Source organism: Mesoplodon mirus (genome assembly GCF_964341445.2).
Source record: "Mesoplodon mirus genome assembly, chromosome: 9".
NCBI classification, from domain to species: domain Eukaryota; kingdom Metazoa; phylum Chordata; class Mammalia; order Artiodactyla; family Ziphiidae; genus Mesoplodon; species Mesoplodon mirus.
Window position 1 is genome coordinate 92,787,190 of NC_138985.1, and position 232,357 is coordinate 93,019,546.

At 44.3% G+C, this 232,357-nt stretch overlaps 2 protein-coding genes across 13 annotated transcripts; both read left to right on the forward strand.

The window, feature by feature from the left end:
* Nucleotides 1-5,247: 5,247 nt before the first annotated feature.
* SMKR1 (small lysine rich protein 1) lies at nt 5,248-12,132 on the forward strand. The gene is made up of 2 exons (XM_082632716.1): nt 5,248-5,426; nt 11,463-12,132. The coding sequence occupies exons 1-2, from the start codon at nt 5,424-5,426 to the stop codon at nt 11,655-11,657; spliced, it is 198 nt and encodes a 65-aa protein (XP_082488842.1). The 5' UTR covers nt 5,248-5,423; the 3' UTR covers nt 11,658-12,132.
* Nucleotides 12,133-52,188: 40,056 nt separating this feature from the next.
* On the forward strand, nt 52,189-179,167 carry NRF1 (nuclear respiratory factor 1). Of its 12 annotated transcripts, XM_082632576.1 has the most exons (14): nt 52,189-52,333; nt 97,040-97,271; nt 104,895-105,009; nt 107,915-108,041; nt 123,118-123,258; nt 134,303-134,461; nt 135,485-135,682; nt 136,675-136,776; nt 143,016-143,173; nt 143,362-143,467; nt 144,985-145,043; nt 150,692-150,816; nt 174,784-174,825; nt 177,058-179,167. In XM_082632576.1, the coding sequence occupies exons 2-14, from the start codon at nt 97,049-97,051 to the stop codon at nt 177,219-177,221; spliced, it is 1,719 nt and encodes a 572-aa protein (XP_082488702.1). In that variant the 5' UTR covers nt 52,189-52,333; nt 97,040-97,048; the 3' UTR covers nt 177,222-179,167. The 12 variants fall into 12 exon arrangements, with proteins under 12 accessions (XP_082488702.1, XP_082488708.1, XP_082488709.1 ...); XM_082632582.1 differs by lacking the exons at nt 143,362-143,467; nt 144,985-145,043 and adding an exon at nt 88,027-88,103 and having other exon boundaries at nt 52,191-52,333; nt 97,043-97,271; nt 177,058-179,166; XM_082632577.1 differs by lacking the exons at nt 143,362-143,467; nt 144,985-145,043 and adding an exon at nt 88,027-88,103 and having other exon boundaries at nt 52,192-52,333; nt 177,058-179,166.
* Nucleotides 179,168-232,357: the final 53,190 nt, after the last annotated feature.

Sequence of the window (232,357 nt, forward strand, 5' to 3'; positions counted from 1 at the left end):
TTGATGAGCTCTGTAACCACCTAAGTATCCTTAACTTTTTTTTCTAATTAATTTTTTTTTTTTTTTTGGCTGCATAGGGTCTTCGTTGCTGCGTGCGGGCTTTCTCTAGTTGCAGTGAGCGGGGGCTACTCTTCGCTGCGGTGCAAGGGCTTCTCACTGCTGTGGCCTCTCCCGTTGTGGAGCACGGGCTCTAGGACCGTGGGCTTCAGTAGTTGTGGTGCGTGGGCTCAGTAGTTGTGGCTTGTGGGCTCCAGAGTGCAGGCTCAGCGGCTGTGGCACGTGAGCTCAGTTGCTCCACGGCATGTGGGATCTTCCCAGACCAGGGCTCGATCCCGTCAAGAGGCTTCCCAACCACTGCGCCACCAGGGAAGCAATCTAAATATCTTTATCTTTTGCCATATTCACAGGTTTCAGGGTTGAGGACATGGACATACCTTTTGGAGGGCCACCATTCAACCCACTAAAACTCATCAGACACTAACAAATAGCAATATTGATTCATTTACTCTTATCAGTATTAGAGGTTTAAGGCAAGACCCAGGGAAGTTATTTTTATCTAGAAAATACTTGCAGCTATTGATGTAGTCAAAGGAGATTCAAGTAAAGAAAGAGTTTTAGGCTTGGGTAGAGGATATGACATGAGGGAACATGTGTAAAACTGAAGAATACATTTATGTATTGGCATTTTTGTTAAGAAGATACATGCAAAAAATTCAGATGATTTTCTTTTTTTTTTTTTTTTTTTTTTTTTTCCGTACGCGGGCCTCTCACTGTTGTGGCCTCTCCCGTTGCGGAGCACAGGCTCCGGATGCGCAGGCTCAGCGGCCATGGCTCACGGGCCCAGCCGCTCCGCGGCATATGGGATCCTCCCAGACCGGGGCACGAACCCGTATCCCCTGCATCGGCAGGCGGACTCTCAACCACTGCGCCACCAGGGAGGCCCCAGATGATTTTCAAAGTACACAAAGAAAAATGTAATCTCCCAACCCAGATCTCTTGTCTCATTCCCCAGAAGTAATCACTGCCAATATTTTTTTCTATTTTTTATTCTTTCAGAAAATCCCCATGATAATACCCATCTCCTCCTCATCGACATTTTTATTTTACAATGAGGAGCACAATGTACTGTTCTATTCTTGCTCTTATCGTTTATCCTGGAGATCTATTTTTCTATATTAATATTCTCTTATATGACTATAAATTTAATATATCAAATAATTAAATCAGATAATTCTTCCCTAACACTGCTTTCAGACATTTTCTAGCTAGGAAGAAATGTTATATGAAAGGGTATAGATGGGAAGAATAGGGTGTGTGTGTGTGCATCTGCATGTGTGTATGTTGTGGTGGCGGATGAGGTGAAGGGAGATTCACTCAGTTCTCATAGCAATAGGCCAAAGCAATCTGAAATGTAATTTCCTACAAGAAGTTTTTCTGGTCATTCAGACACCCCCAGATCCCGTAAATGGAATAAGATTGGGCCTGAGTGGGCTATGGGGAGATGTTCAGCCTATTTGCTCCTTCAGTAATTAGCCAGATTTAAATTTCAAAAAGGAAGAATTTAAAATTTTTACTTTTATAGAAAAGAAAATAAAGTCTTTCAAAGGAACTGCAAGAGTACAAAAGTCATCCCACCTCTGCTCAAACACCTTTGGTGACTGTGACTTTCTTACTAAATAAGATAGCGCCATCTGTCCCCTTGCCTCCAAATGGAAACATTACTTTGAACATTCTGTAACTTTTTGTTCAAATGCTTAATGGAGCTGTCAGGACAAAGATTCTCCATGTGGATGCCTGTGAAAATATGTCTTTGCTGGAAGATGTGAGATGTTTTACCCAGAAAGGCCTTGCAGCATAAGGGCTCAGATTGACAGTGCTGGACCCAACTTGGTGAGTTATTATACCCAGGCTCTGCCTCCATTAGCTGTGTGATAACTGACTAGTTATTTCATCTCTCTGTGTCTCAGATTCCCCATCCATAAATGGGGATAATAACACTACCTACTTTCTAGAGTTGTAAGGATTAAATGTGTCAATATAATAGTGCTTAGAATAATGCTTGTTAAACATGAGTGTTCAAAAATTGCTGGTTATTTCCACCTCATTCCCCTCCCTATTAAAGAATCCCCCAGCAAGAATAATAAATAGCATTTAAATTCTCTAGCTCAGGGATCAGCAAACTATAGCCCATGGGCCAAAACTGGCCCACCAACATTTTTATACAGCCTGTGAGCTAAGAATGTTTTTTTATTACATTCTTAAATGGTTGAGGGGAAAAATCCGTAGACAAAAAATACTTTATGACACATGAAAATTCTATGAAATTCAAATTTTAGTTTCCATAATAGTTTTATTGCAACACAGCCACACTCATTTGTTTATATGTTGTCTATAAATGCTTTCATTCTACATCAGCAGAGTTGAGTAGTTGGAAAAAAGAGGACATGAGAACTGAAAAGTCTAAAATATTTACTGAGTTTGCCAACCCCTGCTCTAGATAGTTTCCTGAGTCTGCCCTGCCTGGTCTTACTGTACCCCAAGGTTCTCACTGCTGGGACCCTAGTAACTGACCAGAGATTATCTACAAAGAACATTTTATTTTTTCTGTAACCTCCTGTTCAAAATTAGGACTATACTGGGTGAAGTGAACAGTGCTATACTGTTGAACTTAATGAGATAAAAAGAAAAAGAGAAGGAAGGGAAGGAGGAAGGAAGGGAGGAAGAGAGACCACCAGAGTAGAGAGGAAGAAATAGGATTTTTTTTAAATTTATTTATTTATTTATTTATTTATTTTTGGCTGTGCTGCGAGCAGGGGCCACTCCTCACTGGGTGCGCCGGCCTCTCACTATCGCAGCCCCTCCCGCTGCGGAGCACAGGCTCCAGACGTGCAGGCTCAGCAGTTGTGGCCCACGGGCCCAGCCGCTCTGCAGCACATGGGATCCTCCCAGACCAGGGCTCGAACCCATGTCCCCCGCATTGGCAGGCAGACTCCCAACCACTGCACCACCAGGAAAGCCCCAGAAATAGGAATTTTTAAATGTAACTTCTAAGAAAGATAGTGATAGAATATTCTAAGTTTGAATATTCTAAGAATGTGCACTTTAATTCTGGTAATTTTTTTTTTAAAGAACAGCACAGTTAATGTTACTATTTATAAAGAAGACATAGGATGTGTACTCATAAACAAAATTAACTAGTACTTTTCCAATGTGAGTTTGAATAGTTATCTAAATTTAACATCATCTTCCAATTTATACAGGAAGATTTGTTCGGTTCTTGTAAAATAAACGGATCTTAAGTGCTAAACATTAAGAGATTCTTAAGTGGACTGGTGTTTAAGAAAAATGCTTATGTTGTCAATGACATTTTCCTTTGATTCTAACAGTAACCTGCGTTCTTTGTTATAAGGAAGTCTGCCTTTCAGCCCCACCCCCCAGCAGCCCTCCTCACCTCCCTTCAGGTCAATGCTAGGGCTTTCTCCAGTGCAAAGGCTGACGACCCATTTGGTCAATGGAAGATGGTGCTGCCATTGAAGCTGTACCAATTGTCACTAGACCGTTCATTTTATGTTTCACCTGTCCACTGACAAATCGTGCTTTCTTGTGCTTTCTATCTTTTTTTTCAGACCTCCAATCTGGAACTCAGGAAAAGCAGGACTAGAACAGCTTTGGGAGTGAGCCCGATAGGGGTTAACCTGAGAGAGTTGTGATGACCCAAAGAAGTGTACACAGGCAGTGTGAGCCACCCCTACCCAGGGAGTAAGGCGCCAGCAGAGGAGAAAGCACAGGCAGAAGGCAGGAGAATTTGCCATGTCAAGGGCCTACGTACTCAAAAAAACTACCAGACAAATTAAAAGCCATTGGAACTTGGGTTTGCTTTGTTGATGATTAGAGAAAGCAAATGCATGAGAACCTGGTACACAAATACTCCCCCTTGGAAGTGAGGTCATCAATCAAAAGAAGGAAAACAAAAAAACACCTTACCCTTGGTTGCAGAGCCTTTCAGGACCCCACCCCTGCTTCTGGGTCCAGTCTCATCCTCCTGCCTTGGGCCTGCAATGTCCTGTCCCCTGACCTTGGCATAGCTGACTCCTCCTTATCACCCAAATTTCAGTTAAACCTCAGAGAGACCTTCCCCATTCACCAGTCTAAAAGAGTAGTCAGCTATCATCGTATCAGTTTAATACACCCAATGTAATACATCCTGTTGCACCCATCATTTTTAATGTCTGCCACGTGCCCCATTTGACACCCCCCCCCCCAAAAGAAAGAACTTTTCTGCGTTCAGGGCTGAATTCCCAGGGCCCAAAACTGAGTGTCAGGCACACGACAGATGCCTAATAACTTGAATAAAAAGAAATGAGTCATTAAAATGAATGAGGGTCCAGCTTCTAAACTGTATATTCAACTGCGGGGAGGAGGATGTCAGGATGACTTCAAGGTTGGAAGCATAACTGAATCCACTGTATCCTTGCGTAATCCCACGACGGGTATGAGAACTTTTTTCAGGCTCTTTTAAAAAACATTTTGTAATGTTTGTATTATTACAGGCTCTTTTACAAACATTTCCCCATGTTATTTTCATTTCAATCCTCAAAGGCTTTATCTCATTTTGCAAAAAAGGTCATGGAGTCTTCGATAACTTCTCCAACGTCAGCCAGTGAGTGACCTAGCTCTCACGCACAGCCGAGTCCGCCCACTCCAAGGTCAGTACGGTACACGCGGAGCATCGCCTGCCCGGCCGGCTTTGGTCAGTAGCTCGCCTGCGCCCTCCTCGGTCGCCCAAAGCCAGCCTCCCCCGCGCGGAGCCCGGGTTCCGGGCGTCTGCAACCTTAGCCGCAGTCGCGCGAGGTGAAATGGCCCAGCCAGGGCAGCGAGGCCAGCAGAGGACGGCGGCTGCTCTCACGAAGGCGGTTGCGGGCGGGCTGGGCGGACTGGGCGGGCCGGGCTCCGTCCAAAGGCTGGGCGCCAGGCCCCGGTGTCCTGGCAACAGGTAAACACTGAGCGGCCCCGCCCCCCGCGGCGCGCGCTGCCCCGGTGTGTTGCTCACCACCCGCCGGCAACTGCGAGCCCGGCGCCTCAGCCCTCGAGGCGCGGTCGTCCAAGACGCGCAGCCCGCAACCTGGTTGCGGTGGGTGCCCCAGCGTGTAGTGGCGGCGGCCCAGTGGCTGACTGCCCCCTCACCCCGCCGGGCTCCCCTGAGCGCCTCGGCCTCCTCGCGCCGCGCCGCGGGAGCGGGCTCCTGAGAAGCGTGGCGAAGTCCCAGGCTTGCGGCGGTTCGTGGGCGAGAGCGGAGGTGGCAGTCCCGTGAGCCGCAGGAATGGGCGTGGGGGCGCCGCCCCCAAGCGACGCGGAGAACTGGGGTCTCTTTCAGGATTAGGAACCCATGCCACACTCACCTGCTCAACTGAGAAAGCATTACCATGGTAATACACGTCTTATTTAAGTGTAAGAGGTTCCCAGGCTCTTGTTAAATTAGTTTAATACTGTTTGCCTCGTAGAGGCACGCTTTACTAAGATTTGCCCGCGCCACGAGATTGGTACCTTTATCTCCTCGCGTTGGTGGTGGTGTCCAGTCCAGTGATCTGAACGCTTTGGGTCAAGATGAGGTGGGAGAGGGGTTTGCTAGGTGGTCTGCGCCCGCCCAAGGGGACGGCAACCGCAGAGTCAGGCTGAGCCCTTTGTGTGTTTGTGTGAGTTGGTTGGTTGCAGTCCCTTGGTTCTGTTGAGCAATTTTCACACCCAGAAAATGCCCAGGGCGCCAGTATGTGCCAACGGCGACTGGCCAGGCATCTAGCTTCTGCTGCCCCCGCTAGGGTCCCAGGTGGGATTCCTCTCGGTGGATTACGGAATTAGAAAATGAGCCTTGGTGGGACTCGGAGTGCCCGCTGTAGAGAGTGATTCTTCCTTCCAACCTCAGTTTGAGGAAAGGCTTTGGAAGGAGACCTTTTGTGCAGGGAGTTCTTGGGTTTATGCCCAGGAAATCTTGCAACATCCTTACTTCCATCTGAACCCCAAGTCGTTGGCTGACAGAGCTACATCTTAAAGCAAACCTCACTGATGCCAAACCTTCATTTCCAACTTCCTGCTGGATCTCTCCATCAGAGAGCCTTTTCAAACTGTGTGCAAAATCCAGCTCTTTTAACCACTACCATCTCTGCACTTCCCAATGGCACGTTCGTTCTCCTGGCCGCAAACTCGAAAGCATTCCTGTTCCTGAGTCCTCATCCAGCCTCTTGTGACCTGCCTGCCACTGTTGGTCAGGCCCTCCTTACTACCACCTGCCTGGTTCTGGCAGTAGCCCCCTATCACTGTTCAGGGGCTGTCCATCTCCTCTGTCCTTCCCTGCCAGTTTGATCAACCCATAATGGCTGTGACCAGGTCCTCAGGGACTTTCCACTGTCTGATGAACTAGGCACTGCTCTGCTTGAGCTTGGCACTGGGAGCCCTTGGTAAGGGGGCCTCAACCTCTTGAGCTTTATCTACCATATTATCTTCTCTGCTTTAAAAAACAAAAACAAAACCACATCCCACATAGACCTGCATTCTTCTGGAAGTCTTCTGCACCTTCCCCACCTCGAATGATCAATCTACTTAAAGACGGACCCACCTCTGAAGTACCTCCTGCTCCCCTGTTGCTTCCTAAGCACCCGTAGCCTTCTGCACCTCACTTACTGTGCTTTGCCTGTTTCTTGGAAAGCCTTACTCCTCACCCCCATTAGACTGTAGTATAGAAATGTGTTTGGTAAACCTGTGTTTCTTCCAGTGTGTTGCGTGTAAAAGCACTAAATAAATATCTCTTGATTTAAATTGAGAGCTATTCCCTGGTTACTTCACGTGGTTGACACTGCCATTTTCTTTCAGAGGCCAGGAAACTGAAGCAGAATGGTTTAATAAGTAAAGCCATTTAAGCTGATGGCTTCTCACTGCTCCTTGGATAAAGGTCAAACCTTAGCCTGCAAGGCCTACAGGCCAGAGCTGTACGCTGCCTACTTTTCCAGCCTCAACTCCTCTCACTGCCCCCATGGTTGTTGCTTACAGGCCAGTCACACTGACCTTTTTTTTTTTTTTTTGGTCCCTTTGACTTGAAAGGTTGTTTGCTCTGCCTGGGAATTCCCTACCCCTCAGCCCACAGGCCATTCTTCAGGAATCCTTCTTCCTTCATGTCCCAGATGAGGTCACTCCCTGCCCATCCCATGTCATCATAATGCCATGTACCCTGGGCTTCCTTCACAGCATAGTTGGTGACTAAATGTGTTTGTGATTTTCCCCCTCACTGGACTGTAAGTTTCTTGAGGGCGGGAGCCCAGATCTGCTTTGCTCTCCATCTAACATGAGGCCTCATGCACAGGAAGTATTTGTTAAAAATTTGTTAAATGAATGAAGGAGGCATCTTAAAATCCAGAGAAGGAGAAATCTACATTTGCTTTCCCTGAGTTGCATTTTATTCACTCAGGATATTTTATTCATCCCTACAATATGCCAGACATTTTTCTAGGTCCTGAAAGTTCAGTGAACTCATAGACAAAACCTCTGGTTAGGGAAACATACAATAAATACACAAACAAAAAAATATTATTAAATAGTGAATACTTAGGGTAAGGAGATGGAAAATGACACTGCTGGGAGGGTTTTGTTTTGTTTTACATTTATTTATTTTATTTATTTATTTTTGGCTGCATTGGGTCTTCATTGCTGCACGTGGGCTTTCTCTAGTTGCGGCGAGCGGGGGCTACTCTTCGTTGCGGTACGCGGGCTTCTCATTGCAGTGGCTTCTCTTGTTGTGGAGCACGGGCTGTAGGCGCACAGGCTTCAGTAGTTGTGGCGCATGGGCTTGGTTGCTCTGTGGCATGTGGGATCTTCCCAGACCAGGGCTTGAACCCGTGTCCCTGCATTGGCAGGCAGATTCTTAACCACTGCGCCACCAGGGAGGCCCTGGGAGGATTTTAAAGAGGCCATCTGTACCTCCTCCCCCTTTGCCTGGGACAGTGCCAGTTAATGTTTGTTGAAGTGTCTTGTTTTGGGCAATAAATTATATGGTCACCCTAATTATAGGTAGAATAGAGGCATGATGTCTGGGAGGTTTTTCTGAAGAGGTGGTTTTTGAGCAGAGGCTAACACAAAGGTAAGAAACAAATGATGCTCTCTGTGAAGATCTGCAGGAAGAGGAGGGATCAGGAAAGAGCTTGGCAAGTTTGGGAACTAGAAAGAAGGAATAGTCTTCATTAAGGAGTTCAGAGAGTTTTAAGTCAGGAGCTCTGTGTTCTGCACCCAGGAAGAGTCAAGAGCCATGGAGTTGTATTCAACCAACCAACCAGCTCAGAAACTGAAAACTTTCACTCCCTTACAATAATTTCCTAACAGACTTATTGAGGTATAATTGATGTACAATAGATGGTGCATATTTAAAATGTACAGTTTCAGCTTGGCATAGGCATACACTCATTAAGCCATCACCACATTCAAGACTTATGATTTGCAGATATTTTCTCCCAGTCTGTGGCTTTGTCTATCATTCTTCTAACTATATCTTTTGAAGAGCACAAGTTTTAATTTTGATGTTGAATTTATCAATTTGTTCTTTCACAGACATCAATTTGGATATCATACCCAGGAAATCTTTGCCTAACCCAAGGTCACAAAGGTTTTTTTCTATATTTTCTTCTCTAAGTTTTATAGTTTTGGGTTTTATATTTAGGTCTATGAGCCATTTGAGTTAATTTTTGCATATGGTGCAAATATGGATCGAAGTTCATTTTTTTGCAAACAGATATTCATTGTTCCAGCACCATTTATTGAAAAGATTATCCTTGTTCTGCTGAATTGCTTTGGTGCTTCTGTTGAAAATCAGTTGAATCAATTGTTTGTGTATGTGTTGATCTATTTCTGGACTCTTCTATTAATCTTAATACCAATACCATACTGTCTGCATCCTGAAGCTTTATAATAATTCTAGAAATAAGGTATTATTAGTCCTTCAAATTTGTTCTTCTTTTTCAGAGTTCTTTGCATTTCCATATGAATTTTAGAATCATCTACAAAAAGAAGAGAACTGAATAAAAATGTCAGACTTTGGTGTGAATCTTAGTTCTCAAACCGTTTTAGAGATTAAAACACACACATTATTGGGGGCAGTTATTCCACGTAAGTCAAGCATGTTTGACATGCAAAAAAGTATAAAATCAGAAAGGAAGCCAAGACTCAAAATCTTTAAGAGCTTATGGCAGTGCACATCCCACACCCCAAGATGATGCTTTATCAGGAGATGCAGTTATCATATGGGACTCCATATTGTTTCTCTTCATTTCGATTTCCTCACAGAAGCTGGGCCACTGTGTTGCAAGATATATCTCTCTTCATTTCTAGGTTTTGAATCTAGGAATGTCCTCCATTTCATTTCACAAAGTGTATTTTAGTGTTTTTAACACATTGACTATGTTTCTCTTTTTTTAACTTGGGACATTTTTAAAGTGAGATGCTATGAACAGGACATCTATTTTACACAAACATTTAGCCCTTGCAGTCATTCTTTTTTTTTTTTTTTTTTTTTTTTTTTTTTTAAATACGCAGCCCTCTCACTGTTGTGGCCTCTCCCGTTGCGGAGCACAGGCTCCGGACGCTCAGGCTCAGCGGCCATGGCTCACAGGCCCAGCCTTTCCGCGGCATGTGGGATCTTCCTGGACCGGGGCACGAACCCGTGTCCCCTGCATCAGCAGGCGGACTCTTAACCACTGCGCCACCAGGGAAGCCCCCTTGCAGTCATTCTTGATAACTTATACACTCCTCCTTTCCCTTGCCTAGAAGAGACACTTTTTCAATAATGCATTCCCATCATTTATTTTCTGTATGGTTGGGTCATAGGACATAGAGAATTCCATTCAGCTTTGTGCAGCTCTAGCAAAACTTTGGAGATAGTTTATTCTCAGGTTAGGATGGTAGCCATTTCTTTGCCGGGAGGGCATTAACCTGGCAGTGTGCTTGTAGCCAGAGCACAGCCCCTGAGCCTGGTGGATGCTGGTTTGCACTGGGACCTTGCAGAGCCTCTGCATTTCCATTTTTAAGGCGGAAATGATACCTCCCTCCCTTGAAACACAGCTCTGAGGATTAGCAGTGATAAAGGTGATGGCAACATCCTTCACTGAGTGCTTTCTTCGTGTCAGACACTGGCTAAGTGCCTTATGTTCGTGCCTCACTTAATCCTCGTGACTGTTTAATGAGGTAGAGACTATCGCATAACAAATGCCAAAATATGTATTTGATCCTAATTATCTAATTTAATTTTTATTAGGAAAATTTCCAAACATGCACAAAAATAGAATACTAAAATGAATCCCTATATAGCCGTATCTCAGATTCAGAAATTATAAGCATTTTGCCACATTTGCTTCATCGATACTTTATTTGGGGGGGAGGGGGGAGGAGGAAGGTGCAGTATTTTAAAGCAAATCTCAGGCCTTCTTTCATTTCATTCCTACAGATTTTAGTGTGCATCTCTGAAATGTGGGAGCATTTTCTTCCATGACCCAATGCCATTGTCAGACCTAATAGAATTAACAATTACTCGATATTGTCAAATGTCCTCAGTTGCCAAAAAAAATGTCTTTTCATGGCTTGTTTGTTCTAATCAAAATGCAGAGTCCGGGCTTCCCTGGTGGCGCAGTGGTTGAGAGTCCGCCTGCCGATGCAGGGGACACGGGTTCGTGCCCCGGTCCGGGAAGATCCCACATGCCGCGGAAAGGCTGGGCCCGTGAGCCATGGCCGCCGAGCCTGCGCGTCCGGAAGCCTGTGCTCCGCAGCAGGAGAGGCCACAACAGTGAGAGGCCCGCGTACCGCCAAAAAAAAAAAAAAAAAAAATGCAGAGTCCACACATTAGTTGCATTAGGTTGGGTCTTTTTTTTTTTTTTTTTAGTTTTCTTGGCGGGGGGTGGTTAGTTTTTGTTTTGTTTTGTTTTTGAAAGAAAGGAAACAGGAGAACACTGCTTCTTTGCTAAAAGAGTGTCTCCTCTGGGGAGGTGTGTGAGAGATGGGGAGCCGTGAACCATGAGAATTACCCTTGGCACCAGCCTTCCCTTCCCCGTACACTCATTCCCCTCGGAGCCCTCTGTCCTTTCGCCTTCTATCCTCGCCCTGGGTCACCTCATTATAGTTCACCCTCTCGTTGAATGACACAGCCCACAATGTCTAGGTGTTGAGTCATACCTCAGTTTCTCCGCCTTGCTCTCCCAGTCTCTGGGCGCTTGAATCAGGTTGGGTCTCTTTTAAACTGGGGATCTTAATAGGCATTTGTTGAATCAGACTGCATATGACTTCTTTTCCCACAACCTGCAAGGTTTTTTTTGTTGTCACAGTTTTTTCCTTTTAGGAATTTTTTTTCTTAAGTTCGGTAGGAAACGTAGAAATTTATATAATGTCAATGTTATAAAAACTAATCTTTGCCCCGTATATATACCTGTCTTTGAAAGCCAGGTAAAGGGAAAAGAAAAGGCCGAGGCAAGTCCCGTGGGAAAAAGCAGAAGAAACCGGAAGTGGACATCTTCAGCCGCGCTGCGATGCTGAACCTCTACTACATCGTCCACAACGTCGCCGGCTGCCTGCACCTGCGCGGCTTCCGCTGGCCAGGCTCTACCAAGTCAAAGAAGGGGAAAAACAAGACTTAAGCCAGACCGTTTCCCAGCTTCTCTCTACTACAGAGGACAGAACTTGGGGAAGAGAAATCAGGATAATACCACTGTTGCAAGCAAAATAGACTTTACTGAAGACAATTTGAGATGCAAGCTAAGTGTGCTTTTCCGTGGTAGTTAATGCTAAGTGCATTTTACTTCCTCAGCTAAACCTGGGTATGGTGAGCCACTTTGGTTTTTCAGAAGTTAAGAGGGGGAAAAAAAGTCCGAGTAATTCCCACACGGTGGTGGAATTGATAGGACTTTAAAAAATTGTTATAAGTCTGGGTCAGAATTAAACCTCGCTCTCCAAAGGCAGTTCTAGCTTGCATGAGTTGTTTTCTTTTACCAAAGGGGGTCTGTTATTTAGAAAAGACATGGCAAAAAGCACAGAATTTGCTTATGTGTCCCTCTTTTGGGCATAGTTTCCCTTCCTCATCTTTTTCTGGAAAAATAATAAATATTTTGTATCTATAATTTTCTTCTCAGAGGTCTGACTCTTGTCTGATTCGAATTAGCCACAGACAGCGGTAGAGACCAGGGTTGTCAGTCCTGCTCTGAACCTGCTAGTGTGCAGGAACAGCGGCTCAAATGAGCTGACAACGTCAGTGGTTGGAGCACAGGGAGAAGAGGGCCAGTCAGCCCTCGTCCCTCTCCTTTCTCTTTCACCCGACTCTTCTTCGTCTTTTTCTACACACTTACATCTTCCCACCTTCTGCAGCCTTTCTTTTAAACTTGGCTGACTCTGAGTTTTGGAGTTGGTGCTAGAAATGTGCCTTGGGCATTCTTTTTTTATATATATCTAAATTTATTTATTTTATTTTATTTATTTTTGGCTGCATTGGGTCTTCGTTGCTACGCGCGGGCTTTCTCTAGTTGCGGCAAGTGGGGGCTACTCTTCGTTGCGGTGCACGGGCTTCTCATTGCGGTGGCTTCTCTTGTTGTGGAGCACGGGCTCCAGGCACACAGGCTTCAGTAGTTGTGGCACGCGGCCTCAGTAGTTGTGGCACGCGGGCTTAGTTGCTCCGTGGCCTATGGGATCTTCCTGGACCAGGGCTCGAACCTGTGTCCCCTGCATTGGCAGGCAGGTTCTTAACCACTGCGCCACCAGGGAAGCCTGCCTTGGGCATTCTGCTGATGATATTCTGGGATCTCCCCAGCCTGTGTGGAGACACTTAAAAGAGAAAACTGCAGTTGGTTCTGCTCGGCCCCAAATGTGAAACTTGGAAGGAAAGGCATTTTTAAGTGTAAGCACCATCTCTAAATCACATAGCCTCCCATCCCTGCCTCCTGCTCTGTCTTCCTGGCACGTCTTGCCACCTCCCCTGGCGCTGACACCTGCACTGTTGTCTCCATTCACAGTTCTGAGCTTGAAGCTGATTCCTCTAGGCAGCACCAGTCCAGAGACGATCTAGTTTGTTTGAATTACTTATAACGATGTCACAGGCTGCCTTGTGAGGATCTCAAACGTTCATGAAGCTTACTAAGGAAGTCTGTAACCCAGGACTCAGGATTTTATAAATATCAGAGAAAAAAAGGCAATCCCGTGAATCTTTGTACCAGAGAAGTGAGGTGCTCGGAACCCACATGAGTTTGCTGGGGATGACACTTGTCTAGCTGTACCGTCTGTGCGGAGTCAATGTGAGCCCTTGGCTGGTTGCCAGAGGAGCCCTGGCTCAGCTCAGGTGAAACTCGGTCCTCCTCTTAACCTGAAGGGACCTTTTCCGTTCTGTCTACAGGCCTGGGAAACAGGGCCACCTTCCCACTCTGCTGAGATTGCTGGGCTGGATCCGAGCGGTTTCTGTTTGTGGACACACCACCTTTAGTCCAGTCCTTCTCAAACCTGGGTGTGCACCGTGGTCACACGAGGACTCCTGAAAGCGCAGATTGCTGGGCCCTACCCAGTAGGAAGAGCGGTGTTCAAGAATTTGTGTTTCTGGTAAACTCCCAGGTTGCGCTGCTGCTGGACCAGACTCTTGGAGATACTGCTCTAGTTCATGCTGCCACACCAGATGCTGAAAGACTTGACGAATCTCTGAACGTGTAGGATGTCTAAGGCCCTCCTCTGCCTCACCTGGCTGGGTTCAGGAGCTCGTGTCTGAGCAGTTATATTTATGGGAACGTTGGGGAAGTGGCATCTGCATTGCTGCCTTCTGATCTTGTCCACATTAGGATAACATCGCTGAAGGGAGGACAGACATGCCAATCAGTAGACTTTTACAGGCTTAGGAGATCACCTGGAGGTGTCAATGCCTTCTTCTTTTGAGATGGTTACATGATGAGCAGAAAGGACTGTAAGCATTGGAATAGAAGAAGTACTGACCTGATTGGATGGGGCGCTGTGCACTCAGGGTCTCCACCCAGGTTTTAGAGTGGCTAAAGACTATTTAGTACTGTCCTCATTGCAACGCTGGGGTTCTGAGAAGCTGTTAGGAATTTTGAATTAAATAACTATGGTGGTGGTATAGTGAGTGTATACGACATGAACTATCACACGCAAGCCATATAAAAGTTGTGGCACATTTTACTTCGAGAGAAATTCAATTTTTTGGTGAAATATTCCATTTAAAACTTTCTTCAACAAAATTATCTCGTTTTAACAATTTATTGAGTATCTCCTATGCTTGGCATTAGGAGGATAAGACAGGGTTCCTACCCTTCAGGTGCTCCCAGCCTGGTGAAGGGGGCTGACGCCCAGGTTCCGTTGTGGCAGCAGCTACATTTCTATTTCAGCTTCGATAAAGCGTCATACAGTTGATGAAGGTGATTACGAGGAGGGTGGGACCGCCCTTCGAGGACACCTGGAGCGCCTCTGATGATAAAATAGCTCCTTGAACACTGCTATTTTTATTTTGCCAAACTCAAATCGGTCAGGATCCTGATCCTTCCTGTGGATGAGGACTCAAAGGGGAGTGTGGGAAAGGAGCCATGATGGGAAAGTCCACACGCAGGCCACATGTGGTCTGTGGAGGAAGCATCCTTGCTGTGAGGAAGGCTCTGCTCAAGTGTGGGGGGAGGAGGCAGCACCCCATGAGCAGTGACTACAGGGACAAGCACAATGTCCCCAGAGCAGGAAGGAGGATTTGGCAGTGCCTGTGGAGAGAGGACCAAGAGCCACGCAGCTTGTGGGAATCTTAGCTCCCCGGCCAGGGATTGAACCTGGGCCCTCTGTGCAGTCAAAGCCCAGAATCCTAACCTCTGAACCGCCAGGGAATTCCCAAGAGAGGGCATTTTTTAGAATGGCAGTGCCCCTTGCAAAATTGATGACAATTAAAAAGAAGGACAATAACAAGTGTAGGTGAGGATGTGGAGAAAATGTGACCCTTGTCCGTTTCTGATGGAAATGTAGAATGGTGCAGCTGCTGTAGAAAACACTTAGGCAGTTCCTTAAAATGTTATAGGTAGAGTTACTATAAACCATATACCCAGCAATTCCACTCCTAGGTATATGCCCAAGAGAATTGAAAATATACATTCACACAAAAACTTGAATATAAACATTCATAGCAGCATTAGTCATCATAGCCCCAAAGTGAAAACAACCCAAATGTCCATTAACAATGGCTAGACAAAATGTGGTCTGTCCATACAGTGGAATGTTACTTGGCCATTAAAAGGAATGACAGACTTCCCTGGTGGCACAGTGGTTAAGACTCCACGCTCCCAATGCAGGGTGCCCGGGTTTGATCCCTGGTCAGGGAACTAGATCCCACACGCACGCCACAGCTAAGAGTTCGCATGGTACAACTAAGGAGCCCGCGTGCTGCAACTAAGGAGCCAGTGAGCCGCAACCAAGGAGCCAGGGAGCTGCAACTAAGACCCAGGGCAACCAAATAAATAAATAAATATTTTAAAAAATAAAAAATAAAAGGAATGACATTCTGATACCTGCTTCAACATGGATGAACCTTGAAATCCTTGTGTTAAGCGAGATATGCCAGACACAAAAGGCCACGTCTTGTGTAATCCTTTCCATGTGAACTGTCCCAAATAGGAAAATCCATAGAGTCAGAAAGTAGATAAATGATTGTCAGGGGGAGAGGGAAATAGGAAGTGACTGCTAATGGGTAGGGGTTCCCCTTTGGCTTATGAAAGTGTTCTGGAATTGACAGTGGTGACGGTTGCACAACATTGTGAATATGCTAAAAACTACTGAATTGTACATTTTAAAATAGTGAATTCTATGGCATGTGAATTATATCTCATTTTAACAAGTTGATGACAGCTAGCTAGCAAAGGTCCAAAAAGCCTGGGAGATAAGGAGGTGAGGGTGGGTACCAGTTGCCAGGACAGGTGCCCAGGACAGTGGCCTTTTCTCCATCCTCTTTTTATGCTTCGTTTCATCCTTCAACAACGTGTTTTCAGCAGCCCCATCTGGCAGGCACTAGACTCGGGGCTAGAAGGGAGACCACAGCTCTAGTCCCAGCCACTTATCCAGCCTCATCCTTCACCTCCTCTTCCCCTTCATGGGGAATCAGAGGCTCTCAGGGCCGAATAGTTCCCTTCAACCTTCTGTCCTCCCTCACATAGTCCTCGGGGAAGACTGCATGTTTGGACTTACTTCCACTAGGCTTCTGAATCCCTTCCCTTCCATTTTTGGGTGTAGAGTTTACTTAATTATCCCTTTAATAACGTACACAGGGAACACTCTGCAAAAACAAACATCACAAAGAAGGTAATTAGATTCACCCTAATTAACCCATTTGGAGATAAGCTCTACCAACATTTTGGCATATTTGGTATATTCTTGGGCTTTTTCTTATGTGGTGATGTGAATATATCTCCGTATGTGGGAGAGTGTGTATTTTTGTTTTAGGACAGGTCTTTCTCCTGTACTTTCATGCTCTCCCTCTCTGCCAGTTCCTTTCCCTCAGCCTAGAAAAGGAAGGGCTCCCCCACCTTAAGAAGCAGAGATGGGGGCTCACCATAGTCCAGAAACGGGGTTTGAAAGGAGATGCCTGTAACGGTAAGAATGGCACAGTCATCAAATCATTTAATGAATGTTTATGGAGGACCTGCTATGTGCCAGGCACTGGAGTGACAGCAATCAGGCCAACAGACGTGTGATGGGGCTCAGCCTTGAGGTGGACGGGGGTGAATAGTCACTGGTTAGTGCTATGACAATGTGGACCAGCACTGTTTGACAGAATTTTCTGCAATGATGGGAATGTTCTATATTCGTTCTGTCCAACACTATGGCCACCCACACCTGTGGCTCTTGAGCATGGGAAATATGGCCAGTGCAGACTAAAGAGCTGGATATTTTATTTGATTTACTTGTAATTCATTTAAATTTAAATAGCCTCATGTAATCAGTGGCCATTGGGTTGGACAGCACAGAATTACATATGGAGGGATTTGACCTAGTGGAGGAGGGAGAGAGGGCAAGTAGATGTAACCAAGGAAGTGATGCTAGAGTTGAGACTGGAAGAGCTGGTGTCAGGGAGAGCTGGTGAAGCCCTATTGATCTTGTATTCTGGCTGTTGTTTTTTCTTAAAGAGGGTGCCACAAAACCTGGATCTGTCCTAGGAAGGCGTTAACTAGGACTAAATTAGGCAGGGGGCAGAGCCTCTGCAAAGGCAGCGGGGGAGCATGACAGGTCACAGGAACTGAACAAGAGCACAGAGACCAGGGAGACGTGAGATGAGAACCTGCGGGTCCAGTGGGACCCTCGGGGGCCAGGATTCAGGTCGGAGTCAGGGAGCTCAGCAGCTGGCAGTGATCCTCACTCCTGTGCCGCTGTAGTGATTCTACCAGCTGCTGACCTCTGTCCCCCCGTCCCCCACCCCCTCAGTGCTGCACACGTCTTTTCTCAGCTTCTTAGGTCCTGCTTACTCTAGGTTTCTGTTTTTCTACAACCTCAGCTTGTGAGCCCTGTGACTCCAGCTCTACCCCGTGGTCTCTTTCTATGCTTCCTCCAAGCGTTAGCTTCCTAAGTGCCTCGTTTTCGGGGTCTTTACAGGTGAGAGAATCAGAGACCCACCTCGTCTTACCATAGACCAGGCTCTGTGGTAGTAGCCAGTGGATGAGCTGTCGGGTTGGGGTCTCCCACTGGTCTGACCTCTGTGCCTGAGGATGGTGCAGGTCTGCTGGTCAGGTGCTATAAGCAGGACATGTAGGGTGACTCTTCATGGCGGGACTGGCAGTGTGGTGGACAGGAGTGCCTTTCTTTCCCTCCAGCTGTAATCCATCCCTTTATAGACAAGATCCTGGAAAGAATCTGCTTACACTTTTTTCTTCACTTCCTTGCCTTTCTGTCACATATTCTTCCTCTCTCGCTTTTTTTTTTTTTACATCAACTTTGTATTTTTTTAAATTGCAAGCTTACCAAAAGGTTGAAAGAGAGTGTAATGACACCCAGGCCCTTTACCTAGACCAGGGTTCTCAACCATGGCACTATTCACATTTTGGGCTGCTGGATAAATCGTTATTGTGGGAGCCTGTCCTGTGCATTGTGGGATGTTTAGCAGCATCCCTGGTCTCTACCTACCAGATGCTGGTAGCACCCCTGCAACTGAGACAGACACAAACATCTCCAGACATGGTCAAATCTGGGAGGCAAAGTCATCCCCAGTTGAGAACGATTGACCTAGATTTAGGAACTAAAGTTTTGTCGTGTGTGTGTGTGTATACACATATAATAAGTGTATATATTATATATATAATAAAAATACATACATACATGTAAACATATGTATATCTACATATATATTTCTTATATACAGATAATCAGAGTAAGTAAATGTGGCAAACTGTTAAGTTGTGGATCTCTACATAAAGCAGCATATACATATAATCTATATGTAGTATATATGCATCTATGTGTATTTTACATGCCTAGCAAATGTGGCAAAATGTTAAAATATGTAAAAGTGTATATATACATACATATGTACATACACTTTTCTTTCCTGAGCTATTTTAAAGTAAGTTGCCTACATCATTATCCTTCATTACTAAATAGTTTAGCTCCTGAGAACAAGGACATTCTCATTTATAACAATAGGATTTTCATGGTCAAGAAATTGATATCAATACAGTCCGTTTTCGTTTTTTCCTAATTATCCCAGTTAGCTGGATGAGGTTTTGATCGGTGATCTAATCAAGGATCACATATTGTGTTTAGCTATCGTGTCTCTGTAGTCTCTGTTAATCTAAAACAGTTTCCTCCCTTTCGCGGTGGGGGGGGTGTCTTTTATGACATTGACTTTTTTGTTGTTTTTTTTTGGCTGCTCCGCTCCGCTTGCAGGATCTCCGTTCCTCAACCAGGGACTGAACCCAGGCCATGACAGACAGTGAAAGCCCGAAATCCTAACCACTAGGCCACGGAACTCCTCGATGTTCCCTTTTTTTTGGCTGCGTTGGGTCTTCGTTGCTGCGCGTGGGCTTTCTCTAGTTGCGGCGAGCGGGGGCTACTCATGGTTGCGGTGCGCGGGCTTCTCATTGCAGTGGCTTCTCTTGATGTGGAACACGGGCTCTAGGCACGTGGGCTTCAGTAGTTGTGGCTTGCGGGCTCTAGAGCGTAGGCTCAGTAGTCGTGGCACACGGGCTCAGTAGTTGTGGCGCGTGGGCTTAGTTGCTCCGCGGCATGTGGGATCTTCCCGGAACTGGGCTCGAACCGGTGTCCCCTGCCTTGGCAGGTGGACTCTCAACCACTGCACCACCAGGGAATTCCATTGACCCAGTTGTTTTGTGGAATGTCCTCTTTTCAACCCATTACATCCAGACTTCTGCCTCCACAGCTCCAGCTAAATTGCTTGATAAATGTCATTGTTCCATTAATTCTAAAATACCAAGGATTGCAAACCATGCTATCATTTTCTGTACAACTAAGAAGGAGGCAGGGGCGGGGCAGGGCGGGGTGGGGTGGGGTGGGAGACTCACCACCAATTAACAATGAAATGCCGCCAGTTGTATGACACATTGTGTTCAAATGTGGGGGTGGGGGTGGGGAAGTGCCTTTGAATGGATGGAATTTGGTAATTGCCAAAGCCTGTTTGCGTCCATTCCCTTCTTCTCAAGACTCTTCTGTCTGGGCTTTGACACTGTCGCTCCTGGCTCTCCTTCTAGCTCTGCCTGTACTTCTATATCTGTTTTACTTCTCCTCTTCCTGTGGTCTCTGTTTGTATGTTGGTTCTCCCCTTGCCTCCCCACGTTGGCTGTTCTCTCTACCTCTTTCGCCCCCTTCCCACCCACTACGTCCCACCCTCCGTGATTGCACCAGGGTTGGTCACCTGGCTGTAAAACATGAGCTAGGTGAATCAGACCTTCGCCCTGGGGACGTGAGGTGGCGTGGAGAACTCAGGGAGATGCCCAGCAGGCACTCGGGATTTGGGGACCAGGGCTCAGAAGAGAGCGGCTGGCCAGAGGTGTAGGTTTAGACGTTTGCAACTTCAGTGCAAGCGCGTGGTTGGGACCGAGAGCTTGTCAGGATAGTGCGGAGGTAAGAAAGGAGCAGCGAGTTGGGAACCTTGCGGACCGCCTCCTTTGATTTAGCAGCAGAAGGAAGAAGAGTAACTGTTACAGATGGAGTCGGAGAACGAGAAGAGAGAGGAGACCTGGAAGAAAGGGAGTCTGTGGGGCTGCACGCTGCAGAGATGTCAGAAAGTATGGGGAATGGGAACATGGACCATGATCTGTTGGACAAGGGGGTCCTCTTGGTCTCAGGAGATATACCAAATAGGAGATGAGAGTAAATGTAGAAGGGAGGGACGGGGGCTTCCGTGGCGCACAAACCAAAGCCTGCTGGTGTCAGAATCCCGGTCTGCGCCCCGCCCGACAGGCTGTAGCCCTCGTCTCCTCATCGCCCCCTGGTGGTGGGAGGATGCAGCATGTGTCCCTGAGCCGCGACAGCCCGAGACGCAGCCTGCTTGCAGCAGGGTCACTGCAGTGGCCCGAGACTCCTGGCGGCTGGGCCCACTTTCAGGTAGAGCCACCGCTGCTGGGTTTGGGGGCTGCATCCGTGTTTTGTCTTGCGGGTCAGGGCCAAGTAGGGATTGATTTTCTCCCCATCTGACATTTCTTACCACACACAAATCCGGTGTTAGCCACTGCTCTTTAAAAATACAATTAGGGGCTTCCCTGGTGGCGCAGTGGTTGAGAGTCCGCCTGCCGATGCAGGGGACGCGGGTTCGTGCCCCGATCCCGGAGGATCCCACATGCCGCGGAGCAGCTGGGCCCGCGAGCCATGGCCGCGGAGCCTGTGTGTCCGGAGCCTGTGCTCCGCAATGGGAGAGGCCACAGCAGTGAGAGGCCCGCGTACAGCAAAAAAAAAAATAAATAAAATAAATAAAATGAGAAGATTCCTTAGACATTAAAAAAAAAAAAAAAAAGGACTCAGAAAACAATTAAAAATGAAATAAGGCTGAGAAACAAGAGGTACTGCGAATCTGGTTAAAGAAGAAATGCATCCTCAAGGTGCTGCATCTGTGTGCTCAGGTTTTATTTATTGAGCCACCCGTAGAGGTGTCCAAAGCCATAAGGATACCCGAGTAAGCAGTTTTCAGTCTCAAAACTCTTACCTTTGATACCATTTTCTTCTGCACCTCCAGCTCCTAGAGAAACCATTCAAATAAGATGACTCTTCGTCAGTAGTTTATTTTGATTGTTTAAATTTATCAAAGCAAAATCCATAATCCAGCAACTACATTTGTATCGAGACTGTGTGCTTCCTGATTTCCTGCGTAAAAAGGAAAGTGTGAGATTTTTTCAATTGCAAAAAATCCTCCCAGCTCAACCTTCCCATTTGTTCAAAGGCAGAACAACCACAATGAAAGAAGCCCAGGAAGTGTGAGCTACTGCTCTGTGCTGTCTTCTTCCCTGGCCTTCCAAGTTCATGGAGCCTTAGTGATGACCCATCCCAGGAATCCCCTCTCCCACCTGCCACCACTGCCCAGGGTGTGGGCACTGCTGCCACAGTGGGCTCCGGCCCTCAGAGCAGTGTTCAGCCAAAGTTGGTCTCCTGGTGGGTTTCTCCCAGCCCCCTTCTCCCTCCATGGCTATAGAAAGACCTGTCCACTCTGCCATGTCACAGCCTTTCACACGCCTGGAGACAGCTCCTTGTGGAGAGGAACACCTGTTCTTCTCCAGGCCAAACACCCAGTCCCTTCAATCACTTTTACTTTTTTCTTCTTTTTTTTTGGCAGAGCTGTGCGGCTTGGGGGGATCTTAGTTCCCCGACCAGGGACTGAACCCGAGCCCTCAGCAGTGAACGCAAGGAGTCCTAACCACCGGACCGCCAAGGAATTCCCATCAACCACTTTTACTTGACATGACCCCTCTTGGTCACCCTCTCCTGGATGCCACCAGTTCTCCATTGACCCTGTCGTTAAGATGGGGCACCCACATTTCACAGCCCAGTGAGGCTGTGGCCTTCCAGAACCTGGACGTTAGGCCATGCTTCCAGGCCAAGTGGACATGAGGCTTTTGGAATAGATTCGTTTTTCATTTAAATAGCTCAAGGCATGGTGTAGTCACTGTGGAAAAATTTGGCAGTTCCTCAAAAAGTTAAACATAGAATTACCATATGATCCAGCAATTTCACTTCTAGGTATACACCCTAAAGAATTGAAAGCAGGGAGCCAGACAGATACTTGTACACCCGTGTTCATAGCAGCATTATTCACAATAACCAGAAGATGGAAACAACCCAAAGGTCCATCAGCAGATGACTGGATCAACAAAATGTGGTCTATACATACAACGGATTATTAGCCTGGAAAAGGAATGAAATTCTGACACATGCTGCAATGTGGATAAATGTTGAAGACATTCTGCTAAGTGAAAGAAGCCAGGCACAAAAGGACAAATATTGTATAATTCACTTACATGAGTTATCTAGAATGGGTAAATTTATAGAGATAGAATGTAGAATAGGGGTTACCAGGGGCTGAGGGGAGGGCAGAATGGGAAGCTGTTGTTCAAGGGGTGTGGAGTTTCTGTTTGAGTTGATGAATAAGTTCTAATGGATAGTGGTGGTGGTTGTTCAACATTGTGAATTAATTAATTAATTAATTAATCTATTTATTTATCCGCGCCAGCTTGCAGGATCTTATTTCCCTGACCAGGGATCGAACTGGTGTCCCCTGAAGCTTGGAGTCCTAACCACTGGACCACCAGGGAAGTCCCATGAATGTATTTAATGCCACTAAAATGTAGCTTTAGAAATGGTTAAAATGGTAACTGTTACATATTTTTACCACAATAAAAAACCCCACAAAAATCAAGGAGTTTCCCTTTTTGTTGTAGATCTGTGGTAGAGGTGGGAGGGGAGGGCGTATGCAAGGCAGACGCCCCACAAAAGACTTTCTCTTTCCAGCTGGGCATGGTGGGAGCAGGTATGACCCCCCACCCCAGGACCGCCCCTCACCCAGCTCACTCACTCTGTGAGCAACCTTACTTCTCATCTTTTCCTTGTGATATGGAGAGAACGGTGCTCTCTGCGTCCTCCTGCACAGCTCGCTCTCCAGGCCCTGAACCACATTACCTGCCACGGGACCACCCTCCCCTTTACCCTGCATCTACCTCCACCACCTCCCTCAGAAAACTCTCCCCTCTTGCCTTCCCTGGTTTGGAGTCTGCACTTCCTGCCTGCTCATCTGTACCTGGATCTGTTGCTCTGTGAACAGCCTTCCCCAGATATTTCAACCTTGTGTTTTCTCTCCCTGCTTAGGATGTAAAGTGCATTAATGATAAGTGAGGCGGAGACGCTGTGAATGAAAGGTCAGGCTCGAGGCAGTCTCAGCACAAGGAGAGTGCAGACTGAGGGCCGCTGCCCCCATGGGGGTCCCTCAGACCTCGTCTTCTTGGGCCTCCTGGTCCCTGGCTTCTGGGGCAACAGTCACCATTGTACTTGCCACAGATAGGTCAGCAGGAGAGCTATAAACAGCACCGTCTATCCATCTGGGTCCACCCTTTGGCTGTGGGAGTTGAGCTGCCCAGAGCCATTTGGTCTCTTCTCAGTCTCCCTGTGCCCTCCACTTTGAACTCTTAGCAGTCTGTAGGCTTCTGTTCTTCTGAGCTCCATCCACACCGCCAGAGTCAACCTCCAAGAACCCACCAAGGTGACGACGGCAACCTGTTGCTACGTTGCTACAGTACATCCAGGCCGTGTATGTGTGTGTGTATGTGTGTGTGTGTGTGTGTGTACGTTACCACCACATGGGCACAGAAGGAAACCACTGTCCAATCATGGAAGGAAGCTATGGAAGGTGAAGGTGTAGCTACTTGTTGACCTTGAGAGACAATGAAAAGAGGGGAAGGAGTTACTATGGGAGCAGTGGTGGGAAGAAGAAAGTCTTTGGCCAGCTTTGCTTTGTTTGATGGATCAGCTTAAGTTCTCCTTCTGGTTTCAGCCTCTGGTCAAAATGAATAGCTTATTTTTTCTTCTTCTTCTTCTTTTTTTTCTTTTTGGCTGTACCTTACGGCATGCAGGATCTTAGTTCCCCAACCAAGGATCGCACCCGTGTCCCCTGCATTAGGAGCGTGGAGTCTTAACCACTGGACCACCAGGGAAGTCCCTATAGATTTGTTTTGAATAATTTTCTTAGAATAAATTCCCATGAGTGGGAGTATTGGGTCAAAAATTGAAACCCTCTTATGGAGACTTGGTTTTTTAGGGGCCACCTTGTTTCCCAGAAGACCAGGAATTGGTTCACAAGGCAATGATTCTCACACTTGTAGTGGAGCCTAGTTTGCTTCTGCCCAGGCAGGAGTGGCAGAGTGGTAACACAGAAAGACAGAACACAGGGAACGACCAATTACAACAGGGTCTCTGTGCTGCTGAGTTTGCACAGATGTACAGCTGGCCTTGGATTAAGGATGTCTTTGTAGAACGTAGATTTACTTGGCTTGGTGATCGAGTGCATGGGTTGTGCAGCAAGATGCTTGTAATCAAATCCCAGCTTCACTGGGTAGTTAGTGTGTGTGACGTGGGTCAAGTTATCTAATATCTGTGGCTCTGTTTTCTCATTCGTTAAATGAAAGATTAAAAACAGAATTTACATCATAGGGTATTATGAGGATTAAATGAGATAATACATGTCACGTGTTTCACCATGTGCCTAGCATGTGGTAAGCACAGGATACAAGTTAATTATATCGATAGGACTAATTAAAGAATGTGTCATTGACACAGCCTGCTATTCAGACTGTGGGGTTGGTTTCTTCCTCCCTTCAAGTTTGTACCCACACACAAATCCTCCGAAATGACTTAAAATTCTCAGCTGAAACTTAATTCTGTACATCAGAATAGAAAGCTTAAAGTCAAATCAATTAACAGATAGGACTGTGCAGAGAGTTCTGAAGAGTCATGTGTTATGTCCTTGAACTCAAAGGGCTTACATTTTCCAAACATTCAGCTATGAAAGAAAGGATAAATGCACAGACCTTGGGTCTGAAATAGCAGGGAACACTTGATCAGTTGACATGGCTCAGGGAATGATTACAATTGTGGGGTGGGAGTGACAAATTTGCCTTCAAGGCTGAGGGTAGGAATATACATTTAAAACCAATCTACTCACTTAAGAGTGATAATTAATAGAGCAGCTGAATCTTAAAAAAAAAAACATACACACCTTTTCTTCAAAATACAATTCAGAGAACAAATAAAGTGAACCTCTAGTGGTTTCTAGGATCCACTGACTGAGGATGGCGTCCTTCCATCGGTAAACTACCTGAGCTCTGCTGAGCCTGTCCCTGCGGACGAGGGTTTTGTTTTTTATAAGACACAAAGATAAGCACCACAAGATTCGCTGTGTTGGAAACCACTCCTGTTCTCATGGTAACTGATGGTCCATCAGTGCCGAAATATATAAAAGGCACCAGGGCAGCGTGAAGATGTTACTACGACAACTGGAATTTAGAGTATACGTTTTTAAAGGAGTGTGGGAGGGTATAATTTCACTTCACTTTCTTCAAGTGAAGTGGGGTAGGATGAGTCAGGCATTTCAGAAAGCAGGGGTGCCCTGGGGCCCCAAGTCTGAGCTTGCTCCATCACAGCTGGGAGACGGGGGCCGAGAGCACGTCGGCTCCAGAATTCTGTGAAATCACCTCAGTGAAACTCTCTCTCATCAGAAATTATACGAAGATATCTTTGTGTTGGGAGTAGGCAGGATTAAGGAGTATTAGAGGAGATGAACTCTAGATTTTCAGCCTTCGTGGAATTTGTTGAGAAAAGATGACCAGGAAAAATCAGCTTACTTTTTAAAATGTCCTTTCTTAAAGAAATAAATAAGTAAATGGTCCATTCTCCACAGTTTGGAATATACTGTTCCTGCTACCAGGAACTTGAAAAGGATGTGATATTTCCATTTTCCTCTGAGGATGTGGATTTATTTCTCATCCTGGGCCTAACAGAGCTGCAAATGGGTCTTTGTCCTGTGTTCACTGATCACCTGTGACTTCAGTACTGAGGCTCCAGTGGGTCTGTGGACCCAGCCGAGGGGTGCTGGCCCCCTGCGAGTGGCACCAGGGAGAGCTTCTCATGCTCTGTGTCCCGGGGCCTCGGAGCCCAATTCCGGCCTAAGCGATGAGGCTCACCCAGCCTGGCCAAGTCCCCGCCCACCTGGAGTGAGCTGGCATTGCCCGGGCATCTCCCCCCCCCCGGCTCCCTGAAACCTCTCCCTGACACAGTCACTTCTGGTCTGGCTATCTCTTTACCATGTACTGAGTGTCGCCCAGGAACCGGCCGTAAGAAGGTCTGGGAGGAGCCAGGAAATCTGCGTTTTGTTGCCGGAGGGCTCTCTGAGGCAGGAGTGGTGGAACACACAGAGCCAGAAGCCAAAGTAGAGAAACCTCTGTAAGACGATTCTCTTGGGCACAGAGGGGTGAAGTAATTTCCCCACGGTCACACAGCAGTACCTGAGGACCAGGTGAAATTCAAGTCAGGTCTGTCTGATGCCAGAGCTCTAGTCCACCCCCTACTGTATCTGGTAGAAAAGGGGGAAAGCACAAGTTTCCCCCACTGCAGGCTGAATGGGGTGGTTGATGGAACCTGGACACATCCGACTTTCACATCCCCATTTTGGCTCTCGTGCCCTACCCCACTGGGTGGGGAACTCGGAGAGGTTACAGCCCCCGCAAAGACTCACCGATGCTCTGGTATGTTCTTTCATTCTGCTTTTTATGTGCTGTATTTTATGATGTTTTGACACCTTGGGGGTGGGAACTGCCCCTCCCAAGGTTAACTATCTTCTAGAAATAGCGAACAGCTTGCCTGTGAGCACATCTTTGATAACCCCGCCATGCTTCTCCCTTTATCGTACTCCTATAGCCAGAGCCCACCCAAATTATCCCAGCCATCCCTCTGTGCCTTACTACTCAGGCAGGTCTGCACCAGCAGTATTGGCATCACTTGGCAGCTTGTTAGAAATAAAGATTCTCGGGTCCTACCTCACACCTACTGAATTCAAATCTACATTTGAATAAGATCCCCAGGTTATAGGTATGTAAAGTAAAAGCTGAGAAGTACTGGGCACTCCCCAGGGGAAACGGTAAGAGGGAGGGTAAACCATTGGCACATAATACGTCTTGTTCAATATTCCCGTCTTGGGATTCTCTTTATGGGGACAAACCTAGACCAAGAAGGTGTTAGTTCAGGATCTAAGCAGGACCACAGAAACCACTTTAAAATACTTTCAGGAGGGAGAAGTTAACGGCAGGGAATTGACTACATGTGTGATAGAAGCATTGCGAAGCCAAACAAGGGATGTGAGTTCAAATAAGCCAGAGGTAACAACAGAAGTCGCCTCTGCCCCTACGCTGAGGGGGAACAGAGAGGAAGTGGGGTAACTGGAGCCCAAGATTACCCAGCGGGTGTCATGGAAGAAACTCATCTGCTGCCGAGACATCACCTGAGGCAGAGGGAGGAGGAGAAACACGTTGACTCCTCCCGACTTCCTGTCTTCCCATCTCCCCATAGCAACAGCGTCTCCCATCGGCTAAAAGCCAGAATTCAGCTGACACAGGAGGCCTGGAAACACAGGCTTCAGGGAGCAGCCCTTCTGATTTATGGAGCAGAGCGGAAGGGCAAGCAAGACACCCAATGAGAAACAGGCCTAGAATGGGCACATAAGCCAAGAGCTCTTTACCAAAATGAGAATGATTACTTGTAAAAAGAGATGTACTCGTGGGACTTTCCTGGTGGCCCAGGGGTTAAGAATCCGCCTGCCAATGCAGGGGATATGGGTTCGAGCCCTAGTCCGGGAAGACCCCACATGCCATGGAGCAACTAAGCCCATGTGCCACAACGACTGAGCCTGTGCTCTAGAGCCCACGAGCCACAACTACTGAGCCTGCGTGCCACAACTACTGAAGCCCACGCGCCTAGAGCCCGTGCTCTGCAACAAGAGAAGCCACTGCAATGAGAAGCCCGTGCACCACAATGAAGACCCAACACAGCCGAAAATAAATAAATAAAATAATTTAAAAAAAAAAAGAGAGAGAGATGTACTCTTCCCCGGAATGTTAGAGCTTGCCGTGATGACTGCTGCGCTCCAGGAGGTATCCCAGTCTCAGAGCCGTACTTCAGAAATGTTGGACCCACTGGGTCTCATGGGTCATATAACGGAGCTGCTTTCCCCTGCAGCCATCACCACTGTGACCCCCACCTCTGCACAGTGTCACAGCAGCATCCCAGCCAGTCTCTGGGAACAGCACAAGCCCCTTCAGCTGGTGTGGTGCCTGCCTTCCCACTACTCAGCTGTTGAGTGCAGAAACTATTAAAGGCACAGTGATCCCCCCATTCCCGGCAAAAGCCATCACTGACCTCCGGGATCAGAAACCTTCCCTTGGGGACCCAGTGCTCTCATCTTCACAGCCTCATTCTGGCCCCATTTCCAAGACTCTACCTTCTTTTAGTATCTCTTCCTCCTTTCCCCTCTTGCAATTTAATCAGAAAAGCAAGATGGAGAAAAACCATCTTTTCTCCTCATCTGTCCCCTTGCAGTTAGGAAGTTTTCCTTAGGTGGCTGGGAATCTTAGATCGTCATGCCACCCAGCATGGGTAGCAGCTGTTTGTGTTTTACAACCTGCCGTGCACCTTTGGCAGATCTGCTTAATTTTTTTTCTACAAAAATAATAAGGCACATTTAGAAAGTATAGAAAAGTAAAGCAAAAAAAAAAAAAAAAGAAGAAGAAAAAAAAAAACCACCTCTAATCCTGCCACCCAGAGGCAGTCCCTATTAACATTTTGATATATTTCCTTCCTGGATTTTAAATGCATTTTTCTGTAGCCGAGATCATACAGTATAAATAATTTCATGCTCTAATTTTTTTTACTTGTTACAATATTTTCCCATATCATTAAAAATTGGTTGAGAACATGAAAATTTTTTCTGTATTATTTTTTAATTACAAAAGTAATACACACTCACTGTAAATAATTAAAACAATTTAGAAATATAAAAAGGAAAAAGTAAAATGTTCTCTCCACTCCTACTTTTCCTGTCATGCCTCAGAGGTAAACCACTTTTAACAGTTTAGTTTTTATCCTTGCAGACCTTTCTTTATACTCATACAAAACAGGTCTTTAAAAATGGTCCTACAACTAGCTTTTTTATGTCTTGAAGACATATTCCTTATTCCATAGGAATCCACTTCATTTTAAGAAAGCTGCCACATAGTTCATCTATAGATGTGCCAAAACTTATTTTGCCATTCTCCTGTTAATGGATATTTACAATGTTTCCAACCACTTGTGCAACTGTCTTTATGTATGTGCAGTTTCTCTTGGATGAAAGTGGAACTGTATGACAAATGGTACGTGCGCCTTAACATTGGGATAGATGCTGCAAAATTGCCATCTTTTTAGAAGGTTCTAACCATTATAGTCCCACCTGTAATGTGCATGGCTATGAAAACTTACCATGGTTGTGTGATAGTGGGTTGTCTGGTAACCTAGTGGTTGACAGTTGGTGGTAGGACCTAACAGTCTTGGGTTCAGATCCCACTCCTGCTACTAACTAGCTGTGTGGTCTTTGGTGAGCGGCTTAATGTCTCTATGCCCCAGTTTTCTCATCTAGAAAATGAAAATAGTGATGACTATAGTCCTCTTCTGTTAGGTTATTTTGAGCACTTAAACAAAATGAAATAATGCATATAAAACACTTAGGTTAGTACCTAATACAGAGTAAAGTGTACAGTAAGTGGTTACTCATTATTACTGTGATTTACTTAATCACTCCCCTATTGTTGGATATTTAAATGGTCGAAATTCTTTTAACAGGCTTTCTTCAAAGGGCTTTATTAGTTTTCCCCTTTAAATTGGACAGTTTTTTAAAATTTAAATGTTTATTTAATATTTAAATAACTTAGTAAATAACACCCTTGACCCCTGTCATTTCAGTACAACACTTCTTATAGCTAAGTACTTCGCCTCCACACATATGCATAGTTTTTATGGTAATATGTACCACCTACGCTTGTATATCAATTGCTTTAGGGACAAGTACATAGGTATTTTGGGGCAAAGATGGAGAAATTATGACAGTTATATCACAGAACAGCCCCCAAAGCCACACAGAATTTGAGAAAGAAATATTCATCTGAACAGATGCCATATTGCTTCTCTGCATTTACGGGAAGTGATCCTAAAGTCTGGGATCTAACACTGATTTCCATCACCTTCAGAGCTCCCTGATGATTTTTTCTTTTTTTTTTAATTAATTAATTTATTTATTTATTTATTTTTGGCTGTGTTTGGGTCTTTGTTGCTGCGCGCGGGCTTCTCATTGCAGTGGCTTCTCTTGTTGCAGAGCATGGGCTCTAGGCGCACGGGCTTCACTAGTTGCAGCATGCAGGCTCACTAGTTGTGGCACACGGGCTTAGTTGCTCTGCGGCGTGTGGGATCTTCCCAGACCAGAGCTTGAACTCGTGTTCCCTGCATTGGCAGGCGGATTCTTAACCACTGTGCTACCAGGGAAGTCCTCCTGATGATTTTCTAAATGGACTGTCCTGGGCTTCACCTCAGAGGAGCTGAGAAAATGCCAGCATCTCCACTTAACACAAGCGGGGGCACACAGGGGATGTCCTGCACTGCGGAGGCCCTTTATGGAGAGTGCAGGATTCCACCCAAGGGGGCGAGGCTGGAAACAGAAAGTCAGCCCTGGCATTCAGCTGGCCCATAATGAGGACTAAACGGTTTGCCAAAGCCATACATGCAAAAATTAAACAAGTTTACAATCACCCAGGTAGCCTGGCCTCTGACTTCTGGACATGCCTTGCCTCAAGCATTTGGATTATAGGAAACCCGCCCACAGATGCTCGGCAGCTGAGCCAGGGCTTCTGGAGTTTACAGAAGGAAAGAGAGGAAGCCTCGTGTCCTGGAAACATGCAATATGGAACCGGTCCAGAGGCTCTACTTAAACATAAAGCTCAAAAAAGCAAAGGGCCTCACCTCTCCTTGTCACTGTGTTCAGACTGAGGCCTTCTGGCCTGCTGCTCTGTGGCTGGTCCCCATGCCCATGAATAAGATGCCCATGAATTCTGCAGCCAACAGAGCAAGTTGCTGGGGGCTTCTTGCCAGGTGTTCTTTCCTTAGTGGAACAACAAAGATTTCCCGTGAATAATTGTCCCTGTGTATATTATACAATATACCATATGTATAGCTCCATGTAAGAATCCAGCATGGCTCTGGGCATGGTGAGATGCTCAAAAATGCCTTTTCCAAACCTGAAAGATGCTCAAAAATACCTTCTCTTAAATTATTTCATGTCATCACACTCACAAGAAGCATTCACATTTTTATGGCATGCTCAAGTAAACTGGAAGGGATTTGAGGACATCTGTATGGGGCTTGATAGAAAAAGTAATTATGTTTTCTTTATATTAAAGAATTATAAAAATAAAATATAAAGTAATTAGAGAACATATTAAATACTGCATTTGTATAAAATTTTCCAAATGAAATATTTTCAAATTTTAATGAGAAACTTGAGCTTGTTCCATGAACATAACTGTTAAAACATTTATATAACATAGCTTAACTTAATATAGCCACAATATTATGATTTCAACATGTCATCAATATAAAAATTATTAATGAGACATTTTACATTCTTGTTTTCTTACTAGGTCTTGGAAATCTGTTGTATATTTTCACTTACAGCACATCTCCATTTGAACCAGCCACAGTTCAAGTGCTCGATGACCCCATGTAGCTGTCTGATTGGGTGGCACTGCTCTGCAGTGACGATGGTAATATAGCACGAACGTAACTCTTTCAAACGTTTTTTATATGCTCGCAATGGCGATAAATAATTGCTAATGAAGATTTTTGAATAATGATTTATTCGAGTTCTTAGTAATCACCATCAGTGAGAAATTTTGCCCAACCAGGAGACAAAAAATTGAAGTGTTTTTACCACCCTTCAAAGTTTTACAGCAGTTAAAATTATCTTTAAAGACTTTAACAGCTCTTATGGAAATTTCTTGTGATAAGGCAAAGGATTTCAAACCCATCAAACTTTTCCATACTAACTATTTCAAGATAATGCTGCCGGTCTGGTTAACAGCACATTCACGTGTCCTTAGCGCAAGCCTCACGCAGCTGTCTCAGATACACAGCTGGAAGGGCACATCGGTGCAGAAGGACAGATTCCAGCGTGGGTGAAGACATATTTGCGACCCAGCCTGGGGCTGCCCTTCAGCCCGGCCGCCTCCCTGCACCCACACTCTCTATTGCCTTAGTTGGATGCCAGGGTCCCAGGGCACCTGCAACATAAACGCCCCTGCAGCTCCTCCAGCCCCTTCTCCACCTTGTGCATGGCTGATTTGCAGCAGCTACTGATGTAGCCAGCCACTCGGTGGAGCATTTTAGGCAGGGGACTTCCTGTGATAGATGGCACTCATTTTTCTCACTCCCATTCCTACCACTGGCTCCCCACACCCACACTGCTAAGGCCACTCTCTGAGGAGCTCAGAGGCTACTGCTCACAGCTAGAAGGACTGCCCAGAGGGCTTGCCCACTCCAGAGCCCCCGGGGTCCCCACAGACTCAGGCTGTCAGGGACACTGAGCACCCCAGCGACTGCCACATGCTGGCAGGGAGTTCTGGTGTAGCAGACACTGCAAGCATCCACCACCTGCTTCTTTCTTGCTGACAACAACCTGCCTCCGTGATCTTGGGCAAGTCGTCAAACGTATGTGGACTTTAGTTCTCTCTGTTTTGAAAAAGCTTTGATAACCTTCTACACAGCTGGTCATCACTGTATCTTATATATCTAGACTGGGCAAGGTACCTAATAAAAGCTCTGTATTTTTTATTTAAATAAATAAATAAGAAAAAATCTTTGAGAAAATAATCACCTGCCATAAAAGTACAGTTCTATGGCTTTTAGTATATTCACAAAGTTGTGCAGACCTCTGTTTCTTGTCTGTAAAACAGGATAATTGTATGTAACTTCATAAAATTGCTGTGAGAAAGAAATGAGACGGTGAATATAAAGCGCTTAGTACATTGCCTGGCACGCGGTAAACTCTCCCTAAGTGGTCATTGTTCTTTGGACGATGATGATGACTAGGATGACGGATGAAGAGAGAGTGGCCGGAGTTCCTCCACCGAGGGACACTGAGCAATGGCCACAGCCTGGGAGTTTGTTGCATGGCCACAAATCTGTGGAATTTGGGCAACCCCAGCTCTTCCTGTTCCTCCCACACTGGACACCAAGCCAACAGCCTTCTTAATAGGTGCTCACAGCCACCTCTGTGTTGGAACAGGATGTGACAGCTGCTCAACAGCTGCTCAGGCTGCAGCACAATTTAAGGCAGGAAGTGGGGAGAAATGCCATTTCTTAGAGAAAACTGATGGAGAGAGAAATTCAAGTCAGCAGCAAGAAAAGTCACTTCCTTGGCTTAAATTTGATCAACAGCTACCTGGTTTCATTTGGCTAGGACTTGTTTTTTTTTTCCAGAAGAGTTTTACGCTCAAGATTATTATAATAAAAATGTTTACTGTTAATTTTTTAGTATAATTGCCTCTCCAGAGGCAGTCTGTATTAAAAGTTTGGACTAGATTTTTTTATTTTTTTATTTTTTAAAAAATATTTATTTATTTATTTATTTATATTTGGTTGCACCAGGTCTTAGTTGCAGCAGATGGGCTTCTTAGTTGTGGCTCATCAGCTCCTTAGTTGTGGCACAAGAACTCTTAGTTGCAGCATGCATGTGGGATCTAGTTCCCTGACCAAGGATCGAACCCAGGCTCCCTGCATTGTAAGCGCAGAATCCCATCCACTGCGCCACCAGGGAAGTCCCTGGACTAGATATTTTTAGACTACATATATATTTTTAATATACCTTTATTAAATACAAAAATGGAATAATAAGTTAATACAATTTTGCAGCTTGTTTTTTCACCTAAGAATATATCCTGAATATCACTCCACATCAGTAAATAGACTGAGTTTTTAACAACTTCATAGTATTCTTTGGTGTGAATGTACCATTACTGATTTATAAAATCCCCAATAGATAGGCATTTAGATTGTTTCATACTTTCTAAAAATTATTATTACTGCAATGTCTGCCATCCACATGGCCCCTTTAGGAGTCAGGTGCTCCTGCCCTCGGCTGCTGGGAGTTTGCCTGCTCTGTCCCCATCTGGACCAGTCTTTCAAGGGGCCTGTCAGGCACGCAGTGACTGACCGCCAGTATGCATGAGGAGACAGGAGCACAAAGGCCTGGCCCCCTTGCCTCAATGGACTAACTCCAAAGGGCCATCCTAGTTCCAGAACTTTCTGCAGGATTGGGTGAAGACTCTTACTGCAATGGCATTGGTGCTTAACTTCCCCCTCTGTTCAGTCCTGCTTCTCCCACTCCTTATAGGAGCACGTCCCAATCAACTTGCTGCACACAAATCTCTGTCTTACCCAGTCTGTTTTCTGATGATCTCAAGTGTAACAAGGGTTTTTTTTGTTCTTTGCTTTTAACAAATTTTCTTTCTGAACAGTAGTTATTAGAACTCCTCTTCAGAAAGGAGATGTCTTTTTTTTTTTTTTTTTTTTTTTTTTTTTTGTGGTACGCGGGCCTCTCACTGCTGTGGCCTCTCCCGCTGCGGAGCACAGGCTCCGGATGCGCAGGCTCAGCGGCCATGGCTCACGGGCCCAGCCGCTCCGCGGCATGTGGGATCTTCCTGGATTGGGGCACGAACCCGCATCCCCTGCATCGGCAGGCAGACTCTCAACCACTGCACCACCAGGGAAGTCCAGGAGGTGTCTTTTGAGGAAAAGAACCTTGCTGAGTCTCCTGGGGATTTGATGTGACCTGTGGGAATGGAGTTAGCAGGGAGAGGAAGGGAAGAGGTTTGCAAGAGGCCAGGGGGTAATTACTGGCTTTGCTCCTCAACAGGGAGCAGGCTAGTGAAAGGAGAGATGAGTGAGAGGGGCAAGCGGAAGACACGCAGAGGAGCCAGAGAGTGGCCAGAAGCCAGCACAGGTGAGAAAGGCAAAGGACTTTGGAGAAAGGGATGACAGTTGTGTGGTTCCAACGTGAACCTCTCTGGTCTGCCCTCTGAAATCATCAGGAGACTCTGCTACACCAGCAGAAGCTCTGGGGAAGTGGTCTGTTTTGTGGAAGTCAAGGAAGGAGCCAAGTTTCAGCCCTGAGACACCCTGGGCCATCGATCGTACATAGGAGGACACAGGTGCCCACGGCAAAGAGGAGGCGTGTGAGTGGAGTCCTGGGTTCCCAGAAGGCTTGGGACTCAACTGAAATGCGGGGCCCAGAGACACCCGGGCCACAGTCTTCTGCTCCAAGCAGGTGTGACTTCAGTGAAGAGCTGTCAGCGCAGGTCCGCAGGCCTCAGGGGAACCTGGAAAGGAAAAGTATTGGGCTGGCCAAAAAATTTGTTCGGGTTTTCCCGTAAGCTGTTTTTGTCCAACTCGATACTGTTTTCTGCCACCTTTCTTCCTTTGGAACCCAGGACACGAAGGCCCAGATGCTCAAAGTGGCACAGAGTATGATGACAGCTGATGGGGGACAGTTACCTATGAAAGCAGAGAAGAAAATGCCCTGTTCTGGGATTCCCTTAACAATTGTGTTTAGAGAGAACAGTTTCCACTCATTTCACTTGTGACCCCCTTACTGAATTCACATACTGTAGTCATGACTGGCATTTCCCCACGGCCTCAGGTTTTACGTGATTGTAATCCTGGTGAGTAGCAGTTTTGTGCAATCTTTTTTGCCTTCCAGTCTTCAGAGGCAGGATAATGTCATAAGTAAGAGCTTGGGTCCTGAAGTTTGATGGGGTTGGGTTTCAAATCTACTCCAGCTAACCTTCTAAGGCTTCTGAGCCTCAGTCTCCATACCTGTAAAATGGGTTCCTATAAGGACCTCCCTTAAAGCGTTGTTTAAAGATTAAAAGAAGTAATATATGTAAAGCACGTGTGGAGATGGCAAGCACTTAGTAAATAATGGTTATTATTATTATTATCCTTTTTGTCTGCTTAAATTCCATGGCTTTGATATTCCCTATTATCGGACATTTAGGCGGTTTCTAGTTTTTGCTTATTATAAATTGTACTGTCCCACTTTCTCAGGTGGAAATTGGCATATAGGATAATTCAATGCTTTGTAAACTGTGTACTCTTTAGCTAAATTATAATAACCCCATAGTGTGGCTATGAGAATTAAATGAATTAATACAGGTAAAGTGCTTAGAACAGTGCCTGCCACATGGTATGCTTTATAAAAGTGTTTGATGGTATTATTATTGTAAGTATTCTTCACACCTTCACCTGTCCTCCAAAGCCTTCCCTCCTCCAACCCCCACTCTCCCACCTGGATTTTAATGATATGCTGATGCTCTCTTTGCCCTCTGTCAAGTACTTGTCATTTCCTCCAACTCCTGCAGGGAAAGAATTGGATTTGCATCATCTAAAAATTCAGCTAATTCGGAACCTGAAATCAAGTGAAGGGAGCCTCCCGCAGAGTAGCTGAGAAGTCTCAGACCTGCATTATCCCCCGCTGCAGACAGTGCCGGCCCTCGTGGACTTGGCCTTCGTGGGTGAGAAACAGACTGATGGACCCCCCTCCCAGAGCTGCTGAGCATGAGGGAATGTTAATTACTGAGCCTCACGTGGGCACTTGCTCACCTCTCTAGGGAGGAGTGCCAAGCTGGCAGCCGGCAAAATTGTGAGACTCTAGAGAAAGACCACTATCCCCTCCTGGAGCTGATTCCTTCCATTTCATTTGGCATTTACCTTATCACCCGAGACCTCCCAGAGGGCAAAAAGCCACTGGCTTTGAAGCCAGACACAGCTAGCTCAGACAGCTACTGCTTGGGTTGTTTGAACAAGTTGCTTAATTTCTTTCTTTTTTTTTTTAATAATTTTTATTGAAGTATAGTTGCTTTACAAGCGCTTAATTTCTTGAGTCTCTGTTTCCTCGTCTGAAAACTGGGGGCAATACTTTCCACACAAGGTTTTGTTTCAAATTGTGGTAAAATACACATAACAAAATTTACCATCTTAACCATTTTTTTTAGTTCTTATTTTTATTTAAAAATTAAAAAAAAAATTTTATACAATTTTGAAAGGTTACTTGCCATGTACAGTTATTACAAAATATTGGCTATATCCCCCATGTTGTACAACACATCCATCTTAACCTTTATTTGTTTGTTTATTTGTTTTTTGTGGTACACGGGCCTCTCACTGTTGTGGCCTCTCCCGTTGCGGAGCACAGGCTCCGGACGTGCAGACTCAGAGGCCATGGCTCACGGGCCCAGCCGCTCTGCGGCATGCGGGGTCTTCCCGGACCGGGCACAAAGCCGTGTCTCCTGCATCGGCAGGCGGACTCTCAACCACTGCGCCACCAGGGAAGCCCTTAACCGTTTTTAAGTGTGGCATTCAGTGGTATTAAACACACCAGGTTGTTTTTGAGGATTAAAAGAAATAATGTATGTAAAGCCTCTAGCACTTAAAACTAGAGCATGGTGAATACTCAGCGAGGGTAGGTTCTCCTCCCTCCAAGCTTCTCCCACTAAACGTGCCCCGCAGCATGGCGAAGCTGCGTAGGAATGCCTTGGTCGGTTGGGTTTTAAGTTCAGACCCTGTCCCATGCCTTATCTTAGCGCCCAGCCTGCCCATCTGTGCTGCTGCTTATTGCCTAGTTGAGTTGGTTCTGTGGAAACCATGTCCAGTGAGGAAGAGTGGAAGTAGCTGGGCCGTCCCAAGGTGTCTCCTGACATATCTGCTTCACATACCTGAGGCCCTTCATGGGGAGGAGGGAGGGGCCTTCTCTGGGTCTTTCCAAACAGCTGAACTAGGCCACTGGGTGACAATTACAGGGATCCAGTTTTCAGCTTAATAGAAGGAGATTACCCCTGTCATTGCCTGTGACACTAGGACATGAGAGGTCACTCATTGGTTTTTTGGTGGTTTTTGTTTCCTGTTTTGCTTTTTGTTTTTGTCAGAGCAATGTGGCATATCGTTTTAAAAATTACATTATACTAAAAGCCTTAAAATAATAAACAGTGGTCTCCTTCCCCCTTCCCTTGCCATCCAGCCTGGCTTCTCTCTGGAGGCAACTACTGTCAACTCTTTTAGCTGTTTCTTCTGGTATTTATCTCTATATTTCCAAATAATATGCTAATTCTTATATTGCTTGATTTACCAATTTTAGATGTTATCTATTGACTTTCTGTTATGGTAGATGAGGATTCGACATTTTTTCACAACCTCCATCCTCTTATCATGAGTTTTAGTTACATCAATATTCAGTGCATACTTTATCACGCTAATGAATCATTCAAGTCTTTGCCACATCCTGCAAAGCGCTATAGGATCTGGCCCCTGGCTTCCTCTTCTTCCTGCTGTTTCCCTCTCCATCACTTCTCCCCAGCACCAGTGGCCTCCCTGGTTCCTCAAACCTGTGACCACACTGAGTGCATTCCTATCTCAGGGCCTTTGCACTTGCTCTTCCCTCTATCAAAATACACTCCTCCCTGATGTTTGTCTGACCTGCTTCTTTATTTCAGTCATGAATCTACTCAAATATCACCTGACTAGAGAAGTCTCTCCAGCCTGTCTCAGCTAAAATAACACCCTCCCCCTCCATCTGTTTTCCCAGCTTTACTTTTCTTCACAAACTTATCACACATACACCCTGATATTATTTTATGTACTTATTGACTTAAATACTGATTATATATTTGTTGAGGGAAGGGACACTGTTTACCGCTGTGTCCCCCAGGCCTAGGAACATGCCTGGCATGTAGAGGGCTATCATCAGTAAGCACCCGGAGTGAATGAGTGCTGAGCCTGCTGATTTACTGTGCTTTAATTTCATTGTTTGTACAATGTACAATCTTCCCTCTCCACACACACCTTCTAAGTTAATATTTACCTCGGTTTTTCATTTAATTTGTTTTCTATGAAGCGCACCCTCCAACAGACTTTCAATTGAATTTTTCATACAAACATATTAGATAATCTGCTGTGTTTAGAATTTCCCTCTGTCTGAGTCCATTCAGGCGGCTGTAAAAGTATACAATAGACTGAGTGGTTTATAAGCAGCAGAAATTTATTTGTTACAGTTCTGGAGGCGGAGAAGTTTGAGATCAGGGTGCCAGCAGATTTGGTGTCTAGTGAGAGCTTACTTCCTCATTCATAGACAGCCATAATTTTGTGGTGTCCTCACGTGGCGGAAGGGGTAAGGGGGCTCTCTGGAGTCTCTTTGATAAGGGCACTGATCCTATTCATGAGGGCCCCATCTATTATTATTATTATTATTATTATTATTATTATGGCCTTATTACCTCCCAAAGGCCCTGCTTCTTAATTCCATCACTTTGGGGGTTAGTTTTTGACATATGAATTTGAGGGGGACACACATACATTCAGTCTATAGCACCCTCTGTGTGTAGAAGCAGTGCAGAAATAGAGATAAAATATCAACATTATTAGATAAAGGAGATTGGAGAACGGGACTTAGATTTGTAGCCACACACTTCTTGCTGGGTCCCTCCCGCATATTAGAGTCACCACACAGAACTGCCCTCTGGAGGGACAGATCATTTTCTGGAGCTGACCACATGGAGGCCAGGGTCATCTCATCCAGAAGATAACCTCTCTAAAAGGTCCTTCTCCAGCATTGACAATCGATGAGTGTCACCTCCTGCCCTGGGGAAGAGGGAGGGAGTAGTTCATGGGTGGAGATTTCTTAGGGAGTTTGGAATGCTAGAACACCAGAGACTGGGTGGTTTAAACAACAATTTATTTCTCACGTTCTGGAGGGTGGAAATCTGAGATCAGGTGTCAACCAAAAATTGCAAGAAAAAATAAAATGGAAGAACTTATAGATTAAAAGAAATTAAAGACTTAAAAAGAAATGTAACCCATCATAATATATATTCTTTGTTCAAATCAAGATTTAAACAAAAATGAGAAAATATTTTTATTTATTTATTTATTTTATTTTTGGCTGTGTTGGGTCTTCGTTGCTGCGCGTGGGCTTTCTCTAGTTGCGGCAAACAGGGGCTACTCTTCCTTGCAGTGCACGGGCTTCTCATTGCGGTGGCTTCTCTTGCTGAGGAGCACGGGCTCATGGAGCACAGGCTGTACGTGCATGGGGTTCAGTAGTTGTGGCACATGTGCTTAGTTGCTCTGCGGCATGTGGGATCTTCCCAGATCAGGGCTCGAACCTGTGTCGCCTGCACTGGCAGGTGGATTCTTAACCACTGTGCCACCACGGAAGCCCGAGAAAAAATTTTAAAGAGACATCAGGGGAAAATGAACATTGATGGGATATTTAATGATATTAAGAAATTACTGTTACTTTTTTTAGGGTAGGGTAATGCTAGTGTGGTTCTGTCCCTATATTTTATAGATGCATCTGGAAATATTTATAGAGAAATGATATGAAGTGTGGGATTTGCTTTGAAATAGTCCTGCATAGAAAAGATGTGGATGAAATCAGATCCACTATGAATTGAATTGAAGCTGGGTAACGGGAGGATCATTTTTATGTAATAAAAACAATTTTAAGGCTTATGATGCTCTTAAAGTGATAAATTTTTAAATTATTTATTTATTTATTTATTTATTTATTTATTTTGCGGTACGCGGGCCTCTCACTGCTGTGGCCTCTCCCATTGCGGAGCACAGGCTCCGGACACGCAGGCTCAGCGGCCATGGCTCACGGGCCCAGCCGCTCCACGGCATGAACCCGTGTCTCCTGCATCGGCAGGCGGACTCTCAACCACTGCGCCACCAGGGAAGCCCCAATTTTTTTTAATTGATAAAATAGTTGTCAAAATTATTTTGGGGCTACAGGGAAGTAAAGAATCATCAGTATGATAAGAAAGGAAAAATGGAGCACAACAAAGAGCTTAAGATTTGGGGTAGGTAACGTATTCCACTTATGGATAAAGTTTTTATTTTTTTGCAGTAAGTGGCCATAAAAAATGTTTTTTAAAAATGATAACATGTAATGTGATTACATATATTTTATCATTTTACTACTCTGCATTATTCCAGATAAACAAGTAACCATGATATGTTAGCAAAGTTCTTCAGAAAGAAGCACCTTCATCCGTTGCTGGGAGAGTATGAGCTGGAACAATCTCTAAGAGAATTTGTCAGCATCTGGTCAAGGAAACTGTTTGACTTAACAATTCCACTTCTAGAAAAGTATCCTGCAATTTTACTCCCTCCCAGGTAAAATGACATTCAGACAAGATTATTCGTTGTAGCATTATTTATAATAGCAAAAGACTAAAACAAACTAAAATGTCCATCACCAGGGTAATTAAATTATGATGCATGTATATAATAGAACACTATGTAGCTATATAGAAGAATGAAGACTCTCTTTTTGTATTATTATGGAAAAATCTTTATGATATGTTGTTAAGTTTTTTAAAAAAGCAAGGTGCAGAAGAGTGTATAGAGAACACTATCATTGTAAAAAAAAGTGAAAAATATATTTTCATGGTAGTTTATATATGCATTAAAAATATCTGGAAGAAAAATGAGAAACTACTATCAGTAGTTACTTCTTGGGGTGGATGGAAACTAGATAGAAACTTGATCAAGGTGGAAAGAGACTTTTCATTGTATGCCTTTATATACGTTTTAATGTTTGAACCACAAGTAATATATCCAAAAACTTAAATCAAATTAAAAAATTAAATGCATGATACTTCCCTGCAAAGATACAAACCAAAGTTGAATTCCACATTTCATATACAAGTACATTTAAACTATGAAATGTATGCTCCTACTGTTGTTGGAATCTAAAAATTATTTGTATATCAAATGGTTTTTAGGTAAACAAGTCTTTAATAAAGCATGTAATCTTTGTTGAAATAATTTTGAAAGATCATACTCAAAGCTCAGTGCCTTAAACTGTTGGTACAAAGTGCTCCAGTGGGGAATCATTTTGACCTTTGCTCTGTTTGACCTCATCACCCCTTCATCTATAATGGTCTATAGAACCGGAAAAAAAATTAAGTGGTTGACAGTTTATGTTGCAGTTTTGAATGTTTGTTTTTAAAAAATAGATAACTTTGAAATTAAAGCAAATAAAATAATAGTAATGATTTTACTATTTACATATGTTTATAATAAATGCCCCAACCCATCCCTTTTTCCCTCCTAAAGTTTTTTTTTTATGAATTAAAAAAATCTGTGAAGTCTAAAGGCACAGAATAGAGAACCCAAATCTGGAAACAGACTCACACATAAACAATCACTTGTGTGATGAGGCGGCAATGCAGAACACAGCAGAAAAGGGCAGTCAGTAAACAATGCTGGGTCCAGTGGATATCCTTATGTTTAAAAAAAAGCAGCAGCTTGACCTTTATTTCATACCATTACACAAACATATATTCCATGTAGGTGGTAGAGCTAAATGTGAAAATTAAAATAATATAGTTTCGAGAAGATAATATAGGAAACTCTCTTCAATACCTTAGGGTAGGCAAAGGTCTTTTAAACAGGAGACACAAAGCACTAACCATTAAGAAAAAGATTGATTTTGCTGACCAAAATTGACCATGAAGGAGTGAAATGACAATCACAGAGAAGGAGAAGATATGTGCACTCCAAATAACCCACAAAAACTCACATGGTCTCAGAGGTGTTCTCAAATGAACTTCTCTTCCTGTCTCCTTTATTTTTGTTAAGGGAGCTACTGTCACCAGCCCCATACTTCAGCATCATCTTTGGGCTTTAGGGCTGTTTCTGTTTAACAATTTTAAGCAATTGTTTTCATTAGCTAATACAACCAAATGGTTCAAGATTCAAAAGGTTTGATGGTGAACTGAAAAGATGCTCTCCCACTGAACCCAGCCGCCCATTTCCCCTCTCAGTGGCCACTAATGCCATAAGTTTTGTGTGTATTCCTTTAGGGATATATACATATATTTTGCATATGTAAGCAAATATGTTTATTTAGATATTTTTCTCCTTTAAAAATAAAACTGGTAGAATATCATATATATAGTTCTACCCCTTTCATTTTTTTTTTTTTTTTTTTGCAGTATGCGGGCCTCTCACTGTTGTGGCCTCTCCCGTTGCGGAGCACAGGCTCTGGACGCGCAGGCCCAGCGGCCATGGCTCACGGGCCCAGCCGCTCCGCGGCATATGGGATCCTCCCAGACCGGGGCACGAACCCGTATCCCCTGCATCGGCAGGTGGACTCTCAACCACTGCGCCACCAGGGAGGCCCCTACCCCTTTCATTTTTCATATACATGTCTTGGACACCGTTTCACCAAATGCTTTTTCGTCCTTTGTTAGCTGCATAGTGTTCAACAGCATTTCTGATTTCTCTCTTCCCTTGTCTCCAACATCCAATCAACTGCCAAGTTATATTAATTGTACATTATTTTTCCTACAGTCTGTGCATTCCCCGTGCCAATTCATTTAGACTTTCACCTTTCTGCCTGGATTAACACAATAGCCTCCACTGTTTGCCCCAACCTTAGCCCTTCCTTCAGTTCATGCTATTCTGTTCACTTAATATTCTTAAGCACCACTCTATGTCATTTCCCAGCTTCACAGTCATCACTATTTTCTCAGTGCCTGCAGAATCTGACTCTATGATGCTTCCGTTTTTCTTATTATCCTCTCTTCCTTCATGCTCTGAACACTTAAGTCATACTTAAGAGTCTGATTATCCTAGAGCAGACTTCGTGAGTTCTCATGAGAGTATTTTCTATTATGTTACTTTATCTTGAGGTACATGACCTTGACACTAAGTCCAAATCCTCCTTGCTTCTAGATTTAGCTAACTAACTTTTCTATGAAGTTCTCCTGACCCTCACTATAAGCCAGAGTCAGGAGTGGGGTGAGCCTAGCAAGGCACCTCAGGTGCAGAATTTAAGGAGGCACTCACTCTTGAGGTTCTACAAGTGCCACACCCCTCTAAACCCCCAAAGAGCTTGCTTCGTACATCTCTAGTGGGCTTTCTCTTCCTACCTGTATCATAGTTATTGATAACAGAGTTTGTCTTCTCCCCAGTGCTGAAATTTCCTTGAGTATAGAACCAAGCTTGATCCATGTTGGATCCCTGGTGCCTTGCCCAGAGTCTCATAAACAGCAGATGTATATTCATTAGAACTCTAGGTTGGGAGTGTCTGCCCATTAGAAACTTCACTCAAAGTGCTTTAAGCAAAAAAAGGCAATTTGTTAGGAGAATACTCAGGAACCTACGGAACCCCAGCACGGGGATCTGGTGGGTCCCAGGAAGAGAACCAGAGACTAGAGCACTGTGGGGACCTGAGAAATTCTATGTAATGTTGGCATCTCTGTGTGTGTCTGCCTCATTCTTCTCTCACTACTGTCTGTTTCCCAGTTCATTTGGTGGAAAATGGCTTCTGTCTCCAGCTCCCAAAGTTAAGTAAGTTGTTGGTCAAGGAGAGAGAGAAAGAGAGAAAGAGAGAGAGAGAGAGATCACAATTTCAATTTCAGTATCTCCATGAAAGGATCTGGTAGTCCAGCTTTAGTCAGGTACCTGCTTCTGGACTAATCATCTGTGGCCAGAAGGCACAATAGGAATACCGCAGCCTTGAGGACCTCAGTGGTGCTCATGGATTTTTTATCTGTAACTCCATCGTTAATGTGACCCAGCTCCAGCAGGCTTCCATTCTCTGTCTCTTAGCCAAACATTCTAAATTTCTAAACTTGGCACAGCGTGGGTCAGATGATTTTATGTCTGCACCCCTCACCAATAGGGATGGGGGGAGGTGTTCCTGAAGTACAGGTGTGACTTCTGGGGGCCATTCTGCAAATGCGGGCAGTTTCCAGAGAAGGTGGAGTCTGTTGAGCTAGTCCCCCCCAAAGTCACACTCAAGGTTGACGGTTACAAGATATTTGTTGAGGGCTTCCCTGGTGGCACAGTGGTTCAGAGTCCGCCTGCCGATGCAGGGGACGCAGGCTCGTGCCCCGGTCCAGGAGGATCCCACCTGCCACGGAGCGGCTGGGCCCGTGAGCCATGGCCACTGAGCCTGCGCGTCCGAAGCCTGTGCTCCGCAATGGGAGAGGCCACAACAGTGAGAGGCCCGCGTACCAAAAAAAAAAAAAAAAAAGATATGTGTTGAATAAATAAATGAAATGAGTGAATAATCCCGTTAAAAAGAGCAACTGTCCAAAGCTACTAGGTAAGTCTTAGAGAGTTATTGGATAACTCACTCACTCGTCACTCTCAAAATCTAATCAGTCTCCAAGCCCCGATTAAGCGCTCTTCCCCGGGTCTCTCAAATCCTTCCTTCCCCTCTGTTCCACGGCACCTCCAGCACGACACCTCCACGCACGGGCGTTTGCACTCAACGCCTGATTGCTCTGCCTCAGCCTCCCCGCCTCCACTCCATGGAGAGTGATTTCTCACAACACACAGCTTCTCTGTTGCCACCCGTCACTCAATCTGTCTGAAACCAAACACATCCTCTTTCCACCGAAATAGGTTGTCCCTTTAGATGACTGTCAATGACACCACCCTCTTTTCATCATCTAATTCTTCAAACCTTGGAATTACCTCTGACCTCTGCCCTCCTAGTCCTTCAGTATCTCATCAGTTATCAAGCAGTGTTGAAGTTTCCTTGATTTCCCTCATTGGTCTTTTCCTTTTCATTTATTTCAGCCATCTCCAGCTTAATTCTGGCCTGTTCAGCTTATCTTTCAGGGACTGATATTAGGATAGTAAGGAGAAGATATTTGGTTGGGGATCTGGGCCTTGGGCAGCCGTCTTCCCTTCCTGTGAGGCCCCGGGGGGACTTACATGTACAGGGAACAATGACACAACCAGGCAAAAGAGAACTTTATTATTAGCTGGGTATTTGGCCTCAAACCACAATGCAGAAGTCAGGAAAGATAGGCTGGACTCTGGTCATCTCTGTCTGCCTGTTCTCCCCCATCAATACCCAAATATGAGTCTTAGACTCTTACTGCCTAGTGAGACAAAAAACCACTCTCAACAGAGAAAGGGAAGCGAAAGACAAATCCGCAGTCTCCTTGCCCAAAGGCTGGGTCTGTCCCAAGCCTTCGGAGATGGGCAGTAGCCCCAGAGCCTGGTAAGCTTGTGGAAGAGGAAAAGAGAGGATGCTGGCTGGGGTGCCTCCAGCAGGGCAAGGGCAGCCCTTGTTACCACTCAGGATATGTTGAAGATGGGAGAAAGACTGTAGCCACTCGTGCTGATCCTTTTACCCTTTAAAGGCTCTATCCCTAGAAAATGTAACTTGTCCATATTCTCCAATTTTAGCAAGCTTTTCTTCCTTCATGGGGGTGGGGTGGAGTGGGGTGAAATTTCTTGCTTATCACCCTGACTTCACGCTAAAGAGGGTGAAGAAGGGGAGAGTCTTGAGTGCCCTCTAGGGACCAGTGGCTCAACTCATATTCGGATTCTAGTGAATCTACACTATCCTGATCTTGTTAGTGCCTTGCTCAAAATTGTCATAAGGTATCTGTTGCCTACTGAGTTAAGAACCAGTTCCTAAGGAGGCCATTAGGACCCTCTACAGTCTCAACGTACCTTTTTTTTTTTTGTCATTAGAATGATCTTAGGATTATGGCATGCAGAGCAAGAATAGGAAAAGAATGCAAATATAATCATCCAGTAAAGAGGTCAGTTGGATCTAATCGAGAAGGGAGGGAACCTGGGTGGTTACCAGATTTTTTCCAGACCTCATAACCTAATCAATAGGTCCAGAAAGAATTAGGTAAAGCATCATGGGAATCTAATCTGTACAGGAGGGTCTGGGAGAACCCTGTTGACATAGCATCACACAGAAGGGACTTGGCGTGTTCACAGTGGTGGCAGAAGAATCTGACACATCTTGGCCAAAAAGCAACCTCAGGCTGCTGAGACAAGACTCCCCATTCTCCTGCAAAGTAAGCCCAGGAGGCTTGACGCAGTACCCTCAATGTGCTCGGGATGGTAAATGTCATTTAATTCTAAGACAGTTTAGAATTAAATACGAGAAAGATGAAATACACCAAATCCATAGTATTCATTTTTGTGTTAACTTTAGTACTATTCTGTGTAATTTGGCATTTTCAATGTTTGTAAGATTTAGATAACGTATTAATTAGAGAATCTGACAAATTAGCCTGTGATTCCAATGTAAGATATATAACTGAATAATTGATTTTGGACTCGTGTTAGAGATCTTTACTAGTATGCAAATAATATTGAAAGAGAATCTGACGTCCTTTATAAGTTTAATAGATTTATAAGAGTATTCGATTAATAGCTATTTGCTAGATATCTGACTAAGAGCAAGTAACTTGAACTTTTTGCCTTGGTTTTCTCACCTGTAAAATAAGTATGATAACAGTACCTGTTTCATAAGGTTGTTGTGCGGGAATTAATGAATTCATACAAGAGCTTGCAATACTGTTTGACTTTTAATGAATGCTCAATAAGTTATTGTTATTGTTATTAAGTATATGAGGAGGTTTTGTTTGTTAGATCAGGCATTTAATTACCATGTTTAAAAGGCAATGTGAATATATGATGTATATAAATGCTTATTAAAATGTTTAGGGAAATTTATTGACAATGTTGTAAGTGAAGTAGTTATTTAAGGGACCTTAGTGTATTCCAATTGAGTTGAAGGAGCATTAATCAGCCTCTTCGCAAGAAAGACAAGGTCCATGTTTCCCATTGTAACCCCAGCACCAAGGCATTTGGTACCTAATAGGTGCTCAATAAATATGTGTTGAATTGAACTGAGAAGTCATGTAAAAAAAAAGATTCTAAGATCTTATAACCCATAGACACTGTGAATTGAGACAGGGACCACAGGAGGAGGAGCTTTGAGGGAAGATATAGGGGGCAGGCTTTAACCTACTGAAATTACGGCGTCTGTATGACATGAGCTCCTGATCACAGTTTGAAGTCTCATGTGTAGGCCAGACCCACAGGAAACAGTTTGGAACAGGAGATATATATCATGGGGGATCATCAGCAGAGCTTGGGTTCAGTGGGAGGACGGCCCTTTGAAAATGATTGTTAAAACTCCTTAGATATATAAATAGATGAGATTAATGAATTAAGCTTAAAGGTGTAAAGAAAGATTGGTTTTAAAAGTTGTTACCTTAATATAGCAAATATTAATTAAAAAAAACAAGTAACAATAAATAGTCTTTTCTGTCCCCTCTCCCACAAATCACCCTTAGGTATAAAAGAACTCATCTTGACATTTCTAACCTTGTTACACACTGCTCCCTTACACAAATCCCTTGTCTTGGCATCCCTTGAATGCTCTTCCCAACTTTTTTGGGGAGTCCCCAGGGATAGAAACATGTGTTCAGGAACACTCATTCATCATCATCATCGTTACCATCACAGCAGCCACCACCTATCATACCTGTATTTTGTACCAAGCAATTTACATGATTAATGGTAATGGGGAGAGCTAATCATACCCAGCACTTACCCAGTGCTTCCTGGGTGCCAGGTACTGTCCTGAGTCCTTTGTGAGTATTATCTCCTTATTTCCATGTCATAGGTGAAGAAAAGGAAGCTTAAAATGTTAAACCATTTGCCAAAGTCTCACAGGTAGGAAGTGGTACAGCCGGGCTTTAAACCAAGAATTTGACCCCAGCACCCATGTTATGATGCAACATGCCTCCCCAGTAGTGGCCTGTGGCCTCTGAAAGCATGTGCTCTGGCCACTTGGGCTAGCACTCTCTGGAAATGCAGACCCTGCTTGGGCCAGTCCTTGAAGTTCCCAAAGAGGCAAAGCTCCCTTGAAGTTGCTCCACGGTGTCAGGTTCCCATCCATCCTTATTGGGCCGGGGCTGTGCACATTCCTAAGCAGAGATGGGGAAGCTGCTGCTGTTTTTGGAACTCCACGCAGTTTATCAGTGGGTCCTGAAGAGTCCCCAGTTGCCCCAACTCATCTCTCTTTGTTTCTATCTCCCCCTAGGAGATCTCACATAACTTCAATTCTGATTACCTGAGTGCTTACTACCTGTATCACCACTCACTTGGTATTTAGCACACAGTATAATTTTTTATAGGTAACCAGTCAATCAAATGACCATTCCAACTTTGTTGGAATCTAGTTCTTCTTTAATCTCTTACGGTAGATTTGTCTGCATTTTTTCTGAGACTGATTCTAGAATCTCAGGTCATTTTGAGTCTTTTGAATAGAGCAACTGGGGTTCCCAGGCTCATTTGTCTAGGGAAGTACAGTGGTCCTCTGTATCCACAGGTCCCTCATCTTCAGACTCAACCAACGGTAGATCGAAAATATGTGGAGAAAAAATACAAAAAATTCCAAAAAGCAAAACTTGAATTTGCCATGCACTGGCAACTATTTACATTGTATTTACAACTATTTGCATGGCATTTATATTGTATTAGGTATTATAAGTAATCTAGAGATGATTTAAAGTATACAGGAGAAGGGGAAGATGTGGGTGAGTTCTATGCAAATACTACGTGGGCCATCTTATATAAGGGACTTGAGTATCTTGGGATTTTGGCATCTGTGGTGGTCCTAGAACTATACCCCCTCAGATGCTGAGGGCCATAAGCCAAAGTCGTTTGTATTTCTTTTTATTTCTTTATTTATTTTTGTAATTTGTATTTCTGAGGAGGGTAGACACATATGAGTATTGAAAATCTACTGGGACTTCCCTGGCAGTCCAGTGGTTAGGACTCCATGTTCCCAATGCAGGGGGCATGGGTTCGATCCCTGGTTGGGGAACTAAGATCCTGCATGCCGCACGGCATGGCCTAAAAAAATTTAAAAACGATAATAATAAAAAAAAATTTTTTTAAAGATCTACTATGAGACTGGCATTGCACAAGATGCTGGTATATGGTCATGAACAAAACAAAATCCCTGCCCTCCTGCAGCTTCTGGATTGTGGAGGATACATGGTTGGAGAAGTACTGTGTAGAAAGAATAATGCAGTGCTTTCAAACTTTTTTGCAACTGAAATCCAAGAAGAAGTGCATTTTATAGCATGATCTAGCACAAATACACACCTATGCACATACATTTATATATCTGAAATGAGTTTCATAGAACAAGAGTCTTACTAAGTTTGATGTTCTCTGATATTTTCTATTTCTTTCATGAAATGTTGGTCATGGCTCACTAAGTTAATTTTGTGCTTCATCAGTGGGTATCCACCTGCAATCTGAAAAAATATGGTAATGGTTAAGAGCACAACTCTGAAGTCAGGCTGATGGCTTTCAGACCTGGCTCCACCTTTTACTGTCTGGGTTTGAGCAAGCAATCTCTATATACTGTTGTTTCTCCATCAGCAAAATGAGATAATAATAATAGTAGTACCTACCTCCTGGACTCCACTTGAGGATTAAATAAGAAAGGAGATAATGTGTGTAAAGGACTTAAAATAGGGCCTGACACAATGTGAGGGCTCAATAAACATAGGTGGTAAATACTGGGTGTGATGATGGAAGGGAGAAATGAGGGAACGTTTCCTGGAGGAGAACTTGAGGAGTAGTAGGAATTATTCAGGGGCAGGTTTAAGCAGATGAATAGAAGGAGAAGACAGAGAAGTTTTGTGCTGAGAGAGCAGCCCTTACAAAAGTTGTGAGGTGGGAGAACTTCCTGTCTTGTATGACCTGAGAGCTTCCCAGTTTGGTTGCAGCCTGAGGGAGAAGTCTTTGACAGATGAGGTTAGAGATGCAGCAGGGGCTGAGATCACGAAAGGCCCTGCAGGCACCTCAAAGAATTGTAGACTTTAACTTATGTGTAATGGGACCTTATTAAGCCTGTTAAGCAGAAAAGTGACATGATTTACTTTTTTGAAAGACCATTCAAGCCGGAGGGTGGAGAATGGACTGGGGACGGCAATTCCTGTGGCAGGGAGACCCTGAAGGGTCTATTGCAGTATCTTGATGAGAGATGAGAGTCACGTGGACCAAGGTAAAAATGACAGGGAACAACTGTTTTAAAAGCTCTAACTGATAATGGCACTTCAGGGAGAAAGGAGTAATGGATCATTCCTAGGTTTTGGCTTGAACACCTGGGTGGTAGGCGGTGACACTCTCTTAGACACGCTGGACAAAAGAGACATTCCGTGTTTAATTATGTTGAATTTTGAGGTAAATGGAATCTTCTTGAAAATTAAAGTATCCTGGTTTTGTCAAATTGTTTTTTGACACTCTTTGGGATGTTTAGTAATTCCCTAAAGCAACGGTTCTTAAACTACGGTATGTATGACAATCCCCAGGAGAATGTGTGTATTTGGGGGTGGGGTGGGGCGCGGGGGGTGTTAGAAATGCGGGTTCCTGGGCTAAGAAGCCAAGATCCTGGAGAGACCATTTGGACCCCAGGATTTAAATAATCAGTCTGAATGACTCTGATGCAGGTACTCTTAGATCACAATTTAAAAAACAAAGAACAACAAAAACTACCTCTCCTGTGTCTCTAACAGTAGTTTTTCTAGTCTCCACCCCTCCCTACTTCTCAGGCACTTGCTTGGGGGGTCCCTATTGCTTCTGACTCCCTCCACTCATCGCTCATGAGAGTAAGGACTTCCTTTTCCAAACAGGTACATCTCCAGCGCGTCCAGAAAAATACTTGGCACCGAATGGGCCCTCTGGAGATGTCTGCCAAATGAATGAATGAGCGAAAACATTTATATATTGCTTTGTACAAAAACTTTAGCTTTTAAATACTTGGGCAGGGTTTGAAATAGGGAAGCAAAGGTCATTTCAAAGAAAGGGTGAGGGAGCGACTGGCAAGGCAGCGCGGAGGAAAAGGTGGGGAAGCCCCTCTCCCATTATCGAGGCACGCTCAGGAGGTCCTATTTCCCGGGGTTGGGGGGCGAGAAATGTGACTATTTACAGATTAGCAACCATCTTGGGTCGCCTGCGTTACTTCCCCGGGGCGTGCACATTTCCCTAATACAGTTGCTTTCGTGATTCCGGCTCCATCCAAACCTCTACAGGGAAATGTGAACGCGGGCCGACCTCGGGGGACGGCCGGGGTCCGAGCCCAAACACCCTCCGGGATGCCCCGCCGAGGCAGTGCCGACCTCCCCATCATGGCGGCGGCCGGGCGGGGAAGCCGAGCCCGTGCGTAGCGTGCGTGCCTCCTCTCCCTCCCCTCCCCCTCCTCGGCGGCGGCGGCGGCGGCGGCGGCTCAGGCGGCAGCGCTCGCCATTGCCGCTGGTGGCAGGAGGCTGCGAGGAGCCGGCGCGGTCGCAGTCTCCACGGCGCAGGCCCACGGTAGCGCAGCCGCTCTGAGGTGAGTGCCCTACCGCGCAATCTCCAGCTATTTCAGCCCCGGCGCAGCCGCAACACGCCGCCCGCCCGCCGGCCGGCCGGCCCGCCCCGCAGCCGGCACCCTGCCGCCCCCGGCTCCAGGCCTGGGCCCCCGCCGGATTCGGCCCGCCTCGGGCGGGGGGCCCCGGCCCGGCCCAGTCAAACCGCCACCCCGAGGATGCGCAGGCCTCACTAGGCCCCAGGCGTCCTGGCGGGCTCGGGAGGGAGGCTCTGCCCTCCCGAGAGCCCCAGGGTTCCGGCCTCCCCCGCTGCCTGAGGCTCTCGGGGCCGCGGCCTCCTCTCCGCCGTGGAACCCGGGGCCCGGGCCCGGCCTTCCCGCGGCTTCGGGAGCAGGAGGCCCGGGAGAGCGCGCCGGCCTGGGAGCGGGAGGTGGGCGGGCTGCGCGGGACGGGAGCCACGGCTCCCAGCTCGCCTCCTTGGCCCTTCCCGGGTCTGGTCCGCGGGCGGCGCGGCGGGCTGGGCCGGGGCGCGGGAGCTGCTGTCTCCTGCGGGAGAGGAGGCTGGCTCTTCGGGCAACCTCCGAAGCTTCCCTCCCGCCGGGGTGGCGTGGGCTTGTTACCCAGGTAGACTGGGGGACGCTGGAATATGGCGCGTTGCCCACCTTCTTGCAAGTTAGGAGGCGGCAGCGGCGGCAGTTCGAGGAGGAGGGCGCAAAGTCCTTTTGTACGCAGAAATAAGGAGCGACATTGTGTTTTCTTCCCTAGCAGAGATGCTGCCCGTGGAGGGGGCTCGGTTCTTCCTGTGCTTGGGGTACTGGTCCCCTGGGTGAGGGACAGGGGGAGTGGCGCGACCCCGGGAAGGAACCGAACCTTTGCCACTGGAACGACAGGGGCTCTGGATGGCCTTGTGCATGGGTATTAGCCCACATCCCCAGCCTTTCGGGGAACTCAAGGGTTTGCCCTTTGCGTTATCCACTTAACTGGGCGATGATGTCCACCACCTCTTTCACCTGTTGTGTCGTTGCTGCACGTCCTAAAGTTTCGACAGTCTGTTTGACTGTGCCCATCAGAACTTGAAGTTGTTTAAAAATCTTAATATTTTTAGGGCTTCAAATGATATCCAGCCAGTTGGAGGAGCTGTTGCCTGGTATCCATCCCTTCTTAAACATTAGATTAGCGTATATTAATTGCTTACTTTACAGCTGGTGTCACTTGTGCTTAATTCTTTCTGTGGTCAGAGCAAAATTCACATTTTCTTAAGTGTGTAGAGACAATGTATTGGAAACTCTTAAGGTGAAAGGTAGTGTGAGTGAGACTGTCAGCTCTGCGGGAGAATGGGTATGCACATCTCACACCTTTTGTCGAGGGCATCATCTGTCACAGCTCACAGTGATCCTTTCCCCATTTCACCTTCGCCCAGCCTTTAAAAAAATTCCTTTTCCTTTGGTCTTGAACAGTAAGTTATTGAGTTGTTCCTCACTCAAGGGAGGGGCGACTTTGGAGTTGCTGGGGTTTTTTCCTTCCCTTAATTCAGTAGTGGTCTGACTCCCTAAAATTGTGTTTGAAAGTTCTTGATGTGTTATTTCATAGGTAGTGAAAATATGACTAGCTTCATCTGTGCATCTGAGTGTAATTTCCTTATTTTATGAGTGCAAAGCAAACATACAATTATCAAATGTAAATGTAATGTATACTTATTCTTTTTAGTATACTTATTCTTAACTTGGGTCCAGAATTGTGTGCAGAATTTTTTGTGGGACTTTTTTTTTTTTGACAGGAGTTAGATGTGGCTTTCAACAAGGCCCATCAGAATAAGAATTACTGTTTACTATCTTTTGGTTTATCTTTATTTGAAGTCCTTTGATTTCATCTCCCTGCCTTCCCCCCCCCCCCATCTCAAACTCAGTATACATGAGGAAAATTACTTTTTGCTTGGGAGTCTTGGTATATTCTCATTTAGGGGGGGAAAAAAGGTTTCTTATCCCCAAGACAGGAATTTTCTTACCAGGTTTTAAGGAAATTCAGCAGATTTAGGGAAGTAACTATAGGAGTAGGAGATAATGAGGGCCCTTGTCCAGATATAGAGGGAATTAAAGGAGAAAGGATTTCAGGTTTCCCTCCCAATTCATGTATACTCCAATGGAACCCAAAATTGTACGGTTTTTTGGTTTTATTAAGTCACAATTATGTATCCATCTCTAATTTTTTAGGGAGCTAAAGACCAACTTCCCATGATTTAAATATCTGAGTTTGCATTGCCTATACATCATAGGTTCAAGCAGACTTACTTCAAGAAGTATTTTATGTGAAATGATAGAAAATGGGTGACTCCTAAGGGAAATTTAAGCTCCTTGTAGTCTGGGGTTAAATTTTTTTTTTTTTTTTTTTTTTTTTGCGGTACGTGGGCCTCTCACTGTTGTGGCCTCTCCCGTTGCGGAGCACAGGCTCCGGACGCGCAGGCTCAGTGGCCATGGCTCACGGGCCAGGCCGCTCCGCGGCATGTGGGATCTTCCCAGACTGGGGCATGAACCCGTGTCCCCTGCATCGGCAGGCGGACTCTCAACCACTGCACTACCAGGGAAGCCCCTGGGGTTAAATTTTTTATACCTCTTTCTGTATATGTAATAAGGCATTCAGTAAATGTTTGTTGGGGAATAATAATAATGAACAGTATTATTGAAATTAAAAATTTTTTCACAAGTATTTGAAAAGGTGTGCTGATTTTTTGGTTTCTGGAAGTTCTGTAAGCTGTCAGCCTTTAGAAGCACACCCTCCAGTCTCTGGAGAACAGGAAGTTATTGCATAGGTTCAGCTTCTGTCAGATATCTTTAGGCAAGCCCAGTCCTTCACGCTGCAGTGGGCTTGTTCATCTACTCGGTGCCACTCTGAAAAGTTGGAGGGTAAAGGGGAGCTCTGTGGGTTGTTGAGTCTCAGAAGTGTCTGCTCTAACCTCAAAAGTTTTGGCATACTCTCTCTGGGACTGTAATTAATCCAGGAAATTCGATATTTGAATTTAGACATTTATGTATATCTATGTGTGATGCTTAATAATACATATATAAATAGTATTTGGAAAATCAGTCTTACAGGTAAATATCAATCTGTGGTTTTGTAAAAAACATTTCAGAAAATGTTTTATACTGAAGGAAATTTTCTCTCTGTTCTTTCATGTTTTCCTTGAGAGCTAAAGCTAGTGTTTTCAGCCTGAGCTTACCCAAATATAATTTTCCATGAATGCTTAGTAAAACAGCAATGAAAAAGAAACCCACTTGTTAAGTTTATTTTAGAAACATTTTATTTAGACCAAGTCCAATCAGTATTTTTTTAGGCTCTGGATACATGTTAAATTTTGAGCATTATGTATCATATTGAGCATTATGTATCATATAGTTTCTTCCTTATTAACTAGGGAGTGGATTATCCACTTTCTTGGCTTTTCAGCTAGTGCTTTTATCCATCAGTGTTTTACTAAGGAGAACAGGCTGGAAGAGAAAAAGTAAAGGAGGTGAAACAAATCAATTTCAGGTGTTTCCAGAAGACTATAACCACATTGAGCTATTGGAAACTTTTAATCCTGGAGCAACAAGAATGCTTTGTCTGAAGTTATTTTGATGTAATGAGGACAAAACTTAGAAAATGAACAGAATTTTTGATTGCTCAAGGAAAATAAGTGGATTGTATATACCTTGGAATATATATATTTTTTCTGCAGTGCATTTCATAATTACGCTAAAATGTTTTCAACCCCACTCAGTGCAGTTTAGTAACTGAAGCTTCAAAAAGATTTCATCACGTGGTCTTTAGTCCTAAAATGTGAACATTTATATGAACTGAAGAAAAATCAGAAATACAACTTCATAGAGATATTCTAGTATATTTTTAAAAGGACCCCCTCCCCCAAAACAAAAACAACCAAAGCAAAACTAGGGGGTGGTTAAGGCAGGCTTACCACATTTGTGATCCTTGAGGTCAATCTGTATTGTATCATCAGCAGCAGTCACTTAGAAAATAAACCGACCATAAGGAATCTTCTCCAGAATTCCAGACTTGGTAGCCTTCGTTATCAAACTGCTCCCGAGCCATCAGATAATTTCTGAGGAAGCCATGTCTGGTAAGGGAGGTGTGTGTGTGTGTTGGGGGAGAGTTGGTGGGGAGGAGAGGGGGAAAGGGTAGATGATACTGGTAAAAGAATCTAATTTTACAGATTGGGATGATCGCTGGAATTTTGGAGATGTATTTTTATTTTATTTATTTATTTATTTATTTATTTATTTTTGCGGTACGCGGGCCTCTCACTGTTGTGGCCTCTCCCGTTGCGGAGCACAGGCTCCGGACGCGCAGGCTCAGTGGCCATGGCTCACAGGCCTAGCCGCTCCACGGCATGTGGGATCTTCCCGGACCTGGGCACGAACCCGTGTCCCCTGCATCGGCAGGCGGACTCTCAACCACTGCGCCACCAGGGAAGCCCCTGGAGATGTATTTTTAAAAGAAGCTAAAAGAGCTACTTTCGTTTGGGTCATCAGTTTGGTGATATACAGTGTCTACCATTTGTAGTGTATTGTTTAGTATATAAGCACAGTATTTAGATTAGTTCATGTATGCTGATTTCTGTGGTTACAAATGTGAAAAGTTTGGCTGACAGTTTTAAGTGGACATTTTCTTCAGAACTCTTAAATGGTGCCTGTTGGATAAACTATGACAAGCCTTTCTCAGAATCATGAAGAATGAACTTTGTATGCATAAATGTTTAGACCATTTTAAAAAAAGAGCTTATATTTTACTGTTGGTAGTAGTAAAGTCTTTACTTTTTAGAACTTGAGTCTGTTTTGTTGCTGCCACTGAATGCTAATGTGGTTAGGCTGGCAGCTAAACCTACAAAGAACAAGAGGAAGTGAGGAAATGTTCCCGTGAAACATTGCTTAAAACTAAGCAGTGGGGGCTTCCCTGGTGGCGCAGTGGTTGAGAGTCCGCCTGCCGATGCAGGGGACGTGGGTTCGTGCCCCGGTCCGGGAGGATCCCACATGCCGCGGAGTGGAAAAAACTAAGCAGTGGACTAGCAATGGGGAGTTAGAGACTAGGGGACTTAATTAGTTTTATGTTCAAAAGAGGATGAGGCGTACCTTCCACTGAGAAGTAACCTTAAGTGTGTCCTCACTCTGGAGTTTTGCCATTTATTCACCAGACATTGATTAAAGACATACTATATTCCAGTCATGTTCTAGGTGCAAGAGTAACAAATAAACCGTGGGCTTTGTCTATAGCGGAGAAAGATAAGGGTGCAACTAGCTATAATACAGTTTGTTGAGAACTAAAATAAAGAAAGAGTGGTGTGGGATTATAGAAGTAGGGAGGGAATTCTGGGGGAAGGGGTGAGTGATACAGGGAGAGTAAGTGAGGTTAGGGAAGACTTTTCATGTAGTGGATGCTTAAGTAGGACTTTGAAGGATGAGTAGCTGTTTTACTGATGAAAAAGAAGAGGCTAGATGAAGGGAATGATAGTCTGATTTTAGAAAGTAAGCAGATTTTGCTGTACTTGGGGAGTAGTGGAAAATGAAGCTGATGAGGTTGTGGCCTGATTGGGAAGAGCATGGGCGAGTTAAAGATTATAGTTGGTTAATGGATGATGATGATGATGCCTTTAATAAGGTAGGGAATGTATAGGGAGAACAGAATTTGAGGAGGAAGGTAATAGGGTATGATGCTAGGTGTGGGAATCAAGATATGTCAAATAGGTTAGTTACCTGAAGACTTGGACTGGAGCTCAGGGGAAGAGGGGACCTATTAGGAGATTTGTATTCATTGGCATAATGTCATATAGAAACTGCAAAAGAGTATAATATCAAGAGTGAGGAAACAACTAAGGCAGCCTTGGGTAGCATCTATATCTGAAGGTCAAGTGGAAGAAGAGAGGCCTGTGAAGGGAGTTGAAAAACAATGGCTGAAGAGATAAGATAAATGGTATAGGGTTGAAAAAGCTGAGGATAGGGATTAATGGAATTTTAACAGAGGATTTAGCAATGTGAAATACTACGGAGCTCACTGGGATAAAAACTGGATTTGGCAATTAAGAAATAAAGTAAATTTTCTGAATGTGTTTATGTGTGTGTATGTATGTATTGTTTTGCCATGAATCATGATAATTAAACACAATAGATTTCTGGAGTCTTATTGAATATAGGGGTAGGGCCTTAAAACACAGTTTAATAGATGACCTGTGCTTAGAAATAGGTCCTGTTACTCTCCTTCTCTCATGAGAATTACAACATAAAAACTTCGGGAGATGACTTAAATTTTAACAATTAGAGTTTATGTATTTGAGTATATATAGTATCGTATATTTGAGTTTATAATCTTTAAAGTTTATAATCTCTTTTGAAGTTTTATGATATTTATAGGTTAAGTGCAGGGTTTTTTAACCTGGGTTTTATAGTTCTGGGGTTCATGGATATATTTTGGCTGTGTGATCCTGAATCTTGAAATTGTTTGAAAAATACTGTGTGGGCCTATATGATTTTTCTGGGGAGAGGGTCCTTAACTTTTATGAGATTCTCAAGGGGTTCTTGAGAGACAGAAAAGTCAAGGGCCTTTTGGGTAATGTTAATGATTAAGTCAAATGTTGGTTGTGTTAGTTGGCTGAAATCAGTTATCCTGACTGGGCTAGATCAAGCAAGGGAAAGAAACTTTGAGTAGGTGTCTGGGGTGAGGAACTTTGGGAAGATGTAAGGTACCTTTCGGAGATAGGAGTAGGAGCACCAGAAGGAAGGTGGGAGGAATGCCAAACCAAAGCTTAACCAGCTTCAGAATTTTGTCAAGTCATCTGAATTCCTTGCTTTTTTATATTCCAGAATTCACACTGTATATGACTATTCATGCACTCTATACAATAGGCTTTGTGCGGGGATCAGATTACTATTGTTTTAAAGAGAAAGTGAGTTTTGAAAGAAAGCTAAATGGTTCATTAGACTGCACTCAAATTCATTTTTAAAAAATTTAATTTTTATTTTATATTGGAGTATAGTTGAATCATGCTGTGTTAGTTTCAGGTGTACAGCAAAGTCACATTCATTTGTAAGGTGGTAGTTGTTTATATGCACTTTGGAAAACTTCTAAAAGGCACATGTACCAATCCAGAGATTTGGGACAACACAGTTATTCTCTCCTTGCTTAGTTTTTCTGACCATGAAATGAAAATACCATTGGCCTGTCTTATAGGGTGTGTGTGAAATATGACAATTATGAAATGTTTTGAGGTCTAAAATGATATAATGGTAACAGATTGCTAGTGTTCTCATTCCTTAAGCCATTGATAAAACCTGGATTTTTAAAATTATTTATTTATTTATTTTGGGCTGTGTTGTGTCTTCGTTGCTTCTCATGGGCTTTCTCTAGTTGTGGCGAGCGGGGGCTATTCTTCGTTGCGGTGTGCAGGCTTCTCATTGCCGTGGCTTCTCTTGTTGTGGATCATGGGCTCTAGGAGTGCAGGCTTCAGTAGTTGCGGTTCGTGGGCTCTAGAGTGCAGGCTCAGTAGTTGTGGCGCACGGGCTTAGTTGCTCCGTGGCATGTGGGGTCTTCCTGGACCAGGGATTGAACCCATGTCCCCTGCATTAGCAGGCGGATTCTTAACCACTGCACCACCAGGGAAGTCCCAAAATCTGGAAATTTAAGCAAATTATTTAGTAATGTTTCATACTAGAACTTATTTGATTCCTAAAATATTTCATATGAAGTTTTAGATAACTGGTCATGTTTACTTTCTTCTTCTAATCTTTGGATCTTTGAAATTGCATTAGGAGACAGTTTTGTCAGCTAGGCCCCGGATTCTGGGCAGTGATCTCCAAATTTTATTGTCACCCTTACAAGTAAATTTTGAGCACACATTCTGAATCACATTTATTTATAAATGGTATTCCTATTATTGTACTGATACATTTATGTACATTATAAAATATGTAGAAGGTAGAAATTTTAAAAGGATCAAATAAAAATGAATATTTTCAAATGTCTTGCTAATTGAGTTAATGATGGTTCAGTAATTTATGAGTTTGATTTGCTTGTTTTTATAAATATATTTGCTCATAATTCATTTTTTTTCTGTAATTAATGCCAGTTGGCAACTGTATAGGTCACCCTGTAAAAGTATTGGTAAACACAAGAATTACAAAAAAAATTAAATTAAATTAAATTAAATTAAAAAAAAGAATTACATGAATAAACATATTGGGTAATCTTAAGAAAATTTGTGTTATGCAGCTTGCAATTGGGCTTGTGTTTGTGGATTATGTTTACATTCACTAAATCTGTCCCTAAATAGAACTGGAGTATTTTCTTTGTTCACCTTCTTTTAGTCCTTTGTCTTTCATTAAACAATTGTGAAATAAAATTTTCAGTAATAGATCTTTTATATAAAAATAATCACAAATTAAATAATCCACCAGGGTTTGCTACATAAAAACACCATCATAGAACTAGTCTGTTGACCCCAAACTGGCTTTAGGAACTAAGTCTAAAGAAATAATTCCAGTATCACCAATTATGTGATTGAGTGTTAAAATTTTTGTCTTTTTTCCTTACTTTTTATCTTTATATTTTTTAAGTTTTTCTACATTGAAGATGTATTATTTTTGTAGTGAAAATTTTTAGAAAGGAAACAAACAAAAAACTCCCCAAATCAATGGTTATTTTTGGTTGATAAGCATATATGTGATTTTCATTTTCTTTCCTATAGCTTTCATTATTTTTCAGATTATTTTTAATGAAAATGCATTAACTTTCATAATTAGAAAAAATAAACATAAGTATGAATAATATAATTATGGCCATAGGGAGTCAACTATCAGATTTTGGGCAGGCAAGTCACTTATCCTCACTGGGCCTTTTTCCCCATTTGAAAAATGAAGAGGGAGGACAGAAATGGTAAAGTTTCTTCTAAATAAAAATTCCTTCTAAAATTAGTTCTGAGTCTCGTATTATGACATGGTAAACAATAAATATATTTTCTTAATGTAAAAAGGTACGTATATGTGTTTATTATAGAAAAGCAAAGAGAAGAAAATTTAAAATAATTGTAAATCAATCATACATATTTAACAATATTTTAATTATATGGTTTTAGATATTTTCCTAAGTGTACATGTATGTACTTGCATGCACACACACACACTGTGCACGGATATACTGTATATGATAATATGAAATAATACTCTGTATACTGTCTTGAACCAAAAATGTCTAAGGGTGTTTGATTTGTCTATTTTTGCCCTGAAACATTCTTTTTTTTTTTTTTTTCTTTTGCGGTACACGGGCCTCTCACTGCTGCAGCCTCTCCCGTTGCAGAGCACAGGCTCCGGACGCGCAGGCCCAGCAGCCATGGCCCACGGGCCCAGCGGCTCCGTGGCATGTGGGATCCTCCCGGACCGGGGCACGAACCCGCGTCCCCTGCATTGGCAGGCGGACTCTCAACCGCTGCGCCACCAGGGAAGCCCCTGAAACATTCTTAATGGGGCAGTTATAAATCCATTTTAATGAAATGTAAAAGATATTAAAGTTTCTATCCAAATACAAATTAGTCCAGGAAATGCTTACTGTCTGTTTCATGCTCTGTGTGGTTTTGCTAAGGTAAGGGTAACTTGGAGTAAGGGCGGAAGGGCTTGCCTATGAAAGCTTACTTAGTGAAGAATGAGAGCTAAATCCTGGGTTAACCTCAGTTTCATTCACATATAAACTTGCTTTTCCTCCACTCTGCCCTCCCACTTCATGAGCCAACATTCCTATTTGTAGGATAGTTTCTAAAGCGAACAAGTTTGTCTCAGTATTATTAGTCTTTTATTTTACTCTGGGACCTTCTGTGTTGTTATATTCCCACTGAGAGCAAATTGATATTAGTAGCAGCAACCATAATACAGGAGTGTTAAAAATGCTTGTTTTTTTAAATCATTATTTGTGGGGAGTTCAAAAGATTTTGTGTACGTAAAATATAAATATATTTATAAATATAAAATGCTATGTAGTCTAGTTCATCCTCTGCCTCAATGAAGTATGTGATATATATAATTCTAGTTTTATGTAAAAAATACTGGCTCTTGGGCTTCCCTGGTGGCACAGTGGTTGAGAGTCCGCCTGACGATGCAGGGGACACGGGTTCGTGCCCCGGTTCGGGAAGATCCCACATGCCGCGGAGCGGCTGGGCCCATGAGCCATGGCCGCTGAGCCTGCGTGTCCGGAGCCTGTGCTCCGCAAAGGGAGAGGCCACAACAGTGAGAAGCCCGCATACCGCAAAAAAAAAAAAAAAAAAGAAGACTGGCACTTTCTCAGAGATTTTGTGCAGTAGATTCTCTTTAGAAAAATTAGTAATATAATCCAGTTTTCTTGCCTACTCATTTAGTTCTGTCTTTAATCTTTCTGGTAGCTTGTTTGTTTGTTTATACAAAATGGAAACAAATCTAGGGTGAATATTTCCTTAGTTATCACAATATCTAAAGTAGTCTAGTCATTTTTCATCTAAGTATAATACAAAGCCTGCGGAGGTATGTGTTGGAAGAAAAAAAGTCTGATTTGTTTATTCTCTTCCCTTCTACTTTGAAAATTAGAATCTTTTCCAGGAGAAAAACTTTATCATTTATACTTGACAATTAAGATGCTGAAGTCAGTGTCTTCAGACATAGGGGGAGGTGGACAATCTGGGAATAAAAAGTACAAACTTTTTGCCTCAAACTTTTTTTTCAGTTTTGTGTTTGAAAGATGTGAGAGCAGTCACTAATCCTAACTTGAGAATCCACCAAGATGGATTGTTTTCATTCTGAAGAAATCCATTTTGTAGCTAAATGAGTGGTATATATCTAATGTCCTTTAAATAGGTAATCTTTGGTTAGTATTAATTTAGGGTCTTTGGTAAGGTAGTGAGTGATTCTTGTGTTTTAGGCTAGCACAATTTTGAAATTATCTTTATTTAAAGAATAATGATTATTTTATAACAATAATTGTTTTCCCTTAAAGATAAAAGAATATGCAGCTGTTCCATGTAAATATGTATACTCAGATTTGACCTGCCAACAGAGTTTAAGAACTCTCTATCCAATGGCCTAATTGACACCTCTCAGATGCCTCAGATGCACTTCATCCCAAAATGAGATTCCCTTTTCAAACTTGGCCCTGTTCCATTCTTTCTTACCTCAGTGAAGGGTATCACCGTTTCATCTGTTTTCTCAGAACAGAAACCTTGGTCTTTCCATATTGTCAAATCCTGTTTAAGTTTCTAAATAAGCTCAAATTATCCTCTTCATTTCCAGCATTATCACTTTTGTCTGAGTTGCTATTGTTTCTTTTCTGGACTGTTGAAATAACCTATCACTGGTCCACCTGCATCCACTCTGGCTGAGCACTAAGCCATTCTCCTCATTGTAGGCAGAATTAATTGATCTTTCCTAAATACACAAGTTTGATCATGTCCCACATTTAGGATGAAGACAAAGCTCTTTAATGTGGCTGTACTTACCTTTTGGACTCATTTTGTATCAAACATGCTGCCCTAACCATTAGACCTTTCCTATTGTTCCTTCTGCCTGGAAAGCTTTTTCCTCGCTTTTATCTGGTAAAATCTTGTAAATTTTATTCAACTCTCTACTCAAGCATCATTTCCTCAGGGAAGTTTTATCACATTTCCCTTATTTTTATTCTTTTTCTTCACCATTTATGTCTATACATGTCGTTTTACATTTGTTGGTATATTACTTGATATATGTCTGTCCCTCCCACCAGATTGTAAGCTTTATGAAAGTAGACATCATGTTTGTGTCCATCACCAAGCACAGTGCCTGACATATAACTAATAGTATTTATTTGAATACATGATAGTAGACACCTTGCAAAATTCACTTGTAATATTTTATCTTATTACTAGGTTTTTGTGGTAGCATCTAATATTTTATAATTTTTAGGAACTTGGGAATGGGAAGAGGTTCTAAGTCATCTAAGCCAGCTTAACTCCCCAAAGTTACATGGTCATCAGTCTTCTTGAACACATCCAGTGATAGGAAATCACTTTGGTGGGTACTAACTACTGAAACTCGGTTTGGTCTTTAATACTTTTTTAGATGGTTAGAAAGTTTAATTTCAACTGAAGTTTCTCCCTGTAATTTTTACCTACTGGTCTCACTTTCGCTCTTTAGGACTTCCAAAAATAAGTATAGTTTTTGTGTGTTTTTTTAAAATAAAGTCCTTTCAGTCATCTCTATTTTAGTTTAAATATCCCGAGATCCTTAAACCTTCTTGGAAAGGTAATGAGATATGCCGGAAGGATAGAGTTTGGGGGCTATGTTAGTTTCCTAGGGCTACTACAACAAGTTACCATAAACTTGGTACCTTAAAACAACAGAAATTTATTCTCATAATTCTGAAGGCCAAACGTCAGTAATCAGGTGTTTGTAGGACCACAGTCGCTCTGGAGGCACTAAGAAAGAATCTGTTGCTTGCCTCTTACAGCTTTTGGTGGCTGCTGGCATTCTTTGACTTGTAGCTACATCACTGCAGTCTCTGCCTTCATGGGCACACTGTCTCCTACTTTTCTGTCAGTAATCTCTGTTGGCCTCACTCTCATAAGAACACTTGTCATTGGATTTAGTACCAACCTGGATAATCCCAGATGATCTCCTCATCTCAAAATCCTTAATTTAGTTACATCTGAAGGAACCTTTTTTCCGAATAAGATAACACTCATAGTTTCCAGGAGTTAGGATGTGGACGTATCTTTTTGGGAGCCACCATTCAACCCACTAAAGGGGCTCTTGGGTTTAAATCTTGATAATGCTACCTCCTAGCATTTTGCAACCTTGAGCATGTTACTTAATCTCTCTGAGCCTGAATCTCCTTAATTTTAAGACAAGGATAATAATACTTGTATCACTGATATGAGGAGATTTAAGGAAAATTCAGGTGAAGTACTTGACACATGGTAACTAACTCTACATGTTGCCTTCCATATTATCACACTACCCTGACCCTACTGCACTTTGTCAGGGCCCCTAGATATCAAGCGTGGCCTAGAACTCAGCACAAGTGCAGCTGGTCTGATAAGTACAAACTACAGTGGGTCCATTTTTTTCTGTTTTTTGGGGCAGTGTATAGCCACTATGATTAATGTACTCCAAGTTTGAATTATGTTTATTTGTAGCCACATCATAAGATTGTCTCATTAAATTTAGAATTGATTAAAACCCCATTTCTTTTTCATTAATGTAGCTATTAAACTTCTATTGTGTAGTTAGGTGTTTAGAACCAAGTGTACATTTTCACGTTACATTGTATGTTATAAGTGTTACATTATCAAATCATAGTGCCTAGTGCATAATGGGAGCAAAATTTATGCTGAATTTAATGTTGCTGCATGATTTAAAGGAATTTTTTTTTTTTTTGGCTGCACTGCGTGGCTGTGGGATCTTAGTTCCCTGACCAGGGATCGAACCCAGGCCCCTAGCAGTGGAAGCGCAGAGTTCTAACCACTGGACCGCTAGGGAATTCCCTAAAGGAATCTTTAAACTTACCTACTTTGGTGTTGTTCAGAGAACACTTCTTAAAACAAACGCTGGAGTGAATATAAAAAGGAAGAGAGGGCTTCCCTGGTGGTGCAGTGGTTGAGAGTCCGCCTGCTGATGCAGGGGACACGGGTTCGTGCCCCGGTCCGGGAGGATCCCACGTGCCGCGGAGCAGCTGGGCCTGCATGTCTGGAGCCTGTGCTCCGCAATGGGAGAGGCCACAGCAGTGAGAGGCCCGCGTAACAAAAAAAAAAAAAAAAAAAAAGGAAGAGAGTTACCATTGAAGTAGCAACTATATCAATTATATTGGGCAGATGGATGGCATCACTAGACACTCTTTCAGGTAATCAGTGGCTGATCACTTCCAGGTTGATGGATGGGTTGCTCTTGATACTTCCATCAGGTATATGAGATATGTGTCCATTGCTTATTTAACAAATATGCATTTAATGATTTCCATATCTACTAGTATTTGGAATTTGCATTTGAGATAAAAGACTGGGGAAATTGATGATGTAGAAATGGTGTTTTTTTTGTTTTTTTTGCGGTACGCGGGACTCTCACTTTGTGGCCTCTCCCATTGCGGAGCACAGGCTCCGGACGCGCAGGCTCAGCGGCCATGGCTCACGGGCCCAGCCGCTGCGCAGCATGTGGGATCTTCCCGGACCAGGGCATGACCTTGTGTCCCCTGCATCGGTAGGTGGACTCTCAACCACTGCGCCACCAGGGAAACCCAAGGGAAGAGTATTTTAAGAACCTTTTCAGATTACTGTAGATGATATTCTTTGATATTACGTGAAAACTCAGCAGTGTTAATTTCTTAAAGGTGAATTGCAATGTGGAATTTGAAACCATATCTGTGCTTTGTTATGTTAAAATCTATTAGTTTATCATGCATGATTTTGTAACATCATACATTGGTCATTTGGAAAATATTAGTTTACTGAGTTATGCAGATCTTCTAAATGTTGACACAAAAATCACATTCATTAACACTACCACTGATCTCATCAGAAAAGGCTTTTTTTTTTTTTTAGAAAAGACTTTTAAGTAATGGAAGGCTATCAAGCTCACTGTGGCAGATACAAGTTTTCCAAAATTCGAATTATCACTTGAAATACCCAATTTTATCATTGACAACAAATGCTCTCAGTTATTTTCCTTGAAGTGATAGGCTCACTTTGTTAATTTTTGAGAAAATGACTATCAGTTACCCAGGTCTGAATAGCCATATAGTTTGTCAGCTACTCTTTCAAGTAAAAATGGTATTCCTTGGGGGAAAATGTGGGTAATTCAGTTTGCGACTCAAAGCATGGTTTATGGGCTTTTTGATATAGCCATCACACTTCCGAATGCAGAAGTGCTGTATGTATACTTTCCATTTGATTACACAGAATAGTAAAAAGACATGAATTCAAGGGTGAAGATTTAATAAAATTAATAATTTTTACTCTTTCATCAGCACATTCTTAAATTATGAAATTGACTCTTTCCTTTTACTGTGAGTACATTGAAGGTGAAGAATATAATGATGACTAGTACAGTTTGGTGCCATTGCCTTTAATTAATTGTGCTAAGATGCCAGTAGTTTTACCCTACCATTGCTTTTGCATTCTAAGTGCAAATATAAGTACAGTGAAAAAAGGCAAAGAATGTCTTAGTTATTATGAAAATAGTTTTGACCTCACTGATCCCTTGAAGAAATCACAGGGATTCCCAGGGTTATAAGGTTCACTTTGAGAACTGCTGCTGTAAGCTATTTGAGGGTTAAACGAATCACCCCACATATCCCCCTTCAGTTTCTGATCTAGGATTTTTCACAGAAGAGGTGCTCAAAATATATTTGTTTTATGAGTGTGATTTGATGACATTTAAACAGGACAAAACTTGGTGAGTAAAATTATGTAGCAGCCTACATCCATCCAAGCAATCTTGATCAGGCAGCTTTCCCACAGACATTGGTGAGAAAAAGTTGAGCTAATGGAATATGGATGATAATATACTTGGTAAATGCAAATGATGAAATAACTACAAATAAGGTGATGTGGAAATTAGAATGAGCTGATTTCAGGAATGCACAGGAAAAGGATACACATGTACAAGTTCCTACACAGCCAACAATTTCAGCCTTGTTAGGTTTCTGTTAATGAGTCCTCTACTTTTTGGGCCCTTTAATTTGTAGCCGTCTAAGAGAGGAGCCTCAAGTAAGATGGATCTTATCTGAAAAGCAAACATCTCATTTAAATTTCAGTAGGTCCTGGGTTGTGCTTAATCTAGTAAAGTCTTTTCAAAAAGAGTTACTGACAGTGAATGTTAAAAACAAATCACTTTTTTTGAAGAATAGTGACTAAAAGTCCTGGGTCTATATAAACTGCAGACCCAGGTAGTCATTTTCCTCTTTAAGGAAACCTGTCCTATTAATACCCTACTATGTATTTTGGGGGCAAGAAATTGGGTGATAAGATGGTGTGATATACCTACCCTCTTTTAGTGTGTGTAAGCCTCAGTTCATCTAGCTACATTTTGATAATCTCAAATTTTGTTAAATAGTACTCTTCTTGTTTTCAAGTGATTTGTTTGTTACAGTCTATTTCTAGTTTAGGGCTAGGATGTAGGAATGGGCAGTAAATTGGGGGTGGAAATGGGAAGGAACAGTATTAGTTCTAAACCATCCCACGCCTTCCTCTACCCCCACCCCCAATCCCAACTTTTAAAAAACTTTTTACTCCTATTTCAAGTAAAGATTGTAAGAGATAAGTTAAGGCATTTCTAACAATCAAAACCACACACTTTTTTTGTTTCATGTTAAAAGTTACTGAGTCTACTTTAAGAAGTTCCTTCAAACATCTTGTGAATTTACCTTTTGTCCTTGAAGGTCATTGGTTCAATTTACAATGGATACTCCCAAAAAGTTGGGTAGGGTAGGCATTACCTAAACTTTGGTCATCATCATACCTATGTAACAGCATGAGAGGATTCAGCTAGTACAAGGGTGTGTTACTATGTGAGAGCCACTTACTTGTGCTTCTTGTCATAGGTACCATGTCCTGGTAAGAAACCATTTAAAATCAAACTGGAAAATACCAGTCACCTTTTAAGGATGTCATAAAAATAAGGTTATGACATCCTTAAAAGACTAAATACTGTTTTAAAACTGACCAAAGTAAAAAGTCTGCTTTCAAACAGAGTTGTAAGTGGAAGTGTAAAATAAGGTCAAATTAAAAATAATTTATCTGTTACATTTCCTGAACAGATTTAATTTTGAGCTCTGTGTGCAAGGCACAGATTGGAATGGTTGCTGCAGATATTTTATGGAATATAGGTTTCAGATTGTTATTTGCTTGTAAATATACACATGAAAACCCACTTTCAGGACTCCTACTTTAAATTTTTCAAAGAATTTTATCCTTTGTGGAAGATACATTTGTATCTATTGTTCCTCTAGTATCATATCCTAGTTAAGTAGTTTGAGGAGATTAGGGTTAAGTACTACTACTTTGGTATGACTTCTGTAGCTGCCACCTTTAAAAATTTGTTAAATACTTAAGGCATAAATAAGGATATAGAACAATATAATGAACACCCGTGTATCTTCTACCCAACCTAAAAAAAAATCACAGATAATAATGCCTCCTGGGCATTCCTTCCTCATCCTTTCCCTTCCCAGCTGTGACCATTGTTCTGAATTTGATGTTTACCTTTCCCCTGCATCAAAAAACAAAAACAAAAACAGAAAAACTATACCTTTATGTGTTGTATCCATAGGAAAGATATCATATTGTTTTGTATGTTTTTAAACTTATATGAGATTAATCTTTATTGATGCATGTAGTTACAGTTTACTCATTTTACATGCTATATAATATTTGATTTAATGGAGTATGAAAGTAATATATGATCTTTGTAGAGAAGTTTGAAAATAAAAGAAAGTATGAAGATGAAAAAATTTGTAGCTCTGCCATCCAGAGATACCACAGTTAATTTTTTTCCTTAGATTCCCCCCCTCCCACTTAAGTTTATGTATTTTCTGGGTACCTTTTAATATGAATGGGACACAGTTTTATGGATTACATAAAATTGCAAAATAGCCACATAAGGGCTGTAATTGTATTTTAGTTGAAAAAGAAAAGAAAATGAGCTTTCCATATTAGGTATTCCACATATACCAGGTATTCCACATATACCTAGTAAATTTACTATCTATATCAAATATTGATGGCATATTTCTTAGTATGGAAACACTGTGTAAATGACATCTGGGAAGAGTTAGGTAGTATTGTTTAACATGCTTTTAAACTTATCTGAGAGATTTTTCTAGTAAACAGAATTATCAGATGAGTGATGCTTATCTATTTAAGCATTAAGTACTTTTTTGGTTTTAACTTTTTGATTAAAAATGAAAAAGATGAAATATTTAGGTATGCATCTAATATATGTACAAGATCTATATGAGGAAAACTACAAAGCTCAGATGAAAGAAATCAAAGAAGAACTAAAATAGATATTCCATATTCATGGATAGGAAGACTCAATTGTGTTAAGATATCAGTTCTTCCTAACTTAATCTGCAGATTCAGTGCAGTCCCAATTAAGATCCCAGCAAGTTATCTTATGGTTATCAACAAACTGATTCTAAAGTTTATATGGAGAGGCAAAAGACCCAGAATAGCTAATACAGTATTAAAGAAAAACAAAGTTGGAGGACTGACACTACTTGACTTCAAGACTCACTATAAAGCTACAGTGATCAAGGCAGTGTGGTATTGGTAAAAGAATAGACAAACAGATCAATGAAACAGAATAGAGAGCCCAGAAATAGATCCCCATAAATATCTTTGACAAAGGAGCAAAGGCAATACAATGGAGCAAAGATAGTCTCTTCGGGCTTCCCTGGTGGCGCAGTGGTTGAGAGTCTGCCTGCCGATGCAGGGGATGCGGGTTCGTGCCCCGGTCCGGGAAGGTCCCACATGCCGCGGAGCGGCTGGGCCCGTGAGCCATGGCCGCTGTGCCTGCGCGTCCGGAGGCTGTGCTCTGCAACGGGAGAGGCCACGACAGTGAGAGGCCCGCGTATCGCAAAAGAAAAGAAAAGAAAAAAGAAAAAGATAGTCTCTTCAACAAATGGTGCTGGAACACCTGGATATCTACCGGCCAAAAAATGAGTGTAGACACAGGCTTCATACCCTTTATAAAAATTAACTCAAAATGGATCACAGACCTAAGTGTAAGGCGTAAAACTATAAGATAACATAGGAGAAAACTTAGATGACCGTGAGTATGGTGATGACTTTTTAGATACAATACCAAAGGCATGATCCATGAAAGAAAGAATTCATAACTGGTACCTCCATACAATGGGGTATTATTTAGCACTAAAAAGAAGTGAGCTATCAAGCCATGAAAAGACATGGAGGAATCTTAAATGCATATTACTAAATGAAAGAAGCCAACCAGAAAAGGCTACATAGTGTATCATTCCAGCTTTATGAAGTTCTGGGAAAGGCAAAACTGTGGAGATAGTGAAAGGATCAGTGGTTGCCAGGGTTTGGGAGAAGGGAGAGAGGGAGCATGGGGTTTGGGGGGCCGTAAAACCATTCTGTATGATACTCAAATGGAGGGTACGTCATAATACACCTGTCAAAACCCATAGACTGTATAACATAAAGAGTGGACTCTAATGTAAACTATGGCCTTTAGTTAATATTGGTTCATCAACTGTAACAAGTTTACCACTCTAAAGCAGGATGTTAATAGGAGAGGGAGAATTGGTGAAGGGGTTATATGGGAACTCACTGTACTTTCTGCTTCAGCTTTCTATAAACCTAAAACTGCTCTAAAAATAAAATATATTAATGGGAAAAATACATATGTCAAACACCAATGTTCCATGGTAGAGGTGGGGTACAGGGATTTTCAGGTGTAGTCAGGAACTCCTGCAAACTAAATCATCATAGCCTGTAGTTAGATAATGCTGAATAGCTTTATAGTTATATAATGTTATGGTATATATATTTTATAATTTACATATAAATGTAAAAATTGATTTATATATAGTATACATAATGTATAGTTAATAGTTACATACTGTTGAATACATTTGAATGTGTAGGATGCATGGTGGTGGGGAAAGACTGAAGAAATCGGGGGTGGGTCAACTTCATCTAATGAAGAGACGTGTTGCTGGTGGAGCTTTCCTAACACTGTCCCTGGTGAGAGAAATGCCTATGAATTTTCCTTCTTCACTTTAAATAATAATTTGATGGAGCTAATGTTTGCCAGCAGTAGCCTATGATGGCACTTGTCTCAAATTTTGTGTCATGCTGTTCCTGTTGCCTTCCTCCCAGTGGAATGGTATGCTAATAAAGGTCTAACTAAAAGTGCACAGGAGTCCAGAGGCACTTAGGTCAAAAGAAATTCCAGTACTGTTCAGTAATCAGTGCTTTCCACCATGACATTTATTTGCCAAGAAAAGATAAAATATAATCAATACCAAGTATTTTGGTGTAAACGGCATACAAATAGTCATTGTAGGCTTCTTTTTCATTTTTTTAAGACTTCATTTTTCAAGAGCAGTTTTAGATTTACAACAAATTGAGAGGGAGGTACAGAGATTTCCTATATACCCCCTTCCCCTCACACATCATAGTCTCACCCATTATCAACATCACTGACCAGAATGGTGCATTTTTTACAAAGGATAAACCTACATTAACGCATCATAATCACCCAAAGCCTGTAGTTTACTTTAGGGTTGACTCTTGGTGTTGTATATTTCTGTGGATTTGGACAAATGTATTAATACAATAACATATCCACCATTATATCATGAAGAGTATTGGCACTGCCCTAAAAGTCCTCTGTGCTCTGCCTATGCATTTCCCCCATCTCCACCCCCAATCCTGGCAATCACTGCTTTTTCTTGTCTCCATAGTTTTGCCCTTTCCAGAATGTCATATAGTTGGAATCAGAGTATTAGCCTTTTCATTTTCATATTGGCTTCTTTCACTTAGTAATATGCATTTAAGGTTCCTCCCTGTCTTTTCGTGGCTTGATAGCTCATTTCCTTTTAGTGCTGAATAATATTCCATTGTATGGATGTACCACATTTTGTTTATCCATTCATCTATTGAAGGACATCTTGATTGCTTCCAAGTTTTGGCTGTTATGAATAAAGCTGGTATAAACATTTGTGTGCAGGTTTTTGCATGTACCTAAGTTTTCAGCTCATTTGGCTAAATACCGAGGAGTGTGTCGGATCATATAGTAAGAGTATGTTTAGTTTTGTAAGAAACTGCCAAACTGGCTTCCAAAGTGACTGACATATGTATTTTTACATTGCTTACGCTTTTTCAAAAGCACATTTGTCAGGTATGTAAAGGAATGAATGCCTGTCCTATGATAGGATGATGCCCTTACAAGCAAATGAGGTCTTAGGACTGGTTGTCCCTTCATAAATAATACCAGCTGTTTGTACTTTGTTTGTTCTTGCCTGCTTTTTCTTTTATTTATTTGTTTTATTTGTTCTCCCTTATTGTTCTTACTCTCTTTATTCTTCCTTACTGCTTCTCCTTGCTTTGGCCTGGGGAATGAGAGAGCTATGCTTGTTAGAACAGTGTACTGATTTATTTTTATTTATTTATTTATTTTAGCATCTTTATTGGAGTATAATTGCTTTACATTGTTGTGTTAGTTGCTGCTATATAACAAAGTGAATCTGCTATACGTATAGATATATGCCCATATCCCCTCCCTGTTGCGCCTCCCTCCCTCCCTATCCCACCCCTCTAGGTGGTCACAAAGCACAGAGCTAGCTGATCTCCCTGTGCTATGTGGCTGCTTCCCACTAGCTATCTATTTTACATTTGGTAGTTAGTGTACTGATTTAAAAGGCAAATAAGACAAAACTAAAACCCTTTCCCAGGGTCTCTTGGCTATGTTATGGATGGTTATGATTGCAGCATTTAGTAAAGTTGTTGCATGATTAGCTTCACTGTACAGATCTTCCAAGATGGGATTAGAGGAGCAGTACATTAATAAAACCTTCTTTGCTTTATAATTTAAAAATAAGGAAACTGATTTAAAATGGTTTAAGTCTATGTGAGCAGAAAAGTTTTGTTTTTTTCCCTACATTTCTCTAGGAAGACCTTTCAGTTTCTGCTGTTACAGTTCTCAAAGAGGACAAAACCTTTAGTTAAAGCTTGTTTTATAATTATCTATGTAATTCTTTTTGTGTGTACATTTGTACATACCCCAAACTGCAGCAGAATTATGTGTCAATAGATTATATTCTCTCAGTAGATGAAGGTCAAGAACTGTATCAAATCTTCTTTGGGGTATGTATCCAGTTCACCTGACAGTCTTCCTGATACACATTTGTGGATCCTGTGGTTCAAAATCTCCTGGTGCAGAATCTTAGAGTTGTTTTGTTTTTTGCTCCCTTACTTTCTGCATGCTGGCTTGTTAGTATATGTGTAAAGCCCACCTCTCCCATGCTCCCAAGTGGTTGTCTTTGCTTTGCATGAAGATACCTATTGATGGGAGAGCTCACTGCTTCCTGGCAACCTGCTCTGTTTTCACACCCCTGTTAGAAGAATGATCTATATTGGCCACAATTCTGCCCTGTCTACCCTAACTTCTTGGCTGTTTGTTCTTATTGGGGCCACATGATATTTATAATTCCTCATAACAATTCTTTAATATTTAATAAGAGGTCATTTTCCTAAAGCCCTTTCTTCTCTAGGTTTAGACATATATATATTTTCCCAACTATTCCTTATAATATTGGCTTTTTCACAGTCCCAGTGAAATATAATCTATGTCTTTAAAAAGTACAATGACAACAGGAAATGTCTAGTTCTGAAGTTTGGTCTTGAGGTAATATAAATGCTCCCAAAATGACAATTTAAAAACATAATCCCCAAAAGAATATAATTCCTGGGCTTCCCTGGTGGCACAGTGGTTGAGAGTCCGCCTGCCGATGCAGGGGACACGGGTTCGTGCCCCGGTCCGGGAAGTTCCTGTATGCCGCAGAGTGGCTGGGTCCGGGAGCCATGGCTGCTGACCCTGCGTGTCCGGAGCCTGTGCTCCGCAACGGGAGAGGCCACGACAGTGAGAGGCCCGCGTACCACCAAAAAAATATATATATAATTCCTGACTTAGAGACAATGGTGAATATTGAGTAGTAACGGAAGGGAGGATAAAGTGCAGGTAGAGTATCCTTTCACACCCATATTAAAATTACTGTTCATTTTCTTCTAATCAACAGATAAGAATAAAAAATAAAACATTTTACTCAAAAAAAAAATGTGTAGTGCCAAGCACTAAATACAAGTGTGATCAGGTTGATGCTTTCATTATCCATATTTTACATATGATGCTTATCATGGTGCTTATTTCCATACTAAATTTAGTGTGAACCAGCACCCCTTGAGTTTTTGTTTGTTTTGTTTTGTTTTTTCTTGTGATGACACAGTCTTCACCATCCTGTGTTCTTCTGCAATGGTTTTTTTTAAGCCAGAGTTCAGAATATTATGTTTATTAAAATTTATCCTATGATATTTTGCTCATTATTTTAGGCTGCTTGAGTTTTTTGGAATTTGATTTTACCCTCCAAGGGCAGACTGCATTATCCCTGCCTCTCTAGTTATCCACCTGTTTGATTACCATATCTTTTCTGTCTCTTTTCAGTTTCCAAAACAATGTCCCTCCATTGTTGCCTTTTTTTCCACTTGTTTTTCTCAGTGGCAGATGCCAGCTTGTGTTACTTTGATGGATATGTATAGCTAAACAGGAACCTCAGATAATAGAAAAATATGTACAGTTACAGAGCCACTAGGGAGCTGTAGTGTGCTTGAATCATGTTGAACAGCAAGAAGCTTTATATCTATTTTTCTTCTTTTTTTTTGGACATTTATTAATTTTGATTATTCATTCTTTTGGTATTTTGGAGCCAGTTCTTTTGTGTTTTCAGCTTTCTCTAAACTTTTCTGTATGTATTTGAAAAGTTTGCAGGCCCCAAGGACTGTGTCTATAATGCCTAGTATATAAAATAACCCTGGAGCCTGCCTGCAAGGCAGAGATCTTAATAGGAGGCTAATTCTTGGGTCTCAGTTTCCCAGCTGCACGATGGAAGACTTGGATTAATCAGGGAGTTTCCACTTGTGCTCTGTGGAGTCCTGAGTCTCAGAGGGTATTGCAGGAGGTGAGGGGGATGAACGCCTATAGCTATCAGCATTCCCCAGCTCCTTCAATAAGAAGTGTTCCACTTGTATCTTATATTTTGAGGTTCTACATAGGATTCTTTTTAAAGAAAGAGTACCCAGAAGACAGTGGGCAGCTTTGATGGTCTTTATATGAGTCTCTCTGATTCCATGAGCTTAGAGGTCGCCCTCAGATTTTTCATTCGGTGAAAGGGTAGAGGGGTTTATCATGCTATTTGTCTTTTCTTTCCCAGATCTGGGATTAACCACCCCTCCAGTCCCCTCATTATAAAAGTAACTACATGTTTATTGTTTTAAAGGGAGAAAAAAAATCTGTAAAACAAGAAGTCTTCATAATTCCATTATGCACAGAAGAAAAGCATTCTTAACAGTTTCAGTATACCTTTCTAGATTCTTTTGTTTTTCCATAGCCATATCTGTAATTTATTTATTTGTTTGTTTGTTTGTTTTAATGAGACCACACTTATTCTAGCAGATTTTATAACCTGGGGTGTTTTGTTTTGTTGTTTGTTTTCCCAGTTTACAGCTGTATATTGTGGACATTTTCTGTGTCAGTACACATCAGTCTACTTCATCCCTTAATACTTATGTAATATTTCTCTAATGATTTCTAACTATACTAAGTCAGTGTGAATGTTCCTTGTTGCACAACACATGGAATCTATTCTAAAGTATGAACCTACTTTTATTTACATATTACTACTGGCATATGCATTTTTTTCAATAGTTTACTCTTTATTCACTCTTTTTGGGGGTTATGATATTTGTTGATTTTTCCAGTTGCTTCTCTTTCCTCTGGTTTGATTACACATCAAGACCTCAGAAGTATTATCCCAGTCAAGCTACAGATGCAGATAACCCTTTTCAATAGCTCTAATTAAATGTCCCCTTTTAATAGTTACAAGACTATTCTTAAGAACAGAATCTTGGCAGACAGAATTATACTTTTATCCCAGTATATTACTACTGATGAGAAAGGCAGTTGACTTGTTTTGACCCAAGTGAGCTTAGTTCTAAGTGCCAGGAAGGTGGATGACAGGCAGCTTTTGGTGGTTTGACAGCCAGCTAGCTGCAGGATGTCTATTGTGGTCAGGACTAAGCGGCTGCTGATAAATATTTGTGGTAAATTACATTTGATGGTCCCTTTTCCCCTTCTGATTTTTAGAATTTTATCAACAATCACGTTGAGAAATTGGTAGTGAGAAAAATGTTTTTTATTCTTACAGGATGATTATTATTTTTTCTTTGTGTAGCGCTCTGTAATTTTTCAAATAACTTATTCTAAATGGATGCAACATTTCTGTAGTCATAGAAAAATTTTGGTGATTTTTTTTTTGAACAGGAAATACAGTGTAAATGTTATTTAAGCAGCTTATGTTTCATTAGAAACTTAGGATAGCATTTCTTCCTCCCCCTTTTAAGTTTAGGGAACTCTTGTACAGGTTAAACAAATTCAAAAATGGAAATGTTATTCCCAGTTTTAAGGAATTTTAATTTTATATTCAACCACTTTGTAAATTTTATTCTTGAAACACATGTGCTTTTTACTTTTCTCTAACTTCCTTTCCTTGTCAGGATTCTAAGATAATTTTTCCTTCTTACTACTATGCCTGAAACTTTGATTTTTTGCTATTCTAATTTTAATTTTGGAAGTAATTCAAGATATACTTTGTTTTAATTTACTCACAAAGTAAATATGGGAATTTTAATTTTTGAATAGGTACTATTCAAATTTAGATGTCTGACACTTTCTGAAGTGTTTATGGTAGGGACCATTATTATGCTATTTAGAAAGGTTTATTTATTGTTATTGTTCACATTACAAAATCTCTGAGTACTCTTTGTCTTAAAATGTATTTCATATGTTATTGTCCAGCTTAGGAAGTTCTAATTTCTCACTCATTCAATAAACAAATTTGAGTGATTATTGTGAGCCTTGAACAGTTCTAGGTGGTGGGATAAAGCATTGAATAAAACAGAAAAATCTTTGCCCCCATGAGCTTACTTACTGTCTAAAAACGTAAATAAATATTACATCAGGGGGTAATGAGTGCCATGGGGAAAGTGATGTCTGCTTGAGATTGTCTCCATATCTTTCAGAAGATTAATCCTCAGAAATACCAAGGCTGCAAATGGAAACCTGGGCTGGATATATAATGGACTTCAGATTGACTATTGGTCATTGAGTGGTGTGTAATTTGAACAGATTCCTGTATTTACTGTCTGTTCCCTTTCATACTACTTTCATTTTCACAATTGTGTTGATTCTCAGTGTGGTTCTATTTATTGTTGCTTAAAAATGATACCTTCCACAGTGTTTTACAGTTAAAAAACATTTTCATGTTTCATTTTTTTAAGTGGCTATAGCGTAATAGTTTTGGTTGAACCATGTGAAATTGCTGATATTTGACTGTTTTGGACCTACAAAAAGCAATTTCACATTGATCATTCTAACACTGTGCTGTACCTACCTTTAAAAACAAAATATGAACATGTTTTATAAACTGTAAATCACTATTATGCACACTGACAAGACTTAAATTTTGTTTCTGTCACTCATTTCCTGTTTGCTTTAGAGCAGTTACTTAACCTCATTGTGCCTCACTCCATCATGACAGTGGTGTAATAATATCTCTTAGAGTTGTGAGGATTACATTATACATTGTAATGTGATTACATATGTAAAGGTACTTCGAAAAGCACCTAGCGCATAGTAAAGGCTCAGTAAGTGTTACCTATTATTACTATTACTAACCCATGAGGCAGGCATCATCCTTGTTAGTTTTGCAGATGATCAATCAGAAGCTCATAGAGATTTTATGATTTTCCAAGATTATGCAACTAGAAATCAAAACCACGCATTTCTCACTCCAAGTTCTGGCCTCTTTCTGCTTGCACTACAGCTATCAGGGAAAGAAAGAAAAGGAAAAAAAGAAGAAAGAAAGAGTATTCATATAGTAATTAATAGAGCACATCCTTGAATCTCTCCAGCGTAGTTACTTTAACTTAGTTATCTTGTTTTCATAGACTGTTTTGACATCCATAAAGAAAAATGTTTGACAGAAATCTGAGATATGATGGATAATTGTGACCTAGTGTTATATTGTTACCTTAGAAAGGGTAATAGTGGCACTTTTATAGCTGATTTGTCCAGAAATGAATGAACCTAAATGATAGATGTTTACGTCAATATTTCTAAGAATATAAGTGCAATTCTTAATTATATTCTTTCAAAAAGGAGCAAAAATAAATGTTAAAAAGCATTTAAAAGCATCTAAAAGCAGTTTTAAAAATAGCGAACTTAAGTCTCACAATATCCTACTCACATTTCCACGTGGAGATATATATATATATATATATATATATATATATATATATATATATATACACACACACATATATAAAATAGGTATCTCAATTGTTCCTCTGACATTCATTCCCATCCCAGTAAATGCCTATTAAGTTCTTCCACTTGCTCAAACCAAAAACCTTGGAGTCATTTTTAGACTTCTCTCTTTCACTCTACCATGCATCCCAATTGTCAGGAAATCCTGGCAGCTGTACCCTTAAAACATGCAGAATCTAACTATTTCTTATCACCTCTGATGCTGCTACCCTGGTCCAAGCCATGTTCTTCTTTTTTTTTTTTTAATTAATTTATTTATTTACTTTTGGCTGCGTTGGGTCTTCGTTGCTGCACATGGGCTTTCTCTAGTTGCAGCGAGCGGGGGGGCTGCTCTTCGTTGTGGTGCACGGGCTTCTCATTGTGATGGCTTCTCTTGTTGTGGAGCACAGGCTCTAGGAGTGCGGGCTTTAGTAGTTGTGGCTCATGGGCTTAGTTGCTCCGTGGCATGTGGGATCTTCCCGGACCAGGGATCGAACCCGTGTCCCCTGCATTGGCAGGTGGATTCTTTACCACTGCGCCACCAGGGAAGTCCCGAAGCCATGTTCATCTTAAAGTAGCCTTATAATTGGTCTTCCTGTTCCCACCCTTTCCTCCCTTCAGTCTACTCTCATATAGCAGCCCAGGTGACCCTTTAAAAATGTAAATAAGAAAATCAGTTTACATCTTAACCCCTGCTCAAAACCTTCCAAAGGTTTCCCATCTCATTCAGAGTAAAATCCAAAGGTCTTAAGTAGCCCTCAAGGTCCCACAGGCCTGATCCTGGCTAAACTGTCTGACTTCATCTGCTTCTTCTCCCCTAGCTTAGGGTGCTTCAGGCACATGGGCCATTTTGCTGTTCCTTGATCACACCAAGCATGTTCCTGTCTCAGCATCTTTGCATTTGCTGTTCTTGCTGCCTTGGATACTCTTCCCCCCAAGTATTTCATAGTCTCCCTCACTTCCTACGGATGTGAACTGAGAGATCTTGTCAGAAAGGCATTTCTTGGCCAGCACCCTCTCTTGTCCACACCTCTCCTCTCCTTAAAATATTATGTATATATTTGATTAGTTTATCTCCCTCTGGTAGGATGTAAAATCCAAGAAGGGGAGGACTTTTTTTTTATTCATTGCTGTCTCCTGTGTCTACATCAATTCTTGACACACAGTAGGTGATTTTTATGTATGTATTGAATGAATGAATGAATTGAATTTCTTAGCAAGTCATTATTTCAATTCTTCTTCCACCGGATTTGATATTGTTGACTTGTCTTTTCATTTGCCTACCATGACACTTACTATCTCCTGATTCTCATTTTTCCTTTCACCTTCTCATTTGTGTTCACACGTTGTTGTTTTTTTCCTTCCTGTATATGCTTCTTTGAATATCCCTAAGTTTCCTTGCTTCTTTTATCATCCCATTTTACATATTATTCCTGGTCAATTTTATTCATGCTCTGTGCTTTCATTACCGTCTCCTTGTTGATGAGTCCCAAACTTACACCTGGATCACAGGCTCCTGCATCACAGCTCCAGATCTGGGTATCTCATTGGACAGTTCATGTAAATATTGTTACGCATTGTCGTCCTCTGCAAATCTGCTCTTTTACTATTCCTTGTCTTGTTTAATGAGCCACTCTTTAACCCAGGCCAGAACATTGGCATCATCCTGGACTTACCTTTCCTTCACTGTTCACATCCAGTTGTTCACTAAATCCTTTCCATTTTCACCCCCTAAGTATTTCACACGTGCTCTCCATCCCCACTGTCTTAGTTCAGGCCCCCATTAGTGCTCCCTCATGGACCACTGAATTAGTTACCTGACTGGTTTGGGTAACTAGTCAGTCTAGCCTCAGTCCTTCCCAGGCGATTCTTCACACAGCTGGGAGGAGTGTTTGCTCCTTATCACCTTTAGCAATGCTTCATCCTATAACCTAGAACCCTAAGGGTGGCCAGGAGTTATAGCAGTGGGCTTTTGTGACCTGTGGTTATTTGTAGACTGAGTAGATAACACTGTCTCTCAAAAGTATTGCTTACATTTGAGTTTTCAAATAAATTAATTTATAGTGTACTCTTTTCATTATCTGGTTTTCTGAATAAATACAATTATCATGTAGTAGAGGTTCCCCTCCCTCCCTCCCTCCCTTCCCGCCTTCTCTCCTTCCCTCCCTCCCTCCCTGCCTTCCCTTTGTTCGTTTCTTCCTTCCATTGTTATAAACGGATCTTCATAATATTAAGTACCACTGAGCTATAAGATGAAGTACAGATTACTTTGCACAGCACATAGGCCCCCACCATCTGGTTTCCCCCTAGCTGAACCTCTGGTGTACTCCATGTTTGGTCATGTTCCATATGCCACACTGTTTCCTCTGCTCCGAATACTTCCACCCCACCCTCCTTCCCAGCTCCCAGCGGCACCTCTCAAATAGCTGCTCCCGTAAAATCTTTCCTGATCAGAATAAAATCCAAACTCCTTTCCAAGGCCTACAAAGGCCTTACGTGATTTTTTCCAATCTTGTCTCCCTCCACCGTTTCCCTTTTTACCAGGCTCTTCCTGTGACTGCCTTCTTCTCACCCATTCAGGTCGCAAATCAGATGTGCCTCATCAGAGACCACCCCTCTCCCCAGGCATTTTCTTATCATATTGCCTTATTTTATCCTCTGCATAGCACGTCAATTCCAGAAATACTTGTTTATTCCTTTATGTCTTTATTGTCATGGCTCCCTCCTCCAGAATGTAAGTTCTTTGATGTGGGACTCTGCCTTCTTGCTTACCACTGTGTCTCTTGTCTAGAACCTGGTCCTCAGTAATGAAAAAAAATTTTTTTTTGGAATATAGTTGATTTGCAATGTTGTGTTAGTTTTAGGTGTCCAGCAAAGTGAAGCAGTTATACATATACATGTATCCACTTTTTTTTAGATTCTTTTCCCATATAGGCCATTACAGAGTATTGAGTAGAGTTCCCTGTGCTATACAGTAGGTCCTTATTAGTTATCTATTTTATATACAGTATTGTGTATATGTCGATCCCAATCTCCCAATTTATCCCTCCCCCGCCCTTACCCCCTGGTAACTATAAGTTTGTTTTCTACATCTGTAACTCTATTTCTGTTTTGTAGGTAAGTTCATTTGTACCCTTTTTTTAGATTCCACATATAAGCAATATCATATGATATTTGTCTTTGTCTGACTTACTTCACTCAGTATGACAATCTCTAGATCCATCCATGTTGCTGCAAATGGCATTATTTTGTTCTTTTTTTATGGCTAATATTCCATTGTATATGTGTACCACATCTTCTTTATCCATTCCTCTGTTGATGGACATTTAGGTTGCTTCCATGTGTATTGTAAATAGAGCTGCAGTGAACATCGGGGTGCATGTATCTTTTCGAATTATGGTTTCCTCCTGATATATGCCCAGGAGTGGGATTGCTGGATTATATGGTAGCTCTATTTTTAGTTTTTTAAGGAACCTCCATACTGTTCTCCAATTTACATTCCCACCAACCACTGTAGGAGGGTTTCCTTTTCTCCACACCCTCTCCAGCATTTATCGTTTGTAGATTTTTTTTTATGGCCATTATGATTGGTGTAAGGTGATACCTTACTTACTGTAGTTTTGATTTGCACTTCTCTAACAGTTAGTGATATTGAGCATCTTTTCCTGTGCTTTTTAGCCATCTGTATGCCTTCTTAAATATTTGTTGATTGATTGGATTATCATCCCTCTCCTTTGAGTCCATTCTCCCTATAATTTTCTTCCTTAGCATTTATACATTGCATTGTAGAGTCTTTGTTGCTATTATCGTGTTGATAAGAGCATGTTCTTCTCCCTCTAGCCAGTCAGTTGTTGCCAGTCTGAAATGATAATAACAATTAGCATTTATTGGGGGTGGCGGGGCACTCTGCTGAGTCCTTTACTTAATTACTTCGTTTCATTTAATCCTCACACTAACAGTTTGAGGAAGGTATTAATACATTATCACCGGTTTATAAATAGGGTGACTGAGGCACATAGAGAGGTTGAGTATCACCATACTAGCAAATGGCAGAACTGATTCTCCAGCCCAAGCTTTTAACACAGTACTGCTTACTGGTGGCCCCAGATCTTCCTGATTTTTCAAGAGAAGTCAGAAGTCTGGAACTTTTACTCTTATTTCCCTATTTTAAAATGTTGGCATTTCATTCACATTGCAAAACCAAACAAAAAACACTGCAGACCAGACAAAACAGGTATGAAGGGCTGCTTTGGTTTATATGGTTTTTCTCTGACTAGACCTGGAGCTGCTTATGGTCCAACCCTTAAGATCCTGGTACTCAAATGCTGGATAGATGTAGCAATCATTTCCTCTTCTGCATCACTTTCTTGCTCCACAATAAAATACAGTAAAATAATGTCTTATGTTTCTTTAGCATGTTCCAATTACAAGGTGCTTTCGTATACATTGTTTGACTTTTTTTAAAGCCTCAATTAATGTTGCCACCATCAAACTGTATGTATGTGTCCCTTAGCCCTCAGTTTCACAGTGGATCAGAAGTAAAATGCAGGAAGTAAACCAGGAAGTGATGAGTGTTAGGCTCACTGCTCAGCCTGCTTTTCAATATTAATCTGTATTGCTGTTGCCCCGCTGATCCCATTATGCACAGCTCCATGTGTGTGAAAGCATGCTTTTAAACATTCAGTGTTATTTATTTTAAATTAGTGAGACATACGCTGTCCATAAGTTGTGCACAATTTATGGAAAAAACAGTCAGTACTGGGGTTTTGGTTTTTATTTATTTATTTTAAAAATAAATTTATTTATTTATTTTTGGCTGCGTTGGGTCTTTGTTGCTGCGCATGGGCTTTCTCTAGTTGTGGTGAGCAGGGGCTACTCTGTTGTGGTGAGTGGGCTTCTCATTGCAGTGGCTTCTCTTGTTGCGGAGCACGGGCTCTAGGCGCCTGGGCTTCAGTAGTTGTGGCACGTGGGCTTCAGTAGTTGTGGCTCTCAGGCTCTAGAGCACAGGCTCAGTAGTTGTGGTGCACAGGCTTAGTTGCTCCACAGCATGTGGGATCTTCCCGGACCAGGGCCCAAACCCGTGTCCCCTGCATCAGCAGGCGGCTTCTCAACCGATACGCCACCAGGGAAGCCGGGGTTTTGGTTTTTAGATCTTGACTCTTCTGCATATACTTATTTTTTATTGTTTCTAAATTTACGTAAATAATAATCTATACAAATAATAATTTATATAAATAGACTTTCATACCATTTAAAATTCAATTTAAAATAATTTTTATAAAATGGTATAATGATTACAAACATTAAAATGTGAGCACAGTTCTCCATTTTTTAAAAAAAAGTCAGTCCCTTGTCCTCCTTTTTTTTTAAAAAAAAAGTTTTGTTCTCTTTCCATCTATTGGAAGTGGGAGTGGGTAATTAGCTAAGTAAACCCATGTAATATGGATGAAGAAAAACATGAAATAATTTGACTGCCCTGGTGCTCACAGAAGACAGTAGCTTCAGAAGACATTGTTTTTTGGCAACTTCATGAGTTGTATTTATTCCTGTGGCTGGGAAGCATGCTGTCAGGCCTCTCAGTCTGTAGGAACCATTCCTCAAAGCAGCTGTATCCTCTAAGGCAGTGATGGTGAGGGTTGAAGAGTGAAGGGAACGGAAGGCATGTTAGAGGGACTAGGATGTGTGACTGAAGGTGCAGTTTGAAAAATCACTGCAGTTCAGTATGCATGTTATTTTATAATAGAAATTCACTGGCCCCTCAGTAAAACCCTTGGGTTGAAGATATACACATGATAGTGTGGGATAGAAGTTAATGTGCCCGAGCCATTAATGGCTAGAGACTGTGCTCTGGGACAAAGGGTGGGTCTCTGATGGAGCTGTTGGAGCACTTGATTAGAAGGCAGGGAATGTGGGTTCGAGTTTTGGTTTTGCCGCCAACTAGCGGTGACTTTGGGTAACTCACTTAGTCTTTCTGGGTCTCAAATTAATCTGTAAAATGAGAAAATCAGACTAGATAGTCTCCAAGGTCTTAGGCATTTTAAGTTTGCCTCTGGTTAAAAGAAAGCTCTGTGAGCAGCTGCGTCTGACTGGTTATCAAGGTAAGAAGATATATATAGTTAGGGGGTCCGAAGTGAATAATTACAGGTTTTTCAGCCAATTTTATCAGGGTATTCTTTGTGCTTCCTAACAAATTAAATAGCAGAGGAGAGTTGATGATGAAAAAAACATGTCTCCTGCCTTTTCTCTTTTCTTTCCATCCCTAACCCTACGGTCCAGAGACAACCTTTAAAAACCATTTCACTATTTCTGTTTTTAGCTTCTCTTGGAATTACTTCCATAAAGCTTAATAATATGTGTAAACTTCTATTTCTTTTTTTTTTTTTTTTTTTTTTTTTCTGTACGCGGGCCTCTCACTGTTGTGGCCTCTCCCGTTGCGGAGCACAGGCTCCGGACGCACAGGCTTAGCGGCCATGGCTCACGGGCCCAGCCACTCCGCGGCATATGGGATCCTCCCAGACCGGGGCACGAACCCGTATCCCCTGCATCGGCAGGCGGACTCTCAACCACTGCGCCACCAGGGAGGCCCTAAACTTCTATTTCTTGATTGATCAACTTTACACAGTATCTGTGGACTTTTTTGATACAAAAAATAAAAATTTAAGTTACTTTTTCTACTCCCTCCTTTCTCCATCTCCCATTATTTGATATTTATACTCTTTTTGAAAGTTTTTTAATAATTATCTTTATAATTTTAAATGATAAACTTTAATTTTTTGATCCACCAACTTTCAACTTTCTCAACTTGCCATTTTGTAGAATGGCATTATAAGTGCTCCTGCACTACCCTCTTTCTATATTCCAGCTTCTGGGAGCTGTACTCTACTTTTACATCATTAAGGTTAATATTTTTATTTTGTCTTGCATCCCCCAAGTATTATGTGCTTACCTTTATGTTTAGATTACTGTTTTTACCACATTACCTTTCTGTGCCTGCTATAATAGCATGTCCAGAATCATAACTATACGATTACTCAAAGTTTTTTTTTTAAATTTATTTTATTAACTTATTAATTTATTTTTGGCTGCGTTGGGTCTTCGTTGCTGCGCAGGGCTTTCTCTAGTTGCGAGCGGGGGCTACTCTTTGTTGTGGTGCACGGGCTTCTCATTGTGGTGGCTTCTCTTGTTGTGGAGCACGGGCTCTAGGCGCACGGGCTCCAGAGCGCAGGCTCAGTAGTTGTGGCGCACGGGCTTAGTGCCTCCTTGGCATGTGGGATCTTCCCACACCAGGGCTCAAACCCGTGTCCCCTGCATTGGCAGGCGGATTCTTAACCACTGTGCCACCAGGGAAACCCTACTGAAAGTTTTATGTCTCTTAAAAGCTAAGGAAATAATTGAGTATGTACTTAAAGACTTAACTTTTAGTAAACCATTCATTTACTCATTTATTCAACAGATATTTATTGAATATCAAACTTGTCATCACAGTGGTATTTATAATAGTGAAGTATTGGAAACAACCTAAATGATTTAACTTTAGGGAATTAGTAAAATACCTACTGTACATTTTTATAGGGAATGCTCTGTAAACATTAAAAAATGATGTAAAATGTTAATAACTTGAAAAATTGTGTTCTAAATTAAATTTTAAAATATTTCTACAACAGTATATACACAACAGCCTCACTGTTGTTTAAAAAAAAAAGCATCTAAGAAACTCAGGGGGAAAATGCTAGAAGCATGTATACCAAATTGTTAATTTGGTAATGTAGCTATCTCAGCTGGTGGTGATTTCTGTTTCTTTTTTGTTTTTTTCTAACTTGTATTTTCTCATTTACCCAAAAAAAAGTGTCGCTTTTATGATAATACATTTTTTAAACTAAAGATAAAAAATTAGAATTGCCAGTCATAGTTTTTCTTGGAATACTAATGTTAAAATAATCTAGGAGTACCTGATAAGAATTCAGTAAATATTTGTGGAATGAATGAGAGAATGATTGAATTGCAGAGATTCCTAGATCCATAGTATTGACACTTAAACATTCATAATATTATCCAGAAACAAGTCCTAGTTCAGTTATCTCAAAAGAAAAATCATGTATTGAAGAATCTAAGAAACAGCTTTAACTGAATGTTGGTTGTATAAAGGCAAATCCAGCAGGATTGAGGCCCACCACAGAAGCAGCCAGGCAACAATGCTATATTTCACAGTAAGCAGGATCTGAATAAAAGTGTCCTTTGTGCTTGTGAGATTGAGGGGTGAGTCTTGGGGCAATTTATGTTATTTCTCCTTAATGGAAATTGAGGGAGCCTCTAATCCTGCTGTCACATGACAGCTACTTATTTGATTTTTTGGTAATTTGGGGAGCAGCTGTGGAGAAATGATTTTTCTGCAAAGAGAGCCAGCTGTATTCTTACCCATTTGCAAATGCCTAGGCATTACTAAACTTCCTATCTACCATGTTTCTGATCCAGGGATAGCTTCAGCAACTCACCTGCTTTTTGTTTATATTTGTAGCTGTTAATAAGCACCTGAATATTTGAGAATGCATTTTCTAATCTTTTTTATTATTGTCATCAACATTCATTAGGTACCTTCTCACTCAGGGCACTGTGACAGACACAGGGTTGTAAGCTGTAATGTGGAGACGACTTTCCTCTTTGGCAGGTGGGTCAGCATCAGTGTTCTTAGAATCACTTTATTTTTAGCAGGTTAAATTACAGTGTAAAGAAAGATTCTGGTGTGAAGGCAGCTGAGAGCTGTTCCTTTGGTCCCCAGACTCCTCCCGAGTCTGGGTGTTCATTCATGTCCTCTTGCTGTGCCATGTGCTTTCACAAGCTGTTGCCTCAGCCTGCAGTCTCCTTTCATTGTGGCACCTGATGAACTCCTGGCTAAAGACTGTCCTCCCTTTCATGGTACCTACTCGATGTCCTTATAGTCCTCTCTTCCCAGTGCTCCTTTAGCCCTTGGTGATATTATCACTAGAATATGATTTTTTTTATTTTTTAAGGAAAAGCCTTTTTTATTTTATTTTTCAGAATTTATTGGCCATGCTGCATGGCATGTGGGATCTTAGTTCCCCGACCAGGGACTGAACGCTCGCCCCCAGCATTGGAAGCGCAGTCTTAACCAATGGACTGACTGCCAGTGAAGTCCTGGAAAAGGCTTTTTTAAAGGCAAAAGCCTCCTAAGTTAACTTTATTAATTTGTACTTATTTTTTTTAAGCTCTTTTAATCCAGGGTCTTTAAGAAATACAGTCAGGTAATTGGGTAGGCAGGGTTTCTATAATGAGTAAAAGAAAGCTTTACTTTTGATTGTGAACACCTGCAGGGTGAGGGAGAGACACGGACAGTCTTTTTTTCTATCTTTGCAGTGTTGAATTTTCACCAAGGGATGGATTTGCTTGAAATATTGTATGAACCTACTCTATTAGAAATTTCTTTAACAACAATTAGAAGCAAGTACTTTCAAAACTTAAAACTAGAATGTAGAAGAACTGCACTGTTCATTGTGATAGTCACAGCCACATGTGGCTATTTATATTAAAATTATTTAAAACTAAGTAAAATTTTAAAATAATTCCTTAGTCGCAGTTGTCACGTTTCATGTCAGTAGCCACATGGGTTGGTGGCTGCTATTTTGCTCAGTGCAAATTTAGAACATTTCCATCATCACAGAAATTTCTATTGAACAGTGCTGATCTAGAGCCTATAGAAGAGTTGATGTATTTTGAAGTATTTGGTGAAGTAGATTCACCTAACTATTTTCTGTGGAAGGATGTTTATTCCAGTTGAAGAATTTTAAGCAGCTTGAAATTCCCTGTGCTTTCTTTACATTTTTCCTTGGTTGTGGCACCCTCTAGTGTTTCAGCTTTGGTATAGCTATACCATCATGAAATAACCTATTTGTGATTTGAGTCCAAGAACGCTGAAATATTTTGGAAAATTTTGTTTGTATATGCATTTTTCTAGGGAGGAGTTCTGTAGCTTTCACACATCCTCAAAAGGGTCTGTACTTCAGAAAGTAACTATGTTCTGATACAGGTCCTTGTATGGTCAAAACTCCTAGTTTGTGATTTATAAGCATTTTTTCTCCCAATGTATAAATTTTTTTCTCCCAATTTATGAGCGTTTTTTCTCTCACGTAACTTTCCCTTTGACATTTCTATGCTTTATCTGTCTTTATGTGGAATAGTACAACTACTCGTAACAGGTAACACTTACCTAGCACTTACTGTAGACCATGTCCTGTTTGAAGCCCTTTTATATGGTGAAACTAAAGCACAGGAGTCAAGTGGGACTTGTCTAAGGTGGTAGCGAGTGGCAGAGCAAGGATTCGAATCCAGTACTCTGGCTCCAGAGTTTGCACTCTTAACCACCCTGCTATGGAAGTAAGGATAAACCTTTAAGCAGGAATGAGGTGGGTTGGAGAGGACACTTTGCATACTCTTGGCATGCTCTGTACTAGATTCTTTGGACCTAGTTGTATAATAAGAAAACAAAACTCTAAATCTCTGCAAGCCACACTGGAAATTATAGTTAGTACCTACTATTGATTTTCAGTAAATATGCATAGATCTCTCCATATAGTCTGCCAAGAACTTAGAGTGGTAGATGAAGGTCAAAGCTGCCACTGCTACCACATTTTCTTTGGTTTGTCCAAATACCAGACCCAGTTATATTCATTGAATAATATGACAAATCTTTTTGTGATTGTTTGTCACTATTATTTCCATAAAAAAGCACTTATTTTATTACTGTGATGTTGATTTTGTGGTTTGCTGGAATGTTAGACTTATTAAGTATCTTATTTTAGACTTATTAAGTATCTTATTTAAAGAGCAGGTAAGACAGACTCATAAACAGATAAAAGTTTGTGTTTGTAATCTCCTACTTCTTTTTCTGTCTGTACCCCCTTCTCACTTCTGTGTCCCATTTCTCTCTTCCTGAGGCATTTTATACTCTCTAACTTAGCCTCCTTTTAATGATTAATCAAACTCAAGATTTTGTATTCAACTTCCATTGGCATGTGGAAACAAATCCTAGTGGTAGCCTTATAAAAATGTCCTTAGAATCAATCACTTTATTGATAGTATAAAAATGTCAGTACATTTTATTGTATTGACTTACATAAATCACTGTAAAGTTTTGCTGCTTACCAGCACTCTATGAGTAATTTCAAGAAAGGTACATATTTTCTCCCCTTTGTATCAGTCAGGGCCTAGTAAACCATGTGAGGTACTTCAGAGAATTTAATTGGTTACACAGGTGTTGGAAGACTAAAAGAGCAAAAGTAATCCAGATTTTAATAACCACCCCTTGGGCTGGGGGAACGGAATTGAAGAACCTAGGAGTTCAGAGGGGCCCCCACACAGCTGGTAATCTCACCTCCACGTGGATGCCAGGCAGCTGGTACTCAACCAGCAGGAGAGAAGAGGCACAGCTGGGGTCGGCACATGAGGCTGTCCTCTCTTGTTGGAGCAACTTTAATAAGAATGAAAACAGCAAGAAAATCCCTTCTCCCCGCCTCTTCCCATCTTAACCTGTTGCCTCCCCTTGGTAAAACCTAATGTGAAGCTGGCAGACAAGTCTGGTAAATAAGGTTGGCTGACCCAACCCAGAGTTGGCTACAGACCAGTTCAGAACAAGTATAGGATAGAGGGCTTGGAAGCTGAGAGATGAGATGAATGGCCAGCACAACCGTATAGGAGAATTGTGGAAACTGTAATTGCCTGGGTCTAGCTTTACTAATTATAATGTGCAGCCAGTTACCCACAAGCATTTATTAAGGAACAAATTATGATGGCTGCTGTTCATAGAGACTTTATGTACCCAGACCCTGCCTTCAGTGAACTTATAATATTGTTTTCACAAAACCATCCACTCACACTCAAGTCGTTATGAAGTTGTGTGGTAAAGCTTGTTTTTCTCACATATTGTATAAAAGCATTATTATTAACTGGGTTTCTTGGGTTGTTATTAATATTAATGAACATTTATAAATTTTATCAACATTGGAATGAAAAATATTATGTGACTGCAGTCATAACTTAGTTTTAGATGCTCCAAATTAGGAAGTTAGCCTCACTCAAGGCAAGACTATTTCTAAACTTGAACTGTGCTGTTCCCTTGGTACTAACCATGAGAAAGGGACTTGATTTTTCTAGTGACAGCTTGCTCTAGCATGTCATTTAATTTTAAGTTTCAAAATGATCAGTTTGGAGGCTTTATTACAGTTACTTGTTTTGAAAGTTCGTTTTGTTAAAAGTCAAAGTAATACATTCATATGATAAAAGTTCAAATAGAAGGATTTATAATAAAAAATCAATGGCCTTTTGCCACACTCTTCCCCTATACCTAGTCCCACTTTTTAGAGACAGCTACTTTAACTGTTTCTGTTTATAGTTTAACTATTTTTTTATAGTATTAGCAAGCAGTATTACCTCCATAACTTTAAGAAATATGTCTATACTACTTTTTCTTGATTTATCAAACTTGGACATTTTAAACTTCCTTCTGCGTAAGTATTCCCTCACAGTACTCCCTTCCTCTCCCCTCTCCTTTTTAGTTGCATTGTAATACTAATTCTTATATCTGATCTTGATCTGACTCCCTCAATGTGTAATGATAGGATATTAGTGCTCCTAGCCATTCCTCCACCTCTCTACCCTCTCCTACCTCCTTATCTCTCTCAGCCTTATCTTTGCCTTTACATTGTTATGGTTCATAACTTTTACATTCTGCTTTGTATCATTTTTAATTTTCTGTATTTTTATCTATATTGGAGTCAAAGTGGAAAACAAACTGCATCATGACTATGGCTTCTTTTTTTTCTTTTTTGGTAGATCTCGTGATGTGAGGATTTTTTTTTTCCCTTCTCTGCAAGTCCTATATCACCCTTGGGCTATTTAAAAGAGAATATTCCTAGGAAGGTCAAATGGATTCCTCTTGTCTTAAGCTCCATTTATTACTCAGAATTAAACCACATTTTACCTTGCTTCTATTTTCCCTTTGACTTAATTGGGGAGTTTTTTTTGTTTGTTTTTTATTTTTGGCTGCATTGGGTCTTCGTTGCTGCACACAGGCTTTCTCTAGTTGCCGCGAGCGGGGGCTACTCTTAGTTGCTGTGTGTGGGCTTCTCACTGTGGTGGCTTCTCTTGTTGCGGAGCATGGGCTCTAGGCACCCAGGCTTCAGTAGTTGTGGCTTATGGGCTCCAGAGTGCAGGTTCAGCAGTTGTGGCTCACGGGCTCAGTTGCTCCACGGCATGTGGGATCTTCCCAGACCAGGGCTCGAACCTGTGTCCCCTGCATTGGCAGGCGGATTCCTAACCACTGCACCACCAGGGAAGCCCCTGTGCAGTTGTTTTAAAGTTTTTCCTGCTTTGGTGAAATTTTGACCTATTACCCTTTGTCTGCCCAAGAATCAAATATTGTCTTTGGCTTTTTTTGGGAAAGGCTGTTGTGTTGAGTAAAATTTCTATCCTAGTTATGAAATTTAGATTCTGGACATGTCTAGGAATTAAGTTCAGCCTCTTGGTTTTCCTGTCCCTTGTTTTGGCTGTAGACACAGTCTTGCTCTGAGACTTTCCCCTAGGCGGTTCTTGCAGCTTTTCTTTTGATATGGTAATGCTATTGATGAGACTAAGGCTTTCTCTTACTTTTAGTTATACCTTGATTGGATATCCTGAACTGCTCTTCCAACTTTGATTTTTAAAATACTCTACACTTAATCTCATTATGTGTGGATTAGACTAAATTTAGCACCCTTAGACATTTTATCCAAATTCCAGTAGCTCCTTAGATATTGTTGACTATAGCGACCAGCGCCTGACCAGAAAATCTGTTTTTCTGAGTTCTCTTCCATTATCTTTAGTCCCACGCCTGCTGGTCGATAATGGCAAAAGTAGGAACTCCTCTGTACAAAACTGCCCCTCCTCCAATCCCTTATAGATCATATATTAAAGAAGAACCTTTAGATGAAGTATTTGTTGCATCCCAGGTGATGATGATCCAGGCTAAGAAACAGGTTTTAGTAAAATTGCTACCATGTTATGTTATTGTTTGGGGGAATGATTTTTTTTAAGTGGAGTGTTGACTAATCTGCTGAATATCACTGGTTCCAGGTAATAGACACATATGCCTTTTTATTTGGATGTGATGTTTAGAATCACAGTTTATTACTTGTTGCCCGGGCATTCATCTTGCTTTTCATATCTGTTCAGAGGAATCATTGTCGGGTCCATTCTCCATTTTGTGCACTCTCATGAAATTATGTTAGGGGCATTGGTTCCCTATAATTTCCTTATTTTAATGTTTTGGAGAGCAGTATTTGAGCCATTGGAATTAATAGAATAAAGAAAGGCTTTTTAGATGCCTGACTCAAAATCTTTTGCACGCAATTAAGAAAACCATATCCTCAGAGATGGATGTCTAATTTAAAGATGAGGAAATTGAGGCTCAGTCCTTCAAAAGTGGCTGTACCATTTTTCATTCCCACCAGCACTGAATGAGAATTCTGTTCCTCCACATCCTCATCAGCATTTGCTGGTGTTGGTGTTTTGGATTTTAGTTATTCTTGATAGGTGCAAAGTGTTATCTCATTGTTTTAATTTGCAATTCTCTAATGACATATGATGCTGAACATCTTTTCACATACTTTTCATAGGTGTATCTTCTTTGGTGAGCTGTCTTGTTCAGGTCTTTTGCCATTTTTAAATTGGATTGTTCGTTTTCAATATTGTTTGGTTTTAAGAGTTGTATTTTGGAACATAGTCTTTTATCAGATGTGTCTTTTACAAATATTTTCTCCCAGCCTGTGACTTGTCTTCTCATTCTTTTTATAGTGTCTTTTGTAGAGCATAAGTTTTTAATTTTAATGAAGTCCAGCTTTTCAGTTCTTTCTTTCATGGATCGTGCCTTTGGTGTCATATCTAAAATGTCATCACCATACCCAAGTCATCTAGGTTTTATCCTATGTCATCTTCTTGGAGCTTTATAGTTTTGCGTTTCACACTTAGGTCTATGATCCATTTTGAGTTACTTTTTGTGAAAGGTGTTAAGTCTGTGTTTAGATTCATTTTTTTGGCAGGTGGATGTCCAGTATTCCAGCACCATTTGTTGAAGACACTATCTTTGCTCCATTGTATTGCCTTTGCTCCTTTGTCAAAGATCAGTTGACTGTATTTATGGGGATCTATTTCTGGGCTTGCTATTCTGTTTCATTGATCTGTTTGTCTGTTCTTTTACCAGTACCACACTGCCTTGATTACTGTAGCTTTATAGTGAGTCTTGAAGTCAAGTACTGTCAGTCTCCCAGCTTTATTCTTCTCCTTCAGTATTGTATTAGGGACTTCCCCGGTGGCACAATGCTTAAGAATCCGCCTGCCAATGCAGGGCACGCAGGTTTGATCCCTGGTCTGGGAAGATCCCACATGCTGCTTGCACCGCAGCTACTGACTCTGTGCTCTGGAGCCCGTGAGCCACAACTACTGAAGCCCATGTACCTAGAGCCCGTGCTTTGCAACGAGAAGCCACTGCAATGAGAAACCCACACACCGCAACAAAGAGTAGCCCCCGCTCACTGCAACTAGAGAAAGCCTGCATGCAGCAATGAAGACCCAACACAGCCATAAAGAAAGAAAGAAAGATAGAAAGATAGATTGTATTAGCTATTTGGGGTCTTTTGCTTCTCCATATAAACTTTAGAACTAATTTGTCAATCTCAATAAAATAACTTTCTGGGATTTTGATTGGGATTGCATTGAATCCATAGATCGTTAGGAAGAACTGACATCTTGACATTATTGAGTCTTCCTATCCATGACCTGGAATATCTGTCTATTTTAGTTCTTTGATTTCTTTCATCAACATTTTATAGTTTTCCTCATGATTTTGTACGTTATGTGAGATTTATACCTACATGTTTCATATTTTTGGTTGATAATGTAAATGGTAATCGTGTTTTTTAAATTTCAAATTCTGTTGTTCATTGATGGTATATAGGAAAGCAGTTGGCTTTTGTGTGTAAACTTTGTATCCTACAACATTGCTATAATTACTTACTCGTTCCAGGTTTTTTTTTAATTGTTATTGATTCTTTTGGATTCCCTACATAAACAGTCATGTCATTTGTGAACAAAGACAGTTTTATTTCTTTTTCCTGTCTTACTACATTGGCTAGGACTCCCAGTACAGTGTCAAAAAGGAGTGATGAGAGGGGACATCCTTATCTTGTTTCTCATCTTAGCGGGAAGGTTTCTAGTTTCTCACCATTAAGTATGATGCTAGCTGTAGATTTTTTGTAGATTTTTTTCTTATCAGTTCAAGGAAGATCCCCTCTATTCCTAGTTTGCATTTCTTCCTTTTTAAGGTTGAGTAACATTCCATTGTATGTATGTCCACGTTTTGCTTACCAATTCATCTGTTAGTGAAGAGCTGGATTGCTTCCACCTTTTAGCTATTGTGAAAATGCTGCTATGAACATTGGTGTACAAATAGCCCTTTGAGACCCTACTTTCAGTTCTCCCAGCATAGCATCCAGAAGTGTAATTGCTGAATCATATGGTAATTCTTCTTAAAGTTTTTTGAGGACCAGTATGCATAGTTTGATATAAAAGGATGTTCACTTCACTGCTGTTTACAATACCAAAAATTTGGAAGCTGGCTTCCTATATATCAGTAGGTGATTGGTTGCATAATTATTGAACATCGATAAGTGAAGTGTTCTTTGGCTATTTAGAAAGGTCTGGTAGATTTGTATGTTTTGACATGTCAAAATGTCCCGATATATTGTCAAAGAATAATATATGTATTGTGAACCTCTTTATTTTAAATCATATGTATGTATTTATGCTTCAAAAAAAATTTTAAGGTTAAGATACTTCTCTGTAGGTTAGGGAGGAAGAAGAGGGGACAGATCGTAAGTACCGTAGGAGAGCAAACCTTTATCTTACTACTGCATCATTTCAGGGTTTATAAGAAACACAGTTTTATAAGCAGAAAAACCAATTTGAATAATCATGTTAAGTATTTTACTTACTGTTTTCTTTTTTTGTTTTTTTTTTTGTTTTTTTTGGTACGTGGGCCTCTCACTGTTCTGGCCTCTCCTGTTGCAGAGCACAGGCTCTGGACGCGCAGGCTCAGCGGCCATGGCTCACAGGCCCACCTGCTCTGTGGCATGTGGGATCTTCCCGGACAGGGGCACGAACCTGTGTCCCCTGCATCGGCAGGCGTACTCCTAACCACTGCGCCACCAGGGAGGCCCTTACTTACTGTTTTTATGTCCACAATGTCAAATGCTAGGATCTTTTAAATATCTTTTTTATCATTATATATAATATCAAGGATATTTATTGTTTTGTGACATGAGGTATAAAATTAGCACAATGAATTTCCATCAAAATAGTTTCACACAAGGAAAATATTCTACTATTTTTATGTCATATTGGAATGATGCTCCCCATTTTCTACGACTTGGTGTGGTGAGGTATGTAGTAAAATCAAAGGCTTGTCAGAGTTCCTTTGCTCTTGAGGAAAATATCTCTTATTTTAAGCATTGGAATATATTACACACTGAATCCTGTTCTTTGCCTTTTTTCTGACAGTAGATCTTCATGGAGGAACACGGAGTGACCCAGACTGAACACATGGCTACCATAGAAGCCCATGCAGTGGCCCAACAAGTTCAGCAGGTCCATGTGGCTACCTACACTGAACACAGTATGTTGAGTGCTGATGAAGACTCACCTTCTTCTCCTGAGGACACCTCGTATGATGATTCAGACATACTCAACTCCACAGCGGCTGATGAGGTAACAGCCCATCTGGCTGCTGCAGGTAATGTTTGTATTGGGAGCTCTTCATTTTTGGCTTAACTCTGATACTGTGCTTATCTGAAAGAACCTAGGATACAGGCACTCACATTTATTGTCATATCATATCTTCATGATTTCTTTTTAAGCCTTAAATTTATAACCTGTACCTGTATTACACTGAGACTTAAGTTCCAGACTCATGTACTATTAGTGATAAAAACTTGGTTTTGTTTTTTCCTCCATTCCAGCACTCTTCACTTTTTAAAAAAAATTCATTCGTTTATTAATTAATTTTTTTTTTTATGGCTGCATTGGGTCTTCATTGCTGCACGTGAGCTTTCTCTGGTTGCCATGAGTGGGGCTACTTTTCGTTGTGGTGCATGAGTTTCTTATTGCAGTGGCTTCTCTTTGTTGCAGAGCACGGGCTCTAGGTGCGTGGGCTTCAGTAGTTGTGGCATGCGGGTTCAATAGTTGTGGCTCGCAGGCTAGAGTGCAGGCTCAGTAGTTGTGGCGCACGGGCTTAGTTGCTCTGCAGCATGTGGGATCTTCCCAGACCAGGGCTCGAACCTGTGTCTCCTGCATTGGCAGGCAGATTCTTAACCACTGTGCCACCAGGGAAGTCCCCACTCTTCACTTTTAACTCAAGCATTGAGTCCATTTACATTAAATGTAATCACTGATATATTTGGGTTTAAATTTATCATGTTTACTATATGCTTTCTCTTTGTCTCACTTGTTCTGTTTACTTTTCCTTCAATTTTCTTTTGGAGTAATTGATAAGTTGTTGGGGTTTTTTTTCATTTTTTTCTTGTTAGTTTGGAAGTTATACATACTTTTGCTATTAGTGGTACACCTAGAAATACACACCCTTCACTTATTTCAGAGTCTTATGTAAGTGGTACTTTTGTCCTCTTTAGGGATAAAGCAAGTTTCTTAGAACACTTGAATTTCATTCCCCTGCTTCTGACCTATATGCTCTTGTTGTCCTGTGTGTTAATTCTTTGTATATTTTAAGCCCTATACGACATTATTTTTGTTTTATACATAGTCAATGTTAATTTTCCCCCCTATATCCCACTTGCCTTCTGAGAATTTTTCTTCTTCCTAAAGATACCACTTTATTTCCTTCAGCATGGTTCTGCTAGTAGTAAAGTCTCTTAGTTTTTGCTTACCTGAGAATGTCTTTATTTAACCTTCAGTCTTGAAGGATGGTCTCCCTAGGTGTGGAATTCTAGGTTGGCAGTTATTTTCTCTCCTCATATTGAAAATGCTATTCCACCGTCTTCTGGTTTCCATTCTTGCTTTTGAGCATTCAGCTCTTTCATTCTAACAGCTATTCCTTGGAAGGTTATCTCCCACACAGACCCCTCCTCCACTGCTTTTAAGATTTTCTCTGTCTTTAGTTTTTGTGATATATCTGGCTCTGGATTTCTTCTCATTTATTCTGTTTACAGTTCCTTTAACATCTTGAATCTTTGGATTGATGTCTTTCATCAATTCTGGAAAATCTTAGCCATACATTTTGCTTCAGTTTTGCATCCCCTCCATTCCGTCTCTTTTCCTTCTTTGACTCCAATTAAATATATTAGTCTTCATATTGAAACCTTTATGTCTCTTTCCTTCTGTATTACTACCCTTTTGTCTCTTCATGCTTCATTCTATGTAGTTTCTGCAGACGGTCTTCCAGTTTATTAATTTTTTTCTTCAGCTGTGCCTAAGGTGATTTTAAGTCTGTCCATTGTTATTAGTTTTGGTAATGGTTTTGTTTTCTAGTTTTAGAATTTCTAGTGTTTTTTTCCCTCACTCCCAAATTTGAAGTATTACAGTTTTCAGTTATTATAGAAAAAAAATTTTTTTTGTTAATATCCATGAGTAAAGTAAGCATTATGATTTTACAGGCCATTTGGTCATTTTACTTTCTGAAGTGCATATGGGTCTGTTCCTGTGATATGTTACTAGTGCTGTTTCTTGTTCATGTTGGTTTTTCTCTTCACATATTGGTTATATTTGGATGAATGCTGGATGTGTGTGTGTTTGGAAAACCATTTTTAGAAATAATTTGGGAACTAGAATAATATTATCCTCCTCTAGAGAGGATTTTTGTTTGCTTCTACCAAATGCCTGAGGGCACTAGCAATCCTGGATCATCTTAATCCAATTTAAGGTTTTGATGTTTTCTGGGCCTCTAAATGACTTAAAGCTGAGTGATATTTTGTATCATTCTCTTTGCTGTTTACATTGTATATTTAGCACTGTGTGGAAGACTACATGTAGACCATGCCTGGATGGGTCTAATATTGTATAAGAAACACTGATGTTAGAAGATATTTAGGAAAAGCTGGACAGGAAATCAATGATCAGAAATGGCCAAAATACTACATTTTTTTTTTAGTTTATGCTGTATTTAAGGTGAAGAAGACAGTTGCAATGAAAATAAACTTACTCCTGTCAGGTGTTATCTACTGTGTATTTCTGGAATGGTGAATTTAAAAATAAGGCTTAGTGACAAAACACACATAAAATGTTTGTGAAATATTTTTTTGAAATTTTTATACTTCCCAGAAGAGGGCATCCTAACATAATAAATCCAGTTCAACTTCTTTCCTAGGAAGGAAGATGCTTTTGAGGCACAGTTTTGTGACATTACTGTACTGCACTGTCATAGTTTTAAGATTAGCAAAGAACTTTAACCCTTTCATGTGGCGATGTGGAAACTGAGGCCCAACTGGTAGAAATGATTTACCATTGAATCATTCAACAGTTATTGAGGAATTATCAATATTATGTACCTTATATTATTATATGTAGATACTGTGAACAAAGACTGGCAAGAGCTGCTCCTAAAGTAGCTTACAGACCAGTGGTGGAGAGAAGGGTACAAATAATAAAGTAAAACAATTTCATAAAGCACTGATGGCTCTGAAGAATATAAAGAAGTGTAAGGTAAATGGAGCAGGAAGGGTAGCTGGTTACTGCTTTTTCTAATCCTATTTCCTTCTCTCCCTCTACTGAAGTAACCACTATTCTGAATTTGGTCTTTATCATTCTCTTGCATGTCTTTCATATTTTTTTGTATGTGTATGTATCAGTAAACAGTATTTAGCATTGTTTTTGCATGTGTTAAATTGTATATAAATGGTATCACTCTGATGTTTTTTGTCTAACAGTGTTTATTTCATTCAGTATTATTTTTCTGAGATTCATTTATGTTGATAATGTGGCTAGATGTTTTCATTTTGACTGTTATTTAGTATTCCATTCATTATCTAAGTATGTTGTATATTGGGAGAACACTTAGGTTGTTTATAATTTTTTGCTATTTACAATTGCTGCAAATGAAAATTATTTTATATGTTTTCTTGTACACATTGAGAGATCTCTTGGCTTTGGTTTTCAAAGTTCTTTTGACAGTGTCCCACAGTAATACATTGTGATCTAGAATAAACAGATGCACATATAACTAAAATAACAATTTCTCATGAAGTAATACTTACTCCTCCTGCAAGTGACACAGTCTCATGTGTTCTAATCTCTTTACTTTATTCCATTTTATTAAAAAAACAGAAACAAAAACTACTCATGAGCCACCAACAGGTGGAAATCCGCAGTTTGAAAAGCACTGCTTAAAAAAAACAAAACAATACAAAAACACTGCTTGAGGGTATAACCAGGAGGGGAATATTTCCTTTGTCCATTTTTCAAATGTGTTGTCTTTTTTTTTTTTAGGAGTTATTGATATTTTTTAATACTAGTGTTTTCTTGGTAATATGTATTGCAATTATCGCCTAGTTTGTTGCCCACTCCCTCCCCAATTTTTTGTTACTTCTTTTTGTCCATAAAGGTTTTGATTTATATTATTGTGAAATTATTAGTGTTTTACCTTACAGTTTATGCTTTTGGAGTCTTGTTTAAGCAGTTCTTCTTAACCCTGAGTTTATAAATACTTTCCAATAGTTTATTGTAGAAGTTATAAAGATTATTTTTGTTGTTTTATTGATGTTTTTGTTTTACATTTAGGCCTTTAATCCACCTGGAATTTATTTTCATGTATAGTATGATGTATGAACCTACTTTCATTATTTTTCCATGCAGAGGGTCAGTTGCTCTGGCACCATACTTTTAATCGTCCATCCTTTTCCCACCTCTGTCTTCTGACACAGAAGGGTGTTTGTGAACTCTCGAGTCAGTTGTCTTGGTTTATTTGTCTATCTTTCAGTCAGTTCCACTCTGTCTTAAAGACTGTAGCCTTATAGTAACTACTGATACTTGGTAGGATGAGTGCCTCTGCCTCCTTTTTAAAATCTTCAGAAATTGTTTTGGCTATTCTTAGGCCTTTGCACTTCCATTTAAAATTTAGAATAAGTTTATCAAGTTCCACACAAAAAAATGGGGATTTTTATTTAAACTGCATTAATTAATTAATTTAGTTAAGCAGCTTTAGTCATAATACCTAAAACTAGAAATAGCCAAAGTGACCATCAGTAGAATAATGGATAAACTGTGGTTTATTCATACTCCGGAGTATTACTCAGCAATAAAAAAAGGAACAATCTACTGATACATACAACAACGTGGACGAATCTTAAAAACATTATTCTAGGGCTTCCCTGGTGGCGCAGTGGTTGAGAGTCTGCCTGCCGATGCAGGGGACACGGGTTCGTGCCCCGGTCCGGGAAGATCCCACATGCCACGGAGAGGCTGGGCCCGTGAGCCATGGCCACTGAGCCTGCGCGTCCGGAGTCTGTGCTCCGCAGCGGGAGAGGCCACAACAGTGAGAGGCCCGTGTACCGCAAAAAAACAAAACAAAACAAAACATTATTCTAAGTGAAAGAAATCTTACACAAAAGAGTAGATACTGTATGATTCCATTAATTTGAAGCTCTAGAATAGGCAAAACTAACGTAGGGTGAAAAACAATAATTGTGTTCTTATGGTGGGAGGTACAGTGAGAACTGATTGGGAAGGGACATGAGAGAAATTTTGTAGTGATGATACTATTGTATATCTTAGGGGATTGGATTTCATAGTTCTATGCATTTTTCAAAATTTATTGAATGATTTGTACATTTTGTAATATGTAAATTTTACCTCAAAAGAAAAAACTTGTGAATAAATATTGAACTCTAGCTAATGATATTCCTACTGAATTATTTAGGGGGATCATACTGCAGTTTACTTTGACATGCATTAAAAAAAACCCAATATGGGTTGATGAACGTGTAGAAAGATGGATAGTTACATATACTAAAATGTTAATGGTAGAATCTAGGTGGTAGATATATGAACGTTCACTGTAAAGGTCTTTCAACTTTGCTATATATGTTAAGTTTTTTTAATATATTTTAAAGTTTTAATAATAAAATGTTGGACTCCCACAACTCAATAGCATAACAAATAACCTGATTTTAAAATGGACAAAGGACTTGAATAGACATCTCCCTAAAGACATACAAATGGCCAACAAGTAAGTGTATGAAAAGGTGCTCAACATCACTAATCATCAGGGACATATAAATCAAAACCACAGTTGAGATACCACCTCACCCCTGTTAGGATGGCTATTATCAGAAAACCAAAAAATAAGTATTGGCGAGGATGTGGAGAAATTGGAACCCTTGTATGCTATTGGTAGGAATGTAAAATGGTTCAGCCCCTGTGGAAAACAGTATGAAAGTTCCTTAAAAAATTAAAAATAACAGCTGCCATATGATGCAGCAATTCTACCTATGGATGTTTATTCAAAGGAATTGAAATCAGGATCTCGTAGAGATATTTGCATTCCTGTATTCATTGCAGCATTATTCACAGTAGTCAAGATGTGGAAACAACCTAAATGTCCATTGACAGATGAATGCATAAAGGAAATGTGGTATGTATATATGGAATATTATTCAGCCTTAAAGAAAGAGGAAATCCTACCATATATGACAACATGGATGAACCTTGAGGGCATTATGCTAAGTAAGATACACCAGGTCAGAAGGACAGGTACTGCATAGTTCCACTTACATGAGGTATCATATTCAAACTCTTAGAAGCAGAGAGTAGAATGGTGGCTGCCAGGGGCTGGGGTGTGGAAATGGTGAGTTGCTGTTCAGCAGCATAAAGTTTCAGTGCTGCCAGATGAATATGTTTCTAGAGATCTACTATACAACATTGTGCCTATAGTTAACAGTACTGTACTGTACACTTAAATTTTTTTTTTTTTTTTTTTTTTTTTTGCGGTACGCGGGCCTCTCACTGTTGCAGCCTCTCCCGTTGCGGAGCACAGGCTCCGGATGCGCAGGCTCAGCGGCGATGGCTCACGGGCCCAGCCGCTCCGCAGCATGTGGGATCTTCCCAGACCGGGGCACGAACCCGTGTCACCTGCATTGGCAGGTGGACTCTCAACCACTGTGCCACCAGGGAAGCCCTTAAAATTTCGTTAAGGCAGTCGATCTCATGTTAAGTGTTATTACCTCAATTTTTAAAAAATTAAATGTTGGAAAAAATGCATCAATAAGATTTTTTTCCTCTACCAGCTGTTTATGATGGAAAGGAAGGTAAAAGGCATTAATTTATTTTTTAATTACTTTGGGGCTCTTTAGAGGGGTTTATTTAAGTCAGACTGAGTATACTACTAAACAACATGTAGAGAGGCTCATCTAGAGGCCCATATCCTCAAGTCCATTCTCAAGTAGGCCTGTGTCTTTATTCCTGTTTTACCCCTAGGTTCTTCATGACATTTTTTTGGGGAGGCCTATTTTAATTGAGCCACTTATAGAACATATATGCCAGGATAACCTGAGCACTTAAACCTAATTTTCATTTAAGCCTTTTACAGGGTTCACAAATAGGGATGAAGGTGGATTGTCTGTTTTTTTTTTGTTTTGTTTAAAAAAAGGAATGCCCTTGATATGTTGAGATTGCATGAATCGGAGACTGTAATATTTCCTTAAGGCCTACCCTTTCTTTCAGTTATTAGTTTCAGGGCAAACCAGACCAAATTTTATTAACATTTTTTCCTTAGAGTGGGACAGTTTTCATCTCTTTCCTGCCAGGATGCTTTCATCAACATGACCTTGTGGTCAACAGTTCCATTTAGGGCATAATTCTCAGATACAGAAAAAAAAATTTTTCCAATTAAGATGGTATCCTTCTAGATATTTCTCTTATATGTGGTGTGGTGGTATTAGAGTTCCAGGTATGAGTGATTTTCTCTGACTTCCTTAACTTGGCAGTTTCTTGAAGTAATGGATAGAGGGACACGGGGATGGAAATGAAGTTTGAAATCTGTGACTTTTTTGTTTTGGCAAACTGTTCCTTTCAATGCTGCAATTTCATCTAGCACCTTTGAGAATATTGCCTTAACAGTATGGGTATGCTGACAAAACAAAACAAAAAAACACATTGTGTAAAATTCAAGCTGCTGTGTGGTGGGGAAGTATAAGTCATTTACTTTTTAAAAAGATTTGTTGTAAGTTTTAATGGTAAACTAAAAAATGATCCATGTTGAACAGTAGTGAAGTATATTGATATCAGGAGTATCTGTATTTATTGATAACATATGAGGAAATAAGTGCTACTTTTTTGTACCTCTGATTGTTTTCTGCCTTGTATAGCTAACAGGCTCTGCCTAATCTCAGCTCATCCCTTCTTATTTCAGGTCCTGTGGGAATGGCTGCTGCTGCTGCTGTGGCAACAGGAAAGAAACGGAAACGGCCTCATGTGTTTGAGTCTAATCCGTCTATCCGGAAGAGACAGCAAACACGTTTGCTTAGGTGAGGGCTTCCTTTCTCATATTGTTGCTGTTCCTCAAATACTTTATGGAGTGGATGACAGAGTTAGACTATACCTTATTAGGTTCATCAAGGGACACCAAGTTAAATTCTTTGATGACAGAATTAGACTTTATAGTACTCTTACAAAATAAATAAATGAAACTAGAAGTATGATTAACAGATGAATAGTATCACATTAATTCATTCAGAGAAAACTTATATGCCTGCTATGTGCCAGGCATTGTTCTAGGCCTTGGGAATATAACAGTTAACAAAATAAATTTCCTTAACGAGCTTATATTCTAGTGGAGGGAAAAAGAAAATAAACAGGTATGTAATATGTCAGATGATGAAAGTGCTATGGGAGAAAACAAAGCAGAGTAAGGAAAATAGAAAGGTTAGGGGATTAGGGGGGATATAGTAGTTTCTCTTTTTCTGTAGGAATGGTCTTCTTTCATAAGCCAACCTTTGAACAGAGACCTGAAGTAAGTATAAGGGCAACCATGTTGATGTCTAGGGGAAGAACTTTTTGGGCAGAGGGAATAGTAAGAGCAAAGGTTCTGAAGTGGGAAGGAATGTGTTAGACATGTTTGAGGAACAACTAGGGAAAGAATGAGAGGAGGCGTGGTCAGAGTAGTAGTGGAGAGCCACACCATGGCGTCTTCTGGTCCAGCATAAGGGCTTTGACTCTTACTCTGAGTGACGTAGGAAGTCAATGAGGACTTTTGGTCAAAGCAATGATACGATCTGGCTTATGTTTTAAAAGTATCACTCAGGCTACTGTGTTGAGAATAGTCTCTGGGGGTACAAGAATGGAAGCAGGGAGACCAATTAGGAGGTTATTGTAGTAATCCGGGCCAGAAATGACAGTGTCTTGAAATCAGTGTGGCAGTAGCAAAGGCAGTAAGAGGTGGTCAGGTTCTGGGTGTATTTCAGAAGTAACCCCAATATGATTTCTTGATGGATCGGATGTGCTGTGTGAGAGAAGAAGAGGAGTGAAGGGTGACCTCAGGGTTTCTGGTCTGATTCCTGGAAGGACTGAGATGACACTTACTGGAAGAGGAGCAAGTGTGAGAGTGAGGGTAGGGTAGAATCAGGAATTTGGTTTGGATACGTTAAGTTTCTGATACCTCTTAAGCATTAAGTGGAGATACAGAATAAGCAGTTGGGTGTATGAGTCTATAATTCAAAGGAGAGACCTTAGCTGAAGATACAAGCACATAGGTAGTATTTGAAACTCTGAGGCTGGAAGAGATCACCTAGGGAATGAGTGTGGACCGAAGCACTTCACCCCTTAGAGGAATGAGAGGAATTATCAAAGGAGTCTAAGAAATGACCAGTGAGTCAGGAGGAAAACCAAGAGAGTGGTATCCTGGAAACCAAGTACAAAAAGTGTTTCAAGAAGGAGGGCATGTGATCAGCACTGTCAAATGCTGCTGACAGGTTGAGTAAGATGCAAATTGACCATTAGATTTAGCAACATGGAGGTCATGATTGAACTTGACAAGAGTGTTTTCAAAGCACCAGTAAGGGTGAAAGGATTGGAGTGTCTTCAAGACAGAATGGGAAGAGAGGAATTGGAGACAGTGAATATATTTTCTATCTTCATTCCTTCAAGGAATGCCACCAAATTTCTTGTTCGGTATGTGGTCCTTTGCTCAGTTTTATTTCTTTGAAGAGTTTGTAGGTTGCAAAGAAAGATTATTACACATATGTGGTGCATGGAGGACTTAATATTTTGACAGGTTGCATAACATGTATTCATATATGATAAGAAATTTAGTCTATAAAATGTTCCAGAAGTTTCTCCTAGTAGTGTTTTAAATACTATATCCAAATATTTAAGATGTTTACTGGAAAGTTGAATTCAGAGTGCCAGCCCATGTAAATGATATGTGACAAAAGCTGGAAAATATAGTCTATATTAAGAACATAAGTAGGAAACTGAAGGGAAAATCCAGAAAGTACTTAACAGTAGCTTTCAGCAAAGAAGTTATATACCACTAGATGGGCCAAAAAATTTCCTTTCCTTTAATGATAAATTTCATTTCCTTTAATGATAGTACAGGCAGGAGGAATTAGAATGTATTATTTATAGAAATATTTTTTCTATAATGGGCATAGACACAATAGTACATGCTTTTGGAGAAAGATGGAAACCTTTCTTGTGATATGTTGGCTTTGCTTCATTTGAATTGGCATGACTCACCAGTCCCTTGAAAGGGTAGACCAAGTTCCCAGAAGAATTATAGGATGTAGAACTTTAATCTCCCATGATTTCAGAGGGAAAGGACAGTGTTTCTATTTCATCCAATGTTGATGTATTTGAAAAAGCTCTTTTACTCCATCCTCATTTGTAAAATACTTTGGGACTAAGAATTATTGTTTATATCACAATGAAAATCTGCAAATGGCAACATTTTTGAAGTAGTATTTTTGGATAAAATTATGTCAGTAAGACATAAACAATGATTATATCAGTCAAAGAAGTTAGAAGCAGGTCATTTAAGGCCCCTTCATTAAACATGGAGTTGATATAATAAAGTCTATAAGAGGACATCTCAGCATTTATCTTTGCAGCAGTAAGAGAAAACCCTTTTGGTATTGATGAGATCAGGAAGTGTGATATTCGCTGTATTCAGCATTGTGTCATGGCTGTGTCCTGAGGTAAACCTGAGGTAGACCCTTATATCAGTGAGCTAATCGTGGGTCTTCAGGACAAAGGTATGCACATATTTCTACTGAACAGGATATTAAACCTCACACACTCCCTTTTCACAACTCAGGTAAAAGAAACATATCTAATCAGAATAAATTGTCCCGAGTCAAAGTAAATCTTGTGTCTGTATTGCTGTAATTTCTATCTTCTTTAACTGTTTTTGTTTCTTTTCATTCTCTGATTCAGGAAACTTCGAGCCACATTAGATGAATATACTACTCGAGTGGGACAGCAAGCTATTGTCCTTTGTATCTCACCCTCCAAACCCAACCCTGTCTTTAAAGTGTTCGGTGCAGCACCTTTGGAGAATGTGGTAAGAAAACTTGAGTTGTGTTCTCAGATACCCTTTGTTTTCTGTGGGTTGTTGTTCACATTTTTTTGATCCTTAGTCTAGCACAATAGTTATTCTGTCTTCCCTTCATCCAGAGGTTGGAGTTGGGACTGGTTTTCAAACTCCTTTATGCAGATCAAAATAAAAAGGATCATTTCTGTTTCTGCTTTCCATAACAGGGTATTTTACCTCATCAGATGCAATGGAAAAAAATGACGTTGTGTTCTTTAAGAAACCAAAGCAAGATTTTGTAAGAATATTACTGATTTATGTCAGAAACAAATGGTGTTTACTCAAGATGTGAACTTCATGAGGCAAACCTGGGAGCATTTTATTGATCACTGATATCTGAGTTGCATATTTTATTTTATTTTTTTAACTTAAAATAATTAATTCTTTGGCTGCGTTGGGTCTTCATTGCTGCACTCGAGCTTTCTCTAGTTGCGGCGGGCGGGAGCTACTCTTCGTTGTGGTGCGCGGGCTTCTCATTGCGGTGGCTTCTCTTGTTGCAGAGCACGGGCTCTAGGTGCGTGGGCTTCAGGAGTTGTGGTACCCGGGCTCAGTAGTTGTGGCTTGCAGGCTCTAGAGCACAGGCTTAGTAGTTGTGGCGCATGGGCTTAGTTGCTCCGCAGCATGTGGGATCTCCCCAGACCAGGGATTGAACCCATGTCCCCTGCATTGGCAGGCGGATTCTTAACCACTGCACCACCAGGGAAGTCTGAGTTGCATATTTTAAATCTCTTGTATTTCTTCAAAGAATTGATTTAACACTGCTTCAATTTTGAAATATAGTTGAATATTTTGATTATATATTTATCCATAGCTAACTTTATAAAAATAGTGTTTTACCCTTGCATACTTATACTATGTGAACTACTCTTTTTCTGGCTGAAATAACTTTGAATCATTTGTAGAATGTTGATCTGTCCAGATTTAAATTGCATTTTATTTTTACTAGGATAAGATTTATTAGCTTACAATAACATTTATTAGATCTCCCACATTGAACAGAGATTTCCAGAGTTCAGAATTAGTAATCAGTTGAGATTTTATTGTATTTTTTTTCACACACACAGATGTTGTGGTTCTTTCTTAACATTTTTGAGTTTTGTTTTGAGTTTTCCTTTAAATTCCTGAGGCCCTAGAATAGGATGCATATTAGGACCTTTCCTTAGAGGAATATGGTAAATGGCTTCTAGTGCAAAATAGTACCTGACAGGCAGCCCTCATGTAGTTGACAAACATGAAATCTGGGTATGTCTTCTTCAGTATTAAAATTTTTAGATAGTATTACTATTACTAATAATAATGTGATCTATGAAAAAGCCTCATCTGGAAGACTCAGAAAAATACCTCTGAAAATTACTCACTGAAAAATTCAAAAGAAAGCGTTAGATAACTGTTGGAGTCCTCCATAGAATACAAAAAGTTACAGACTCTATGAAACAGGAAAAAAATGGTCATATGATAGCCTAAACTGAGAAAAAGCAGGAGATATTTTTCTGTTGACTGACACTTGATAAATATAGGCTAAAGAATAAATGCCAGTAGAATTAGAGACAAAATATGTCTTCCAGACCACTAAAGAGGAAAAAAAGTCTATACACAAAAGATAGAAAATAAGGGGAGGAATTTAAAAAAAAACAAAACACAAAGTATAGAACAAAGTAATATAAGTGAGACCAATTAATTCTGTTATAAACCATAAATGTAAATACTATATTTATATTGTTGTTAAAAATAAAGATTTGCTTTTAAATTGGAACAACAGCAACCCAAATCAGAACCCAATTCTATTCAATTTATGTGACATACTTACAGTGACTCACAAATGTTCAAAGTAGATGCAAACTATACCATCAAGAAAATGAAAATACAATCCACAGAATGGGAGAAAATATTTGCAAATTATATATCTGTTACAGAATTTGTATCCAGAATATAGAAAGAACTCTTATAACTCAACAATGAAAAGACAGTTAACCTGGAATTCCCTGGTGATTCAGTGGTTAGGACTCCGTGCTTCCACTGCATGGGGCATGGGTTCAATTCCTGGTCATGGAACTACGATCCCACAAGCCGCGCAGTGTGGCCAAAACAAAAACAAAAACAAAAAACAATTAACCCAATTTAAAATTGCAAAGAATCTGAATAGATATTTCTCCAAAGAAAATATAGAAATGGCCTGGAAGCACATGAGCACTTGATAAATAATCATTAATCATCAGGGAAATGAAAATCAAAACTACAGTGAAATACTTCACACCTACTAGGATGACTATAATAAAAAAGATGGACAATAATAAGTGTTGGAAAAGTTATGGACAATAATAAGTGTTGGGATGTCGAGAAATTGGAAGCCCCATACATTGCTGTTGGGAATGTAAAATGATGCAGCTGCTTTGGAAACTTTGGCAATTTCTCAAAATGTTAAAAAGAAAGTTACATATGACCCAGCAATTCTACTCCTAAGTTTACCCAAGAGAACTGAAAACAAAACTTATACACACAGTGTTCATTGCAGCAAAACTTACATACAAAAACATATACACAGTGTTCATAGCAACATTATTCATAATAGCCACAAAGTGGAAGTAACCCAAATGTCCATCAGCTGATGAATGGATTAAAAAAACTTGTATTATCTATGCAGTGTAATTTTTTTTTTTTTTAGATGTTGCGGGTAGGAGTTTATTAATTAATTAATTTATTTTTGCTGTGTTGGGTCTTCGTTTCTGTGCGAGGGCTTTCTCTAGTTGTGGCAAGCGGGGGCCACTCCTCATCGCGGTGCGCAGGCCCCACTGTCGCGGCCTCTCTTGTTGCGGAGCACAGGCTCCAGACGCGCAGGCTCAGTAGTTGTGGCTCACGGGCCTAGTTGCTCCGCGGCATGTGGGATCCTCCCAGACTAGGGCTCGAACCCGTGTCCCCTGCATTAGCAGGCAGATTCTCAACCACTGCACCACCAGGGAAGCCCCCTATACAGTGTAATATTACTCAACAATAAAAAGGAATGAAGTACTGATAAATATTACGGCATGGATGATCCTTGAAAACATTGTGCTAAGTGAAATAATCCATTCACAAAAGGCCACATGTTGTATGATTTCATTTATGTGCAGTGTCCAGAATAGTCAAAGCTATAGAGACAGAAAGTAGGTTAGTGGTTGCCAGGTTGGAGAGGGGGGATGAAGGAATGGAGAGTGACAGCTAGTGGGTATGGAGTTTCTTTTAGGGGGAATAGATTATGATAATGCTTATTACATGACCCTACAGATATTTAAAGAGTGAATTGTACACTTTAAACGGGTGAATCTTATGGTATGTGTGGTAGGCTGATTAATGAATGGCCACCAAAGATATACAGATCCAAATCCCTGGAACCTTTGAGTGTTACTATATGGCAAAAAGGACTTTGCAGGTGTGGTTAAGTTAAAGATTTTTGAGATGGGTACATTACCCTGGATTGTTCAGGTAGGCCGTAAATCTAATCAGAGTGTCTTTATATAAGAGGGAGACAAAGGGAGACTGATGTAGAAGTAGGAGATGTGTTGGCAGAAGCAAGAGGGTGGGTGCAGGGAAGGGGTCAGGAGCGAAGGAATATGTGCTAGACGGCAGCTAGGCAAGATGAGAAAATGGATTCTCCCTTGGAGCCTCCAGAACAACCAGCCCTGCCAACAGCTTGCACCTGTGAAACTAAGAGAACGAATTTCTGTTGTTTTAAGCCACCAAGTTTGTGATACTTTGTGGCAACCATAGGAAACTAATATGTATGGTATATGAATTATATTTCAGTAAAGCTGTTAAAATTTTAAAAGCAAAATAACAGGCAAAGGTATGTCAGACAAATCCCTACAAAAATAAATCATGGATCACAGCATTAATATCAGACAAAGCCAGATTCTCAAGACAGATGAGTATTAACTGAGAACCATAGGTCTTCTAGTGTTGATAAGCAGTTTATGTCTCAAGTAACATTAAAGCAAAGAATGTAGATCAAAAAGCTTAGAAATGGGAGAAAAAAATAAAAAGGAGCCACAGTGGTAGTAGGAGGCTTTGCTATCTTTGTCAGATCAAGGAAGAAAAATATAAATAAGAACACAGAGGTCTGAATAATAGAATTAATAAGGTTAATATAAAGAATAGATATATTAACATTGATATCTTACAAATATATTTTTGAATATACCATATTTGAAAAATTACGTGAATGGGTTATAAGAATTGACCATATGTTATTATTAGGCCCCAAAGAAAATCTTAATAAATTGTAAAATGCAGAAAATTACATAGGCCATGTTTTTGACCAAAGTATAGAAAATTTAGAACTTAATATAAAAAAGATTGACAGGAATTTTCAGCCACATGGAAATTTGAAAAAACAACTTAATTTGCAGACTATTTAAAAACAATTTTTAAAAAACTTTAAAAATTATGATCTACACTGATGCTCAAAGGAATGTTTATTGCCTTGATTTTTTTTTTATATATACACAAGAAGGAAGGAAAAGAAACTACATCTAAAGCCAGAAGCTGGAAAGGGAACAACAAAATAGGTCTAAGAAAGAAATAGAGTAAGTAAACATGAGGAAGAAATTAATGATTTTGTAAACAGAAGTAGAGTTGTTACATTCAAGAAATGGTACTATGAAAAATCCAACGAAATAGAAAAACTTCTAGCATGCTAATTGAGAAAAAGGATGAAGAAAAATATACAGTCTTAGAAGTGAGATAAGAATTATAATTGCAGGGCCCCCCTGGTGGCGCAGTGGTTGAGAGTCCGCCTGCCGATGCAGGGGATACGGGTTCGTGCCCCGGTCTGGGAGGATCCCATATGCCGCGGAGCGGCTGGGCCCGTGAGCCATGGCCGCTGGGCCTGCGCATCCGGAGCCTGTGCTCCGCAACGGGGGAGGCCACAACAGTGAGAGGCCCGCATACCGCAAAAAAAAAAAAAAAAAAAGAATTATAATTGCAGATAAGAATAGATTGAACATTGTAAGGAAATGATATGCATTAATTTTGTTCTTTTAAATTAAAAATCCTAACTAAGTGGATAATTCAATAAGAAAATAAAATAACAAAAATATATCCACACCTCAGTAGGATAATAAACATGTACAAAACTGAAAAAGTAATTAAACCGTATCCTTCAGAGGGATACTACGCTCCTGATTATTTGGGGTGACTTCTGTTAAACCCTCAAAGTACAGAATACTCTTCAATCTTATATATATATACCAGAACACAGGGTGGTATTAAAGAATCAGAGCTCATGTTTACCATAATCAATTATGCAGTGTATTCCACATAATCTCATATTAACAACAGTAAAAGAAATGATTTGGATTATGTAATAATGTCTAATATTTATTGAATGCTGTGTTCTAGGTTATAAGTTATAAGCACTTTGCATGTATTATCTCATTAAATATTATTAAAATTTTGGTATTTGCATTTTGTCCTCCTACCTGAAGCCATCATTAATCTTCCTTCTTGCTCTTCTTTCTGGAGGCTGCTGGGAACTCTGGAAAATTAAAATTCAATAGGGCCATTCATCTTTGGAATATGGATTTCAGATTCAAGATTGTCAGTTATTTTACAAATTTGTCAAAGGGGGATTGAAAACTTTACTGGGCCTTTTTTTTAAATTTAACTTATTTATTTATTTGTCTGTGTTGCGTCTTCGTTGCTCTGCACAGGCTTTCTCTAGTTGCGGTGAGCAGGGGCTACTCTTCGCTGTGGTGCGCAGGCTTCTCATTGTAGTGGCTCCTCTTGTTGCAGAGCACAGGCTCTAGGGTGTGCGGGCTTCAGTAGTTGTGGCACCCGGGCTTAGTTGCTCCGCGGCATGTGGGATCTTCCCGGACCAGGGATTGAACCTGTGTCCCCTGCATTGGCAGGCGGATTCTTAACCACTGTGCCACCCGGGAAGTCCCTACTGGGTCTTTTAATAGGTGGTGTTGAGGTTTCTTTATATTTTCCAGGGTTTTATTTATTTCTCCATACTGTGTTCTGCCCATATTACCTCCTTGCCCACAGTTGGGATGTATGGCAAGCCACTGTAAACAAAAACAAAAACAACAAACTGGAAAAAAAAAAGTCAAAATAACAACAACTACAATTTACTGAGTGTTTACAGTGTGCCTGTTTCTGCTAAGCACTTTATGATTTTTACTTAATCATTACAGCAACCCTATGATGTATATATATCTGTTATTATCTGTGCTTTACAGATGTAGAAATTGAAGGTTTAAGAGCTTAAGTATTCTGTCCAGGATCACACAGTAAGGAGTGAACTAATGATTAACATTCTTAGTATATAAAGAGCTCTCAAAAATCAATAAAAATATGAACAGATTAATGAATAAAAAGATCCAAAGATATGTTTGAATATGGGTTAGATATTAGAAGATGATATTAAGGAAGTATGTTATTTTTGCAGGTTGTGATAATTGTATTGTAGTTGTATATGAGAATGCCCTTATTTTTCCAAGATGCATGCTGAAATATTAAGAAGTGTTGGGACTTCCCTGATGGTCCAGTGGTTAAAGGACTCCGAGCTCCCAATGCACGGGGTCCAGGTTCAATCCCTGGTCAGGGAACTAGATCCCGCATGCCTCAACTAAGATCTGGCGCAGCTAAATAAATAAATTATATATATATATATATATATATATATATATATATATATATATATATATATATATATATATATATATGATGTGTGTTTTTTTTTTTTTTTTTGCGGTACGCAGGCCTCTCACTGCTGTGGCCTCTCCCGTTGCGGAGCACAGGCTCCAGACGCGCAGGCTCAGCGGCCATGGCTCACGGGCCCAGCCGCTCTGCAGCATGTGGGATCCTCCCGGACCGGGGCACGAACCCGTGTCCCCTGCATCGGCAGGCGGACTCTCAACCACTGCACCACCAGGGAAGCCCTAAAATGTATATTTTTAAAAGGTGTTGCAAAGTCTATTCTTTAAGTGGTTAGCCCAAAAAATGTGTGTGTGTATAGATGGCAGATAAAGTAATTATGCCAAAACGTACAACTATTGAATCTAAGTGGTGGATGTACAGACATTTATTTTACTGTTCTTTCCACCTTTCTGTATATTTAAATTTTTTCATTTAAAAATTATATTTTTTAAAATACCCAAAGACAAAAGAGAAAAGAACATAAACAAAAGGAGAAACTACAAATGTTTAACAACAACAGAAATTTTCAAAGAAATGAGAATTAAAACAAAAAGTCATTTTACATGGCTCATGTTGGCAAACATGAAAAAGATATATAACTTACAGTGTTGGCATATCAAACAGGCAATGTAAATTGGTGTAATTTTCTGTAGGGCATTTTGGCAACTGGTATAAAAAGTGCCCCCAGTGTACACTTTTTAATCCAGTTTCCTTTTGAAATTTTCTCCTAAGAAAATAATTGATTAAATGAGCAAAGATATCAGTCACTGTACTATTTATAGTATTTTTTTAAAAATTGAGAATAACCTAAAAGTTCAAAGATAAGGGGTTGGTCAGATAAATCGATGGCTCATCCATAGATAGGACTGCTACACTGCCTTTAAGCATGATGACATAGATCTTTCTAATATTTTCAGATGCTGATGATGAATTATTAAGTGAAGAAAACAGGTTATAGAACCATACATAATTTGATCCTACTTTAAGAGTAAATCTGCATTTTCTACATGTTTATGAAATTGCTGAGTGCAGAGGATTGTTGTAACTAACATTTGTATAGTATAGCAGATTTATATTCTCAGTAGTCCTGACAGGAACCCTGAGATGTAGGTATTTATTTTACAGATGAGAATACTAGCTCAGAGAGGTTAAGTGATTTGCTCAAGATTCCCCAATTTCTGAAGAGTAGAGCCAGGGCCCAACATCTCCCATAGGTTTTATCTAGGATATTGAATATGGAGTGTCAAGTTTAATCTCATTTTCTTAGTCTTTCCCCCAAATATACCTTCCAGTTCTTCCCAGTCCTGTGAAAGGTCAATATGGTTGTTATAAGCAAGCACCCACTATAGCTACTGCTAGCTTCTTTCTGGGGAGGGAAAGAGGCAGTATAACGGTCATTATTCTGGTGCAACTGAACAGCAAAGGTCACTTTCCCTTTCCCTCCTCCTGGTCAGATCTGCAGAACCAAGAGAAGAGGCCAGAGAACCTTGGGGGTGAGTAAGTGATGAGGCGAAAGATAGTAGGAAGTAAGAGAGAGAAACTTCATCTATATGTGCATATGTTTGTATGTAGTTTTTAAGGAAGAAAGTCATTTCCATATATATTGAAGATGCAAATAACACAAAACAGACATTATCAAAAATACTTTCAAAAGACCGACTGAAAGAAAATAGGAAAGAGAAAAATCTCCTCCTGGATATTTTAATAGCATCTCAAGTTCAGCAAAACTAAAGTCTTCTCCTCCCCAACCAAAGAAATTATTGTCTGTTTCCAATATCTGTCCTCCTCATCCAGTTACGCAAGGCAGAAACCTAGAGCCATTTTGGCACTTCCCTCTCCTCTTCTCCACCCCACATCCCATGTATTACTTTGTTCTCCATTCATTTCCTAAATATCTCTGAAATTGGCCCACTTTCTCTGTTTCCATTGCCACGACCCTAGCTACCAATCTTGGTGTCCATCCAGTTCCCTTTTCGGTGGCAGGAGCCCTCTGCTTGACTCCCACCTGTCTCTAGCCTCATCTTGCCCCATCCCTCAGCTTCTCTCTCTACTCCAGCCACAGTCTTTGTTCACTTCCTTGCTTCATCCCTCCACAAAGCTGTTGTGTATGCTCTTCCCTCTGATTTGCCCTCTCTTACCTCCTTCTTCACCTTATTAACCTTGACTCATATTTAAGAACTCATCTCAGTTGACACTTACTCTGTGAAGCCTTTCTGACCTCCCTGTGCAGATTAAAGCCCCTTGTTCTATCCAAGACTCTCACAGCGCCTCTGAGCACTTATTATAGATGCTTTATTATTTACTGATTTGTGTGATTATTTGATTAATGTCTGTCCCCAGCTAGATTGTGAGCTCTTAAGATGGCAGGGACTGGATCGACTTTATTCTCCGTTATGCTCCCAGTGCCAAGCACTGTGCCTGCCATGAACAGTTGCTCAGTGATATTTGTTGAATGAATGAAGCACCCTAAACGTTTGGCAGCACTCAGAAATTCAGAATGCAGATTTGGCCTCTAAATTCTGATCCTGCATTGGATCGAAATTGAGATCTTGAGAAGTAAAGACCTATTAAGTTAGATTGTGTCATCTTTTATAGTACTTGTCCCAGTTTGTAATTACACATTTGTTTTTGTGATTATTTTTGCGTTTGTCTTCTCCACTAGATTGGAATATATACAACAATGGGGCACTGTGACTGATAACTTTGCTTACCATTTTGTCCCCAGCTCTTTCCTTAGCACAGTGCCTAGCATACAAATGAATAATAAATATTTTTTGGATGGAGAAGCTACTGGTTCAGAGATTACATATGCCATGTCTATATATGTAACATGGGGGTAGTGAAATAACTTAAAATTAGGCAAACTCTCAGAAAGGGCCTTTGATTATGATGGAGAATGAGAGTTCCTTAACCTAGAAACTCAAGATTTCTCTAAGTTGCTTGGGATCTACTACCTTCAGATCTAATGTCCTCTGCAGTTTAAAACTTTTGTCTTTTTAAGCCTCTGCTCTTTGAAACAAAGCAAGTTAAAAGACCTCCAGAATAATTCCATTGAATGTTTTGGTCTTTTTGAGTATCATTCTTAGTGAATGAAGGTGTGGCTCCCATAGTAAAACAGAGTTATCAACATTTAGACAGGCTAATTCAATCCTGCCCATGGGTTGATGTTAACTGGAGTGGGCATATGTAGCTAAAAACTTCCCTTTTGTGAAAACTCTGTTTAGGCTTTGATTTCTTGAGTGGTTTCCCACATTGATTTTTCCTATATGTGGCTCAGTGTCCTCAGGTGTGAAATAAGGATAATACCAACTTCACTGGGGAGCAGTAGAAATTGATTAAAGTTTATTATCATTCCCCTATATGTAATGTTTACAGAGAACTGGCATGAAAGGCATTGGCAAATGGTAGATTTTAAAGTTGCTGTGCCCTAAGGACATTGTCTTGGTGGCTTACTGCCTTATCACATACTTTTAAGAGCTTTGTAGAATAGGCCTAGAAAAATTTTATTGAGGGACAGAGAGAATTTCCATCTTTTTTCAGAAGAACCATGGGAGTTTCTGAAGGTGGAGCGCTTTCCTGAGAGTCAATAATCCATAGCATTTAGATGGGGATACTCTGGGTATGACTAACCAGTTCTAAGGTACAGAAATTAGTCACAGTTACAGAAGCAAGAGGTAGCTCTGGGGTTATCACCAGCTTCTTTGAAGTCATCCTTCTGCCTTTGTTTAATTCCACCTTTCCAATACTCTCATGATTTCTTGTTCTAAGTCATTCACTTATTTAGATAGTTTTTTAAAAAATGGCTTCAGTTACATGAAATGTGGAAGCATATTTAAAAAGTAGTAAAGGAAAAGCCCTATTGTTTGTTTATTAACTTATTCAACAAATAACTAACACTGTTAGATACAAAGTACGAGATAAGGATTCCATCCATCTAAGTCCTTTGAGGTTTCAAGCTTCAAAACTAGGGATCCAGGAGGCAAGGGGAAAACTTGAGATCTGGACTGAGGCAGGAGAGGGAAGAGGCTGACATTGGGACTGAAGAGAGAATAGAATGAAGACAACAGATTTCATGGGCCACAGCCTGTGGCCTGGCTCTGTGCCAGGCATGCTTCAGGATCACAGGTCTGAAGGCAGCTTTGCACTTGAGCATCTCTTTGTTATATACCTCAGATGACAATATATTTTTAATCTCAGAGGGACTCATAGGTAAAAAATTTTTTAAATCTTTTTTGACACCTTCCTGAAGATTCCTCTTTTATCCAGAAAAGCTTTGAGTATGCAAAAGAATTATGATACCTTGTCTGGGACTGTTTTTGCAACCTCACTAAAGGCCCATTGACCTTATGGTTGTAGCAGCCAATTCCTAAATCCTCAACAAGCGCGTTCTGTGCCCAGAACTCTAATGGCTCCTGTAAACACCCTAAACGCTCTCATTTCTGTTAATTATGAGGATGTTTGTTAATGTATTATCTGTACATGTCTGAATATGTGAAATGTTTCGTAATACATATTTTAAAAATAAACAAAAGTCCTGGTTCCTGTGCTCAGTGATTTTATAACACTAGTTGTGTACGGTGTAGCCTGGAAATAACAATGTCAGTGACACATGATTATTTGAATCTGTAGGAGTTTAAAGGAGTAAGAGAATTATGGCAAGAACACTTGGGAAAGTAGAAGTTGAGTTGGGCCTTGAAAGATGGATAATATTTGGATAAGAAGCAGAATTAGTTGAGTTGGGCCTTGAAAGATGGATAATATTTGGATAAGGAGCAGAATTAAAGACCCAGAGACAGAAAAGAACTTGCTAGATGCAAAAGTTAGTGAGGAGGATGGCCAGCTAAAGAGGGAGGATGGTGAACAAAGCTGCCCAGTAGGACTCTGGGTTATGCGCTGGGAACTGAGGAGGGTGCTATTCACATAGTTCTCAGAGCCGGGCATGCACGGCTGTATGTGGTGGCCCTGGTGGAGAGTATTGGGAAAGTAGGGAATGATCAGAAATGCAAGACTGAGAAGTTGAAATGCAAGACTGAGAAGTTTGGACTTCATCCTGTAAGAAGTGGGGAACTGTAGGAGTATTTTTGAGAAAAAAGATAAATGATAGTGAAGTGGCTGAACATACAGGCTTTGAAGCTATATAAAAATTAGTTTGATTTTCTGCTATATTCCTATATACTAGCTATATAAATTGGGGAAATACTATATATAAATAGTATATATTCCTATATACTAGCTATATAATTTTCTTATCTGCAAAATGGGTATAATGGCAGTTTCTTTATATAATTATGTGAGAATTAATTGAATAATGTATGCAGTGCATGACACATAGCAAGTGTTCAGTAAATGGTATTGATTATAATTTATCATTGTTTCAGAAATTTTAAATGGCAACAGTATAGAGGATGAATTGGGGGAGGAGAGATTGGTAGGCAGACCAGCTGATTTTGTTTTTAAGTGGTTTTTAACTTTAATTGTGAAACGAGTTAGTTGACAGCGACATATTGGTGTGAAGTGACAAAGGCTTTAGCTGTGGTTTTTGGAATAGAAGGTGGAAGTTGGAAAACAAACAAACCTGTATTTCATCATATCTATGATACCATCAATTATAAGATGCACCATTATTTATGTAGCACAAAAAAAAGAAAAAATGACAAACTGACACAATGCTTATTATCACTTAGAATTTTTATTTTATACTTATTGAAAGAGCTCTTTCAGGCTTACTTAGATACAGATTTTAATCATACTGCTTTTGTAAATACATACAAAGGAAAATGTAAGTGAAATAAATTTCTTATTTCTAAATTTTTTTTTTAGCTCTTCCTAAAACTTTTTCACAGTCCAATTCTTCTGGATTACTTCTTGATTCAGAGTCATCATTGTATGTGTGGTTTCATGTAATATTGTCCTTTGTGCCATCAAGAGCATGGGTGGTGCTTCATTTCTTTAAAAAGAGCTCCACTGTTGTCTCTGAGACTTTTTCCAAGCTGCGACAAGTTTGGTGCCGGTGCTTTTTGGTCTTACCAGAAGGATCACTGGGGAAGTTATCAGACAACAGCCAAGACTCACATTCCTTTCTGAAATGGTGCTAAATGGTTTGTTGATTTAAAAGGCCAGGGGTTACAGTCATGCTTCCAGGGATAACAGCCATGTTCACATATGTGCAGTCAGTGACTGCTATGCCCCATAACACCTGGTCTAAAGCAATTTTAACATGTATTCCAATTTCAGAGGAGTGATAAATGTGGTGGGGGGGTTTCATCTCAGGATTGATAGATCAGGTAGAATTGAAGCCCTAGCTTTTTAATTCTGGGAAAGTTAGTTAACTTTACTAAGCAGACTTAGAAATATTGTGCTCCAACCTGAAGTTGTAAATTACTCTGAGGGATGCTCTACCAGCTTCTTTTTTTTTTTAATCAAGATTTTTTTAAGGAATTATATAGCACGGGTAAGTTTAGCAAAATGCCTGGATCTGAATTCCTAGACTTCTGCTGACCCATACAAATGGCTGGAATTGTTTGAAACTAGCTAATAATGTAATAATAGTAATAATCTAATGATTTTTTGTCTTTGAATGCCACGTGTTTCTGCACAATGAAATTTACTCTTATATTATTTTCATTCACTCCTACTGTGGGAATACATACTAATATAATGATTTAACCTGATACATTAAAGTTCAAAGACCATAAACTAGTCTTACTCAGTTTTTCTGTGAGTTGGTAGTGTAAAAATTCTACTTAGGGTATAGAAACCTAGAAATCAGAAAATATGTATCCTTAAAGATGCCATGACAACACAGCTGTTTAGTTACAAAGTTTTGAAACTTTCTCTTTTATTGGAAACCAGGATAAAACTGAATCTCTAGAGATAATAATGATTCTATATGTTTGCACTATTTTTCTTTCATCACTTTTATTGTTGATCTATTTGGAAAACTCTGTAAATGTTGTACATCGTAGCCAACAATAATTTTTCCTTTTCCATATGCTTGAGGTTGAGTATGGGAATCTTTCTCTTTTAATCTTCATAGTGAGATATTTATAAGGAAGTGTGTGGTGATTGGAGTTCAGTCCACTTAGCAGAAAACCCAGGACTCAAACATTGCCATAACTTCTGGGTAAACCTCATTTTCTCTTAGCCTTTTTTTTCTAAGATAATGGCCTGAGCCCTGAAAGCAAGTTAATTTTCTGTCCCATCTTGTCACATTTCTATAATTCCATGGCTTCTTTGTTATCCCCAGAGGTATCCTCATCCCCCTTGTGTATTCTTGTAAGTGAATGAACCCATTATTGGTGGTGGTAGGATCCAGTGTCTGTCTGCCATTTCTGCTCATGATAGAAGAATGTGTACATGTACAATGTGCTGCTGTTAAGTTCTGTTTTTTGAGAGACCTTTCACTGGCAGTGGAAGGAATGGAGTCAGAGTAACAGTATCTGCTTCAGACCTGGACTTGTCAGAGTTACAAACGCATCATGGGTTTGAAGTTCACCTCTGTCACCAGGGAGTACCAGAAAGGAGGAGGACTTGACCTGTGATGCTCTCTCTGGCCCTGGGCCTTACTGATAGTGACACCTGTGACACCCAGCTTGTTTTTTTTCTCTGATGCCTTTCAGTGCAGCCTCTTGTACACTTGAATCTCCTATTTGTTTGGTAGTCTAGCTTTGCAGGAAAGTAACGGCATAGGAAAGTTTCAAATAGGTTTCTTAGAGTTTCAGAGACATAAGTCCTCAGTGATCTTGAAAATGATTTTGGTAATTAACTGCCACAGCTAGGTTTTATCAAATGGCCTGGGAAATGCAGAATAATGAATGCCATTCCTGTTAGATCTGGAACAGGTATATTGGGGCCAGCATTTATGGAGAAAACGTGATTTTAACGGAGGAGCGGTATTTCTGTAAAACTTTTTTCCTCTGGCTTCTTTCTACAATTGTTACCTGTAATTTCATCATCTTTTCATTTAATTCTGTACAATGTGATGTCTTTGGGGCCAGCGGGTATTTTTTTTTTTTTTTTTTTGCTGTACGCGGGCCTCTCACTGCTGTGGCCTCTCCCGTTGCGGAGCACAGGCTCCGGACACACAGGCTCCACGGCCATGGCTCGCGGGCCCAGCCGCTCCGCGGCATGTGGGATCTTCCGGGATCGGGGCACGAACCCATGTCCCCTGCATCGGCAGGCGGACTCTCAACCACTGCGCCACCAGGGAAGCCCGCCAGCGGGTATTTTTATCTTCTAGTTGTGGACATGTTTGTTCTTAGGGCTCTGCAATGGCTGAGGGAGGCCAGCCCCACCCACTCTCTGGTTGCTTGGCACCAACCCTCCCTGGTTGTTGGACATCTTGTTTACTTCTGCCCTTAATTCCCTGCAGGTGCGTAAGTACAAGAGCATGATCCTGGAAGACCTGGAGTCTGCCCTGGCAGAGCACGCCCCTGCGCCACAGGAGGTTAACTCAGAGCTGCCGCCTCTCACCATCGATGGAATTCCAGTCTCTGTGGACAAAATGACTCAGGTAAGGGGCAGGGAGTGAGGTGGCACAGGTGTGGGCGGGCCTCAGATCACTTTTTTTAGTTTTGTCCTCAGTGATATACCACCAGAGTGAGACACAGGCTGGAGTCTGATAGTGAAACAGTAGCAGCCTTGGAAAAGAAAATGTAGTGCCAGGAGAATGCTCCAGCCGAGGGCGTGGATATGGTCTTCTACTTCTGTTGGCAGTTTTTTCCTTTCACTTGGGCCCTTGGATTAGATAAAGAAACTTTTAGCTGGAGTTGGTTTGGACAGGAGACTGTCAGGACTTTGATGAATCACAATCAGGGGGACAAGTAAACTTTCAGTCTCTTTTGGGCTGAGCTGCTCCTCTTGCCATGTAAATTCTGAATACCACCACACTATTGCCAAGGAAGGCTCGCTTCTCCGGGGAATAAGAATGGAAAACTCAGAAGGACACCCTCCTGAGTCATTGCTGTCCTCCTCTCCCTTTGAGAGGGGAAGTCAAAATGTACTTAGCCTGATAAATCAACATACCTCAGGGATTTTGCTGAGACTGTCCCTTATAAGTTTTTTAGCTTTAAAAGTGATAGCTTGATCGAGATCAAATGCCTTTTTTATAACATATCTTTCTACCTTATTTCTTTATTAATACTTCCAGCTTTAAATCCAGTTGTGAGTTTTCTTATCTTGTTCAGACTTCCAGCAGCATTTAACATAGTTGATTACTCCTTCCTTCTAAAAATACTTTCTTCTCTTGGTTTCTGTACCCCACCCTCTCCTGAATATCCTCCTACCCCACCGGGTGCTCCCTCTCAGCTCTTGTGCTGACTCCTCTTCCTCTTCTCACCTGATCAATATTGGCAAGTCCCAGGGCTCTATCTGTAGTTTTTCTCCAAGTAATCTCATCCTGTCCTGTGGGCTTTATATCCCATCCGTATGCTATCTGCACCCCAGCTTATACCACTGTTAGATCTCCAGTACCTAACATGCCTGAAACAGAACCTTGGACTGCCCCCACTCTTCACTCCAAATGTGTTCCTACCCTAGTATTCCTCATGTCAGCTGATGGCACCACGGTCCATCTGGTTGCTCAAGTCCCAGCATAGGAGTAATCCTTGGTTTTGCCCTCACTTCCCCACAAACCTCATCTAATTCATTAGCAAGTCATGTCATTTCATGTCTGAAATGTATTCTGAATCTGACCATTCTTCTCAGTTCCCATCACCACCTTTGCCCAAGTCTTTAGCATCTCATGCATGGACGGACTGTTTACATTGATCAGTTCTATTGATCTCCTTTCTGCTGCAGTCCACGCTCTACAGAGCCACCAGAGATTTTTTAAAAAAACTTAAATCAGGTAATATCACCCTCTTGTTTAAGCCCTTTAATGGCTTTCCTCTATTCCTAGAATCAAATTAGACTCTGCCATGGCCTCTGAGACCCTATATTAACCTGGCCTCTTCCAACCTCATTTCTCATTCTCCCCCTCAGTCACTGTGCTCTGGCCACACTCACCCTCTTTCTTCCTGTCAAACACTCCAAGCTCTTTCTTTGACTTTTGCTATTTCCTCTGCCTGAAACATTGTTTTCCCAAATCATTGCATGATTGACCTTATCTTATTCAAAATTTAACTCAGATATCACCTACTGAGACAAGCCTTTCTTGATTATCCCATCTAATGAAGCTTTCTCCTCACCACTGAGTTACAGCCTAATACATCCCCTATTTTATTGTCTTTGTAACACTTACCACTACCTGAAATTATCTTATTCGTTAACATTTATACTTCTGTGTGGTCTGTCTCTTCAGCTAGAATTGAGAGCAAGGGCTTAGTTCTGTTCTTCACTGCTGTCTAGTACAGCTGCCTGGCACAGATAATATCTGTATTCTAAATGCAGTTGGCCCTCCATATCCGTGGGTTCTGCATCTGTGGATTCAACTAGCCTCGGATTTCAAATATTGGGGGGAAAATATTGCAGAAAGTTCCAAAAAGCAAAACTTGAATTTGCAGTGCTGCACCTATTTACATAGCATGTACATTGAATTAGGTATTTTGGTAATATAGAGATGGTGTAAAGTATATGGGAGGATGTGTGTAGGTTATGTGCAAATACTGTGCCTTTGTGTGTGTGTGTGTGTGTGTGTGTGTGTGTGTGTGGTATGCGGGCCTCTCACTGTTGTGGCCTCTCCCCTTGCGGAGCACAGGCTCCGGACGCGCAGGCTCAGCGGCCATGGCTCACGGGCCCAGCCGCTCTGCGGCATGTGGGATCTTCCCAGACCGGGGCATGAACCCGTGTCCCCTGCATCGGCAGGCAGACTCTCAACCACTGCGCCACCAGGGAAGCCCTGAATTGTAATCTTTTGATTGTTGGATTCACAGATCTTTTTATGGATCCTTGAAGTATCTCTGGATAATGGTTCCGAAGGAAAGCATTATCCAAACTTTGTTCCTGTCATTTCATACCTGCTGTTATTCTATCCCTAGGACCATTCTGAGTGGTTAAAGAAAACATAAAGTGAATCTTATCTGATTAATGTACAGAATCTACTCTGTATCTCTGATATAAAGTACATCTAAAGCTAACTAAGCTTCTGATTAAGAAGCTTACTTAATCAGAAGTAAGGAGTCATCATTAAGGAGAAGGAGTGCACTATGTTTAGGTAAACTCCTCTCCTGCGATGGGCATGTTTTGCTTCTTTGTCACATTTGGTGTGTTAGGTTGAAATAATCTGAGGTTTTTATTATATTAAATCATGGCTACTGATAATTAGGAAAATTTGGGAACGGTCACAGAAGTCAGAGCAAGCAGTTTAATTATCACATTGGAGGTAAAACATTTAAAACTGTTGTTTTCCATTTTTATGAAATATGCACTCAGTAGAGCTTGGTGCAGTGGTACATCCAAGGGAAGCTGGTACTAAGTCATGAGTCGGTCTCAGAGGTACTTTGTTGGAAGCATGCATCTTCTTTATTGTTGTACATTCCCTCCTTACCCGTCTCACCACAGATGACGAGTTAAAAATAACGCATAGGCTTCCCTGGTGGCGCAGTGGTTGAGAGTCCGCCTGCCGATGCAGGGGACACGGGTTCGCGCCCCGGTCTGGGAAGATCCCACATGCCGCGGAGTGGCTGGGCCCGTGAGCCATGGCCGCTGAGCCTGCGCGTCTGGAGCCTGTGCTCCGCAACGGGAGAGGCCACAACAGTGAGAGGCTTGCATACTGCAAAAATATATATATATATATAACGCATAACAAATAAAACAAACATGGTGAGGGGGAGTGAGCAGGGTGATGAAGAGCCCAGCTCCCAGCTGAACGCGAATTTCTGAGGAGTCGGATCCTGCAGTTCCTCCCCGCAACAACCCTTTTTTTTTTTTTAATTGTGTTTTATTTTGTTTTCCTCAAATATTTGCTTCCTTCTTAATGTTAGCCAAACACCTTTTTTTTTTTAAACTTATTGATCCTAAAGCCTTTCACTATTAATGGTAGTAAAAGCAGGGTTCTATTTCAAACCAAACCTAGATAGGCAAGGTTATGGGAATATAAAGCATCATCAATAGAATATACATTGGTACAGTTTTCCCAGAGGGCAGGTTGGCAAAATTTTAAATGTGCATGTCATGCCCTCCAAGTAAGCAAAGATGTATGCTCATGGCATTGTTTACAATAGGAAAGTCTGAGAACAGTGGGATTGAATAAATTATAATAGTGGTGTTTAGAATTTACATGGAAAGAAGAGCAGTTTAGCCCAAAAAAGAGACTAGAAGTGACTGTGCGGTGAAATATTAGACACTAAAAATGATGATTTGCTCTCTATTGCAGTAGAATAATACTGTGGTATATTAAATTAAAAACTAGTTATAAAATAGCATTTCTTATGTACTCTAATTTGAGGGGTTTAGGGCTTTATTTTTGTTTGTTTTCTTCTACTTGGGGCGGGGACGGCTAGATCCCCCCCCCCCCCAGGGAATACAAGATTGTGTTAATCTCATTTGTTTAAAACATGCACACGAAACTTGCCTGTATGTGTGTGAGTGTGTGTGAAACTTTAGATGGATATACACCAATATATTAACAGTGATTATATATGTGTGGTGGCATTATGGGTGATTTTCAGTGTCTTTGTCTAATAAGCATGAATTTCTTTTATAGCCATAGAAACCCCAAATTGAATTTTTTAAAGTGTAAGTTTGATGATGTTTCTGCTTTCTTTTGTCCAATGCTTTTTAATGTTCCAGTGGAGATGTCAGCTCTTTTCTCTCTCTCTCTCTCTCTCTCTCTCTCTCTCTCTCTCTCTCTCTCTCTCTCTCTCTCTTATCTTTCTCTTCTGTAGCTACTGTGTATTGGAAGGCACGACACTAAGTTCTTTACGGGAGTATCTCATTTAACCCTTGCTCTCCAGTGTGTGTGAGAGAGAGAGAGAGAGAGAGAGAGAGAGAGTGTGTGTGTGTGTGTGTGTGTAAGTAATTTCTATTATAGTCAAGGAAGAAGAGCTCAGATATGGTCTGTAGCCATAAAGGACAACGTAAGTTTAAGTGGACACCAATTCTAGAGTTGAAACCATATGGATAATTCATGACTTCCTTGAAGTGATAAAATTCCAGAATTATAAAAGTGCACTGGAATAGAGATGGACTTTGGGTTAACCAGACAGCTCTGTTAATCATCTTATCTGCACTGAATGCTATGGAGATGACTAATGTTTATATTGATGACCCTAATTTACAAATATAATTCCATATACAATCCTAAAATGAGTTCTGAATCATCCAAAGAGAGTAAATTATATTCAATATTGTTCTAAAGTTATGTGTCCCATTATTTTAATTCTTTACAAATTAGGAAGTTAGCTGGAAGATCTAGTCTTTAAATCCCCATTCTACTACATAGTAGCCTTGGTTCTCAGTTTCATCTTACGAAAGTGAGAATAATACCTGCCCTCCTACCTTATGGAGTTGGAGGAAGAAAAAATGAGATGTTACATTGGAAAGTACTTTGAAAACTAAAGAATCACACAAAGGTATTATTACTAATTATTAATACTAGTTATATATGTTGCCTATATTAACTTTTGAATAATCTGAACATACCATTTCTCACCCATTTTTCACTTAGAGAAAGTTAATGAACCTAGATTTTTTTTTTTTTTTTTTTTTTGCTCAGCAGTGAAGTGGACAATACAGGTCATAATGTATTAAAAAACGGAGGCATAAAGAGAGGAAGCAACCTATGAAGCAAGCTAGTGACAAACAAATAGAACTTAGGGTGGAGTCCACATTGGCAGTGCTTTCTTCTGCCTCTCTGTCTCCTCCTGCCCCCATTACTCTCTCTCCCTCGTTTTTTCAATGAAACTATACTGCCATCATCGCTCAGACTGAGTATCTCTGGTTATTTACACTGGACAGTTACTGTTGTAAAAGAATTTCTTGACTTGCTCCAGCAACTATCAAAATTGTCTTCTGCAACAGGTTGAAGTTACATATAACATAGTATCTTAAATTCTTTGTGAGGTGAATGTCCTGATTCTTTCAGGAAGCGGCTCTGTAGTTGTGGTTTTTGTTGTGTTTTGCTTGTTGGTTTTTGGTTTTGGTAAAAGTATAATTCTATACGAGTAAATAAAATGTTTACCTGAAAAGCTTCTGTTTTTACTATTATAAATATATCTTGATTCTGAGAAAGTCTTTTTCAGTGTATGTGGTAAAAAACACATAGCTCTGTAGTATTTTTAATGAAAAAATGAAAACTTGAATTTCTAGTCACCTTTAAGAATAGTGGCTAGTGGCTAGAACTTATCCCATTTCTGTCTGCCTCTTTGTGTAAGAATTGAAGGAGGTTGAGAAAAGGCTTAGGAGAAGAAATCATTAATATGGTATAGATTCTGCAGTCCCATTTACAATGAAATAATGAAGTCATCTTTTTCAGAGATTTTGAAAGCCAGGTCAGCAAAATTTTCTTCGATACTTCAGACCAGAGACCAGAGGATGGGCTAAATTGTGCTTCTCAAACTTCAGTATGCATAGGAATCACCTGAGAGTCTTGTTTGTTTAAATGCAGATTGTGAATCAGTAGGACTGGAGTGGGACCTGAGATTCTGCCTCTAACCTTCTAGGTGATGCCAATGCTGCTGACTCACAGACCACACTTTTTGGGTTTTTTTTAACATCTCTATTGGAGTATAATTGCTTTACAATAGTGTGTTAGTTTCTGCTTTGTAACAAAGTGAGTCAGCTGTACATATACATATATCCCCATATCTCCTCCCTCTTGCGTCTCCCTCCCACCCTCCCTATCCCACCCCTCTAGGTGGTTACAGAGCACCGAGCTGATCTCCCTGTGCCATGCAGCTGCTTCCCATTAGCTATCTGTTTTACGTTTGGTAGTGTATATAAGTCCATGCCACTCTCTCACTTCATCCCAGCTTACCCTTCCCCCTCCCTGTGTCCTCAAGTCCATTCTCTATGACAGACTACATTTTGAGTTTAAGGACTTGTATTGTTTCTTGTAGAGTCTTTAAGCAATAATTATGATTTTGCTAGTGGAAAATCAGTTATGTTCTTTACCACATTTGAGTCCTATGGGAGTCTCTTGTTCTTGGGAGGTTGTTAATCTTTTTGGACTTTGTGTTAGAAGAGATCCAGGCAAAGAATATAATTATAGAAAAAATATCTCTAGAAAGACCAGTCCGGTATTACTGGTTAAAATCCACTCCTTTTCCCCCTCTCCCTTTCCTCTCCTCCCTTGAACTTATTGCCCTCCTGTTACTCTCACTGGGGCAATCTTTGTTGCTTTAATATTCCCTTGGAGTGATGATGCAACAGGATAGAAATTCTTCACAAGTTTTCAGGGGAAACCTTCAAAAGCACTCAACACAGCGACTGTTTCTTTGAAAGAAATTATTCACAGGGATTGACATGTTTTACTTAGAAAACGTTCATCAGTTATCAGTTTAGGTTTTTTGAGTATTGTTTTGTTTTGAAAAAGCATAGATCTGGCCTCTTCTACCTAAGGAGTAGAAAATTATGCTAAGTGAAATATACCAAACACAAGGGACAAAAAGTGAGTTATACTAAAATATGTGAATACGTGTGTTTTCTTTCATCACATAAAACTGCCTTTCCAGCATGTATTTATGTAAATGCATAGAATTTGGCCTGTAAGAAAGGATGTTCATCAAATTGATGCCTCTGGACAGGTGACTAGATTGGGGAAGGGTAGATCAAAAAGAGAGCTTTGACTTTATCTGTGTTATTTAAATTTTTATACAAAAGAGTACAACTAGGATAAGGTAGCAGAAACTGACTAATCTGAGACTCCTTCAAAGAGAATTTAGGGCTTCCCTGGTGGCACAGTGGTTGAGAGTCTGTCTGCCTCCCAGTGCAGGGGACACAGGTTCGTGCCCCGGTCCGGGAAGATCCCACATGCCACGGAGCGGCTGGGCCCGTGAGCCATGGCCGCTGAGCCTGCGCGTCCGGAGCCTGTGCTCTGCAACGGGAGAGGCCACAACAGTGAGAGGCCCGTGTACCGCAAAAAAAAAAAAAAAGAGAGAGAAGGTAGAATTTTAAGAGCATTTTGATTAATGGGAGGGAGACAGTGTAATGGGTAGATGGGGTATGGAGATAGAGAAGCAGAAGTGTTGGCTTGAGAGAGGAGTGTCTTCATTGGCTGTCCCTTGAATTCTCTAATTTTATCTTTCCTTCCAAACTTGTTCTTCCCATGTTTCTATGGGAATGTGTTTTATGGGAAAATGTGATTAAGAGAAACCAGTGTTTCTGCTAGCGCTACTGGCGAACATGGGGATATAGGATTGGTGTTTCTAGTAAGGAAAGCCACTTTCATTATCTCTGTGAACAGAGGTCAGTGGTACAAATAATTCCCAAAAGTGAGCAAACAAATCATTTTGCTTTTATTTTCTAATGCCCTTTAAATATCCATTTGAGTATGATTGGGACTGTCAACCTGGAAGTTCATAGTTTTAAATTACAGTGATGAAGCCACCGTCTGAAAATTCTTCACTTCTCATTCCCTGCTACATTGCTGTTTTCCTGTAGGGTATAGAAAACATCACCTTTCAATGTGGTTTGATTTTAGCTACCTTCTCTTTAAATCTGTTACATATTCTCTGATCTCTTCAATAGATATGGAGTTGGCAAACATTTTGCTTTGAAAGGCCTTTTCTTGGTTACTGAACCTAAATGGACATCTGGAGCCTCAAAATTCCTCATCTCGGGTACATGCAGAGCAAAGAGAGAGGAAATGGGAGGAGAAGGGTACTTGGGAATATATAAGGATAAAGCATTGTTGGACAGCAAAGTAACAAAATTTACAAGTGGAAAATTTCTAGCATAGTAAGAAATATTGTTTCATTTTGGCCAGATTAAAACTTTCAGAGTTTTAGAAAATCGCTTTTTTTAAACCATCTGTGGTTTCCACATAATCTTTACTATTGATTGCCACTGGCATGAATTTAATATCTTTTTTCTTTGCTGAGTGTGCCCTGGAAGGAGTGGTATTTTCTACTCTCTGCTGGTTTGAGGTGGGCTTACTGACCACGCCAGGCACTTGAAGCCCATCTAGAGCCCTTAAATTAGAATGAGAGGCCGGGAAAGCTTGTTGCAGCCCAATTAAAGGATAGCCGGAGAGGATAGGCTTTACCTTTGCTGATCCTGTTGATTGTCTCCCCTGCGGATTAAAGACAAACCTTTCTTAACAAGCGCATTGAGTAGCTTGGGTTTCCAAAACTCTCCAGGACCAGTAATTAATCCAACTGGTAATGAGAGCACAGTGCTGAATTCTGGAAAGGAATCATTTAACTCTTTCTATACCAGACAGCTCATTTCCCCTTATTAATATCCCTTTATTAGCACTAGTTATTTGGGACAGTATGAAAATAGTCTGGTGGAAAATTGCTTCTTTCAGTGAAGTCACATTATCTCTGCACTTAAAAGCAAAGATTGTCCTTCATCTCTAAACTATACAGGCTTGAAAAGTTAACTTTTGTAGTAGAAAGTGCTTTTTGCCTCTTGTTTGATGTAGGGGCAAATTTTGTACAGTTGATAGTTAGTACTTTAAAAAGCTAAGATCTGACTCTGAATTGGAACTTATTAATTTCACTCTGGGCCCATTTTTTAACTTAATGAGGTTTTTCCCTGTGGAAGTAACCTTTCCTTTGTGCTGCTTCCGTTTCTCCTGCCTCTCATATTAGCTTCTACTGTCTTCTTCCTGGGGCTTTGAAACATTTCCCATCCAGAAATTCTAGCACATAAAACATCTTTTAAAAACTTTAATTTTTTGTAAATTTAGAGATATTTGGCCTTCTTATTTCATTATCTCCTCACTCTGCTGGGCATGGATATAAAGAACTCTCCTTTTGGAGACTGATAATGGGATTAAAAGAAAGGGGAAGACTTATAAAAGTCTGTGGTATGAGTTTATTTTTTTTATGCATCTGAGAAAGCTATAATTTCTTTATATGAAGAAATGTAAATATTGTGTGTGAGGACTAAGCCTTTTCCTTCTCTATATAACTGAGGCTAGAAAAAGACACTCCCAGGAAGCCAGGATAAAGGGAAAAATGACTTTGAGATGCACTTTCTTAAAATAACTGAAGAAGTGACCTCATGAGCCAGCTGATAGCCTGGGTTTGCAAATGGATACATTTCTATTAGCCTGCTGCTTGATGCCACAGAGCCAAATATATAACGGAGTATATAATACCATATCCTGCATGCAGGAGACTGTCTGGGAGATGGGGTGTACTTAGAAAGAGGTGAAATGGCAGGCTTGGGACAAGAATTAACGATGTAAATACAGTCAGCAAGACCTATCTTTATTAGGTAAACATTACTGATTTGGTTTCATGCTTCCCTATTATGTACTAATTTCTGTCATCTTCTGGTAAAATAGTATTTAAATGAGAACACTTGATATTTAAATAGGCTCTTTAATACACGTTTTGCTGTACTCATTATCTCATTAATACTTAAGTATTCTCATTTCTATTTTTTTCTTTCTCTATTTTACGGCTACAAGCCCATGTCCTTGCGTGTGACTCATGCTAAAATTGTCCTCTCCTTTTGGTCTTAAGAGGCAGTATGAGTGTATCCTTAGATGAAGGTTGCTGCTTATCTCTGGTGTACTATAGACCACCAGGTTCAAAGGGAAGCAGTAGGTCTGAGGAGGAAGATTATAACTTGATAAACTGCTTCTCTTGCCAAAAATCATTGTCAGCAACTGAGAATATTCACAAAGTAGGCTCCCCTTCTCCCCCAGTATACACGCACAGCGTGGTTACCGTGCCAGGAGATAAAGAAAGGTAGTTGTCTCTCTGGTTTAACATCTGTCTGATCTGGATTTGATTTGTAAAATAAATTTGAATGAAATTCATTAAGATCAACACATGCTTCATTATGTATATCTATATGTCAGACTCATAGACATTGGACTATCTTACTAGAAACTTTTTAGAAGAGTTTTACGGTTATTTTCCCTTTTTATTAAGTAAAGCCCATTTATTTTCATATATTTTGTGACCAATCATGTTACCAAACTCTCATTGTTTATAGTAGTTTTTTCATTTTATTTTCTGGGGATTTCCAGATACACTGTCATACCGTTTACAAATAGTGGTGATTTTATCTGTTCCTCACCTCTTATTTCTCTCATCTAATTGTTCTGATTACTACCTCCAGAACAACATGTTGAAGACATGTTGACTTTGACACCAAAGTGTCAAAATGCATGGACGTTCTAGAAAGGAAATAAGCTATAGCATCAATAGTACCTTAGGGGGCGGAAATCAAACATGGGGGAAGATATTCTTGATCTTATAGGAACAAGTGTATGAAATACAGCTTAAGATGTACTTTACCAACATATGTATAATTCTCCATCACCCATGGAGCTATAGTAACCTATGAGAAACAGTCGGTTCTCACAGTCACATTTTGGGACTCCCCATAACCCTCCAGGAAGAATTTCTGTTTTATAATCTTAGAATTTGTTGGGAGGCATAAACACATCCCAGATGTCTTTCATGACTACTGATGACCACACTCTTCTTTTCCAGGCCCAGCTTCGGGCATTTATTCCAGAGATGCTGAAGTACTCCACAGGTCGGGGAAAACCAGGCTGGGGTAAAGAAAGCTGCAAGCCCATCTGGTGGCCTGAAGATATCCCATGGGCAAACGTTCGGAGCGATGTCCGCACAGAAGAGCAAAAGCAGAGGGTGAGGGTTCCTGTGGCCTGCGTTTCCTATTGCTGTTCCATTCTGAATCAACCACCTCATTTTTGTTATTCTACTTCTTATGCTATAAAGTCTAAAAACATTTGTGTAATAGTCAAACCTATCCCCCAAAAGAGGTTTGATATTCTCTGATTTATAGCCTTTCCCATTCATCACTCCATCACTGTAAAGACTTGGGCTGGGTCTGTGAATTTACACTTCTCTCTACATAGTTGCCTTTTGGAGCAGTTTTAATTTTATAAGGTGCTTGGAAAAACTAACGAAACTTGAAGTAAAAGGTATTAATCACTTTGAAGACTTGAAATGTCCTTATTTCTTGTTAGCAAGCATCACTGTTGAAAATATAAATATAGAGAGATGTGAAGTTAGTGAAGTCTGCTGATAATGAAACTTATTTTAAAAAAGAAGAAAGACTAAACCAGGTGTCCTCCCTTACTTGTTCTGCATATTCATTTTTTTCAGTTAGCTTTAAAAATCTACTGAGGATCTTAAATAAAGGGACTTCCCTCGTGGTCCAGTGGTTAAGACTCCACACTCCCAATGCAGGGGGCCCGGGTTCAATCCCTGGTCAGGGAACTAGGTCCCTCATGCTGCAACTAAGAGCCCACATGCCACAACTGAAGATCCCACATGCTGCAACGAAGATCCCGCGTGCCACAGCAGCAGACCTGGCACAGCCAAATAAATAAATAAATATTTTTTAAAATCTTAAATAAAATTCTTGACAAAAGAGTAACCTTCTTCTGTGAGAAGTTTAACAGTTGGCCTCAGGAAAACCCAAAAGTTAAACCAGACTTTGATCAGGAAGGAAACCAGTGTGAAATTGTTGGTACTTGGTGCTGAATTTCTTTATGTCCAAATCGGTCTGTGGGAAATAATCCTGAGAGAGTTACTCCATGCAAGTTTGGTTTGGTTTGATAAATGAGCAGCTGCTTATTCCACGGTAGAACTGAATAACCAACATTCTTTGTGACTTAATGTGCTTTTCTGGTCTTTTGATGACAGGTTTCATGGACCCAGGCACTACGGACCATAGTTAAAAACTGTTATAAACAGCATGGGCGGGAAGACCTTTTGTATGCTTTTGAAGATCAGCAAACACAAACACAGGCCACAACCACACACAGTATAGCCCATCTTGTACCATCACAGACCGTAGTCCAGACCTTTAGTAACCCTGATGGCACTGTCTCGCTTATCCAGGTGAGTAAACCTTCTGGTTACCAGATTGTGATTTCTGAGGCAGATCAGTGGGCACCTCACCTCAGACTGGAGAAAGTTGTCTTTTTTTTTTTTTTTTTTTTTTAATTAATTTATTTTTGGCTGCGTTGGGTCTTCATTGCTGTGTGCTGGCTTTCTCTAGTTGCAGCAAGTGGAGGCTACTCTTCGTTGTGGTGCATGAGCTTCTCATCGTGGTGGCTTCTTGTTGCAGAGCATGGACTCTAGGCGCACGGGCTTCAGTAGTTGTGGCACGTGGGCTCAGTAGTTGTGGCTTGCGGGCTCTAGAGCTCAGGCTCAGTAGTTGTGGCGCACGGGCTTAGTTGCTCTGTGGCATATGGGATCTTCCCAGACCGGGTCTCGAACCCGTGTCCCCTGCATTGGCATGCAGATTCTTAACCACTGCGCCACCAGGGAAGCCCAAGAAAGTTGTCTTTATATAAATTCTTGTATGAATTTTATACAGCTCCCCAAGATCTTCCTACCTGAACTCGATTTTTTGAATAATATTTTAAATTGTTTGCATTTTGCTAAATACAAAGCTGTAGATAGCATTTCTAGACATTTCCAAATCAAAGCACTATAAAAATGGCTTCTTTTTTTTTTTACAATTTCACTCTCTCAGTGGCCAGGAAATATTCCTTCTGGATTACCACTTCTGAGGTGAAACACAATTTGTTGGTAGATAGAGGGAGTGTCTAAAATTCAGATTGAGGTGAGAGTAGAAAGTTGGTTGACTGACACTGGGCACCAATGATGAAACATGATGGCTTCTCATAGTGACTTATATGGTTGAAGTAAAACTCTGAAACTCATGTTAGTGTCTGAGATGTGATTTTAGTAATTCATTTCATATTACAAAGTATATTAATCATTACCTCTGCTGAATTTGGGATTATATGAATCTTAACTTCTGAGTAAAGGAGAGGTTGAAGGATCCATCCACTGACACATCACTTTCCATGTTTTTTCTTTAGGTTGGTACAGGGGCAACAGTAGCCACATTGGCTGATGCTTCAGAATTGCCAACCACAGTCACTGTTGCCCAAGTGAATTATTCTGCTGTGGCTGATGGAGAGGTAAGAAAGGATTCTGTCTGTTTCCACTTAAATACTCAAATGTATAGGTGAGGGAGAGGGAGGGTCCAGAAGATGAAGAGACTGTAAGTAGCCTACACGTCTGTAGCATTGTTTTACTTAAACCGTTTAAGACATCACACCATGTCAGTTTTGCGAAGTAGCTTACTCTGTGTCTGTTAATTACAACAATCGAAATTTATGGATCCTTATGATTCAGGCATAACTGTCAGGAACTTACAATTGTATATTTGTAACATAGGATTTAGTACTTTTATGCTGTGAATCCCAAAGAATTTAATCTTTGGACTTTATGAAAAAAATTAGATCATTAAAATTAAAGCTGACTAAAACATTCTTTGAAGGGATATATATATTTGTAAATCAGTAGACATGACTTATTGCATTTTAAATGAGCCTTTGAAAAGACTTCACAAGAAAATCCTTTCCTGGGAATTCCCTGGAGGCCCAGTGGTTAGGACTCAGCCACAGAGCTTTCACTGCTGTGGCCTGAGTTCAATCCCTGGTCAGGGAACTAAGATCCCACAAGCAGCGTGGCACAGCCAGAAAAAAAAAAGAACAAGAAAATCTTTCCCTATCAAAACTGAGATAATTATGGGATGTTAACTTAAAAGAAGGTAGCTAACCTTTATTGACACTCGGTAAACTAAGCACTCCTCAACCCTAGGAAGTACAGGTTCTGTTATCATCTTTGCTTTATACATGATGAAACTGAAAGGTTAGGTGACTTGCCCAAAGGCACAGTGTAAGTGTTGAAGCTGGGTAACGCAATTAGAAAAATGTTGTCTAAGCTCTGAGCCATCAGTGAAGTTGAGGAAAGGGCTCGTTAAGTCACTGTGGACTTTTCACCTAAAGGTTATACTTCTGAAATTTGAAAAATAGCCAACAAATGTCAAAGAGCAATATCAGAAATAAAGCTAAAAAAATATTATCTCACCCTTGTTCAAAACCATGGAATATTTCCACTCAGAACACCACAAAGTCACTCTTATTTGTGCATCTCAGGAAAGGGAGAGAACTGATACAGGGTCATGGCTAGCAAGGTGAAGAGAAATACAGCAGGCTCCTGTCAGCCAGCATGTGCTGAGCCCCCCGCTGTGCTGCAGTTGAGGTGTTAGATGTGTAGAGTTGATTTACACTGGAGCCCTGCTCTCAGAGAGAGAGAAGCATCTACATAAATGAACTGTGGTTCCTGCTGTCAGAGAGGCTGCAAAGTGGTCTGTAGCTTCAGGAGAGAGTGTTTCCAGTGAGGGAGCCTGGGAGGGTTTGGGGCAGGAGCTACCCTTTGCTTTTCCAGTATAGAAAGGTAGAAGTCAACAGATTTACTTTTAAAGGTATATAAACATCATGAAAGAGAATGGATTAGCTGAGGGGAAAATTCGTCAGTCCCCAAACACTAAAACTAGAGGACAGACACTCCTTGAAGTGTGAAAGAGGTAGCAAAGACAGTGGTGGGTACATTTATGGGATTTGTTACTTTGTGACTCAAAGTTATTTACAGTATCTCCCTAGTGAATGTTTCCTGGGTACTCTTTTAAAGAAAGTAACTTTGAGTTGCTTAAACACTTCTCTAGAGACTAATTCTTTGAAACCCATTTTACAGAATAACTTCACACAACCAATGTATCCAAAAGTTCATGGAAAATATGAAGGATACAAAAATCTCAGTCACATATCTATGGCTTTTCCAGCACACTGACATCGTTTTAAAGTCATCTGTGTGGAAGTGTGTGAATGATATATACAAATAACCTGTTGGTAATACCCAGATTCAGTCAGATTAAAAAAATTCTAACCCTTCCCACACTTACAATGAAACAAAAATATGAAGAAAAGAAGCATAGGTTATCTCAGAAAGTGGCAAAATGTTTTAGAGTCTATAGTTTGCTTCTATGTGCCTTCTGATTAGATGTTGACATGGTTGTCAGCATCTTAGTTTTGAGCCATGAGGACTGTGATTAGTCAGAATATCTCACTGACTTGGGACAGATAAGACCATATTAAGCCAACAAAGCATTGTATCGGGTGACTCAGTAGAAACATCCTACCGCCTGTATGTAACATTGTTTCTCCAAGGAACAGAAAGTTATTTACAAAAATAAATAATACCTATACTTCTGGAAGTTTTAAGGTTATTTTGTTATCCTAGCCTTGCCAGTGAGAGCTCTTACATTAGATCATACTGCATTTAACATCCAGTTAGTTGCAATTGGTTACATTTATAAGAAGGACCTTCGGTGAGCCTGTCTCTTCTGGTAATAAAATGGTCTCCCAACTCTGAGTACTCTGTGTGCTGAGAATATTGAATAATCTAAGTAGTTATAAAGAAACCAAAAGAATCTCTAACCTAATGCAACTTAAAACTAATTAGGGACACAGAACAAATTACATAAACATTTAGAAATGAATAAGGAAAGAACTTCAAAATAATATGAAATAAACTATATATTGATTTCAAAATACACAATTTCCATTTTGATGGCATATTTACAAATACAAATGGATTTGAGAATTATTCTGCGGTAAGACCACCAGTTGATATGGGTGATATTAATTGCATTATGTGTCAGAAAAATTGAAATTTGAAACAGAAATGATATCTGATAATAGTAGGACATGTGCTTCTGTTAGAAGAAACAGAAGAAACCAAAGTACAGAGACATTAGAGACATGAATTTTAAACTGAACCATCAACACATGTAACAGTTTTGAAGTAGCACAGCTTATTTTAGGTGGGGTTTTTTTTGAATATCAATTTATGAATATCAATTGAATATCAATTTATTTGAAATATAGGTATGCTGAAGAGCAAGTAGGGAAATCTGAATAAAGGAACATGTTCTTCATGTATCCATTAAGTAAATGCTTTCTGAGCCCTGTGCCAGACACTGTGTATACTATAGGTAGAGGAAAGTAAAGACCATTCTTGCTCTTAAGGAGCACACAGGTAGGTGGTAGAGAAAAACACATCAGAGAAAATGGCAATCAGATAAGGATCTAGTAGAAGCAAGCCCAGGGTACTGTGGGACCCAGAGGAGAGGTCCTGAGCCTTGGACTATAGGGAGTTGTCTTTAAATGGAGTTGTCTTGGCTCTAATCTCACCTGAGCTCAGACTAGAGGGCTGAACAGGAAGCAAAGGATGGGAGTTGTGTTCCTCTCAAAGGGAGCATCACATGCAGTGCATCACAGTGTGAAAGTGTGGAAAAGCCAAGGTGGTTCACGGTAGCCAGAGGGACAAGGATAGCCACAGTTTGAAGGGCCTCACTGTAGTGGGTCTCTCTCAGAAAAGCACAGAAGCTAACTGTACATCCTCTGAATATCTTTCCCTTCTAGAGTTTGTGGCCTTTCTCTGGGACATGGTGACATCCAGGCATAGATAACCACACAGTGGCTCCCAAAAGATGGAAAGGGAGCACAGCAAGAGCTCAAGCAAACACAACTCTAAAGCACTGAGACTCAAGAATAGGAAATTCCAAAGAAGCGTTAACACCTAAGCTGATTTATTTATTACCTGTCATTACTCTGAATAGAAATCTCTTCGTCTGCTTCTTCCCACTTCTCCACCCTTTACCGCCATCCATTAATCTTCAGTGCCACAAATTTAACTTCCTTAAAGTATACTGTGTATGGCAACATTCTGATACCATTTTCACTACAAATGTAGCTGTAACCAAATGTATATGTATTAAGTTGCTGCCGTAGAGTATGAGTACTTGGGAGAGCTGCACTAGGCCATACTCAGCAATGGGATGGGCAGAAATATAGAGGGGGAGATCTGGAAAGAGGAAAATGCTACAGGGCTGGCCAGCTTCAGCTGATGTTCTGAGTGGAATCATCGACCATCTATGGATTGGCAGTGTAACTCGCCATCTAAAGTGGCATTGTTTGCAGTGATGCTCATTGGAATAATGAGATCAAAGAGATAATACCTTAAGAAGCAAGAGTTTCGTGAATTCCTGAGTGGGCAACCTTGCAGCTCTACGGGAAGGAAGTAAGGGTATCTCTGGCTCTTAATGTTGGGCCTTGAAGGCTTGCTGGCACAGCCCACTGTCTATAAGAACTCAGGGCAAATACTAATGTAGCCCAAAGGAATGTCTCATTCTCTGGGGAGCTTTTGACAAACATTTGGAGGAGCACTATGATAATCTAAGTATAGCAATAGAGCCAAAGCAGGAGGCATTTTATTTCATTTTATTTTATTTTATTTTAAATTTTGTTTATTTTATTTTTGGCTGTGTTGTGTCTTCATTGCTGTGCATGGGCTTTCTCTAGTTGCGGTGGGCGGAGCCATTCTTCATTGTGGTGCGCGGGCTTCTCATTACGGTGGCTTCTCTTGCTGTGGAGCACGGGCTCTAGGCACGTGGGCTTCGGGCTGAGCACGGGCTCAGTATTGTGGCTCGCGGGCTCAAGAGCGCAGGCTCAGTAGTTGTGGGGCATAGGCTTAGTTGCTCCGCGGCACGTGGGATCTTCCCGCACCAGGGCTCGAACCTGTGTCCCCTGCATTGGCAGGCGGATTCTTAACCATTGCACCACCAGGGAAGTCCCACGGGAGGCATTTTAAGTATCTGTGTCTCCTAGAGCTTGTGACACTTTCTTTGGGACACAGTAACATGAAAGCACAAGTTTACCACTCACTGGGCCCCAGAAAGAGCTCCAGTAAACACAGCTAACATCCTGAGACCTGAGTCTGTAGAAATAGTATACCTGAGCTGCTTGATTTATCACCTACCGTATTTTAGAATAAAAACTGCTCTCACTGCCCCTGTTGCTTTTTGGTTTTGGGTGGAGGGGTGGTGGCAGGGGGCGAGGGGATACTTAACCAGTATTATTGAGCAAAATGGACTGAAGTAGCTAGATTCAGGTATCCAGGACTGAAAAAAAATCTCTAAATGGCAAAGCATTGTACTAAAATCAGTGGTTCTCAACCCGGGGCAACCCCTATACCCCTCAGAGAGGACATTTGACAATGTCTGGAGATACGTTTGATTATCATGACTGGGGAGGATGTATTAGCATCTACCGGGTAGAAACCAAGGATGCTGCTAAACATCCTACAGTCCACAGGACAGACCTCACAACAAAGAATTATTTAACCCAAAATGTTAATAGTGCTATTGTTGAGAAACCCTGTTCTAGATCTAGAAAAGCTGAATTCTAATCTACTCTATATAACCAGATAGTATGTTATTTTTTGTTTGTTTTGTTGCTTGTTTCGTTTCTTCATAATTCCTCCCCAGTAGAAGAAAAGCAGGTTTTGCTACATTAAAAAAATTGTTTACTGAATTTGGCAGTTTCCATCAAAAATAAAAATACAAAATAATTTTGATATATAATTCCACTTCTAGGAATTTACTCAATAAGTAGACTCACATAAACTATACAAAGTAGTGTATAAGGATATTCATCACAGTACTGTTTGTAATAGCAAAACACTGGAAACTACCTAAATGCCCACTAAAAGATGTCTGGTTAAGTAAATCATGGTGTATCCATATAATATAATGCTATGCAGCCATTATTATGAATCATGAATGAGTGAAGCAGTTTGATACATTCCAAAATAAAATCATTTCAGAGCTGTATCGTTTATGAAAAAAAGCAAGGTACAAAAAGCATGTAGCATGTACTGCCATTTTTCTTGAGTGTGTGTATGTGTATGTGTAAATATGCTCACATATCAAGAGAATATCCCTGCAAAGATGCATGAGAAATAGAGAAATAGGTAACAACAGTGGCCTTTGGGTAAAGGGTCTGGAGTACTGGCATTATATTCCTTTTGGTACAGTTTGAATTTTTTTAGAATTATACTTATGGTTTATTCAGAAACTTTAATTTTAGAATAGGTACTATATTGATATGACTCATATTTCAAAAATTATGTAAAAGGCTGCAGTGAAAAATCTTTCTGCCTTCTATCCAACCTATTCCCACAACTCCTCCCTCTGCACACACTGAGGGAAATATTTTCAATGGTTTCTTTTGTGTCCTTCCAGAATTTCTTTACGCAAATATAAGCAAATTCAAATATATATTCTAATACCCCCCTTTTTAACACCAAAGATTTGCTAAAAACCCTGTTCTATACGTTGTAATTCATGTTAATTTAAAAGTATGTATGTATTTGGCTGAGCACGTAGCAGTTTTTTAGAAAAATGACTTTTAAAAATCATAATCCTTTTGTGAGTTTGATTTTTTAACTATCATGTCCTTTTCTGCCTCAGGTGGAACAAAATTGGGCCACGTTACAAGGAGGTGAGATGACCATCCAGACGACACAAGCATCAGAGGCTACCCAGGCGGTGGCATCATTGGCAGAGGCTGCAGTGGCAGCTTCTCAGGAGATGCAGCAGGGAGCCACGGTCACCATGGCACTCAACAGGTGGAGGCAGGGGTGGGCGATAAAAGAGGAGGACGAATCTGTCCCTGTATACAGATGTAAAGAGAAACGTTGTACCTCACTTTGTCACAATTGGCATTTGGAACTTAATACTCTTAGCCCATAGGATACTGTAAGTTGTTTTATAATCAGCCCTCACCTACTGCCTTCCCATCCTATCCCATCCCCAGCAACCAGTCCAGCCTGACTTCCAGCTCAAGCCTTCTGGTCAAGGGACATGGGTCCCTTTTGCTTTATCCTATTCTGTGCTCCTTAACAGACCAAAAGCAGCAAGATGTAAGTACTTTGTGTTTTTAAAGGGACCAAAGGATGTAATAAAAAATCAAGAAGCTTCAGGATTGATTTTCCTTTTATCCTACTAAGAAACTGCTTTTTGTTATGGGTATTAAATCCATGTGTTAGCTGGTCAGGAGCTGACTTTACTGACTTTTCAGGAAATTTGTTTCCCTCGCTTATTAGTAACTTTGAAATAAAATAAGTTTTGGATTATTGGGAAAAACTGAATTTTTTTCTTCAGATATGTTTAGGAAGGATACTGCAGAATGGAATACTCTAGTAAGAGGTAATTTCCAAAACTAAATTGTTTTGTTCGTGCTTGGTTCCTTCTATTCGTTGTTGACAGAAAAAAATCATCCCCATATTATTATTCTTGTTGTTCATTGCTTACACAATTTTATTTTCAATGGACCTAGACAATTTTTTTTTTTTTTTTTTTTTTTTTTTGCGGTACGTGGGCCTCTCACTGTTGTGGCCTCTCCCGTTGCGGAGCACAAGCTCCGGACGTGCAGGCTCAGTGGCCATGGCTCACGGGCCCAGGCGCTCTGCGGCATGTGGGATCCTCCCGGACCGGGGCACAAACCCGCGTCCCCTGCATCGGCAGGCGGACTCTCAACCACTGCGCCACCAGGGAAGCCCAGGACCCAGACATTTTAACTAATGGTTAAGAGTGTGTGCTTTGAAGCCAGGCTACTTGGGTTTGAATCCCAGCTCTGTCACTTACTAGCTGTTTGACCTTGGGTGATTTACTTGAGCTCAATGCCAAGGCTTTCCTCTATGTAAAATGGGGGTAAAAACAGTGCCTACTTTGTAGGGGTGCTATGAGAATGGGAAAAGTCAATGCATGTGAGATCCTTAGGTCAGTGCCCAGCATATGGTAAGGTTGCTGTTAACATTATGTGCAGCAGCTGTTAGCCTCAAATAGTCTTTGAACTCTTGCGGCATGCCAGCACTCTGCTAGGTCAGGCTGTAACTAAGGAAAATGCTCTAAGATACCATGTCTGCCCTAAAAGAAATCATACTTTGAATGGGGAGATTGGTTTAAGTAAAACACTTAGCAAACATATTACTCAGAGTGTAATTTACTGTCCAAATGTATGGTGTAGACTATGAACATAGCAGGAATTCAGAGTAAGGGGATCACTTCCTCCAAAATATAAAAATCAGCTGAAGTTTAGATTGGCTGTGGTAGACACTAGAAAGCCTTGATAGGCTTATGTACAGAAGATTTCCATCAGGCTGTGTAGTATACAGTGGCTGAGAAGAGGGTTCTGAGGTCGTATAGATTCAGGTTTGAATCCTACCTCTGCCATTTAGTTGCCATTCGATCTTGAGAAATTTAACCCCTGAGCATTAGTCTCATCATCATTATAATAAGGATAATTTTCATCATGTAGAATCATAAAGATTCAATGAAATGATGTATATAAAACTCTCATCAAAGTGTCTGGCCTGTAATTAGCATTTCAGGAATTATACTTATCACTTAACTTATATTTTAAATTTTGTCTACTTAGAATTGTTTACAGCGAGAAGAGATTAGAAATAGAAGGCCAGTTAAGAAGAGGCAGTCCAGGTATGACTTGTCAAAGGCGTGGAAACTAGTAGTAAGAGTGGAGATAAAGCGACTGATTTTGAAGGAAGTATGGTCAGGACTTGGTGGTTGGTCAAGTATAAAAAACTGAAACATAACACAAACACTTATCCTTCCAGAGTTACCAGTGAGTCCCTGAGTGACCTGGGATCGAAACGTTTTTCTTAGCCCATTGAACCATATCACTTTTCAGTAACATGAAAGTCTTATTTGATTCCTTACACTTTGACTCAATCCTACTTGTACCTTTGAGAGAGGACACACAGATAAACTTCCTGAAAGCTATGACTAGAGTGAAACCCTCCTTCCTTTTGGTCCGGTAACCCCTCACTGTAGCGTGGGGTCTAAAAGGCCACCATCAAAGACCAGAAAAACTTCATTTCATCGAGCCAGCACCTTTGCTATTCCAGTGAAGTGGGAGTGTCCTGGGAACCCTGTACATAGTGGAAAACATGAGGCACATTCTGGCTCCCTTTAGTGTATGGACCAGGGCTTATTTCTAAAGGCAGGGAGGGTAATGGTTTCCCCTGAGGGCTTGTTAACAAACTCAGATGCAGCTGAGGTGGCTACAGTGTTTACTCCAAAGGAAGGAGAATACGGTTCACTGGCATGTAGGAGGAGTAAAGAGATGTTGAAATCTGTTTGCAATCAGATAGTTCAACACCCCGATGCGTGTTGGGGGATGGTGTGTTGCAGCCTCTGCTGGGGGTGAAGAAACCAAGCCTGGCAGTGAAGACTAGACTATAGCAGGCTACTAGGGGAACATCATGGGCTTCTAATTCCAGGAGCGGTAACCCACTGTCTAACGTCAGGAGGATTGGACTTAAGACACAAGCCCTTTGTGTTTGCTTCTCTATGGGATGAGACCCATTCTCAGCCTCTCCAAAGAATTCGTTGCTGGAAGTCATCTTAGTGAAAAGTATACTGCGAATCTGGTCTTTGTTCCTGTGGTAACAAAACGATTTCCTAGAGCTGCTCCCTTCCAGCCTCTCTTTTTCAGGCACAGATGGAACAAGCACGGTTCTCTAACAATCACCTGCACCTCTGCTGCACTGTAAACAGCAGATGTGGGTGCAGAGCAAAGAGAGAGGGGCAGGCTACATGGAATGGCAGCTGGAGAACAAGAAGGCAGAGGTGTTCTCTCAACTGTTGAGGGGAAAGGGGATCAGGACAGGTGCAGGACAGACCTTTTTTCAACCATGCTGTTAAAAGAATTTTGTATAGCAAATTAGAATGAGGGCCCTGGGCTCAGACAACCTGTAGCCCACCCTCCATACCCAAAAGGGTTATGGAGAAATTGTCATTTAAAAATGGAAGCTAGTTAATTTTAATTATTTTCAAAATACAGAATAAGTTAACACTTTTAGGAAGGAGATGGAGAGAGAATCAAAGTGAACAAATGAAAAGCAGAGTGTCACAGCTCAAAAAAAAAGACCTGTGCACCCTGAACAACCAGACAGGAAAGGAAGTGAAATCATCATTTGCTTGTTGCAACACAGTGATTAATTTGAAGTTTCAGGTTGTTGGTTAAGTTGTCCTAGACTTACATTCCCTCTTAACACAAGTCCTGCAAAGCCAGTACAGTCCTTGCACAGAGAGACAGATACACGATAACTATTGGTAGACTGAATCTACATTTGCCCTGGTAGAAATGTATGCGATGTTGTTGACAGGAAGACGATTTTTACTGAGTGTCTAACTGTGTGCAGTGCTGTGACTCGGGGCTGTGGGGAAACAAATGCTCAAGAAAGTTAGAGTTGCTGTTCTTTTGCTGTGAAGAGACTTTGCTTAAAGAAAATAAGTGAATCATATTTTTAAAGAAAAATTTACTCTTACCATTTATTAAAATGGAAATATTGACTTAAAATTAGAGATCTTACTAAAAATAAAACATGGCTTTAATATATGAACTTGTATTTATTTGTCCAGTAACATGGGATGGACAACCTAGATCAGAAATCCTCTCTGGAAATAGAGGACAGGGACTATACAACCGCCTCTTTTTCCTATAGGTGAATGTTGGACACTTGCAGATAAAACGTTGACAGAAAAAAAGGTGGGGGTGGGGTTGTTAGAAACTTCTCATTTGTAACTCTGGTTTGGAAATGACTTGTCGAAAAATTGCTAAGTGGTAGCTTAGAGACGTTTTGATCCCTACTCACCTTTTAAGTGAAGGTAACCTTTTTCTCGCAGTACAGTTTGATCACTTCCCATGAAGTCTAGTGGTTAGAATCGATTTGGGAATGGCAGTCTGCTGACCACAGGCGTCACCATTGTCTTTTGCACGATGTAAAAGATCCATCCATTGCTGCTTTGCCCCTGGCCCCTGAACAGGGCATGCAGTAACTAACCTCACCGACCTGTGGACCTGTCATCCCTGTCGGACCCCTCATCCCTGGCATCCCAGATTGCTTTAGTTGTTGCTGCTTCACAGCTTTTCTTCCAGCATAACATATTTTAGAAAGGTACTAAAGAACGTGACTTCAAATATTTAGAGCTTCAGACATTATAAAATGGGTATGACTGGATACCGGGACTCTTCTGGGTCAGGGCTTGGGTGGCTGCTCTTCCCCTCATAGCCTGTGAAATTTCACACTGCAAGCATGTGTCCAAGAGTGGCAGGACATCACCTTTGATGGTCATAGAAATAAGATTATTGTAGATTGTGATAAAAACAGTGGGGAAATGAGCAGTTGCTGAGGTAACCTGTAAACACAGCTCCTATTTCCATATAAACAGTTCTCATATACCAGCTTTCTTCTTCAAAATAGCACACAGCTGAAGCATTTTCCAAAGAATATCCTTTTTGGCTTTCCATGAAGTCTCAGGTCAGAGTGTTAAATATTTTTATTGTTAATCCGTGATAGCTGAACACTGCAGAATTGGCTGGTAATATTATTTGACACAAGTTTCTCAGAAAAATATTAAAAGTTAAGGGTCTAGGCACTAAATAATCATTCGTTTTACTATCTCTAATAATTAATTATAAAGCATCCTAAAATTAAAATCTACCTTGTAAAATGTAAAGAATAGCCTTAGTAGTAATTCCAGATCAAGGGTCCACTTTGGCTCTGAATTCATGTTACAGATACTATGGAATGACTGGCTGTGGGTATCAGATCTGAAGTACGTTTTAGCACAGAGATTGATCTTAGCTTTTAAAGGGGCTGCATGGAAACTCTATGATCCTGTTCAGCTTTTTGCTCAACCTCAATTCCATCCCCCAATTTTTTATAAAGGAAGTAAATAAATTTGAAATATGTGATCATGATCTTGAACTAAGTTGAAGGAAGCCTGGAAATTAAAAGTTACTACAGCTGAACAACTAGAAAAGGGGGTGGGGGGAATCAGCAGTTTTACATTTAACTTATTATTTTGAATAAATGTCAAAGAATATTTATATGGGGAAATACCAAGTTAGGTAAGAAAAGCAGGCTATAAAACTGTACAGTATGATCCTGATTATCTGTTTAAAGTTGTGTTTAAGATTAGAAGGAAAATAGCTCTTATCTCTGCATGATATTTAAAATTTTTCTTTTATACTTAAATGAATTTTTACAAGTTTCTACATGCATTTTATTATCAGAGAAAAATAACTTTTTAAACACACACATAACAATTTAAAAAGCAAGGCAAGTTAGCAAGAAGGGGAGAATTTTCTATTTAATGAGATTTTCTGTCCATTGGATTTCTTTTTTTTTTTTTTTTTTTTGTGGTACGCGGGCCTCTCACTCTTGCGGCCTCTCCCGCTGCGGAGCACAGGCTCTGGACGCGCAGGCTCAGCGGCCATGGCTCACAGGCCCAGCCGCTCCGCAGCATGTGGGATCCTCCCGGACCAGGGCGCGAACCCATATCCCCTGCATCGGCAGGCGGACTCTCAACCACTGCGCCACCAGGGAAGGCCCATTGGATTTCTTAAACTGCTTCCTAACATCCTTATAGTGACCAAGAAGTCTTCCCCAGAAGAATGATTATGTCAGTTGCTTTACTTGTTTGCTGACTCTCTTAGATGAACACTGTTAAGTTTGGTACACATTGCTTTGCCCACAGTCTTGACACGTTTGCCTTAACCAGTCCACAGCCCCCTGCCCCATCCTCCCCTACAGCTTGTTTTTGCGAGATGACTGCCATAGTTGTGGCAAAGTCTGCAGCTTCAGAACAAAGTTGAATCAACTGGCTTATTCGGTGTCAAACCCAGGACTTTGTCCACCTCTGATAAACTAAATGACGCCACCTCCTCTTCTCCATGCCCACTTTTGACACTTCCTCAGTAACTGCGCAGAGTGGTACCTGGTACTTTCCCAGGAGAGGTGATGAATTTATCTGGTGGGTTCTTTTTTTCTTTTCTTCCACATTTTAACATCTCTGAAGTTTGGATGGTAAACTGTAACCTTATGATTACAATTGTCAGGAACTTTTTTTTTTTTTGTCTGTGCTGTGGGGCTTGGGGATCTTAGTTCCCTGACCAGGGATCAAACCCAGGCCCTGGCAGTGAAAATGCGGAGTCCTAACCACTGGACCACCAGGGAATGCCCAGGAACTTTTCTTTTTTTGCTGGCACATGAAACAGTAATACATTTTATAGTTTGTATCATCATAGAATCAATAAAAGTGGGTATTTATGCATATAGTAAAAGCATACAATAAGGAAAAGAAAAATGGGATACAAACTGCTAGAATAGTGTTTACTCTAAATAGATGGCTAATATCTTTCTGTTCTGCAGAGTATTTGGTTTGCAGTGAAGGGAGGTTTATTTCATTATGTTTGTAGAGTCAAGGATTCGGGGCTTATAGTGATAATTTAAACTTTTAAGTGTTAATTTAGTGCTGCCTACATGTACATGAAGCAAAAGGAAGGGCTGAACTTTGCAAGATATTAGTCAACCATTACTTTGTATTTGGAATCATGGATGTAAACCAAATTGCTATTATTTGATATATTTTTATGTATCTTTTAAAAAATTTTTATTTTATATTGGAATATAGTTGATTTACAATGTTGTGTTAGTTTCAGGTGCACAGCAAAGTGATTTAGTTATACATATACACATACCTATTCTTTTTCAGATTCTTTTCCCATATAGGTTATTGCAGAGCATTGAGTAGAGTTATTATTTAATATTAATTGAATAGCAAGTCCAGGTTGCTGACTCCTCACATTATCATCCATCCTTAGCTATAAAAAGGCAGTTTCAGATGGTCTGCCTTGTGTTACCGTAAAGAGAAAAGAGAAAAAGAAAACCTTGTGATTGACAACCAAAATGGCTTTTGCACTGTGAATATGGATCAGAGCTTCCACTATGGCTTACAGCCACTCAGTTGATCCTGATAAAGAAGGGACTGGGAATGTGTGCCTTCTGTCCTCAAACACCCATTTCCTAGGTTTAAAGAAAATCTCACATTAGCTGTATAAACGTGAAAGACTTGGGATTTCTTTAGCTATTTATTATTATCATTTAAAAATTGCTCTGATTCTGTCAATAGCCCTGGAATCCCTTATGTGCTGGTAGGCTCACAAACGTGGAGTCAGTGGAGAGATCCTAGGAAAGGTTGAAAGTTTGGTTTGTCTTGCTGCAGTGCTATACCTTTATTCAACTCATACATCCCTCCTCCTCTTTCTATACCCACAGCGAAGCTGCTGCCCATGCTGTCGCCACCCTGGCCGAGGCCACCTTGCAAGGGGGGGGACAGATAGTCCTGTCTGGGGAAACCGCAGCAGCTGTCGGAGCACTTACTGGAGTCCAAGATGCTAATGGTAAGAGAGCATAAATATTTTATTGAATTTCTTCCCTGTTTCCACTTAAACCTTCATGACATGACTGACAACAAACCCTTCAGAATGAGGTTGAACTTTGATTTGAGTTTTTTTATATTGGTAGGCAATTGATACCTAGGAAAATTCTAGGAGCCTCTGATTCCTTTCACTAGTAGGAGACTTGGGGTTTCCTGGGAGGGAAAAAAAGCCATAATAATGGCTACCTAACTGAATGACTTATTTGAAAAGTGACTATTTGCTGTGACAATACTTGCTGAGAGGGATTTTTAAATTTTCCGTGAGGTACATTTTGTCCATTTTCTCCCATGGGGTAGATCAGTGTCCTTTACTATAGCAGAGACTCTCCTGTGGGCGAGTGCATTGTGGTAGCGAGGAATGTTCTGACTATCTCGAGAAAGGCACCACCATCTCACCACAAGGTCAGTCAGCAGGCTGTGATAAAGGCGCTTTTCTGATTGATGCTATGGGTTCTGCTTCCTGTTAAATGTGGCCTCACCAAGGACCTCCGGATTGAGCCAATAACTTGCCACCACCCTGCCCTTCTTTCCCGGCTCTTTGACTTCCTGGATATTGGTGATATCCTGAATAAACAAGAGGGATAAAGTTCATAGAAATATGATGACAAAAATTTACAGCTCCAGCCCAGCTCTTTGGATCTACTTCAGCAGGCTCTGGGAGTCAGTAACGAAGTCTTGAGCTGCCCAGGAAGTACCTCAAAAGTCTGAGTCAAAGAGGAAGACCAGTGCTGTTCTGTGAGACTCTGTGTGACTGTTTATTAAGCTTTTAAAATATACATATAATTAGGTTAAGTAGGACAAATTAACTACTCTATGGTTTTTGGAGATTTGTAGTTTAAAGTCCTGGAAAGAGGATAGATAATGACATACTTTTATTTAGGCAGACAGTTCCTTAATGGCATTTAGTGGCTGAAGGAAAAGTCCCTGGCACTTTTTTTAGGGTAGATCCCTAAGAACTAAATAACATGTTAGTTGGAAAAGTCTTTGAAGCAAGACACAATGCTGCATCCTCCTTCAAAAGTGGGGAGAAGAAAGCACTTCTGTCTCCCAGAGAAGAATAACAGGAAATGTAAAGAGCCATGTGGCTTCTGAGAATCATTGTCTTAAACAAAAAAAACAAAAAATCACATATTAAAACTACATCCTACTTTTTCTGTAGGGCTAGGGGCTTCCATGAACTAACCCAAATGGAGATAAAGTTGATCTTAGCCAAACACTGCAAGGTAAAGGGCATCTTATAGCCATGTATGTTCAGGGTGAAATGGACCGTAGTTGGAATTAAGGAAAACCTCGCTCTTTAGCTTGAATCCTACCCCTATTTCCTTATCTTTTTCTATTCCTCATTTCAGTCCTCATCTACCTTGAACAGAAGATATCTGACTGTGTCACATTCTTCTGAAGTGCAATTCCTGTTATTCACTGTGGAACTACTAAAAATAATTCCCTGTGTGGGTTTGATGGGAGACTTTGTTATCCCTTCTAGTGGTCTTGACCGGTCCGGGTGAGGAGAAGAGACTGCTTTATAGTTCTGGCTCCTTCCTAGCCTCACCTTTTCAGGTAGATGAATTTATAGGTAAGTGTAAGGACTCTCTGGGGCTCCCGCCAAGTAGATCTATTCAGCCATGAGATAAAGGTGAACCACACCATTACTGTTGATTCCTGGAAGCTGCTTCTTTTCAGTAGCTTGGGTTGTGTGAATCAGTTGTGTTGACTTCATGTTGTTGGCTGCATTTGTGATAAGAGAAAATTATGATCTACATCCAAAAAGCCAGTGGTTCCCCAAAGCAGACCGACCATTCCCTAGTTTGTGACCTGCCAACATGTGTGAACTCAGACTTGAGAGCTGGATTTACCACTTTCTTGGTGCTATATCAAATCAGACTGTTGAGTTGTGCCTTATCCTAGTAATATTAGGTGAAGGCACATATGTCATCTATCCCTTGGGGATCCAGAGGATGAATCTAATATTGGATATGATCCAGGTAATTCTGATGCTCTTTCTGCCTTCTAGCATTTTTACCCAGAGTGCTCTAGGATTTACTCTGGGACTTGGAACCAAAATATTCTCATTTAACCAACTAGTTTATCTGTCTGGAATTTCAAGGGTTCTTTTTGCATTATTCTTTCAGATTGTGTCCTATTGGCATTGTTTGTCACTTTTGTGATGACAAGCTTATGGTATCTGCCAGTAGACCAAATTTATTATCAGGAAGAGTTTATTATCAGGAAGATGATAGGAGAACAGGTGCTATTTAGTAACAGACACTACTGGGGAAAAAAATACATCCCAGATTCCAGAGTATGGCTTAAATAAAAATCCTACTAGGAGATGACTCTTCTAAGAACAATGCGGATATTGGCCTGTTCCAACCTGAAGGAGGAGTTTCAGTATCTTCTGGGATGGAACTAGAGGGGATGGAGGGTGATTGTGTGTGAAGCTGGATAGAGTACAGTAACCAATGTGAGATGGCTGGGGCAGTGTAGGTCAGTGGTTTTCAAGTTAAGGATAATGACACCTTCGTGGCAGAAGTTTAAATTCCAAATTACCAAGGCAGACCTGACGAGATCTTGTATCTGAAGACTTCTTTTTTCTGGACCCTGTCTCACCCCAACACTAAAGAGACTGCTCAAGCACTAGCATTACTCTACTTCATTTATGTTCTCCCTTTTCTAATAGTGGTAAATGAGTCTTTGGTCTTTTATGATGGTGTTTCATGGTTTGGTTCAATTCAAAGATTTTCACAGGTGTCTTTGTCTTTGAAATGCCTAAGTCTGGGAAAGGCCTCTGGTTGAGTTCCTTCCTTTACCTCTTCTTTTCTTTCTTCTTTTTTTTTTTCTTTTTAACACAGTTATCCCTTGCTTTTCCCCCCAACACATCTTAAGAGGTTGAACAATTTTAAATTGCCCATTGGTTTCCTTTTACTCTGCCATCCTCTGTACCCTAGAACTCCCTTTGCTAATGGACTCCAGAACCAATGAAGGCAGGCTCACACAGGTTGAAGAACTCTTGAGTGATATTCACCTCTCACCCATCCTTCCACCCATTGTTAGCAATTCTCTAGGGAACCAGATCCACAGATCTTTCATCTTTCTTCCTATTTCTACAAAAAATAATGAAAAAAGCTAGATGGGGGGAAGACAAAACAAATAATTGAAGTTCATAGGTAATCAGTAAAGGTAATGGGAATCATCTGCTTCAATTATTGTCCATCAAGCTTCATACCAGAGCTGCTGAGAAAGGATCAACATTTTCTAAACTGGCTGACACTTTTTCTAACAACACCACAAGAAAAAAGGGGAGCGTAGCATTTCCTGGGGTTGTTTGTTTTGGTTTTGGTTGTTTTGGTCCTGATTATAAAAATCATCTATGATCCCACTACATAGAATGTTAATATTTTGAGGGTTTGTTTTTGTTTTTGTTGAGTTTTTTAAATATGGCCTTTTCCCCCCATTCATAAGGTTTTTTGTTGTTGTTGCTGGGGTTTTTTTTGTTTGTTTGTTTGTTTGTGGTACGCGGGCCTCTCACTGTTGTGGCCTCTCCCGTTGCGGAGCACAGGCTCTGGACGCGCAGGCTCAGCAGCCATGGCTCACGGGCCCAGCTGCTCCGCAGCATGCGGGATCCTCCCGGACCGGGGCACGAACCCGTGTCCCCTGCATCGGCAGGCGGACTCTAAACCACTGCGCCACCAGGGAAGCCCTCATAAGGTTTTTTAACCTAATTAAGATCATGTTGTACTATTTCATAAATTATTTTGAAATATCTTAACCATTTTCATGTGGTTAAATATTTTTTGATACTTGCTAATATATGTTTAATACTTGCTGATATATCATCATATTATCCATCATAATAACCAATTCCCTATCGTTGATAATTTAGGCTATTAATATTATTTTTACAACAAAAATAATACTCTTCATCTTCGTATAAAAACTTGTCCATACCTTTGATTCTTTGCTCTCTACATAGCTCATACTTACTTATACTTAAAACAGAACTGTTTAGAACCTGCTTCGTTACCCTTCACCGAAATTGGATACTAGCATAATTTGCTTTGTGTGTGTGTGTGCCTATTTGGTAGGCAGTAAGTTGTATTTCATTTTAATTTGCATTTGTTAATATTAGTGATAGATAATTTTACTTTTTCCTTCATGATTTTATCTACACATGTGTTTTTTTGTATTTGTCTATTCGTGTTCTTCACCCGTTTTCTGCTGAAGTCTTTAACATATGAAGAGTTTTTCCAAATCAATAAGAGAAAGAGAAAGATGTAATCCCTTTATTGTATATGTTGCAAGCTTTCCCTGTTTATTTTTATTTCACTTCTGTTACTTTCACTTTTTATTTTATTTTATTTTTATTTATCTATTTATTTGGTTGCATTGGGTCTTCGTTGCTGCACATGGGCTTTCTCTAGTTGCATCAAGCAGGGCTACTCTTCGTTGTGGTGAGCGGGCTTCTCATTGCAGTGGTTCCTCTTGTTGCGGAACTCGGGCTTTAGGTGCTCGGGCTTCAGTAGTTGTGGCTCATGGGCTCTAGAGCGCAGGCTCAGTAGTTGTGGCACACAGGCTTAGTTGCTCCACGGCATGTGGGATCTTCCTGGACCAGGGATCGAACCCGTGTCCCCTGCATTGGCAGGCGGATTCTTAACCACTGCGCCACCAGGGAAGTCCCACTTTTACTTTTATTTCCTTAATTATTTCTCTTTTTACCTTTATGTTTACATAGGCCCCAAGTCAGATCAATATCTATATGCCAGTTATTCTGTGGACTCAATATTCATTTTAAATACTGTAAAATATCTGGAATTTATTTTGGTATATGGCATTGGGTAGGAATCTGAATCATTTTTTCCCCTACATAATTAATTATTCCAGCATCATTTATCCTATAAAAAAGGTTGAAATCCATCCTTTTAAAACTGTTTTGAAACAGTTTGTCATCTTTATTATGCAGAATTCTTAAATAGCCGGTGTAAGGTCTTGTGTGAGGCTCTTTTGTTTCTATTCATCTGTTTGTTCCGTTCTTTATACTGTAATATTTTATTATTGTGATGTTATTCTTAGCAGCTAGTGAAAGGCCTATTTCCAAATTTGAAAAAAATTCAATCAAAATTCCAAAGAGTTTTTTTGCAGAGTGAACTTCACAATAATTTTTAAGTTCATCTGGAAAAATTAAGCCTCATCCTAGAAAAAAATCCTACCAAGCCTGTTAGCAGAACTGCTAAGAAGTTTTAAAATTGACTAATTTAAGGCTTCTCTTCTCCTTCTGCCCCAGTTTTCCCTGGGGCAAGGGACATGGGGAGTGTTCATTATGACAAAGATGGACCAGCAGTAGGAGACAAGAACTCTGAATACTGCCCCAGTGAATTGAATAATGGGACAGTAATTGTTGCTGGAGAAAACATTATCCCTGCTGCAACCATGTTCATTCTCCTAAGACCAAACCAGGTGTATCTTTCTAGACTAAGAAATTGTGGCCATCCATTCTGTTTATGTAGAATTCTATGGAAGCTCAGTTCTTGCACTTTGAAATTTTAACTTCTTTTTTTCCCCAACTTCAATTTCAATTTTGTATTAAAGATGATGGTGGGGGCCCTACCCACTTATGGTGTACTCCAAGGTAGGACATAGCATTCTTTTCTGCTGTTAGCCTTGCATTCTGTCTCTCAGTCCCATTGTCCCATTAGATTTATTTATTTAACAAACATTTCTATAATGCTTGCTTATGTAAGCACTCTGCTAAGTGTTTTACATGCATTAACTTATCTAAAGCTCAGAATATCTCTATAAGGTAAACACTATTATCCCCATTTAACGTATGGAGAAACTGGGACACAGAAAGTTTTGCTAACTTGACCAGGTTCACACAGAGCGTAGCAGAGTGACATTTGACTCAGGCAGTTTGTTTCCAAACCGCTCTGCTCTGCTGCCCCCCTTTGATGGGGACTGTTTCTGCCTGGACTCCACAACTACAGCGTGATGATTGTCTCCCAGTGTTGAACAAATAAGTTTGGAAATGTCCGGGCCTTTCTCCCATCTCTGCTGAAGGCCACTTGCCTTTGTCTGGTCTAGCCACAATGCCCATCTGCCCCAGCTGTTCCTCATGGCTGTAGGGATCCTCTGGTGGTTCTGATGCCAAGTGCTCCCCTGCTAGCATCCCCACCCACTGCACACGCATGCACGCACACGCACACACAGGCTTTCCTTTGCTAGCCTGGAGAAGCCTATAGGTCTGTGTGTTTCTCTGGTTCCAGAAGTCACAGAAGCAGTCAGCAGCTGGCTGTCAGATTTAAGTATTTTCAGTGAGCCGGTTACTTTGCACTTAGTGAACATAAGAGGGATGGCTGGGTGCTGTTTATTTTTTATTTATTTAATTTTTATTTTTGGCACGCACGCACAGCTTGTGGGATCTTAGCTCCCCAACCAGGGATTGAACCCAGGCCTGGCAGTGAAAGCACCAAGTCTTAACCACTGGACCACCAGGGAATTCCCGGGTGGGTGCTGTTTAGAACGAGGGGACACTGTCTGGGGGGGAAGTAGATGATGGTCAGAAGGGAGTAAATGCAGCTGAAGAGTTGTTTTCTCACCTTCTAGAATCCTCTACCCAAGCCCTCCTGCTGCCCTTCAAGTTATGCCAGGGCTCTTTCAGCCTCCCCACCTGTTTCCAGGGAAATAGAGACTGAGCTGTTAGGGTTGGGGAATGTGGGAAAGGGCTCAGGGGAGTTTACATTTCTGCTTAGAGCAAGTTGACTGGCTAATTTGCTTCCCCTGCTACTCACTGAAGCTTTCCCCTTGGCTCTGCCTCCAGCCCTTGATTTCATTCCCCAGAGTGTTCGTAAAGTACATCTTGCTCTATTGTCCGACACCTGGAGACCATCCACTACCTGCTCTGTCCTGGTTGAGACCTGGGGCCAGCTACCTTCCTCGTGCCCTGAATGAAGAGAAATGGACTAGGGGGCTGGTCTGTTTAAAAATCGAAGCTGGTTACAAGGGCATTCACATTATACTCACAGAAAGAGCAGCCCTTCTCATTTCTCTTCAGTGCCGTACGTCCCTCTCTGTTCTGGCCTGGCCCTGGCAACGGTCCTGCTGCTGAGGTTCCCCCTTAAGGTTCGTAGATATAAAATTTCCTACAACCCAAAGACCCCACTCAGTCTTGCTGCACTGTGTAACACATGTACATTTTACTACCCATTCCAATTGCCAGATCAAACTAAATCAATTTTCATATTATTTCAGAAAAAACACTTTTATCTTCTTTTCACATTGACCATGTTATCACTTTCACCTCCCTGTTTGTCTCTGACCTTTTTATAAACTTTTTAAAAATATATATGTTTTCCCAGTTGAATCTAATCTCAGCCATGCTCATTGGAATGCCTTTTTTTAAAAAAAAAAATTGGCCTTCTTAGCAAGGGGGATAAAAGAGTAGATGGATGAGGACAGAAACATGGAGTTCAGATAAGGGAGCAGGACTTTTGGGTGGGGTCCTTGCATGAGGAACACACATTCCTATCCTGCAAGGCCTCCCAAATGAGACGGGATGGCTGAAAGGTCTGTCCTGTACTTATTATAAAGAGGTAAGCCCAGCTGGACCTGAAGGGGGCGGGCAACATGTGTGTGTTTTAATTTTCTGTGGAAACCTACTTTATGTATATTATACGAATGTTAGGGCATCCTTAACCTGGGTCTGTGGACCCTGAGAAATTCTGCAGAAAAGTTTTATATTTTTCTGGGGTCCACAGCTTTGATCAGATGTGCAAATAGATCAGAGAGAGCTCGCATTTCCCCACCCCCTCCCCAAATTAAGAACCTCTGCTATAGAGAGTGTGGCTAGGGTCATTTCACTTTGTGAGTATCTGGTGTGGCACTGAGAGTAAAAGGAGGGGCAAGGGAGATGGGAGGACCTGCAGACCTAGATGGTTACTCTGAAAGCTGCAGCACTACCAAGCTCTGTGTTCTTGGGCAAACACATTAACCTCTCTAAGCCTTCGCTGTAAAACTAGGATGATGATAGTTCCATGCTCATAAGGGAGTCGTGAGCATTAAACAAAATGAGTCCTGTGAAGTGCTTAGCATAGTGCTTGGCACATAGAGCCGTCATAAACATGAAATTATTATTAGCTGTCAGCCTCAGTTTCTTCTCCAGCATTCCCCCAAATATGTTAAGTTGTACAGAGTGCATAGTACTGTTATAGACCCTGCTTTCCTGTCTTTAGGACAGATCTAAATGCTTACCTTATGCAGTTGAAGAATTTATGCTCCAGAGATGAATACTGTAAAAACGGGAATAGATCAGAGCCTTTTCTATAACCTTGAGTGAAGGAAATTGAAGGTGATGTTGTTTAATGGCTCCTGCATTTGGTTATATCACTCTCCTTGGGCCAGGGCTGTCGTTCTCTTCCAGCAGCATTTCAACTTCCATCATGAAAGGTGAATTTTTTTCACTTTTTCCTTATTATCACCACCACCATCATCCATTATTACTTACAGCATGTTCTTCTGTTCCAGCTCTTCTTTAAAAATAAGAGAGAAAATGCCAGTCTTCATCTTGATAAACTATAAAATATATCTCTCATTCTCCCTTTTCCTCATTCTCTGGACACATTAGTATAAGGACTTGTTCCTAAAGGAGTCAGTGGAGATGTAAATATTAAATTAATTTAGGAAATGTGTCCGCGTTGCTCCCTCCAAAGGATGCTAATATGCTATTCTAGTGCACACGAAATTACTTTTTGCCTCAGTATTTTAATTAAAGTTTAAATAAGTAAAGGTATTAAGTAAAGTTTTACTGTAAATGTGCATATTCAGTCACCATTAAAGCATGATAATAGCTTGAAAAGAACTGTTGTGTTCTTTGATACTGTACCTTTAATGCAAAGATGGGGAGTTCAGTGCCTCCTGGACTGGAAGCAGGCAGCTCCTGAGCACCAGTGTTTAGTGTGAGCTGAGAGTCCCAGGCTGCAAGCCCCGCACCCTGACAGTCCCTAGAGAGCAGCTGCCTATGGCGCTCTGGGTTTGCAGGCCACCCTCCTGTAAAGTAAATGGCCCTCTTTTCCACTGACAGGGAGACCTGAAGGGAAGCTAAGATACTAGGATGGTGTCAGTCAGATCAAGCTGAGGCATTGCCTGTTCTGTAAGAAAAAGCACATGAAGGTTCATCTGTAATACAACTGTTCCCCTTCAGAATCATGTCTTTTTTTTTTAAGTGGAGGGGGAGGGGGACGTACTCAGAGACCTGAAAAGATTACTTCTTAGAACAAATAAGATAAGGAGAGCTCTGAGCTGTGGCTCAGAAAGAAGAAGGGTAAGGGCTGAGTAATGAACGGGACCTGCATCTGGGGCTGCCTGAGAAGCCGGTGCCACACTGGGGAGCTGCAGTAGCCAGGGCAGCGCTCGGAACTGCACGCTTCGCAGGCTGTCCTCCCCGGGCTGCTCTGGGAAACACGCTTTGTTTGCAGACAGGGTTTTCCCCATTTCAGCCAGCTAACTTTTCTCCTGAGATGAAGTTTTCATTCTGGGAAGCATGTTGGTAGATGTCATACCGGGAAAATAACTGTTTAAGTTTTGCTCTTTATTTGCCTTTTGACTGTATGCGTTAAGCATTATTATTTAGGGCCTTCATCTTTTTCTCTTCTTTCTACATTCTTTCCTTTCCTTTTCTTCCTTTCTTGTCTTTTGGGGCTTTTTTAACCAATACCACTACCACTACCACCACTGCCTTGCAGTCGACTACGTAAGCAGTCTGCATTGTTCTACCTTCACCCAGTAAGGTGGGTAGAATGGAGCTTATAGCCCTGTTCTGCAGAGGCAGCTAAAGCTAGGATTTGCCCAGGGTCACTCAGCTACTAAACAGTGAAACTGGAAACCAAACCCAGATCTCCAGGACTCTTTCTGCTGCCTCTGTGCGCTCCCTTTTTCTCCCTTCACTCCATCTTGCCAATCCACCCAACCAAGAAAGTAACGAAGGTATAAAACAAATGAAAATCATCTTTACTGTTTATCCGATTCAACTATTACTTGGTGTGGCTCACTATTTTGCAGGCTTGTTTTGAGGAATGGTCATAGCTGTATTTTGCTCACTTTAGAAGTCAGTGTCATGATGAATCTTAACAGAAGCCAATAAGTAAATGGCATCAAAACCCCAGATCTAAAGGTGTGTCCTGGGAATTCTCTGACGGTCCAGTGATTAGGACTTGGCGCTTTCACTGCTGGGGCCCGGGTTCAATCCCTGCTTGGGGAACTAAGATATCCTGCTAGCCACACCAAAAAAATGTTTTTTGTTGTTTTTTTTTTGCGGTACGTGGGCCTCTCACTGTTGTGGCCTCTCCCGTTGCGGAGCACAGGCTCCGGACGCGCAGACTCAGCGGCCATGGCTCACGGGCCCAGCCGCTCCGCGGCATGTGGGATCTTCCCGCACCAGGGCACGAACTCGTGTCCCCTGCATCGGCAGGCGGACTCTCAACCACTGCGCCACCAGGGAAGCCCCAAAAGATTTTTAAAATAAAATAAAATAAAAGTGTGTCCCATACTGTAGCCACTAGCTATATGTGGCTATTTGAATTTCAATGCAAGTTAATCAAAATTAAATAAAATTCAAAATTCAGTTATTCAGTCACACTAGCCACAGTTCAAGTGCTTAGTAGCCATATGTGGCCTGAGGTACTGAATTTTTTATTTAATTTTAATTTATTCACATTTAAATTTAAATAGCCACATGTAGCTAGTGGCTACTAATAGACCACACAGATACAGAACATCTCCATCGTTGCCGAAAGCTCTGTTGGACAGCGCTGATCTAAAGACTATGGCAGGAATACTGTAGTCTTCTGGCAAGTTGTGCCCCTCTGCACAGGGGAGGGCAGCAGAAATACGTCATGAGCCTCCCTTCCCAGTGACCTTCTCAGCACAGAGACAGCCAGCCTTTGCTAAAAAACTGCCACGTGACTACAGTAATCCGCAGCCAGTGGACAGCTGGGCAGAGGGTTGCAAGAAGAACTGGCCTATTTTTGTGCACTTCAGAGTTCCGAGCAGGAAAACCTGAGCCAGGAGGCAGTGGCAACACCTATACCCACTTCCTCGTCGCCTTATTCATGACCTAGGCCACTTGCCCATTTCCATTTGGATGCTCCACAAGTGCAAATTTCTCTTCTCAACTACAGCCGTCTTCAGGTCAGGTGCTCTAATGGATTTATCATGACCCCAAAAAGAATTAAATATCCAGAGCCTGGTGTGTTACAGGCTGAAAGAAGCCATTACCATTGGATGAATTCCAGATTTCACAATGAAACATGGCTGCTTTTGAGAAATGGGAACATGGAGTTGTGTAATGGGGCTCTTGATTCTAGAACCCAAAGGGGGTTACAGTTCTCTGCCCTATGTATGTTACTCACCCAGCCCTTTCATAGCATAGAAGCTTGTCTTCCTTTCCTACTCCCTTCATTGTGACCTCCTGAAGTCCGAAAGGCCTTCCAAATAGCTCTCATTGTGGGGAATTCCCTGGCGGCCCAGTGGTTAGGACTCCACACTTACTACCGAGGGCCCAGGTTCAGTCCCTGGTCGGGGAACTAAAATCCCACAAGCCACGTGGTGCAGCCAAAAAAAAAAAAAAAGTGTCATTGTGATGTTTAGATTCATCTTTCTCCTTGCAGAGTCTGCAAGTCCAGAGGGGATGTATTGTCTCCACTACACCATCATAAACCGGGGTGGCCTCAGGCATTCATCATTTTATACCAGGAATTGCTAAATCTAGGCCCTGCAGAGAAAAAGAGGGCCTTTACAATGGAATGACCACTATACTTTGGTCTCTATTCTTAGTACTCATCTGAGCCATGGCCATGTCTTTCAGATGCTTTTAGATGCTTTCCATGTTGAAAGTTGAATGTCTGCAGAGTTGGCTCCTCGGGGCCCCAGAGGGAATTAGCACATATGTGAAGCCAGGTTGGTCTGACTGTGTCAGGTATTCTCAGCTTGGGGAAACTTGACAAGCCAGGGATATTCTGGGCAGAGGACTCAGGTCAGGGCTTCAGAGCAGAGATTCCCAAGAAGGTGCCTGCCATCAGGCAGATAGATACCACTGACCATGGTATCCTCTCCATCCCCTGTGTCCTCAAGGCCAAGTTACATGTTTCGTTATCTCATTCTCCTTCCCTTTAGGTCCCCAGATCTTTCTGAGTCTTTGTATTCGAAAGACAGATTCTGGTCTTAGATGATTCCAGCTCCTTGTAACCAAGACAGAATCTTGGTGCCTGTCATTGCAGGTAATATTCTGTAAAGGGATTTATTTATTTATTTTTTTTTTTTGCATACCAAATCCAGAGCCATAATTGGGCAAGTTTAACTGGAGTCATTTCTATTCAATATGTGGATGAAAAAATGGTTTTAATTGAGCATGTAAAAAGGGGATTAATCACTGTTCACACAAGAACCAGAATATCATAACAGGAAAAATTCTTACAGAATAAAGTTTTTAAGGTTCTTGGGTAAAGGGAACTTTCCTCTTTTTACTTATGCTTCCATTAGGATTTTGAAGGAATGTCAGCACACTGTTATTAACTCTAATAGCTTGCACAGCTCAGCCAGTATGGTTTGGGGCCCTCTGGCTCTCAGATTACCTGTATAAATACAGGGATTCACTTCCCAGCTCTACCGTTTGCTTCATAAAGAGCAAATGTGCAGAACCCCGCAGGAGCAGCCTAGCAGAGCAGTAAACTGAACAGGATGAACGTGCTTCCTTTTTGTGTGATGCTCTTTCCCCATCCTCCTGCCAAGAGCAGGCTATCAAATGAAAGGGAGGTTGTGGTCGGAGTCAGTAAAGTGAATGTCTAAGTGGCACCTGCTTCATTCAGCAGATCTGCTTTCCCGGCGCCTCCCACTGCGTATCTGCTCCTGACAAAGCCTCTTTTCTCCTCCTCTTGGTCAGACTGAGAGCAAAGGCCCAGCAAGGAGACATATTGGTTTTACTTTGTCAGCACAATTGCCTGTGACATTATAATTATACCAAATCTTCATTATTAGAAAGGCCCCAATTTAGAGATTTTCAGAGCCTAAATGAGGTTTTCGAAAGTAGAATTGGTAAAAACATCTTTTCCATTGTAAAGCTGGCAAATGGATCTGAGAATCATTGAAGGGGTCTAAATATGGAAGCTGAGACACTGCTCTGAGCGAGACTACAAAGACACTGCTATCAGATTGGCTGACTGAAGAGGCGTCCAACAATTCTCCGACTCTTCCCAGCCCAGCCTCTCCCTACTACTTGTAGCGCTTTAATGTACAGCTACACCATAGTACTCTCAAATGCTGATAAAGTTTCTCACCCACAGGCCTAGGAGGTAGGGTATGTTAAAATAATTTGATGGGGTAGGGCAGCAAAGGAAAAAACCTGTGATATAAATAAGAGGAATGCCAGGGAAATATATTTTAGGTAAGTGCAGAGCATCCAATTTCAGATTGAGTTTCCATCTAAACAAAGGCAACACTTACGTTCTACAGTGTGTGTGCAACTGAAGCATGCTTATGGTGTGGAGTTGGCTCACTGGAGGCTCTGGGAAGGTTTTAGAGCTGTGCCCTGGCTCTCTAAACTGAAATTAACTAAAATCAAAGTTAAAGACTCAGTTCCTCAGTTACACTAGCCACGTTTCAAGTGCTCTATAGCCACCTTACTGTCAGTGCACAAATACAATGTGCCCGTCTTCACAGTGGGTTCTTGTGTACAGGACTGTTTTAGAGATTGGTCTGTACCTCCTGAAATGTCTTGACTGCTTAAGTGAGCCTTGGACTTTGAATTTCAGGCTTGCTGGAAGGGGAAAAGGAAATTTGCCTGAATGTTTTTGGAACAACTTCCAGCCATGTTACTTGACTATAAGTTTTGTCTTTTCACCTTAAAATTATTTTTCCTCCAAGAATCTCATGTCCTTTCCCCACCCCCTGCTCACTCCTCGCAAAACAATAATAATAATGATAATAATGAATTGTAACCATGAGAAAGGACTTTAATTTTAGGAATGCCCACTTACAGCTGACTTGCTTCCTGGCCTTCCCTTCCTTAAGCTTTCACATCCCTCCCTACTATTTGACTTGAGAGTTCTTTTCTCATTAAACAGAGCTTCTCATTGACAAGAGGGCATGTGAACACTCAGGGGCCAAGAGCGTGTATATGGATTGTTCATTTTGTGCACGACATGGGGTGTGAACAGCACTCCTGGGAGTGGAGCGCTGAGCTGGTGGCATCTTCCATTTTCAGCTCCTCTGGGGAGCAAGGGCAGGACCTTTAAGCTTGTTTCTTCTATTTGTCTGCCTCTAGTAGCTACTACATGGTTGATTTGACTCCTGGGAGAAAACCTATATGAAATAATAATACCTCTTTTCTCAGGAACTTAAATCATATAAATATAATGTTGCTTATCCTCAAAGCAGCCCTATGAGACAGAAATGGCCTGTCGGTTTTATAAATGTAAACATAGTCAATTCTTAGTTGCCACACACAGATTATCTGGTATGCAGATGACCCATGACACATTTTAAATCCTTGGACAGTTTCTCTAAGCAAGCCAGGGTAAGCCTGGCCCATCTCCTTCACCCCCAGCCAGCTGCTGTGTCCTTAAGTAATACAAATTAGTTTTCATATTAGCTTAAAGAAGACATAATTAGAAAGTAAGTCTGATACTCCAATAAAGATGTTTAAAAAACAAAAAGAAAGTCTGCTACAAGAAAAGCACATCAGGGCTTCCCTGGTGGCGCAGTGGTTGAGAGTCCGCCTGCCGATGCAGGGGACACGGGTTCGTGCCCCGATCCCGGAAGATCCCACATGCCGCGGAGCGGCTGGGCCCGCGAGCCATGGCCGCGGAGCCTGTGTGTCCGGAGCCTGTGCTCCGCAACGGGAGAGGCCGCAACAGTGAGAGGCCCGCGTACAGCAAAAAAAAAAAAAAAAAAAAAAAAAAAGAAAAGCACATCATAAGTTCCAGCTTAACGGCGTGGTGCGGAGGAAATGACCTCTCCTGCCTTTGGCTCAGCTAAGAGCTGACTCTGATCTACTTTTAGACACACGCGCATCTTCGGCACTCACCGTGCTGGCATGTTTGCCGAAGGGTTTGTAAACCTCCACAGGTGGATGTCAGAGACACCTCTGTGGCCCAGGCACCAGGGTGTGGGTGGAGGCAGTCTTCCTGCAGCTGCCTCTCCACACCACTTTCTGGGGGCCCTTCCTGCTCAGTGCCTTTTAAAAGTTCTGTATTCTTGTCAAGCCTCTGTAAGGCATATGGCCCATTGCGAGTGGATGCTGACAGAATGCCACAGTGGGGGGTTCATCTTTGCGGAAGGAAGGAAGCAGCTAGAGGGTGGAGTAACTAAGGGGCTATACCCTTTCAGGCGCTGCATCCTGCCTGGGTGGTGGGATTCCTCTATTCTACACTCTTCATCACCCGATCACCTAATGGTTTTAGTAACCGTTGATGACTTTGTGTAGATCCATTATTTCACCAAGAGTTTCAAAATAGTGATTTCTCTAGTGTTGTTATTCCTTCTGCCTTTATTAGCTGGAATTCTTTTATAAAGAACTTGTTCCCATTAACAATTTGGTTATGCTAAATACAGTCCAGGTAGGAAAGGCAGGATAAATAATCGATTAAAATGAAGTTTATAAGATAGATTTCTTTCTTTGTGACCCTCAAACCCCATAACTGTCTATTTCCACTTTCCAGTATGCTGTCTTCAGGTGTCTTACTGCCTAAAGCAAATTTAATTCTGCCCTTTGCATGCTCTTAGAAAGTTCTAGTGATGTTTGTTTGCTTGCTTTCTAAATGGTGCTCTACAGATTGGGCTAAGTGAGGGGTTGAAGAATCAGGAGAGCATCTTTGGAAGCCTTTTGCCTCTGTTTTTCCCTGTTGAGATAGAGGAGGCAAGGACTGGATGCTGGGCACATGGGGCTGGGGCTGGGGGTCCTTAGACTCGTCTCTCTCCTTTTGTGCCTACTTGAAATTTCCCATAATAAAAAAATTGAAAATAATAACAGAAAAATAAATAACTCTCCATTCTTAACTCTGGATAACTCCTGATTGGCCCTCGTATTCATTTCTACACCTGACTATCGCAAACTCTTAAACAGCTTGGTAGCTTTCTCCTGAGGTTTCTGTCATGTGGGCTCTATTTCCTGTTTAAAGATATCAGCTCTTCACATATTGCTCACACCCTGTCCACAAAATAGACTTCGGGGACTTTGGGTGTTCTCCCTACCTCCCTTCCCAGTGATCTCTGGAAATTTACTGTATAGTTCCTGCCCTTCTCTGTTCATCTCTGATCAGATGTCCTCCCTAGCATATACATGTCCCACGGGCTTTAGCTGAACACTTTTCTCTCCTGCCATTTTCAGTTTAAAGCCCTCTTGGTCAGACAACAGGCCTTGGAGTCAGCTTGTTCAGTCTCACACTGGGAGTTCAGTCTCCAGGATATAAACCATGGTGATTCTGAACTCTGAAGCACAAAACCCTGATTTCTTTAATGTTCTTGGGCACTTCAGTAATTTCAAGAGGGAATTGTGAAATTATATCTCCAAAATATGTTTTGAAATACATTCACTAATAAAGTAAAAATGAATTCACTTTTAACGTTTGGCTTATGGGATACAGGCAAGAGGATTTTCTTGGTGGTCTGCAAAATCAAGGCTAAGGACACAGTGACACTGTCCTACCCAGAGAGAGTCATTGCTATGGAAGTTATTCCAGAAAGTGGTTTTTCCAAGAGAGCCTTGAGATTGTCTAGCAAGAGGGGAGAAAACTTTGGATGCTGAGAAGTGCCTATTACACCAGGGTACCTGTGAGGCTGCTATTGGTTTCATGAGAATATTCAGTACTTGCCAGATGTAATACATATTTTAATCCATAAATCCCTCAAATGCCCTCAAAAGCCACGGACTTAAAAAACACGGAAAAGGAAGATTAAATGTCCCAGAAGCAGCTAATATAACAGAAACAGAACCACTGGGAGAGAGATGCTTTTTCTGTTTCCCCCTTGTCTTACTATTATGAGGGTTACCTGGAGCTCCTTTTCATTTGATATCGACATTCTTTTCATGACCTTCCTTTTCTTGCCCTCGTCTGTCCTCTTTCCATCTGGTTCGTGTTTGTTATTCTCAGCCTCTTTATCTGCCTGCCACCTGCCTACTGCACTAGCTTCTTTACCTGATTTCCCTTCATATTCTCCCATTTCTACACCATGCCTATTTTTCTTCATATAATAGTGGCTTTCCTTAGATGTCAGGCACTGATGTAAACTTCTTTCCAGACCTGAAGATAAGATTTTTTAAAGGACTTCCCTCCTGCCTGTCACCCCTAAAAACACTTAGATACCCTCGATGGCTCTTTAAAAACTGCAGAAGTGACTTAGGTAATACAATACATGGTTTCATTTCTTATTTATTCCGATCCCTTCCAGTCACAGTCTTCTGGTTCCCCATTTAAGCCAGCATTTTTCTAATATTGATACATATAGTTCGCTTTGATGTCCATAAACCACAGAAGGCATTACATTGTGAATTTTTCCTTTGGGCTTTAAGAATTATTGCGCTTCCACCAACTATTGTGTTTATTTGATAATTTATTTGTTTAGCTGTTTTTCTCTCACAACTATCAATATTTTTCTTCCAACTAAAGATATTTCCATGACCAACTTGGAAGGCCTTTGGGCTGAAAGATTCAGTTACAGCAAACAACAATTCCCAAAGGTTTCCCAGATTGTGAGGGCAAATGAAAGGCCCATTCTTCCTCAGGCCGTCTGTCCTGCTCTATCTTGTCATGGAGTGGGGTGGGGGGAGGGCAGTCTGTGGTTCTGGGTGACCCTGACTAGGCCTGCAGCTCTGTGCTCTACTGGGCTCTAGCCTGTGTTATTAGTTTTGGGGTTTAGAAGTTTATCAGCATGATGACATCATACTGTCCCTGATCATATATTTAACATTCTTAATACTGATTAATGGTTTAGCCTAGGTTGTTTATTTACTGATGCACTGAATCAGCAGCTATTTCATATATGTCATGGTGCAGTTCCAGTGCCTGTTCTGACCATAGCTGCATTCAGAAAGGAAGCTGCCTGCCAGCCCATCTGCCCTGATTTCATGGTTTTTATCTCTAATCTTTACATCTTTGAAGGCCTTTGGCGAATGATGTGCTTCCTGGCAGGAGCAAATCGCTGCTGAAAGGAGATCTGTGCTGTCTCTGCTTTCCTTTCTGCTTCCTGAGAGCTTTAGTCTAACATCTGTGACCCTAGCCAGACCTCATCAAACCTCTTATTCAAAGTCATCTTTGAAAGCAGCTGACATTTATTGTACACCTACTGTGTGCCAGGCACTGTGCCAGACTTTATCTGTGTCAGCACATCTAATTCTCAACAACACTGTGAAATTAGTAATGACCATTTTACATATGAGGAAAATGAGGCTCACAAGCCAGTAAGTGAAGGAGCCAGGATTCACATGTAGGTTTTTCTGACTGGGAAGCCTTTAATGGAAATAAAACCTTCTATTTTACCCTCACATAAAATGCACCTGAACTACCTACCATACAGCATTTGGCTGTGCTACCTTAATAATGTTGTGGAGAAAATCCGACTCATTCTGGAGCAGAGTAAAAGGCTCTAAGCCTCTTCAGGCTGCAGAGGCTAAGGCTAATGGGAATGTAATCAAGTTTCTGAAAATCATGAAGAACATGATCGATTGTCATCTTCAATTATTAACATCTACTATGTTCAGGTTGCTCAGTATTCAAAGACATAGTCCTGCCAACAGTCTAAGTAAGCAGATTTGTATAGGGAAAAATTAATTATTTGGAAACAGGTTAGCGCAGATCTGGTGCCAAATGAATGGTGAGACAGTAAAATCCCCTGAAGGAGAGAACCTAGTGGGCTGTTGTGTCTGGGGGAACCCCTGAAAGACAGGGAAATTGTTGAAAGAACAGGACCTAGGTTGGCAGGGATAATTCTAGGCCAGAGGAACCTGCCTGAGTAAATACATGTGATGGTTAGGGTATACTGAGAGGACAGATATGGTTGTGATGAAGGGGTAATGTAGAGTATTTATGGGAAAGGCTGGTGTCATCCCTCATCTATTAGCTATTTGGACTTTATTTTTCCCTTAGTAGAGAGCTGCCAAAAAGGCAGGGAGAGGTGGCAGGGTGGCCATTGCCAAACAATATTTCAAGAAGATTTAGCTAACTGTGCTGTATAGATTTATTCATCAAATCTCAGAATACTAAAAGAAGTTAGTCTTGGGAAAAATGAATTAATTCCCCTAAGTAACTTCCAATTATACGCATACGTTTGTGTGTGTGTGTGTGTGTGTGTGCGCGCGTGCACGCGTGTGAGAGAGAGATCCATTGCATGGTAGGTAAGTGACGAAACTCATTACCTCACGAAGGGTCAGGAATAGAGTAGATCAGCTCATGAATGATAAATCCAGAGTGTGCAAGGCTGTGACACTAACCTTTAATTTACTCTCGTGGGTGCCCATGGTCTACCACAAAGCCTCCCCTGGTGACACCATCAGAGACCACTGCAGAGCCTCATGACCTGTTTTGCAGAAAACAAGGCCAAGCAAATGTCTGAATTTTCAGAATGTGCCCCCATGTCCATCACCTCGTGTGGAAGTTTTAGAAGATCCCTCTGGCTTCTGTGGGGGGCGGAGAACAGGGTGCAGTGGAGCCAGGGCCAAAGCAGGGTGATCACAGGGGAAGCTAATATATAGTCCAGGCAAGAGAGGATAGGAGTTTGTCCAGGGTGGCGGCAGTCGGCGTGGTTGAATTCTGGGTTTATATTTGAAAGGAGAGTTGACAGGATTTGCTGCTGAACTGCACGAGAAGTCAAAGATGGCTTGACTTCCAAGTTTCTGGCCTGAGCAACTGGAAGGATGTAATCGCCACTCGTTGAGGTGGGAGATGAGTGGGAGGAGTGTGTTTGACCATTTGGGTTCAAGAATGATACCCAGCTGGTAGAAAAACAGAGCAGGGTCAGGTCTCATTTTCTTGTACAGGGGAATGTGGTCCTGGAACCAGCAGTTCCTCCAGGATTTGGGGCTAACTGCTATTTGACAAGGAAATCCTTGTGCTGGGACCTGAAGTTCCTGAGTCTCTTTTGGCCTCTTTTTCCATTTTGGCCAATTCTGTAAACCTTACCAAGAAGCCTGAGAGGAGGGGCAGCAGTGAGCCCAAAGGGGATAGTCCTCTCCCTTCTGGGTCCCTGCTGGACATAGTGTTCGATGGTAAGGGCTTACTAGTGCATGCAAAGGCTCCCAGATGCTTCACTTAATCACAAGCTCGGTCATCTTGAGGGGGGAAAAAGTCACTCAGTCTCTCTCAGTCCGTGTTTTGTTTTGTTTAAGTAAACTTTTTATCTGTTTACTTTTGAATTTAAAGAAAAGGGGGATTAGATTTTCTAAACTGAAGAACTCTAAGTTTCTTATAGCTTTGAAAGACGGAGGTACTAGAGATTAGGGTACTAAAATCTTCAGGATTTTGTTAAGTATGTGCCTTTATAAGTCCATGGTTCTGCCAAAGGAACTTGCCTATCATTTGTGAAAGGGAAGCATACCTGCCCTGCCTACTGCTCCAGAGTCTTAGCAGAAATCTAGTGATATGCAGTGGGTGTGAGAGGGCTTTGAAAAGTGCTGTACAAATGCCAGGAGAGTCTTATTACTAGGATTGTGCTAGTCTTATTACTAGGAAGTTCTCTTGAAGGGGAACTTGAAGTCCTTAAAGTAGAATGGGAGGGGCTTCCTGTTGCCTAATCAATCAAAATGACCCCGAATACAAGCTTAGATTAACATACGCCTTCTAGATTAGGGCTAATCAGGGGCAGGCTGAGCAGATGCAGGGACAATCCTGGCCTGATTACTGAACCTCAGCATTTAATCATCTCTCTTCCAAGGGCAGCCGGCCGATTTAGTGCACTCTGGGTTTCCAAGCCTCTAGCCCCCTCCCCCTTTCCCTTGCCACAGACATAAAGGCTGCTAGGTCAGAGACACTGAGTCGATTTAATCTAATCCTATGTCAGGATGGCTGTGTGTGTGAGAGAGAGAGATTCTAAAATCCCCACAATGGGATGGTAATGCACTTATTTAAGGTAGAGGTAGACTGAAACTGCATGTAGAAAATAATGGACTTGGGATTTCAAGGCATTCGAGGTTACGAAATGACCCTGTATATGGAATTTCTCCCTCCGAGAAGCTTTTTAGATAATGTAGTCGCTGTCACCAGTTACTCACTCTCGAGACAGCTTTGTATGGGAGTCATTTTATCACCCAGTTGTAGAGGTCAAATTTACTCCTTCCCTGACTGTGAGGTGAAGTACAGAAGATGAAATCTTTCAAAATGGTTTTATTTGGATGAGCTCTGAGTGTAGTTGTTTTCGTATTGCTTTCTCTGGACTGAGAGCTCCCATTCTGAAACAGCCTGATCACCTGAAGACTCACCCACTTCAATCATTTAGTCCCTGGGCGAGGACATCTGTGAAATCTCAGAAGGCAGGTTTCATTCATGAGTGTAGAAAACATTTACTGAGCACCTGCTGGATCGCTAGGGACTCAAGTATGGAGACTCCATCTCTCCCTTAAGGAATTTACAGTCTCCTTGGAGATAAGACATGCAAACAGTGATAAAGAATATGACCATTGCCTCCATGGATGCCAGTGCAAAGTGCTGTGGGCCCTTGGGGAAAGAAGAGCTAAGACAGAGGAGGAGAGATTGGAGCTGACTATTGAAGGAAGAATAGAAACCCATTCAAGGAACAAGCCAGGGACAGTCATTCCAGGCAGAAGTCACAGTGTGTACACACCATGGAGGTGTGTGTGGAGAGAACCTCAATCAGACAGTTCACCTGCCTGGAATGTACAGTGGGTGGGGATTCATGGATCACCAGGCTGAACTGAGCAACGGGCTGATGTGAAGGGTTGAAATACCTGCAAAGGGATCTGGACTTTACATCCCACAGGCCATTGGAAACCACTGAAGAATTGTAAAAGAGGGCAACAAGATCCGTTTGTGTTCAAAAGATCATTCTGGTTATAGCAGTGTCAGCCAAGTTGTATTTTTGCATTTGAACCTTTCTCCATTTTATTTTGGGGCAAATCTTCCACGATACTAAAAAGTGTTTTAACAGCAGTGTTGGGCATGGACCCGTACCTTGGTAACCCAAACACATCATAAGCCAGGGTGGGAGAGATTTAAGTCTCACAGTTCTTCAAGGTTCTCTCCACCCCATCACTAACCCAGGACGGTCGCTCATAGGCAGGAAGAAGCTCCCTGCCCATCGTGTTCACTGTATTTGTAAAAGTATGTAACTTGTTCCCCAAACTTGGAGCTTTTGGAACTGAATCAAGCCCAGAAGCAACAGCAGTGAAATGAGACTGATCTTTGCTTCTGGTTTTGGTTGCTGTTTACTAACACGTGGGTTCTTTGGAGGTGTCCTGGTTTTGCCATAGGGCATTTTGGGTTATTTCACTAACTTCTTCTGTTTTGACCAGAAGAGAGGATGAAAGTGAAGATGATCAAGATACACTGGGGTGATGGAAGGGGGTCATTTGGTCTTCAGATACACTCAGGCCCATGCCTGGAGTCTAGACACTGGGGAGTGGAGCCCAGCTGCACGTTGGTTGAGGCCAACAATAGAGTCCCTTGGCCTGCTGCCCTTGAGGCCCTGTTGATGCCAGTGTTTGGCACACCTTGTACCTTATACTGTGGGGAGTAGAACATGGACCAGAGCCAAGCCTGGCCTTGAAGGAGCCTTCAGTCTAGTGGGAAGGCCTATCTACATGCATTAACTGGGCCAAGCCAGATTATACCCCACTGTCGAGCGCTTATTGAGAACCGCAAGGAGGCTGCCATCAGTATTGACTAGGGCTGGGATAGGCTTCCAAGAGGAGGGTTTTAAAGGGGAAGGAGTGGGCAGTAAGGGAATTCTGGGTAGTGAACAACTTGAGCAAAGGCCCAGAGAAAGGAATGTGACCGATATGTTGGGGAACTGAGAATAGTCCAGGGTGATACCCAGAGCACAGGGAGTAAGGGAAATGAGACTGGACAGATGACAAGAGGTTCTGAATACCATACCCAACATTTGAACTTTATTATAGGCTTTGGGAACCTTCTTAACATCAGGGGATTTGAAAATTTGAGGTTGGGGAATGACGAGTTATAGAAAGCTAACAGGTGACAGGAAGGGGTGAATGGAAAGAGGAATTGACTGGAGACATGTAAGAGCCATTTGCAAAGGTCTAGGTGAAAGAAATTGAACCCGACAGCCTTCTGAAGCCAATGCGTGGCCCCTCAGCCTGCTTCCTCTCAGCGTCGCTTGCGAGTGTGAGCTGGCCTCCTCCTTCCTCTTTTTAGGTCCCAGCATCTCAAGTGTGAGGATGGTGGGCCATGCCTTGCATTTCCATTAACACACACCAGAGTGAGCCTGGATTCCCAAAAATGTCGACAAAGCAGAACCTCAAGCCCCATTTCAGGTTGCATCATCGAATACTTATTTCTAAACTGGCAACACTTAACCCTAGAAAACAATTAGATACAATTTGACATTGTAAAATAACATTTTATTTTATGTTTGATTTTTTTTGCATTAGGAAATATTCTGTTAAAACATCCCTTTTTAAAATTAATTTTTATTTCATCAAAGTGATATATAGTTTTAAATGACAAAAAGGAATAAAAGCCTTTTTAAAAAAAATATTTGTACCCCAAGGGCAGCACTTCATGCTCTTTTTTCTGGTATGTATCTTTATTGCTCTAAACAGTAGTCTTGAGTTGAGACGTTATTTGTTATCAATTTTTGATAACTCAGTTTCTATGTTTATATTGTTAGAAACATAAAATTTTATAAACGTAAAAATTGTTCACTGCCAAGACGAGTGGGTATGGTTAATCCTTGCTTTTTTTTTCTTCTACTTTTTAAGGACTAATCACCGGTTCTACCCAATTCTGGAAGACCCCTCGAGGTACTTTATCCCACGAGCTCATGCCACTTCCCCTCTGTCCTCTCAGACGTGCTGCACAGCCCCCTTCCTGGGCCCTCCTGCTGCCCCCAAGCTCCCTACAGTGGATTCTCTGTCTCCTAGACCCCACGGCCACTTATTTCTTAAGTTTTCTCTCTCGTTTCTGTAGGGCACATCCTTCAGAGCTTCCAAAGAAAGTGTGCGTGGCGGGCCAGTTTTTAGAGCCCGTACAAGTCTGCAGATGTGTTTATTCTGCCCCCACGCTTAACTGACCTGGGTGTCGCTTCATAGTCTGGAGAGAGAATTCTAGGCTGAAAGCATTTTCTCTCAGACATTTGAAAACATTGCTCCATCATCTTCTAGCCTCCAGGCTTGCTTTTGAGAAGTCCAACAATATTATGATTTCCAGTTCTTTGTATATGACGATTTTTTTTTTCCTTTCTCAAATCTTTTGGGAGCTTTGCTTTATCCCTGGTGTTCTGAAATTTTTGCAAAGCTGTGTCTTAGTGTCTGGATCTTTTTTCATCTGTCCTGTTGGGCACCTAGTGGGCCTTTTCAATCTGAAACTCATATTTTTCAGTTCTCGAAATTTACTTAACAATGTGTCTGATAATTTCCTACCTTCTGTTTTTTCTAGTCTCTGGAATTCTCTTTTATCAGAGATTGAACCTCTTAAGGTCTCCTACTTTCCATCTTTTAATCTTTCCTACTCTCTAGAAGATTTCCTTGACTTTACCTTCTGATCTTTCTGTGGCATGGATTTCATCTATTTGATTTTTAAAGAATTTTTTTCTTATTCCTTTTTAATAAAGCTATCCACTTTTATGATACAAACCTTTTCTCTCTCTGAAGATATTAGAGTTTGGGGGCATTCGTTTTTGTTTTTTCTGCTCCCCACATCGTCTCTGTTCCCTCTGTGTTCCCTAAGAGTGAGACACTGAAACACTGATAGTTGGGGTGTGCAGGGCAGAGCTGGGTGGCCTGTAGGCCTTGGGGTGGTAAATATTAGGGCTGCAAGCCAGGTTTTTCATTGTCTCCGCACCCCCCTCCCCTCACCTCCCCACCCACCAGATGTCACCGTAGGTCTTCTCTGCAGCCTCCCCGGGTCAGTTTCTCAATACGGTGGGTGAACTTCAGATGTCTTGTCAACAAAGGTCTGGGTGTTGGGGTTGGTGGGACCCACTGGTCCAGTCAGTTGAATACAAGTTGTCAGCTAATGCCTGTTTTTGGCGTCTTCCTCTCGTTCTGCAGTGGCTGAGCCTCCATGTCCTGAGCTCTCTGGGACACAGGAGTTGCAGCTTCCCCTTCTCTGATAAGTCAGAACCCCTTTACGTTTGCTTTGCATCTTCCAGGAATATGTTGACATCCCTCATTTATATCTTTTTTTCCTCCTTCACTATATTTTTTATTTTAGAAGGAAGAGGAATTTTATATGTGCATTTATTCTGTCTTATTTAATTGGAAATCTTTTTTTTTAATATGTTATATAAAATTGTCAACTTTCCTTTCTTAGGGAGGACTGCCCTTTTCTGAAATTATTTGCTTCCTCCTTTCTTTCTGTTAAACCCTCCTTTCTAAAATAATAGTGATATTAGGAGGTAGTTGGGGGTCTTTTTTTTTTAAGTTGACCCCAGAACGTATTTAAAAATTTTACTGGTCTGTGAAATCTAATATCAGAAAACTAATTACTTAGGCTTTTTTTTTTTTTTTCTTTTTTAAATAAGCTGACTCTTAGGAGAGGGATAATGGCCAGAAGACAGGATAGGATTGAGGGAGAAGTTTTTTCAAGCTGAGAGAAACTTGAGCATAGGCAGCCAGAGGGTTGAAGAAGTCAGTGTAGCAGAATATCAAAGAAAATTAATGGTGGCCTTTCCTGGAGAAGAAGGCAGTCAGAGGAGATGGACTTGTTGAGAGGAGAATTCACACCTGATGGGCCTGTGTATGCTTCCTAAAGTTGAAGGTAGGCCAGCAGGCAGGGTCATCTCTTGGCAAGTTGGGGAGGCCCTGTTCTGAGGCATGTTTCTACAGTTTCTCCAAATTTTCTTTCCTGATAGTCTGTTTTAAAGAATTAAAATGGGGTGAGAAAAGGGTTGTATTTGTGCCTGGACAGTGGGTGTGCAATTACCTGAGGCTGCAGACAGTGATACTCTGAGGGCTGGAGCTCATTGCCCTGTCCAGCCAGCATCTGGAAAGCTGCACCCAATCCCCACCAACGGTCTCCCCTTGTCTCCCCAGGACTGGTCCAGATCCCTGTGAGCATGTACCAGACTGTGGTAACCAGCCTCGCCCAGGGCAATGGGCCGGTGCAGGTGGCCATGGCCCCTGTGACCACCAGGATATCGGACAGCGCAGTCACCATGGACGGCCAGGCTGTGGAGGTGGTGACGTTGGAACAGTGACATGCAGCCATATCATGGCATCGTTTTCTAGTCTACTTCAAAATTTTTTACACGTTTGCAGAGGTGCAATCAAATGGAATTAAGTCTCTCGACTTTGGAAGAAAAGTTTTGTTAACCTTTTTTTTAAAAAGGAAGAAAGGCAGCGGATTTTGGAATTGCATTTTTTTAAAGCACCACTCTTGATTTTCTGGGATTAGTGGAACAAGATACTGCATTGTCAATTTCACTGTCCCGAAAAAGCCAAATTGTGGCAAGGACTTCTTTCTGCAAAAACGTGTGTATACTTCTGTGTGTGTATGTGTGAGTGTGAATATATGTATATGTGTACATATGGATATACACATTTACATATATATATATATAGTATATATGTGTGTGTATGTATATGTGTGTGTATGTGTGTGTGTGTGTATATATGTGTATATATATATATACATATATATATATGTATGTGTGTATGTATGTATGAAACCCACATGGAATTATCTGTATGAGATCAAGGTGAGCTGTGGAAAAAATAATTCACCCAGTTTAGTGGGTGTTGGGTACGTGGCCAGACACAGCCACCAGTTTTTGTTCATACCAGGGTCATGCGTTGAGCTACTGACAAACTCAGGCAGAGGTGACCATGCCCTTCACCAAAGCTGCCTCCCAGTGGCCACCCAGAACTCTCCCTGCTGGACTTGCCTGAGGAAGGATGTTCCAGAATGGGGTGAGGTCCAGAAATTGTGCTTGCAGGGTCCAGGGCCTCGTGGTCTGGCAGCTGGGACGCTCCTCGGGCTGGCCCAGGTGCTGACCTTGCCACAGGCAAGTGAATGTTCTTAAAACTCCCAGGCAGGGATGAGAGGGTTTTCCTCAGCCTCCCATCTCCTCCCCTCCCCAGGAAATCTTCTTGATCTCATGACTATTAACGTGTCGCTTTGGTTTTAAGGTCAGTCCTGAATTGGTCGTGTATATGAACTGAAGGTAACAGAAGTATTAAGGGTTTGAGGAGTGCGTGCGTGTTAAGTGTGCTTGTGGGTGTGTGCGTGGTGGGGAGAGAATGGGGGGGTGGGAGGGGTTGGAAGGGGAAAGGAAGGAGGGAGAGAAAAATCTTCAAAGACCAGGTTACACCAATGGGAGCAATTTTTTCCTTTCCTGTAACTTTCTGTAGCTTAACAGAGGAGACTGGAACTGACGGGGGCACCTGGCACAAGGAAGGTTGGCCATCACGCTGGGGGACGTTAGAGAGAGAGGGCTTAGGATGCTTCCTGCACTCCTGGATCAGGCCCTGTTTCAGAAGGAACCCTGCAGTTTTCCCAGGTGCATCCTGCTGGGCCCGGGCCCCCGCACAGCTTCCTTCTCACAGGTGTTGATTGGTCTGGGTGTTCTTGTAACTAAATTCTGTGATTTCTCAACTGCAAGCCCCAAGTCTCCAGCCGCTAAATTCACCTGACTTTTTGACAGGCCAAATCTCTGCTCCTTGAGTACAGGGACAACTCTTCCTCCCTCCTCCCGGGCCCCCCATGTGTGATAGTGTATTTAATGTGGTTTTTTTTCTTTTAATGCGACATTAAAAGATTCTTCACATCTTGCTCAGCCTTTGAGAAAAGTTTCAGATTCTTGTATTTGCTTGTTTTATATAAAACTATCCAATGTTCTTTGTATGTTTTTTTCTGTACGTAATGGCGGGAGGGAGGGGGAATTTACATAAAACAGTCCTAGTTCTACAATTTGTTATTTTTTTAATTATTATTTTTTATCGTCGTTGTGAAACTGTCCAGGGGCTTTAAAGTCCGTGTTCCTTTGTGGTGAAATAACCTCCTAATAGTTTGAGAAATTGCCAAGAAGAAGAAGAAGAAAAGCAAGACCCCAGTAGCAGAGCATGGATTCTATGTCGTTTTCCATTCTGTCTATTACTGCCTCATTCAATAAATAGTTAACAAAGTGGCAACAGGAAGTGGAACTGTTCATCTCTGTAGGAACACTTAGCCTCTTAGGAATTCTCTTTTGGGGTGGCTTGTTCTGCTTTGTAAAAGGAAAAGGTGCTTTTACTCAAGCTCAGTGATCTTTGAACTGTGCTCCTTGGCACTGTGGAGCCCTGTAAGGGGAGTGCTAGGGTGGGGCTGGGGCCTCCTGTCCGTCCCCCATCACCAGAGCAGCTCTGTTGAATCAGTTTTGTAAAATGCTGTCCTGGGGGATTAGGGGGATCTAGTTTGAAAACCTCTATTCCGGAGTCCCCTTTATAGGGGTTAATTGCATCCCACATTAAACATCAGGGTGGGTGGTGGTGCCTGTCCATCTGTGTCCTCCCCACATGAATGGTGTTCACTGCTGGAGTGGCTTGTTCTTCTTGAAGCAGGGGCCCCAAGCCATTAGCTGTTTCTTTAGGCCCTCACCCCCTGGGCTCACGCACAGCTCTCGCTACTTTAATGTGGCAGCTGCCCTTCTTGCGCCCGTGCCTCCTGCCCCAGCCCCAGCCCCAGCTTCAGGCCTTCCCAAGCCCCTTGAGTCTGCCCCTCCGCGTTGTGCCCCTTGTGCCCACCGCAAGCCTCAGCCTGGAGTGACACGCTCCTTGCCACCTCCGCCAGCCCTTTCTTTCCTTTTGTCCTTGGATGTTCGGGTCGGTTTCCCGGGGATAATGATTAGAACAGTTGCATGTGGAGGCCAGAAGTGTTTTCCTTGCTGACTGATGGTGGCTCGATAAAGCCAGTGCCACCTTTTCCCTCTCGAACAAATGGCACGTCGTCACCTGTTGTCACTAGAGAGGGTGGACCAGAGGAAGGATTGATGGCAGCCAGGTGAAGCAAACGTCACTGCCGTTGGCCACCCAGGGAACAGCTGGGTTGTCTAGAGTGCCTCTGTGGGGATGGCGTCTCTCCAGAGGCATAGTACGTTCTGTTTGCCTGGCAAGACCCAGATGCTGCCTTTCCAGCAAGCATGTATCGAAACCTTCTTTGGTGGGGCAGGTGGAGACCTTTGCTTCCATTATTGCCCAAACCACCAGCAGGAGCTGCAAACTCAGCTGCCTGCAGGGACCAGGCAGGTGGAATCAGTGTGTAAAGTGGAAGCCATTCAGTTGTGAGAGGAGGAGGAGTGATGGAGACGGACAGAGTGGAGAGCATCTGTCTGAAGGGAGCAGCCCCTCCTGAGCGCTAGCAGATCGTCTCCAAGCGGGAGGAGCATGGGCCCTGAAGCCCCATTGTTTAAATTTTCCAGAGGAACTGGGCAGTCCAGGTTTGTGTATGAATCTCCTCATTTCAACAACAAATCAAAACTCCTTTACATACTCTGCGGCAAAATAAAACCCACCTGTAGACCAGCTCTGGCCTGTGGGTCAGTTTTGTTTAACTTGGTGAATGCCTACCACTGCCAGGTGAATAAATCATGGCAGTTGCCTGAGAAACAGAAGATGAGGAGATACTCGTGTGAACAGATCGTGGCAGCCCGGTGTGATAAGGTGCCGTCTGGACAGAGTGCTGTGGCAGGGTGAGTTACATTATCTCATTTTATCTCCTTAAGGGTCCTCTGCATTAAGTAGTTTATCATCCAGGCTGCAGACAAGGATCTGGTGCTCAGCGAAACCAAGATACTGGGCTAGCAGTTCTTGGCTTTAAGTCCTGCATTTGAGAAGATCTATTGACGATGCTGGTGACCACTGGAGTCTTCCAAACTCAGATAAGTGAGCCGAGGAGAACCAGAAGGGCAGGGAAGAGAAGGGACTGTTGGCTCTGTAAGAAGAGTTCAGGCTGCCAATGTGCTCTGGCCTCACTTAGACCCAGGCAAGGCTCATCTCCAGCCGCTTCTCAGGTGGAAGAGGGCCTGCTCCTGCATTCGTCTTCCTCCCTACCTGCCGCCATTCCTCTCCCTCCTCTATCATGCCCCCAAAGCCTTAGCTCTGGATGGAGTTGTACTAGGCCCTTGGTGGCTCCCTTTGGTGTCAGCACCAAAACCAATCAGGGGAAACTTCAAAGCTTATTTGGGGCAGAGGCTACGTGGGGTGAGGAAGACAAGCCCACATTTCCACTCTCACCTCCATCTCAGTGGGCTGTGGGCTGCCCAGGTCATCAGCCCAAGCCAGCCTGTGGCCTCAGCACAGCTCCTGCTCAGATGCCAGAGTCGGGGGCACCCGTCAGTGCATTCCCACCTGGCCTCTGCTGGTTGCTCCAGGTTGGCAGCTCTTGGAGAAGATCCACTCAGGACGGTGGAGGCAGCAAAGAGGAAGGAGGTGCACAGAGCGGGGAGATATTGCGTAAGGACTGGACTCTGAAATAGCTGGAGAACGTAGGCTTTTCTCCACCTGCCGTTCAGCTCCTGGTGCTGCTGGGCCCCTGAATGAGTCCCCAGCCCACTCTGAATTTGTTTCTCCCTCCTGAAAACCGCTGACCTGTTAGCAAATATTTGTTGAGTACTGGAGTGTATTTCTGCAGAGTTGGGAGGGGAAAGGCAAAGGAACAGGGATAATATTCATCTGCAGAGGGGGGAACGAGGATCCCCCGAGAACCCGGGCCTTACCCAGCGCCAACTTATAAGGCAAGGACAGGCCTGTGCCCCCAGCCCTGTTCAGAGGCGTTCCTAGCTTTAGTTTATGAGAACTATGGCTTATCTGCAATTAAGAGTGTTTATACGGTAGCAATAATAATAGTTAACACACAGCCCTTACAATGTGCCTTGTTCTAAGAGATTTGCCTATAAACTTACTAGTTTTTACAAAGTACTGTTATTATCACTACTTTACAGATGAGCAAACTGAACCACAGAGAGGTTAAGAGGTAGCTTATTTAATATTTGGGGAAGAAAGCTAGAAAGAGTGCCCCAAATTTAATGCACTTGTAAATAAAATTGTTGGTGTAACTTAAATTAACTGGGTCTCAACTCAAAGTTCTTCTGAACTTACCCTTTAAGAAACTAATAGTTATAATTACCAGTTACTAAACGGCTGCTCTGCATAGGACACTATGCAAAATGTTTTACACCTTTATTTCTAATCCTTTCCACAACCTCCGATGGAGGTTAGATTCCATTTTATAGGTGTGGGAACTGAGACTGGGCAACTTCCCAAGGTAAATGCAGAACTAGTAAATGAGGACTGGGGTCAGACTCTGCTATGTCTGCCTTTAGAAGCTTTGCCCTTGGTGCCAACAACCCGGGGCAGGTAGAAAACGGGCTGCACATCCGGATTCTCTCTCTTTTTTTTTAAAATTTATTTATTTATGGCTGTGTTGGGTCTTCGTTTCTGTGCGAGGGCTTTTCACTAGTTGCGGCGAGCGGGGGCCACTCTCCATCGCGGTGCGCGGGCCTCTCACTATCGCGGCCTCTCGTTGTGGAGCACAGGCTCCAGACGCACAGGCTTAGTAGTTGTGGCTCACGGGCCTAGATGCTCCGCGGCATGTGGGATCTTCCCAGACCAGGGCTCGAACCCGTGTCTCCTGCATTGGCAGGCAGAGTCTCAACCACTGCGCCACCAGGGAAGCCCTCTTTTTTTTTTAATGTTTATTTATTTGGTCTTAATTGCGGCAGGTGGGCTCCTTAATTGTGGCATGTGAACTCTTACTTACAGCATGCATGTGAGATCTAGTTCCCTAACCAGGGATCGATCCCGGGCCCCCTGCAGTGGAAGCGCAGAGTCTCAACCAACCACTACGCCACCAGGGAAGTCCCTGGATTCTCATTTTTAAAGTAATCTCTAGCTGAGTCCTGAGCTCAGCCCATGTGCAGCCTCCCCCAGTGGTCCGTGTTTTCTGAGCAGGTCGTAAGGAACAAGGCTGTGGTCCTTGCCCAGGGCTTGCCACACCTAGAGCAGCCTCCCAGTGGCTGGGCCTTTTCATCACATGCATGCACACACGCAAACACACACAGGAACTTGTATACAGCAGGCACCCAGTACATCCCATTGAAAGAGAGACCGTAGTTTCTCAGTGATTCCTTAATCAGAAAATCCACGGAACCCAAAACATCCATTCCCGCACATCCTCATTACTCAAAATATTTCTGCAAAAATCCAGTGTTAAGTGTTTTAACACTGTTTGATGTAAAATAATGTTGATTTTATTCCTAAGAAAAACTGGCCCTGTGAGATTGTCCCAAGGGTGAAAGGCAGTGAAGTTGCTGGTGCTTGAACACATGCTTGGGCATGAGCAGTCACATTACGCTTTCTTCTTTTTTTTTTTAAGCATTGTCTCGATACGATTCTAGCACGAAGCCCACTCTTGGAAAGGTATGGCTCTCATTACAACTTTTTTTTTTTTTCTTTTTTTTTTTTTTTTTTTTTTTGCGGTACGCGGGCCTCTCACTGTTGTGGCCTCCCCCGTTGCGGAGCACAGGCTCCGGATGCGCAGGCCCAGCGGCCATGGCTCACGGGCCCAGCCGCTCTGCGGCATATGGGATCCTCCCAGACCGGGGCACGAACCCGTATCCCCTGCATCGGCAGGCGGACTCTCAACCACTGCGCCACCAGGGAGGCCCTACAACTTTTTTTTTTTTTTTATGTTTATTTATTTATTTGGCTGCTCTGGGTCTTAGTTGGCACTCAGGATCTTCGTTTTGGCATGTGGGATCTTTATTTGCAGCATGTGGGATCTAATTCCCTGACTAGGGATCGAACCCGGGCCCCCTGCATTGGGAGCATGGAGTCTTGACCGCTGGATCACCAGAGAAGTCCCCAGAACTTTTTTTTTTTTAATCCTTATGGGATTTTTTTTTTTTTTTTTGGCGGTGTCGGGTCTTAGTTTAGTTGCAGGATCTTCCTTGCGGCATGCGAGATCTTTCGTTGCGGTGCGCAGGCTCTTACTTGGCGGCGCACGGGCTTAGTTGCTCCACGGCATATGGGACCTTAGTTCCCTCCCCAAGGATTGAACCCACATCCCCTGCATTGGAAGGCAAATTCTTAACTGCTGGACCACCAGGGAAGTCCCCCCAGAACTATTTTTATAGAGAGCGTTTTTTTTTTCTTTTTTTTTTAATTCACGAGAAAAGTTAAGGGAGACTAATCACACAATAGGATTCTTTATCCTGGCCCACAGTTGTCATCTATACAAAACATTGGTTAAACTCCGTGGACAATGAACATTTCTGGGGACCCTATCACCAACAAAAAGTGGAGTCCCTTGCTCCTCCCAATGAAGTAGCTGAGTCTAGTGTCACTCCTGTTCCACAGATGAGTCACGTGAGCTGGGTTGGTCCAGGTGGAGTATCCCGGCTGTGAGTCCTGGCCTCAGTGTGCTGTCCATGCTCTGGCACTGCCCTGCCCGCCTGCGCAGACGGAATGAGATGATGCCGGAAAGCTCCTGGTGCCCACTAGTGATCAAAACCTTTCCGGTTGTGAACAGCAGAAATCCCAGAGGTGCCTGACAAAGACAGACCGGTGTCCTCGGAGCCCAAGTTCGCACCCTGCAACAGGGAGCTGTGGTCTCAGGGAGGAGGGCACAGCTGATTGGCCGGCTGAGGTCACATGTCTGTCTCCGGGCTAATCAGTGATGGGGCAGGGTACCCAAACCCGGCTCGGGGGAGTGGGCGGTGGAAGCCTATACCACAGGTAGAGAAGCCCTCATAGGGGCCGGAATATGGGTCCACCGAATGGGAGTTGCCGTCATTTCCACTGAAGTTGCAGCAACCAGGGAACAGTGAAGCTGGGGTCATAACAGCTTTCCCACTGCCCCTCATTGCCTCTACCAAAGATCCTCCTGAGTCTGAATGTCTTGAGTCCGAAAATTAGGGATCATTGGGTAACTGTGTGCCCATCTCCCCACTCCCACTAGCCCCAATAACCTCGAGGTTTTTAAAAACAGCTTTAATTATATAATTTACATACTATTAAGTGCATCCGCTTTAAAGTGCACAAGTCAAGGGTCTAAAGTGTATTTACAATATTGTACAACCATCGCTACAATCAAATTTCAGAGCGTTATTGTCATCCCCAAAGGAAAGGGGTTCTTTTTAACACTTTTCTCCAAAAATAATTTGAAGCAGTTTACATGAAGGATGTATACAGTAAAATAAGAAAAGAGAATAAATCAAGACCAAATAAAAGGAGGCCACACATTTGCCAACTGTGGAGTCAGCATAGTGATATGCTGAAAATCACCAATCACAGGAGCCACTCCTCCACCAGGGCTTACTAAGAGGCAAAAACAGCCCTGTTGCCTCCAGCTGCCACCCCAGCTGGTCCCTCCCCAGTCTGTATAAAACCTGCAGGGAACTAGAGAGGAGCTATTGGGGTCCTTGGTCTTGAGGAAAGTGCTTATAGCTAACAGGATTTCTGCCTTTCCTTTCCCGTCCTCCCTGCCTGCCCACCACGCTCCACCCCCCCATCCTGGAGGATCTGGACCACACCCCACCCCAAACACTGCAGGTCCTGCCTTCCCTCCAAGCATGGAAGAGGGTGAAGTTGAACTCAGGATTGAGACTGAAGCTTCAAATGGTCTGGACTTAATGATGGACCTTATTTACAAAATTATGGAATTCACTCAAAACCTCATTAAGGAACTAGAAGGGAGAGTCAACAGAACATCTTGAAGGCAATGACTGCAGATGATGGACCTTATTTACAAAATTATGGAATTCACTCAAAACCTCATTAAGGAACTAGAAGGGAGAGTCAACAGAACATCTTGAAGGCAATGACTGCAGAAAGTAAAACCGCTTTGTATTTAAACCCACCAAGGCAAGATGCCTTTGGTTTCATAAAGAGAAGACACCTCAGACTTGCGGGTCCATCCGTGGCAACGAAGGGCTCTATTTCCACACAAGGGGCGCCTCTGCCTGCATCTCACCTCCCCTGATAATCTCCACAGGAAGCTGTCCTTGTTCTTCTGGTCCTAAAGGCTTCCAACCCCCATCCTGCCCCCATGCCGCCTTCTCAGGAGAGCTGACGAAGCAGAAGGTAGGGACCTCCAGGGCAGGGCAGGGCAGGGCAGGGCAGATAACATTGGTGGGTGGGGGAGCACACACATAAGACCCTCCAGAAACGTCTCTGTTGACGGTGCTGGGCAGGGAGCCCAGACTGGGAAGAGGGAGCCTTCATTGCCACCTCCATTGCCCTCCCCAAGGCCGGCTGCCTCCTCTTCTGGCCGGCCTCTCACCCTGAGAAACCCCAGTGGAGCCAGTGCAGGGGGAGACCTCCATTCCCAGAAGGTTCAAGTCAGGTTTCGGCCAACACTTACAGCAGAGCTTCGAGAATCCTTATATGGGACCGAGCCACCATCAAAACCCCGTAGCCCACCAGCCCTACCACTGCAGCAATCGGCTTTCCAGTATCTGGTGTTTGAGAAAAGATACAGCCACCATGAATGCAAAACTCTCAATCAGTTTGTAGTTTGTTCATCACAACAGCACTTACACACATTTAAAAAGCTGTGTGTGAGCTGACTAATGCCTAGATTGTGGCTGGGAAGTTTAAGAAGATGCAAGAGGCCCCCCTCCAACCTTGGCTGAGAAGCCAGCCTAAGCCTGAACTGACACTTGGAACAGGGACATCTGGTCCAGCCCCCCTCTAAGGCTGCCATCCCCTGCAGCTCCCCAGCACTTTGGCTGGAACATCTCCAGAGATGGGGACTTAACCCATCTTAAGTCACAGCCCGACATACCAGTAAGGAAGTTCTGTGAGACAAACAGAATCTGCTTCTCTGTAAAGTCTACCCATTGCTTCTGGGGCCACAGAGAACTGTGAAGGTCTCCATGCCTTCAAATACTTGAAAACAGCCTTCACATTCCCACCCAAACCTTTTCATAGCTAAAATCTCCAGTTCCAACATTTCCTAGAGATTGGTGACCTGTTTCCAATTATAAAGTGGACTAGATTTCCTGAAGGACCCTCCCAGGGAAAACCAAAAAAGCTGCATTAAAAAATATTTTTTTAAATACCTCTTTAAATGTATCAACGAGCTAGCCCTAAAGTAATCAGTCTGCAGATGGGAACCTGGGTCCCTGGACTGTCTCTTGTCCAGATCTCTGATGCAGATGCTATGAAGACTGCACCAGCCCGACCAAGGTACAGATATGGTCTTTTCACACACCCTACCCCCACCCCACCCCACCCCACCCAGCCCGTGTGACCTGCTGCCATCCCTCCCGTCCCAGATGAATATGTAGTTAACCAGAGTCATCAGTGCTTTCTTCCACCTTCATTTCAGCAGTCTGGTCTCCTCCACTCTTGCCCTTGTACAACTGATTTTTCTTCTAACTGAAACAAAGGGTTTCACACTTTTTCTTCTCAGATGCCAACTTGGTGCTTCTCATCTATCACTCCATACTGGGGTTTCTCAACCTCCCGACATTTTGAGCCCATCATTCTCTGTCGTGAGAAGCTGTACTGTGCATTGTAGGGTGTTGAACAGCATCCCTGGCCTCCACCCACTAGATGCTGGTAGCAACCACCACTCCAGTCGTGACAATCAAGTCTCCAGATGTTGCCAAGTGTCCCCAGAGGGGCAAAACTTGCCCCTACGAGGCCACTGTTCTGTACTGTCCTGGTTGTGTCAACTACATGCTCTGACTGTAGCCTGTGGCCAATGACTGTGGGGAGAACAGGATCACGTCCTCCAGGCTGGGCAGACTCTGAGGGGTGAGTCCAGGGCTCCTCAGCCTTACCTCCCACTACTCCTTGTTGACTCTTCTGGCATCTCTTGGCTATGGATTTGTCCCCCTGGAGCCCACTGCTGCCCGCATCTCTCTCCATGTGATCCTCTCCTCTAAGGCTCAGTCTAGGTGCTGCGTTTACTCAAAGCCCTGCCTTGGCCATTCCTTCCTCTGGGCCCAGTGACTCCTACCATCTCCACTGCACGGACCTGCCCTCCATCTACATGGCTGTTACCGTACCTGTCCTGCCACCCCAGTTGAGCTGTATGTGCCGGGACAGGCCCCGTCTACACCCTCCAGCAGCGAGCCCAGCCCTTTGCCGTTAAGAGTCCAACAGGAATATCAGTTGGCTCACTGGAGCACCTCCCTTCGACCTAAGGGGGCTGATGGGCTACCTGTGCCATGAGTGTCCCTTCCAATTGTGGGGAACTGGGGCTCTGCGGGTGACCAGGATCCTGGAGGTGCCCAAGGTCATGCAGAGTGTGGAAGCTATAATTCAATGCCCTGTCAGATTCCAGGGCCTCCCTGTCACATGCCCTGTTACACACCTTGCTGGCCCTGGGCATAAAAGTATGAGTGAGATTCGGCCTGGGCCCCAGCTTTCAGCTGACGGGGAAGTGGTCAGCTGATGCTTTCAATAAGGCGGCTAGGACTGGGGAAGAGGTGTGTCCCGGGCGTTTGGGTCACTGCCAGACCATGGATGTAGATTCAAGGACACCGACAAAGGTGAGGGGCGGGGCAAGACCCCCACGTGGACTCCCCTCCTAGCTGAGCACGAAGGGAGACGAGGAGCAGCGACAAGGTGGCAGGCCAGGTCACACGGGGCCGGGGCCGGCCTCGTAAACCAGGTAAGGCGCTTGGGTTTATCCTGGGGTGGGGGGAGGGGCGGGGTGCGATGGTCAGATTAGCGCCGAGGACGGTCTGGGGAACAGACTGGGAGGCAGCAGTGGTGACGGTGCCCAGGTGCCCAGGTGCCCTCCATCAGCCCTGGCTATTTCCATCGCCCCGGCAACCATGGCTCCCAGGGGAGGGCAGGACCCTGCAGCGGTTGAAGGGGCCACAGCCCATGGCAGCTCCTTCCAGGCATGCAAAGCAGCGTTCGTTCGCAGCCTCGGGAGGCAGATGGCCAGGGGTGGGCTTCCCTGCCCCTCACTGAGATCAAGGCGCTTCATCCATCCTGATCCTGGCTGGTCCGTTGAGTGTGAGGATTAATTGAAATCACGAAAATACACATAATAAGCTGCTCGAAGATGGGTAGCTTTCACCTTGACTAAATCTGCCCAAAGCCCCCCACCCCCTGATTTCCTCAACTCCCCACCAAGGCCCCAGAATAATCCCATTCCTGTCTGCCCTTCTAGGCCTCAAAATTCCCTGGAGCAGGGAAGAGGCCCAGAGTGCTGGATGTGGGCGCTCTGACCTCCTGCTCTGCCCACCTCCTTGGCTTTGATGACAATTTATTCTCATCAGGCCGTTAGCCCAGTGCTTGCCCTGGAGCGCCACACAAGGCCTGCGCCCAGCGGACCACAGGCTGCCCCTTGAGGGTGCCTGCGGTGTTATTACTACAGCTCACCCTCGCCTCGCCGCTCACAGGCTTAGGAACAGAGTCCTTTAAGGCAGGACACCCGTGTTGCCGCACTCACCTTCCCAAGGGGTCCGTTTCTGGTTACTCTTCTCGCCCCAATCCAGCCTCACCGCCTCCACTCATCCAGACCCCCATCTCCCCCTCAGATCAACACTCAGATCAGCGCCCTCACCAGGGACCCGTGCCCATCTCGTCCCTCCATTCTTCCTCCACCTACTGCAAGTGATCTTGCCAAATCACACACCTGATCACATCCCTTCTCTCTGCCTTCTATGGCTCCCACTGCCCTCGGGTTCAAGGACAAACAGCCTCCAAGGCCCTCAACAATGGCCTGCCTTCCAGCCTGGCGTGGTCCCCAAGGAAATCTGCACTTTCTCCAACGGCTCCTTTCCTCCTCCTCTTCCTCATCCCAGTTCCATGACCCTCATCCTCCAGGGCTCCCATATCCCAGCAAGTGCCCCTCACACCCTTCACACTGCCTGTTCCAGCTGTACAGTGTGGTATGCAGTGAGTGCTTAATAAACATCTGGCACAAGGAACAAACCCACGACCTCCCCATGCCTGGCCATAATCTATCAGGTTTTTAAACTCCTGTGAAAGGACAGTCCCCTTCTCGTTCTTAAGAGCTATAGGCTCAGATGCCCTCTTCTGGGGGACACATGCTCAACAGCCTTCTTCTCCCTCAGACTTCCTCAGCCCATCTCTTCCTGAAAGGCTGCAGCTGCATGGACCAGGGCAAGCCTAGAGCGGGCTGCCTGGCGATGCCCACCATCAGCCCCTGTGTTTGGAACCTCTGACAACCCTCTGAGGGTAGGTGAGGGGGAAAGACAGCTAGAGCTGCAGAGGACGGGATCTTCCCAGAAATGGAAGGCTGGTCAGGCCTGGGGCTGGGGAGCAGTGGGGGAGGGCTTTGCATCTGTATGGCTCCCTGTGAGTCGGAAGAGGCACGCGCACGCATACACACTTGGAGCTCTAGTCCAGCTGCCCCTGAGCCTTCTGTAGGCACAGAAGGTTCCCCAACAGCCACGCCCCACCCCACTCTCCCACCTATCCTGACCCAAGCCAGGTCCTTGACCCCGTGGTCTGTCTCAAGGAGCTCCCGCTACAACCAGGCTCTGGGAAGGCGGGTGCAGGCTTTGTTACCAGACTCTGAGGCATCAGCAGCCCATCCACCCAGCACAGAGCGGCAGCTGGAGGCAGCAGTCCAGCCCGTGGGCCACCAGCTCCCCAGGGAGCCAGTCCCATACCTATGCAAGCGGCTTACACATCACATCTCGCGGGCCTTTGTCCCATCTGTCTGTCCCTCCACCGCCTCAGGAAGATTACTGGATGCCTGTGGATGGACAGCCAGCCCTCTCTCTGCCCTCACACCCCCAGCCAACAGCCCAATGGGAAGACCTGCTCTCAGTGTGGAAGAGGAGATCCTCCCCAGGGGCCTCAAGAGCCTGCCCTGAACAGGGCCTCCGATGCAGAGAGTGAGGAGGCTCACCACCTAGAAGAGCTGAGTGAGGGCACCGGAACCCCGGTGTTCCCTCCTTCCTAAGCCCGGCACCCCACCCACCCCCTCACCTCGGCCGAGACCGCAAGCTCTCTCAGTAGCACCAAGGGCCAGAGAACAGCTTTCCAGCTGATTCAGAGACCTGTGACCTCAGGGGGATGCAGGGAAACACCGAGTGTCACTTCCAGCTGCACCCGCCCTCTGCCACTGCCCGGTGGTCTGTGGATCGGAGTCCCCTCCTCTGTCCCAGCGGGGCAGCAGGTGCTGGTAGAGCGTGGACCCTCCCTCGGCGGCTGGCTGCAGAGTTGCTTGCTGAGCCCTCGCACCATAGTTGGCAAGTCTAGAACCACCGGATCCCAATACCTCACCAGTGTGAGTTCTACCATTGCCAAAAACAGTGGGAGGCAAGCGGCGGCAGACCTGGGACCCCGGAGGCTGGGGAGGCCGAGGCCTGTGCTGAGGGAAGAGACAGGGACAGTTAGTGAGGTCCGGGGAGGGCCCGGAGGGAGGCACCCTCCCCACAGCTAGGACCAGGTCACTACGGCCTTCTTCCTGGTGGCTGCCCTGGTGTGGGAGCCCGGCCCCTCCTCGGTCCCTCCCTCTCCTCGCAGTCCCTGTGCAGTCCCACTGGACAGGATGGAGGGGGCAGCCATTAGGATTCAGCCCAGGCCTCGAGGCTATGCCCACCTGCTCTCAGGGGAACCCCACAGACAAGGCATCTCTACTCCAGGCCACCAGCAAGGGGTTCAGCAGAGGACAGGTGTGCCGCAGGGGATGAAGGGGGTTCAGGGACTGGGACACCTCTCTAAACCCAGGGGTCCTCTGCCTAGGGAAGAGCCAGCTAAAGTGGCAGAGCTTTGCCGTTTACCAGGCACTCCATGTCACTGGCCCATTTGATCCAGGAAGACCCCTCCATGTCAGTCCCTCCTTCCGCAGGGAGGAAGGCAAGTTTCTGTACATAATACTCTTCCCTATCAAGCCCAAAAGAGGCAACCCGCTCCACTTGCTGACGTCTCTCCCCTGAGGATGGTCCTGAACAACTGGGCGGGGCCTTCCACCCGCGACTGGGCTCGGGTAGCCTCTGGGCGCACTGACCTCGCTCATCTTGGCCAGTCAATGGCAGGAATGGGCCGGGCCAGAGCCAGCTTAGCCCATGTACACAGCATTCCGTGACCGAGGAACCCACCACATACACCCACACCAGCCCCTCCACTCCATACACCGTGGAGGGTTAGTGCAGTCTGGTTCCCCAAAGTAGCACCTCTTCGGGCCTCCAGGTAACTTACCCCAAAGACAGCACACACCTGTGCCCCACATCCCCCAGATGTGGTCAGGTCCTTTCCTAAGAGGTGTTGAAGACCCTTAGGTCCTCATGTCTTCAGTCTGCATGGCAGCCCAGCCTTCCAAGGCTGGAAGGATCTATTTGCCCCAAAGGCCCCCTGGCCAGTAAGACCAAATCACAAGTGGGCCCGTTTCCAAACCAGAAGCCCAGGCTGGAGAAGCAGCTGATCCCCACAGGGCCGTGGCCCTCTGCAGGGGCCGGGAGACAGCCAGCCCCGCCACTGGGAAGAGCGGAGACGCCCACGAAAGAGCCAGGCCGTCCTCAGCTGTGACTCACCGGGACAGACACCCCTCTGGGAAGGGGTGCCTGTGGCTCCGGGCAGGCCCAGTGGGCCTGCTTGCTGGGAGAGGCTCCCCTGCGGAGAGAAATCTGCTTGGTGGTGAATGTCACAGCGCTGAGCAAGGGCACGGCTTGTGGGCGTGGGTAGCCCTGTTGGAGGCACCAGCGCAAACCGGGCTGTTGGTCCCAGAGAATTGCCTGGGCGGGCATCGGCATCGACTCGGCCAGGAGGCAGGCTCCCCGGGGGGCTCCCAGCAGTGTGTAGGTGGGCGGGGTCACGCCCTTCCCACCTGCAGGGGCCACGCCCGCAGGGCAGCCTGGGGCCTGTGGACGCCGTTTTGGGAGGGGGGCCTTCTCAGCCACGGGCGCACCAGCCCTGCTTCACTGGCAGCGCTGCGGCCCCCACGGGCAATCAATGGAGCCGGATCGCATTTCGCGGAGCCAGGGCAGGGACTGGGATAATGGCCGGGGCTGCCTACGGAAATGGAGGGCGGCGAGTCAGGAAAATCCACCTCACACAGCCCCTCCAGGGAGCTGCCAGCTCCAGCGGCTCCAAGCCCCCCAGGCGAGGGGCCCCGCACTGGGAGGCAGACACCCGGAGGCAGACACCCGGGAGCGGCTGCTCTTGAAAACACCCGAAACCAGAGCAAAGTGCTTCCCAGACACCTTCCCACTCTGACAAGAAAATGCTTTCAGCTGCAGCGGGAGAGACTTAAGTCAGACCGTAGGAATTCCTGTGGGGCACAGGGCATTGGACGGATTAAACATCTCCCAGACTCCGAGGTTCCTGTTGAATGGGTAAAACCTTTTGCCCATTTCCCCTGGGAAACACGCAAAGGATTCAGGCCCCATTGTACAGGGTGGTGAGGAACAAAGGCGGGACAGGCGGGTGGGGAGGCAAAGGAAAGCCTTCCCCCTCCACCCCAAACTGCCGGGAAATTGATCTCGGGGAGGAGAGCCGGCTGCAGGGGTCCCATCCTCATCCTAGGGTCATCACAATTGTGGGCGAACTCATCTCTCAAGCCAGAAGTGAGGGCCTGACTGAAACTAATTGGGGTCTGCGGTCTTCCCTGGGGACCCCTGAGCTGGGCCCCCAGAGGCAGCAAGGCATGGAGGCTGGCTGGAGACACAGAACTGGTCCCTCCACACCCCTAACTGGCACCTGCTAGGCAGGGCTCAGCAAAGGTGCCCACCTGGGCAGGTGTGAGGCGCGGAAGCAAAGCCACGGGAAGAAGTGGAGCCCAGCTGCAGACCACCCGGGATCTGAGGGGCAGCTGCAAGGGCCACCCTCCAGAAGTCCCAGAGATGCTCTGTCGCACCCAGTGGGCTTCCAACGCCCCTGCTGGCCAGGGGTCACTCCCTTCTTCCCTGCCCCTCAGACCTAGAGCCCCGAGCTCTGGCGGGGAAGCTCTCGGGCAGGTCAGCCATTTTAGACCTGGAGCAGAGACAGGGAGAGCACCGGCCAGCCCGCCCTGTGTGGGGCTGGGCTGTCAGAGGGGAGATCCAGCTGCAGGGGCAGCTAACCAGGGCAGAAGTCCCCTTCCCCGCCTATCCTGAAATAAGCCAACAGCTCCTTTTTTCTGCAGCGCTCGGAAGAACTTCTGCATAGCAATACCATCACCACACCCACAAGGAACTAGGAAGGGCCTCCTCCCTGCTGGGAAACAGGCAGGGAAATGGGCTGGCCCATCCAAGGTGGTCCTGAGGGTCCTGGGCAGGGGGGGGGTTGGGAACAGCCCATTGGATCCGGCCGTCCTCCACTGACAGCCTCAACCAGGCGCCCTTCCCCCACCACTCCCTGGCCCAGAAACCAAATATGCCTCTTATTTAGGCTCTTACTGATACAGCCCTTGCCTGAGGCTCGCCCCACCACGGAGAAGCAGCTCCATCAGGGACAGAGACAGTGACTTCAGGCCTGACAGCTCCCAGGTGGTCAGTATCCCAGGTCAGCTGGCAGGCCTCCTGGGTCCGGGCCTCTCAGCCTCAACGTCTGCTGTCTGGGGGCATCCTCGGGAGCCCAGGCCGATAGGTTCAAGAGCTGAGGTGCCTGCAAGCCCTGGGGGTCAGGGGGTGCCCACGGCACAAAACCCATCAATGGGGCTGGCCCCACCCACGTTGTGGCTGGTGGCTGAAGTGCCACTCAGGCCCAGCTCTACCACTCATTCACTGGGCTCTTCAGCCAGGCCTTTCCTCTCAGAGCCTGTTACCCTGTCCATAACATGACTTGAAAGATCCCATCCCCCACAGGGCGGTAGTGGAGATCAACGAGGTGACTTATGTGATGTCACCTGATACACCAACAACAGCAAAAAGTTCAATAATCAAAGCCCCGAGCCAGGGAGCCACATTCCAGTCTGTGGTGTGTGAAGGGGACCAGTGGCCTCTGTCCCAGAACCTTCCAGAGGCAGGGCCTGAACCACACTCCAACTCCAAGCTCACCAAGTACCCTGCTCTTAGTGCTATCCAGATGACCCACTCCATGGCAGGCACTCCCCCAGGGATGACAGCTCCCCACAAACACCCAGCATGACCTCAAGGCCACCCCAGTGCCAGGAGCTGCCTCCCTCAGTTCCTGCAGCAGAAGGCCAGGCCCTGTGCTGCCAGCCCAGGTCTCACCCCAAGGGTGTGCTGGGAGCCGAGCTGAGCCTCTCCAACCCACGGCACCACCCAGGCTGGCCCTACAGATGGTGACCCACCCCCTCCACTGCCGCAGGGAGCCCCATCTGCTGGCCCAGCTCAGATTGCCGGGCTTCCAGCTCTGCTGTGGCCCCAGGCAGTGTAAGGCGATCTGGCTGCCCACGGGCCATGGCCCTCACAGCAGCTGAGCCAGATGGGCCAGGGAGACAGCGAGGAGCGTTGGGGCCCGGACACAAGAGGCGGGGGGAGGCGAAAGGCTGCAGCATCCCGCTTTTCCCATATTGGCACTGCACATGATTGCTCAGAGCGGAGAGACACAAGCAAAAATGTGCTAGTGCCAAAATCGGCCAAGCAGATGGTAGTGGTGCGGACCCTCTGGGGACCCGCTGGAGGGGTGGGTATCTTAAGCATCCCTGCACTCCCTGGAAGAAGCCCGTCTCCGACGTCCAGGCCCACTGGGGAGGCCAGAGTGGGGTGAGGTGCTCCTGAGACACTCGCGGATCTGTCTCTGCTCTGTTTATGGCCCTTCGGTAATTCACTGACTGAGACTGTTCACAGTGAATTCTACCAGTGCCATACACAGAACAGGAGTCGCACTCTCCAGCCTGCCGACCCTGTGGAGAGACGCCCGCTCCCAAGGCCCGGCCTCCCACCCCCTGCTTAGCAGCCCCCTCACCCCACACCTTCACAAGCCAGACAACGCACGTCTCAGCGCAAGCTGACCTTTGAGGAGACAATGACAGCAGGGGAGAAGGGCCGAACTCCTGGCTTTGAAGAGGGTGGGGGAGATGTCCATATCAAGGTGTTTCCTGTCTCAACCTGAAAGCCCACCACAGCCCCTGCCCCATCCCCCAGCCCACCCTTGCTCAGGCTGGGGATGGAGTAAATCCAGCTCAGAGCAGCCAGCAGCTGCCCAGAGCCTCCTCTCTGCCCATCATGCCAGGCCCCAAGCGAACAGTGACCAGAAGGACATCCAGGGCACCTCTCCTGGCCTCTGAGCATAGACACCAGCAGTCCTGTTCCAAGATGCCTTGGTCTCCACCACCCTCCATCCCCAGCCTGCCCCATAGTGGCAGAAAGAGCCCCAGGGGGCAAACCAAACCTGCTGCTCCCCGGATTCCCATCCCAAACCAGATCAGACCGTGAACTGCCCAGGCTGGGCATCTCTGCTTCTGGCCTATGGCTAGGACCAAGGCAGGAGAAGGCCAGGATAGGAGGGCACGTGGGCCGGAAGACTCATGGCCAAGCGGGCAGCATGGAGGGAGCTAGAGGCACGGCTGCCCTCCAGCAAGGGGAGAGGCTTCTGGCTGGCTCTGAGGGAACTGCAGAGGAAAGCAGAGGCGAGGGAGGCAAGGGAGGGGCAAGGAGAGGTTGCATCAGTGGTTGCCAGAGCAGCTACCTCAAGAGAAGTCACTGTGGCGGCTCCTGCCTCTGGTGCCAGGCGCCCTGGGAAGGCGGAGGAAGGGAGAGAGGGTCGGCCCCAGGGGAGCTGGTGCCCAGGGCAGAGGGCTGCGGGCTCTGCAGAGCAGTAATTTGGCCTACTCCAGGGCAGCCTGGAGCCCAGAGGTACAGTGGCTAGAAGAGCCCCCTGGAAGCGTCAGAGAGCGTCATCTGGTCTGGAAACTCTGAAAACCCCTTGGCGATGCTTCTCCCAGTGACCTCAGGGCTGCTTGCACCTACGCCAAGTTCTCACCCAACTCTGCCCTGGTCACTTGTGCCCAAATCACTGCTCTACGCTTCACCGTCCCCACCCCCAGGTCCTCCCCAGTCCTGCCTCAACACATCCCACTGCTGGGCTCTGGTCTTCCAGAAGCCAACCCAGCCCGGTGGCAAGGAGGTGTTTAGAAGTCACTGCCTGGCAGTCTGCCTCAGTTTCCCCCACTACAACTCTGAACTCTGCTAAAGAAAAGAAGAGACAGGGTATCTCCCAGCCTGGGGGGCGGGAGGAGGGTTTTGGGGAGCCTCGTTAGCAAAGACAGTGTGTCTAGGGGAGGTAGTTTTCAATGGCACCCTGGGTGTAACCTGCAGACTCAGCCAAGGGGCCGTTGAAATGTAGATTAGGAGGCCCACCCATAAATCTGCATGTTAATAGGAACCCTGGCCACTCCACTGCAGGGGATGCAGATCCTCTTTGAGAAACGTCCGGGAGCTCTTTCCCAAGGCCTCCACTCTAAGCAATGAGAAGCCTTACCTGGGGTATTTAAACAGAACCACCAATTCCTTTTTTCTTTTCTCTGGGGGGCAACATTGGGCATTAGCCTGGCACCAGGCAACGAAGGAGCAGGCAGAGGTCTGAGGAGAGGACTGTAGTTATGGATTCTGCTCTCCCCAGCCTGGAAGTAAAAGCGACCACAGGTAAGGGCGCCATAACAGGTCGCCAGGTTCTTAGGTGCTCTCCTGACTAACGGGGCATCTCTGTGGAGACACGCGGTCTCTGTTTTCCTCATCTTTGCAGAGAACAGCTTACAAGGCCAAATCCCCTTCCAGCCTCCATTTCTCAGCGCAGAGCTGGGCAAGGCTCCTCCCTTGCGCCTGCCTCACCCCAGTGCCGCAGTGCCTGGGTGGCGCCACGACTGCCACCCCCGCTAGGGTCAAGCCCCAGGGCCCTGCAGTACGTCTCCAATTTCAACTAAGGTGGGCTCAGGCCTGGCCCCCGGGAAAGGAAAGCAGGATCTCCCCGCTCTGTGGAAAATGGGGGGCAAGGAGAGCTGGGAGGGTAGTAAGCAACAAGAATCTCATTTGAAAGGTCAAGAGGGAACACTGCGGTTTGAGAGGGGTCCTCAGAGCAACCTCCTCTTCCCTCCCTGGTGGGGCGGGGTGGGGGGACGACATAGCCCTGACCTTGAAATCCAAAGGCACAGAAATCCACTTCTGGGAGTGGGAAGATGAAGATAAGGTCCCCGAGGAGGCTGGTCCCCATCTCCCACCCTGGCCGTGAGTGAGCTCCTGGCAAAGAAAAGAACACCCAGGGCCAGCGCAGGTCAAAAGGAGAGCTGACCTGCGGGGGGGGGGGGGCGGTGAGTGGGGCAGGTTGACACCAGTTCCAGCAAACTGCCCAAAATACTTGAGGATCTCCTGTATCCTACACACCCTACAAGGTCTCTGCTGACAAACCCCTTCCCTGGTGGTCTCAGCCCCACCATCCTGCACTGTACTAGGACCTCCTGACATCCTTCCCCTAGAGGTTTCCCTCCCTCAGCGCAGGCGCCCTGGAGCACAGAGCAGGTCCCATGTTCCCCTCCTGTGCTAAGGGCTCCTGAGAGGTCAAGAGGCCGAGCCCTCCGAGATTCCGGGTCTTTGACCATCCTAAAGCCCCCAGGCTCTCCCCTTGACTTCTACACAGTGATTCTGGAGTTCCGGATCCCAGCTGCGCCACCCGCTCCCGGCAGCGACGGGGTCTCCATCGAATGTCCCCGAGGTCCAAGGGGCTGGAGGCTAGGAGTGTTTGGGGCCCCCGGACGTGCCCCCGACGCAGTACCTGCCGCCGTTTCTCCCCATGAGGTCGCAGGGGAGGGGGCCAAAGCTGCTTTCCTCGCTGACCTGGACGCCAGTGCACCCACCATTAACACGGTGGCAGGAGTTGTGTGGGCTCAAGCCAGGAGCCACTGCGCCCCCATTCACCCGCTTCGTAGAGGAAAAGGAATAAACAAAATTCTTACAACCGAGACTGGTACCCCGGAATTTTTTCTTCTTTGCATAAGACCGGCTCCAGAGGCTCCCCCTTCCCTCCCAGTAGCAGGCCCAGGGTCTTCAGTGCAGGAAGGGACGGTCATGAGTGATAAAGAGACAAGCAGCGGAGGCTGCAGGTCAGCAGCCAGAATTTGAACCGAGAACCAACCTCACGGGGAATGTGCTGGCCGGCTGCAGCTAAGAGCTGGGCATGGGGCCACCACGTTCCTTTGGGTGCGCTCGGTCCACAGTCAGGATAGATTTCTTTCTCGGCTGGGAGACCTGCCGACTCGGTGCCCGTTGGGCCCACTGCGGGCTGGGTAGAGGGTGGTGCGCACCCGATTGAGCCCAGTGACCCCCCCTCCGAGAACCAGGGGTATAATGCAGACATCCGCCACCTGGCCCCCAGGAGGAAAATCGGGCTTTTAATCCTCAAGAGCTTTGCGAAGCCGGGCAGAATGCAGAGAGGCTCGGTCCTCACCTAACCGATGGGGGTGGCGACGGGGGTGGGGAGAGGTTGATTAGGGCACCACCGGCTTCCAGTTCCTAATCTCTCTGAGCCAGTATTAGCACCCCCAGCCCCTGGAGGGTACGTCTATACACAGCGTAGAGATGCCAGGGCTGGGGGAAGGGAGAGTGAATGGCTAAGCCTGGAGGGGGCCACGGAATGGAGCGATCCCAGACTCCGGGGCAGCACCTTCCCAGCCCAATCCCTAGGATGCGCTCACCGGTGAGGCGCTGGAGACGCGCCGCCCACCCCAGAGCAGAGTTCAGGGGCCTCGGGTGCTCCTAGAGTAAACAGGGATGGGAGTAGGGGCAAGGGGAAAGAGTGTCTCAGCCGCGTTCTCCGAGGCTCCCAAGATGGGTGGCAGCGAAGCTGAAGGTCCGAGAACTGCTTGCCCCCTGAGACTGGGCGGGGCCACCCCGGGACCACAAAAGTGGTAACGACTCCCGGGGCCACAAAAGTGGTAACGACTTGCAGTAATGCCCTGAGAAGGGACTGAAGGAACTAATTCTCAGAGCAGGAACTCCCTCCCGGGTCTGGTTTGCAGCCCTCCTCCCAGCCTTGCGCTTCCCCCGGAGCCCACCAGGGCGGCGAAAAGCCTACACGACCCCCGCTCGATTCCCCAGGGAGGTGCGCGGGCCCGCGCCGATAAGCACCTCGCTAAACACCAGCCGCCCTCAAGCCGCGCTGCCGCCCCAAGTCCGGGGCACAGCCCTGGGCTCACAGCAAGCTCCACTGGGGGACCCGGGACCTCGGGGTCGCGTGGGCGACTCCGGAAGGCGCGGGAGAGCCAGGAGGCCGCACTGCCGCGTCATCCCCGAAGGCCGCCCGCGCCGGGCAGCCCCTTCCTGCCCGGCCACCCGCCCGCAACTCGGGTTCTAGCACTGCTCGCCCCAGGGCGCCCGCCTCCACCTTCTCTTCCTCTCCCGGCGCTGCCTCCACCTGGCCCCGCCCCGGACACTCACCTGCGCCGGCTCCGGGCTGGGCTCACCGCCGCCTCCCAGCTCCGCGAGGAGTCCATACCGGAGAAACAAGGCAAAAAGTACCCTGGTTCGGAGTGGGCCAATGGACGGAACCCAAGGCGCGCCCGGGCCGCGCCGAAGGCGGCGCCCCGAACCTCCACAGCGCGACGCTGGAGGAGGCGGCGCCCGAGCGCGGAGCCCGGCGGGGGAACAAAGAGGAGCCGGGATGGGGCCGCGCGCTTCCTGGGTGTCGGGTGACAGGTCTGCTGGGGGAGGCCCCGGCCCGGCCACCTGAGGAGGAGCCGCCTCCGCGCGGCAGGCGGGGTAGGGTAGGAGAGGCATGAGGGCCCCGGAGCCCGAGGAAAAGTGTGCGCAAGGTACCCTGGACGGCGCGGCCAGAGAGAGGCTCGCAGGCTCCAGCGCAGAGGTGCAGGGGCTACGCCGAACGCAGAGATAATGACTCTGGGAGGGTTTACCGCCCCCTGAGCCCCGCCCGCCCCCTGCGCCGCGCCATTGGCTCAGGTGCCGAGAGGCGGGGGAGGGGCAGGGGGCGGGCCCGGGATGATTCACCTTGAGTGTGGCTCCGGTTGGTGCACAGCGCAGGGCACGCCCGACGGACTGCGGAGACGCCGGGAGCCCCGCCTGCTCGCCCAACTCGTCCGGGTCTGGACACAAGGGGTCTTGCCGTTCGCCCTCTCTCCTTGCCTCCTGCCTTCAGGCCAGGGTGCAGCTGGCCGAGGTGCGCCCCAGCGCCCTGCCACCCCACCGCCCTCTGAGCCGGGAGCTAGCCGAGGTGTGTGTAGCGTAGCAAGCAAGCTTGGAAATCCGATCCTGGACTGGGGGAAGGGAAGTGCGTTTGGAGCTGGGACGCACTGTGGGGCCGCTGGACGGATCTCCGCACTCTCCCCCGCAGAAAGGTGCGCAAGGCTGAGTTGTCTCAGTGGACCCGCCGGGGGCGCAGGGCTGGAGTGGGTACGAGGGGCTTACGCCACGGCCTCACCCACCTGCGCTCGAGCAGCTCTGCGGCCCCACAGGTGTCTGGCCACTGCCGCCGCCGTGAACAAAGGCTGCCTGTCCCAGAAGGGGGAGGGGGAGGGGAGCCGCCCCCAGACCCGTTCCCATCCCCCTTCCTCCTCCCCCCCACAGCGGCAATGGCTCCCCCAGGAGGGGGCGGGGCGGGCAAATGCTGGGGCGCGGGCGCGGATTAGATCCTTTTCAGCCGTCCTTCGCTCGGACACCACCCGGAGCATTCCGAGGGGCGGGGCAGGGGCTAGGAGACTCCCGGGCTGTCAGCGCTGGGGTGGCCTCTTCCTCCCTCCCCAGCGTCCTGAGCACCCGAGCGCCCCCACCCCCTGCTGTTTTGGGCGCCCTTCCCTGTCTCAGCCCCGCCTGGCTGCCCCAGACGGCAACCACGGTACAAAACAAGATTAAAATAAAACGTTAATCCGACCTCCTCCCGTTTAGCTCCTAGTTCTCCCGATCGACCCCTGAATGTCTGGCGGTTGAGAAACCCCTAAAGATGAAGGTTCCTGGCCGGTGCCCCATCAAATCTAAAGGTCTCTTGTATTAAGATGGAAGACCGTTAGCACCGTGCCCTGGGCTCGAGCGAAGGAAGGGAGTAGGCAGTGGTGGTGGAATGGGGGTGGAGGTCTACGGTCCTTCCCACCCCCGCCCCTTCCGAGCCGGGAGGGGCCGAGAGTGCTCGTGCGGATACGAACCCTTCAATAGGTCCGACTTCTGGGTGGGGCCTGCTCCGGCCCTGGTTGTCGCAGACAGAGGAGGAGGCAAGACCCCCACCCCAGGCGCGCTGGCCAGGCGAGTCGCGCAGCCTCGGTGTCGCTCTCAGCGCAGCCAGAGATGGGGCGCAGTGCGCCAGGGCCGGGACTGGGGAGATCAGGAGCAAGGCACAGGGCCCAACAGGCCAAAGGGGGGAGGTGATCGGCTCCATATTAACCCCTCCCCAGCCCGCACGCATTCCCTCACCCAGCCAGGTTGCCCTGAACTTCCCTAGCTGAGTCCCCATCCGCGCCCTACCTGGTCCCCGAGGACTGTAGGATGCTGGGTGGTAAGCTCGCGGTGTGCCTGGGAGCGCAGGCCCTGCCGGCTTCGAGTGGCCCCCGCAGCCTGCAGCGCCCCCTTTATAGCGCGCGCCCCGCCTCCCGTGCGCGGCGCGCCCCGCCCGAGCCCATTCACCTGCTGTTGAGAACCAGACACCAAACAGCGCAAAGCGAGCCACCGGGCCGCGCGGTCCGGCCGTCGGGGCTGGCAGGGCGGGGGCGCAGCCGAGACGGATCCAGTTTCCACCTTTTCTTAAATGCGCGGCTGAAAGTCGAGACGGCCCCGGCCTCGGGAGCCAGCGTTGCTTTCTCCCCCCGTGGTTCCCCGAGCACCCCGACTCCCCCAGCCCCACTCCGGGAGGGGCAGCGAAACTGCACCCGCAAGGGCTCATACATATTTTAGGGAGCAGGCCGGGCCGGTAACCGGAGCTGGACCCCGACGGTGAAGGGGCAGCCCCTGGGGACCCGATACCCCGGATCCCTTTCGGCTCCAGGCGCAGGCGGGGAGGAGGTGGCTTCGGCCGACCTCAGGTCCTCACTTTGCTGCTCTGTCCCTCGCACCCTACGCCCGCTTCCTGCCTTCCCTCAGCAGGTCCGACTTCTGTTTGGCCCGCGGCGGCGTCCGCCCCCTACAGAGACCCTTTCCGCTTCGCCACCGACATCCGTCTCCGCCCGAAGCCGCGCATCCGCGACGTGTGGTTTTGGGTTCCCCGACCCTCGGGTCGGGCTTAGGAAGGACCCCTAAATTTTTAGGAAGGACTGCCTTGCTTACTCCAACCTGGAGGACTCGGCGCCCTTAGCTCTGACCCCCGACACGGCTCTTCTTTCTCTTGGCGTCTCGACTTTCCTCTCTGGCCATCTTAGTTCTTTTCCTGGCCCTTGCTCCACTCTGCTCCCCTTACCCCCAACCTCGCCCCCTCCATGGCAGTTCCGGTTGTGCTGAAGATGTTGGACGAAGAGGTCATCCATCAACCCTTGCTTGGCCTCTCGCTCTCTTCCCACTCTACAAGGCAGGGCTGGGGGGCGGGGTGTGTGGGAGGCAGGCCTCCCACCCCCACCTAGACCCGCCCTGACGGGGGCAATTCTGTCACTGGCCTCGCTCGGACTGGTCGGGTCCCGGCGCTGACCCTGGCTCTCCGCCCCATGACATGCGTAACTAGTACACCCCAGTGAGACCGGGCCCCGGCTTTGGGTCCTCCTGCGCCCTAGTTACCAGCTGGGCGTTCTTCAGTGATTCACTTCACTTCTCAGAGCCTCAGTTTCCCCATTTGCAAAATGGTTAGAGTGACTCCCACCTCTCTGGAAGAAAAAGAATGCGCGTGTAGGCAAGCGCGTACTTCGTGACCCGTAGATCTCTGCCAACTACAGACCCCGTATTATCACTGGCGCGGACCCTGCATCCCGGCCTGTGGGATGCCTTCCCGGTGCCCCACCCCGCCGCCGCATCCCAGGCTCCTGGTGCCGCCCCTCGAGATCTCGCCACCACCACCACCCACGCCGCGCCAGGGCCACGTGCCGGGGGCTCCAGTCCCCTGGGGGAGCCACAGCGCTGTCTTTCGATCTTAGCCCAGGCCCAGCTCTCTGGGCTTTGTTCTAGAATCTTAGATGTGATGTGCTTCGGTCGACACTCGCAGGGGTGTTGGAAACCCAACTAATCCCCCGACATTTTTCTAAAAACGGTGTGTTTGTGCGTTTGTGCATTTTTTCTTCGAGCAGCACAATGTCTCTGTAAGGTTCTCAAAGGGCGGGGAACCCCCAAGATTCAGCTCGGGCTGGGGGCGGGGAGTGAATGAAAGGATGGAGAAACAACGAGAAAAACAGACAAGTGAAAAAAGATCCTGTCATAGGAATGAATCTATCTAGCTTTTAAAAAGAGTGAGGAAAAAATATATAGTCGTTATATATTCTGGAAAATATCCTGGATGTTAAGTGAAAAACGCAAAGGACACATGGGCTTCTGTTTGTGTAAAAATATAAATGAGGGGGTGTCTAGATGTCGGTTATTTTATGCGCAAAAAGCCTCTGCCCGGAGACCCAAGACACAGCAAATAGGAGTGGTATCCGAGTAGGAGAACCGGGGGCCAGAGAGCAGGGGACTTTCTGCTGTACGTCTTTCTGGACTATCTGAAGTGTATATGTTTGCCACATGCTTGTATTAAACTTTCAGTTAAAAAAGAAACTGCAGGAATTGTTTTTTTAAAAATCTGATTCGGGATGCTGAAGCCTGGAGGAGTCAATCGCAGAGAGAGAGAGCTGAGCCCGAGAGACAGCGAACTGGGGCGCGGAGGGCGGAGAGAGGCGGGGGGCGGGGCGGGCGCTTCGGGGTTCTCGGCTCCGGGGCGATGCGGGTCCAGAACTCGTGCTCAGAGTGAGGGCGACCGGGGGAGGGGAGCTAGCGGGCACGGCCAGTGCAGTTTTGCAGCATTCCGTCTTCCACCTTCCCACCAGGTGACACCCCGGCTGAGTTTGGTCCCGGTGGCACCCAAGGCTTGAGCGCCCACCTCAGAGGTGTCCTTGACCGGAGTCAGCGGAGGAGGCAGCTGGCAGGGATAGGGGACCGAGCACTGGGAGGGAGCTCACCGCTTGGGGTTGAGTACAGCCTCAGTTTCCTCTTCTGCGAAATAAGCTGCGAACATCCCCCGCACTTTCCTTCTGGAGAAAAGAGGGAGAAAATCGGTGCATGGCCCTGGAGAGGAGCCCTGTGGGCCAGAGCTCGGCCAGGGTCTCTCCTGGCTAGAAATCTAGCTTCCCACCCCAATCCGAGGCCCGGGGATGTCTCCAGGGCTCGGGAACTCCGAGGTTCTGTGAGAGATTGTGTCTGCAGTTGGTGGGGGAGGGGTCCCGAGGCCTTCAGCAGATTATCCAAAGGTCGGTGACCCAGAAATGGTTTTGACCGCGGGCTATGTTTCACTTCCTACGTCCAAAGCAGAATTTAACTGAATAATTCAGCCCCCAAACCAGGCAAATGCTTTTACCTGTATTTCTGTTTTGGGATGCTTCAGAGAGTGAGGATTTAATTGTCTCAAATTAGAAGAATCTGCATTTTTAACCACTTAACACGTCTGTGTTTGTTAGGCGCCTGCCTGACCTTTCTAAGCATTTCTTCAACTGTAAATTGGGAGCTTGTCCAAGTCAGAGAACTGTTGGGGGAATCGAATAACGAAATGTTTTTTTGCAAGCGCTTTGGAAGCTGCAAAGTATTTGTTCAGGGGATAGTTCTTTTTCGTCCTCCCAAATTAGATTTGCGGTCACCACCCCAATTCGAGGGGGTCAGGTTGTCCGCCTTTCTTGGTTGAGAGCCCGGAGCTCCTGCACGGGCACGAAATGGTCTTTTCCCAGCTCGCAGACAGCTGTGGAGGGGGCGAGGCGTTCCGTTCAGGGGCACGGCGTCCTTCCTCTTTCGCTCCTAGCGGGAGGCGTCTCCCGGCGCGCACCCCCTGGGCCCTTTCCCTGCGGCGCGCGCTTCCCCGCCGCCCCTTCCCGGACGCCCTGCGCCCAACCGGCCCCCGCTCGGGTTCCTCTCAGCCCCCGCATTTTCGCGGACACTCGCTGTCGGCCTTGGGGTCCAACTGGTTTGCCGCGTGTCCCCTCCGACTTTCCCAGGGCTGTGGAGGTTGTCTGACCCAACCCCTCAGTTTTTTCACGGGAGGAATCAGAGACCCAGCTAGGCCCCTAATTGGGGCCAGAGCCGCGACCAGAGCACACTTCTCTGGCTGCTTGCCTGGGGCTTCTTCCTCTGGGCTGAGTGTGGCGGATCCAGAGAGAACTCCTAGAACAGTGGTTAAGAAAGAAATACTGAGGGTGCACTCCCCCCCCCACCGCCTGCTGGAGCTCCTGGCCTCAGAAACACCCGGGTCCCCTAGACGGGCTTGGGCATCTAGCCAAGGGCGGGGGTGCTGAGGGTACCTGCAAAGTTGCAGAGATTTTCCTGGGGACAAACCTGAGGGGTGGGCACAAAGCAAGTGCTGGGATGTCTAGAAGGAGGGTATCTTGGGTCCCTAGCTACAAGGGCTGCAAGCCAAGATTCCCTCCTGCCCTAGATGATGCAGGGCTGTGGGGAGTAGCGACTGGGCAGATCAGGAATTCCTGAATCGCTTTGATTCTCCTGGAGTCTGCTTTTCACACAAAGCTCTACCTAGAACCAGAGTCCAGCATTGGCTCCTGCCCTGTGGGAACCAGTTCAGACTGGCCCTCCTGAGGCTGAGGGCAGCTGAGGGAGGGGCTGGCCAAAGTGGTGAAGATGCAGCTTATACAGTAAGTGGAAGCCCTGCCCTGAAAACTGTGGGGTCCCTACAGTAGGAAGCAGCCTTTGGCCTGAGTCAAGGATGTGGAGCTGCTATGAGCACCCTGTAGAGCTGGATCAGGGCTGGGCCCAGCCTCCTTGGGTGGATTTGATTGGGGGGATTACCTGCCCCGGCCTTTAGCACTAGTCCCAGGTAACATAAAATGCAAGCTTCAGGAAGGCAAGGGCCACATCTGTCTTGTTCACTGCTGTATCCCCATGTCCGACTCTTGGAAGGCCCTCCATAAATATGTGTTTGAGTGAATAAATGAGCCAGGGTACAGAGTGCAGTCACAGCCAGGGTCCCACAGGAATCCCCCTGCAGCACAGTGAGACCCATCTTGCAGAGGAGCCAGGCAGCAGAACAAGGACCAGAACCTGTTCCGGTCTCTTTCTCTCCATCACAGCTGCCTGCTCTACATCACCCCTTTTAGCTAGCAATGACCAAGGTCATCTCAAGGGAGGTGGGAACTGCTCAGCATGACTTCTGGGGGTCTTTTCTCTTTCCATTTTCCCATCTCATGGACTTTGGACAAGCCCATTCCCCCTCTAGGCTTCAGTTTCCTCATCTGTAAAGGAAACCCTAGAGCTATGTCTGCTTTTCCAAAGCTGATCTAAAAATACTATTCCTGGGCTTCCCTGGTGGCGCAGTGGTTGAGAGTCCGCCTGCCGATGCAGGGGACACGGGTTCGTGCCCCGGTCCGGGAGGATCCCACATGCCGTGGAGCAGCTGGGCCCATGAGCCATGGCCGCTGAGCCTGCGCGTCCGGAGCCTGTGCTCCGCAACGGGAGAGGCCACAACAGTGAGAGGCCCGCGTACCGCAAAATAAATTTTAAAAAAATACTTTTCCTTTTCTCCTTCATCCCTTCATTTTTCTTTTTCAAGACACATGGAGGGGGACTCCCCTGGTGGCGCAGTGGTTAAGAATCTGCCTGCCAATGCAGGGGACACCCTGGGAAGATCCCACATGCCGCGGAGCAACTAAGCCCATGCACCACAACTACTGAGCCTGTGCTCTAGAGCCCGCAAGCCACAACTATTGAGACTGTGAGCCACAACTACTGAAGCCTGCACACCTAGAGCCCACGCTCTGCAACAAGAGAAGCCACTGCAATGAGAAGCCCGCGCACCGCAACAAAGAGTAGCCCCCACTCACCGCAACTAGAGAAAGCCCGCGCGCAGCAACAGAGACCCAACACAGCCAAAAAAAATAGACACGTGGAGGAAGTATGCTGTGGCTATAGAAATGAGCTGGGCTGGACTTGGACAAGAAGAGCCCTACTGTGCTGGATATGAAGCTCCCACTGTGTGCTGCGTGGTGTGGGGCAGCAGGAGTCCCAGGCTGCTTCTGGATGTCACATAAATTAACACATGGTACCCCAGGAGCTGAATCAAGTCCTGGAGTTCTACATCATAAAACAGACTGTTTGGGCATTCTAGGAGCTCACATTCTCTTTGAGACAAGAAGATGAATGCCAGGGAATGCTCCAACTTCCACTTCAGAGAAACCAAAGTTGGCCTAGATCTCCCCTTCCAGCAGAGACTGGTTGGGATGAGGTAGTCCAAGATCGAAGAGCCAAGAGTCTCAGCAAACACATTCCAACAATGTTCCCTGTTCTGTCTTATTGACCTGCAGAGTCCCTGTGGGTACGGGCATGGAAGCCCCATAGGGAGTGACAGGAGGAGTATGTGAGCCAGAGCTGGAGATCTGAGAGCCCCTTCCCATTACACCCCCCACCCACCCACCCACCCCCCGCATCAGTGTGCTGGGAATCTGCCTTCACTTTGGACCTACCCTGGGCCCCAAGCCTTGGTCTCCCTTCCATCCTCTGCTTTGGAATTGGGAAGCTGCCCCCACCCCCTGCCAGTTCCCACTTCACTGGGTCCCTATCACATGCCCAAGCCTCAGTCTTAGGCCACCTGCTAGCTGATGGGATCTCTTTAAAGAATTGATTTCCACTAGTCCCTAAAGTGTTTCCTCAGCAGTAAATCTCCTGCCACCCGGGCTCTCTACCCCATGAATGATTTAGCACCTTGGAGGGGTTGGAGCAGTCTTCCTGTGCACTCGGAGGCCTGCAGCTGTGACATCACCATCCCTGCTGGTGATGGATGGTCCTTTCTGCACTAATGGGGAAGAGAGTGCACAGGGCCGTCTGGAAGGGGGGTCGGGCCATGGAAGTGAGTACCCATCTGGCTCCACAGACTTCTGGTTTGGGGGTCTTACTGCTGGACAAGCTAGCTAATTGCCCTCCAAGGTACCTAGAGAAAGGGTCTGAGGCCAGCGCTCTGTCCCCAGCCCAGAGGGACCCAGGCTCATTTCAGGATGAAGTTTGTCTTTCCAATTCCTGAAGTGTTCCAGAGAAAGGAGTTATGTATATCCAGTGCCTTCTTCCCCTGCTCTGGTTTTACAACACGCATGCGCCCTCACACACACACACACACCTACGTGAGTGAGCACACACGTGTCCACTTTCTCAAGAACTCTCTCAGGAAGTTCATCACTGTGGCCCACCTAAATCTTTCATGCTACCAATGAAGGCCATTTTTCTCTGAATCCATCTGGAACCGACAGAGACCAGCTGGTTATTATCTGCCATATGCTAACCCTCTAAGCACACATGGTAAATAATGACATGGTCCTGGTCCCTCCCTGCCCTCACCCCCCTCCCATCATCTTTCCTCTAAGCTTCAATGACCCCAGTTCTCTCAGTTCCACCAGGCTTTGGGGGAAACATAAGTTTTGTCAGTCAGCTCCACAGGTTAGTGACTTCTTCATGTGGAGGGCAGAAGGTGGCAAGGATGGCCACTGAATGGGACAGTAGGCTCTGCCCAGTCTTGCCCTCCCTGACTCCAGCAGGCCCTGGCCTACCTTGGAGGAGGTGTAACTTGAGGTACATCTCCTGCTTCAGAATCGCTTTCCCATCGGCCTATCCTGTAGACATCAGGTGAGGAGTTTTCCCTAAGATTGTTCCTGCAGCCCGTGAACCTGCCAGTATCCCATATATGTCAGCAGAGAGAAGGACCTAAAGCAGTGGGACACAGAATGGGTAAGTTTTGGGGTTTTGGTATTGGGGATTTTTTTTTTTTTTTTTTTTTTTTTTGTGGTACACAGGCCTCTCACTGTTGTGGCCTCTCCCATTGCGGAGCACAGGCTCTGGACGCGCAGGCTCAGCAGCCATGGCTCACAGGCCCAGCCGCTCCGCGGCATGTGGGATCCTCCCAGACCGGGGCACGAACCCATGTCCCCTGCATTGACAGGCGGACTCTCAACCACAGCGCCACCAGGGAAGCCCCGGTATTGGGTATTTTTTGGACAACTTTGTTGAGGTATAATTTTCGTACAAGAGGGCCCTTGTCAGATGAAGGCTCGGACCCAGGTTTTCTCACTCCCAACCCCGATGATGCCACTTTGGCTGTTTACAAACAGCTTTTACACACTTCATCTCATCGGATTCTCAGGACAACCCTATTCCACCAATGAGGAAACTGAGTCTCCAGGAGATTGAGTGACTCACTCAAGTCCCACAGCTAGTGAGTGGCAGAGCTGAAACTTGAACCCTAGATTCTTGGCCGTCAGGATCCCAGGAATCCACTCTGCCCCACTCGCGTCTACTGGAGGCGTCAGTAGGGGCTTACTCAGGCCATCTGCCCTAGGCCTCAGCCAGCCCCAAGCTAGTTCTAGCTGAGCCACATTTATAGAACTGTTTTCTTAACATGGTGGCTTTGACCTTGCCTTGAAGACGCCTGGACATCTTGCTTCAGGTTGCCCTCAGTCTAGAGGTTAGAAAACCATGAAATTCCTCCCAAAGACTCTTGTCACATTTGCTGAACCTTCCATTTTCCTCATGAAAATCCAAACGCAAAATGCCTCATGACCACACAGGCTATGTGTCCCTGTGTGTACATCCTACCTGCAAGCTCAGGCACCACCCCGCAATTGTCTGAGAGCTCAGGTGTTAACGGTACCTGTCTGGCACATAGTAGACACTCATTAAATGTTTGTTGAATATATAAATGGCATTTGTTAATGAACATGGTTTCTTTTTCTGATCTGTAATTTATTTAAAAACCCAGGAGGTAGGAAATCACACTTATTGCGTGGGCGCTTTACACTCCTCCCCACAGCTGTGCGAGGTTAGCAGTATTATGCCCATTTTAAGGATGAGAAAACTGTGGCTGGAGAGGTTCAGGAATTTGGTCTCTCACCCAGGATGGGGTGGGGCCAGGACTTGAACCAAGTCTGTCTGAGTGCCATGCCGACCCTCTGTCCATTATGTGAGATTGAGTGTGGATATCCCTGGAGGGACCCTCTGGCTTCCAGTGGTCAGAGAGGCAGTCCCACATCCTGAGCTCCAGACAGACCTTGGCCCCATCTCGCCAACTATGCCAGTGAAGGTAGTCGCTGCTCACAAAACTATGAGTTTCAAACTTTCTTCTAGAGCTGTGTCTCCAAATCCAGCATCAGCCATAACGAAGGAGAATATCACTCTGCTCCAAAGGATAAAGTCCAGGAGTCTTTCTATCCATTTGAAATCAAACAGGCCAGCCCGGCCAGCCCAGCCATTCTAGCTCATGCAGGCAGCGGGCTGCACACAACAGCTATTTGCAGCCTGTGGCTTCGACTGGTCAAGGCCACCAGAGGCCTGGGTATCAGCATTATGGGAGGGGGAGATGGTGGTCATTGTGGGGATGGGAATGCTGCTCCATTAACGTCCAACTTCCTGAAAACCACCAGGACACATATCATTTATGCACTTGTTTATTTGAGGCCTGCTTCCAGAAGGAGCAGGTGATGAAAGACCGCCAGCAGAAGAGCTGTGCACAGAAAAAGAACAGCAAAGCCCTCTCAGAGGGAGGGGGACAGAAACACACCGAACCAACAGCTAATGTAGTGGTGACCGAAGCTTACCTATGCACCAACCTCAGGGGCCCAGGTGAGTCCTTCTACTTGCATTGTGAGGAAAAGAATAAGGGTGGCCTTGCAACAGGACTGCAGCTTCTCCTGGGGCAGCTTACACTCTCCCTCTACCTAGATGTCCAGGGGACAGGAGGGGACTAGGTCTTGGCCAGAGGCCAGATCTGAGCTTGGGCTATGCATTTGGGCACCTGAGTGCCTCCGTGTGTTCTGCAGGAACCCTGGCCCTCCGGTCTGAGCCCATTGTCTGGCCATTATGGCCCTTTTTGGGAGAGACAAGCTTCCAGCTTGGGAGGAACAAGGTATGAACTGGGGCCTGCCTGGCCTAGACACCCAGCCCCCCTGGGTCTTCCTGGGAGCCCTCTGCAAGAAAGAACAGCAACAGTGATACCTCAGGGCACCAGGAGAAGCCTATCATCTTTCTCTCTTTCCTTCACAGCCCATTCCATGGGGGCTTGAAGGGAGGGGCAGGGAGGCTGGTGAAAGGCCACCTGAGGCTGCTTTTCAATGAAACTATCCGTGTACAGGATAGAATTACTTGTATCAAGTACACAAGACTTTTAATCCACTTTGTAATCAAACAGGGCATCACTCTGGGCCCCTACGAGCCTGAGATGACAGCGTATTTCCACCCACTTCACTGGTGGGGAAACTGAGGTGCAGGGGAGGATCAGAAGTAATCCATTCAAGCCGAGCAGGCAGTGGGGAGTTCAGAGCCCTGGGCTCCAAGGCCAGCCCACACCTTCGCAGAGAGCAGGGTGGGGCTCAGCTTGCCAGCGAGGGGGAGTGGAGGTGCTGCCGGAGGCACCTCTGCTATCTTTCTGAAGTTTGTAGAGTCCCTTCTTGCATGAATTGGAATCTACCAAGACTCTCGGGGTGGGTGCAGTTGTTTACAAATACACAAAATATTCCGTCATCCAAGCATGCCCATTAACTTGAGTTTCTGTCTGCAGAAGCTAGGTAACTTCTCTGGGTCCCTACCCAGACTGGCTGAAGAGTGAGCAACAAGTTGCCCTGGGGTTCCTCACTTTGCCTGCAGCAAAGATGGCTCCGGTTCTGCTTGGAGCTCTACCACCACCTACCTCTCTGGAAGACTTCGGGCTAGTTTCATATACGTGCCTCGGGGTCTGCATCTGTAAAACAGGGCCAATGCTGGTGGTTCCATCGGCATCTAGGGTGGCTGTGCACCTCAAATGAGACAAGGGAGGGGAGAGAACTTTGTTTTGCTAAGTAGAAAATGCTGGATCCCCACGAGGGACAGTAATATGTCACGGCCACAGGCCACAGTGGTGTGGTGACACTCCACACCGCAGTGGAAAGCACTGCTTGTGAGGGCCAAGGGACCTGGGCTCTGCCCCCAGAACTGCCTCTCTGGGCCTCCGGACACTCATGCCTAAAGCAGAGTTGAAACTCCCTTCCAGCCCAGGTGTTCTATGCTGTCCCGAGAGACTGCCTGGTGTGGGCTGGGGAGTTTCCCTGGTCTCCGCGCCCATGCCTGGGCCCCTGGATACCCTTTGCAGAAGCTGCGCATCCTCTGGGCACTTGCACCAGACCATCTGCTGCCACTCATCCCTGCCACCTCAGCCCACCTGGGCTCTGCAGCGTGGTTTCTGGGAGCTCAGGACGTCACGTCACAGGTCAGGGTAAAGTGGCTTCTGAGTCTGAGCCGGCATTTGAGGGGAGCGCCCTGTCGTGGGTCAGCATATCCCTACCCTGAGGGAAGGCCTGACCCCCACGAGACTAAGCGCGTCCCAGGACGGGGAGGCCCCTTCCCGGCTGTGTGAAGATGGGGGTCAGTGGCCAGAGGGAGCAATTCAGTGCCTTCTGAGTGGCCTCTGCAGCTGAAGAAAACAGAGGCCCTGGGTTTAGGGTTGTCAGATAAAACAGGGGATGCCAGTCAGATTGGAATTTCTGATAACAATGAATCTTATTTTTTTTAGTATAAATACGTCCCAAATATAGTTGGCCCTTAAACAACCTGGGGGTTGGGGCGCCGACCCTCCACCCAATGGAAACTTATAGTTGGCCCTTTATATCCGAGGTTCTCTGAGGAGTCAACCTACCTCGGATGGTGTAGTACTGTAGGATTTATTATTGAAAAAATCTGCCTGTAACTGGACCCATGTAATTGAAACCCGTGTTGTTCAAGGGTCAACCGTATTGCATAGGGCATATGTATACCCCAAAAAAGTATTCGTTGTTTATTCGATATTGAAATTGGACTGGGAATCATATTTTTATTTGCTAAATCTGGCAACTCCACCTGGCCTCCATCCCCCACTGCACCCCCAGTCCCCAGAGCTGCTGGGCCCAGTGGGTGTCCCCCTGTGTTCTCCTTGGGCCTCTCCGGATCTTTCTGTTGCCTGTCTCCTTCTGGCCCTCCTGTCCTCTGCTGTCTGTCTCAGACGTTCCCCCCTCGGCCCCCCTCGCACACACCCTGCTGCCCTCCTAGGTGACGCTGGACAGCACACGAAGAACACCGCTGCTGAGGATGCCCCAAAGGGCAGTCCACACAGCTGGGAAGGCGAGACCCCGGAGGGTGAAGGGAGTACGGGGGGTCGGGCCCGGCTCCCCGTGATGTGAGGAACACAAACCCGGGCCTCCAGGCCACACACCACCCACAGCCTCTCGGGAGACCCTTCTTCACACTGGAACAGGCTGGTGCCCGTCCAAAGGGCAGCTGGGCACTTACCCTAAAGGGGTAAACACTGTCCGTTCTGCACCCAGTGAGGGGCAGGCAGCAGGAACAGCCTGTGCATGGCCAGGCTCCCAGGTCCCACCCACCTATGGCAGAGCTGGCTGGGCCTGGGAGCAGAGGGCCTCGTCAGACGTGTCCCACCCAGGGGGCCCAGCTGAGCGGCAGCAGAAGGGACCTCCCACTGCCTTCCTGACCCAGGAAAGGGGCTAAGACCTGGCCCCATTGGAACAAGCCTGGGAGACCGGGGCTGAGCCCTGCCAGAGGCCAGGAGCGTCTGCTGGCTTTTGTGGCTGCTGTTACCTGAAACAAGCTACCTCACCTCTATGAGCCTCAGTTTCCTCATCTGGAAGATGGGGATAAAAGCTTATCTCCCTCATAGGAACGTTAGACTTAATTTCGGTGATCTATGTAGAGCTTTGAGCACAGGGCCCAGGAATGGGAGACCCTTGAAATAGGTTTCTCCTCCTTGTCTCTGAAGGCCAGGGGCCATCTCCAGTGTCTCACTGCGGGATAACTAACCAAAGGGCAAGAAGCCCCTGGCATACAGGACGGCCCACACAAACTCAGAAGGTCCTGCAGACCCAGCTCAACTCCTGGACGCAGTGAGTGTTGGAATAGAGGATTTTCCTCTTAGCCACGGCCTGGGCTTGCTGTACAGCCTGAGGCAGCGTCTCCCTCTTCAGGCCTGAGCCCTGAGCCCAGGAAACGCAGCCTCAGAAGGAGGAGCCCAGGGGATGGAGACCCTCCTCACCAGGAGGGTCACATTACCTGAGTGACACAGAAGCAGAGGAAAAGGGGGAGGGGAGGGCAGCTACAGAAATGCCAGGCCCATGGGTGTGCCTCCTGGCAGAACTAGTTTGGATGCTTTGGGCTTTTGTTTTTTTCCTTTTTCCCTAATTTTCTTTTAAAACTAATGTTTGGTGCCCCTCTATCATAGAAGTAACCCCTAGACTGAAGACAGAGAAGACCACGAAGACAAATCCCAGAAGGCCGCCATCACCACCCATGGACCACCACCCAATGCAGGCTCACCCTTTTTCTGTTGTGCATTTTGTTTTAATAATAATTTTTAAAAAAGAGACCATTTTGTATATACTGTTTTGTACCTCACTTTTCTCACTGAGTAAGCTTTCCCTCTTGGGAAGATTACATTATATGACAATTAGTTGCTGCAGTATTTCATCCTATGGTTATTCCTTAATTTATCAAGCTCAGCTTAAGGACATTTGGGCAGTTTCCGATTTCCTGCTATTACACATTCTTTTTTTTTTTTTTTTTTAATTTTGGTGGTGCCCCGTGGCATGCAGGATCTCAGCTCCCGAGGACCAGGGATGAACCTGTGCCCCCTGCAGTGGAAGCACGGAGTCTTAACCACTGGACCGCCGGGGAAGTCCCTCATATTTTTTTTTAATTTATTTATTTTTGGCTGCACTGGTCTTTGTTGCTGCGTGTGGGCTTTCTCTAGTTGAGGCGAGCAGGGGCTACTCTTTGTTGCAGTGCGCAGGCTTCTCATTGCCATGGCTTCTCTTGTTGTGGAGCACGGGCTCTAGGGTCGCGGGCTTCAGTAGTTGTGGCACGTGGGCTCAGTAGTTGTGGCTCGCGGGCTCTAGAGCACAGGCTCAGTAGTTGTGGTGCACGGGCTTAGTTGCTCCGCGACATGTGGGATCTTCCCGGACCAGGGCTCGAACCCATGTCCCCTGAATTGGTAGGCAGATTCTTAACCACTGCACCACCAGGGAAGTCCCCCTCGTATTTTTTTTAAAAGATATATTTTGATAAATATATATATGTATATGTCAAAAGGTGTGCAAATTTAAAACATTACTGGTTCATATCACAGAAGCCACACACAGTGTCATAAATGCCAATGAGCCGGTCGTGTATGTAGTAGGTGCTCGGGCATAGCCCTGGGCGATCGGACAACTGCCCCTGGACCGGGGTCTGCTGGGGGCGAGGCTGAGGGCGGCTCCGGAGGCCGGGAGGGTCCTGCGACTACGTCCTAGGTCCCTGGAGGGCTGTTCCCCTCCCCTGCTCCGGGCTGCAGGGGTTCTGGGCGCACAGAAATACGGACAGTTCAGTACTAATGCCAGGGGACTGGGGCCCGGGCCAACTCCTCCTTCTTTTTCCAGGGCTGGGACTTAGGGCGTTTGTCCCTCTTCCAAAGCCAGCGACAGACCGGGAGGGGCCAGCACGAAGGCGGGGTCACCTGCTTGAGCTGGGGATGTGTGGTGTGGGTCAGGGGACCATCGTGGGGTGGGGTCAGGACCATGGAGTCGCTATCGTGACAGATGCCAAACCCAGAGATTGTCAAACAGCCTCCCAGGGCAGACACAAGAGGGGAAGCTGATCAAACCCTGGGCTTCTCCCTCCCACTGTCAGTTGGCACAGCTCCATTTTTATCCATTGTTCTTAAGGCTCCCAAGAAAGACCTCCTTTAAGGAAAAGCTTCCAGGCTCTAATGTTAAAAAAATTTGGAAAAATGACTAGTGGTTTAGTTTGCCCCAAGCTATGCCCCCATTTTACAGATGAGAACACTGAGACTAAGCGACCAGAATGACATGACCAAGGTAACAGCTGGTTAGTAACATCCAGTGATAGAACTAGACTATGACCCTCAATCACCCCTCAGGTATTTTGAAACCTCCACCTGAGGGAAGGTTGTCAATACTGCAACCCCTTAATACACCCCACTTCCCATGTGCCATTCCAGGGCCTCCAGGCCCCTCCTGAGGGTTTTAGGGAGGGTAGTGCCCACTCCTGTGTTCTGAGGGGCTGCTCTGACTCCCCTTCCTGGCCAGAGGCCCCCAGACCCCGTGTTCCTGCCTCAGCTTTGCCCACGCCAACTCTTCTGCCTCAATGCTTCCTGACCCACCCCCAGACCACCTCTCCTGCAGGACCCACCTTAAATCTGTGTGAGCCCCAGTATGTGAGGCAATTCAGCACATACATAGTAAGTGCTCAAAAGCTAGTAATGGGTATTCTTACTTCCAGTCATCAGTAGTGGGGGCCCTGCCCTGGGACCCCCGTGTGGTCAGCCTCGGATGCTGCAGGGTGCCCTTAAGGGGCTCTGCACTGTCGGCCCCTGGAAAGGCCTGCTGAGTTATGACAGTGTCCTGTCCTCGGAGCCATGGGGTCTGGGAGAGGGGAGTTGGGGCAGTAAGCAGCCTGAGGCCCCCTCCACCTAGGAAGGTGGGAGTTCGGGTCCTGAAAGCAGAGAAGGGCGTGCCATCCCCTCCCTAAGTCCTTCTGGAAAGCACTCTTAGACCTGGGGAATCAGAGTCGAGCAAGGGGGCCTACCCCCAGGGTACCCACTAATCTGCACAATGTCCCCCATGACCCGAGCCGTGAGATTCACTAAGATATTCCTGAACGCAGGCTGCAGGAGCCCAGCCAGTCCTGGCCCAGCAGAAAGTGGGAGCAGACCCTGCCCAGCACATGTCGGGGGAGTCGGGGTGCCCAGGTGCCTCTACCGCTTCTGCCAGTCTGGCCTGGAGGCTCTGGGTGGCACAAGATCATCGCGGCAGTTGCAGCAGGACTTCCTGTTTGCGGGGCAGTGAGAGGCTTGGAGTAGGTGAGGGGCTGGGAAGTGGCAGGAGGATCCTCCTCGCAGAGCTGCGGCCCTGGCAGGGTGAGGGCGGCCCCTCCTCGTGGAATCCTGTGATTCCACCGCCCTGAACCTGGACAGAGTTAAGGAAGGGCCCTGGCGTCTTTCAAAAAACAAGCCCATCATCTGCTGAGCAAGAGCTGCTGTGGGTGGCGAGGACTGCGTGGGCAGCCTGGACTGGCTGTTTAGAGTTCAGATTATCTTTGTTTACCACTGAGAGAACATAAAGCCGTCCGCAGGCATTAACTGTGCCCACCTGCTTCCAACATTCATTTGCTCCTCCAGGGTTCCAGCCAATGGTGCCGGTAATAAAGGAAATTGCTCTTGAAGTTGACAGAGACTGAGTCCCTGGGGGGCAGGCGGGCAGGCACCTCCCCACCTGCCTGCTTGCCCCCCAAAGCCAAGGGTGTATAGCTGTCACCGTGGAGCTGGGCAGAGTCCTCCAATTCTGTTGTATGTCTCTTTTTTTGCCCCCCAAAGACCCTTTGCCTATGTCTCCCAGCCCAACACAGGGCATCTGCCAGGGCTGCCGCACGAGGGCCTTCGGAGAGATACCAAGCAGAACTTCCTGAGGACAGGCATCTAGAAGGTAAGGAAGGGCGTGGCATCTCCTCCCTCAGTTCTTCTGGAAAGCACTCTCAGGCCTGGGGAATCAGAATCGAACAAAGGGGTCTTCCCCTAGGGTACCCACTAATTTACATGATGCCCCCCGTGACCTGAGTTGTGAGATTCACTAAGGTATTCCTCTCTCAAGGGGCTTCTCTGCTTTCAGGACATGAACTCCCACTTTTCTAGGTGTGGGGGGGACCTCAGAGAGATGGATTATCACCCCAGAGCCTCCCAGCGCCATCCCCCAAACCGTTGCTCCTGTCACCCTGTCCCTGCAGAGCTGCTCGACTTTCCCTGCGGGCCACCTCAGTCTACTGCCGCATCCCATGTGCTTACGACCACTGACCATTAGCTACTACCATCAGTGACCACTGAGTAGGTGTGTGTTAAAAGCTTCACAGCAACAGCCTATTTCACTCGCTCAACAATCGCCCTCCAGACCGGCACCATTATTATATCCTTTGGCTAGCGACCGGAGACCCTGGGGGTGGGGCAATCTGGAAGGTGGGCTGCCCGTTCCTCTCCAGGTTCTCAAGTGCCAGCCCCTCCCCTGCCTGCCTGCAGCCTCTGGCTCAGAGAGAACCTTGGCGCGGCTGGCCCGGGCACCTGCCCTCCCTCACGCCACGCTGGACCGCTTGCTCACGGCACAGGCCCACGTTGGCCCACCCTCCGTGTGGCTAACGTCGGGGGTGGGGAAGGGGCTCTCCCAGCCTTCTGGGGGCTCACGGTCTAGAAGGCTCTTTTCCCCGGGCACGGGGGGCAGCCAGAACCTGCAGAGTCTGGACTCCACCTCCCTCCCCTCCCCTCCCCAACCCACCCAACTCCTGCCTCTTCTCTGCCTTTTGTATTTCTACATCAGTACCCCCGGCATCCAGAGGCCTCCCAGGCTGGAGGCCTTGTGTAAAGGACACCACTTCCTTCCAGGAGGGCAGGCCCGTTTGCCTCAAGGAGCTGACTGTGCCCTCATTTCCTTTCCCCCAGTGTCTCACTTTGAGGGCCGCTGACACCACCTTGGCCCAGGTGAGCTGAGCCCCCTCTGTTACTCTGGTCCAAGAACTAGGTTCTTTACAACACAGCCAAGACAGACTAGAACTTTCAAAAGAGACTTTGTTAAACTCCAAAGGAAATAAATCCAAGGAGCAGAGTAGCATCAAAGCAAACAAACCGGGCTTCCCTGGTGGCGCAGTGGTTGAGAGTCCACCTGCCGATGCAGGGGACACAGGTTCGAGCCCCGGTCTGGGAAGATCCCACATGCCGCAGAGCGGCTGGGCCCGTGAGCCATGGCCACTGAGCCTGCGCGTCCAGATCCTGTGCTCCGCAAAGGGAGAGGCCACAACAGTGAGAGGCCCGCGTACCGCAAAAAAAAAAAGCAAACAAACCAGAAATATCCACTCCCACCTTCTCCCATCCCTGAGTGGGTCCCTCTGCAGTCCTGCGGCATCCGAGGTCCAGCCCTGCAGGGTCCAGGTGAGCTCCCACTCACCGAGTTCTTGCCTGTTTCTTCTCCTTAATGGCTGGTGTAGTGGGTTAAATGGTGGCCCCCCCCCCCGAAAAGATATGTCCACCCACGTCCTAATCCCTAGAACCTGCAAATGGTTACCTTACTTGGAAAAAGGGTCTTTGCTGATATAATCAAGTTAAGGATTTTTTTAAAAAATAAATTTATTTTATTTTAAGTTTCTGGCTGCGTTGGGTCTTTGTTGCAGTGCATGGGCTTCTCATTGCGGTGGCTTTTTCTGCGGAGCACGGGCTCTAGAGCACAGGCTCAGTAGTTGTGGCGCACGGGATTAGCTGCTCCATGGCATGTGGGATCTTCCCGGACCAGGGCTCGAACCCATGTCCCCTGCATTGGCAGGGAGATTCTTAACCACTGTGCCACCAGGGAAGTCCAAGGGTGATCTTCTTTACTAAATTTACCAACTCGAATGCTAATCTCTTCTGGAAACACGCTCACAGACATAACCACTGCGCCACCAGGGAAGCCCCTCAAGTTAAGGATTTTGAGACAAGGAGATCATCCTGGTGGGCCTTAAATCCAGTGACAAGTGTCCTTATAAGATACACAGAGGAGACAGACACAGCAGAGGAGGTGGCAGTGAGAGGATGGAGGCAGAGATTGGAGTGACGCCCATACCAGCCAAGGAAGGCCAAGGGTTGCTGACTGCCCCCACAAGCTGGGAGAGAGGCATGGAGCAGATTTTCTCCTAGCTTCTCCAGAGGCAGGGGCCCTGCCAACTTGATTTCGGACTTCTGGCCCCAGAACTGAGAGAATATGTTTCTGTTGTTTTCAACCAACCAGTTGTGGTAATTTTTAACAGCAGCCTCACAAAATAAATATGGTTGGTGTTCTGGAACATCACCCAGAGCCCCCCACCCAACCCACCCACCGTAGGCTGCCGATGGCTAAATCTGTCTCTCTCAGTGGATCTCCAGCCTGAGGTTCAGATCTCTGTTCCCAGTAGCCTCGTGCGGGTCCCACAGGAATCTCAAAGCCAATATGTTAAAAAATCCATAACCCGCTCCTTCTCCCAGGCTCCCCCTCTCACGAATGGTACACCTCACTCTAACCTGGGAGAACTTTTTTGCCCCACATTCAGGCCACCCGAATAGCTCCTTCCAGGTCTTTCCATCTCCAGGATTGCACCCTCGCGCAGGTCACCGGCTGTTCTCTCTGGGAGTAAGTGCCTCGCTGACCTCTCCGTTTACACTCCACCACTTCAAATTAGCCCTGCAATACCGAGGACTGGTGAAGATGACCCTCAGACACTTCTTTCTCATGCAAATTACCGTGTCCAGTGTGAAGGATCCACGTTCAGCAAAGGATTCCCAGGATACCTGCTGGCGAGATATGGCTCCTCCAGGCTCCTCTCTTGGTTCTTGGGGGACATATTCCAGTTGGTGGCTACCTGTCAGCCTGTCCCAAAGGAGGTTCTATAGGACACCCCAAGTGAGGGCTCATCAAGCCTCTATTCCCCTAGTATATCGCCTTGAAACTCCAGCATAATTATTTTATATTGATCCCCAAACTGCCATAAGCACACTGTCACCCGTCTTGAAGGTTAGGATTCTCAGCACAGTTGTTTGCATGCCACCAGGGCCTCATGCCACACCGTTTGAAGGTTCTATAACAATGGCCAGATGTCACATGGGCCCAGTCCACTGTGACCAGTGACCGTGACCAGATGTGGACCTGGCTGTCCCCTGCATGGCCAGGCGTCAGAGAGATGGAGCACAGTGGGGTGGCGGGATGCACCCCAGCCCCTCTTCCTGAAACAGAGCTGACCCCGTCTCTCCGAACTGGGGCTCGCATACTGCATGGTATGGCCCTGCTTTCCCCACCCTCTCACCTCTCCACTCCCCAATGCTTCCTACACTTCAGCTTCACTGAACTACGGCAGTTCCCTGAATGAGGATAGTTTGTACCTCTTCTGGAACATTCTTTGCCTGAATAATTCCTGCTGATCTTTCAAAACGCAGAGCAAACGTTGTCTCTGCTAGCAGACTCTTCCTGATCTCCCCAATCTCAAGGCCCCTGGTGCCTTAGTCAGCTCGGGCCGCTTTAACAAAATATAGACTGGGTGGCTGAAAAAACTGACATTTATTTCTCACAATTCTGGAGGCTAGGAGTCCAGGATCAAGGTGATGGCAGATTTGGTGTCTCGTGAGGGCTCTCTGACAGGTTTGAAGACCACCACTTTCTCTGTGTCCTCACATGGCAGGGAGAAAGAGAGCTCTGGTCTCTCCCTCTTCTTATAACGACACTAACTGCATCCTCATTCCATCATCTAAACCTAATTACCTCCCAAACGCCCCACCTCCAAATACATCACTTTGGGGATTCAGGATTCAGCATATGAATTTGAGAGGACACACACATTCTGTCCATAACACCCCTTCTGTTTGTTTGAACTGGAATCCATATGTGGTCCATACATAGCTGTTGGTTGATATGCCTCTTGTCTCTTCTAACTGATCCCAAGACAGGCTCCCCTTCGTTTGCTTTTTAAAAAATATTTTATTTTGGGGCTTCCCTGGTGGCGCAGTGGTTGAGAGTCCGCCTGCCGATGCAGGGGACACGGGTTCGTGCCCCGGTCCGGGAGGATCCCACGTGCCGCGGAGTGGCTGGGCCCGTGAGCCATGGCCGCTGAGCCTGCGCGTCTGGAGCCTGTGCTCCACAACGGGAGAGGCCACAACAGCGAGAGGCCCGTGTACCGCAAAAAAAAAAAAAAATTATTTTATATTCTATTTTATTATTTTATTGTGATAAGAACACAACATGAGGTCTACCCGCTAAGAACACAACATGAGGTCTACCCGCTTGCCCTCCATTTCCTTTTGTTGTTGTAGATGCTTTCCAATTTTCTTTTTTTTTTGACTGTGCCATGCACGGCATGCGGGATCTTAGTTCCCTGACCAGGGATCAAACCCGTGCCCCCCGCAGTGGAAGCGTGGAGTCTTAACCACTGGACTGCCAGGGAAGTCCCACTTTCCAATTTTTAGTTAAAGAAATCTGGTCATTTATCTTGTAGAGTTTCTCACAGTCAGGATATTTTCAGTTGCATCCCCGTGGGGTCATTTAATACATTCTTTTGTTCTTGTATTTCCTATAAATTGGTATTTTGATCACATTCAGGTTTTATTTAGGCAAGATACTTTGTAGGTTGTACCGAAGACTTTCATCAGATGTTATCAACCATTGATGACATTTGCTTAGATCAGTGGTTCTCAAAATCCTTGGTTTTAGAATACTTCTATTCTTAAAAATTATTGAGGGCCCCAAGGAGGTTTTATTTATATCAGTTGTATCTATTTGCATTTACTTGATTAGAAATTAAAACTTAGAAATTTAAAAACTATTAGTTCTTTCAAAAATAACAACAGTAAGTGTATTACATGTTAACAAAAATAACATATTTTATGAAAATAACCATTTTCAAAAACAAAAAATAGTACTTAAGAAGAAGAATGGCATCGTCTTACATTTTTGCAAATGTCTTCAACGTCTGGACTGTCCTATCAGCTTCTGCATTCAATCTGTTGTGATATGTTGTTTGGGTTGAAAAAATGAAGAAAATCCTAGGATCACATGGCCCCCTGTGTCCAGGGTCACACTTTGAGAACTGCTGCTCTAGATCTGTTGCTTCATTAAACGTTTCAAAGCGGTGACCGTCTATCACTCCGTCTCCATTTATTCACAGCACTACTTCCATAAAGAGGGGTCTCCCTTCACCTAATATTTGATTAGCTCCTTGGTACAGTTCATATAGGAAAGGCAGTTCACACACTTGATTCTTTCTTTTTATCTGCCAGTTTTCAGAAAGAAGTGGTTCCCTAACATCCTCCATAGATGATCAGAGAGGGCTTTGTTGTGGTGCGAGGGGTGGAATGGCATTGGTGTGTTTTAGCGCTGCAGCTATTATCCTTTAGGATCGTCTCACCTGTGACTTCAATTTGCATTTCCTTGATACCTAATGATGCCGAGCAGCTTATTCAGGCTGGCTCCTGAGTCCTTTTGACTCAGTCCTATTTTTCCTTGAGAGTATCTTTGCTTTCTGGTATGACAAGTTCTAGATTCATCTTGGACATTTTCTGCCTCAGACCTGGAATTAACAATTCCTCCAATGACACCTGTTTCTTTTTAGTGGGAGATAATATTCAGAGTCTAGAATCTGGATGTCAGGGGGTACTCACTGCTACTGGATTGGTCATTATTTCTAGTCCTTTCCAGTCAGCAGAGCTAGGAAATATTATTTGTCTTAAAGAACAATTTTTTAAAAGAAATTCTTTAGGGGCTTCCCTGGTGGCGCAGTGGTTAAGAATCCACTTGCCAGTGCAGGGGACACAGGTCTGAGCCCTGGTCTGGGAAGATCTTACATTCTGCGGGGCAACTAAGCCCGTGTGCCACAACTACTGAAGCCCTCGCACCTAGAGCCCGTGCTTGGCAACAACAGAAGCCACTGCAATGAGAAGCCGGGGCACTGCAACAAAGAATAGCCCCCACTCTCTGCAACTAGAGAAAGCCTGTGGGCAGCAATGAAGACCCAACACAGCAAGCAAGCAAGCAAGCAAGCAAGCAATTTCTATTCAAATTTAAGACCCAAGTGTTTTTAATTAATCTTATTGATCTTCTGTGTTTGCTTTTAACCATGCCAAATCCATGTCAGTTCTCAAGGACACCAACATAACTGCTCACTTGTTTTATTCTACAGTTCATGCACAGCGCAGCTCAGAGTAACAAAGCCAACCCCACTAGCAACAGCATGATTGCTAAATTTCAGTGTTTTCAGTTCTTTTGTATGTTGAGTATGTTCTGTGAGGAATATGCAGTTAAGTTACGTACTGTGTTTTAAAGTCACTTGCTGGGGCTTCCCTGGTGGCGCAGTGGTTGAGAGTCCGCCTGCCGATGTAGGGGACACGGGTTCGTGCCCCGGTCCGGGAAGATCCCACATGCCGCGGCGCGAAGCGGCTGGGCCCGTGAGCCATGGCCGCCGAGCCTGCGCGTCCCGAGCCTGCGCGTCCCGAGCCTGCGCGTCCGGAGTCTGCGCGTCCGGAGCCTGTGCTCCGCAACGAGAGAGGCCTCAACAGTGAGAGGCCCGCGTACGGCAGAAAAAACAAAAACAAACAAACAAAAATAAAAGGCGCTTGCTATAGTTTCTCTCTTTGTGGATATGACCTTTAACTAGACATAAGGGTTCCTTTGTTTTAGTCCACTTCTGATTTTTAGGAATTTCTTTCTTTTTACATTTCATTTTTAAAAAAATATTTATTTATTATTTATTTACTTTGGTTGTGCCGGGTCTTAGCTTCAGCATGTGGGGTCTTCATTGTGTCCTGCGGGATCTTTAGTTGAGGCATGTGGACTTCTTAGTTGCGGCATGCATGCAGTTTCTAGTTCCCCAACCAGGGATCAAGCCTGGGCCCCCTGCATTGGGAGAGAAAAGTCCCACCCACTGGACCACCGGGGAAGTCCCTTACGTTTCTTTTTTTTTTTTTTTTTTTGTGGTATGCGGGCCTCTCACCGTTGGGGCCTCTCCCGTTGCGGAGCACAGGCTCCGGACGTGCAGGCTTGGCGGCCATAGATCACGGGCCCAGCCGCTCCGCGGCATGTGGAATCTTCCCGGACCGGGGCACGAACCCGTGTCCCCTGCATCGGCAGGTGGACTCTCAACCACTGCGCCACCAGGGAAGCCCACGTTTCATTTTTAAATGGCATTTTAACGAAGTTTTTTAAAGAGGGAATACATTCACATAGTCAAAACCTGAGACAACATAAAAAGATATACAATGAAAAATCTTCCGGCCTTTCTTTTTCATTTTCCCCTTTCCATCCACTTTTATTAGTACCTTGAGTATCCTTTCAGAGTTTGTTAAAATGCAGGCAAATATGAATATAGATTACATTCATTATTACATAATTGGTTTATCTATACATTGTTCAGCACAGTATCATTTCATAAAATTAAAAGTCTTCTTCATTCTTTTTTACAGCTGCATAGAATTCATTTTACGAATGTAGCAAAAGTTATTTAAACAGTTCACTACTGATTGACATTTTAGTTGTTTCATATATTTTGCTATTAAAATAGTTTACATTTAATTTTGTTTTATAATTTTGTAAAATATTTACACAGATCCATAGCCAAATCTACAAAAAAAAAAAAATCATTTAAATCTGGTGTCCATCCCCATTCCCTCTACCCTATAACCACTCTGCCACTGTAAGTAAACATTTAAAATTTTTGTATGAGTTTTTCTTCCATTTTTTAAAAAAATAGAAGCATATGTATATATGCATTCATATTTCCTTTCTTAGATAAATGAAGCATACAATACATACTTTTCTCTATCTTGATTTAAATTTTTTCAAAAGTGTGAAATAATTACAAACTTACAGAAAAGTTTTCAGTATAGTAAAAGGAACATTTTTTTTCCATTTGAGAATAAGTTGCCAACATGATACCCCATCACCTCCGAATACTTTTATATTTTCTATTAAAAAAATTATTCTACATAGCCACAATACAAACATTAAAATCGAGAAATTATCATTGATCTTCACCAAATCCTCGAACCCCACTCAGTTTTACCAGTTGTCCCGATAGTACCCTTTATAACGAAAGGCTCCAGCTCACAATCCTGCATAATATACACTTGTCAAGTCTCTTTGGTCTCCTTCGGGCCGAAACAGTTCCTTGGTCTTTCCTAAACTTTCATGACCTCGGCAATTTTGAAAATTCCACACCCATTATTTTGTAGAATGGCTCTCAGTTGGGGTTTGCTGACGATGACTCCTCATGATTGGATCCCTCAGGTTATGGGTCTTCTGCATAAATATCTCAGAAGCAATGCTGCATCCTTCTTGTTGCATCAGGAGGTACAATTTCATTTGCCCCGTTACTGATGATGTTCACTTTGAATAAGATGGTGTCTGTGGGGCTTCCCCACTGTGAACCTGCTCTCGTCCCCTTTGTTATTAATACATATTTTGTGGGGAGATGCTTTGAGCCTATGTAAGTACCCTGTCCCTCATCAAACTTTCAATTTGCGTGTGTCTATCAGTACAGACTTATGGGTTCAGATTTTATTCAATGGATTATGATTTTTACTGTCACTATTTTGATGCTAATTGTCTTAGATTTGGCCTGTGGGAGCCCTTTCAAGGGGACTCCTGTGTGTTTTTGACACATCTCTATATTTCTTTGATCACTTCCTTGGTTTTTGGTGCAAGATATCTCAGACTCATTTGTATATTTATTGCCCGTGTACTAAAATCAACCATGGCTCCAAGGACTCCTGGCTCCTTTTAGTGGAAAATGGTATTTAGAACCAATCTGGGCACTGGGGGTGGACACTGCCATCATAGGAGCATCATAGGTGCATCAAAGGTGCAAAATAACATTTGCTTTCACTACTGTCGCTGATCCCAGGCCATCTTAGTGGGTAGAGCTAGGAAGTATGTTTACATTTATATTTACTTCTGGATCTATAGATGTAAATACATATTTACCTGGAACTATATTTCTACATTTATGTATAAATGACAAAACACCACAAGTTTTCCAACTCCATAGTTTCTCCTTGTTTTCCCTCTCTCAATATTTGTACCTTCCTCTCCAACAGTGAGAAATCTGGCTCCTGTTGACCTCTTAAAATATTGACTTACTTGGTTAATCCCTCTATGTAACCAACCTCGAATCACAGCCACTTCTCCCCTACAGCTCCCCTCAGTGGAAGAGAAGCTCTCTCACCTCTCTTGGGGTCTGATACCCCATTCTAGTCCACCCTCCTATGGGGGTACCCTCCTACTCCATTTGGCCTCTGACACTCCGTGATGGGTGGGCCTCCCATGGAGATGCCCTTCTTGTCCTATTTGGGCTTTGACACCCTGCAGTGGGTGGCAGCACTGGCTGTATGGATGCCTGCCTTACACTGCTCCTGCTCTGACACCCAGCCCACGCCCTCCTGCACCAATGGCCTCCTTACCTGGCTCAGGGTCCCACCTGCACCACAGCATGCATGTCTACCTTGTTCAGCCCACTTCATGGCTTTTGGAATGAATTGTTCAGAAAGGGGAGGGAAGGGAAAAGACGGACGAAAAAGAGTTCTACCTTAAACATTTAAAAAATTTTTATTTAATATATCTTCCATATCTATCTATGGAAGTAGAGATATTTTTCATTCCTTTTTTTTAACAGTTGCAATATGTAAATATATCTTGGTTTATTCAGTTGCTCCTTTGTGGCCATTTGAATTGTTTCCATTGTTTTGCTATTACAAATGGTTAGTTGTCAGGTATGTTTCTGAAGCACCTGGGAACAATCGACTTTGGTATTTTAGAGGTTCTGTACCCTCAGCCCTGTTCTGTATAAGCCACCGGGTGCTCCTTTTAGAACATGCCCCAGATTTCGGAGAAATCCCCTTCACCAGCCTGTCCAGCGCCAAGGATAGATGTTTGTGCCAGTCATTGGACTACAGACTAGACCTCAGGGAGGCCAAGAGCATTTGAGGAGGTTTTGAGCCCCAACTGGGGCTCTCCATGTTGAAGGGGACCAAGGATCCAATCAGAGCCTCTGTTTCAGGAAGCATGAGTTCCTTTGGCATACACGGATGAAGGTCACAAGTGCTCTGGCTGTACCTAAATGGCCCTGGGATTTGTTCCATCAGAGGTCTGGGTCTCAGGACCCAGGGTGCAGCTGAGGAGACATCCTCCCAACAGCCGGTCTCCCTGCCATGAACTCCAAAGGCAAACTTGAAGAATCCTGTACATGTAATTCTTGTAAGATATATATATATATTTTAAATTAATTAATTTATTTATTTTTGGCTGTGTTGGGTCTTCATTGCTGCACGCGGGCTTTCTCTAGTTGCAGCGAGTGGGAGCTACTCTTCACTGCAGTGTGTAGGCTTCTCATTGCTGTGGCTTCTCTTGTGCGGAGCACGGGCTCTAGGCGTGTGGGCTTCAGTAGTTGCAGCATGCAGGCTCAGTAGTTGCAGCACATGGGCCTTAGAGTGCACGGTCTTCAGTAGTTGTGGTGCGTGGGCTTAGTTGCTCCGTGGCACGTGGGATCTTCCCTGGACCAGGGCTCAAACCCGTGTCCCTGCATTGGTAGGCAGACTCTTAACCACTGTGCCACCAGAGAAGTCCCTCATAGGATATCAAATAAGGCTTTTTTCTCAATTATGCTATTTATTTACTCAACACTTTTTTGCATATAGAATGCAAAGGTACATTTCCTCTTACTCTTTTTTTTTTTTTTTTTTTTTTGCGGTACGCGGGGCCTCTCACTGTTGTGGCCTCTCCCGTCGCGGAGCACAGGCTCCGGACGCGCAGGCTCAGCGGCCACGGCTCACGGGCCCAGCCGCTCTGCGGCATGTGGGATCTTCCCGGACCGGGGCACGAACCCGCGTCCCCTGCATCGGCAGGCGGACTCTCAACCACTGCGCCACCAGGGAAGCCCTCCTCTTACTCTTGTTATCACAAATGTCAAATTATGAATTAAAAATGCTTTATGGTAGGTTCTCTTGCAAAGTGAATGAGTGAGTGAGTGAGTGTGTGTGTGTGTGTGAATGCCTCATATTTGTGCGTGGGCCAGAACCGAATGAATGATTTTATGAATGAGATTCTAATCAGGATGATGCAAGGCAGCTTCAGGAGATGAGAGGCTCACCTGAGAAGAAAGGAGACATTATTTGGACGGGAAAGAACTGGCTAAGGATTTTGAACACACGGGTTTTCCTGCTCACAGATGCGGATGGGGAACTGTCAGAGGGAGAGCAGAGAGGCTGGCGTTGATGTTCCAGAAAAGTGAGAAGAGGGATGTGGTTGATGACTGCCCTGCCAGCCAGGCACAAATTATTCATGGGGAGGTATAGAGTCTGGTGGAAAGAGCTCTGGGCTGGCGATAAGGAGGCTGGTGTGTGACTTTGGATGAGTTCTGTTTGGCCTTAAGCAAGTCACTTGAACTCTGCGCTCAAGCACCTGTGGCTGCTCATGTCCCACAGGGCAGGAATCCGCCCTCTGTATCTCACAGGACCAAGTAGGTTACTAGGTACAAAATGTCAACGTCTAAAATCCTTTCTGCAACAAGGCAGGGTATAAACAGACAGACAGGAACTTCCCTGGTGGTCCAGTGGTTGGGACTCCACGCTCCCAATGCAGGGGGCCCAGATTCGATCCCTGGTCAGGGAACTAGATCCCGCGTGCCACAACTAAGACACAGTGCGGCCAAATAAATAAATAAATAGTTAAAACAAAACAAAACCAAAAAACCCAGAAAGATAGACAGACCAATAAAACCCAAGGCATTGGGGTCCAGGGTGGACAGTGAGGCCCAGCCCAGGAAAGCCATGTACCCAAGCATCCCAGGAGCATCTTTTTTTTTTTTTAAACTTTATTGGAGCATAATTGCTTCACAATGCTGTATTAGTTTCTGCTTTATAACAAAATGAATCAGTTATACCTATACATCTGTTCCCATATCCCTTCCCTCCCAGGAGCATCTTGATCCTGACTCTAGGGGGAGAGAGCTGCCGGGTGTGTGTCTGGGGGGGAGCTGTGTGGAACAGAGTGGCCTGCGGGGTGCCAGGCACCCCAGGAAGAGTCAGGATTATCCAGAGTGGAGGCCCTGGCAGGAATACAGGTCATTCCCCTTGCAAAAATGAAATTCACATCTCAGGTGGTATCAGTATAGAGAAGACAGATGGGCACAGAAGTGTCCGGGGAGGCTGTGAGGACAGGTGATCACGTCACATGACAGCACTACACAGAGATTCCACCTGACTCCTCCTTTTGGCTGGTCTGGGCTCTCAGAATGTGGCGGCTGGCTCTTTCTGCAGACCAGCCTGCGTTTCCCCAGGGCTGTCTCTGGGGCCAGAGCTGGGTGAACATGGGCCCCTGAGCCTCCACCCACATGCACCCTGGGCCCAGCTGGGGAGCCTGAGATGGCCTCTTGGCCACCATCAGCACATGCATTAGTAATATCCACTGATCCTGCTGGCCCTGCGCCCTGTTTCCAGAGTGGGGCAGTAACCGGAGCCCAGGTGTCCCCTGCTTTCCAGACTCCACCCTATGGTGGGACCATCGGATACCTCTTCTTTTCCTGGTCCTCGATCTCTGCATCAAAATGAAAAGCAAAGAAGTTATTTCTCCTCCGACATCCTGAGCTCTCCTTATTCACATTGTCACTTCTTTCAGAGGTTTCCCCAAGATGGAAGTGTTAGGAGGTGACCTGGGAGACCTCTTAGGGCACCTTGGCTGAGGTACAAGGCCTTCCTGGGCTGGGCCTCAGTTTCCTCACCTGGAGTGCTCACGTCTGTTCTGAGGCTGGGATTCCGGGGTTCTGGGACTTGGTCCCTGCCCTAATGGGGGTTGCAGTGGATAGTGGGGGACACGGCAGGGCCGCAGTCAGACCACAGCAGGCTAACTGTGTGTGCCAAAGAGCAGCAGAGGCCCAGCTGTGGGGGCTCCTCAGAGGGCATCCTAGACCAAGTAGGTCTGGAGGATGGTAAGAGTCAAGGAGAATGGCGGGGTGCAGGAGGCACTGCTCACACCTCAACCATCCTCTGGCCCAGGAGGGAGGGAGGAGGCTTTGGGACGCTTCTCTCACCCTGGGCCAGCAGGAAGCTCCTCTTCCCTTCCCAGGGGCAGAGGTTTGGGCCCTGCCTCTCCCCCTGCCCCACCCTTCACTCCCACAGCTGCTCTGGGATGTCCCCAAGGGACTCCAGTTCTGTGCTGGGGCCTGTGACCTGTCTCTGGCAGCTGTCCTTGGGTGGGAAGGTCCTGGACACCCCAAAATGCCTCTCCTGGGAGTCCTGTAATTCTCCCTGTGAGAGATAAGGCATTGTTACCTGAACACATATCACACTGGCGAAGAAAACACCTCCAGGAATGAGGCCTTCGGCAAGGGGATGGATAGGCCTGTGCAGGAAGGGAAACTTTGGGGGGAGGGGGTATATCTTAGGTGGGCAAGTGGGGGTCTGGGGCAGCCCAAAGGCACTGAGAAAGTGCAGACAACAGGGAAGCGGGAGGGCGGGGCCAGCCCAGGCTCCTTGGGTGACCAGCTGTGTGACCTTAGAGAAACCATGACCCTCGAGGGCAGTCAGCCCACTTCCTGCTCACCCACCCATGGCCCTGAGTGTATCTCAGGACTGGCTCTGAACAGAGCTACCTTTACCTGTGGAGGCTGACATCTGGGTCCACAATGGGTGTAGGCTGGGACAGAGACACGGGTCTCGGGGCAGGATGACCAGAGTGGTCTTCTCTGGCTGAAGCTTTCACAAGAGCCTAGAGTTTCAACTGACTGCCCAACACCAGGCTCTGGGGGTCAGGACCAGAGGCCTCGCCCCAGTGCCCACCTTGCCTAGTGGCTGCAGCTGCCCAGCACCACCACCCTGGGCCTGGGGATCCTGGTGGTAGAACTGGGTTCTGGAGAGATAAGCAGAC

What these genes read in the sequence shown, in the direction of transcription:
- NRF1 (XM_082632576.1), top strand. Translation starts at nt 97,049, where the DNA reads ATGGAGGAACACGGAGTGACCCAGACTGAACACATGGCTACCATAGAA. An exon ending in GTTAAGAAGAGGCAGTCCAG is followed by an intron (nt 145,044 to 150,691) that starts GTATGACTTGTC and finishes CTATACCCACAG; the next exon opens with CGAAGCTGCTGCCCATGCTG. An exon ending in ATTCTGGAAGACCCCTCGAG is followed by an intron (nt 174,826 to 177,057) that starts GTACTTTATCCC and finishes TTGTCTCCCCAG; the next exon opens with GACTGGTCCAGATCCCTGTG.